This window comes from Musa acuminata, chromosome BXJ1-8, assembly GCF_036884655.1.
Source record: "Musa acuminata AAA Group cultivar baxijiao chromosome BXJ1-8, Cavendish_Baxijiao_AAA, whole genome shotgun sequence".
NCBI lineage: Eukaryota > Viridiplantae > Streptophyta > Magnoliopsida > Zingiberales > Musaceae > Musa > Musa acuminata.
The window spans coordinates 32002213-32272036 of NC_088334.1; the positions used below are offsets into that span (position 1 = coordinate 32002213).

At 41.9% G+C, this 269824-nt stretch overlaps 3 protein-coding genes, 101 non-coding genes and 26 pseudogenes across 106 annotated transcripts; 2 read left to right on the top strand and 128 right to left on the bottom strand.

Moving 5' to 3' along the window:
• Window positions 1-24345: 24345 nt before the first annotated feature.
• Window positions 24346-24464, bottom strand: LOC135590005 (5S ribosomal RNA). The gene has a single exon (XR_010477412.1). It is a non-coding gene; the product is annotated as a 5S ribosomal RNA (ribosomal RNA).
• Window positions 24465-24777: 313 nt separating this feature from the next.
• On the bottom strand, window positions 24778-24896 carry LOC135589952 (5S ribosomal RNA). The gene has a single exon (XR_010477359.1). It is a non-coding gene; the product is annotated as a 5S ribosomal RNA (ribosomal RNA).
• A 313-nt stretch (window positions 24897-25209) lies between these two features.
• On the bottom strand, window positions 25210-25328 carry LOC135590324 (5S ribosomal RNA). The gene has a single exon (XR_010477731.1). It is a non-coding gene; the product is annotated as a 5S ribosomal RNA (ribosomal RNA).
• Window positions 25329-25641: 313 nt separating this feature from the next.
• On the bottom strand, window positions 25642-25760 carry LOC135590006 (5S ribosomal RNA). Its single transcript, XR_010477413.1, has one exon. It is a non-coding gene; the product is annotated as a 5S ribosomal RNA (ribosomal RNA).
• Window positions 25761-26073: 313 nt separating this feature from the next.
• On the bottom strand, window positions 26074-26192 carry LOC135589263 (5S ribosomal RNA). The gene has a single exon (XR_010476671.1). It is a non-coding gene; the product is annotated as a 5S ribosomal RNA (ribosomal RNA).
• A 313-nt stretch (window positions 26193-26505) lies between these two features.
• On the bottom strand, window positions 26506-26624 carry LOC135590893 (5S ribosomal RNA). Its single transcript, XR_010478296.1, has one exon. It is a non-coding gene; the product is annotated as a 5S ribosomal RNA (ribosomal RNA).
• Window positions 26625-26937: 313 nt separating this feature from the next.
• LOC135590183 (5S ribosomal RNA) lies at window positions 26938-27056 on the bottom strand. Its single transcript, XR_010477590.1, has one exon. It is a non-coding gene; the product is annotated as a 5S ribosomal RNA (ribosomal RNA).
• A 313-nt stretch (window positions 27057-27369) lies between these two features.
• Window positions 27370-27488, bottom strand: LOC135590398 (5S ribosomal RNA). The gene has a single exon (XR_010477805.1). It is a non-coding gene; the product is annotated as a 5S ribosomal RNA (ribosomal RNA).
• Window positions 27489-27801: 313 nt separating this feature from the next.
• On the bottom strand, window positions 27802-27920 carry LOC135590359 (5S ribosomal RNA). The gene has a single exon (XR_010477767.1). It is a non-coding gene; the product is annotated as a 5S ribosomal RNA (ribosomal RNA).
• A 10019-nt stretch (window positions 27921-37939) lies between these two features.
• LOC135590193 (5S ribosomal RNA) lies at window positions 37940-38058 on the bottom strand. The gene has a single exon (XR_010477600.1). It is a non-coding gene; the product is annotated as a 5S ribosomal RNA (ribosomal RNA).
• A 313-nt stretch (window positions 38059-38371) lies between these two features.
• Window positions 38372-38490, bottom strand: LOC135590414 (5S ribosomal RNA). The gene has a single exon (XR_010477822.1). It is a non-coding gene; the product is annotated as a 5S ribosomal RNA (ribosomal RNA).
• A 313-nt stretch (window positions 38491-38803) lies between these two features.
• On the bottom strand, window positions 38804-38922 carry LOC135590067 (5S ribosomal RNA). Its single transcript, XR_010477473.1, has one exon. It is a non-coding gene; the product is annotated as a 5S ribosomal RNA (ribosomal RNA).
• Window positions 38923-39235: 313 nt separating this feature from the next.
• Window positions 39236-39354, bottom strand: LOC135590154 (5S ribosomal RNA). The gene has a single exon (XR_010477560.1). It is a non-coding gene; the product is annotated as a 5S ribosomal RNA (ribosomal RNA).
• Window positions 39355-49616: 10262 nt separating this feature from the next.
• On the bottom strand, window positions 49617-49736 carry LOC135591760 (5S ribosomal RNA; annotated as a pseudogene).
• Window positions 49737-49847: 111 nt separating this feature from the next.
• On the bottom strand, window positions 49848-49968 carry LOC135591708 (5S ribosomal RNA; annotated as a pseudogene).
• A 311-nt stretch (window positions 49969-50279) lies between these two features.
• LOC135590973 (5S ribosomal RNA) lies at window positions 50280-50398 on the bottom strand. The gene has a single exon (XR_010478376.1). It is a non-coding gene; the product is annotated as a 5S ribosomal RNA (ribosomal RNA).
• Window positions 50399-50567: 169 nt separating this feature from the next.
• On the bottom strand, window positions 50568-50686 carry LOC135591698 (5S ribosomal RNA; annotated as a pseudogene).
• Window positions 50687-50999: 313 nt separating this feature from the next.
• On the bottom strand, window positions 51000-51118 carry LOC135590857 (5S ribosomal RNA). The gene has a single exon (XR_010478261.1). It is a non-coding gene; the product is annotated as a 5S ribosomal RNA (ribosomal RNA).
• Window positions 51119-51431: 313 nt separating this feature from the next.
• On the bottom strand, window positions 51432-51550 carry LOC135591626 (5S ribosomal RNA; annotated as a pseudogene).
• A 295-nt stretch (window positions 51551-51845) lies between these two features.
• Window positions 51846-51964, bottom strand: LOC135590977 (5S ribosomal RNA). The gene has a single exon (XR_010478381.1). It is a non-coding gene; the product is annotated as a 5S ribosomal RNA (ribosomal RNA).
• A 293-nt stretch (window positions 51965-52257) lies between these two features.
• Window positions 52258-52376, bottom strand: LOC135590855 (5S ribosomal RNA). Its single transcript, XR_010478260.1, has one exon. It is a non-coding gene; the product is annotated as a 5S ribosomal RNA (ribosomal RNA).
• Window positions 52377-52689: 313 nt separating this feature from the next.
• Window positions 52690-52808, bottom strand: LOC135591606 (5S ribosomal RNA; annotated as a pseudogene).
• Window positions 52809-53121: 313 nt separating this feature from the next.
• LOC135591439 (5S ribosomal RNA) lies at window positions 53122-53239 on the bottom strand. Its single transcript, XR_010478525.1, has one exon. It is a non-coding gene; the product is annotated as a 5S ribosomal RNA (ribosomal RNA).
• A 9058-nt stretch (window positions 53240-62297) lies between these two features.
• Window positions 62298-62416, bottom strand: LOC135589738 (5S ribosomal RNA). The gene has a single exon (XR_010477144.1). It is a non-coding gene; the product is annotated as a 5S ribosomal RNA (ribosomal RNA).
• Window positions 62417-62568: 152 nt separating this feature from the next.
• LOC135591785 (5S ribosomal RNA) lies at window positions 62569-62687 on the bottom strand (annotated as a pseudogene).
• Window positions 62688-62982: 295 nt separating this feature from the next.
• Window positions 62983-63101, bottom strand: LOC135590762 (5S ribosomal RNA). The gene has a single exon (XR_010478168.1). It is a non-coding gene; the product is annotated as a 5S ribosomal RNA (ribosomal RNA).
• Window positions 63102-63414: 313 nt separating this feature from the next.
• Window positions 63415-63533, bottom strand: LOC135590858 (5S ribosomal RNA). Its single transcript, XR_010478262.1, has one exon. It is a non-coding gene; the product is annotated as a 5S ribosomal RNA (ribosomal RNA).
• Window positions 63534-63846: 313 nt separating this feature from the next.
• Window positions 63847-63969, bottom strand: LOC135591792 (5S ribosomal RNA; annotated as a pseudogene).
• Window positions 63970-64095: 126 nt separating this feature from the next.
• Window positions 64096-64214, bottom strand: LOC135591680 (5S ribosomal RNA; annotated as a pseudogene).
• Window positions 64215-64412: 198 nt separating this feature from the next.
• On the bottom strand, window positions 64413-64531 carry LOC135591535 (5S ribosomal RNA). Its single transcript, XR_010478554.1, has one exon. It is a non-coding gene; the product is annotated as a 5S ribosomal RNA (ribosomal RNA).
• Window positions 64532-64844: 313 nt separating this feature from the next.
• On the bottom strand, window positions 64845-64963 carry LOC135590961 (5S ribosomal RNA). Its single transcript, XR_010478364.1, has one exon. It is a non-coding gene; the product is annotated as a 5S ribosomal RNA (ribosomal RNA).
• A 313-nt stretch (window positions 64964-65276) lies between these two features.
• On the bottom strand, window positions 65277-65399 carry LOC135591793 (5S ribosomal RNA; annotated as a pseudogene).
• Window positions 65400-65525: 126 nt separating this feature from the next.
• On the bottom strand, window positions 65526-65644 carry LOC135591344 (5S ribosomal RNA). Its single transcript, XR_010478487.1, has one exon. It is a non-coding gene; the product is annotated as a 5S ribosomal RNA (ribosomal RNA).
• A 198-nt stretch (window positions 65645-65842) lies between these two features.
• LOC135590509 (5S ribosomal RNA) lies at window positions 65843-65961 on the bottom strand. The gene has a single exon (XR_010477916.1). It is a non-coding gene; the product is annotated as a 5S ribosomal RNA (ribosomal RNA).
• A 431-nt stretch (window positions 65962-66392) lies between these two features.
• LOC135590964 (5S ribosomal RNA) lies at window positions 66393-66511 on the bottom strand. The gene has a single exon (XR_010478368.1). It is a non-coding gene; the product is annotated as a 5S ribosomal RNA (ribosomal RNA).
• A 311-nt stretch (window positions 66512-66822) lies between these two features.
• Window positions 66823-66941, bottom strand: LOC135590583 (5S ribosomal RNA). Its single transcript, XR_010477989.1, has one exon. It is a non-coding gene; the product is annotated as a 5S ribosomal RNA (ribosomal RNA).
• Window positions 66942-67139: 198 nt separating this feature from the next.
• On the bottom strand, window positions 67140-67258 carry LOC135591757 (5S ribosomal RNA; annotated as a pseudogene).
• Window positions 67259-67689: 431 nt separating this feature from the next.
• Window positions 67690-67808, bottom strand: LOC135590766 (5S ribosomal RNA). Its single transcript, XR_010478173.1, has one exon. It is a non-coding gene; the product is annotated as a 5S ribosomal RNA (ribosomal RNA).
• A 111-nt stretch (window positions 67809-67919) lies between these two features.
• LOC135591687 (5S ribosomal RNA) lies at window positions 67920-68040 on the bottom strand (annotated as a pseudogene).
• Window positions 68041-68353: 313 nt separating this feature from the next.
• Window positions 68354-68472, bottom strand: LOC135590653 (5S ribosomal RNA). Its single transcript, XR_010478059.1, has one exon. It is a non-coding gene; the product is annotated as a 5S ribosomal RNA (ribosomal RNA).
• Window positions 68473-68583: 111 nt separating this feature from the next.
• LOC135591690 (5S ribosomal RNA) lies at window positions 68584-68704 on the bottom strand (annotated as a pseudogene).
• A 313-nt stretch (window positions 68705-69017) lies between these two features.
• Window positions 69018-69136, bottom strand: LOC135590654 (5S ribosomal RNA). The gene has a single exon (XR_010478061.1). It is a non-coding gene; the product is annotated as a 5S ribosomal RNA (ribosomal RNA).
• A 114-nt stretch (window positions 69137-69250) lies between these two features.
• LOC135591639 (5S ribosomal RNA) lies at window positions 69251-69368 on the bottom strand (annotated as a pseudogene).
• Window positions 69369-69503: 135 nt separating this feature from the next.
• Window positions 69504-69622, bottom strand: LOC135590986 (5S ribosomal RNA). The gene has a single exon (XR_010478390.1). It is a non-coding gene; the product is annotated as a 5S ribosomal RNA (ribosomal RNA).
• Window positions 69623-69933: 311 nt separating this feature from the next.
• On the bottom strand, window positions 69934-70052 carry LOC135590581 (5S ribosomal RNA). Its single transcript, XR_010477988.1, has one exon. It is a non-coding gene; the product is annotated as a 5S ribosomal RNA (ribosomal RNA).
• Window positions 70053-70365: 313 nt separating this feature from the next.
• LOC135590912 (5S ribosomal RNA) lies at window positions 70366-70484 on the bottom strand. The gene has a single exon (XR_010478316.1). It is a non-coding gene; the product is annotated as a 5S ribosomal RNA (ribosomal RNA).
• Window positions 70485-70797: 313 nt separating this feature from the next.
• Window positions 70798-70916, bottom strand: LOC135589343 (5S ribosomal RNA). The gene has a single exon (XR_010476752.1). It is a non-coding gene; the product is annotated as a 5S ribosomal RNA (ribosomal RNA).
• A 17288-nt stretch (window positions 70917-88204) lies between these two features.
• Window positions 88205-88323, bottom strand: LOC135590974 (5S ribosomal RNA). Its single transcript, XR_010478377.1, has one exon. It is a non-coding gene; the product is annotated as a 5S ribosomal RNA (ribosomal RNA).
• A 313-nt stretch (window positions 88324-88636) lies between these two features.
• Window positions 88637-88755, bottom strand: LOC135591484 (5S ribosomal RNA). Its single transcript, XR_010478535.1, has one exon. It is a non-coding gene; the product is annotated as a 5S ribosomal RNA (ribosomal RNA).
• A 58-nt stretch (window positions 88756-88813) lies between these two features.
• On the bottom strand, window positions 88814-88932 carry LOC135592023 (5S ribosomal RNA). The gene has a single exon (XR_010478789.1). It is a non-coding gene; the product is annotated as a 5S ribosomal RNA (ribosomal RNA).
• Window positions 88933-89037: 105 nt separating this feature from the next.
• LOC135590931 (5S ribosomal RNA) lies at window positions 89038-89156 on the bottom strand. Its single transcript, XR_010478335.1, has one exon. It is a non-coding gene; the product is annotated as a 5S ribosomal RNA (ribosomal RNA).
• A 127-nt stretch (window positions 89157-89283) lies between these two features.
• On the bottom strand, window positions 89284-89400 carry LOC135591415 (5S ribosomal RNA). The gene has a single exon (XR_010478513.1). It is a non-coding gene; the product is annotated as a 5S ribosomal RNA (ribosomal RNA).
• Window positions 89401-89713: 313 nt separating this feature from the next.
• Window positions 89714-89832, bottom strand: LOC135591547 (5S ribosomal RNA). Its single transcript, XR_010478561.1, has one exon. It is a non-coding gene; the product is annotated as a 5S ribosomal RNA (ribosomal RNA).
• Window positions 89833-90145: 313 nt separating this feature from the next.
• Window positions 90146-90264, bottom strand: LOC135590563 (5S ribosomal RNA). The gene has a single exon (XR_010477970.1). It is a non-coding gene; the product is annotated as a 5S ribosomal RNA (ribosomal RNA).
• A 34-nt stretch (window positions 90265-90298) lies between these two features.
• Window positions 90299-90417, bottom strand: LOC135591543 (5S ribosomal RNA). The gene has a single exon (XR_010478557.1). It is a non-coding gene; the product is annotated as a 5S ribosomal RNA (ribosomal RNA).
• A 186-nt stretch (window positions 90418-90603) lies between these two features.
• On the bottom strand, window positions 90604-90722 carry LOC135590203 (5S ribosomal RNA). The gene has a single exon (XR_010477610.1). It is a non-coding gene; the product is annotated as a 5S ribosomal RNA (ribosomal RNA).
• Window positions 90723-91035: 313 nt separating this feature from the next.
• LOC135590779 (5S ribosomal RNA) lies at window positions 91036-91154 on the bottom strand. Its single transcript, XR_010478186.1, has one exon. It is a non-coding gene; the product is annotated as a 5S ribosomal RNA (ribosomal RNA).
• A 313-nt stretch (window positions 91155-91467) lies between these two features.
• On the bottom strand, window positions 91468-91586 carry LOC135590924 (5S ribosomal RNA). The gene has a single exon (XR_010478328.1). It is a non-coding gene; the product is annotated as a 5S ribosomal RNA (ribosomal RNA).
• A 313-nt stretch (window positions 91587-91899) lies between these two features.
• On the bottom strand, window positions 91900-92018 carry LOC135589704 (5S ribosomal RNA). The gene has a single exon (XR_010477110.1). It is a non-coding gene; the product is annotated as a 5S ribosomal RNA (ribosomal RNA).
• A 313-nt stretch (window positions 92019-92331) lies between these two features.
• On the bottom strand, window positions 92332-92450 carry LOC135589522 (5S ribosomal RNA). The gene has a single exon (XR_010476930.1). It is a non-coding gene; the product is annotated as a 5S ribosomal RNA (ribosomal RNA).
• A 311-nt stretch (window positions 92451-92761) lies between these two features.
• Window positions 92762-92880, bottom strand: LOC135589274 (5S ribosomal RNA). The gene has a single exon (XR_010476682.1). It is a non-coding gene; the product is annotated as a 5S ribosomal RNA (ribosomal RNA).
• A 310-nt stretch (window positions 92881-93190) lies between these two features.
• On the bottom strand, window positions 93191-93309 carry LOC135591392 (5S ribosomal RNA). The gene has a single exon (XR_010478501.1). It is a non-coding gene; the product is annotated as a 5S ribosomal RNA (ribosomal RNA).
• A 240-nt stretch (window positions 93310-93549) lies between these two features.
• On the bottom strand, window positions 93550-93668 carry LOC135591558 (5S ribosomal RNA). Its single transcript, XR_010478564.1, has one exon. It is a non-coding gene; the product is annotated as a 5S ribosomal RNA (ribosomal RNA).
• A 313-nt stretch (window positions 93669-93981) lies between these two features.
• LOC135591011 (5S ribosomal RNA) lies at window positions 93982-94100 on the bottom strand. Its single transcript, XR_010478401.1, has one exon. It is a non-coding gene; the product is annotated as a 5S ribosomal RNA (ribosomal RNA).
• A 313-nt stretch (window positions 94101-94413) lies between these two features.
• On the bottom strand, window positions 94414-94562 carry LOC135591347 (5S ribosomal RNA; annotated as a pseudogene).
• Window positions 94563-94875: 313 nt separating this feature from the next.
• LOC135590895 (5S ribosomal RNA) lies at window positions 94876-94994 on the bottom strand. The gene has a single exon (XR_010478298.1). It is a non-coding gene; the product is annotated as a 5S ribosomal RNA (ribosomal RNA).
• A 248-nt stretch (window positions 94995-95242) lies between these two features.
• Window positions 95243-95361, bottom strand: LOC135590983 (5S ribosomal RNA). Its single transcript, XR_010478386.1, has one exon. It is a non-coding gene; the product is annotated as a 5S ribosomal RNA (ribosomal RNA).
• A 313-nt stretch (window positions 95362-95674) lies between these two features.
• LOC135590984 (5S ribosomal RNA) lies at window positions 95675-95793 on the bottom strand. Its single transcript, XR_010478387.1, has one exon. It is a non-coding gene; the product is annotated as a 5S ribosomal RNA (ribosomal RNA).
• Window positions 95794-96106: 313 nt separating this feature from the next.
• LOC135591633 (5S ribosomal RNA) lies at window positions 96107-96225 on the bottom strand (annotated as a pseudogene).
• Window positions 96226-96538: 313 nt separating this feature from the next.
• LOC135591764 (5S ribosomal RNA) lies at window positions 96539-96687 on the bottom strand (annotated as a pseudogene).
• Window positions 96688-97000: 313 nt separating this feature from the next.
• Window positions 97001-97149, bottom strand: LOC135591349 (5S ribosomal RNA; annotated as a pseudogene).
• Window positions 97150-97462: 313 nt separating this feature from the next.
• LOC135590935 (5S ribosomal RNA) lies at window positions 97463-97581 on the bottom strand. Its single transcript, XR_010478339.1, has one exon. It is a non-coding gene; the product is annotated as a 5S ribosomal RNA (ribosomal RNA).
• A 248-nt stretch (window positions 97582-97829) lies between these two features.
• Window positions 97830-97948, bottom strand: LOC135590852 (5S ribosomal RNA). The gene has a single exon (XR_010478256.1). It is a non-coding gene; the product is annotated as a 5S ribosomal RNA (ribosomal RNA).
• Window positions 97949-98646: 698 nt separating this feature from the next.
• On the bottom strand, window positions 98647-98765 carry LOC135591040 (5S ribosomal RNA). Its single transcript, XR_010478416.1, has one exon. It is a non-coding gene; the product is annotated as a 5S ribosomal RNA (ribosomal RNA).
• Window positions 98766-99078: 313 nt separating this feature from the next.
• LOC135591395 (5S ribosomal RNA) lies at window positions 99079-99197 on the bottom strand. The gene has a single exon (XR_010478505.1). It is a non-coding gene; the product is annotated as a 5S ribosomal RNA (ribosomal RNA).
• A 313-nt stretch (window positions 99198-99510) lies between these two features.
• Window positions 99511-99629, bottom strand: LOC135591627 (5S ribosomal RNA; annotated as a pseudogene).
• Window positions 99630-99942: 313 nt separating this feature from the next.
• LOC135591684 (5S ribosomal RNA) lies at window positions 99943-100061 on the bottom strand (annotated as a pseudogene).
• A 300-nt stretch (window positions 100062-100361) lies between these two features.
• Window positions 100362-100480, bottom strand: LOC135591559 (5S ribosomal RNA). The gene has a single exon (XR_010478565.1). It is a non-coding gene; the product is annotated as a 5S ribosomal RNA (ribosomal RNA).
• A 188-nt stretch (window positions 100481-100668) lies between these two features.
• On the bottom strand, window positions 100669-100787 carry LOC135590539 (5S ribosomal RNA). Its single transcript, XR_010477946.1, has one exon. It is a non-coding gene; the product is annotated as a 5S ribosomal RNA (ribosomal RNA).
• A 313-nt stretch (window positions 100788-101100) lies between these two features.
• LOC135590025 (5S ribosomal RNA) lies at window positions 101101-101219 on the bottom strand. Its single transcript, XR_010477431.1, has one exon. It is a non-coding gene; the product is annotated as a 5S ribosomal RNA (ribosomal RNA).
• A 313-nt stretch (window positions 101220-101532) lies between these two features.
• LOC135590926 (5S ribosomal RNA) lies at window positions 101533-101651 on the bottom strand. Its single transcript, XR_010478329.1, has one exon. It is a non-coding gene; the product is annotated as a 5S ribosomal RNA (ribosomal RNA).
• A 313-nt stretch (window positions 101652-101964) lies between these two features.
• On the bottom strand, window positions 101965-102083 carry LOC135591511 (5S ribosomal RNA). The gene has a single exon (XR_010478547.1). It is a non-coding gene; the product is annotated as a 5S ribosomal RNA (ribosomal RNA).
• Window positions 102084-102396: 313 nt separating this feature from the next.
• Window positions 102397-102515, bottom strand: LOC135591390 (5S ribosomal RNA). Its single transcript, XR_010478499.1, has one exon. It is a non-coding gene; the product is annotated as a 5S ribosomal RNA (ribosomal RNA).
• Window positions 102516-102816: 301 nt separating this feature from the next.
• Window positions 102817-102936, bottom strand: LOC135591631 (5S ribosomal RNA; annotated as a pseudogene).
• A 240-nt stretch (window positions 102937-103176) lies between these two features.
• Window positions 103177-103295, bottom strand: LOC135590861 (5S ribosomal RNA). Its single transcript, XR_010478264.1, has one exon. It is a non-coding gene; the product is annotated as a 5S ribosomal RNA (ribosomal RNA).
• A 313-nt stretch (window positions 103296-103608) lies between these two features.
• LOC135592062 (5S ribosomal RNA) lies at window positions 103609-103727 on the bottom strand. Its single transcript, XR_010478827.1, has one exon. It is a non-coding gene; the product is annotated as a 5S ribosomal RNA (ribosomal RNA).
• A 313-nt stretch (window positions 103728-104040) lies between these two features.
• Window positions 104041-104159, bottom strand: LOC135590552 (5S ribosomal RNA). The gene has a single exon (XR_010477959.1). It is a non-coding gene; the product is annotated as a 5S ribosomal RNA (ribosomal RNA).
• A 313-nt stretch (window positions 104160-104472) lies between these two features.
• On the bottom strand, window positions 104473-104591 carry LOC135592100 (5S ribosomal RNA). Its single transcript, XR_010478866.1, has one exon. It is a non-coding gene; the product is annotated as a 5S ribosomal RNA (ribosomal RNA).
• A 7967-nt stretch (window positions 104592-112558) lies between these two features.
• LOC135590873 (5S ribosomal RNA) lies at window positions 112559-112677 on the bottom strand. Its single transcript, XR_010478276.1, has one exon. It is a non-coding gene; the product is annotated as a 5S ribosomal RNA (ribosomal RNA).
• Window positions 112678-112899: 222 nt separating this feature from the next.
• Window positions 112900-113018, bottom strand: LOC135590960 (5S ribosomal RNA). The gene has a single exon (XR_010478363.1). It is a non-coding gene; the product is annotated as a 5S ribosomal RNA (ribosomal RNA).
• Window positions 113019-113330: 312 nt separating this feature from the next.
• Window positions 113331-113449, bottom strand: LOC135590442 (5S ribosomal RNA). The gene has a single exon (XR_010477849.1). It is a non-coding gene; the product is annotated as a 5S ribosomal RNA (ribosomal RNA).
• Window positions 113450-113761: 312 nt separating this feature from the next.
• On the bottom strand, window positions 113762-113881 carry LOC135590127 (5S ribosomal RNA). Its single transcript, XR_010477534.1, has one exon. It is a non-coding gene; the product is annotated as a 5S ribosomal RNA (ribosomal RNA).
• A 313-nt stretch (window positions 113882-114194) lies between these two features.
• On the bottom strand, window positions 114195-114313 carry LOC135590580 (5S ribosomal RNA). Its single transcript, XR_010477987.1, has one exon. It is a non-coding gene; the product is annotated as a 5S ribosomal RNA (ribosomal RNA).
• A 312-nt stretch (window positions 114314-114625) lies between these two features.
• LOC135590500 (5S ribosomal RNA) lies at window positions 114626-114744 on the bottom strand. Its single transcript, XR_010477908.1, has one exon. It is a non-coding gene; the product is annotated as a 5S ribosomal RNA (ribosomal RNA).
• A 312-nt stretch (window positions 114745-115056) lies between these two features.
• LOC135590655 (5S ribosomal RNA) lies at window positions 115057-115175 on the bottom strand. The gene has a single exon (XR_010478062.1). It is a non-coding gene; the product is annotated as a 5S ribosomal RNA (ribosomal RNA).
• A 217-nt stretch (window positions 115176-115392) lies between these two features.
• On the bottom strand, window positions 115393-115521 carry LOC135591781 (5S ribosomal RNA; annotated as a pseudogene).
• Window positions 115522-115834: 313 nt separating this feature from the next.
• LOC135590560 (5S ribosomal RNA) lies at window positions 115835-115953 on the bottom strand. The gene has a single exon (XR_010477967.1). It is a non-coding gene; the product is annotated as a 5S ribosomal RNA (ribosomal RNA).
• A 312-nt stretch (window positions 115954-116265) lies between these two features.
• Window positions 116266-116384, bottom strand: LOC135590910 (5S ribosomal RNA). The gene has a single exon (XR_010478314.1). It is a non-coding gene; the product is annotated as a 5S ribosomal RNA (ribosomal RNA).
• Window positions 116385-116696: 312 nt separating this feature from the next.
• LOC135590856 (5S ribosomal RNA) lies at window positions 116697-116829 on the bottom strand (annotated as a pseudogene).
• Window positions 116830-117141: 312 nt separating this feature from the next.
• On the bottom strand, window positions 117142-117260 carry LOC135590168 (5S ribosomal RNA). The gene has a single exon (XR_010477574.1). It is a non-coding gene; the product is annotated as a 5S ribosomal RNA (ribosomal RNA).
• Window positions 117261-120201: 2941 nt separating this feature from the next.
• On the bottom strand, window positions 120202-120320 carry LOC135590346 (5S ribosomal RNA). Its single transcript, XR_010477754.1, has one exon. It is a non-coding gene; the product is annotated as a 5S ribosomal RNA (ribosomal RNA).
• A 313-nt stretch (window positions 120321-120633) lies between these two features.
• Window positions 120634-120752, bottom strand: LOC135590022 (5S ribosomal RNA). The gene has a single exon (XR_010477428.1). It is a non-coding gene; the product is annotated as a 5S ribosomal RNA (ribosomal RNA).
• A 313-nt stretch (window positions 120753-121065) lies between these two features.
• LOC135590459 (5S ribosomal RNA) lies at window positions 121066-121184 on the bottom strand. The gene has a single exon (XR_010477867.1). It is a non-coding gene; the product is annotated as a 5S ribosomal RNA (ribosomal RNA).
• Window positions 121185-121496: 312 nt separating this feature from the next.
• On the bottom strand, window positions 121497-121615 carry LOC135589342 (5S ribosomal RNA). The gene has a single exon (XR_010476750.1). It is a non-coding gene; the product is annotated as a 5S ribosomal RNA (ribosomal RNA).
• A 314-nt stretch (window positions 121616-121929) lies between these two features.
• Window positions 121930-122048, bottom strand: LOC135589427 (5S ribosomal RNA). Its single transcript, XR_010476835.1, has one exon. It is a non-coding gene; the product is annotated as a 5S ribosomal RNA (ribosomal RNA).
• A 312-nt stretch (window positions 122049-122360) lies between these two features.
• Window positions 122361-122479, bottom strand: LOC135590010 (5S ribosomal RNA). Its single transcript, XR_010477416.1, has one exon. It is a non-coding gene; the product is annotated as a 5S ribosomal RNA (ribosomal RNA).
• A 313-nt stretch (window positions 122480-122792) lies between these two features.
• Window positions 122793-122911, bottom strand: LOC135591411 (5S ribosomal RNA). The gene has a single exon (XR_010478511.1). It is a non-coding gene; the product is annotated as a 5S ribosomal RNA (ribosomal RNA).
• Window positions 122912-122989: 78 nt separating this feature from the next.
• On the bottom strand, window positions 122990-123113 carry LOC135591507 (5S ribosomal RNA). The gene has a single exon (XR_010478545.1). It is a non-coding gene; the product is annotated as a 5S ribosomal RNA (ribosomal RNA).
• Window positions 123114-123426: 313 nt separating this feature from the next.
• LOC135590917 (5S ribosomal RNA) lies at window positions 123427-123545 on the bottom strand. The gene has a single exon (XR_010478320.1). It is a non-coding gene; the product is annotated as a 5S ribosomal RNA (ribosomal RNA).
• Window positions 123546-123857: 312 nt separating this feature from the next.
• On the bottom strand, window positions 123858-123976 carry LOC135590177 (5S ribosomal RNA). Its single transcript, XR_010477583.1, has one exon. It is a non-coding gene; the product is annotated as a 5S ribosomal RNA (ribosomal RNA).
• A 313-nt stretch (window positions 123977-124289) lies between these two features.
• LOC135590182 (5S ribosomal RNA) lies at window positions 124290-124408 on the bottom strand. The gene has a single exon (XR_010477589.1). It is a non-coding gene; the product is annotated as a 5S ribosomal RNA (ribosomal RNA).
• A 313-nt stretch (window positions 124409-124721) lies between these two features.
• On the bottom strand, window positions 124722-124840 carry LOC135590479 (5S ribosomal RNA). Its single transcript, XR_010477887.1, has one exon. It is a non-coding gene; the product is annotated as a 5S ribosomal RNA (ribosomal RNA).
• Window positions 124841-125153: 313 nt separating this feature from the next.
• LOC135590258 (5S ribosomal RNA) lies at window positions 125154-125272 on the bottom strand. The gene has a single exon (XR_010477665.1). It is a non-coding gene; the product is annotated as a 5S ribosomal RNA (ribosomal RNA).
• Window positions 125273-125585: 313 nt separating this feature from the next.
• Window positions 125586-125704, bottom strand: LOC135590854 (5S ribosomal RNA). The gene has a single exon (XR_010478259.1). It is a non-coding gene; the product is annotated as a 5S ribosomal RNA (ribosomal RNA).
• Window positions 125705-126017: 313 nt separating this feature from the next.
• On the bottom strand, window positions 126018-126136 carry LOC135589776 (5S ribosomal RNA). The gene has a single exon (XR_010477183.1). It is a non-coding gene; the product is annotated as a 5S ribosomal RNA (ribosomal RNA).
• Window positions 126137-126449: 313 nt separating this feature from the next.
• Window positions 126450-126568, bottom strand: LOC135590596 (5S ribosomal RNA). The gene has a single exon (XR_010478002.1). It is a non-coding gene; the product is annotated as a 5S ribosomal RNA (ribosomal RNA).
• Window positions 126569-126880: 312 nt separating this feature from the next.
• On the bottom strand, window positions 126881-126999 carry LOC135589683 (5S ribosomal RNA). Its single transcript, XR_010477089.1, has one exon. It is a non-coding gene; the product is annotated as a 5S ribosomal RNA (ribosomal RNA).
• Window positions 127000-127312: 313 nt separating this feature from the next.
• Window positions 127313-127423, bottom strand: LOC135591628 (5S ribosomal RNA; annotated as a pseudogene).
• Window positions 127424-127736: 313 nt separating this feature from the next.
• LOC135590211 (5S ribosomal RNA) lies at window positions 127737-127855 on the bottom strand. Its single transcript, XR_010477617.1, has one exon. It is a non-coding gene; the product is annotated as a 5S ribosomal RNA (ribosomal RNA).
• A 313-nt stretch (window positions 127856-128168) lies between these two features.
• On the bottom strand, window positions 128169-128287 carry LOC135590158 (5S ribosomal RNA). Its single transcript, XR_010477565.1, has one exon. It is a non-coding gene; the product is annotated as a 5S ribosomal RNA (ribosomal RNA).
• A 313-nt stretch (window positions 128288-128600) lies between these two features.
• LOC135590205 (5S ribosomal RNA) lies at window positions 128601-128719 on the bottom strand. Its single transcript, XR_010477612.1, has one exon. It is a non-coding gene; the product is annotated as a 5S ribosomal RNA (ribosomal RNA).
• Window positions 128720-129032: 313 nt separating this feature from the next.
• Window positions 129033-129151, bottom strand: LOC135590412 (5S ribosomal RNA). The gene has a single exon (XR_010477820.1). It is a non-coding gene; the product is annotated as a 5S ribosomal RNA (ribosomal RNA).
• Window positions 129152-129463: 312 nt separating this feature from the next.
• Window positions 129464-129582, bottom strand: LOC135592064 (5S ribosomal RNA). The gene has a single exon (XR_010478829.1). It is a non-coding gene; the product is annotated as a 5S ribosomal RNA (ribosomal RNA).
• A 313-nt stretch (window positions 129583-129895) lies between these two features.
• LOC135591634 (5S ribosomal RNA) lies at window positions 129896-130014 on the bottom strand (annotated as a pseudogene).
• Window positions 130015-130237: 223 nt separating this feature from the next.
• On the bottom strand, window positions 130238-130356 carry LOC135590787 (5S ribosomal RNA). Its single transcript, XR_010478193.1, has one exon. It is a non-coding gene; the product is annotated as a 5S ribosomal RNA (ribosomal RNA).
• A 16676-nt stretch (window positions 130357-147032) lies between these two features.
• On the bottom strand, window positions 147033-147150 carry LOC135591761 (5S ribosomal RNA; annotated as a pseudogene).
• Window positions 147151-147480: 330 nt separating this feature from the next.
• Window positions 147481-147597, bottom strand: LOC135591636 (5S ribosomal RNA; annotated as a pseudogene).
• Window positions 147598-152022: 4425 nt separating this feature from the next.
• Window positions 152023-156036, top strand: LOC135587721 (actin-like). Of its 3 annotated transcripts, none has more exons than XM_065079428.1 (5): window positions 152023-152238; window positions 153843-153948; window positions 154195-154588; window positions 154962-155575; window positions 155686-156036. In XM_065079428.1, the coding sequence occupies exons 2-5, from the start codon at window positions 153889-153891 to the stop codon at window positions 155749-155751; spliced, it is 1134 nt and encodes a 377-aa protein (XP_064935500.1). In that variant the 5' UTR covers window positions 152023-152238; window positions 153843-153888; the 3' UTR covers window positions 155752-156036. The 3 variants fall into 3 exon arrangements, with proteins under 3 accessions (XP_064935500.1, XP_064935501.1, XP_064935499.1); XM_065079429.1 differs by having other exon boundaries at window positions 153857-153948; XM_065079427.1 differs by having other exon boundaries at window positions 153880-153948.
• Window positions 156037-157199: 1163 nt separating this feature from the next.
• LOC135680318 (uncharacterized) lies at window positions 157200-157601 on the bottom strand. Its single transcript, XM_065194197.1, has one exon. It carries the CDS (start codon window positions 157599-157601, stop codon window positions 157200-157202), a length of 402 nt encoding a protein of 133 aa, XP_065050269.1.
• A 74216-nt stretch (window positions 157602-231817) lies between these two features.
• LOC135587722 (PHD finger protein ALFIN-LIKE 3-like) lies at window positions 231818-247309 on the top strand. Its single transcript, XM_065079430.1, has 5 exons — window positions 231818-231991; window positions 232081-232113; window positions 234546-234774; window positions 241356-241479; window positions 246664-247309. Exons 1-5 carry the CDS (start codon window positions 231892-231894, stop codon window positions 246970-246972), a joined length of 795 nt encoding a protein of 264 aa, XP_064935502.1. The 5' UTR covers window positions 231818-231891; the 3' UTR covers window positions 246973-247309.
• The last annotated feature ends 22515 nt before the right edge of the window (window positions 247310-269824 follow it).

Here is a 269824-nt window from a genome sequence, read left to right on the forward strand (position 1 = left end):
CACTTTTTGCATATTTGATCAGCCGATCTTTTATTTTGAGAGTATTGGACATTATTTATCTCCTTGCCTAATGTATCCCAGGATGACTTGTTTGGATTACCTCCAAATATGATTTTGCTTTTGATTTGGTCCTTGGGACAATCCCAATATCTAAGCCTCTCTACAGAAAGATATCATTTGAGTAAGTGGAATTGGAAAAGCAACTACAAGAATTATTAAATGAGGATTTTATTTGGCTTAATATTTCATCATGGGGTGCTCCGGTGTTAGTTAAAAAGATGGAGGGAATATTGAGATTTTGTATTGATTATGGACAGTTGAATCAGGTGACCATAAGAAACGAGTATTTTTTGAAGTAACGACTTACCTGATCAAATGCAGGGTGCACAAGTATTCTCTAAGATTGACCTGAGGTCAGGTTACTATCAGCTAAAGATCAAGGAGGAGGATATTTCAAAAACAGCTTTCAGAACTCGATATGGTCATTATGAATTCTTGGTGATGCCGTTTGGTTTGACAAATGCCCCTGCAGCTTTTATGGAACTAATGAATAGGATATTTCAACCGCTCTTGGATATCTGTGTAATTGTATTTATTGATGACATATTGGTGTATTCAAAGAGTAACCAGGAGCATGAGGAACACTTGAGTGATGTGTTGTCCATACTAAGAGAAAAGAAGTTGTATGCGAAGTTCAGCAAATGTGAATTTTGGTTGAATGAAGTTGCTTTCTTAGGCCATGTGATTTCAGGGAAGGGTATATCTGTTGATCCAAGGAAAATAGAAGCTGTAGTTGAATGGGAAGTACCAACAAATGTAACAGAGGTTAGAAGTTTCTTGGGCATGGCAGGTTATTACAGGAGATTTGTGGAGGGATTTTCTCGAATTGCTCAACCTCTCACCAAACTCACTAAGAAGAATATGAAATTTGTATGGGGCGATGATTGTGAGCAAAGCTTTCAAGAGTTAAAAAGGAGATTGACTAGTGCCCCTATTCTCACTATTCCAAGTGGTAGTGAGGGATTTGTAGTTTATACTGATGCTTCAAGAAAGGGCCTAGGATGTGTTTTGATGCAGGAAGGGAGAGTAATTGCTTATGCTTCTAGGCAACTTAAAGGTTATGAATTGAATTATCCAACTCATGATTTAGAATTAGCAGCAATCATTTTTGCTCTAAAGATTTGGAGACATTATTTGTATGGTCGACAGTTTGAAATCTTCACTGATCACAAGAGTTTAAAATATATTTTCACTCAGAAAGAGTTAAACATGAGGCAGCGAAGATGGATAGAACTTCTGAAGGATTATGATTGTGCCATCCGTTATCACCCGGGCAAGGCCAATGTTGTAGCTGATGCACTTAGTAGAAAATCTACAAGTTTTATGGCTAGTCTGGTCGTGAAGCAATGGAAGCTAATAGAAGAAAATTTTGATTTGAAAGCTTTGAGCAAAGAGCAAGACTCGATGATTTTGATGGCCTCCATTCAAGTGCAGTCTGATCTTATGCAACAAATTAAGGAGGGACAATTACGAGATCCACACTTAATCTACTTGAGGAGTGAAGTAGAAAAGGAATTGAAGCCACAATTTCAAGTTTCAAAGGATGGCCTATTGAGATTTGGGGAGAGAGTATGTGTACCAAATGAACTAGATATCAAGAATCAAATCCTAAATGAAAGTCATACTTCAAAGTACGCCCTACACCCAGGGAGCACTAAGATGTATAGAGATCTTCAAAGTTATTATTGGTGGGAAGGCATGAAGAAGGAAATTGCAATGTATGTTTCAAAATGTTTGATATGTCAGCAAATCAAAGTAGAACACCAAAGACCTGGAGGGTTGCTGCAACCTTTAGTTATACCTGAATGGAAATGGGAATGTATTACTATGGATTTTGTTTCAGGACTACCCAGAACCTCGAGGAAGCATGATGCTATTTGGGTTATCATTGATAGGTTAACAAAATCTGCACATTTCCTACCGATTAATACGACTTATTCGCTTGATAGACTTGCAGATTTATATGTCAGTGAAATAGTAAGACTTCATGGTATTCCAAAGGAGATCATCTCTGATAGAGACTCCAGATTTCTCTCTAGATTCTGGAGAAGATTGCAGGAGTCGTTGGGCACTAAAGTTAAGTTTAGTACTGCATATCATCCTCAGACTGATGGTCAGTCAGAAAGAACAATTCAAACACTTGAGGATTTGCTTAGAGCCTATGTTATGGATTGGAAAGGTGAATGGGATAAGGATATTTCACTTGTTGAGTTCACGTATAATAATAGTTATCATTCAAGTATTCAGATGGCTCCTTATGAAGCTTTATATGGGCGAAGGTGCATAACACCTATATGTTGGGAGGAAGTTGGTGACAGAAAATTGTTAGCACCGGACAAGGTACAAGAAACTACCGAGAAAATTCAAGTTATAAGGAAAAGGTTAAAAGCTGCTCAGAGTCGTCAAAAGAGTTATGCCGACAATAGAAGGCGAGATATTGAGTTTGAAATCGGAGATTTGGTATTCTTAAAAGTCTCCCCCTCCAAAGGCATTATAAGGTTTGGGAAGAAAGGAAAATTAAGCCCAAGATTTATTGGACCTTTTGAGGTTCTTGAGAGGATTGGTTCTGTCGCTTACAGGATTGCTTTACCACCAGCATTGAGCCATGTCCATGATATATTTCATGTCTCGATGATTAGAAAGTATATGTATGACCCTGCTCACATCATTAAATATGAGCTGGTGGAGATCGATAAAGATTTATCCTATGTGGAAGAGCCTATTCAGATTATTGATAAGAAAGAAAAAGTCCTAAGGAATCGGGTCATTCCACTGGTTCAAGTAATTTGGAGACATCATTCTGGAGCGGAGACAACTTGGGAGCTAGAAGAGGAAATGAAAAAGGTGTATCCTCGTCTTTTCATCGAATAGAGGTACGATAAATTTAGAGGACTAAATTTTTCTTTTAAGGGGGGGAGAGTGTAACACCCCTCAATTCCGAATGTTCGTATAAATTTTTGGTGATAATGTAAGCATCTATTTTAATTGACAAAAGAAATAGAGTATGAATCAGAGGTAACTTATTTTTAAGATTTGGGAGATCTGTTCAAAAAAAAAAAAAGAAAAAAAGAAAGAATCTGAGGACCTATATGTAAACCCTAAGGACCTAATCGTGAATATGATAAAAACAAGGACTAAACTGCAAAATGCACCAAATGACAAATTCCACCGCTTAAGCCTCTCTGCCTTCGTTGTTAAGGAAGCAGAGGAGGCAGCTCGTGGGTGATCAGGGAAAGAAAAGAAGAAGAAGAAGAAGAAGAAGAAGAAGAAGGAGAAGAGAAAGAAAATTTGGGGCTTTTAGGGTTTTTGCTTTAATCTTGTTACTTCGGGTCAAAATTTGCAAAGGCAAGTGTTCTAACCCCATCCTACATAAGTATTTGACTCTGTTTTTATGTTGATTCAAAATAAATTGGAAGATTTTTATTTAGAAACTGATATATTCCTCTTTGGACATAGAACTATGGATTCTGAAAGTTTTCGGTAAACTGACCCCTAAGCACTGCTTCGGCCCTAAGTTTTAGTACAGAATGAGAATTCAGGCAGGAACTATTTTTGTTTGAAATTAGACTCGTATGTCTTTCTTTTGACACCGATTTGGTAGATTTTGGACACCGAATACTTACCCAAAAATTTGTTTCAAAAGAGCCTATAGACGCTGTAAAACAGAGTTCAAGACTTCTGACCTTTCGAAACTAAAACGCCTATAACTCCCTGTTGAAAATTCTGATTTGTACCAAACTGATTTTATTTGAAACTAGACTTGAAATCCTCTCTTTTGACATATAGTTTGAACATTTTGGAGTTCAATTGCTCATCCTATCGTCTGTTGAATCCGATCCTATAAAGTCTGCAAACCAGTGATTGTGATTTTGACCTTACGTTACCAAATCAGAGGTAACTCTGTGTTGGGAGCCCTGTTTCATATGAAATCTGTTCCATCCGAATATAGACTGATATATGGTTCAACCATAGCCTTCTTATGAGTATTGGAGCATAATTGTTATTCTGAAATATTTGTTTGATGTGCCACTGGAATTCTGTCCGAAATCGAGCTTTGGTCGATTACGCGTATTCTGTTCCATTTCCTTTGGATACTTGAATTCGCCTAATCTTCTTATTGGAATTGAGCTGATTATGATTGTTTGGAATCCCTGTACACTCTTGCTTTCATTTCTTTCCTAAAATGAATACTTTTGTGAGAGATTTGTTCCTTGCATCACATTGCTTTTGAAAAGGCACATGTACGTTTGGTTGTTCCGCGTGTGCTTCCGTTATATGCTACTTATTGTTGAAACTGCCTTCTTGTACTCTGGTGTGTGGGATTGTCTGGACCTTTGCCAGAAATGGTAAAGGGTATGCGTTGATTTGCCCGCTTTGTGGGGTCCCGCTTTGTGGGATATTCTGGTATGCGCTTATTTGCCCGCTTTGTGGGGTCCCGCTTTGTGGGATATTCTGGTATGCGCTTATTTGCCCGCTTTGTGGGGTCCCGCTTTGTGGGATATTGCTTGGATGAATCACATTCTGACTGAGATCCCACTACACCCTCTATATGTTTGATATGACATCCAGAGTTTTGGTGAGTTATTTCTGTTCGTGCTCTGGATAGTTATGATATGATTGCAACGTCAAGGACGACGTTTTAGCTTCTGTACGACATATGAGTTTGATATGCTCTGAAATGCTTCATTCACTGCTGATTTTGCTTCGTAATGTTCCCTATGTCGTTGATGTGATTTGGAACATTTTATATGCCATTGATAAGCTCCGATATGTTTCCTTTGTTTCTGATATGCTCCAATTACTCTATGCCCCATCTGTCAGGAACCAAATATGTATGATTAAAAAGGACAATTATGATTCTGCTCCTAATAATATTATGTATACGAAATCGTATATTCTGCTTTGTGTTTGAAACTGCATCTCTTTGGAAATTGTACTATTTTGATATGGATATGTTAGTCACTTGCTGAGCTCTTTATGCTCACCCCATTTGTTGATAAATTTTTCAGGATAGCGTATCGTTTGCTTAAATGTTAAGAATGGGCTGAGGCAGCGGAAAGTTTAGAAGACGTTGGGCAGAACTTTTGTTAGCATATATGTAGTTGTGTATAAGCTACCTTGCATCTAATGAAATGTGACTATGAATCTAAACCTGTGGATTTTGTGTAAGTTAAAGGATCCCTCATGTATAGGGTTTTGGAATGTTAAATTAAATTGTGTAATGATATGAACTTATGGTAAATCGATGATTGTGGTGACTGCATAGATTTCCCCACTTGTGGATTTATGTTGTGGTTTTTTTTTTATTTTGATGAGTCGAGTTCAGATTGTATGAATTATCGAGTGATGTGTGCTATGTTTATGAATTGCACAGGGTTATGAATTGATAGATTATAGAAGTGAAATTTTTGATCCGAATGTTTTTCTTAGTGACCTCAAATGTGTGTTTGGATCCTGGGTTAGTTGTGGCGAAAAAATTTAAATATCATGGATATTTTTAGGGGCGTGACAGAGGTGGTATCAGAGCATGGTTTGAGGATCACTGGAATATTTGATATGTTGACGTGCAAAATATATTGAGGTCTAGTGAACTACAGTGATTGGTGAAAATTTTCTTTGATGTATTTTAGGAATCTAGGATGACGATGACATTTAGTCCTCCTACTTTATCTGATTTTGATTAATTAAGTGGGATGAAAGGGTAATCGGGGATATTGAATCAGAGTGGCGCAGCGGAAGCAGGGTGGACTTAATTTCATTGGTGGTAGAAAAATGGATGATGCAAACAGAGAAGATATTTGATGTACAAAATTGTTCTGATGATCGAAAGATTTCTTTTGCTGCCTTATATTGGAAGTAGAGGCTGATCATTAATGAGAACAATGAAAAGAATTTTTGGAGATCAGTGAGAAGAATGATAAGGACAAGTTTACCAATATGAATGTGATTGGAAATGAATCAGAAAGTGATAACAAGAGGGTCAAGACATTTGGATTTGAAATGGGAAGTCACCGCAAAAGACTCAATCATGTGTGAATTATAAGTTAAATTATGAAACAAATTTGTGTTTCAGGTGACTGGAGTCTATTTTGCTTGCGGAAAGTTGGATCATGAAATAAAAGACTGCCCTTTGAACAATAAGAAAGAGTCACTGCCTCATAAATCATCTGCCCATATCAGAGTGTAGGCTATCACTGAATATGATTCTAAAACTTCTGAAGTAGTGATCGAAGGTATTATGCATGCTTATGAAAGAATGCAAATATTTGTTTGACCATGGGTCCTATCTACGATTTGATTCGTAACATGTAGCCTATCACTTGGGTATTCAACCTAGACCACTGTATTATGTGATATATGTAAGTACAATCAATGGAGATTATTTGATAACGAACTTGAATCTGGTCCTCTTGTCTGATTTTTGTTGGAGAACTTGAACTTTTGCTGATTTAGTTCTCCTAGAGATTTGGAGTTATGATATTATACTTGGTATGGATTGGCTATCTTCTTATCATACCAGTATGGATTAGTATATAACAAATGATCACTTTTTGCATATTTGATCAGCCGATCTTTTATTTTGAGAGTATTGGACATTATTTATCTCCTTGCCTAATGTATCCCAGGATGACTTGTTTGGATTACCTCCAAATATGATTTTGCTTTTGATTTGGTCCTTGGGACAATCCCAATATCTAAGCCTCTCTACAGAAAGATATCATTTGAGTAAGTGGAATTGGAAAAGCAACTACAAGAATTATTAAATGAGGATTTTATTTGGCTTAATATTTCATCATGGGGTGCTCCGGTGTTAGTTAAAAAGATGGAGGGAATATTGAGATTTTGTATTGATTATGGACAGTTGAATCAGGTGACCATAAGAAACGAGTATTTTTTGAAGTAACGACTTACCTGATCAAATGCAGGGTGCACAAGTATTCTCTAAGATTGACCTGAGGTCAGGTTACTATCAGCTAAAGATCAAGGAGGAGGATATTTCAAAAACAGCTTTCAGAACTCGATATGGTCATTATGAATTCTTGGTGATGCCGTTTGGTTTGACAAATGCCCCTGCAGCTTTTATGGAACTAATGAATAGGATATTTCAACCGCTCTTGGATATCTGTGTAATTGTATTTATTGATGACATATTGGTGTATTCAAAGAGTAACCAGGAGCATGAGGAACACTTGAGTGATGTGTTGTCCATACTAAGAGAAAAGAAGTTGTATGCGAAGTTCAGCAAATGTGAATTTTGGTTGAATGAAGTTGCTTTCTTAGGCCATGTGATTTCAGGGAAGGGTATATCTGTTGATCCAAGGAAAATAGAAGCTGTAGTTGAATGGGAAGTACCAACAAATGTAACAGAGGTTAGAAGTTTCTTGGGCATGGCAGGTTATTACAGGAGATTTGTGGAGGGATTTTCTCGAATTGCTCAACCTCTCACCAAACTCACTAAGAAGAATATGAAATTTGTATGGGGCGATGATTGTGAGCAAAGCTTTCAAGAGTTAAAAAGGAGATTGACTAGTGCCCCTATTCTCACTATTCCAAGTGGTAGTGAGGGATTTGTAGTTTATACTGATGCTTCAAGAAAGGGCCTAGGATGTGTTTTGATGCAGGAAGGGAGAGTAATTGCTTATGCTTCTAGGCAACTTAAAGGTTATGAATTGAATTATCCAACTCATGATTTAGAATTAGCAGCAATCATTTTTGCTCTAAAGATTTGGAGACATTATTTGTATGGTCGACAGTTTGAAATCTTCACTGATCACAAGAGTTTAAAATATATTTTCACTCAGAAAGAGTTAAACATGAGGCAGCGAAGATGGATAGAACTTCTGAAGGATTATGATTGTGCCATCCGTTATCACCCGGGCAAGGCCAATGTTGTAGCTGATGCACTTAGTAGAAAATCTACAAGTTTTATGGCTAGTCTGGTCGTGAAGCAATGGAAGCTAATAGAAGAAAATTTTGATTTGAAAGCTTTGAGCAAAGAGCAAGACTCGATGATTTTGATGGCCTCCATTCAAGTGCAGTCTGATCTTATGCAACAAATTAAGGAGGGACAATTACGAGATCCACACTTAATCTACTTGAGGAGTGAAGTAGAAAAGGAATTGAAGCCACAATTTCAAGTTTCAAAGGATGGCCTATTGAGATTTGGGGAGAGAGTATGTGTACCAAATGAACTAGATATCAAGAATCAAATCCTAAATGAAAGTCATACTTCAAAGTACGCCCTACACCCAGGGAGCACTAAGATGTATAGAGATCTTCAAAGTTATTATTGGTGGGAAGGCATGAAGAAGGAAATTGCAATGTATGTTTCAAAATGTTTGATATGTCAGCAAATCAAAGTAGAACACCAAAGACCTGGAGGGTTGCTGCAACCTTTAGTTATACCTGAATGGAAATGGGAATGTATTACTATGGATTTTGTTTCAGGACTACCCAGAACCTCGAGGAAGCATGATGCTATTTGGGTTATCATTGATAGGTTAACAAAATCTGCACATTTCCTACCGATTAATACGACTTATTCGCTTGATAGACTTGCAGATTTATATGTCAGTGAAATAGTAAGACTTCATGGTATTCCAAAGGAGATCATCTCTGATAGAGACTCCAGATTTCTCTCTAGATTCTGGAGAAGATTGCAGGAGTCGTTGGGCACTAAAGTTAAGTTTAGTACTGCATATCATCCTCAGACTGATGGTCAGTCAGAAAGAACAATTCAAACACTTGAGGATTTGCTTAGAGCCTATGTTATGGATTGGAAAGGTGAATGGGATAAGGATATTTCACTTGTTGAGTTCACGTATAATAATAGTTATCATTCAAGTATTCAGATGGCTCCTTATGAAGCTTTATATGGGCGAAGGTGCATAACACCTATATGTTGGGAGGAAGTTGGTGACAGAAAATTGTTAGCACCGGACAAGGTACAAGAAACTACCGAGAAAATTCAAGTTATAAGGAAAAGGTTAAAAGCTGCTCAGAGTCGTCAAAAGAGTTATGCCGACAATAGAAGGCGAGATATTGAGTTTGAAATCGGAGATTTGGTATTCTTAAAAGTCTCCCCCTCCAAAGGCATTATAAGGTTTGGGAAGAAAGGAAAATTAAGCCCAAGATTTATTGGACCTTTTGAGGTTCTTGAGAGGATTGGTTCTGTCGCTTACAGGATTGCTTTACCACCAGCATTGAGCCATGTCCATGATATATTTCATGTCTCGATGATTAGAAAGTATATGTATGACCCTGCTCACATCATTAAATATGAGCTGGTGGAGATCGATAAAGATTTATCCTATGTGGAAGAGCCTATTCAGATTATTGATAAGAAAGAAAAAGTCCTAAGGAATCGGGTCATTCCACTGGTTCAAGTAATTTGGAGACATCATTCTGGAGCGGAGACAACTTGGGAGCTAGAAGAGGAAATGAAAAAGGTGTATCCTCGTCTTTTCATCGAATAGAGGTACGATAAATTTAGAGGACTAAATTTTTCTTTTAAGGGGGGGAGAGTGTAACACCCCTCAATTCCGAATGTTCGTATAAATTTTTGGTGATAATGTAAGCATCTATTTTAATTGACAAAAGAAATAGAGTATGAATCAGAGGTAACTTATTTTTAAGATTTGGGAGATCTGTTCAAAAAAAAAAAAAGAAAAAAAGAAAGAATCTGAGGACCTATATGTAAACCCTAAGGACCTAATCGTGAATATGATAAAAACAAGGACTAAACTGCAAAATGCACCAAATGACAAATTCCACCGCTTAAGCCTCTCTGCCTTCGTTGTTAAGGAAGCAGAGGAGGCAGCTCGTGGGTGATCAGGGAAAGAAAAGAAGAAGAAGAAGAAGAAGAAGAAGAAGGAGAAGAGAAAGAAAATTTGGGGCTTTTAGGGTTTTTGCTTTAATCTTGTTACTTCGGGTCAAAATTTGCAAAGGCAAGTGTTCTAACCCCATCCTACATAAGTATTTGACTCTGTTTTTATGTTGATTCAAAATAAATTGGAAGATTTTTATTTAGAAACTGATATATTCCTCTTTGGACATAGAACTATGGATTCTGAAAGTTTTCGGTAAACTGACCCCTAAGCACTGCTTCGGCCCTAAGTTTTAGTACAGAATGAGAATTCAGGCAGGAACTATTTTTGTTTGAAATTAGACTCGTATGTCTTTCTTTTGACACCGATTTGGTAGATTTTGGACACCGAATACTTACCCAAAAATTTGTTTCAAAAGAGCCTATAGACGCTGTAAAACAGAGTTCAAGACTTCTGACCTTTCGAAACTAAAACGCCTATAACTCCCTGTTGAAAATTCTGATTTGTACCAAACTGATTTTATTTGAAACTAGACTTGAAATCCTCTCTTTTGACATATAGTTTGAACATTTTGGAGTTCAATTGCTCATCCTATCGTCTGTTGAATCCGATCCTATAAAGTCTGCAAACCAGTGATTGTGATTTTGACCTTACGTTACCAAATCAGAGGTAACTCTGTGTTGGGAGCCCTGTTTCATATGAAATCTGTTCCATCCGAATATAGACTGATATATGGTTCAACCATAGCCTTCTTATGAGTATTGGAGCATAATTGTTATTCTGAAATATTTGTTTGATGTGCCACTGGAATTCTGTCCGAAATCGAGCTTTGGTCGATTACGCGTATTCTGTTCCATTTCCTTTGGATACTTGAATTCGCCTAATCTTCTTATTGGAATTGAGCTGATTATGATTGTTTGGAATCCCTGTACACTCTTGCTTTCATTTCTTTCCTAAAATGAATACTTTTGTGAGAGATTTGTTCCTTGCATCACATTGCTTTTGAAAAGGCACATGTACGTTTGGTTGTTCCGCGTGTGCTTCCGTTATATGCTACTTATTGTTGAAACTGCCTTCTTGTACTCTGGTGTGTGGGATTGTCTGGACCTTTGCCAGAAATGGTAAAGGGTATGCGTTGATTTGCCCGCTTTGTGGGGTCCCGCTTTGTGGGATATTCTGGTATGCGCTTATTTGCCCGCTTTGTGGGGTCCCGCTTTGTGGGATATTCTGTTATGCGCTTATTTGCCCGCTTTGTGGGGTCCCGCTTTGTGGGATATTGCTTGGATGAATCACATTCTGACTGAGATCCCACTACACCCTCTATATGTTTGATATGACATCCAGAGTTTTGGTGAGTTATTTCTGTTCGTGCTCTGGATAGTTATGATATGATTGCAACGTCAAGGACGACGTTTTAGCTTCTGTACGACATATGAGTTTGATATGCTCTGAAATGCTTCATTCACTGCTGATTTTGCTTCGTAATGTTCCCTATGTCGTTGATGTGATTTGGAACATTTTATATGCCATTGATAAGCTCCGATATGTTTCCTTTGTTTCTGATATGCTCCAATTACTCTATGCCCCATCTGTCAGGAACCAAATATGTATGATTAAAAAGGACAATTATGATTCTGCTCCTAATAATATTATGTATACGAAATCGTATATTCTGCTTTGTGTTTGAAATTGCATCTCTTTGGAAATTGTACTATTTTGATATGGATATGTTAGTCACTTGCTGAGCTCTTTATGCTCACCCCATTTGTTGATAAATTTTTCAGGATAGCGTATCGTTTGCTTAAATGTTAAGAATGGGCTGAGGCAGCGGAAAGTTTAGAAGACGTTGGGCAGAACTTTTGTTAGCATATATGTAGTTGTGTATAAGCTACCTTGCATCTAATGAAATGTGACTATGAATCTAAACCTGTGGATTTTGTGTAAGTTAAAGGATCCCTCATGTATAGGGTTTTGGAATGTTAAATTAAATTGTGTAATGATATGAACTTATGGTAAATCGATGATTGTGGTGACTGCATAGATTTCCCCACTTGTGGATTTATGTTGTGGTTTTTTTTTTATTTTGATGAGTCGAGTTCAGATTGTATGAATTATCGAGTGATGTGTGCTATGTTTATGAATTGCACAGGGTTATGAATTGATAGATTATAGAAGTGAAATTTTTGATCCGAATGTTTTTCTTAGTGACCTCAAATGTGTGTTTGGATCCTGGGTTAGTTGTGGCGAAAAAATTTAAATATCATGGATATTTTTAGGGGCGTGACAGAGGTGGTATCAGAGCATGGTTTGAGGATCACTGGAATATTTGATATGTTGACGTGCAAAATATATTGAGGTCTAGTGAACTACAGTGATTGGTGAAAATTTTCTTTGATGTATTTTAGGAATCTAGGATGACGATGACATTTAGTCCTCCTACTTTATCTGATTTTGATTAATTAAGTGGGATGAAAGGGTAATCGGGGATATTGAATCAGAGTGGCGCAGCGGAAGCAGGGTGGACCTAATTTCATTGGTGGTAGAAAAATGGATGATGCAAACAGAGAAGATATTTGATGTACAAAATTGTTCTGATGATCGAAAGATTTCTTTTGCTGCCTTATATTGGAAGTAGAGGCTGATCATTAATGAGAACAATGAAAAGAATTTTTGGAGATCAGTGAGAAGAATGATAAGGACAAGTTTACCAATATGAATGTGATTGGAAATGAATCAGAAAGTGATAACAAGAGGGTCAAGACATTTGGATTTGAAATGGGAAGTCACCGCAAAAGACTCAATCATGTGTGAATTATAAGTTAAATTATGAAACAAATTTGTGTTTCAGGTGACTGGAGTCTATTTTGCTTGCGGAAAGTTGGATCATGAAATAAAAGACTGCCCTTTGAACAATAAGAAAGAGTCACTGCCTCATAAATCATCTGCCCATATCAGAGTGTAGGCTATCACTGAATATGATTCTAAAACTTCTGAAGTAGTGATCGAAGGTATTATGCATGCTTATGAAAGAATGCAAATATTTGTTTGACCATGGGTCCTATCTACGATTTGATTCGTAACATGTAGCCTATCACTTGGGTATTCAACCTAGACCACTGTATTATGTGATATATGTAAGTACAATCAATGGAGATTATTTGATAACGAACTTGAATCTGGTCCTCTTGTCTGATTTTTGTTGGAGAACTTGAACTTTTGCTGATTTAGTTCTCCTAGAGATTTGGAGTTATGATATTATACTTGGTATGGATTGGCTATCTTCTTATCATACCAGTATGGATTAGTATATAACAAATGATCACTTTTTGCATATTTGATCAGCCGATCTTTTATTTTGAGAGTATTGGACATTATTTATCTCCTTGCCTAATGTATCCCAGGATGACTTGTTTGGATTACCTCCAAATATGATTTTGCTTTTGATTTGGTCCTTGGGACAATCCCAATATCTAAGCCTCTCTACAGAAAGATATCATTTGAGTAAGTGGAATTGGAAAAGCAACTACAAGAATTATTAAATGAGGATTTTATTTGGCTTAATATTTCATCATGGGGTGCTCCGGTGTTAGTTAAAAAGATGGAGGGAATATTGAGATTTTGTATTGATTATGGACAGTTGAATCAGGTGACCATAAGAAACAAGTATTTTTTGAAGTAACGACTTACCTGATCAAATGCAGGGTGCACAAGTATTCTCTAAGATTGACCTGAGGTCAGGTTACTATCAGCTAAAGATCAAGGAGGAGGATATTTCAAAAACAGCTTTCAGAACTCGATATGGTCATTATGAATTCTTGGTGATGCCGTTTGGTTTGACAAATGCCCCTGCAGCTTTTATGGAACTAATGAATAGGATATTTCAACCGCTCTTGGATATCTGTGTAATTGTATTTATTGATGACATATTGGTGTATTCAAAGAGTAACCAGGAGCATGAGGAACACTTGAGTGATGTGTTGTCCATACTAAGAGAAAAGAAGTTGTATGCGAAGTTCAGCAAATGTGAATTTTGGTTGAATGAAGTTGCTTTCTTAGGCCATGTGATTTCAGGGAAGGGTATATCTGTTGATCCAAGGAAAATAGAAGCTGTAGTTGAATGGGAAGTACCAACAAATGTAACAGAGGTTAGAAGTTTCTTGGGCATGGCAGGTTATTACAGGAGATTTGTGGAGGGATTTTCTCGAATTGCTCAACCTCTCACCAAACTCACTAAGAAGAATATGAAATTTGTATGGGGCGATGATTGTGAGCAAAGCTTTCAAGAGTTAAAAAGGAGATTGACTAGTGCCCCTATTCTCACTATTCCAAGTGGTAGTGAGGGATTTGTAGTTTATACTGATGCTTCAAGAAAGGGCCTAGGATGTGTTTTGATGCAGGAAGGGAGAGTAATTGCTTATGCTTCTAGGCAACTTAAAGGTTATGAATTGAATTATCCAACTCATGATTTAGAATTAGCAGCAATCATTTTTGCTCTAAAGATTTGGAGACATTATTTGTATGGTCGACAGTTTGAAATCTTCACTGATCACAAGAGTTTAAAATATATTTTCACTCAGAAAGAGTTAAACATGAGGCAGCGAAGATGGATAGAACTTCTGAAGGATTATGATTGTGCCATCCGTTATCACCCGGGCAAGGCCAATGTTGTAGCTGATGCACTTAGTAGAAAATCTACAAGTTTTATGGCTAGTCTGGTCGTGAAGCAATGGAAGCTAATAGAAGAAAATTTTGATTTGAAAGCTTTGAGCAAAGAGCAAGACTCGATGATTTTGATGGCCTCCATTCAAGTGCAGTCTGATCTTATGCAACAAATTAAGGAGGGACAATTACGAGATCCACACTTAATCTACTTGAGGAGTGAAGTAGAAAAGGAATTGAAGCCACAATTTCAAGTTTCAAAGGATGGCCTATTGAGATTTGGGGAGAGAGTATGTGTACCAAATGAACTAGATATCAAGAATCAAATCCTAAATGAAAGTCATACTTCAAAGTACGCCCTACACCCAGGGAGCACTAAGATGTATAGAGATCTTCAAAGTTATTATTGGTGGGAAGGCATGAAGAAGGAAATTGCAATGTATGTTTCAAAATGTTTGATATGTCAGCAAATCAAAGTAGAACACCAAAGACCTGGAGGGTTGCTGCAACCTTTAGTTATACCTGAATGGAAATGGGAATGTATTACTATGGATTTTGTTTCAGGACTACCCAGAACCTCGAGGAAGCATGATGCTATTTGGGTTATCATTGATAGGTTAACAAAATCTGCACATTTCCTACCGATTAATACGACTTATTCGCTTGATAGACTTGCAGATTTATATGTCAGTGAAATAGTAAGACTTCATGGTATTCCAAAGGAGATCATCTCTGATAGAGACTCCAGATTTCTCTCTAGATTCTGGAGAAGATTGCAGGAGTCGTTGGGCACTAAAGTTAAGTTTAGTACTGCATATCATCCTCAGACTGATGGTCAGTCAGAAAGAACAATTCAAACACTTGAGGATTTGCTTAGAGCCTATGTTATGGATTGGAAAGGTGAATGGGATAAGGATATTTCACTTGTTGAGTTCACGTATAATAATAGTTATCATTCAAGTATTCAGATGGCTCCTTATGAAGCTTTATATGGGCGAAGGTGCATAACACCTATATGTTGGGAGGAAGTTGGTGACAGAAAATTGTTAGCACCGGACAAGGTACAAGAAACTACCGAGAAAATTCAAGTTATAAGGAAAAGGTTAAAAGCTGCTCAGAGTCGTCAAAAGAGTTATGCCGACAATAGAAGGCGAGATATTGAGTTTGAAATCGGAGATTTGGTATTCTTAAAAGTCTCCCCCTCCAAAGGCATTATAAGGTTTGGGAAGAAAGGAAAATTAAGCCCAAGATTTATTGGACCTTTTGAGGTTCTTGAGAGGATTGGTTCTGTCGCTTACAGGATTGCTTTACCACCAGCATTGAGCCATGTCCATGATATATTTCATGTCTCGATGATTAGAAAGTATATGTATGACCCTGCTCACATCATTAAATATGAGCTGGTGGAGATCGATAAAGATTTATCCTATGTGGAAGAGCCTATTCAGATTATTGATAAGAAAGAAAAAGTCCTAAGGAATCGGGTCATTCCACTGGTTCAAGTAATTTGGAGACATCATTCTGGAGCGGAGACAACTTGGGAGCTAGAAGAGGAAATGAAAAAGGTGTATCCTCGTCTTTTCATCGAATAGAGGTACGATAAATTTAGAGGACTAAATTTTTCTTTTAAGGGGGGGAGAGTGTAACACCCCTCAATTCCGAATGTTCGTATAAATTTTTGGTGATAATGTAAGCATCTATTTTAATTGACAAAAGAAATAGAGTATGAATCAGAGGTAACTTATTTTTAAGATTTGGGAGATCTGTTCAAAAAAAAAAAAAGAAAAAAAGAAAGAATCTGAGGACCTATATGTAAACCCTAAGGACCTAATCGTGAATATGATAAAAACAAGGACTAAACTGCAAAATGCACCAAATGACAAATTCCACCGCTTAAGCCTCTCTGCCTTCGTTGTTAAGGAAGCAGAGGAGGCAGCTCGTGGGTGATCAGGGAAAGAAAAGAAGAAGAAGAAGAAGAAGAAGAAGAAGGAGAAGAGAAAGAAAATTTGGGGCTTTTAGGGTTTTTGCTTTAATCTTGTTACTTCGGGTCAAAATTTGCAAAGGCAAGTGTTCTAACCCCATCCTACATAAGTATTTGACTCTGTTTTTATGTTGATTCAAAATAAATTGGAAGATTTTTATTTAGAAACTGATATATTCCTCTTTGGACATAGAACTATGGATTCTGAAAGTTTTCGGTAAACTGACCCCTAAGCACTGCTTCGGCCCTAAGTTTTAGTACAGAATGAGAATTCAGGCAGGAACTATTTTTGTTTGAAATTAGACTCGTATGTCTTTCTTTTGACACCGATTTGGTAGATTTTGGACACCGAATACTTACCCAAAAATTTGTTTCAAAAGAGCCTATAGACGCTGTAAAACAGAGTTCAAGACTTCTGACCTTTCGAAACTAAAACGCCTATAACTCCCTGTTGAAAATTCTGATTTGTACCAAACTGATTTTATTTGAAACTAGACTTGAAATCCTCTCTTTTGACATATAGTTTGAACATTTTGGAGTTCAATTGCTCATCCTATCGTCTGTTGAATCCGATCCTATAAAGTCTGCAAACCAGTGATTGTGATTTTGACCTTACGTTACCAAATCAGAGGTAACTCTGTGTTGGGAGCCCTGTTTCATATGAAATCTGTTCCATCCGAATATAGACTGATATATGGTTCAACCATAGCCTTCTTATGAGTATTGGAGCATAATTGTTATTCTGAAATATTTGTTTGATGTGCCACTGGAATTCTGTCCGAAATCGAGCTTTGGTCGATTACGCGTATTCTGTTCCATTTCCTTTGGATACTTGAATTCGCCTAATCTTCTTATTGGAATTGAGCTGATTATGATTGTTTGGAATCCCTGTACACTCTTGCTTTCATTTCTTTCCTAAAATGAATACTTTTGTGAGAGATTTGTTCCTTGCATCACATTGCTTTTGAAAAGGCACATGTACGTTTGGTTGTTCCGCGTGTGCTTCCGTTATATGCTACTTATTGTTGAAACTGCCTTCTTGTACTCTGGTGTGTGGGATTGTCTGGACCTTTGCCAGAAATGGTAAAGGGTATGCGTTGATTTGCCCGCTTTGTGGGGTCCCGCTTTGTGGGATATTCTGGTATGCGCTTATTTGCCCGCTTTGTGGGGTCCCGCTTTGTGGGATATTCTGTTATGCGCTTATTTGCCCGCTTTGTGGGGTCCCGCTTTGTGGGATATTGCTTGGATGAATCACATTCTGACTGAGATCCCACTACACCCTCTATATGTTTGATATGACATCCAGAGTTTTGGTGAGTTATTTCTGTTCGTGCTCTGGATAGTTATGATATGATTGCAACGTCAAGGACGACGTTTTAGCTTCTGTACGACATATGAGTTTGATATGCTCTGAAATGCTTCATTCACTGCTGATTTTGCTTCGTAATGTTCCCTATGTCGTTGATGTGATTTGGAACATTTTATATGCCATTGATAAGCTCCGATATGTTTCCTTTGTTTCTGATATGCTCCAATTACTCTATGCCCCATCTGTCAGGAACCAAATATGTATGATTAAAAAGGACAATTATGATTCTGCTCCTAATAATATTATGTATACGAAATCGTATATTCTGCTTTGTGTTTGAAACTGCATCTCTTTGGAAATTGTACTATTTTGATATGGATATGTTAGTCACTTGCTGAGCTCTTTATGCTCACCCCATTTGTTGATAAATTTTTCAGGATAGCGTATCGTTTGCTTAAATGTTAAGAATGGGCTGAGGCAGCGGAAAGTTTAGAAGACGTTGGGCAGAACTTTTGTTAGCATATATGTAGTTGTGTATAAGCTACCTTGCATCTAATGAAATGTGACTATGAATCTAAACCTGTGGATTTTGTGTAAGTTAAAGGATCCCTCATGTATAGGGTTTTGGAATGTTAAATTAAATTGTGTAATGATATGAACTTATGGTAAATCGATGATTGTGGTGACTGCATAGATTTCCCCACTTGTGGATTTATGTTGTGGTTTTTTTTTTATTTTGATGAGTCGAGTTCAGATTGTATGAATTATCGAGTGATGTGTGCTATGTTTATGAATTGCACAGGGTTATGAATTGATAGATTATAGAAGTGAAATTTTTGATCCGAATGTTTTTCTTAGTGACCTCAAATGTGTGTTTGGATCCTGGGTTAGTTGTGGCGAAAAAATTTAAATATCATGGATATTTTTAGGGGCGTGACAGAGGTGGTATCAGAGCATGGTTTGAGGATCACTGGAATATTTGATATGTTGACGTGCAAAATATATTGAGGTCTAGTGAACTACAGTGATTGGTGAAAATTTTCTTTGATGTATTTTAGGAATCTAGGATGACGATGACATTTAGTCCTCCTACTTTATCTGATTTTGATTAATTAAGTGGGATGAAAGGGTAATCGGGGATATTGAATCAGAGTGGCGCAGCGGAAGCAGGGTGGACCTAATTTCATTGGTGGTAGAAAAATGGATGATGCAAACAGAGAAGATATTTGATGTACAAAATTGTTCTGATGATCGAAAGATTTCTTTTGCTGCCTTATATTGGAAGTAGAGGCTGATCATTAATGAGAACAATGAAAAGAATTTTTGGAGATCAGTGAGAAGAATGATAAGGACAAGTTTACCAATATGAATGTGATTGGAAATGAATCAGAAAGTGATAACAAGAGGGTCAAGACATTTGGATTTGAAATGGGAAGTCACCGCAAAAGACTCAATCATGTGTGAATTATAAGTTAAATTATGAAACAAATTTGTGTTTCAGGTGACTGGAGTCTATTTTGCTTGCGGAAAGTTGGATCATGAAATAAAAGACTGCCCTTTGAACAATAAGAAAGAGTCACTGCCTCATAAATCATCTGCCCATATCAGAGTGTAGGCTATCACTGAATATGATTCTAAAACTTCTGAAGTAGTGATCGAAGGTATTATGCATGCTTATGAAAGAATGCAAATATTTGTTTGACCATGGGTCCTATCTACGATTTGATTCGTAACATGTAGCCTATCACTTGGGTATTCAACCTAGACCACTGTATTATGTGATATATGTAAGTACAATCAATGGAGATTATTTGATAACGAACTTGAATCTGGTCCTCTTGTCTGATTTTTGTTGGAGAACTTGAACTTTTGCTGATTTAGTTCTCCTAGAGATTTGGAGTTATGATATTATACTTGGTATGGATTGGCTATCTTCTTATCATACCAGTATGGATTAGTATATAACAAATGATCACTTTTTGCATATTTGATCAGCCGATCTTTTATTTTGAGAGTATTGGACATTATTTATCTCCTTGCCTAATGTATCCCAGGATGACTTGTTTGGATTACCTCCAAATATGATTTTGCTTTTGATTTGGTCCTTGGGACAATCCCAATATCTAAGCCTCTCTACAGAAAGATATCATTTGAGTAAGTGGAATTGGAAAAGCAACTACAAGAATTATTAAATGAGGATTTTATTTGGCTTAATATTTCATCATGGGGTGCTCCGGTGTTAGTTAAAAAGATGGAGGGAATATTGAGATTTTGTATTGATTATGGACAGTTGAATCAGGTGACCATAAGAAACAAGTATTTTTTGAAGTAACGACTTACCTGATCAAATGCAGGGTGCACAAGTATTCTCTAAGATTGACCTGAGGTCAGGTTACTATCAGCTAAAGATCAAGGAGGAGGATATTTCAAAAACAGCTTTCAGAACTCGATATGGTCATTATGAATTCTTGGTGATGCCGTTTGGTTTGACAAATGCCCCTGCAGCTTTTATGGAACTAATGAATAGGATATTTCAACCGCTCTTGGATATCTGTGTAATTGTATTTATTGATGACATATTGGTGTATTCAAAGAGTAACCAGGAGCATGAGGAACACTTGAGTGATGTGTTGTCCATACTAAGAGAAAAGAAGTTGTATGCGAAGTTCAGCAAATGTGAATTTTGGTTGAATGAAGTTGCTTTCTTAGGCCATGTGATTTCAGGGAAGGGTATATCTGTTGATCCAAGGAAAATAGAAGCTGTAGTTGAATGGGAAGTACCAACAAATGTAACAGAGGTTAGAAGTTTCTTGGGCATGGCAGGTTATTACAGGAGATTTGTGGAGGGATTTTCTCGAATTGCTCAACCTCTCACCAAACTCACTAAGAAGAATATGAAATTTGTATGGGGCGATGATTGTGAGCAAAGCTTTCAAGAGTTAAAAAGGAGATTGACTAGTGCCCCTATTCTCACTATTCCAAGTGGTAGTGAGGGATTTGTAGTTTATACTGATGCTTCAAGAAAGGGCCTAGGATGTGTTTTGATGCAGGAAGGGAGAGTAATTGCTTATGCTTCTAGGCAACTTAAAGGTTATGAATTGAATTATCCAACTCATGATTTAGAATTAGCAGCAATCATTTTTGCTCTAAAGATTTGGAGACATTATTTGTATGGTCGACAGTTTGAAATCTTCACTGATCACAAGAGTTTAAAATATATTTTCACTCAGAAAGAGTTAAACATGAGGCAGCGAAGATGGATAGAACTTCTGAAGGATTATGATTGTGCCATCCGTTATCACCCGGGCAAGGCCAATGTTGTAGCTGATGCACTTAGTAGAAAATCTACAAGTTTTATGGCTAGTCTGGTCGTGAAGCAATGGAAGCTAATAGAAGAAAATTTTGATTTGAAAGCTTTGAGCAAAGAGCAAGACTCGATGATTTTGATGGCCTCCATTCAAGTGCAGTCTGATCTTATGCAACAAATTAAGGAGGGACAATTACGAGATCCACACTTAATCTACTTGAGGAGTGAAGTAGAAAAGGAATTGAAGCCACAATTTCAAGTTTCAAAGGATGGCCTATTGAGATTTGGGGAGAGAGTATGTGTACCAAATGAACTAGATATCAAGAATCAAATCCTAAATGAAAGTCATACTTCAAAGTACGCCCTACACCCAGGGAGCACTAAGATGTATAGAGATCTTCAAAGTTATTATTGGTGGGAAGGCATGAAGAAGGAAATTGCAATGTATGTTTCAAAATGTTTGATATGTCAGCAAATCAAAGTAGAACACCAAAGACCTGGAGGGTTGCTGCAACCTTTAGTTATACCTGAATGGAAATGGGAATGTATTACTATGGATTTTGTTTCAGGACTACCCAGAACCTCGAGGAAGCATGATGCTATTTGGGTTATCATTGATAGGTTAACAAAATCTGCACATTTCCTACCGATTAATACGACTTATTCGCTTGATAGACTTGCAGATTTATATGTCAGTGAAATAGTAAGACTTCATGGTATTCCAAAGGAGATCATCTCTGATAGAGACTCCAGATTTCTCTCTAGATTCTGGAGAAGATTGCAGGAGTCGTTGGGCACTAAAGTTAAGTTTAGTACTGCATATCATCCTCAGACTGATGGTCAGTCAGAAAGAACAATTCAAACACTTGAGGATTTGCTTAGAGCCTATGTTATGGATTGGAAAGGTGAATGGGATAAGGATATTTCACTTGTTGAGTTCACGTATAATAATAGTTATCATTCAAGTATTCAGATGGCTCCTTATGAAGCTTTATATGGGCGAAGGTGCATAACACCTATATGTTGGGAGGAAGTTGGTGACAGAAAATTGTTAGCACCGGACAAGGTACAAGAAACTACCGAGAAAATTCAAGTTATAAGGAAAAGGTTAAAAGCTGCTCAGAGTCGTCAAAAGAGTTATGCCGACAATAGAAGGCGAGATATTGAGTTTGAAATCGGAGATTTGGTATTCTTAAAAGTCTCCCCCTCCAAAGGCATTATAAGGTTTGGGAAGAAAGGAAAATTAAGCCCAAGATTTATTGGACCTTTTGAGGTTCTTGAGAGGATTGGTTCTGTCGCTTACAGGATTGCTTTACCACCAGCATTGAGCCATGTCCATGATATATTTCATGTCTCGATGATTAGAAAGTATATGTATGACCCTGCTCACATCATTAAATATGAGCTGGTGGAGATCGATAAAGATTTATCCTATGTGGAAGAGCCTATTCAGATTATTGATAAGAAAGAAAAAGTCCTAAGGAATCGGGTCATTCCACTGGTTCAAGTAATTTGGAGACATCATTCTGGAGCGGAGACAACTTGGGAGCTAGAAGAGGAAATGAAAAAGGTGTATCCTCGTCTTTTCATCGAATAGAGGTACGATAAATTTAGAGGACTAAATTTTTCTTTTAAGGGGGGGAGAGTGTAACACCCCTCAATTCCGAATGTTCGTATAAATTTTTGGTGATAATGTAAGCATCTATTTTAATTGACAAAAGAAATAGAGTATGAATCAGAGGTAACTTATTTTTAAGATTTGGGAGATCTGTTCAAAAAAAAAAAAAGAAAAAAAGAAAGAATCTGAGGACCTATATGTAAACCCTAAGGACCTAATCGTGAATATGATAAAAACAAGGACTAAACTGCAAAATGCACCAAATGACAAATTCCACCGCTTAAGCCTCTCTGCCTTTGTTGTTAAGGAAGCAGAGGAGGCAGCTCGTGGGTGATCAGGGAAAGAAAAGAAGAAGAAGAAGAAGAAGAAGAAGAAGGAGAAGAGAAAGAAAATTTGGGGCTTTTAGGGTTTTTGCTTTAATCTTGTTACTTCGGGTCAAAATTTGCAAAGGCAAGTGTTCTAACCCCATCCTACATAAGTATTTGACTCTGTTTTTATGTTGATTCAAAATAAATTGGAAGATTTTTATTTAGAAACTGATATATTCCTCTTTGGACATAGAACTATGGATTCTGAAAGTTTTCGGTAAACTGACCCCTAAGCACTGCTTCGGCCCTAAGTTTTAGTACAGAATGAGAATTCAGGCAGGAACTATTTTTGTTTGAAATTAGACTCGTATGTCTTTCTTTTGACACCGATTTGGTAGATTTTGGACACCGAATACTTACCCAAAAATTTGTTTCAAAAGAGCCTATAGACGCTGTAAAACAGAGTTCAAGACTTCTGACCTTTCGAAACTAAAACGCCTATAACTCCCTGTTGAAAATTCTGATTTGTACCAAACTGATTTTATTTGAAACTAGACTTGAAATCCTCTCTTTTGACATATAGTTTGAACATTTTGGAGTTCAATTGCTCATCCTATCGTCTGTTGAATCCGATCCTATAAAGTCTGCAAACCAGTGATTGTGATTTTGACCTTACGTTACCAAATCAGAGGTAACTCTGTGTTGGGAGCCCTGTTTCATATGAAATCTGTTCCATCCGAATATAGACTGATATATGGTTCAACCATAGCCTTCTTATGAGTATTGGAGCATAATTGTTATTCTGAAATATTTGTTTGATGTGCCACTGGAATTCTGTCCGAAATCGAGCTTTGGTCGATTACGCGTATTCTGTTCCATTTCCTTGTACTACTCCCGCCCAAGCACACTTAACTTCAGAGTCCTGATGGGATCCGGTGCTTTAGTCTTGGTATGATCGCACTCGTTTCGTTTGCATCGTCCCTCGCCTTTGTGCACGTCGCGGACGGCGTATGGAGCCCCTAAACCTCTCGAACGATATCGGAATCGCCATTGTCGGATCTCTCCGATGCCCACCGCGTACCGGACACGGCAAGCGCGCGCCGAAACGATCGCGACTTTCTCGAACGAACTCGGAATCGCTATTGCGACCCCATTCCGGAAACCTCTCTCCGAGCCCCACGAGACTGACTGCGTAGCGGTCACGGCAAATTCCAAGGCCAAAAACCATCACCTCGGAGGTCGACGGGAGAGGTTTCGGTCGCTCGGGGCGCAAAAAGGAGTGCAACACGAGGACTTCCCAGGGGGTCACCAATCCTAGTACTACTCCCGCCCAAGCACGCTTAACTTCGGAGTCCTGAAGGGATCCGGTGCTTTAGTGCTGGTATGATCGCACTCGTTTTGTTTGCGTCGTCCCTCGCCTTTGTGCACGTCGCGGACGGCGTATGGAGCCCCTAAACCTCTCGAACGATATCGGAATCGCCATTGTCGGATCTCGCCGATGCCCACTGCGTACCGGACACGGCAAGCGCGCGCCGAAACGATCGCGACTTTCTCGAACGAACTCGGAATCGCTATTGCGACCCCATTCCGGAAACCTCTCTCCGAGCCCCACGAGACTGACAGCGTAGCGGTCACGGCAAATTCCGAGGCCCAAAACCATCGCCTCGGATGTCGACGGGAGAGGTTTCGGTCGCTCGGGGCGCAAAAAGGAGTGCAACACGAGGACTTCCCAAGGGGTCAACCATCCTAGTACTACTCTCGCCCAAGCACGCTTAACTTCGGAGTTCTGATGGGATCCGGTGCTTTAGTGCTGGTATGATCGCACTCATTTCATTTGCGTCGCCCCTCGCCTTTGTGCACGTTGCGGACGGCGTATGGAGCCCCTAAACCTCTCGAACGATCTCGGAATCGCCATTGTCGGATCTCTCTGATGCCCACCGCATACCGGACACGGCAAGCGCGCGCCGAAACGATCGCGACTTTCTCGAACGAACTCGGAATCGCTATTGCGACCCCATTGCAGAAACCTCTCTCCGAGCCCCACGAGACTGACAGCGTAGCGGTCACGGCAAATTCCGAGGCCCAAAACCATCGCCTCGGAGGTCGACGGGAGAGGTTTCGGTCGCTCGGGGCGCAAAAAGGAGTGCAACACGAGGACTTCCCAAGGGGTCAACCATCCTAGTACTACTCCCGCCCAAGCACGCTTAAATTCAGAGTCCTGATGGGATCCGGTGCTTTAGTGCTGGTATGATCGCACTCGTTTCGTTTGCGTCGTCCCTCGCCTTTGTGCACGTCGCGGACGGCGTATTGAGCCCCTAAACCTCTCGAACAATCTCGGAATCGCCGTTGTCGGATCTCTCCGATGCCCACCGCATACCGGACACGGCAAGCGCGCGCCGAAACGATCGTGACTTTCTCGAACGAACTCGGAATCGCTATTGCGACCCCATTCCGGAAACCTCTCTCCGAGCCCCACGAGACTGACTGCGTAGCGGTCACGGCAAATTCCGAGGCCCAAAACCATCACGTCGGAGGTCGACGGGAGAGGTTTCGGTCGCTCGGGGCGCAAAAAGGAGTGCAACACGAGGACTTCCCAGGGGGTCACCAATCCTAGTACTACTCCCGCCCAAGCACGCTTAACTTCGGAGTCCTGAAGGGATCCGGTGCTTTAGTGCTGGTATGATCGCACTCGTTTTGTTTGCGTCGTCCCTCGCCTTTGTGCACGTCGCGGACGGCGTATGGAGCCCCTAAACCTCTCGAACGATATCGGAATCGCCATTGTCGGTTCTCGCTGATGCCCACCGCGTACCGGACACGGCAAGCGCGCGCCGAAACGATTGCGACTTTCTCGAACGAACTCGGAATCGCTATTGCGACCCCATTCCGGAAACCTCTCTCCGAGCCCCACGAGACTGACTGCGTAGCGGTCACGGCAAATTCCGAGGCCCAAAACCATCGCCTCGGATGTCGACGGGAGAGGTTTCGGTCGCTCGGGGCGCAAAAAGGAGTGCAACACGAGGACTTCCCAAGGGGTCAACCATCCTAGTACTACTCTCACCCAAGCACGCTTAACTTCGGAGTTCTGATGGGATCCGGTGCTTTAGTGCTGGTATGATCGCACTCGTTTCGTTTGCGTCGCCCCTCGCCTTTGTGCACGTCGCGAACGGCGTATGGAGCCCCTAAAACTCTCGAACGATCTCAGAATCGCCGTTGTCGGATCTCTCCGATGCCCACCGCATACCGGACACGGCAAGCGCAAGCCGAAACGATCGCGACTTTCTCGAACGAACTCGGAATCGCTATTGCGACCCCATTCCGGAAACCTCTCTCCGAGCCCCACGAGATTGATTGCGTAGCGGTCACGGCAAATTCCGAGGCCCAAAACCATCGCCTCGGAGGTCGACGGGAGAGGTTTCGGTCGCTCGGGGCGCAAAAAGGAGTGCAACACGAGGACTTCACAGGGGGTCACCAATCCTAGTACTACTCCCGCCCAAGCACGCTTAACTTCGGAGCCCTGATGGGTTCCGGTGCTTTAGTGCTGCTATGATTGCACTCGTTTCGTTTGCGTCGTCCCTCGCCTTTGTGCACGTCGCGGACGGCGTATGGAGCCCCTAAACCTCTCGAACGATATCGGAATCGCCATTGTCGGATCTCGCCGATGCCCACCGCGTACCGGACACGGCAAGCGCGCGCCGAAACGATCGCGACTTTCTCGAACGAACTCGGAATCGCTATTGCGACCCCATTCCGGAAACCTCTCTCCGAGCCCCACGAGACTTACTGCGTAGCGGTCACGGCAAATTCCGAGGCCAAAAACCATCGCCTCGGAGGTCGACGGGAGAGGTTTCGGTCGCTCGGGGCGCAAAAAGGAGTGCAACACGAGGACTTCCCAGGGGGTCACCAATCCTAGTACTACTCCCACCCAAGCATGCTTAACTTCGGAGTTCTGATGGGATCCGGTGCTTTAGTGCTGGTATGATCGCACTCGTTTCGTTTGCGTCGCCCCTCGCCTTTTTGCACGTCGCGGACGACGTATGGAGCCCCTAAACCTCTCGAACGATCTCGGAATCGCCATTGTCGGATCTCTCCGATGCCCACCGCGTACCGGACACGGCAAGCGCGCGCCGAAACGATCGCGACTTTCTCGAACGAACTCGGAATCGCTATTGCGACCCCATTCCGGAAACCTCTCTCCGAGCCCCACGAGACTGACTGCGTAGCGGTCATGGCAAATTCCGAGCCCCAAAACCATCGCCTCGGAGGTCGACGGGAGAGGTTTCGGTCGCTCGGGGCGCAAAAAGGAGTGCAACACGAGGACTTCCCAGGGGGTCACCAATCCTAGTACTACTCCCGCCCAAGCACGCTTAACTTCGGAGTCCTGATGGGATCCGGTGATTTAGTCCTGGTATGATCGCACTCGTTTCGTTTGCGTCGTCCCTCGCCTTTGTGCACGTCGTAGACGGCGTATGGAGCCCCTAAACCTCTCGAACGATATCGGAATCGCCATTGTCGGATCTCTCCGATGCCCACCGCGTACCGGACACGGCAAGCGCGCGCCGAAACGATCGCGACTTTCTCGAACGAACTCGGAATCGCTATTGTGACCCCATTCCGGAAACCTCTCTCCGAGCCCCACGAGACTGACTGCGTAGCGGTCACGGCAAATTCCGAGGCCAAAAACCATCGCCTCGGAGGTCGACGGGAGAGGTTTCGGTCGCTCGGGGCGCAAAAAGGAGTGCAACACGAGGACTTCCCAGGGGGTCACCAATCCTAGTACTACTCCCGTCCAAGCACGCTTAACTTCGGAGTCCTGATGGGATCCGGTGCTTTAGTCCTGGTATGATCGCACTCGTTTCGTTTGCGTCGTCCCTCGCCTTTGTGCACGTCGCAGACGGCGTATGGAGCCCCTAAACCTCTCGAACGATATCGGAATCGCCATTGTCGGATCTCTCCGATGCCCACCGCGTACCGGACACGGCAAGCGCGCGCCGTGTTGAATCTCAGATTTTGATGATGAAGTCAATTGTCATTTGTTATCTAATCTAAGTGTTGAGATAAGTGTGCAGGATTAACTACGATAAGAGTAAGACAAGCAGCAGGTGTTGCGCCGGAGTCAAGATCATGATCATGTTGGGAGTTCAAGAGTTCGACGGAAGTTCGGACGGTCGTCGGAGGTTCAGCGAGGACAGATCCGAGAAGTCCAGAAGCTTGCCAAGCGAAGCTCGTCGGAACTCGCCAAGTGGATCGTCGCAAAGTCCAGGAGTATGCCGGATGTCCGCAGAAGGATCACCGAGGGTTATCGGTTGATCGACGGAAGTTGGCCGGAAACTCGCCGGAAGAAGCGATTGACGCATCGGAGCAAAGCTGCAGAAGTTGTCTTAGAGTTAATCGTAGTTAGCATGATGATTAAGCATGAAAATGGGAGGTGATCCCATTAGCTTAATCTTGGGGCAATTGGGCCCCTGAAAAGATTCAAAGTGGGCCGAATGGAGCGAACCATTCGGACCCTGATTGCACCAGGAGGTGCAACCGCCCCAGCCAGGAGGTGCAACCGCCTGGGCTGTGGGGGTTGGGAGGTGCAACCGCCCCAGCCAGGAGGTGCAACCGCCAGGGCTGCGAGGCTGGGAGGTGCAACCGCCCCAGCCGAGAGGTGCAACCGCCCAGAGCTCAGTCTTCGAGCTAGACTGGGCGGTGCAACCTCCTCTGCCAAGAGGTAGCACCGCCAGAGCTCAAGTTTCGAGCTCTGCCAGGCGATGCAACCACCGAGCTCAGTCTTCGAGCTCTGGCAGAGAGGTGCATCAGCCTGAGCTCAGTCTCGAGCCCTGCCAGGTGATGCAATCACCGAGCTCAGTCTTCGAGCTCTGGCAGAGAGGTGCATCAGCCTGAGCTCAGTTTGGAGCTCTGCCAGGTGATGCAACCACCGAGCTCAGTTTCGAGCTCTGCCAGGTGATGCAATCACCAAGCTCAGTCTTCGAGCTCTGCCAGGTGATGCAATCACCGAGCTCAGTCTTCGAGCTCTGGCAGAGAGAAGCAATCGCCTGAGCTCAGTCTTCGAGCTCTGCCAGGCGGTGCCACCTCTCCAGTCAAGAGGTGCAACCGCCTGATCCCAGAATTCTGGGATTTGATCGATTTGATCGTTTTGAGCTCCAAATTTGAACTGGGTTGGGGCCTATAAATACCCCACCCATTCAGCACTGAAAAGATACAGATCCACACCGAATTCTTGATCTTTTCAGTGATTCTAAGAGCTCAAATTTGTGTAAAGTCCTAAAGTTCTCCTCCTTCTGTTCTTCAAGTCTTGAGTTGTAAAGAGAGGAGAGAAAGGATCTGTAAAGGTTGTCTCCTGAGCCTGTCAAAAGGAGAGAAACTGTAAAAGGGCAGTTAGCCTTCGCCCATTGAAGGAAGGCAGCTAGTTGACGTCGGCAACCTCGTCGGTGGAGGAAGCCAAAAGTGGAGTAGGTCAAGGCTGACCGAACCACTCTAAATCTCTGGTTTGCGTTTATTTTTGAGCACTTTATCATTACTGCAAACCTCCTCCATTACTACTGCTCTCTGCGCTTTCACGAACAAGTTCTAAGTGCTGTTCTTTCAGAATCTGCATTCAAACGTAAATCGTGTTTTCGTACGATCTTCACACTGCAGTTTACGCTTACATTCGGACTCCATTTATAACTGCAAATTGCTTTCTACGTAAAACGCTTTTCCAGGTTCAAAACTGCTTTTAAACGCAAAACTACATTTAGACGTAAATCTGAGTTTAGACGTAAATCTGCGTTTAGACGTAAAACTACGTTTAGACGTAAATCTACGTTTAGACGTAAAACTGCGTTTAGACGTAAATCTGAGTTTAGACGTAAACTGCGCTTAGACGCAAAACTGCGCTTAGACGCAAACTGTGTTCAGACGCAAACTGTGTTCAGACGCAAACTGCGCTTAGACGCAATCAGCGCTTAGACGCAAACTGCACTTAGATACAAACTGAGAATTAGCTTTTGCATCATAATAGTTTTTATTGAACGAACGCAGCTTTTGGTTTTTAATCGCTGTAAGATTTCCGCTGCACTAATTCACCCCCCCCCTCTTAGTGCTCTCGATCCTAACAATTGGTATCAGAGCCCGGTTAACTCTCAAAAGGATTAAAACCCAAGAGAGATGGCTTACGCCGGAAACCAAGAGGGCCATTCTATTACACGTCCACCCATGTTTAATGGGACGGACTACACCTACTGGAAAACCTGAATGAGGATCTTTCTTATTTCTATGGATTTTGAATTATGGAATCTTGTCGAGAATGGTTTTTCAAAGTCTTCTCTTCCAATGATCGATTGGAATGATTTGGAGAAGAAGGCTTTCGCTCTAAATGCAAAGGCTATGAATGCCTTATTTTGTGCACTCGATAAAAACGAGTTTAACCGTGTTTCAACCTGTGAAACTGCATTTGATATTTGGCACACACTCGAAGTGACCCATGAGGGCACAAGTAGAGTAAAAGAGTCAAAAATCAATTTGCTATTACACTCTTTCGAACTCTTTCGGATGAAACCGAGTGAAACCATTGGCGACATGTTTACCCGTTTCACGGATGTCGTCAACGGTTTAAAAGGACTCGGAAAGAGCTTTTCGGATTTTGAGCTTGTTAATAAGATACTAAGATCCCTTCCTAAGAGTTGGGATCCTAAAGTCACCGCTATTCAAGAGGCAAAAGATCTGCGAAATTTCCCTCTTGAAGAACTAATCGGGTCACTAATGACCTATGAAATGACTTGTAAAGCTCATGAAGAGCAAGAAGACATCCTTCCAAAGAACAGGAAGGATATGGCACTCAAAACGTCAGAATGCCACTTGAGAGAAAACTCAAGTGATGAGGACTGTGATGATGACTTGGCACTTCTAACAAGAAAGTTTAAAAAGTTCTTTAAAAGAAACAAATTTAAGAATGATGCAAAAAATAAACTTGAACCCAAAAAGGACCAAGTGATCTGCTATGAATGCAAAAAGCCGGGACACTACAAAAGTGATTGTCCCCAAGTCAAGAAAAGAACAACAAAGAAGAAGGCGCTCCAAGCAACATGGGATGATTCGAGCGCATCTGAGGAAGAGGAGTCCAACACCGAGCAAGTTGCTCATTACGCCTTAATGGCCATCGAAGACGAGGTAACAAATTCAATAGATGCTGATTTATCTTTCGATGAATTATTAAATGCTTTCAATGACTTATTTGACGAATGCAAGAGTATAAGTAGAAAATATAAATTGCTGAAAAAGATGCATGATAGTCTTACCTGTGAGTTTGATAAGTTAAAAGTCGAACATCATGATAGTTTAAATTCATGTATCAAATGTCATGATTTAGAAACTATGCAAAAAGAAAACCTGCTACTCAAGGACACCTTGAAGAAATTCGAGGTTGGTAGCAAGTCATTAAACATGATCCTTGCAAACAAGGGTCACATTCCAAACAGGAGCGGGATTGGATTTGTGAGAAATCCTCACCAAAATCCAACCACCTTCATAAAAGGCTCCATCTTACATGTTCAACACCAAACCAAGTGCAACTTTTGTTGCAAATCTGGACACAAGACACATTGTTGTCCATTCAAGAAAATAAGTCCAAACAAATTAATTTGGGTTCCTAAAGGAACCATGATAAACTCTATGCAACATGATAAGAAATGTAGATCTATTTATGAGGCACCCAAAAGCAAATGGGTACCTAAACATCATCCTTTCTTGTAGAAAACTAAACAATCGCAAGCTAGGAGCAAGAAATGGTACCTTGATAGTGGATGCTCAAGGCATATGACCGGAGATCCATCTCAATTCTCTAAGCTCACTAGCATAGACGAAGGATATGTCACCTTCGGAGACAACAACAAGGGTAAAATCATTGGCAAAGGAACCATAGGTAACAAATCCAACCTCTCTATTGAAGATGTTTTACTAGTTGATGGTTTAAAACATAACCTCTTGAGCATTAGTCAATTATGTGATAAAGGATATATTATAAGATTTGAATCTAATGCTTGTATCATTGAAAAACCACACAAAAATATATCTATGATTGCATTAAAACAAAACAACGTATACACTATTGACATCAATGACTTATGTGATGAAATGTGCCTTGCCGTTATGAATGAGGATGCTTGGCTATGGCATAGAAGATTAGGTCATGCTAGCATGAAACTAATCACTCAAGTATCATCTAGAGAACTTGTAAGAGGAATTCCTCATATCAAGTTCATCAAAGATAATGTATGCGATGCTTGCCAATTAGGTAAGCAAATTAAGGGTAGCTTCAAAGCTAAGAATCAAATAAGCACCTCTAGGCCCCTACAATTGATCCATATGGACTTGTTCGGACCAATCTCTACATCGAGTCTAGGAGGTAGCAAATACGCCTTTGTCATTATTGATGACTATAGCAGATATACATGGACCTACTTCTTAAAATAGAAAAATGAATGCTTTAGATATTTTACCAAGTTTTGTAAACTTGTTCAAAATGAAAAAGGATCTATGATTTCGTCAATTAGAAGTGATCATGGTGGAGAATTTCAAAACCATGACTTCCAAGAATTCTGTGAACTCAACGGATATAACCATAATTTCTCTACTCCAAGAAATCCTCAACAAAATGGGGTAGTAGAAAGAAAAAATCGAAATTTACAAGAAATGGCAAGAACAATGTTGAATGAACATAGCCTACCCAAATATTTTTGGGCCGAAGCTGTAAACACTGCATGCTATATTTTAAATAGAGTCCTAGTAAGACCCTTACTCACCAAAACTCCTTATGAGTTATGGAATAACAAAAAACCCAATGTCTCATATTTCAAAGTCTTTGGGTGTAAGTGTTTTATCTTGAATGAAAAGGATAACTTAGGAAAATTCGATGCTAAATCTGATGAAGGAATCTTTCTTGGTTATTCTTCGGTTTCTAAAGCTTTTCGCATCTTCAATAAAAGAACCTTAGTTATTGAAGAATCCATCCATGTTGTTTTCAATGAGATTTCAGAAATTAAGAAAAATGATCTTGATGATGATTTTGATTCCTTGAATTTAAACGAAACCCCATCTCCAATTAGCAACTTGGATGCATCCACTTCCGAAATATCCTTACCCAAGGATTGGAAGTATATAGATGCTCATCCTAAGGAGCTAATCGTAGGAGACACATCAAAGGGGGTTCAAACACGATCTTCTTTTAAAAACTTTTGTGCCAACGCCGCCTTTCTCTCCCAAATTGAACCCAAATGTGTTGATGAAGCCATGAAAGATGATTCATGGATTATCGCAATGCAAGATGAATTAAATCAATTTGAGAGAAATGAGGTGTGGACACTTGTTCCTAGGCCAAATGACCATTTAGTTATTGGTACTAAATGGGTCTTTAGAAACAAGCAAGATGAAAATGGTATCGTGGTTAGAAACAAGGCTAGATTAGTGGCCAAAGGTTTCAACCAAGAAGAAGGTATCGATTACGAAGAAACCTTCGCACCTGTGGCTCGATTGGAAGCCATAAGGATGCTCCTTGCCTACGCCAGTTGCAATAATTTTAAGTTATTTCAAATGGATGTTAAAAGCGCTTTTCTAAATGGTTTCATTTCCGAAAAAGTTTATGTTGAACAACCCCCTGGATTTGAAAATAATGGCTACCCTAATCATGTGTTTAGACTAACTAAAGCTCTCTATGGTTTAAAACAAGCCCCAAGGGCTTGGTATGAGAGACTTAGTTCTTTTCTCATTGAAAATAATTTCATAAAAGGCAAGGTTGATACTACATTGTTTATCAAAAATTTTGAAAATAATTTTCTCATTGTTCAGATTTATGTTGATGATATCATCTTTGGCTCTACAAATGAATCTCTTTGTGAATCGTTTGGTAAAACTATGAGTCTTGAATTCGAAATGAGCTTAATGGGAGAATTAACATTCTTCTTAGGTTTACAAATCAAACAACTAAGCAATGGCATCTTTATTAGTCAAGCTAAATATGCCATGAATTTATTAAAAAGGTTTAATATGAACAACTCAAAGGCCAGTAACACTCCTATGTGCACCTCCACTAAATTAGAAATTGATGAAAGTGGAGAAAGCTTTGATCAAAAAACTTATAGGGGTATGATAGGAAGTTTACTTTACCTCACTGCAACCAGACCAGACATCATGTTCAGTGTAGGACTTTGTGCTAGATTTCAATCAAACCCTAAGATGTCTCATCTCAAAGCAGTTAAAAGAATATTTAGATATCTTAATGGTACCACAAATCTAGGATTATGGTACCCAAAATCAGAAAATTTTGAGTTAATTGCTTTTGCTGATGCTGACTTTGCTGGGTGTAGATTAGATAGAAAAAGCACATCAGGATCATGTCAATTTTTAGGACATGCCCTTGTTTCCTGGTCATCAAAGAAACAAAACTCAGTTGCACTATCAACAACCGAAGCTGAATATATTGCAGCAAGTGCATGCTGTGCACAAGTTGTATGGATGAAAAATACCTTAGAAGATTATAAAGTTTATCTCAGAAATATTCCAATTAAATGTGATAACACAAGTGCAATATGCTTAACCAAAAATCCTATACAACACTCAAGAACAAAACATATTGATATTAGACATCACTTTATACGAGATCATGTCACTAATCAAGATGTAACCATAGAATTCATTGATACTAAACATCAACTAGCTGACATTTTTACAAAACCCCTATGTGAAGAACAATTTGATTACATAAGAAGAGAATTAGGAATGTTGAATTGTCCGAATACTTTAACTAGTTAAAATTATTTTTCGGATGTTATTACTATTACATGCCTTGACAAACGCTTGATCAAATAACATGTTGCAAATTATGTGACAAATATTTTTAACCAGATGCATGTAAGAAGTTCATTTTTCGGTTTGTATGCTAAAATTGGGATGTTCTTGTACACTCTTATGAAAACTCTTTGAAAAATGACTTTCCTCCGTCAAGCAAAAATAATAAAAAGATATATGTGTCATGACTTCCTTTATATGCTTGAAAATGCTATCATGCTTTTTGTTGATGACAAAGGGGGAGAAACATATGAATTGATAAACACTATGTCATAGCTGAACTGCCATCATCATATCTATGTCATAGTTGCAAATACTTGAATGATGCTATAAACAATGTTATGCCATCCTTGCATCACCAAGAGATATGTGAACATGTGCTATAGTTTGCATCATATCTTGATTTGATATCCTATTTTGTGAAGTAAATGCAAACTTGCTAGAAAATCTCAAATGTGTGCATCATGTAAAAAGTCCTTCGTAGCTTTATATGTTTACATGATGAACAGTTACAAACACTATAATACAAACTTGATGATATATGTCATGCTTTGACATCATTCTTGAAGAGATACATCATGATGGGCATCATGATGAGAGTATTGATAAGTTTAACTGATCTAACTTATCAATACGTCACTTTAATTCTTTGGTCTTGAATTCAAGGTTGACTTATCTCAACTATGGCATATAGATAGGGGGAGTTAAGGACAACTCCTTTATCAATTGATTGTCATCATCAAAAAGGGGGAGATTGTTGAATCTCAGATTTTGATGATGAAGTCAATTGTCATTTGTTATCTAATCTAAGTGTTGAGATAAGTGTGCAGGATTAACTACGATAAGAGTAAGACAAGCAGCAGGTGTTGCGCCGGAGTCAAGATCATGATCACGTTGGGAGTTCAAGAGTTCGACGGAAGTTCGGACGGTCGTCGGAGGTTCAGCGAGGACAGATCCGAGAAGTCCAGAAGCTTGCCAAGCGAAGCTCGTCGGAACTCGCCAAGTGGATCGTCGCAAAGTCCAGGAGTATGCCGGATGTCCGCAGAAGGATCACCGAGGGTTATCGGTTGATCGACGGAAGTTGGCCGGAAACTCGCCGGAAGAAGCGATTGACGCATCGGAGCAAAGCTGCAGAAGTTGTCTTAGAGTTAATCGTAGTTAGCATGATGATGAAGCATGAAAATGGGAGGTGATCCCATTAGCTTAATCTTGGGGCAATTGGGCCCCTGAAAAGATTCAAAGTGGGCCGAATGGAGCGAACCATTCGGACCCTGATTGCACCAGGAGGTGCAACCGCCCCAGCCAGGAGGTGCAACCGCCTGGGCTGTGGGGGTTGGGAGGTGCAACCGCCCCAGCCAGGAGGTGCAACCGCCAGGGCTGCGAGGCTGGGAGGTGCAACCGCCCCAGCCGAGAGGTGCAACCGCCCAGAGCTCAGTCTTCGAGCTAGACTGGGCGGTGCAACCTCCTCTGCCAAGAGGTAGCACCGCCAGAGCTCAAGTTTCGAGCTCTGCCAGGCGATGCAACCACCGAGCTCAGTCTTCGAGCTCTGGCAGAGAGGTGCATCAGCCTGAGCTCAGTCTCGAGCCCTGCCAGGTGATGCAATCACCGAGCTCAGTCTTCGAGCTCTGGCAGAGAGGTGCATCAGCCTGAGCTCAGTTTGGAGCTCTGCCAGGTGATGCAACCACCGAGCTCAGTTTCGAGCTCTGCCAGGTGATGCAATCACCAAGCTCAGTCTTCGAGCTCTGCCAGGTGATGCAATCACCGAGCTCAGTCTTCGAGCTCTGGCAGAGAGAAGCAATCGCCTGAGCTCAGTCTTCGAGCTCTGCCAGGCGGTGCCACCTCTCCAGTCAAGAGGTGCAACCGCCTGATCCCAGAATTCTGGGATTTGATCGATTTGATCGTTTTGAGCTCCAAATTTGAACTGGGTTGGGGCCTATAAATACCCCACCCATTCAGCACTGAAAAGATACAGATCCACACCGAATTCTTGATCTTTTCAGTGATTCTAAGAGCTCAAATTTGTGTAAAGTCCTAAAGTTCTCCTCCTTCTGTTCTTCAAGTCTTGAGTTGTAAAGAGAGGAGAGAAAGGATCTGTAAAGGTTGTCTCCTGAGCCTGTCAAAAGGAGAGAAACTGTAAAAGGGCAGTTAGCCTTCGCCCATTGAAGGAAGGCAGCTAGTTGACGTCGGCAACCTCGTCGGTGGAGGAAGCCAAAAGTGGAGTAGGTCAAGGCTGACCGAACCACTCTAAATCTCTGGTTTGCGTTTATTTTTGAGCACTTTATCATTACTGCAAACCTCCTCCATTACTACTGCTCTCTGCGCTTTCACGAACAAGTTCTAAGTGCTGTTCTTTCAGAATCTGCATTCAAACGTAAATCGTGTTTTCGTACGATCTTCACACTGCAGTTTACGCTTACATTCGGACTCCATTTATAACTGCAAATTGCTTTCTACGTAAAACGCTTTTCCAGGTTCAAAACTGCTTTTAAACGCAAAACTACATTTAGACGTAAATCTGAGTTTAGACGTAAATCTGCGTTTAGACGTAAAACTACGTTTAGACGTAAATCTACGTTTAGACGTAAAACTGCGTTTAGACGTAAATCTGAGTTTAGACGTAAACTGCGCTTAGACGCAAAACTGCGCTTAGACGCAAACTGTGTTCAGACGCAAACTGTGTTCAGACGCAAACTGCGCTTAGACGCAATCAGCGCTTAGACGCAAACTGCACTTAGATACAAACTGAGAATTAGCTTTTGCATCATAATAGTTTTTATTGAACGAACGCAGCTTTTGGTTTTTAATCGCTGTAAGATTTCCGCTGCACTAATTCACCCCCCCCCTCTTAGTGCTCTCGATCCTAACACGCCGAAACGATCGCGACTTTCTCGAACGAACTCGGAATCGCTATTGCGACCCCATTCCGGAAACCTCTCTCCGAGCCCCACGAGACTGACTGCGTAGCGGTCACGGCAAATTCCGAGGCCCAAAACCATCGCCTCGGAGGTCGACGGGAGAGGTTTCGATCGCTCGGGGCGCAAAAAGGAGTGCAACACGAGGACTTCGCAAGGGATCAACCATCCTAGTACTACTCTCGCCCAAGCACGCTTAACTTCGGAGTTCTGATGGGATCCGGTGCTTTTGTGCTGGTATGATCGCATTCGTTTCGTTTGCGTCGTCCCTCGCCTTTGTGCACGTCGCGGACGGCGTATGGAGCCCCTAAACCTCTCGAACGATATCGGAATCGCCGTTGCCGGATCTCTCCGATGCCCACCGCATACCGGACACGGCAAGCGCGCGCCGAAACGATCGCGACTTTCTAGAACGAACTCGGAATCGCTATTGCGACCCCATTCCGGAAACCTCTCTCCGAGCCCCACGAGACTGACTTCGTAGTGGTCACGGAAAATTCCGAGGCCCAAAACCATCGCCTCGGAGGTCGACGGGAGAGGTTTCGGTCGCTCGGGGCGCAAAAAGGAGTGCAAAACGAGGACTTCCCAGGGGGTCACCAATCCTAGTACTACTCCCGCCCAAGCACGCTTAACTTCGGAGTCCTGATGGGATCCGGTGCTTTAGTCCTGGTATGATCGCACTCGTTTCGTTTGCGTCGTCCCTCGCCTTTGTGCATGTCGCGGACGACGTATGGAGCCCCTAAACCTCTCGAACGATATCGGAATCGCCATTGTCGGATCTCTCCGATGCCCACCGCGTACCGGACACGGCAAGCGCGCGCCGAAACGATCGCGACTTTCTCGAACGAACTCGGAATCGCTATTGCGACCCCATTCAGGAAACCTCTCTCCGAGCCCCATGAGACTGACTGCGTAGCGGTCACGGCAAATTCCGAGGCCCAAAACCATCGCCTCGGAGGTCGATGGGAGAGGTTTCGGTCGCTCGGGGCGCAAAAAGGAGTGCAACACGAGGACTTCCCAGGGGGTCACCCATCCTAGTACTACTCTCGCCAAAGCACGCTTAACTTCGGAGTTCTGATGGGATCCGGTGCTTTAATGCTGGTATGATCGGACTCCTTTCATTTGCGTCGTCCCTCGCCTTTGTGCACGTCGCGGACGGCGTATGGAGCCCCTAAACCTCTCGAACGATCTCGGAATCGCCGTTGTCGGATCTCTCCGATGCCCACCGCGTAACGGACACGGCAAGCGCGTGCCGAAACGATCGCGACTTTCTCGAACGAACTCGGAATCGCTATTGTGACCCCATTCCGGAAACCTCTCTCCGAGCCCCACGAGACTGACTGCGTAGCGGTCTCGGCAAATTCCGAGGCCCAAAACCATCGCCTCGGAGGTCGACGGGAGTGGTTTCGGTCGCTCGGGGCGCAAAAAGGAGTGCAACACGAGGACTTCCCAGGGGGTCACCAATCCTAGTACTACTCTCGCCCAAGCACACTTAAGTTCGGAGTTCTGATGGGATCCGGTGCTTTAGTGCTGGTATGATCGCACTCATTTCGTTTGCGTCGTCCCTCGCCTTTGTGCACGTCGCGGACGGTGTATGGAGCCCCTAAACCTCTCGAACGATCTTGGAATCGCCGTTGTCGGATCTCTCCGATGCCCACCGCGTACCGGACACGGCAGGCGCGCGCCGAAACAATCGCGACTTTCTCGAACGAACTCGGAATCGCTATTGCGACCCCATTCCGGAAACCTCTCTCCGAGCCCCACGAGACTGACAGCGTAGCGGTCACGGCAAATTCCGAGGCCCAAAACCATCGCCTCGGAGGTCGACGGGAGAGGTTTCGGTCGCTCGGGGCGCAAAAAGGAGTGCAACACGAGGACTTTGTTAGGATCGAGAGCACTAAGAGGGGGGGGGTGAATTAGTGCAGCGGAAATCTTACAGCGATTAAAAACCAAAAGCTGCGTTCGTTCAATAAAAAAAACTATTATGATGCAAAAGCTAATTCTCAGTTTGTATCTAAGTGCAGTTTGCGTCTAAGCGCAGATTGCGTCTAAGCGCAGTTTGCGTCTAAACACAGTTTGCGTCTAAGCGCAGTTTGCGTCTAAACACAGTTTGCATCTAAGCGCAGTTTTACGTCTAAGCGCAGTTTACGTCTAAACTCAGATTTACGTCTAAACGCAGTTTTACGTCTAAACTCAGATTTACGTCTAAACGCTGTTTTACGTCTAGACGCAGATTTACGTCTAAACTTTGAAACTCGTTTGTATACTCGCAGAAAGCAGTATGCAGTTGAAATCAAGACGTAAACGTGAACTAAGAACTGATGATTGTGAGAGGAAAGCCGATTTACGTCTAAATGCAGTTTTACGTCTAAATGTTGAAACTCGTTCGTAAAATTGTAGAGGACAGTTTGCAGTTATCAATAGGATCAAAATGTAAGTGTAAACTGCAAAGAAACTCTTTCGTAAAAGCACCGAAGACAGTTCTGCAGAATCAAACGTAAACGTAAACTGTAATGTACGAAAATTCGAATTTACGTCTGAATGCAGATTCGGAAGAACAGCACTTAGAACTTGTTCGTGAAAGCGCAGAGAGCAGTAGTAATGGAGGAGGTTTGCAGTAATGATAAAGTGCTCAAAAATAAACGCAAACCAGAGATTTAGAGTGGTTCGGTCAGCCTTGACCTACTCCACTTTTGGCTTCCTCCACCGACGAGGTTGCCGACGTCAACTAGGGGCCTTCCTTCAATGGGCGAAGGCCAAACTGCCCTTTTACAGTTTCTCTCCTTTTAACAGGCTCAGGAGACAACCTTTATAGACCTTTCTCTCCTCACTTTACAACTGAAAACTTGAAGAACAGAAGGAGGAGACTTAAAGGCTTTACAACACTTTTGAGCTCTTAGAATCACAGAAAAGATCAAGATTTCGGTGTGGGTCTGTTTCTTTTCAGTGCTGAATGGGTGGGGTATTTATAGGCCCCAACCCAATTCAAATTTCGAGCTCAAAACGATCAAATCCCGAAATTCCGGGATCAAGCGGTTGCACCTCTTGACTGGAGAGGTGGCACCGCCTGGCAGAGCTCGAAGTCTGAGCTCAGGCGGTTGCACCTCTCGACTGGAGAGGTGGCACCGCCTGGCAGAGCTCGAAGACTGAGCTCAGACGGTTGCACCTTCTCTGTCAGGGGTGGTTGCACCTTCCTGCCAGAGCTCGAAGACCGAGCTCAGGCGGTGCATCTCCTGACCAGAGAAGTTTCTCTTCTCTGCCAGAGGTGATCGCCCCTTTCTGCCAGAGGTGGTTGCACCTCTCTGCCAGAGGTGGTTGCACCTCTCTGCCAGAGCTCGAAGACTAAGCTTAGGCTGTGCATCTCCTGGCCAGAGAGGTCGTACTTCTCTTCCAGAGCTCGAAGACTGAGCTCGGTGATTGCATCACCAGGCAGAGCTCGAAACTTGAGCTCAGGCGGTGCTACCGCTTGACAGAGGAGGTTGCACCGCCCAGTCTCGCTTGGAGACTGAGCCCTGGGCGGTTGCACCGCCTGGCTGGAGCGGTTGCACCTCCCAGTCTCGCTGGGAGACTTAGCCTGGGCGGTGGCACCTCCCTGCCTGGGCGGTTGCACCTCCCACAGCTTCTTGGGTTCGAATGGGTTTAACCATTCGACCCAACTTGAGTTCTTCAGGGGCCCAATTGCCCCAGGATTAAGCTAATGGGATCACCTCCCATTTCTAACTTAATCACCGTGCTAACTACGATTAAATCTAAGACAATTTCTGCAGCTTTGCTTCGGTACGTCAATTGCTTTTTCCGGCGAGTTTCCGGCGAACTTCCGTCGATCATCCGATGAACCCTCGGTGATGCTTCTGCGGACTTCCGGCAAACTCCTGGACTTTGCGACGATCCACTTGGCGAGTTCCGACGAGCTTCGCTTGGCAAGCTTCTGGACTTCTCGGATCTGTTCCCGCAGAACCTCCGACGACCGTCCGTACTTCCGTCGAACTCTCGAACTCCCAACGTGATCATGAACTTGACTCCGGCGCAACTCCTGCTGCTTGTCTATCTTTCATCGTAGTTAGTCCTGCACACTTATCTCAACACATAGATTAGACAACAAATGACAATTGACTTCATCATCAAAATTCGAGATTGAACAATCTCCCCCTTTTTGATGATGACAATCAATTGATAATGGAGTTATCCTTAACTCCCCCTGTCTATATGCCATAGTTGAGATAAGTCAACCTTGAATTCAAGACCTAAGAATTCAAGTGACGTATTGATAAGTTAGATCAGTTAAACTTATCAATACTCCCATCATGATACCTATCATGATGTATCTCTTCAAGGATGATGTGACATTCATCATCAAGTTTGTATGATAGTGTTTGTGACTATTCATCATGTAATTGAACATTATCATTTAAAGCTCGAAGGACTATTACATGATGCACACATATTATCATTCTAGCAAGTTTGCATTTACTTCACAAAATAGGATATCAACTCAAGACATAATGCAAACTATAGCACATGTTTCATATATCTCTTGGTGATGCAAGGATGGCATTGTGCAAACATTATTTATAGCATCACTCAAGGTATTTCTAATCACAGTGTTTATCAATTCATATATTTCTCCCCCTTTGTCATCAACAAAAAGCATTGTTATACAAGGAAGACCAATTTAGACGAAAGCTTATAGAGGGATTTTACATAGATTGCTTTGAAAACTTCTTCCCCCTTTTGTTATAATTCATTTTACCCGTAAAGATATTACAGAATGACATACATATTCAGGAATCACTTTATCAGATTTATTTCAAAAAACTCATTTTTCATGAAAGTGTACGAATAAATCTGTTTTATAGCATTCGAACAACTAAGATGCATTTGGACAAGATTTTGTTACAGATATAATCATAGAAAATGGCATTCATGTGATCTGATCATTCAATATAGTCCGAAAAATAATTCTAACAAGTTTATTTATTCGGACACATGAGCATTCCTAACTCTCTTCTAATGAAATCAAATTGTTCTTCACTTAGAGGTTTTGTAAAAATGTCAGCTAGTTGATGTTTAGTATCAATGAATTCTATGGTTACGTCATGATTGGTGACATGATCTCGTATAAAGTGATGTCTAATATCAATATGTTTTGTTCTTGAGTGTTGTATAGGATTTTTGGTTAAGCATATTGCACTTGTGTTATCACATTTAATTGGAATATTTTTGAGATGAACTTTATAATCTTCTAAGGTATTTTTCATCCATACAACTTGTGCACAGCATGCACTTGCTGCAATATATTCAGCTTCGGTTGTTGATAGTGCAACTGAGTTTTGTTTCTTTGATGACCAGGAAACAAGGGCATGTCCTAAAAATTGACATGATCCTGATGTGCTTTTTCTATCTAATCTACACCCAGCAAAGTCAGCATCAGCATAAGCAATTAACTCAAAATTTTCTGATTTTGGGTACCATAATCCTAGATTTGTGGTACCATTAAGATATCTAAATATTCTTTTAACTGCTTTGAGATGAGACATCTTAGGGTTTGATTGAAATCTAGCACAAAGTCCTACACTGAACATGATGTCTGGTCTGGTTGCAGTGAGGTAAAGTAAACTTCCTATCATACCCCTATAAGTTTTTTGATCAAAGCTTTCTCCACTTTCATCAATTTCTAATTTAGTGGAGGTGCTCATAGGAGTGTTACTGGCCTTTGAGTTGTTCATGTTAAACCTTTTTAATAAATTCATGGCATATTTAGTTTGACTAATAAAGATGCCATTGCTTAGTTGTTTGATTTGTAAACCTAAGAAGAATGTTAATTCTCCCATTAAGCTCATTTCGAATTCAAGACTCATAGTTTTACCAAACGATTCACAAAGAGATTCATTTGTAGAGCCAAAGATGATATCATCAACATAAATCTGAACAATGAGAAAATTATTTTCAAAATTCTTGATAAACAATGTAGTATCAACCTTGCCTTTTATGAAATTATTTTCAATGAGAAAAGAACTAAGTCTCTCATACCAAGCCCTTGGGGCTTGTTTTAAACCATAGAGAGCTTTAGTTAGTCTAAACACATGATTAGGGTAACCATTATTTTCAAATCCAGGGGGTTGTTCAACATAAACTTCTTCGGAAATGAAACCATTTAGAAAAGCGCTTTTAACATCCATTTGAAATAACTTAAAATTATTGCAACTGGCGTAGGCAAGGAGCATCCTTATGGCTTCCAATCGAGCCACAGGTGCGAAGGTTTCTTCGTAATCGATACCTTCTTCTTGGTTGAAACCTTTGGCCACTAATCTAGCCTTGTTTCTAACCACGATACCATTTTCATCTTGCTTGTTTCTAAAGACCCATTTAGTACCAATAACTAAATGGTCATTTGGCCTAGGAACAAGCGTCCACACCTCATTTCTCTCAAATTGATTTAATTCATCTTGCATTGCGATAATCCATGAATCATCTTTCATGGCTTCATCAACACATTTGGGTTCAATTTGGGAGAGAAAGGCGGCGTTGGCACAAAAGTTTTTAAAAGAAGATCGTGTTTGAACCCCCTTTGATGTGTCTCCTAGGATTAGCTCCTTAGGATGAGCATCTATATACTTCCAATCCTTGGGTAAGGATGTTTCGGAAGTGGATGCATCCAAGTTGCTAGTTGGAGACGGGGTTTCGTTTAAATTCAAGGAATCAAAATCATCATCAAGATCATTTTTCTTAATTTCTGAAATCTCATTGAAAACAACATGGATGGATTCTTCAATAATTAAGGTTCTTTTATTGAAGATGCGAAAAGCTTTAGAAACCGAAGAATAACCAAGAAAGATTCCTTCATCAGATTTAGCATCGAATTCTCCTAAGTTATCCTTTTCATTCAAGATAAAACACTTACACCCAAAGACTTTGAAATATGAGACATTGGGTTTTTTGTTATTCCATAACTCATAAGGAGTTTTGGTGAGTAAGGGTCTTACTAGGACTCTATTTAAAATATAGCATAAAGTGTTTACAGCTTCGGCCCAAAAATATTTGGGTAGGCTATGTTCATTCAACATTGTTCTTGCCATTTCTTGTAAATTTCGATTTTTTCTTTCTACTACCCCATTTTGTTGAGGATTTCTTGGAGTAGAGAAATTATGGTTATATCCGTTGAGTTCACAGAATTCTTGGAAGTCATGGTTTTGAAATTCTCCACCATGATCACTTCTAATTGACGAAATCATAGATCCCTTTTCATTTTGAACAAGTTTACAAAACTTGGTAAAATATCTAAAGCATTCATTTTTCTGTTTTAAGAAGTAGGTCCATGTATATCTGCTATAGTCATCAATAATGACAAAGGCGTATTTGCTACCTCCTAGACTCGATGTAGAGATTGGTCCGAACAAGTCCATATGGATCAATTGTAAGGGCCTAGAGGTGCTTATTTGATTCTTAGCTTTGAAGCTACCCTTAATTTGCTTACCTAATTGGCAAGCATCACATACATTATCTTTGATGAACTTGATATGAGGAATTCCTCTTACAAGTTCTCTAGATGATACTTGAGTGATTAGTTTCATGCTAGCATGACCTAATCTTCTATGCCATAGCCAAGCATCCTCATTCATAACGGCAAGGCACATTTCATCACATAAGTCATTGATGTCAATAGTGTATACGTTGTTTTGTTTTAATGCAATCATAGATATATTTTTGTGTGGTTTTTCAATGATGCAAGCATTAGATTCAAATCTTATAATATATCCTTTATCACATAATTGACTAATGCTCAAGAGGTTATGTTTTAAACCATCAACTAGTAAAACATCTTCAATAGAGAGGTTGGATTTGTTACCTATGGTTCCTTTGCCAATGATTTTACCCTTGTTGTTGTCTCCGAAGGTGACATATCCTTCGTCTATGCTAGTGAGCTTAGAGAATTGAGATGGATCTCCGGTCATATGCCTTGAGCATCCACTATCAAGGTACCATTTCTTGCTCCTAGCTTGCGATTGTTTAGTTTTCTACAAGAAAGGATGATGTTTAGGTACCCATTTGCTTTTGGGTGCCTCATAAATAGATCTACATTTTCTATCATGTTGCATAGAGTTTATCATGGTTCCTTTAGGAACCCAAATTAATTTGTTTGGACTTATTTTCTTGAATGGACAACAATGTGTCTTGTGTCCAGATTTGCAACAAAAGTTGCACTTGGTTTGGTGTTGAACATGTAAGATGGAGCCTTTTATGAAGGTGGTTGGATTTTGGTGAGGATTTCTCACAAATCCAATCCCGCTCCTTTTTGGAATGTGACCCTCGTTTGCAAAGATCATGTTTAATGACTTGCTACCAACCTCAAATTTCTTCAAGGTGTCCTTGAGTAGCAGGTTTTCTTTTTGCATAGTTTCTAAATCATGACATTTGATACATGAATTTAAACTATCATGATGTTCGACTTTTAACTTATCAAACTCACAAGTAAGACTATCATGCATCTTTTTCAGCAATTTATATTTTCTACTTATACTCTTGCATTCGTCAAATAAGTCATTGAAAGCATTTAATAATTCATCGAAAGATAAATCAGCATCTATTGAATTTGTTACCTCGTCTTCGATGGCCATTAAGGCGTAATGAGCAACTTGCTCGGTGTTGGACTCCTCTTCCTCAGATGCGCTCGAATCATCCCATGTTGCTTGGAGCGCCTTCTTCTTTGTTGTTCTTTTCTTGACTTGGGGACAATCACTTTTGTAGTGTCCCGGCTTTTTGCATTCATAGCAGATCACTTGGTCCTTTTTGGGTTCAAGTTTATTTTTTGCATCATTCTTAAACTTGTTTCTTTTAAAGAACTTTTTAAACTTTCTTGTTAGAAGTGCCAAGTCATCATCACAGTCCTCATCACTTGAGTTTTCTCTCAAGTGGCATTCTGACGTTTTGAGTGCCATATCCTTCCTGTTCTTTGGAAGGATGTCTTCTTGCTCTTCATGAGCTTTACAAGTCATTTCATAGGTCATTAGTGACCCGATTAGTTCTTCAAGAGGGAAATTTCGCAGATCTTTTGCCTCTTGAATAGCGGTGACTTTAGGATCCCAACTCTTAGGAAGGGATCTTAGTATCTTATTAACAAGCTCAAAATCCGAAAAGCTCTTTCCGAGTCCTTTTAGACCGTTGACGACATCCGTGAAACGGGTAAACATGTCGCCAATGGTTTCACTCGGTTTCATCCGAAAGAGTTCGAAAGAGTGTAACAGCAAATTGATTTTTGACTCTTTTACTCTACTTGTGCCCTCATGGGTCACTTCGAGTGTGTGCCAAATATCAAATGCAGTTTCACAAGTTGAAACACGGTTAAACTCGTTTTTATCGAGTGCACAAAATAAGGCATTCATAGCCTTTGCATTTAGAGCGAAAGCCTTCTTCTCCAAATCATTCCAATCGATCATTGGAAGAGAAGACTTTGAAAAACCATTCTCGACAAGATTCCATAATTCAAAATCCATAGAAATAAGAAAGATCCTCATTCGGGTTTTCCAGTAGGTGTAGTCCGTCCCATTAAACATGGGTGGACGTATAATAGAATGGCCCTCTTGGTTTCCGGCGTAAGCCATCTCTCTTGGGTTTTAATCCTTTTGAGAGTTAACCGGGCTCTGATACCAATTGTTAGGATCGAGAGCACTAAGAGGGGGGGGGTGAATTAGTGCAGCGGAAATCTTACAGCGATTAAAAACCAAAAGCTGCGTTCGTTCAATAAAAAAAACTATTATGATGCAAAAGCTAATTCTCAGTTTGTATCTAAGTGCAGTTTGCGTCTAAGCGCAGATTGCGTCTAAGCGCAGTTTGCGTCTAAACACAGTTTGCGTCTAAGCGCAGTTTGCGTCTAAACACAGTTTGCGTCTAAGCGCAGTTTTACGTCTAAGCGCAGTTTACGTCTAAACTCAGATTTACGTCTAAACGCAGTTTTACGTCTAAACTCAGATTTACGTCTAAACGCTGTTTTACGTCTAGACGCAGATTTACGTCTAAACTTTGAAACTCGTTTGTATACTCGCAGAAAGCAGTATGCAGTTGAAATCAAGACGTAAACGTGAACTGAGAACTGATGATTGTGAGAGGAAAGCCGATTTACGTCTAAATGCAGTTTTACGTCTAAATGTTGAAACTCGTTCGTAAAATTGTAGAGGACAGTTTGCAGTTATCAATAGGATCAAAATGTAAGTGTAAACTGCAAAGAAACTCTTTCGTAAAAGCACCGAAGACAGTTCTGCAGAATCAAACGTAAACGTAAACTGTAATGTACGAAAATACGAATTTACGTCTAAATGCAGATTCGGAAGAACAGCACTTAGAACTTGTTCGTGAAAGCGCAGAGAGCAGTAGTAATGGAGGAGGTTTGCAGTAATGATAAAGTGCTCAAAAATAAACGCAAACCAGAGATTTAGAGTGGTTCGGTCAGCCTTGACCTACTCCACTTTTGGCTTCCTCCACCGACGAGGTTGCCGACGTCAACTAGGGGCCTTCCTTCAATGGGCGAAGGCCAAACTGCCCTTATACAGTTTCTCTCCTTTTAACAGGCTCAGGAGACAACCTTTACAGACCTTTCTCTCCTCACTTTACAACTGAAAACTTGAAGAACAGAAGGAGGAGACTTAAAGGCTTTACAACACTTTTGAGCTCTTAGAATCACAGAAAAGATCAAGATTTCGGTGTGGGTATGTTTCTTTTCAGTGCTGAATGGGTGGGGTATTTATAGGCCCCAACCCAATTCAAATTTCGAGCTCAAAACGATCAAATCCCGAAATTCCGGGATCAGGCGGTTGCACCTCTTGACTGGAGAGGTGGCACCGCCTGGCAGAGCTCGAAGACTGAGCTCAGACGGTTGCACCTTCTCTGTCAGGGGTGGTTGCACCTTCCTGCCAGAGCTCGAAGACCGAGCTCAGGCGGTGCATCTCCTGACCAGAGAAGTTTCTCTTCTCTGCCAGAGGTGATCGCCCCTTTCTGCCAGAGGTGGTTGCACCTCTCTGCCAGAGCTCGAAGACTGAGCTTAGGCTGTGCATCTCCTGGCCAGAGAGGTCGTACTTCTCTTCCAGAGCTCGAAGACTGAGCTCGGTGATTGCATCACCAGGCAGAGCTCGAAACTTGAGCTCAGGCGGTGCTACCGCTTGACAGAGGAGGTTGCACCGCCCAGTCTCGCTTGGAGACTGAGCCCTGGGCGGTTGCACCGCCTGGCTGGAGCGGTTGCACCTCCCAGTCTCGCTGGGAGACTTAGCCTGGGCGGTGGCACCTCCCTGCCTGGGCGGTTGCACCTCCCACAGCTTCTTGGGTTCGAATGGGTTTAACCATTCGACCCAACTTGAGTTCTTCAGGGGCCCAATTGCCCCAGGATTAAGCTAATGGGATCACCTCCCATTTCTAACTTAATCACCGTGCTAACTACGATTAAATCTAAGACAATTTCTGCAGCTTTGCTTCGGTACGTCAATTGCTTTTTCCGGCGAGTTTCCGGCGAACTTCCGTCGATCATCCGATGAACCCTCGGTGATGCTTCTGCGGACTTCCGGCAAACTCCTGGACTTTGCGACGATCCACTTGGCGAGTTCCGACGAGCTTCGCTTGGCAAGCTTCTGGACTTCTCGGATCTGTTCCCGCAGAACCTCCGACGACCGTCCGTACTTCCGTCGAACTCTCGAACTCCCAACGTGATCATGAACTTGACTCCGGCGCAACTCCTGCTGCTTGTCTATCTTTCATCGTAGTTAATCCTGCACACTTATCTCAACACATAGATTAGACAACAAATGACAATTGACTTCATCATCAAAATCCGAGATTCAACAGACTTCCCAAGGGGTCACCCATCCTAGTACTACTCCCGCCCAAGCACGCTTAAATTCAGAGTCCTGATGGGATCCGGTGCTTTAGTGCTGGTATGATCGCACTCGTTTCGTTTGCGTCGTCCCTCGCCTTTGTGCACGTCGCGGACGGCGTATGGAGCCCCTAAACCTCTCGAACGATCTCGGAATCACCGTTGTCGGATCTCTCCGATGCCCACCGCGTACCGGACACGAGGACTTACCAGGGGGTCACCCATCCTAGTACTACTCTCGCCCAAGAAAGCTTAACTTCGGAGTTCTGATGGGATCCGGTGCTTTAGTGCTAGTATGATCGCACTCGTTTCGTATGCGTCGTCCCTCGCCTTTGTGCACGTCGCGGACGGCGTATGGATCCCCTAAACCTCTCGAACGATCTCGGAATCGCCGTTGTCGGATCTCTCCGATGTCCACCGCGTACCGGACACGGCAAGCGCGCCGAAACCATCGCGACTTTCTCGAACGAACTCGGAATCGCTATTGCGACCCCATTCCGGAAACCTCTCTCCGAGCCCCACGAGACTGACTGCGTAGCGGTCACGGCAAATTCCGAGGCCCAAAACCATCGCCTCGGAGGTCGACGGGAGAGGTTTCGGTCGCTCGGGGCGCAAAAAGGTGTGCAACACGAGGCCTTCCCAAGGGGTCACCCATCCTAGTACTACTCTCGCCCAAGCATGCTTAACTTCGGAGTTCTGATAGGATCCGTTGCTTTAGTGCTGGTATGATGGCAATCGTTGCTTTTGCGTCGTCCCTCGCCTTTGTGCACGTCGCGGACGGCGTATGGAGCCCCTCTCTCCGAGCCCCACGAGACTGACTACGTAGCGGTCACGGCAAATTCCGAGGCCCAAAACCATCGCCTCGGAGGTCGACGGGAGAGGTTTCGGTCGCTCGGGGCGCAAAAAGGAGTGCAACACGAGGACTTCCCAGGGGGTCACCCATCCTAGTACTACTCTTGCCAAAGCATGCTTAACTTCGAAGTTCTGATGGGATCTGTTGCTTTAGTGATGGTATGATGGCACTCGTTTCGTTTGCGTCGTCCCTCGCCTTTGTGCACGTCGCGGACGGCGTATGGAGCCCCTAAACCTCTCGAACGATCTCGGAATCGCCGTTGTCGGATCTCTCCGATGCCCACCGCGTACCGGACACGGCAAGCGCGCGCTGAAACCATCGCGACTTTCTCGAACGAACTCGGAATCGCTATTGCGACCCCATTCCGGAAACCTCTCTCCGAGCCCCACGAGACTGACTGCGTAGCGGTCACGGCAAATTCCGAGGCCCAAAACCATCGCCTCGGAGGTCGACGGGAGAGGTTTCGGTCGCTCGGGGCGCAAAAAGGAGTGCAACACGAGGACTTCCCAAGGGGTCACCCATCCTAGTACTACTCTCGCCCAGGCATGCTTAACTTCGGAGTTCTGATGGCATCCGGTGCTTTAGTGCTGGTATGAGAGCACTAGTTTCGTTTGCGTCGTCCCTCGCCTTTGTGCACGTCGCGGACGGCGTATGGTGCCCCTAAACCTCTCAAACGATCTCGGAATCGCCTTTGTGGGATCTCTCCAATGCCCACCGCGTACCGGACACGGCTAGCGCGCGCCGAAACGATCGTGACTTTCTCGAACGAACTCGGAATCGCTATTGCGACCCTATTCCGGAAACGTCTCTCCGAGCCCCACGAGACTGACTGCGTAGCGGTCACGACAAATTCCGAGGCCCAAAACCATCGCCTCGGAGGTCGACGGGAGAGGTTTCGGTCGCTCGGGGCGCAAAAAGGAGTGCAACACGAGGACTTTCCAAGGGGTCACCCATCCTAATACTACTCTCGCACAAGCACGCTTAACTTCGGTGTTTTGATGGGATCCAATGCTTTAGTGCTGGTATGCTCACACTAGTTTCGTTTGCGTCGTCCCTCCCCTTTATGCACGTGGCGGACGGCGTATGGAGCCCCTAAACCTCTCGAACGATCTTGGAATCGCCGTTGTCGGATCTCTCCGATGCCCACCGCGTACCGGACACGGCAAGCGCGCGCCGAAACCATCGCGACTTTCTCGAACAAACTCGGAATCGCTATTGCGATCCTAGAGCCCCACGAGACTGACTGCGTAGCGGTCACGGCAAATTCCGAGGCCCAAAACCATCGCCTCGGAGGTCGACGGGAGAGGTTTCGGTCGCTCAGGGCGCAAAAACGAGTGCAACACGATGACTTCCCAGGTGGTCACCCATCCTAGTACTACTCTCGCCCAAGCATGCTTAACTTTGAAGTTTTGATGGGATCCGGTGCTTTGGTGCTGGTATGATCGCACTCGTTTTGTTTGCATCGTCCCTCGCCTTTGTGCACGTCGCGGACGGCGTATGGATCCCCTAAACCTCTCGAACGATCTCGGAATCGCCGTTGTCGGATCTCTCCGATGCCCACCGCGTACCGAAACCATCGCGACTTTCTCGAACAAACTCGGAATCGCTATTGCGACCCCATTCCGGAAACCTCTCTCCGAGCCCCACGAGACTGACTGCATAGCGGTCACGGCAAATTCCGAGGCCCAAAACCATCGCCTCGGAGGTCGACGGGAGAGGTTTCTGTCGCTCGGGGCGCAAAAAGGAGTGCAACACGAGGACTTCCCAGGGGGTCACCCAACCTAGTACTACTCTTGCCCAAGCAAGCTTAACTTCGGAGTTCTGATGGGATCCATTGCTTTAGTGCTGGTATGATGGCACTCGTTTGGTTTGCGTTGTCCCTCGCCTTTGTGCACGTCGCGGACGGCGTATGGAGCCCCTAAACCTCTCGAACGATCTCGGAATCGCCGTTGTCGGATCTCTCCGATGCCCACTGCGTACCAGACACGGCAAGCGCGCGCCGAAACCATCGCGACTTTCTCGAACGAACTCGGAATCACTATTGCGACCCCATTCCTGAAACCTCTCTCCGAGCCCCACGAGACTGACTGCGAAGCGGTCACGGCAAATACCGAGGCCCAAAACCATCGCCTCGGAGGTCGACGGGAGAGGTTTCGGTCGCTCGGGGCGCAAAAAGGAGTGCAACACGAGGACTTCCCAGGGGGTCACCCATCCTAGTACTACTCTCGCCCAAACATGCTTAACTTCATAGTTCTGATGGGATCCGTTGCTTTAGTGCTGGTATGATGGAACTCATTTCGTTTGCGTCGTCCCTCGCCTTTGTGCACGTCGCGGACGGCGTATGGAGCCCCTAAACCTCTCGAACGATCTCGGAATCACCGTTGTCGGATCTCTCCGATGCCCACCGCGTACCGGACACGGCAAGTGCGCGCCGAAACCATAGCGACTTTCTCGAACGAACTCGGAATCGCTATTGCGACCCCATTTCGGAAACCTCTCTCCGAGCCCCACGAGACTGACTGCGTAGCGGTCATGGCAAATTCCGAGGCCCAAAACCATCGCCTCGGAGGTCGACGGGAGAGGTTTCGGTCGCTCGGGGCGCAAAAAGGTGTGCAACACGAGGACTTCCCAGGGGGTCACCCATCCTAGTACTACTCTCGCCCAAGCATGTTAACTTCGAAGTTTTGATGGGATCCGGTGCTTTAGTGCTGGTATGATAGCACTAGTTTTGTTTGCGTCGTCCCTCGCCTTTGTGCACGTCGCGGACGGCGTATGGAGCCCCTAAACCTCTCGAACGATCTCGGAATCGCCGTTGTCGGATCTCTCCAATGCCCACCGCGTACCGGACACGGCTAGCGCGCGCCGAAACGATCGTGACTTTCTCGAACGAACTCGGAATCGCTATTGCGACCCTATTCCGGAAACCTCTCTCCGAGCCCCACGAGACTGACTGCGTAGCGGTCACGACAAATTCCGAGGCCCAAAACCATCGCCTCGGAGGTCGACGGGAGAGGTTTCGGTCGCTCGGGGCGCAAAAAGTGTTGGGAAATCATGGGGGGGGGCGACATCATATGCGCAGCGGAAGAACAAGAAAACAAAAAAATCCCCGATTCCCAAAAAGATGTTCATTGTCGTGCGAAGATTGATGCGCAAAATCCGCAAAAACACAAAACTGCGTATAGAGATTGTGTTACCTAGGGAGATCGTATATCCCTGTTTCCTTGCAGATCCTTAGGAGAGGGTGAAGGAGGTCAAGCGTCCTCCTCTCTAGCGGTGATCCACACAGCAGGGTTGCGACGACGCTCCTCAAAACTCCAGGCCTACTCTGAGATGGAGAGAGAGAGGAGAATAGGAAGGGCAAGCAAAGACTCTAGCCTATGAGGCTGTGAATCCCTCCTATTTATAGAGATCCCGTGTCAAAACCCTAATGGGTCCTTTCCCTAGTGGGTATTGGATCTGCATCCAATAAGACAAGGGCTCCGTCGGATATCTCATATCCGAACCTCTACTCATCGCAATGCCTACCATATGTGTGTGACCCTCTAGGCCCAATATCGAGCTGGCCGTGAGTCATACCTGTCAGAACTCCTTCTAACTAAGTGAATTATTATCTCTGTAATAATTCACTCGACTCATCGACTACGGAAGTACTAGGCCACTACGCCGTAGTCCCCAGACGATACAGGGGAATCCAATCCATTGGACCTGTCTGTCCTCAGTTACCATGTACCTATAGTCCCTCATCCATCTAATATCCCAGAGACCGTATATCGAGCATGGTGCTGTCAGACCCATACGGTTTCTACTCGAGTCTCGCTCTAATCGGATTCTCCCGGAGAACTCTTTCTCTCTCAACCCGAATGACCTTGGCCAGGGATTTGTCTGAGCAAGAACACATGGGATATTCCTCTCATGATACCGAGAGTGGATGATCCTCTATCGACACTCAATAGCCCTCGTAAGGTCGACTACCACTCCCAATGACCAGCTGTACTAGATCTGGGAACAGCCAAACCTATAAGTCTGGTATCAAAGAGTGGAGCACTCATACAGGACATCCTTGGTGTCTCAAGTCTAAGAACCAGATACACCACTAGGACTACGGAATCGTTGTCTGACAATAAGGCATCATCAACCATCCAGCATTCCGTAAGCGGATCAATCAGTGAACTCATTCTCCAATGAGCACCTGTACTGTATCCCTAGTGTCCCTACACGAGCAGCTATGAGACCAGCTGCATCCATCATATGGACGGGTATACAGCACACCAGTCTATCCGGTTATCACGATGTCCCTCTCGAGTAACCTATGACCGGGATTATTTAGGATATGTGTTTAAAGGTGAATCGATCTCATTATCGTGATCTCATCACGATCCGATTCCCATTACACAAATCCAAGGACATCACAATATATATGCATTTATGCAATAGTTATAAAGTGATATACGCCAAAATATAATAAGCAAAAAGATTCTGTATCAAGTCACACGTGCCATCACTCACGTGATTGGCTTGCTGGGCACTTATGACTAGCAATCTCCCACTTGACCTAAAGCCAATCACCTATGTGTCTGATCCCCATCAGACCCCTGTGACGCTCAAAGACAATCTGAGACAATGGCTTTGTTAGTGGATCTGCAATGTTATCTTCGGATGGAACTCTTTCCACTGCTACATCTCCTCGGGTCACGATCTCTCTGGTAAGGTGGAACCTCCTCAGAACATGCTTAGATTTCTGATGAGACCTAGGTTCCTTCGCTTGAGCAATTGCCTCGTTGTTGTCGCAATATAGGGAAATCGGCTCCTCACTATCCGGCACGACTCCCAAATCTGTGATGAACTTCTTCAACCAGACTCCCTCCTTTGCTGCATCTGATGCAGCAATGTACTCCGCCTCTGTGGTCGAGTCAGCAGTGGTATTTTGCTTGGAACTCTTCCAGCACACTGCTCCTCCATTCAAGGTGTACACATACCCTGAATTCGACTTGCTATCATCGACATCAGACTGAAAACTTGAGTCAGTGTAGCCTTCAACCTTAAGGCTATTACCTCCATATACTAGTAAAAGATCCTTAGTCCTTCTCAAGTACTTAAGGATACACTTTACTGCTTTCCAGTGCTCCAAGCCTGGATCCGCCTGATACCTGCTCGTGACACTCAGAGCATGCGCTATATCAGGCCCAGTACATAGCATGGCATACATGATAGACCCTATTGCTGAGGCATAAGGTATCATATCCATGTTCGCCCTTTCTTCTGGAGTCTTTGGGGACATACTCGTAGAAAGCGATATCCCATGTCTCATCGGTATGAGACCTCTTTTGGAATTTTCCATGCCAAACCTTTTGACAATAGTTTCTATGTACCTGGACTGGGACAAGCCAAGCATCCTTTTGGATCTATCTCTATAGATTCTAATCCCCAAGATATAAGATGCTTCTCCTAAGTCCTTCATGGAGAAGTGTCTAGATAACCAAGCCTTTATTGTGGATAGCATTCCTATGTCATTCCCAATGATGAGGATGTCATCCACATATAACACCAAAAAGCTAATAGCGCTCCCACTTACCTTTCTGTATACACAAGGCTCATCTTCGTTCTTAACGAAGTCATAAGATCTGATTGCCTCATCAAATCTTATGTTCCAACTTCGGGAAGCTTGCTTTAGTCCATAAATGGATCTAAGCAACCTACACACCTTATCTGGGCAGTTCTTGGACACGAATCCCTCAGGTTGCATCATATACACCTCCTCCTCCAGGTTCCCGTTGAGGAATGCGGTTTTCACATCCATCTGCCAGATCTCATAATCATAGTGTGCTGCAATAGCCAATAGAATTCTGATGGATTTTAGCATTGCTACGGGTGAGAAAGTTTCGTCGTAGTCAACACCTTGCCTTTGACGATACCCCTTAGCCACTAGCCTTGCTTTATAGGTCTCTACCTTTCCATCTACTCCGATCTTTTTCTTAAAGATCCACTTGCAACCGATGGGTACAATACCTTCGGGTGCATCAACTAGGTTCCAAACCTTATTGGAGTACATAGAATCCATCTCAGAATTCATGGCTTCTTTCCACTTCCCGGAGTCTATACTCATAATAGCCTCCTCGTAGGTCTGAGGATCAATATCCTCTACATCCTCTGCTCTAATATGTCCCACATATCTCTCAGGAGGATGGGATACTCTATCAGACCTGCGTAAAGTTGAAACTTGTGTATTAGATACCTGAACAGACTCGGGCTGTAGAGTGGTGCTTGAGCTTGGTTCTCCAACCTCGCTCAATTCTATCATTCTCCCACTGTCTCCGTCAAGAATGTGTTCCTTCTCAAGGAACACTGCTCTCTTAGCTACAAAGACCTTTTGGTCCTCAAGATGATAGAAGTAATACCCACAAGTTTCCTTGGGGTATCCCACAAATTTACATCGCCCTGTCCTTGATTCTAACTTATCGGGGTTGTGTCTTTTAACATGGGCAGAGCAGCCTCAAATCTTAACTACTTTAAGATCAGGCTTCTTCCCTTTCCATATCTCATATGGTGTAGACACCACCGACTTAGTTGGAACTCTGTTCAGAAGGTAAGCTGCGGTTTCTAGGGCATATCCCCAGAATGAGATGGGTAGGTCAGCGAAACTCATCATGGACCGTACCATATCTAATAATGTACGATTTCTCCTTTCAGAGACACCATTGAGCTGAGGTGTATAAGGAGGTGTCCATTGGGATAATATCCCATGGTCCTTGAGGAAGTGAGTAAACTCTGTACTTAAGTACTCACCTCCTCGATCTGATCGAAGAGTTTTGATACTCTTTCCAGTCTGGTTCTCCACCTCATTCTTATACTCTCTGAATTTCTCAAAGGCCTCGGACTTGTACTTCATTAAGTACACATATCCATACCTTGAGAAATCATCAGTAAATGTAATGAAGTAGGAGTAACCTCCAATGGCATGAGTTGACATGGGTCCACATACATCACTATGTATGAGTTCCAACAACTCAGTGGCTCTCTCTCCAGTTCCACTAAATGGAGAGTTGGTCAGTTTTCCACGAATGCAAGGCTCACAAGTTGCATATGACACATAGTCGAATGGATCTAGATATCCATCATTTAGCAACTTTTGAATCCTTCTTTCATGGATGTGACCTAGCCTACAATGCCACAGGTATGCACTGTTCAACTCATCTCGTTTCCTTTTGGACACATTTATATTCATGATATGTGGAGTGGTGTCTAACATAAATAAACCATTATGCAATGTTCCTTTCGTGATGATCTTATCATCTAATAATATCGAACAACCATTGTTCTCAAAAACAAATTTATATCCACTAACTGTTAAACATGAAATGGAGATAATGTTTTTGATAATAGAAGGAACAAAATAACATGCATCTAATGCAATAAAAGCTCCACTAGGCAGATGTAGGGCGACCTCGCCAACAGCTAATACAGCAACTTTTGCTCCATTACCCATCTTGAGGTCCATCTCGCCTCTCTCTAGTCTCCTAGGCCTTGCCAGAACCTGCAACGAATTGCATATATGATAAGCACTACCGGTATCTAATACCCATGTGTTATCATAAGAGTCTGACAAATGGAGACTGATCATGAATGTACCTGAAGCTTCATCAAGCTTTTGTTTCGCCCTTTCTGCAAGGTACTCTTTGCAGTTTCTCTTCCAGTGCCCATCTTTACCACAGTGGAAGCACTGGCCTTTGTCCTTTGTTGGGTCTTTCTTAGCAACCTTTGCTTTACCTTGTTTGCCCTTGCCCTTTCCCTTCTTAAGGGACCTTTCTGCTTTCCTTTTCTTTCTGGTCTCACCAGTGTAGAGAACTGGCTTCTCTTTCTTAATAGTACTCTCTGCCTCCCTCAACATATTGAGGAGCTCTGGGAGAGTCACCTCAAGCTTGTTCATATTAAAGTTCATTATGAACTGTGAAAAGGAATCTGGTAGGGACTGAAGCACAATGTCCACACACAAGTTATCCTCTAGGACCATTCCTAGACCTGTGAGTTTCTCTATCCACTCAATCATCTTTAGGACATGGTTCTGAACCGGTGTCCCCTCAGTCATCCTAGCGCGGAAAAGGCTCTTGGATATCTCATATCGTTGAGTCCTTCCCTGTTCCTCAAACAATTTACGGACATGTAGGAGAATGGATCTGGCATCCATCTTTTCATGTTGTCTCTGTAACTCTGGAGTCATAGAGCCCAACATATAGCACTGAGCAAGAGTGGAGTCATCAATGTACTTCACGTAGCGAGCGATCTCATCCTCGCTTACCCCTTCTTCGGGCGTAGGCATCACTGTATCAAGGACGTACACGATTTTCTCCGCTGTGAGAACAATTCTCAAGTTACGGAGCCAATCCGTATAATTTGGACCAGTGAGGCGGTTGACATCAAGTATGCCACGTAAGGGATTTAAAAGCGACATTTTCTGAAAATAAAGATGTAGCAAAAATGAATAACATGCAGATTTTGCAAGAAATAAACTATCAAGATATGGACTTCTATCTTAATATGCTCCCACTATTTTACTAACGAGTCACGCGACACCCTCAGCACGTGAAACGGAAGTCTCCGGCAGACTTCTAGTGGGGATCAGGATCCAATCAGCGTCTTAGTGTAACCTCGAGGGACTCGACCAATCACACTAAGCCTAAAAGGTAGACAACTCTTGCCGATCACAACTCCTTGTGATTCCCGTCCTGTTCGGCCTCCGAATCACCATGGCCTCGAGGGACTCGACCAACCATGATGCTCGGTTAAGTCAACACCTTCGTTACAAGATGAGTCTGATTTGATGATATACCCTCGAGGGACTCGACCAAGCATATCATGCCCTCAGGTCACCGGTGACATCTCTATGTCGTAAGCAAGATAGCGAATCGCGATATAGGTGAGTCTCGAGGGACTCGACCAACTCAACCTACACCGGGATTCGGTTCCTACTCATAACGATGGAAGGCCACGTGGGTCAATCTAATTGCCTCACGTTTACCGACTTAATATTATCGAGAGATGTTTCTATGATTTGGTCTCCTAATATGACATGTCACACATATACATATTTAATATATATCTACATCGCATGCAAATATATATACATATCTAGTATGTGTATAAGCAATCACACCAGATGATCATGGACCACAACCTAATATGATTAGGCCCGAGCCAGTAGGCCTAATCACTCACATCAAGATCTATGTGTGCAACGGTGCATCTCCATGCCTTGTGATCGTCCATCTCGTCCTCGTCGGTTCCGTCGACATCTTGATGCATCTCCATGCATCACGATCGTCCGTCTCGTGGGTCCCGCTATGGCTTCCACGCTCCCGCTGCGCCTCCTCATGTGATTACAACTTAATCATAGGCACGCAGACCCGACAATAAACGAGAAATATAATGGAGGTTCGCAGACCTCAATAATAATAATCACAAGTACACACATCACACGGTCCATGATCATCCGTCCACACATCATACATCACATGTATAAATAATCATCATCATGTAGGACTACTAGATAATAATAAAAATAATAATCAACTAAACCTTTTAATTAATTAATATTTTCTGAAATCAGGGACATGTAGGGAATTTCTCAATTCCTAAGGGTATTTTCGTAATTTGGACAAAAGATAGAAACTGGAATTTCTCAAATTCACAGGGGCAAAACTGTCTTTTTGCCCAAAACCCTAATTCCCTCTGCTGCTTCCGTCGCCGCCACCCTGCCGGCGGAGCCTGTGCGGCGGGGCGAGGGCACTGCCCTCGCCTGCAGGCGGCACGCCCGCTGGCGGCGACGCCGCTGCGGGTGGGCGCCCCCTTCGGGCGCCGCTGCCTCCGCAGGCGGTGCTGTCCTGCTAGGCGGCCGCCCCTGTGGGGGGGGTTTCGCCCGCGGGAGTAGCGGCGGCAGGCGTCGCGCGTCGCTGCCCTGCGGCGGCAGGCGCCGCTTCCTTTCGGCGGCAGGCGCCGCTGCCCTGCGGCGCCTCTGCCCGTGGGTTGCCAGCCCCGTCGGCAGCAAGCCTGCTGCAAGCAGACCGCCGGCCGGCTGCTGCAGGCATAGCGCCGGCGCATGCGCCGGCGCTGTGCTGCCTGGCTGCGGCTGCCGCTGCAGGTGGCTGCAGGCATGCAGATCGAGGGCAGCAACTGTTGCTGCCCTTCCTCGCTTTTGCGTCAACGATTTTGACGTCAATATTCTTCCTAAACACAACACACGCAGTTCAAAACCAATCATTCGCACGAACAACCTGGCTCTGATACCACTGTTGGGAAATCATGGGGGGGGGCGACATCATATGCGCAGCGGAAGAACAAGAAAACAAAAAATCCCCGATTCCCAAAAAGATGTTCATTGTCGTGCGAAGATTGGTGCGCAAAATCCGCAAAAACACAAAACTGCGTATAGAGATTGTGTTACCTAGGGAGATCGTATATCCCTGTTTCCTTGCAGATCCTTAGGAGAGGGTGAAGGAGGTCAAGCGTCCTCCTCTCTAGCGGTGATCCACACAGCAGGGTTGCGACGACGCTCCTCAAAACTCCAGGCCTACTCTGAGGTGGAGAGAGAGAGGAGAATAGGAAGGGCAAGCAAAGACTCTAGCCTATGAGGCTGTGAATCCCTCCTATTTATAGAGATCCCGTGTCAAAACCCTAATGGGTCCTTTCCCTAGTGGGTATTGGATCTGCATCCAATAAGACAAGGGCTCCGTCGGATATCTCATATCCGAACCTCTACTCATCGCAATGCCTACCATATGTGTGTGACCCTCTAGGCCCAATATCGAGCTGGGCGTGAGTCATACCTGTCAGAACTCCTTCTAACTAAGTGAATTATTATCTCTGTAATAATTCACTCGACTCATCGACTACGGAAGTACTAGGCCACTACGCCGTAGTCCCCAGACGATACAGGGGAATCCAATCCATTGGACCTGTCTGTCCTCAGTTACCATGTACCTATAGTCCCTCATCCATCTAATATCCCAGAGACCGTATATCGAGCATGGTGCTGTCAGACCCATACGGTTTCTACTCGAGTCTCGCTCTAATCGGATTCTCCCGGAGAACTCTTTCTCTCTCAACCCGAATGACCTTGGCCAGGGATTTGTCTGAGCAAGAACACATGGGATATTCCTCTCATGATACCGAGAGTGGATGATCCTCTATCGACACTCAATAGCCCTCGTAAGGTCGACTACCACTCCCAATGACCAGCTGTACTAGATCTGGGAACAGCCAAACCTATAAGTCTGGTATCAAAGAGTGGAGCACTCATACAGGACATCCTTGGTGTCTCAAGTCTAAGAACCAGATACACCACTAGGACTACGGAATCGTTGTCTGACAATAAGGCATCATCAACCATCCAGCATTCCGTAAGCGGATCAATCAGTGAACTCATTCTCCAATGAGCACCTGTACTGTATCCCTAGTGTCCCTACACGAGCAGCTATGAGACCAGCTGCATCCATCATATGGACGGGTATACAGCACACCAGTCTATCCGGTTATCACGATGTCCCTCTCGAGTAACCTATGACCGGGATTATTTAGGATATGTGTTTAAAGGTGAATCGATCTCATTATCGTGATCTCATCACGATCCGATTCCCATTACACAAATCCAAGGACATCACAATATATATGCATTTATGCAATAGTTATAAAGTGATATACGCCAAAATATAATAAGCAAAAAGATTCTGTATCAAGTCACACGTGCCATCACTCACGTGATTGGCTTGCTGGGCACTTATGACTAGCAAAAAGGAGTGCAACACGAGGACTTTCCAGGGGGTCACCCATCCTAGTACTACTCTCGCACAAGCACCCTTAACTTCGGAGTTCTGATGGGATCCGGTGCTTTAGTGCTGGTATGATCGCACTCGTTTCGTTTGCGTCGTCCCTCTCTTTTGTGCACGTCGTGGACGGCGTATGGAGCCCCTAAACCTCTCCGTAGCGGTCACGGCAAATTCCGAGGCCCAAAACCATCGCCTCGGAGGTCGACGGGAGAGGTTTCGATCGCTCGGGGCGCAAAATGGAGTGCTACACGAGGACTTCCCTTGGGGTCACCCATCCTAATACTACTCTCGCACAAGCACGCTTAACTTCGATGTTTTGATGGGATCCAATGCTTTAGTGCTGGTATGCTCTCACTCGTTTGGTTTGCGTCGTCCCTCGCCTTTGTGCACGTCGCGGACGGCGTATGGAGCCCCTAAACCTCTTGAACGATCTTGGAATCGCCGTTGTCGGATCTCTCCGATGCCCACGGCGTACCGGACACGGCAAGCGCGCGCCGAAACCATCGCGACTTTCTCGAACAAACTCTGAATCGCTATTGCGATCCCAGAGCCCCACGAGACTGACTGCGTAGCGGTCACGGCAAATTCCGAGGCCCAAAACCATCGCCTCGGAGGTCGACGGGAGAGGTTTCGGCCGCTCGGGGCGCAAAAAGGAGTGCAACACGATGACTTCCCAGGTGGTCACCCATCCTAGTACTACTCTTGCCCAAGTATGCTTAACTTCAGAGTTCTGATGGGATCCGGTGCTTTAGTACTGGTATGATCGCACTGGTTTCGTATGCGTCGTACCTCGCCTTTGTGCACGTCGCGGACGGCGTATGGAGCCCCTAAACCTCTCGAACGATCTCGGAATCGCCGTTGTCGGATCTCTCCGATGCCCACCGCGTACCGGACACGGCAAGCGCGCGCCGAAACCATCGCGACTTTCTCGAACGAACTCGGAATCGCTATTGCGACCCCATTCCGGAAACCTCTCTCCGAGCCCCACGAGACTGACTGCGTAGCAGTCACGGCAAATTCCGAGGCCCAAAACCATCGCCTCGGAGGTCGACGGGAGAGGTTTCGGTCGCTCGGGGCGCAAAAAGGAGTGCAACACGAGGACTTCCCAAGGGGTCACCCATCCTAGTACTACTCTCGCCCAGGCATGCTTAACTTCGGAGTTCTGATGGCATCCGGTGCTTTAGTGCTGGTATGAGAGCACTAGTTTCGTTTGCGTCGTCCCTCGCCTTTGTGCACGTCGCGGACGGCGTATGGTGCCCCTAAACCTCTCGAACGATCTCGGAATCGCCTTTGTGGGATCTCTCCAATGCCCACCGCGTACCGGACACGGCTAGCGCGCGCCGAAACGATCGTGACTTTCTCGAACGAACTCGGAATCGCTATTGCGACCCTATTCCGGAAACGTCTCTCCGAGCCCCACGAGACTGACTGCGTAGCGGTCACGACAAATTCCGAGGCCCAAAACCATCGCCTCGGAGGTCGACGGGAGAGGTTTCGGTCGCTCGGGGCGCAAAAAGGAGTGCAACACGAGGACTTTCCAAGGGGTCACCCATCCTAGTACTACTCTCGCACAAGCACGCTTAACTTCGGTGTTTTGATGGGATCCAATGCTTTAGTGCAACACGCCTTTGTCGGATCTCTCCGATGCCCACCGCGTACCGGGCCCCACGAGATTGACTGCGTAGCGGTCACGGCAAATTCCGATGCCCAAAACCATCGCCTCGGTGGTCGACGGGAGAGGTTTCGGTCGCTCGGGGCGCAAAAAAGAGTGCAACACGAAAACTTCCCAGGGGGTCACGCATCCTATTACTACTCTCGCCCAAGCACGCTTAACTTTGGAGTTCTGATGGGATACGATGCTTTAGTGATGGTATGATCGCACTCGTTTCGTTTGCGTCGTCCCTCGCCTTTGTGCACGTCACGGACGGCGTATGGAGCCCCTAAACCTCTCGAACGATCTCGGAATCGCCGTTGTCGGATCTCTCCGATGCCCACTGCGAAGCGGTCACGGCAAATTCCGAGCCCCAAAACCATCGCCTCGGAGGTCGACGGGAGAGGTTTCGGTCGCTCGGGGCGTAAAAAGAAGTGCACCACGAGGACTTCCCAGGGGGTCACCCATCCTATTACTACTCTCGCCCAAGGACGCTTAACTTTGGAGTTCTGATGGGATCCGATGCTTTAGTGATGGTATGATCGCATTCATTTCATTTGCGTCGTCCCTCGCCTTTGTGCACGTCAAGGACGGCGTATGGAGCCCCTAAACCTCTCGAACGATCTCGGAATCGCCGTTGTCGGATCTCTCCGATGCCCACCGCGTACCGGACACGGCAAGCGCGCGCTGAAACCATCGCGACTTTCTCGAACGAACTCGGAATCGCTATTGCGACCCCATTCCGGAAACCTCTCTCCGAGCCCCACGAGACTGACTGCGTAGCGGTCACGGCAAATTCCGAGGCCCAAAACCATCGCCTCGGAGGTCGACGGGAGAGGTTTCGGTCGCTCGGGGCGCAAAAAGGAGTGCAACACGAGGACTTCCCAAGGGGTCACCCATCCTAGTACTACTCTCGCCCAGGCATGCTTAACTTCGGAGTTCTGATGGCATCCGGTGCTTTAGTGCTAGTATGAGAGCACTAGTTTCGTTTGCGTCGTCCCTCGCCTTTGTGCACGTCGCGGACGGCGTATGGTGCCCCTAAACCTCTCGAACGATCTCGGAATCGCCTTTGTGGGATCTCTCCAATGCCCACCGCGTACCGGACACGGCTAGCGCGCGCCGAAACGATCGTGACTTTCTCGAACGAACTCGGAATCGCTATTGCGACCCTATTCCGGAAACGTCTCTCCGAGCCCCACGAGACTGACTGCGTAGCGGTCACGACAAATTCCGAGGCCCAAAACCATCGCCTCGGAGGTCGACGGGAGAGGTTTCGGTCGCTCGGGGCGCAAAAAGGAGTGCAACACGAGGACTTTCCAAGGGGTCACCCATCCTAGTACTACTCTCGCACAAGCACGCTTAACTTCGGTGTTTTGATGGGATCCAATGCTTTAGTGCAACACGCCTTTGTCGGATCTCTCCGATGCCCACCGCGTACCGGGCCCCACGAGATTGACTGCGTAGCGGTCACGGCAAATTCCGATGCCCAAAACCATCGCCTCGGTGGTCGACGGGAGAGGTTTCGGTCGCTCGGGGCGCAAAAAAGAGTGCAACACGAAAACTTCCCAGGGGGTCACCCATCCTATTACTACTCTCGCCCAAGCACGCTTAACTTTGGAGTTCTGATGGGATACGATGCTTTAGTGATGGTATGATCGCACTCGTTTCGTTTGCGTCGTCCCTCGCCTTTGTGCACGTCACGGACGGCGTATGGAGCCCCTAAACCTCTCGAACGATCTCGGAATCGCCGTTGTCGGATCTCTCCGATGCCCACTGCGAAGCGGTCACGGCAAATTCCGAGCCCCAAAACCATCGCCTCGGAGGTCGACGGGAGAGGTTTCGGTCGCTCGGGGCGTAAAAAGAAGTGCAACACGAGGACTTCCCAGGGGGTCACCCATCCTAGTACTACTCTCGCCCAAGCACGCTTAACTTTGGAGTTCTGATGGGATCCGATGCTTTAGTGATGGTATGATCGCATTCATTTCATTTGCGTCGTCCCTCGCCTTTGTGCACGTCAAGGACGGCGTATGGAGCCCCTAAACCTCTCGAACGATCTCGGAATCGCCGTTGTCGGATCTCTCCGATGCCCACCGCGTACCGGACACGGCAAGCGCACGCCGAAACCATCGCGACTTTCTCGAATGAACTCGGAATCGCTATTGCGACCCCATTCCGGAAACCTCTCTCCGAGCCCCACGAGACTGACTGCGTAGCGGTCATGGCAAATTCCGAGGCCCAAAACCATCGCCTCGGAGGTCGACGAACTCGGAATCGCTATTGCGACCCCATTCCGGAAACCTCTCTCCGAGCCCCACGAGACTGACTGCGTAGCGGTCACGGCAAATTCCGAGGCCCAAAACCATCGCCTCGGAGGTCGACGGGAGAGGTTTCGGTCGCTCGGGGCGCAAAAAAGAGTGCAACACGAGGACTTCCCCGGGGGTCACCAATCCTAGTACTACTCTCGCCCAAGCATGCTTAACATCGGAGTTCTGATGGGATCCGGTGCTTTAGTGCTGGTATGATAGCACTGGTTTCGTTTGCGTCGTCCCTCGCCTTTGTGCACGTCGCGGACGGCGTATGGAGCCCCTAAACCTCTCGAACGATCTCGGAATCGCCGTTGTCGGATCTCTCCGATGCCCGCCGCGTACCGGACACGGCAAGCGCGCCGAAACCATCGCGACTTTCTCGAACGAACTCGGAATCGCTATTGCGACCCCATTCCGGAAACCTCTCTCCGAGCCCCACGAGACTGACTGCGTAGCGGTCACGGCAAATTCCGAGGCCCAAAACCATCGCCTCGGAGGTCGACGGGAGAGGTTTCGGTCGCTCGTGGCGTAGAAAGGAGTGCAACACGAGGACTTCCCAGGGGGTCACCCATCCTAGTACTACTCTCGCCCAAACACGCTTAACTTTGGAGTTCTGATGGGATACGATGCTTTAGTGATGGTATGATCGCACTCGTTTCGTTTGCGTCGTCCCTCGCCTTTGTGCACGTCACGGACAGCGTATGGAGCCCCTAAACCTCTCGAACGATCTCGGAATCGCCGTTGTCGGATCTCTCCGATGCCCACTGCGTAGCGGTCACGGCAAATTCCGAGCCCCAAAACCATCGCCTCGGAGGTCGACGGGAGAGGTTTCGGTCGCTCGGGGCGTAAAAAGAAGTGCAACAAGAGGACTTCCCAGGGGGTCACCCATCCTAGTACTACTCTCGCCCAAGCACGATTAACTTTGAAGTTCTGATGGGATCCGATGCTTTAGTGATTGTATGATCGAACTCATTTCATTTGCGTCGTCCCTCGCCTTTGTGCACGTCAAGGACGGCGTATGGAGCCCCTAAACCTCTCGAACGATCTCGGAATCGCCGTTGTCGGATCTCTCCGATGCCCACCGCGTACCGGACACGGCAAGCGCACGCCGAAACCATCGCGACTTTCTCGAACGAACTCGGAATCGCTATTGCGACCCCATTCCGGAAACCTCTCTCCGAGCCCCACGAGACTGACTGCGTAGCGGTCACGGCAAATTCCGAGGCCCAAAACCATCGCCTCGGAGGTCGACGAACTCGGAATCGCTATTGCGACCCCATTCCGGAAACCTCTCTCCGAGCCCCACGAGACTGACAGCGTAGCGGTCACGGCAAATTCCGAGGCCCAAAACCATCGCCTCGGAGGTCGACGGGAGAGGTTTCGGTCGCTCGGGGCGCAAAAAGGAGTGCAACACGAGGACTTCCCAAGGGGTCACCCATACTAGTACTACTCTCGCCAAAGCACGCTTAACTTCGAAGTTCTGATGGGATCCGGTGCTTTAGTGTTGGTATGATCGCACTACTTTCGTTTCCGTCGTTCCTCGCCTTTGTGCACGTCGCGGACGGCGTATGGAGCCCCTAAACCTCTCGAACGATCTCGGAATCGCCATTGTCGGATCTCTCCGATGCCCACCGCGTACCGGACACGAGGACTTCCCAGGGGGTCACCCATCCTAGTACTACTCTCGCCCAAGAAAGCTTAACTTCGAAGTTCTGATGGGATCCGGTGCTTTAGTGCTAGTATGATCGCACTCGTTTCGTTTGCGTCGTTCCTCGCCTTTGTGCACGTCGCGGACGGCGTATGGAGCCCCTAAACCTCTCGAACGATCTCGGAATCGCCGTTGTCGGATCTCTCCGATGCCCACCGCATACCGGACACGGCAAGCGCGTGCCGAAACCATCGCGACTTTCTCGAACGAACTCGGAATCGCTATTGCGACCCCATTCTGGAAACCTCTCTCCGAGCCCCACGAGACTGACAGCGTAGCGGTCACGGCAAATTCCGAGGCCCAAAACCATCGCCTCGGAGGTCGACGGGAGAGGTTTCGGTCGCTCGGGGCGCAAAAAGGAGTGCAACACGAGGACTTCCCAAGGGGTCAACCATCCTAGTACTACTCCCGCCCAAGCACGCTTAAATTCAGAGTCCTGATGGGATCCGATGCTTTAGTGCTGGTATGATCGCACTCGTTTCGTTTGCGTCGTCCCTCGCCTTTGTGCACGTCGCGGACGGCGTATGGAGCCTCTAAACCTCTCGAACGATCTCGGAATCACCGTTGTCGGATCTCTCCGATGCCCACCGCGTACCGGACACGAGGAATTCCCAGGGGGTCACCCATCCTAGTACTACTCTCGCCCAAGAAAGCTTAACTTCGAAGTTCTGATGGGATCCGGTGCTTTAGTGCTAGTATGATCGCACTCGTTTCGTTTGCGTCGTTCCTCGCCTTTGTGCACGTCGCGGACGGCGTATGGAGCCCCTAAACCTCTCGAACGATCTCGGAATCGCCGTTGTCGGATCTCTCCGATGCCCACCGCATACCGGACACGGCAAGCGCGTGCCGAAACCATCGCGACTTTCTCGAACGAACTCGGAATCGCTATTGCGACCCCATTCCGGAAACCTCTCTCCGAGCCCCACGAGACTGACAGCGTAGCTGTCACGGCAAATTCCGAGGCCCAAAACCATCGCCTCGGAGGTCGACGGGAGAGGTTTCGGTCGCTCGGGGCGCAAAAAGGAGTGCAACACGAGGACTTCCCAAGGGGTCAACCATCCTAGTACTACTCCCGCCCAAGCACGCTTAAATTCAGAGTCCTGATGGGATCCGATGCTTTAGTGCTGGTATGATCGCACTCGTTTCGTTTGCGTCGTCCCTCGCCTTTGTGCACGTCGCGGACGGCGTATGGAGCCCCTAAACCTCTCGAACGATCTCGGAATCGCCGTTGTCGGATCTCTCCGATGCCCACCACGTATCGGACACGAGGACTTCCCAGGGGGTCACCCATCCTAGTACTACTCTCGCCCAAGAAAGCTTAACTTCGAAGTTCTGATGGGATCCGGTGCTTTAGTGCTAGTATGATCGCACTCGTTTCGTTTGCGTCGTTCCTCGCCTTTGTGCACGTCGCGGACGGCGTATGGAGCCCCTAAACCTCTCGAACGATCTCGGAATCGCCGTTGTCGGATCTCTCCGATGCCCACCGCGTACCGCTCGGGGCGCAAAAAAGAGTGCAACACAAGGACTTCCCAGGGGGTCACTCATCCTAGTACTACTCTCGCCCAAGCATGCTTAACATCAGAGTTCTGATGGGATCCGGTGCTTTAGTGCTGGTATGATAGCACTGGTTTGGTTTGCGTCGTCCCTCGCCTTTGTGCACGTCGCGAACGGCGTATGGAGCCCCTAAACCTCTCGAACGATCTCGAAATCGCCGTTGTCGGATCTCTCCGATGCCCGCCGCGTACCGGACACGGCAAGCGCGCCGAAACCATCGCGACTTTCTCGAACGAACTCGGAATCGCTATTGCGACCCCATTCCGGAAACCTCTCTCCGAGCCCCACGAGACTGACTGTGTAGCGGTCACGGCAAATTCCGAGGCCCAAAACCATCGCCTCGGAGGTCGACGGGAGAGGTTTCGGTTGCTCGGGGCGTAAAAAGGAGTGCAACACGAGGACTTCCCAGGGGGTCACCCATCCGAGTACTACTCTCGCCCAAGCACGCTTAACTTTGGAGTTCTGATGGGATCCGATGCTTTAGTGATGGTATGATCGCACTGGTTTCGTTTGCGTCGTCCCTCGCCTTTGTGCACGTCACGGACGGCGTATGGAGCCCCTAAACCTCTCGAACGATCTCGGAATCGCCTTTGTGGGATCTCTCCAATGCCCACCGCGTACCGGACACGGCTAGCGCGCGCCGAAACGATCGTGACTTTCTCGAACGAACTCGGAATCGCTATTGCGACCCTATTCCGGAAACGTCTCTCCGAGCCCCACGAGACTGACTGCGTAGCGGTCACGACAAATTCCGAGGCCCAAAACCATCGCCTCGGAGGTCGACGGGAGAGGTTTCGGTCGCTCGGGGCGCAAAAAGGAGTGCAACACGAGGACTTCCCAGGGGGTCACCCATCCTAGTACTACTCTCGCCCAAGCACGCTTAACTTCAAAATTCTGATGGGATCCGATGCTTTAGTGTTGGTATGATTACACTACTTTCATTTGCGTCGTTCCTCGCCTTTGTGCACGTCGCGGACGGCGTATGGAGCCCCTAAACCTCTCGAACGATCTCGGAATCGCCGTTGTCGGATCTCTCCGATGCCCACTGCGTACCGGACACGGCAAGCGCGCGCCGAAACCATCGCGACTTTCTCGAACGAACTCGGAATCGCTATTGCGACCCCATTCCGGAAACCTCTCTCCGAGCCCCACGAGACTGACTGCGTAGCGGTCACGGCAAATTCCGAGGCCCAAAACCATCGCCTCGGAGGTCGACGGGAGAGGTTTCGGTCGCTCGGGGTGCAAAAAGGAGTGCAACACGAGGACTTCCTAGGGGGTCACCCATCCTAGTACTACTCTCGCCCAAGCACGCTTAACTTCGGAGTTCTGATGGGATCCGGTGCTTTAGTGATGGTATGATCGCACTCATTTCGTGTAACACCCCTCATTTCCGAATGTTCGTATAAATTTCTGGTGATAACGTAAGCGTCTATTTTAATTGACAAAAGAAATAGAGTATGAATCAGAGGTAACTTATTTGTAAGATTTGGGAGATCTGTTCAAAAAAAAAAAAAAAAAAAATTTAAATATCATGGATATTTTTAGGGGCGTGACAGAGGTGGTATCAGAGCATGGTTTGAGGATCACTGGAATATTTGATATGTTGACGTTCAAAATATATTGAGGTCTTGTGAACTATAGTGATTGGTGAAAATTTTCTTTGATGTATTTTAGGAATCTAGGATGACGATGACATTTAGTCCTCCTACTTCATCTGATTTTGATTAATTAAGTGGGATGAAAGGGTAATCGGGGATATTGAATCAGAGTGGCGCAGCGGAAGCATGGTGGACCTAATTTCATTGGTGGTAGAAAAATGGATGATGCAAACGGAGAAGATATTTGATGTACAAAATTGTTCTGATGATCGAAAGATTTCTTTTGCTGCCTTATATTGGAAGTAGAGGCTGATCATTAATGAGAACAATGAAAAGAATTTTTGGAGATCAGTGAGAAGAATGATAAGGACAAGTTTACCAATAAGAATGTGATTGGAAATGAATCAGAAAGTGATAACAAGAGGGTCAAGACATTTGGATTTGAAAAGGGAAGTCACCACAAAAGACTCAATCATGTGTGAATTATAAGTTAAATTATGAAACAAATTTGTGTTTCAGGTGACTGGAGTCTATTTTGCTTGCGGAAAGTTGGATCATGAAATAAAAGACTGCCCTTTGAACAATAAGAAAGAGTCACTACCTCATAAATCATCTGCCCATATCAGAGTGTATGCTATCACTGAATATGATTCTAAAACTTCTGAAGTAGTGATCGAAGGTATTATGCATGCTTATGAAAGAATGCAAATATTTGTTTGACCATGGGTCCTATCTACGATTTGATTCGTAACATGTAGCCTATCACTTGGGTATTCAACCTAGACCACTGTATTATGTGATATATGTAAGTACAATCAATGGAGATTATTTGATAACGAACTTGAATCTGGTCCTCTTGTCTAATTTTTGTTGGAGAACTTGAACTTTTGCTGATTTAGTTCTCCTAGAGATTTGGAGTTTGTTAGGATCGAGAGCACTAAGAGGGGGGGGGGTGAATTAGTGCAGCGGAAATCTTACAGCGATTAAAAACCAAAAGCTGCGTTCGTTCAATAAAAACTATTATGATGCAAAAGCTAATTCTCAGTTTGTATCTAAGTGCAGTTTGCGTCTAAGCGCAGATTGCGTCTAAGCGCAGTTTGCGTCTGAACACAGTTTGCGTCTAAGCGCAGTTTTGCGTCTAAGCGCAGTTTACGTCTAAACTCAGATTTACGTCTAAACGTAGTTTTACGTCTAAACGTAGATTTACGTCTAAACGTAGTTTTACGTCTAAACGCAGATTTACGTCTAAACTCAGATTTACGTCTAAATGTAGTTTTGCGTTTAAAAGCAGTTTTGAACCTTGAAAAGCGTTTTACGTAGAAAGCAATTTGCAGTTATAAATGGAGTCCGAATGTAAGCGTAAACTGCAGTGTGAAGATCGTACGAAAACACGATTTACGTTTGAATGCAGATTCTGAAAGAACAGCACTTAGAACTTGTTCGTGAGAGCGCAGAGAGCAGTAGTAATGGAGGAGGTTTGCAGTAATGATAAAGTGCTCAAAAATAAACGCAAACCAGAGATTTAGAGTGGTTCGGTCAGCCTTGACCTACTCCACTTTTGGCTTCCTCCACCGACGAGGTTGCCGACGTCAACTAGCTGCCTTCCTTCAATGGGCGAAGGCTAACTGCCCTTTTACAGTTTCTCTCCTTTTGACAGGCTCAGGAGACAACCTTTACAGATCCTTTCTCTCCTCTCTTTACAACTCAAGACTTGAAGAACAGAAGGAGGAGAACTTTAGGACTTTACACAAATTTGAGCTCTTAGAATCACTGAAAAGATCAAGAATTCGGTGTGGATCTGTATCTTTTCAGTGCTGAATGGGTGGGGTATTTATAGGCCCCAACCCAGTTCAAATTTGGAGCTCAAAACGATCAAATCGATCAAATCCCAGAATTCTGGGATCAGGCGGTTGCACCTCTTGACTGGAGAGGTGGCACCGCCTGGCAGAGCTCGAAGACTGAGCTCAGGCGATTGCTTCTCTCTGCCAGAGCTCGAAGACTGAGCTCGGTGATTGCATCACCTGGCAGAGCTCGAAGACTGAGCTTGGTGATTGCATCACCTGGCAGAGCTCGAAACTGAGCTCGGTGGTTGCATCACCTGGCAGAGCTCCAAACTGAGCTCAGGCTGATGCACCTCTCTGCCAGAGCTCGAAGACTGAGCTCGGTGATTGCATCACCTGGCAGGGCTCGAGACTGAGCTCAGGCTGATGCACCTCTCTGCCAGAGCTCGAAGACTGAGCTCGGTGGTTGCATCGCCTGGCGGAGCTCGAAACTTGAGCTCTGGCGGTGCTACCTCTTGGCAGAGGAGGTTGCACCGCCCAGTCTAGCTCGAAGACTGAGCTCTGGGCGGTTGCACCTCTCGGCTGGGGCGGTTGCACCTCCCAGCCTCGCAGCCCTGGCGGTTGCACCTCCTGGCTGGGGCGGTTGCACCTCCCAACCCCACAGCCCAGGCGGTTGCACCTCCTGGCTGGGGCGGTTGCACCTCCTGGTGCAATCAGGGTCCGAATGGTTCACTCCATTCGGCCCACTTTGAATCTTTTCAGGGGCCCAATTGCCCCAAGATTAAGCTAATGGGATCACCTCCCATTTTCATGCTTAATCATCATGCTAACTACGATTAACTCTAAGACAACTTCTGCAGCTTTGCTCCGATGCGTCAATCGCTTCTTCCGGCGAGTTTCCGGCCAACTTCCGTCGATCAACCGATAACCCTCGGTGATCCTTCTGCGGACATCCGGCATACTCCTGGACTTTGCGACGATCCACTTGGCGAGTTCTGACGAGCTTCGCTTGGCAAGCTTCTGGACTTCTCGGATCTGTCCTCGCTGAACCTCCGACGACCGTCCGAACTTCCGTCGAACTCTCGAACTCCCAACGTGATCATGATCTTGACTCCGGCGCAACACCTGCTGCTTGTCTTACTCTTATCGTAGTTAATCCTGCACACTTATCTCAACACATAGATTAGACAACAAATGACAATTGACTTCATCATCAAAATCCGAGATTCAACAATCTCCCCCTTTTTGATGATGACAATCAATTGATAATGGAGTTATCCTTAACTCCCCCTGTCTATATGCCATAGTTGAGATAAGTCAACCTTGAATTCAAGACTAAGAATTCAAGTGACGTATTGATAAGTTAGATCAGTTAAACTTATCAATACTCCCATCATGATACCTATCATGATGTATCTCTTCAAGGATGATGTCAAAGCTTGACATTCATCATCACGTTTGTATTATGGTGTTTGTAACTGTTCATCATGTAAACATATAAAGCTACGAAGGACTTTTTACATGATGCACACATTTGAGATTTTCTAGCAAGTTTGCATTTACTTCACAAAATAGGATATCAAATCAAGATATGATGCAAACTATAGCACATGTTCACATATCTCTTGGTGATGCAAGGATGGCATAACATTGTTTATAGCATCACTCAAGTATTTGCAACTATGACATAGATATGATGATGGCAGTTCAGCTATGACATAGTGTTTATCAATTCATATGTTTCTCCCCCTTTGTCATCAACAAAAAGCATGATAGCATTATCAAGCATATAAAGGAAGTCATGACACATATATCTTTTTATTATTTTTGCTTGACGGAGGAAAGTCATTTTTCAAAGAGTTTTCATAAGAGTGTACAAGAACATCCCATTTTTAGCATACAAACCGAAAAATGAACTTCTTACCTGCATCTGGTTAAAAATATTTGTCACATAATTTGCAACATGTTATTTGATCAAGCGTTTGTCAAGGCATGTAATAGTAATAACTTCCGAAAAATAATTTTAACTAGTTAAAGTATTCGGACAATTCAACATTCCTAATTCTCTTCTTATGTAATCAAATTGTTCTTCACATAGGGGTTTTGTAAAAATGTCAGCTAGTTGATGTTTAGTATCAATGAATTCTATGGTTACGTCATGATTGGTGACATGATCTCGTATAAAGTGATGTCTAATATCAATATGTTTTGTTCTTGAGTGTTGTATAGGATTTTTGGTTAAGCATATTGCACTTGTGTTATCACATTTAATTGGAATATTTCTGAGATAAACTTTATAATCTTCTAAGGTATTTTTCATCCATACAACTTGTGCACAGCATGCACTTGCTGCAATATATTCAGCTTCGGTTGTTGATAGTGCAACTGAGTTTTGTTTCTTTGATGACCAGGAAACAAGGGCATGTCCTAAAAATTGACATGATCCTGATGTGCTTTTTCTATCTAATCTACACCCAGCAAAGTCAGCATCAGCAAAAGCAATTAACTCAAAATTTTCTGATTTTGGGTACCATAATCCTAGATTTGTGGTACCATTAAGATATCTAAATATTCTTTTAACTGCTTTGAGATGAGACATCTTAGGGTTTGATTGAAATCTAGCACAAAGTCCTACACTGAACATGATGTCTGGTCTGGTTGCAGTGAGGTAAAGTAAACTTCCTATCATACCCCTATAAGTTTTTTGATCAAAGCTTTCTCCACTTTCATCAATTTCTAATTTAGTGGAGGTGCACATAGGAGTGTTACTGGCCTTTGAGTTGTTCATATTAAACCTTTTTAATAAATTCATGGCATATTTAGCTTGACTAATAAAGATGCCATTGCTTAGTTGTTTGATTTGTAAACCTAAGAAGAATGTTAATTCTCCCATTAAGCTCATTTCGAATTCAAGACTCATAGTTTTACCAAACGATTCACAAAGAGATTCATTTGTAGAGCCAAAGATGATATCATCAACATAAATCTGAACAATGAGAAAATTATTTTCAAAATTCTTGATAAACAATGTAGTATCAACCTTGCCTTTTATGAAATTATTTTCAATGAGAAAAGAACTAAGTCTCTCATACCAAGCCCTTGGGGCTTGTTTTAAACCATAGAGAGCTTTAGTTAGTCTAAACACATGATTAGGGTAGCCATTATTTTCAAATCCAGGGGGTTGTTCAACATAAACTTCTTCGGAAATGAAACCATTTAGAAAAGCGCTTTTAACATCCATTTGAAATAACTTAAAATTATTGCAACTGGCGTAGGCAAGGAGCATCCTTATGGCTTCCAATCGAGCCACAGGTGCGAAGGTTTCTTCGTAATCGATACCTTCTTCTTGGTTGAAACCTTTGGCCACTAATCTAGCCTTGTTTCTAACCACGATACCATTTTCATCTTGCTTGTTTCTAAAGACCCATTTAGTACTAATAACTAAATGGTCATTTGGCCTAGGAACAAGCGTCCACACCTCATTTCTCTCAAATTGATTTAATTCATCTTGCATTGCGATAATCCATGAATCATCTTTCATGGCTTCATCAACACATTTGGGTTCAATTTGGGAGAGAAAGGCGGCGTTGGCACAAAAGTTTTTAAAAGAAGATCGTGTTTGAACCCCCTTTGATGTGTCTCCTAGGATTAGCTCCTTAGGATGAGCATCTATATACTTCCAATCCTTGGGTAAGGATATTTCGGAAGTGGATGCATCCAAGTTGTTAATTGGAGACGGGGTTTCGTTTAAATTCAAGGAATCAAAATCATCATCAAGATCATTTTTCTTAATTTCTGAAATCTCATTGAAAACAACATGGATGGATTCTTCAATAACTAAGGTTCTTTTATTGAAGATGCGAAAAGCTTTAGAAACCGAAGAATAACCAAGAAAGATTCCTTCATCAGATTTAGCATCGAATTTTCCTAAGTTATCCTTTTCATTCAAGATAAAACACTTACACCCAAAGACTTTGAAATATGAGACATTGGGTTTTTTGTTATTCCATAACTCATAAGGAGTTTTGGTGAGTAAGGGTCTTACTAGGACTCTATTTAAAATATAGCATGCAGTGTTTACAGCTTCGGCCCAAAAATATTTGGGTAGGCTATGTTCATTCAACATTGTTCTTGCCATTTCTTGTAAATTTCGATTTTTTCTTTCTACTACCCCATTTTGTTGAGGATTTCTTGGAGTAGAGAAATTATGGTTATATCCGTTGAGTTCACAGAATTCTTGGAAGTCATGGTTTTGAAATTCTCCACCATGATCACTTCTAATTGACGAAATCATAGATCCTTTTTCATTTTGAACAAGTTTACAAAACTTGGTAAAATATCTAAAGCATTCATTTTTCTGTTTTAAGAAGTAGGTCCATGTATATCTGCTATAGTCATCAATAATGACAAAGGCGTATTTGCTACCTCCTAGACTCGATGTAGAGATTGGTCCGAACAAGTCCATATGGATCAATTGTAAGGGCCTAGAGGTGCTTATTTGATTCTTAGCTTTGAAGCTACCCTTAATTTGCTTACCTAATTGGCAAGCATCGCATACATTATCTTTGATGAACTTGATATGAGGAATTCCTCTTACAAGTTCTCTAGATGATACTTGAGTGATTAGTTTCATGCTAGCATGACCTAATCTTCTATGCCATAGCCAAGCATCCTCATTCATAACGGCAAGGCACATTTCATCACATAAGTCATTGATGTTAATAGTGTATACGTTGTTTTGTTTTAATGCAATCATAGATATATTTTTGTGTGGTTTTTCAATGATACAAGCATTAGATTCAAATCTTATAATATATCCTTTATCACATAATTGACTAATGCTCAAGAGGTTATGTTTTAAACCATCAACTAGTAAAACATCTTCAATAGAGAGGTTGGATTTGTTACCTATGGTTCCTTTGCCAATGATTTTACCTTTGTTGTTGTCTCCGAAGGTGACATATCCTTCGTCTATGCTAGTGAGCTTAGAGAATTGAGATGGATCTCCGGTCATATGCCTTGAGCATCCACTATCAAGGTACCATTTCTTGCTCCTAGCTTGCGATTGTTTAGTTTTCTACAAGAAAGGATGATGTTTAGGTACCCACTTGCTTTTGGGTGCCTCATAAATAGATCTACATTTCTTATCATGTTGCATAGAGTTTATCATGGTTCCCTTAGGAACCCAAATTAATTTGTTTGGACTTATTTTCTTGAATGGACAACAATGTGTCTTGTGTCCAGATTTACAACAAAAGTTGCACTTGGTTTGGTGTTGAACATGTAAGATGGGGCCTTTTACAAAGGTAGTTGGATTTCGGTGAGGACTCCTCACAAATCCAATCCCACTTCTTTTGGGAATGTGACCCTTGTTTGCAAGGATCATGTTTAATGACTTGCTACCAACCTCGAATTTCTTCAAGGTGTCCTTGAGTAGCAGGTTTTCTTTTTGCATAGTTTCTAAATCATGACATTTGATACATGAATTTAAACTATCATGATGTTCGACTTTTAACTTATCAAACTCACAGGTAAGACTATCATGCATCTTTTTCAGCAATTTATATTTTCTACTTATACTCTTGCATTCGTCAAATAAATCATTGAAAGCATTTAATAATTCATCGAAAGATAAATCAGCATCTATTGAATTTGTTACCTCGTCTTCGATGGCCATTAAGGCGTAATGAGCAACTTGCTCGGTGTTGGACTCCTCTTCCTCAGATGCGCTCGAATCATCCCATGTTGCTTGGAGCGCCTTCTTCTTTGTTGTTCTTTTCTTGACTTGGGGACAATCACTTTTGTAGTGTCCCGGCTTTTTGCATTCATAGCAGATCACTTGGTCCTTTTTAGGTTCAAGTTTATTTTTTGCATCATTCTTAAATTTGTTTCTTTTAAAGAACTTTTTAAACTTTCTTGTTAGTAGTGCCAAGTCATCATCACAGTCCTCATCACTTGAGTTTTCTCTCAAGTGGCATTCTGACGTTTTGAGTGCCATATCCTTCCTGTTCTTTGGAAGGATGTCTTCTTGCTCTTCATGAGCTTTACAAGTCATTTCATAGGTCATTAGTGACCCGATTAGTTCTTCAAGAGGGAAATTTCGCAGATCTTTTGCCTCTTGAATAGCGGTGACTTTAGGATCCCAACTCTTAGGAAGGGATCTTAGTATCTTATTAACAAGCTCAAAATCCGAAAAGCTCTTTCCGAGTCCTTTTAAACCGTTGACGACATCCGTGAAACGGGTAAACATGTCGCCAATGGTTTCACTCGGTTTCATCCGAAAGAGTTCGAAAGAGTGTAACAGCAAATTGATTTTTGACTCTTTTACTCTACTTGTGCCCTCATGGGTCACTTCGAGTGTGTGCCAAATATCAAATGCAGTTTCACAAGTTGAAACACGGTTAAACTCGTTTTTATCGAGTGCACAAAATAAGGCATTCATAGCCTTTGCATTTAGAGCGAAAGCCTTCTTCTCCAAATCATTCCAATCGATCATTGGAAGAGAAGACTTTGAAAAACCATTCTCGACAAGATTCCATAATTCAAAATCCATAGAAATAAGAAAGATCCTCATTCGGGTTTTCCAGTAGGTGTAGTCCGTCCCATTAAACATGGGTGGACGTGTAATAGAATGGCCCTCTTGGTTTCCGGCGTAAGCCATCTCTCTTGGGTTTTAATCCTTTTGAGAGTTAACCGGGCTCTGATACCAATTGTTAGGATCGAGAGCACTAAGAGGGGGGGGGTGAATTAGTGCAGCGGAAATCTTACAGCGATTAAAAACCAAAAGCTACGTTCGTTCAATAAAAACTATTATGATGCAAAAGCTAATTCTCAGTTTGTATCTAAGTGCAGTTTGCGTCTAAGCGCAGATTGCGTCTAAGCGCAGTTTGCGTCTGAACACAGTTTGCGTCTAAGCGCAGTTTTGCGTCTAAGCGCAGTTTACGTCTAAACTCAGATTTACGTCTAAACGCAGTTTTACGTCTAAACGTAGATTTACGTCTAAACGTAGTTTTACGTCTAAACGCAGATTTACGTCTAAACTCAGATTTACGTCTAAATGTAGTTTTGCGTTTAAAAGCAGTTTTGAACCTTGAAAAGCGTTTTACGTAGAAAGCAATTTGCAGTTATAAATGGAGTCCGAATGTAAGCGTAAACTGCAGTGTGAAGATCGTACGAAAACACGATTTACGTTTGAATGCAGATTCTGAAAGAACAGCACTTAGAACTTGTTCGTGAGAGCGCAGAGAGCAGTAGTAATGGAGGAGGTTTGCAGTAATGATAAAGTGCTCAAAAATAAACGCAAACCAGAGATTTAGAGTGGTTCGGTCAGCCTTGACCTACTCCACTTTTGGCTTCCTCCACCGACGAGGTTGCCAACGTCAACTAGCTGCCTTCCTTCAATGGGCGAAGGCTAACTGCCCTTTTACAGTTTCTCTCCTTTTGACAGGCTCAGGAGACAACCTTTACAGATCCTTTCTCTCCTCTCTTTACAACTCAAGACTTGAAGAACAGAAGGAGGAGAACTTTAGGACTTTACACAAATTTGAGCTCTTAGAATCACTGAAAAGATCAAGAATTCGGTGTGGATCTGTATCTTTTCAGTGCTGAATGGGTGGGGTATTTATAGGCCCCAACCCAGTTCAAATTTGGAGCTCAAAACGATCAAATCGATCAAATCCCAGAATTCTGGGATCAGGCGGTTGCACCTCTTGACTGGAGAGGTGGCACCGCCTGGCAGAGCTCGAAGACTGAGCTCAGGCGATTGCTTCTCTCTGCCAGAGCTCGAAGACTGAGCTCGGTGATTGCATCACCTGGCAGAGCTCGAAGACTGAGCTTGGTGATTGCATCACCTGGCAGAGCTCGAAACTGAGCTCGGTGGTTGCATCACCTGGCAGAGCTCCAAACTGAGCTCAGGCTGATGCACCTCTCTGCCAGAGCTCGAAGACTGAGCTCGGTGATTGCATCACCTGGCAGGGCTCGAGACTGAGCTCAGGCTGATGCACCTCTCTGCCAGAGCTCGAAGACTGAGCTCGGTGGTTGCATCGCCTGGCGGAGCTCGAAACTTGAGCTCTGGCGGTGCTACCTCTTGGCAGAGGAGGTTGCACCGCCCAGTCTAGCTCGAAGACTGAGCTCTGGGCGGTTGCACCTCTCGGCTGGGGCGGTTGCACCTCCCAGCCTCGCAGCCCTGGCGGTTGCACCTCCTGGCTGGGGCGGTTGCACCTCCCAACCCCACAGCCCAGGCGGTTGCACCTCCTGGCTGGGGCGGTTGCACCTCCTGGTGCAATCAGGGTCCGAATGGTTCACTCCATTCGGCCCACTTTGAATCTTTTCAGGGGCCCAATTGCCCCAAGATTAAGCTAATGGGATCACCTCCCATTTTCATGCTTAATCATCATGCTAACTACGATTAACTCTAAGACAACTTCTGCAGCTTTGCTCCGATGCGTCAATCGCTTCTTCCGGCGAGTTTCCGGCCAACTTCCGTCGATCAACCGATAACCCTCGGTGATCCTTCTGCGGACATCCGGCATACTCCTGGACTTTGCGACGATCCACTTGGCGAGTTCTGACGAGCTTCGCTTGGCAAGCTTCTGGACTTCTCGGATCTGTCCTCGCTGAACCTCCGACGACCGTCTGAACTTCCGTCGAACTCTCGAACTCCCAACGTGATCATGATCTTGACTCCGGCGCAACACCTGCTGCTTGTCTTACTCTTATCGTAGTTAATCCTGCACACTTATCTCAACACATAGATTAGACAACAAATGACAATTGACTTCATCATCAAAATCCGAGATTCAACAGAGTTATGATATTATACTTGGTATGGATTGACTATCTTCTTATCATACCAGTATGGATTGGTATATAATGAATGATCACTTTTTGCATATTTGATCAGCCGATCTTTTATTTTGAGAGTATTGGATATTATTTATCTCCTTGCCTAATGTATCCCAGGATGACTTGTTTGGATTACCTCCAAATATGATTTTGCTTTTGATTTGGTCCTTGGGACAATCCCAATATCTAAGCCTCTCTACAGAAAGATATCATTTGAGTAAGTGGAATTGGGAAAGCAACTACAAGAATTATTAAATGAGGATTTTATTTGGCTTAATATTTCACCATGGGGTGCTCCGGTGTTAGTTAAAAAGATGGAGGGAATATTGAGATTTTGTATTGATTATGGATAGTTGAATCAGGTGACCATAAGAAACGAGTATTTTTTTGAAGTAACGACTTACCTGATCAACTGCAGGGTGCACAAGTATTCTCTAAGATTGACCTGAGGTCAGGTTACTATCAGTTAAAGATCAAGGAGGAGGATATTTCAAAAACAGCTTTCAGAACTCGATATGGTCATTATGAATTCTTGGTGATGCCGTTTGGTTTGACAAATGCCCCTACAGCTTTTATGGAACTAATGAATAGGATATTTCAACCGCTCTTGGATATCTGTGTAATTGTATTTATTGATGACATATTGGTGTATTCAAAGAGTAACCAGGAGCATGAGGAACACTTGAGTGATGTGTTGTCCATACTAAGAGAAAAGAAGTTGTATGCGAAGTTCAGCAAATGTGAATTTTGGTTGAATGAAGTTGCTTTCTTAGGCCATGTGATTTCAGGGAAGGGTATATCTGTTGATCCAAGGAAAATAGAAGCTGTAGTTGAATGGGAAGTACCAACAAATGTAACAGAGGTTAGAAGTTTCTTGGGCATGGCAGGTTATTACAGGAGATTTGTGGAGGGATTTTCTCGAATTGCTCAACCTCTCACCAAACTCACTAAGAAGAATATGAAATTTGTATGGGGCGATGATTGTGAGCAAAGCTTTCAAGAGTTAAAAAGAAGATTGACTAGTGCCCCTATTCTCACTATTCCAAGTGGTAGTGAGGGATTTGTAGTTTATACTGATGCTTCAAGAAAGGGCCTAGGATGTGTTTTGATGCAGGAAAGGAGAGTCATACTTCGAAGTACACCATACATCCTGGGAGCACTAAGATGTATAGAGATCTTCAAAGTCATTATTGGTGGGAAGGTATGAAGAAGGAAATTGCAATGTATGTTTCAAAATGTTTGACTTGTCAGCAAATCAAAGTAGAACACCAAAGACCTGGAGGGTTGCTGCAACCTTTAGTTATACCTGAATGGAAATGGGAATGTATTACTATGGATTTTGTTTCAGGACTACCCAGAACCTCGAGGAAGCATGATGCTATTTGGGTTATCATTGATAGGTTAACAAAATCTGCACATTTCCTTCCGATTAATATGACTTATTCGCTTGATAGACTTGCAGATTTATATGTTAATGAAATAGTAAGACTTCATGGTATTCCAAAGGAGATCATCTCTGATAGAGACTCCAGATTTCTCTCTAGATTCTGGAGAAGATTACAGGAATCTATGGGCACTAAAGTTAAGTTTAGCACTGCATATCATCCTCAGACCGATGGTCAGTCAGAAAGAACAATTCAAACACTTGAGGATTTGCTTAGAGCCTATGTTATGGATTGGAAAGGTGAATGGGATAAGAATATTTCACTTGTTGAGTTCACGTATAACAATAGTTATCATTCAAGTATTCAGATGGCTCCTTATGAAGCTTTATATGGGCGAAAGTGCATAACACCTATATGTTGGGAGGAAGTTGGGGACAGAAAGTTGTTAGCACCGGACCAGGTACAAGAAACTGCCGAGAAAATTCAAGTTATAAGGAAAAGGTTAAAAGCTGCTCAAAGTCGTCAAAAGAGTTATGCCGATAATAGGAGACGAGATATTGAGTTTGAAATCGGAGATTTTGTATTCTTAAAAGTCTCCCCTTCCAAAGGCATTATAAGGTTTGGGAAGAAAGGAAAGTTAAGCCCAAGATTTATTGGACCTTTTGAGGTTCTTGAGAGGGTTGGTTCTGTCGCTTACAGGATTGCCTTACCACCAGCATTGAGCCATGTCCATGATATATTTCATGTCTCGATGATTAGAAAGTATATGTATGACCCTTCTCACATCATTAAGTATGAGCTGGTGGAGTTCGATAAAGATTTATCCTATGTGGAAGAGCCTATTCAGATTATTGATAAGAAAGAAAAAGTCCTAAGGAATCGGGTCATCCCACTGGTTCAAGTAAATTGGAGACATCATTTTGGAGAAGAGACAACTTGGGAGCTAGAAGAGGAAATGAAAAAGGTGTATCATCGTCTTTTCATCGAATAGAGGTACGATAAATTTAGAGGACTAAATTTTTCTTTTAAGGGGGGGAGAGTGTAACACCCCTCATTTCCGAATGTTCGTATAAATTTCTGGTGATAACGTAAGCATCTATTTTAATTGACAAAAGAAATAGAGTATGAATCAGAGGTAACTTATTTGTAAGATTTGGGAGATCTGTTCAAAAAAAAAAAAAGAGAAAAGAAAGAATCTGAGGACCTATATGTAAACCCTAAGGACCAAATCGTGAATATGATAAAAACAAGGACTAAACTGCAAAATGCACCAAATGACAAATTCCACCGCTTAAGCCTCTCTGCCTTCGTTCTTAAGGAAGCAGAGGAGGCAGCTCGTGGGTGATCAGGGAAAGAAAGAAAGAAAGAAGAAGAAGAAGAAGAAGAAGAAGAGAAAGAAAATTGGGGCTTTTAGGGTTCTTGCTTTAATCTTGTCATTTCGGGTCAAAATTTCCAAAGGCAAGTGTTCTAACCCCATCCTACAGTAGTATTAGACTCTGTTTTTATGTTGATTCAAAATAAATTGGAAGATTTCTATTTAGAAACTGATATGTCTCTCCTTGGACATAAAACCATGGATTCTGAAAGTTTTTTTTTTTCGGTAAACTGACCCCTAAGCACTGTTTCAGCTATAAGTTTTAGTACAGAATGAGGATTCAGGCAGGAACTATTTTTGTTTGAAATTAGACTCGTATATATTTCTTTTGACACCGATTTTGTAGATTTTGGACACCGAATACTTACCCAAAAATTTGTTTCAAAAGAGCCTATAGACGCTGTAAAACAGAGTTCAAGATTTCTGACCTTTCGATACTAAAACGCCTATAACTCCCTGTTGAAAATTCTGGTTTGTACCAAAATGATTTTATTTGAAAATAGACTTGAAATTCTCTCTTTTGACATATAGTTTGAAAATTTTGGAGTTCAATTGCCCACCCTATCGTCTGTTGAATCCGACCTTATAAATTCTGCAAAACAGTGATTGTGATTTTGACCTTGTGTTACCAAATCAGAGGTAACTCTGTGTTGGGAGCCCTGTTTCATATGAAATCTGTTCCATCCGAATATAGATTGATATATGGTTCGACCATAGCCTTCTTATGGGTATTGGAGCATAATTGTTATTCTGAAATATTTGTTTGATGTGCCACTGGAATTCTGTCCGAAATCGAGCTTTGGTCGATTTCGCGTATTCTGTTCCATTTCCTTTGGATACTTGAATTCGCCTAATCTTCTTATTGGAATTGAGCTGATTATGATTGTTTGGAATCCCTGTACACTCTTGCTTTCATTTCTTTCCTAAAATGAATACTTTTGTGAGAGATTTGTTCCTTGCATCACATTGCTTTTGAAAAGGCACATGTACGTTTGGTTGTTCCGCGTGTGCTTCCGTTATATGCTACTTATTGTTGAAACTGCCTTCTTGTACTCTGGTGTGTGGGATTGTCTGGACCTTTGCCAGAAATGGTAAAGGGTATGCGCTGATTTGCCCGCTTTGTGGGGTCCCGCTTTGTGGGATATTCTGGTATGCGCTTATTTGCCCGCTTTGTGGGGTCCCGCTTTGTGGGATATTCTGGTATGCGCTTATTTGCCCGCTTTGTGGGGTCCCGCTTTGTGGGATATTGCTTAGAGCCTGCGATGCTCTGCCGGCCCCCTTTGACTTCACCTAGACGTGGGTGGATGGAGCTCCCAGACGTGGGAGACTTTTGTCAGGTGGTCATTCAGAAATAGATGAATCACATTCTGACTGAGATCCCACTACACCCTCTATATGTTTGATATGACATCCAGAGTTTTGGTGAGTTATTTCTGTTCGTGCTCTGGATAGTTATGATATGATTGCAACGTCAAGGATGATGTTCCCTACAACGTGATGGCAGAGGCCATGGATGAGAGTTGCAGTCTGTCTTTCCATCGACCAAACGGACTGCTTGGAGAACACAGAGGTGTTGAAGCAGGGGGTCGAAAGGGGCGAGGAAGCGACGATGAGTCCAGAGGGACTTAGCTACCCAAAATCAAGCATCAGTTAGAATGGAGGTGGACTCAGAGGAGTGCCACGGAGACATCTCTACTGATTGTGAAGGAAAGGGATACAGAGGCGAGGCGACGGATAGTAGGGCCATGGGCATGGCAGCGCCATGGTACCGCAGAGGCGGGACTTCCGTGCAAGTCATTGATCCCTTGCTCTCACGGAGGGAGAGCGCTTGGTCGTGAAAGGGGCCGAGGAGGTGGAGCATGCAGAGGCAATCTCCAAGTACCGAGACAAGGCTGAAGGGCAGAGGCCAAGAAACTTCGTAAGACCGGTGTCAACAAGTTTCTCATCAAGATAGCCGTAAGTGAAGGACTTCGGGTCAAGCAAGAGTGCACGACCAAGGAACGAAGCAGGCAGTACGTGGTGCTGTACCTTTGCTACTCAGTGGAGTAGGCGGCAGGGTTGATGGAGAAGACGGTACAATCCCAGAGGCGACCTCATCTATCAAAGAATTACTCCAAGTTGGGGTGAAAACTTCCTGCATTCCAGAAGTTCAATGGCATTGAGAAGGTGAATCACAGTAGCTAACTCAACGCAAGGAGTGCAAACACTTCAAGTGCTTCAGAAGTGTGAGCAAAGAGCAGGCGAAGGCCAGTAACCAGCTCGATGCATGAAGTACAACCTCGAGGAGGCGGGCGAAGTCAAGTAACCTTTGCCTTCTCAACTCTTAAGAGAATGGGCGAAACCGAGTACCCCAGTTCTCTTATCTATCCAGCAGAGGAGCTCTGCACAAGTTCAAAGACCCTTCGAAGATAATGGAAGACAATAGTTGTCAAAATCCTCACCAACGGTGATCAGTGCTACTGAGAGTAGATTGTCCGCTTCATTTCCCAACGAAATGCCAATCGAAAGCGAAAGTGATGCGAACCTACTTGGATGTGACAACTAACTGAAAGAAGAGTCAATGAGCAGATTTTGTGGAGGAAGGACCCAAAACTTCAGAAGTTTGCGAGGCGATGCTCGTTAAAGCTCCAACAAGCATCCACCCAGTTCAAGCAGCATGTGGAAATTTTGAGAAACTGGCGCAGTAAGAATGGTCTTTTCCTTCATTTGGTGGATCCGCAGGAATCAACGAGGATCAATACAACTCAGCCAACCCCACACCAGAGTCAGAGTCATTGGCGAGTTGAAGCAGCATGGCGGATCAAAGGTTCGACTACTCAAAAACAGCAGCGGAGAGCAGCTGGGAGCCAGGAGGCGCATTGCAGCTGGAGCGGAAGATTGAAGACTCAGCAAAGGCGAAGAGTTGCAGTGTTCACAAAGGCTTCGACGAGGACGTCGAAGGGATAAGTGGGGGAGAATGTAACGGACAAACTTCTAAACAAGATGTTGGATGTAATGCTTATGTCTGTCCGTTGTCTTTTGGCATGTTCATGCCTTGTACAGAATGTAAAGGGGCGGTCGAAGGCTTAATAGTCCCATTTTAGTTGGGTTGGTGGCCTCTTTAGGCTTGTAAATAAAGGTTGTGTCATGTGGACACGTTCGAGAGCTTTTCGGTCTGTAATGGACCATTTTACCCTTTGTTGTGCAACTATTCAGAGCTTGTAAAGTCTGTTTGTAATTTGCATTGTCTATGAAGTGTTTTTCGGACATGTTTGCTTGTGGATCCCGATTGAGGCGTTCTCTTTAACCCGTTCTCTCTTTTGTTGGTCCTAAGGGACAATGGGAGGCTTCGGGGAGGCTGACCTTTGCGGACGGACGCGCGAGGGTGCCGCACGCCTTAGGCAAAACCAGCTAAGGTCGTGACACTATGGAGCCCCTAAACCTCTCGAACGATCTCGGAATCGCCGTTGTCGGATCTCTCCGATGCCCACCGCGTACCGGACACGGCAAGCGTGCGCCGAAACCATCGCGACTTTCTCGAACGAACTCGGAATCGCTATTGCGACCCCATTCCGGAAACCTCTCTCCGAGCCCCACGAGACTGACTGCGTAGCGGTCACGGCAAATTCCGAGGCCCAAAACCATCGCCTCGGAGGTCGACGGGAGAGGTTTCGGTCGCTCGGGGCGCAAAAAGGGGTGCAACACGAGGACTTCCCAGGGGGTCAGCCATCCTAGTACTACTCTCGCCCAAGCACGCTTAACTTTGAAGTTCTGATGGGATCCGGTGCTTTAGTGCTGTTATGATCGGACTCATTTCGTTTGCGTCGTCCCTCGGCTTTGTGCACGTCGCGGACGGCGTATGGAGCCCCTAAACCTCTCGAACGATCTCGGAATCGTCGTTGTCGGATCTCTCCGATGCCCACCGCGTACCGGACACGGCAAGCGCGCGCCGAAACCATCGCAACATTCTCGAACGAACTCGGAATCACAATTGCGACCCCATTCCGGAAACCTCTCTCCGAGCCCCACGAGACTGACTGCGTAGCGGTCACGGCAAATTCCGAGGCCCAAAACCATCGCCTCAGAGGTCGACGGGAGAGGTTTCGGTCGCTCGGGGCGCAAAAAGTAGTGCAACATTAGGACTTCCCAGGGGGTCACCCATCCTAGTACTACTCTCGCCCAAGCACGCTTAACTTCGGAGTTCTGATGGGATCCGATGCTTAAGTGTTGGTATGATCGTACACCTTTCGTTTGCGTCGTTCCTCGCCTTTGTGCGGGTTTCGGTCGCTCGGGGCGTAAAAAGGAGTGCAACACGAGGACTTCCCACGGGGTCACCCATCCTAGTACTACTCTCGCCCAAGCACGCTTGACTTCGGAGTTCTGATGGGATCCGGTGCTTTAGTGCTAGTATGATCGCACTCGTTTCGTTTGCGTCGTCCCTCGCCTTTGTGCACGTCGCGGACGGCGAATTCCCAGGGGGTCACTCCTCGCCTTTGTGCGGGTTTCGGTCGCTCGGGGCGTAAAAAGGAGTGCAACACGAGGACTTCCCAGTGGGTCACCCATCCTAGTACTACTCTGGCCCAAGCATGCTTAACTTCGAAGTTCTAATGGGATCCAGTGCTTTAGTGCTGGTATGATCGGACTCCTTTCGTTTGCGTCGTCCCTCGCCTTTGTGCACGTCGCGGACAGCGTATGGAGACCCTAAACCTCTCGAACGATCTCGGAATCGCCGTTGTCGGATCTCAACGATGCCCACCGCGTGCCGGATACGGCAAGCGCGCGCCGGACTTCCCAGGGGGTCACCCATCCTAGTACTACTCTCGCCCAAGCACGCTTAACTTCGGAGTTCTGATGGGATCCGGTGCTTTAGTGCTGGTATGATCGGACTCCTTTCGTTTGCGTCGTCCCTCGCCTTTGTGCACGTCGCGGACGGCGTATGGAGACCCAAAACCTTTCGAACGATCTCGGAATCGCCGTTGTCGGATCTCAACGATGCCCACCGCGTACCGGACACGGCAAACGCGCGCCGAAACCATCGCGACTTTCTCGAACAAACTCGGAATCGCTATTGCGACCCCATTCCGGAAACCTCTCTCCGAGCCCCACGAGACTGACTGCGTAGCAGTCACGGCAAATTCCGAGGCCCAAAACCATCGCCTCGGAGGTCGACGGGAGAGGTTTCGGTCGCTCGGGGCGCAGAAAGGAGTGCAACACGAGGACTTCCCAGTGGGTCACCCATCCTAGTACTACTCTGGCCCAAGTATGCTTAACTTCGGAGTTCTGATGGGATCTATTGCTTTAGTGCTGATATGATCGCACTAGTTTCGTTTGCGTCGTCCCTCGCCTTTGTGCACTTCGCGGACGGCGTATGGAGCCCCTAAACCTCTCGAACGATCTCGGAATCGCCGTTGTCGGATCTCTCCGATGCCCACCGCGTGCCGGACACGGCAAGCGCGCGCCGAAACCATCGCGACTTTCTCGAACGAACTCGGAATCGCTATTGCGACCCCATTCCGGAAACCTCTCTCCGAGACCCACGAGACTGACCGCATAGCGGTCACGGCAAATTCCGAGGCCCAAAACCATCGCCTCGAAGGTCGACGGGAGAGGTTTCGATCGCTCGGGGCGCAAAAAGGAGTGCAACACGAGGACTTCCCAGTGGGTCACCAATCCTAGTACTACTCTCGCCCAAGCATGCTTAACTTCGGAGTTCTGATTGGATCCGGTGCTTTAGTGCTGGTATGATCGCACTCGTTTCGTTTGCGTCGGTCGCTCGGGGCGCAAAAAGGAGTGCAACACGAGGACTTCCCAGTGGGTCACCCATCCTAGTACTACTCTCGCACAAGCATGCTTAACTTCGAAGTTCTGATGGGATCCGGTGCTTTAGTGCTTGTATGATCGGAGTCCTTTCGTTTGCGTCGTCCCTCGCCTCTGTGCACGTCGCGGACGGCATATGGAGCCCCTAAACCTCTCGAACGATCTCGGAATCGCCGTTGTCGGATCTCTGCGTAGCGGTCACGGCAAATTCCAAGGCCCAAAACCATCGCCTCGGAGGTCGACGGGAGAGGTTTCGGTCGCTCGGGGCGCAAAAAGTAGTGCAACACGAGGACTTCCCAGGGGGTCACCCATCCTAGTACTACTCTCGCCCAAACACACTTAACTTCGGAGTTCTGATGGGATCCGATGATTTAGTGCTGGTATGATCGCACTCTTTTTGTTTGCGTCGTCCCTCGCCTTTGGGCTCGTCGCGGACGGCGTATGGAGCCCCTAAACCTCTCGAACGATCTCGGAATCGCCGTTGTCGGATCTCTCCGATACCCACCGTGTACCGGACACGGCAAGCGCGCGCCGAAACCATCGCGACTTTCTCGAACGAACTCGGAATCGCTATTGCGACCCCATTCTGGAAACCTCTCTCCGAGCCCCACGAGACTGACTGCGTAGCGGTCACGGCAAATTCCAAGGCCCAAAACCATCGCCTCGGATGTCGACGGGAGAGGTTTCGATCGCTCGGGGCGCAAAAAGGAGTGCAACACGAGGTCTTCCCAGTGGGTCACCAATCCTAGTACTACTCTCGCCCAAACATGCTTAACTTCAGAGTTCTGATGGGATCCGGTGATTTAGTGCTGGTATGATCGCACTCGTTTCGTTTGCGTCGTCCCTCGCCTTTGTGCACGTCGCGGACGGCGTATGGAGCCCCTAAACCTCTCGAACGATCTCGGAATCGCTGTTGTCGGATCTCTCCGATGCCCACCGCGTACCGGACAAGGCAAGCACGCGCCGAAACCATCGCGACTTTCTCGAACGAACTCGGAATCGCTATTGCGACCCCATTCCGGAAACCTCTCTCCGAGCCCCACGAGACTGACTGCGTAGCGGTCACGGCAAATTCCGAGGCCCAAAACCACCGCCTCGGAGGTCGACGGGAGAGGTTTCGGTCGCTCGGGGCGCAAAAAGGAGTGCAACACGAGGACTTACGAGTGGGTCACCCATCCTAGTACTACTCTCGCCCAAGCATGCTTAACTTCGGAGTTCTGATGGGATCCAGTGCTTTAGTGCTGTTATGATCGCACTCGTTTCGTTTGCGTCGTCCCTCGCCTTTGTGCACGTCGCGGACGGCGTATGGAGCCCCTAAACCTCTCGAACGATCTCGGAATCGCCGTTGTCGGATCTCTCCGATGCCCACCGCGTACCGGACACGGCAAGTGCGCGCAGTAACCATCGCGACTTTCTCGAACGAACTCGGAATCGCTATTGCGACCCCATTCCGGAAACCTCTCTCCGAGCCCCACGAGACTGACTGCGTAGCGGTCACGGCAAATTCCGAGGCCCAAAACCATCGCCTCGGAGGTCGACGGGAGAGGTTTCGGTCGCTAGGGGCACAAAAAGGAGTGCAACACGAGGACTTCCCAAGGGCTCACCCATCCTAGTACTACTCTCGCCCAAGCACGCTTAACTTCGAAGTTCTGATGGGATCCGGTGCTTTAGTGCTGGTATGATCGCACTCGTGTCGTTTGCGTCGTCCCTCGCCTTTGTGCACGTCGCGGACGGCATATGGAGCCCCTAAACCTCTCGAATGATCTCGGAATCGCCGTTGTCGGATCTCAACGATGCCCACCGCGTACCGGACACGGCAAGCGCCCACCGAAACCATCGCGACTTTCTCGAACGAACACGGAATCGCTATTGCGACCCCATTCCGAAAATCACTCTCCGAGCCCCACGAGATTGACTGCGTAGCAGTCACGGCAAATTCCGAGGCCCAAAACCATCGCCTCGGAGGTCGACGGGAGAGGTTTCGGTCGCTCGGGGCGCAAAAAGGAGTGCAACACGAGGACTTCCCAGGGGGTCACCCTTCCTAGTACTACTCTCGCCCAATCACGCTTAACTTCGGAGTTCTGATGGGATCCGGTGCTTTAGTGCTGGTATGATCGCACTCGTTTTGTTTGCGTCGTCCCTCGCCTTTGTGCACATCGCGGACGGCGAATGGAGCCCCTAGACCTCTCGAACGATCTCGGAATCGCCGTTGTCGGATCTCTCCGATGCCCACCGCGTACCGGACACGGCAAGCGCGCGCCGAAACCGTCGCGACTTTCTCGAATGAACTCGGAATCGCTATTGCGACCCCATTCCGGAAACCTCTCCGAGCCCCACGAGACTGACTGCGTAGCGGTCACGGCAAATTCCGAGGCCCAAAACCATCACCTCGGAGGTCGACGGGAGAGGTTTCGGTCGCTCGGGGCGCAAAAAGGAGTGCAACACGAGGACTTCCCAGGGGGTCACCCTTCCTAGTACTACTCTCGCCCAAGCACGCTTAACTTCGGAGTTCTGATGGGATCCGGTGCTTTAGTGCTGGTATGATCACACTAGTTTCGTTTGCGTCGTCCCTCGCCTTTGTGCACGTCGCGGACGGCGTATGGAGCCCCTAAACCTCTCGAACGATCTCGGAATCGCCGTTGTCGGATCTCTCCGATGCCCACCGCGTACGGACACGGCAAGCGTGCGCCAAAACCATCGCGACTTTCTCGAACGAACTCGGAATCACTATTGCGACCCCATTCCGGAAACCTCTCCGAGCCCCACGAGACTGACTACGTAGCAGTCACGGCAAATTCCGAGGCCCAAAACCATCGCCTCGGAGGTCGACGGGAGAGGTTTCGGTTGCTCGGGGCGCAAAAAGGAGTGTAACACGAGGACTTCCCAGGGGGTCACCCATGCTTGTACTACTCTCGCCTAAGCACGCTTAACTTTGGAGTTCTAATGGGATCCGATGCTTTGGTGCTGGTATGATCACACAAGTTTCGTTTGCGTCATCCCTCGCCTTTGTGCACGTCGCGGACGGTTTATGGAGCCCCTAAACCTCTCGAACGATCTCGGAATCGCCGTTGTCAGATCTCTCCGATGCCCACCGTGGACCGGACACGGAAAACGCGCGCCGAAACTATCGCGACTTTCTCGAACGAACTCGGAATCGCTATTGCGACCCCATTCGCCTCGGAGGTCGACGGGAGAGGTTTCGGTCGCTCGGGGCGCAAAAAGGAGTGCAACACGAAGACATTCGAGGGGGTCAACCATCCTAGTACTACTCTCGCCCAAGCACGCTTAACTTAAGAGTTCTGATGGGATCCGGTGCTTTAGTGCTGGTATGATGGCACTCGTTTCGTTTGCGTCATCCCTCGCCTTTTTGCACGTCGCGGACGGCCTATCGAGCCCCTAAACCTCTCGAACGATCTCGGAATCGCCGTTGTCGGATCTCTCCGATGCCCACCGTGTACCAGACACGGCAAGCGCGCGCCGAAACCATAGCGACTTTCTCGAACGAACTCGGAATCGCTATTGCGACCCCATTCTGGAAACCTCTCTCCGAGCCCCACGAGACTGACTGCGTAGCGGTCACGGCAAATTCCGAGGCCCAAAACCATCGCCTCGGAGGTCGACGGGAGAGGTTTCGGTCGCTCGGGTCACAAAAAGGAGTGCAACACGAGGACTTTCCAGGGGGTCACCCATCCTCGTACTACTCTCGCCCAAGCACGCTTAACTTTGGAGTTCTGATGGGATCTGGTGCTTTAGTGCTGTTATGATCGGACTCGTTTCGTTTGCGTCGTCCCTCGGCTTTGTGCACGTCGCGGACGGCGTATGGAGCCCCTAAACCTCTCGAATGATCTCGGAATCGCCGTTGTCGGATCTCTCCGATGCCCACCGCGTACCGGACACGGCAAGCGCGCGCCGAAACCATCGCGACTTTCTCGAACGAACTCGGAATCGCTATTGTGACCCCGTTCCGGAAACCTCTCTCCGAGCCCCACGAGACTGACTGCGTAGCGGTCACGGAAAATTCCGAGGCCCAAAACCATCGCCTCGGAGGTCGACGGGAGAGGTTTCGGTCGCTCGGGGCGCAAAAAGGAGTGCAACACGAAGACTTCCCAGGGGGTCACCGATCCTAGTACTACTCTCGTTGGGGTCACCCATCCTAGTACTACTCTCGTCCAAGCACGCTTAACTACGAAGTTCTGATGGGATCCGGTGCTTTAGTGCTGGTATGATCGCACTAGTTTCGTTTGCGTCGTCCCTCGGTTTTGTGCACGTCGCGGACGGCGTATGGAGCCCCTAAACCTCTCGAACGATCTCGGAATCGCCGTTGTCGGATCTCTCCGATGACCACCGCATACCGGACAAGGCAAGCGCGCGCCGAAACCATCGCGACTTTCTCGAACGAACTCGGAATCGCTATTGCGACCCCATTCCGGAAACCTCTCTCCGAGCCCCACGAGACTGACTGCGTAGCGGTCACGGCAAATTCCGAGGCCCAAAACCATCGCCTTGGATATTGACGGGAGAGGTTTCGGTCACTCGGGGCGCAAAAAAGAGTGCAACACGAGGACTTCCCAGGGGTTCACCCATCCTAGTACTACTCTCGTCCAAGCACGCTTAACTACGAAGTTCTGATGGGATCCGGTGCTTTAGTGCTAGTATGATCGGACTCATTTCGATTTCGTCGTCCCTCGGGTTTGTCCACGTCGCGGACGTCGTATGGAGCCCCTAAACCTCTCGAACGATCTCGGAATCGCCGTTGTCGGATCTCTCCGATGCCCACCGCGTACCGGACACGGCAAGCGTGCGCCGAAACCACCCCACGAGACTGACTGCGTAGCGGTCACGGCAAATTCCGAGGCCCAAAACCATTGCCTCGGAGGTCGACGGGAGAGGTTTCGGTCGCTCGGGGCGCAAAAAGGAGTGCAACACGAGGACTTCACAGGGGGTCACGCATCCTAGTACTACTCTCGTCCAAGCACGCTTAACTACGAAGTTCTGATGGGATCCGGTGCTTTAGTGCTAGTATGATCGGACTCTTTTCGATTTCGTCGTCCCTCGGGTTTGTCCACGTCGCGGACGGCGTATGGAGCCCCTAAACCTCTCGAACGATCTCGGAATCGCCGTTGTCGGATCTCTCCGATGCCCACCGCGTACCGGACACGGCAAGCGCGCGCCGAAACCATCGCGACTTTCTCGAACGAACTCGGAATCGCTATTGCGACCCCATTCCGGAAACCTCTCTCCGAGCCCCACGAGACTGACTGCGTAGCGGTCACGGCAAATTCCGAGGCCCAAAACCATTGCCTCGGAGGTCGACGGGAGAGGTTTCGGTCGCTCGGGGCGCAAAAAGGAGTGCAACACGAGGACTTCACAGGGGGTCACGCATCCTAGTACTACTCTCGTCCAAGCACGCTTAACTACGAAGTTCTGATGGGATCCGGTGCTTTAGTGCTAGTATGATCGGACTCTTTTCGATTTCGTCGTCCCTCGGGTTTGTCCACGTCGCGGACGGCGTATGGAGCCCCTAAACCTCTCGAACGATCTCCGAATCGCCGTTGTCGGATCTCTCCGATGCCCACCGCGTACCGGACACGGCAAGAGCGCGCCGAAACCATCGCGACTTTCTCGAACGAACTCGGAATCGCTATTGCGACCCCATTCCGGAAACCTCTCTCCGAGCCCCACGAGACTGACTACGTAGCGGTCACGGCAAATTCCGAGGCCCAAAACCATCGACTCGGAGGTCGACGGGAGAGGTTTCGGTCGCTCGGGGCGCAAAAAGGAGTGCAACACGAAGACTTCCCAGGGGGTCAGCCATCCTAGTACTACACTCGTCCAAGCACGCTTAACTACGAAGTTTTGATGGGATCCGGTGCTTTAGTGCTGTTATGATCGGACTCATTTCGTTTGCGTCGTCCCTCGGGTTTGTCCATGTCGTGGACGGCGTATGGAGCCCCTAAACCTCTCGAACGATCTCGGAATCGCCGTTGTCGGATCTCTCCGATGCCCACCGCGTACCGGACACGGCAAGCGCGCGCCGAAACCATCGCGACTTTCTCGAACGAACTCGGAATCGCTATTGCGACCCCATTCCGGAAACCTCTCTCCGAGCCCCACGAGACTGACTGCGTAGCGGTCACGGCAAATTCCGAGGCCCAAAACCATCACCTCGGAGGTCGACGGGAGAGGTTTCGGTCGCTCGGGGCGCAAAAAGGAGTGCAACACGAAGACTTCCCAGGGGGTCACCCATCCTAGTACTACTCTCGTCGGGGTCACCCATCCTAGTACTACTCTCGTCCAAGCACGCTTAACTACGAAGTTTTGATGGGATCCGGTGCTTTAGTGCTGTTATGATCGGACTCGTTTCGTTTGCGTCGTCCCTCGGCTTTGTGCACGTCGCGGACGGCGTATGGAGCCCCTAAACCTCTCGAATGATCTCGGAATCGCCGTTGTCGGATCTCTCCGATGCCCACCTCGTACCGGACACGGCAAGCGCGGGCCGAAACCATCGCGAATTTCTCGAACGAACTCGGAATCGCTATTGCGACCCCATTCCGGAAACCTCTCTCCGAGCCCCACGAGACTGACTGCGTAGCGGTCACGGAAAATTCCGAGGCCCAAAACCATCGCCTCGGAGGTCGACGGGAGAGGTTTCGGTCGCTCGGGGCGCAAAAAGGAGTGCAACACGAAGACTTCCCAGGGGGTCACCGATCCTAGTACTACTCTCGTTGGGGTCACCCATCCTAGTACTACTCTCGTCCAAGCACGCTTAACTACGAAGTTCTGATGGGATCCGGTGCTTTAGTGCTGGTATGATCGCACTATTTTCGTTTGCGTCGTCCCTCGGTTTTGTGCACGTCGCGGACGGCGTATGGAGCCCCTAAACCTCTCGAACGATCTCGGAATCGCCGTTGTCGGATCTCTCCGATGACCACCGCGTACCGGACAAGGCAAGCGCGCGCCGAAACCATCGCGACTTTCTCGAACGAACTCGGAATCGCTATTGCGACCCCATTCCGGAAACCTCTCTCCGAGCCCCACGAGACTGACTGCGTAGCGGTCACGACAAATTCCAAGGCCCAAAACCATCGCCTTGGATATTGACGGGAGAGGTTTCGGTCGCTCGGGGCGCAAAAAAGAGTGCAACACGAGGACTTCCAAGGGGGTCACCCATCCTAGTACTACTCTCGTCCAAGCACGCTTAACTACGAAGTTCTGATGGGATCCGTTGCTTTAGTGCTAGTATGATCGGACTCGTTTCGATGTCGTCGTCCCTCGGATTTGTCCACGTCGCGGAAGGCGTATGGAGCCCCTAAACCTCTCGAACGATCTCGGAATCGCCGTTGTCGGATCTCTCCGATGCCCACCGCGTACCGGACACGGCAAGCGTGCGCCGAAACCACCCCACGAGACTGACTGCGTAGCGGTCACGGCAAATTCCGAGGCCCAAAACCATCGCCTCGGAGGTCGACGGGAGGGGTTTCGGTCCCTCGGGGCGCAAAAAGGAGTGCAACACGAGGACTTCACAGGGGGTCAACCATCCTAGTACTACTCTCGTCCAAGCACGCTTAACTACGAAGTTCTGATGGGATCCGGTGCTTTAGTGCTAGTATGATCGGACTCTTTTCGATTTCGTCGTCCCTCGGGTTTGTCCACGTCGCGGACGGTGTATGGAGCCCCTAAACCTCTCGAACGATCTCGAAATCGCCGTTGTCGGATCTCTCCGATGCCCACCGCGTACCGGACACGGCAAGCGCGCGCCGAAACCATCGCGACTTTCTCGAACGAACTCGGAATCGCTATTGCGACCCCATTCCGGAAACCTATCTCCGAGCCCCACGAGACTGACTGCGTAGCGGTCACGGCAAATTCCGAGGCCCAAAACCATCGCCTCGGAGGTCGACGGGAGAGGTTTCGGTCGCTCGGGGCGCAAAAAGGAGTGCAACACGAGGACTTCCTACGAAGTTCTGATGGGATCCGATGCTTTAGTGCTGGTATGATCGGACTCGTTTTGTTTGCGTCGTCCCTCATCTTTGTGCACGTCGCGGACGGCGTATGGAGCCCCTAAACCTTTCGAACGATCTCGGAATCGCCGTTGTCGGATCTCTCCGATGCCCACCGCGTACCGGAAACGGCAAGCGCGCGCCGAAACCATAGTGACTTTCTCGAACGAACTCGAAATCACTATTGCGACCCCATTCCGGAAACCTCTCTCCGAGCCCCATGAGACTGACTGCGTAGCGGTCACGGCAAATTCTGAGGCCCAAAACCATCGCCTCGGAGGTCGACGGGAGAGGTTTCGGTCGCTCGGGGCGCAAAAAGGAGTGCAACACGAGGACTTCACAGGGGGTCACCCATCCTAGTACTACTCTCGTCCAAGCACGCTTAACTACGAATTTCTGATGGGATCCGGTGCTTTAGTGCTGGTATGATAAAACTCATTTCGTTTGCGTCGTCCCACGGCTTTGTGCACGTCGCGGACGGCGTATGGTGCCCCTAAACCTCTCGAACGATCTCGGAATCGCCGTTGTCGGATCTCTCCGATGCCCACCGCGTACCGGACACGGCAAGCGCGCGCCGAAACCATCGCGACTTTCTCGAACGAACTCGGAATCGCTATTGCGACCCCATTCCGGAAACCTCTCTCCGAGCCCCACGAGACTGACTGCGTAGCGGTCACGGCGAATTCCGAGGCCCAAAACCATCGCCTCGGAGGTCGACGGGAGAGGTTTCGGTCGCTCGGGGCGCAAAAAGGAGTGCAACACGAGGACTTTCCAGGGGGTCACCCATCCTAGTACTACTCTGGCCCAAGCAAACTTAACTTCGGAGTTCTGATGGGATCCGATGCTTTAGTGCTGGTACGATCGGACTCATTTCATTTGCGTCGTCCTTCGCCTTTGTGCACGTGGCGGACGGCGTATGGAGCCCCTAAACCTCTCGAACGATCTCGGAATCGCCGTTGTCGGATCTCTCCGATGCCCACCGCGTACCGGACACGGCAAGCGCGCGCCGAAACCATCGCGACTTTCTCGAACGAACTCGGAATCGCTATTGTGACCCCATTCCGGAAACCTCTCTCCGAGCCCCACGAGACTGACTGCGTAGTGGTCACGGCAAATTCCGAGGCCCAAAACCATCGCCTCGGAGGTCGACGGGAGAGGTTTCGGTCGCTCGAGGCGCAAAAAGGAGTGCAACACGAGGATTTCCCAGGGGGTCACCCATCTTAGTACTACTCTCGTCCAAGCAGGCTTAACTACGAAGTTTTGTTGGGATCCGGTGCTTTAGTGCTGGTATGATCGAACTAGTTTCGTTTGCGTCGTCCCTCGTCTTTGTGCACATCGCGGACGGCGTATGGAGCCCCTAAACCTCTCGAACGATCTTGGAATCGCCGTTGTCGGATCTCTCCGATGCCCACCGCGTACCGGACACGGCAAGCGCGCGCCGAAACCATCGTGACTTTTTCGAACGAACTCGGAATCGCTATTGCGACCCCATTCCGGAAACCTCTCTCCGAGCCCCACGAGACTGATTGCGTAGCGGTCACGGCAAATTCCGAGGCCCAAAACCATCGCCTCGGAGGTCGACGGGAGAGGTTTCGGTCGCTCGGGGCGCAAAAAGGAGTGCAACACGAGGACTTCCCAGGGGGTCACCCATCCTAGTACTACTCTCGTCCAAGCAGGCTTAACTACGAAGTTTTGTTGGGATCCGGTGCTTTAGTGCTGGTGTGATCGAACTAGTTTCGTTTGCGTCGTCCCTCGTCTTTGTGCACGTCGCGGACGGCGTATGGAGCCCCTAAACCTCTCGAACGATCTTGGAATCGCCGTTGTCGGATCTCTCCGATGCCCACCGCGTACCGGACACGGCAAGCGCGCGCCGAAACCATCGTGACTTTTTCGAACGAACTCGGAATCGCTATTGCGACCCCATTCCGGAAACCTCTCTCCGAGCCCCACGAGACTGACTGCGTAGCGGTCACGGCAAATTCTGAGGCCCAAAACCATCGCCTCGGAGGTTTCGGTCGCTCGGGGCGCAAAAAGGAGTGCAACACGAGGACTTCCCAGGGGGTCACCCATCCTAGTACTACTCTCGTCCAAGCACGCTTAACTACGAAGTTCTGATGGTATCTAGTGCTTTAGTGCTGGTATGATAAAACTCGTTTCGTTTGCGTCGTCCCTCAGCTTTGTGCACGTCGCGGACGGCGTATGGTGCCCCTAAACCTCTCGAACGATCTCGGAATCGCCGTTGTCGGATCTCTCCGATGCCCACCGCGTACGAGCCCCACGAGACTGACTGCGTAGCGGTCACGGCAAATTCCGAGGTTTCGGTCGCTCGGGGCGCAAAAAGGAGTGCAACACGAGGACTTCCCAGGGGGTCACCCATCTTAGTACTACTCTCGCCCAAGCATGCTTAACTTCGGAGTTCTGATGGGATCCGGTGCTTTAGTGCTGGTATGATCGCACTCATTTCGTTTGCGTCGTCCCTCGCCTTTGTGCACGTCGCGGACGACGTATGGAGCCCCTAAACCTCTCGAACGATCTCGGAATCGCCGTTGTCGGATCTCTCCGATGCCCACCGCGTACCGGACACGGCAAGCGCGCGCCGAAACCATCGCGACTTTCTCGAACGAACTCGGAATCGCTATTGCGACCCCATTCCGGAAACCGCTCTCCGAGCCCCACGAGACTGACTGCGTAGCGGTCACGGCAAATTCCGAGGCCCAAAACCATCGCCTCGGAGGTCGACGGGAGAGGTTTCGATCGCTCGGGGCGTAAAGAGGAGTGCAACACGAGGACTTCCCAGGGGGTCACCCATCCTAGTACGACTCTCGCCCAAGCACTCTTAACTTCGGAGTTCTGATGGGATCCGGTGCTTTAGTGCTGGTATGACCGCACTCATTTCTTTTGTGTCGTCCCTCGCCTTTGTGCACGTGGCGGACGGCGTATGGAGCCCCTAAACCTCTCGAACGATCTCGGAATCGCCGTTGTCGGATCTCTCCGATGCCCACCGCGTACCGGACACGGCAAGCGCGCGCCGAAACCATCGCGACTTTCTCGAACGAACTCGGAATCGCTATTGCGACCCCATTCCGGAAACCTCTCTCCGAGCCCCACGAGACTGACTGCGTAGCGGTCACGGCAAATTCCGAGGCCCAAAACCACCGCCTCGGAGGTCGACGGGAGAGGTTTCGGTCGCTCGGGGCGCAAAAAGGAGTGCAACACGAGGACTTACGAGTGGGTCACCCATCCTAGTACTACTCTCGCCCAAGCATGCTTAACTTCGGAGTTCTGATGGGATCCAGTGCTTTAGTGCTGTTATGATCGCACTCGTTTCGTTTGCGTCGTCCCTCGCCTTTGTGCACGTCACGGACGGCGTATGGAGCCCCTAAACCTCTCGAACGATCTCGGAATCGCTGTTGTCGGATCTCTCCGATGCCCACCGCGTACCGGACACGGCAAGCGCGCGCCGAAACCATCGCGACTTTCTCGAACGAACTCGGAATCGCTATTTCGACCCCATTCCGGAAACCTCTGTCCGAGCCTCACGAGACTGACTGTGTAGCGGTCTTGGCAAATTCCGAGGCCCAAAACCATCGCCTCGGAGGTCGACGGGAGAGGTTTCGGTCGCTCGGGGCGCAAAAAATATTGCAACACGAGGACTTCCCAGTGAGTCACCCATCCTACTACTACTCTCACCCAAGCACGCTTAACTTCAAAGTTCTGATAAGATCCGGTGCTTTAGTGCCGGTATGATCACAATCAATTCATTTACGTCATCCCTCGCCTTTGTGCACATCGCGGACGGCGTATGGAGCCCCTAAACCTCTCGAACGATCTCAGAATCGCCGTTGTCGGATCTCTCCGATGCCCACCGCGTACCGGACACGACAAGCGCGCGCCGAATCCATCGCGACTTTCTCGAACGAACTCGGAATCGCTATTGCGACCCCATTCCGGAAACCTCTCTCCGAGCCCCACGAGACTGACTGCATAGCGGTCACGGCAAATTCCGAGGCCCAAAACCATCGCCTCGGAGGTCGACGGGAGAGGTTTCGGTCGCTCGGGGCGCAAAAAATATTGCAACACGAGGACTTCCCAGTGAGTCACCCATCCTACTACTACTCTCACCCAAGCACGCTTAACTTCGAAGTTCTGATAAGATCCGGTGCTTTAGTGCCGGTATGATCACAATCAATTCATTTACGTCGTCCCTCGCCTTTGTGCACATCGCGGACGGCGTATGGAGCCCCTAAACCTCTCGAACGATCTCAGAATCGCCGTTGTCGGATCTCTCCGATGCCCACCGCGTACCGGACACGACAAGCGCGCGCCGAATCCATCGCGACTTTCTCGAACGAACTCGGAATCGCTATTGCGACCCCATTCCGGAAACCTCTCTCCGAGCCCCACGAGACTGACTGCATAGCGGTCACGGCAAATTCCGAGGCCCAAAACCATCGCCTCGGAGGTCGACGGGAGAGGTTTCTGTCGCTCGGGGCGCAAAAAGGAGTGCAACCCAAGGGGTCACCCATCCTAGTACTACTCTCGCCCAAGCACGCTTCACTTCGGAGTTCTGATGGGATCCGGTGCTTTAGTGCTGGTATGATCGCACTAGTTTCGTTTGCGTCGTCCCTCGCCTTTGTGAACGTCGCGGACGGCGTATGGAGCCCCTAAACCTCTCGAACGATCTCGGAATCGTCGTTGTCGGATCTCTCCGATGCCCACCGCGTACCGGACACGGCAAGCGCGCGCCGAAACCATTGCGACTTTCTCGAACGAACTCGGAATCGCTATTGCGACCCCATTCCGGAAACCTCTCTCCTAGCCCCACGAGACTGACTGTGTAGCGGTCACGGCAAATTCCGCGAGGACTTCCCAGGGGGTCACCCATCCTAGTACTACTCTCGCCCAAGCACGCTTAACTTCGGAGTTCTGATGGGATCCGGTGCTTTAGTGCTGGTATGATCACACTCGTTTCCTTTACGTCGTCCCTCGCCTTTGTGCACATCACGGACGGCGTATGGAGCCCCTAAACCTCTTGAACGATCTCAGAATCGCCGTTGTCGGATCTCTCCGATGCCCACCGCGTACCGGACACGGCAAGCGCGCGCTGAAACCATCACGACTTTCTCGAACGAACTCGGAATCTCTATTGCGACCCCATTCCGGAAACCTCTCTCCGATCCCCACGAGACTGACTGCGTAGCGGTCATGGCAAATTCCGAGGCCCAAAACCATCGCCTCGGAGGTCGACGGGAGAGGTTTCGGTCGCTCGGGGCGCAAAAAGGAGTGCAACACGAGGACTTCCCAAGGGGTCACCCATCCTAGTACTACTCTCGCCCAAGCACGCTTCACTTCGGAGTTCTGATGAGATCCGGTGCTTTAGTGCTGGTATGATCACACTCGTTTCCTTTACGTCGTCCCTCGCCTTTGTGAACGTCGCGGACGGCGTATGGAGCCCCTAAACCTCTCGAACGATCTCCGAATCGCCGTTGTCGGATCTCTCCGATGCCCACCGCGTACCGGACATGGCAAGCGCGCGCCGAAACCATTGCGACTTTCTCGAACGAACTCGGAATCGCTATTGCGACCCCATTCCGGAAACCTCTCTCCGAGCCCCACGAGGCTGACTGCGTAGCGGTCACGGCAATTTCCGAGGCCCAAAACCATCACCTCGGAGGTCGACGGGAGAGGTTTCGGTCGCTCGGGGCGCAAAAAGGAGTGCAACACGAGGACTTCCCAGGGGGTCACCCATCCTAGTACTACTCTCGCCCAAGCACGCTTCACTTCAGAGTTCTGATGGGATCCGGTGCTTTAGTGCTGGTATGATCGCACTCGATTCATTTCCGTCGTCCCTCGCCTTTGTGCACGTCGCGGACGGCGTTTGGACCCCCTAAACCTCTCGAACGATCTCGGAATCGCCGTTGTCGGATCTCTCCGATGCCCACCGCGTAACGGACATGGCAAGCGCGCGCCGAAACCATCGCGACTTTCTCGAACGAACTCGAAATCGCAATTGTGACCCCATTCCGGAAACCTCTCTCCGAGCCCCACGAGACTGACTGCGTAGCGGTCACGGCAATTTCCGAGGCCCAAAACCATCGCCTCGGAGGTCGACGGGAGAGGTTTCGGTCGCTCGGGGCGCAAAAAGGAGTGCAACACGAGGACTTCCCAAGGGGTCACCCATGCTAGTACTACTCTCGCCCAAGCACGCTTAACTTCGGAGTTCTAATGGGATCCGGTACTTTAGTGCTGGTATGATCGCACTCGTTTCATTTGCGTTGTCCCTCGCCTTTGTGCACGTCGCGGACGGCTTATGGAGCCCCTAATCCTCTCGAATGATCTCGGAATCGCCGTTGTCGGATCTCTCCAATGCTGTAATATCCCTCGCTTTTAAAAATTATTAATAAAGATTTATTTCTAATTTGGAAAGGGAAGGAAAGGAAGAAGAAGAGAAAGGGAAGGAGAGGAAGAAGAGAGGAAGAGGAGAAGGGGTGGCAGCTGCGGCAGTGGCAGCTGCAGTTGGAAGAGAAGTAGGAGAGGAAATAGAGTAGCAAAGGAAGTAGAGGCTGCGGTTGTGGTGGCTGCAGCCATGGCTGCGATTGTGACTGCGGCAGTTGCAGCCGGGAAAGAAAGGAAAGGAAAGGGGGAAAAAGGGGCTGCGGACGGGATTGCGGCCGCAGCGGCAGCGACTGCGTATGCAACAGTTATGTCTACGAGAGAAGGGAAGAAGGAAATAGTGCAGTGGAAGGGGGCTGCGGTTGTGACCGCAGTTGCGGTCGTGGCTGCGATTGTGGCAGCGGCAGCGGCGGTGGCTGTGGCAGCTGCGTTTGGGAAAGAAAAAGAAGGAATGAGAGTAAGAGAGAGCAGGTGACTGTGCCTCGATGTTCGACACGTGATGTAGTTACGAAGAAAGGAAGAAAACGGGAGCACAAAACGAAACAGAGAGAGGACACGGAGGAAAAGTAGAAAGATTGGACTGGCACCTTCCTTGGATATTCAGATCAAAATATTTGAAAGGCAAGTTCCCTGATCGTTTCTCCTATAATTGCTTTGATATTTCTTATGGCAAGTTCCCTGATCGTTTCTCCTATATTTGCTTTGATATTTCTTATTGCAAGTTCCCTGATCGTTTCTCCTATAATTGCTCTGATATGTCTTATTGCAAGTTCCCTGATCGTTTCTCCTATAATTGCTTTGATATGTCTTATTGCAAGTATCCTGATCTTTCCTCACTGTCAATTTTATCTCCACATTTGCTTTGAATATGAGGAACTTTGAATTGTTCTATCCTTGCATTTGATATATCTCCTGTTTAGACGTAACGATTCGAATCTGTGCAACTTCTGAGATTCTGACCTTTTGATATCGAGCTGCCTATAAGCCTTTGTGGAAACTCTGATTTGTTCAAAACTGATTTCATTGGAACCTAGACTCGTAGACCTTTCCTTGATATATGGATTGAAAGATTTGGAATCTAAACACCTGCCCAGTTATCTGTTGAATCTAACATTATGAATTCTGCCAATAGAGATTTTGTTCTACGACTCTTGCTTACCAAATTATTTGTAACTCTCTCTATTGGACAGTTCAATTCATATGAAGCCTGTCTTATCTAAAAGTATTATCCAATGATTATTTCTGAGTAAATTGGAGCACGATTGATAGTTTGAATCATTTATTCAATGTGCCTTCTGTATTCTGCCAGAAATCGAGCTTTGGTCGATTTCTCATATTCTGGTTTCATTCCTTTGGAAATTGATATCTTTTAGCTTTCTTATTCAATTGAGCTTTATATTACTGCTTTGAATTCTTGTATGCTCTTGTCCTAAAAATTATTTGCATTCTTGAAAACTGTTGTGTAACGTTTATGCTATATCGTATTGACTCATATAGGCACATGTATATCCTATTGTTCCGCATTTGCTTTCGATATGTGCCTATTCCAGTTTCATTCCTTTGGACATTGAATTCATCAAATCTTCTTATTGAATTGAGTTATATGTGATTGCTTGGATTCCATATGTGCCCTTGCTTTCAATTCCTTTTAAATCTGAATATACTTGTGAAAGATTATTGCTTACTTCGGATTGACTCGTAAAGGCACATGTACGTTTTGTTGGTCCGCGTGTGCTTCCAATATATGCTACTTATTATTGAAACTGCCCTTTTGTACTCTAGTGTGTGGGATTGTCTGGACCTTTGCCAGAAATGGTAAAGGGTATGCGCTATTTGCCCGCTATGTGAGGTCCCGCTATGAGGGATTTTCTGGACCTTTGCTAGAAATGGTAAAGGGTATGCGCTTGTTGCTCGCTATGTGGGTATGTGATTAGAGCCTGCGATGCTCTGCCGGCCCCCTTTGACTTCACCTAGACGTGGGTGGATGGAGCTCCCAGACGTGGGAGACTTTTGTCAGGTGGTCATTCAGAAATGGATGAATCACATTCTGACTGAGATCCCACTACACCTTCTGTATGTTTGATATGATATCCAGAGCTTTGGTTATGTGTTTCTGTACATGCTTTGGATAAGATTGATATGTTTGCAACGTCAAAGACGACGTTTGAGCTTCTGTACGGTATTTGTTATTGATATGCTCTGAAATGTTTCCTCCACTGTTGATATGTTTCGAAATGTTCCATATGTCGTTGATATGCTCCGGAACATTTCATACGCCATTGATATGCTCCAATTACTCTGTGCTCCATTTGCTATGAACTGATATGTTCTGAAATGTCCTATCTGCCATTGATATGCTCCAATTACTCTGTGCTCCATTTGTTATGAATCAAATATGTTTTGAATGACATGATACTTATGATTTTGTATCTAATGAGATGGTATCCTTGAGAATTCTTGTATTCTGCCTTACATTATGATACCTTACTCGTTTGAAACCGTTCCTTTTGTTCTGAATATATTTTGTCACTTGCTGAGCCGTTTTTGGCTCACTCCGTTGTTATATAAATCTTTCAGGTCAGCTTGTCACTCTTCGAGATGTTTGATTTGGGTTGAGGCAATGGATAGCTATTCAGAATTATGGGCAAGTCTTGTCGGTTGTTATGCTATTGTTGTATAAGCATATTTTGTATGTAATGAATTGTTCTGATGATCGAAATGGATATACTGTGTAAAAGTGTTAGAAGATCTCTGTTATTTGGAATTTCGGAATGTTAAGTCTAATTTATGACGATATGAACTTGTGGTGAATAGTTGGAGTTCTGATTGTATAATTTATTTAGCTTGTGAATTTATAAATGTTGTTCATGTTTGTCAAGTTGGCTTGGGTTGCCATAAATGTGAAATATCGAGTGATGTGATATATGATTTTAAAATACACATGTTTTATGGATGTGAATTTGATTGAATGTTTTTCAGTGTCCTCAAACGTTAGTTTGGATCCTGGATTGGTCTGTGACGAAAAGTTTAAAAATCATGGATATATTTTGAGGGGGCGTGACAGAGGTGGTATCAGAGCATGGTTTGAGGATTACTGGAATATTTGATATGTTAATGTGCAAAATATATTGAGGTCTAATGAACTTTAGTGATTGGTGGAAAATTTTCTTTGATGCATTTTAGGAATCTGGGATGATGAGGACATTTGGTCCTCCTATTTCATTTGTTTCTGATTAATTAAGGGGAATGAAAGGATGGATTGGGGATATTGAATCAGAGTGGCGCAGTAGAAGCATGATGAACCTAATTTCATTGGTGGTAGAAAAATGGATGATGCAAATGGAGAAGATATTTGATATACAAAATTGTTCTAATGATCAAAAGATTTTTTTTGCTACCTTATATTGGAAGTAGAGGCTAATTATTATTGGCAGCAATGAAAAGAATTTTTGGAGATATGTGGCAAGAATGATAAGGATAAGTTTAGCAATAAAAATATGATTGGAAATGAATCAGAAAGTAATAACAAGAGAGTCAAGACATTTGGATATGAAATGGGAAGTCACCACAAAAGACTCAATCATGTGTGAATTGCAAGTTCAATTATGAAACAAGTTTGTGTTGGTGGGTGACTGGAGTCTATTTGCTTGTAGAAAGTTGGATCATAAAACAAAAGACTGCCATTTGAACAAGAAGAAAGAGTCACTGCCTCATAAATCATCAGCCCATGTCAGAGTGTATGCATCACTGAATATGATTCTAAAACTTCTGAATTAGTGGTCGAAGGTATTATGCATGTTTATGAAAGAATGCAAATATTTGTTTGACCATGGGTCCTATCTACGATTTGATTCGTAACATGTTGCCTATCACTTGGGTATTCAACCTAGACCACTGTATTATATGATATATGTAAGTACAATCAATGGAGATTCTTTGATAACGAACTTGAATCTGGTCCTCTTGTCTGATTTTTGTTGGAGAATTTGAACTTTTGCTGATTTAGTTCTCCTAGAGATTTGGAGTTATAATATTATACTTGGTATGGATTGACTATCTTCTTATCATACCAGTATGGATTGGTATATAACGAATGATCACTTTTTGCATATTTGATCAGCCGATCTTTTATTTTGAGAGTATTGGACATTATTTATCTCCTTGCCTAATGTATCCCAAGATGACTTGTTTGGATTACCTGCAAATGTGATTTTGCTTTTGATTTGGTCCTTGGGACAATCCTAAAATCTAAGCTTCTCTACAAAATGATATCATTTGAGTAAGCGGCATTAGAAAAACAACTACAAGGATTACTAAATGAGGATTTTATTTGGCTTAATATTTTATCATGAGGTGCTCTGGTGTTAGTTAAAAAGATGGATGGAACATTGAGGCTTTGTATTGATTATGGATAGTTGAATCAGGTGATCATAAAAAACAAGTATTTTCTGAAGTAACGACTTGCTTGATTAATTACAGGGTGCGCAAGTATTTTTAGAAATTTATTGAAGGTCGGGTTACCGTCTATTGAGGATCAAGGAGGAGAATATTTTGGTCACTCGTGGATAATTATGTAATTGTATTGTATTGATGAAACTATTTAAGAGTAGGAGGAGGAAATAAAGATATCATAATCCTCATCTTTTCATCGATTGAGCTATGATCAATTTAGAGGACTAAATTTTCTTTTAAGGGGGGGAGAGTGTAATATCCCTCGCTTTTAAAAATTATTAATAAAGATTTATTTATAAATTGGAGGACCTATATGTAAATATAGAAATTTCAAAAACTAAACTGTTAAGTTGTAAAACGAAGTAAATAAAGGAGCGGTGGGGCATGAGGAGTGAAGAAAAGAAGAAGAAGAGGGTAAAGAAGAGAGGAGGAAGAAGAGAGGAAGAAGAGGGAGAAGAGAAGAAGAAGAAGAAGGAGAAGAAGAAGAGGAGGTGGCTGCAGCGAGGGCTGCAGCGAGGAGCTGTGGGGCGTGGGGAGAAGAAGAGAGGAAGAAGAGGGAGAAGAGAAGAAGAAGAAGAAGAAGAAGAAGAAGAAGAGAGGAGGATAGCTGCGGCAAGGCTGCAGCGAGGAGGTGTGTGGCTTTGGGGAGGAAAAGGTAAGAGGAGAAGAAGAGAAGGAGAAGAAGAGGGAAAAGAGAGGCAGCTGCAGCAGCCAGGGCTGCAGCACCTCTGTTTCCCGCAGGTGGAAACAGAGGAGAGGATGTGTGGGGCGTTGAGGATGAAAAGGGAAGAAGAAGAAGAAGAAGAAGATAGCTGCGGCAAGGCTGCAGCGAGGAGATGTGTGGCCTTGGGGAGGAAAAGGGAAGAGGGGAAGAGGAGAAGAAGAAGAAGAGGAAGAGAAAGAGGTGTGATACCTCTGTTTCCTGCAGAGGAAACAGAGGAGAGGGTGTGTGTGACGCCGGGGAAGAAGGGGCTGCAGCTGCGGCGATGGCAGCTGCAGCTGGAAGAGAAGAAGAAGAGGAAGATGAGCAGGGGAGGAGGGAGAGGTTGCGGCCGTGGCTGCGGCCGCGACTGCAGCAGTTGCAGCGGGGAGAGAAGAAGAAGAAAGGAAGGAGAAGGAAGAGGAGAAGGGAAAGAAGTAGCTGCGGCTGCGGTTGTGGCAGCTGCAGCTATGGCAGGGAAAGAGGAAGAGAAAAAGAAAAGGAAGAAGAAGAGAAAGGGAAGGAGAGGAAGAAGAGAGGAAGAGGAGAAGGGGCTGCGGCTGCGGCGATGGCAGCTGCAGCTGTGGCAGGGAAAGAGAAAAAGGAAAGGAAGAAGAAGAGAAAGGGAAGGAGAGGAAGAAGAGAGGAAGAGGAGAAGGGGCTGCGGCTGCGGTGATGGCAGCTGCAGCTGTGGCTGGGAAAGAAGAGAAGGAAAGGAAGAAGAAGAGAAAGGGAAGGAGAGGAAGAAGAGAGGAAGAGGAGAAGGGGTTGTGGTGGTGTGGTGGAAGAGAAGTAGGAGAGGAAATAGAGTAGTAGGAGAGGAAATAGAGTAGCAGAGGAAGTAGAGGCTGCGGTTGTGGTGGCTGCGGCCATGGCTGCGACTGTGACTGCGGCAGTTGCAGCCGGGAAAGAAAGGTAAGGAAAGGGGGAAAAAGGGGCTGCGGACGGGATTGCGGCTGCAGCGGCAGCGACTGCGTATGCAGCAGTTATGTCTGCGAGAGAAGGGAAGAAGGAAATAGTGCAGTGGAAGGGGGCTGCGGTTGTGACCGCAGTTGCGGTCGTGGCTGCGATTGTGGCAGCGGCGGCGGCTGTGGCAGCTGCGTTTGGGAAAGAAAAAGAAGGAATGAGAGTAAGAGAGAGCAGGTGACTGTGCCTCGATGTTCGACACGTGATGTAGTTACGAAGAAAGGAAGAAAACGGGAGCACAAAACGAAACAGAGAGAGGACATGGAGGAAAAGTAGAAAGATTGGACTGGCACCTTCCTTGGATATTCAGATCAAAATATTTGAAAGGCAAGTTCCCTGATCGTTTCTCCTATAATTGCTCTGATATGTCTTATTGCAAGTTCCCTGATCGTTTCTCCTATAATTGCTCTGATATGTCTTATTGCAAGTATCCTGATCTTTCCTCACTGTCAATTTTATCTCCACATTTGCTTTGAATATGAGGAACTTTGAATTGTTCTAGCCTTGCATTTGATATATCTGCTGTTTAGACGTAACGATTCGAATCTGTACAACTTCTGAGATTCTGACCTTTTGATACCGAGCTGCCTATAAGCCTTTGTGGAAACTCTGATTTGTTCAAAACTGATTTCATTGGAACCAAGACTCATAGACCTTTCCTTGATATATGGATTGAAAGATTTGGAATCTAAACACCTGCCCAATTATCTGTTGAATCTGACATTATGAATTCTGCCAATAGAGATTTTGTTCTACGACTCTTGCTTACTAAATTATTTGTAACTCTCTCTGTTGGACAGTTCAATTCATATGAAGCCTGTCTTATCTGAAAGTATTATCCAATGATTATTTCTGAGTAAATTGGAGCACGATTGATAGTTTGAATCATTTGTTCAATGTGCCTTCTGTATTCTGCCAGAAATCGAGCTTTGGTCGATTTCTCATATTCTGGTTTCATTCCTTTGGAAATTGATATCCTTTAGCTTTCTTATTCAATTGAGCTTTATATTACTGCTTTGAATTCTTGTATGCTCTTGTCCTAAAAATTATTTGCATTCTTGAAAAATGTTGTGTAACGTTTATGCTATATCGTATTGACTCATATAGGCACATGTATATCCTATTGTTCCGCATTTGCTTTCGATATGTGCCTATTCCAGTTTCATTCCTTTGGACATTGAATTCATCAAATCTTCTTATTGAATTGAGTTATATGTGATTGCTTGGATTCCATATGTGCCCTTGCTTTCAATTCCTTTCAAATCTGAATATACTTGTGAAAGATTATTGCTTACTTCGGATTGACTCGTAAAGGCACATGTACGTTTTGTTGTTCCGCGTGTGCTTCCAATATATGCTACTTATTGTTGAAATTGCCCTTTTGTACTCTGGTGTGTGGGATTGTCTGGACCTTTGCTAGAAATGGTAAAGGGTATGCGCTATTTGCCCGCTATGTGGGGACCTAAACCTCTCGAACGATCTCGGAATTGCCGTTGTCGGATCTCTCCGATGCCCACCGCATACCGGACACGGCAAGCGCGCGCCGAAACCATCGCGACTTTCTCGAACGAACTCGGAATCGCTATTGCGACCCCATTCCGGAAACCTCTCTCCGAGCCCCACGAGGCTGACTGCGTAGCGGTCACGGCAAATTCCGAGGCCCAAAACCATCGCCTCGGGGGTCGTCGGGAGAGGTTTCGGTCGCTCGGGGCGCAAAAAGGAGTGCAACACGAGGACTTCCCAAGGGGTCACCCATCCTTGTACTACTCTCACCCAAGCACGCTAAACTTTGGAGTTTTGATGGGATCCGGTGCTTTAGTGCCGGTATGATCGCACTCGTTTCGTTTGCGTCGTCCCTCGCCTTTGTGCACGTCGCGGACGGCGTATGGAGCCCCTAAACCTCTCGAACGATCTCGGAATCGCCGTTGTCGGATCTCTCCGATGCCCACCGCGTACCGCCCCACGAGGCTGACTGCGTAGCGGTCACGGCAATTTCCGAGAACCAAAACCATCGCCTCGGAGGTCGACGGGAGAGGTTTCGGTCGCTCGGGGCGCAAAAAGGATTACAACACATGGACTTCCCAGGGGGTCACCCATCCTAGTACTACTCTCGCCCAAGCACGCCTAACTTCGGAGTTCTGATGGGATGCGGTGCTTTAGTGCAGATATGATCGCACTCGTTTCTTTGCGTCGTCCCTCGCCTTTGTGCACGTCGCGAACGGCGTATGGAGCCCCTAAACCTCTCGAATGATCTCGGAATCGCCGTTGTCGGATCTCTCTGATGCCCACCGCGTACCGGACACGGGAAGCGCGCGCCGAAACCATCGCGACTTTCTCGAACGAACTCGGAATAGCTATTGTGACCCCATTCCGGAAACCTCTCTACGAGCCCCACGAGACTGACTGCGTAGCGGTCATGGCAATTTCCGAGGCCCAAAACCATCGCTTCGGGGGTCGACTGGAGAGGTTTCGGTCGCTCGGGGCTTAAAAAAGAGTGCAACACGAGGACTTCCCAGGGGGTCACCGATCCTAGTACTACTCTCGCCGAAGCACGCTTAACTTCGGAGTTCTGATGGGATCCAGTGCTTTAGTGCTGGTATGATCGCACTCGTTTCGTTTGCGTCGTCCCTCGCCTTTGTGCACGTCGCGGACGGCGTATGGAGCCCCTAAACCTCTCGAACGAGCTCGGAATCGCCATTGTCGGATCTCTCCGATGCCCACCGCGTACCGGACACGGCAAGCGCGCGCCGAAACCATCGCGACTTTCTCGAACGAACTCGGAATCGCTATTGCGACCCCTTTCCGGAACCTCTCTCCGAGCCCCACGAGGCTGACTGCGTAGCGGTCACGGCAATTTCCGAGGCCCAAAACCATCGCCTCGGAGGTCGACGGGAGAGGTTTCGGTCGCTCGGGGCGCAAAAAGGAGTGCAACACGAGGACTTCCTAGGGGGTCACCCATCTTAGTACTACTCTCGCCCAAAACACGCTTAACTTCGGAGTTCTGATGGGATCCGGTGCTTTAGTGCAGGTATGATCGCACTCGTTTCGTTTGCGTCGTCCCTCGCCTTTGTGCACGTCGCGGACGGCGTATGGAGCCCCTAAACCTCTCGAACGATCTCGGAATTGCCATTGTCGGATCTTTCCGATGCCCACCGCATACCGGACACGGCAAGCGCGCGCCGAAACCATCGCGACTTTCTCGAACGAACTCGGAATCGCTATTGCTACCCCATTCCGGAAACCTCTCTCCGAGCCCCACGAGGCTGACTGCGTAGTGGTCACGGCAAATTCCGAGGCCCAAAACCATCGCCTCGGGGGTCGTCGGGAGAGGTTTCGGTCGCTCGGGGAGCAAAAAGGAGTGCAACACGAGGACTTCCCAGGGGGTCACCCATCCTAGTACTACTCTCACCCAAGCACGCTAAACTTCAAAGTTCTGATGGGATCCGGTGCTTTAGTGCTGGTATGATCGCACTTGTTTCGTTTGCATCGTCCCTCGCCTTTGTGCACGTGGCGGACGGCGTATGGAGCCCCTAAACCTCTCGAACGATCTCGGAATCGCCGTTGTCGGATCTCTCCGATGCCCACCGCGTACCGGACACGGCAAGCGCGCGCCGAAACCATCGCGACTTTCTCGAACGAACTCGGAATCGCTATTGCGACCCCATTCCGGAAACCCTCTCCGAGCCCCACGAGGCTGACTGCGTAGCGGTCACGGCAATTTCCGAGGCCCAAAACCATCGTCTCGGAGGTCGACGGGAGAGGTTTCGGTCGCTCGGGGCGCAAAAAGGAGTGCAACACGAGGACTTCCCAAGGGGTCACCCATCCTAGTACTACTCTCGACCAAGCACGCTTAACTTCGGAGTTCTGATGGGATCCGATGCTTTAGTGCAGGTATGTTCACACTTTTTTTTTTGCGTCGTCCATCGCTTTTGTGCACGTCGCGGACGGTGTATGGAGCCCCTAAACCTCTCGAACGATCTCGGAATTGCCGTTGTCGGATCTCTCCGATGCCCACCGCGTACCGGACACGGCAAGCGCGCGCTGGAACCATCGCGACTTTCTCGAACGAACTCGGAATCGCTATTGCGACCCCATTCCGGAAACCTCTCTCCGAGCCCCACGAGGCTGACTGCGTAGCGGTCACGGCAAATTCCGAGGCCCAAAACCATCGCCTCGGGGGTCGTCGGGAGAGGTTTCGGTCGCTCGGGGAACAAAAAGGAGTGCAACACGAGGACTTCCCAGGGGGTCACCGATCCTAGTACTACTCTCGCCGAAGCACGCTTAACTTCGGAGTTCTGATGGGATCCGGTGCTTTAGTGCTGGTATGATCGTACTCGTTTCGATTGCGTCGTCCCTCGCCTTTGTGCACGTTGCGGACGGCGTATGGAGCCCCTAAACCTCTTGAACGATCTCGGAATCGCCGTTGTCGGATCTCTCCGATGCCCACCGCGTACCGGACACGGCAAGCACGCGCTGAAACCATCGCAACTTTCTCGAACGAACTCGGAATCGCTATTGTGACCCCATTCCGGAACCTCTCTCCGAGCCCCACGAGGCTGACGAGGACTTCCCAGGGGGTCACCCATCCTAGTACTACTCTCGCCCAAGCACGTTTAACTTCGAAGTTCTAACTTCGGAGTTCTGATGGGATCCGGTGCTTTAGTGCAAGTATAATCGCACTCGTTTCATTTGTGTCGTCCCTCGCCTTTGTGCACGTCGCGGACCGTGTATGGAGCCCCTAAACCTCTCGAACGATCTCGGAATTGCCGTTGTCGGATCTCTCCGATGCCCACCGCATACCAGACACGGCAAGCGCGCGCCGAAACCATCGCGACTTTCTCGAACGAACTCGGAATCGCTATTGCGACCCCATTCCGGAAACCTCTCTCCGAGCCCCACGAGGCTGACTGCGTAGCGGTCACCGCAAATTCCGAGGCCCAAAACCATCGCCTCGGGGGTCGTCGGGAGAGGTTTCAGTCGCTCGGGGCGCAAAAAGGAGTGCAACACGAGGACTTCCCAGGGGGTCACCCATCCTAGTACTACTCTCGCCCAAGCACGCTAAACTTCGGAGTTCTGATGGGATCCGATGCTTTAGTGCAGGTATGTTCACACTTGTTTTTTTGCGTCGTCCCTCGCCTTTGTGCACGTCGCGGACGGCGTATGGAGCCCCTAAACCTCTCGAACGATCTCGGAATTGCCGTTGTCGGATCTCTCCGATGCCCACCGCGTACCGGACACGGCAAGCGCGCGCTGGAACCATCGCGACTTTCTCGAACGAACTCGGAATCGCTATTGCGACCCCATTCCGGAAACCTCTCTCCGAGCCCCACGAGGCTGACTGCGTAGCGGTCACGGCAAATTCCGAGGCCCAAAACCATCGCCTCGGGGGTCGTCGGGAGAGGTTTCGGTCGCTCGGGGAGCAAAAAGGAGTGCAACACGAGGACTTCCCAGGGGGTCACCGATCCTAGTACTATTCTCGCCGAAGCACGCTTAACTTCGGAGTTCTGATGGGATCCGGTGCTTTAGTGCTGGTATGATCGTACTAGTTTCGATTGCGTCGTCCCTCGCCTTTGTGCACGTTGCGGACGGCGTATGGAGCCCCTAAACCTCTCGAACGATCTCGGAATCGCCGTTGTCGGATCTCTCCGATGCCCACCGCGTACCGGACACGGCAAGCACGCGCTGAAACCATCGCAACTTTCTCGAACGAACTCGGAATCGCTATTGCGACCCCATTCCGGAACCTCTCTCCGAGCCCCACGAGGCTGACTGCGTAGCGGTCACGGCAATTTCCGAGGCCCAAAACCATCGCCTCGGAGGTCGACGGGAGAGGTTTCGGTCGCTCGGGGCGCAAAAAGGAGTGCAACACGAGGACTTCCCAGGGGGTCACCCATCCTAGTACTACTCTCGCCCAAGTACGTTTAACTTCGAAGTTCTAACTTCGGAGTTCTGATGGGATCCGGTGCTTTAGTGCAGGTATAATCGCACTCGTTTCATTTGTGTCGTCCCTCGCCTTTGTGCACGTCGCGGACCGTGTATGGAGCCCCTAAACCTCTCGAACGATCTCGAAATTGCCGTTGTCGGATCTCTCCGATGCCCACCGCGTACCGGACACGGCAAGCACGCGCTGAAACCATCGCAACTTTCTCGAACGAACTCGGAATCGCTATTGCGACCCCATTCCGGAACCTCTCTCCGAGCCCCACGAGGCTGACTGCGTAGCGGTCTCGGCAATTTCCGAGGCCCAAAACCATCGCCTCGGAGGTCGACGGGAGAGGTTTCGGTCGCTCGGGGCGCAAAAAGGAGTGCAACACGAGGACTTCCCAGGGGGTCACCCATCCTAGTACTACTCTCGCCCAAGCACGCTAAACTTCGGAGTTTTGATGGGATCCGATGCTTTAGTGCTGGTATGATCGCACTCGTTTCGTTTGCGTCGTCCCTCGCCTTTGTGCACGTCGCGGATGGCGTATGGAGCCCCAAACCTCTCGAACGATCTCGGAATCGCCGTTGTCGGATCTTGTAACACCCCTCATTTCCGAATGTTCGTATAAATTTCTGGTGATAACGTAAGCATCTATTTTAATTGACAAAAGAAATAGTGTATGAATCAGAGGTAACTTATTTGTAAGATTTGGGAGATCTGTTCAAAAAAAAAGAGAAAAGAAAGAATATGAGGACCTATATGTAAACCCTAAGGACCTAATCGTGAATATGATAAAAACAAGGACTAAACTGCAAAATACACCAAATGACAAATTCCACCGCTTAAGCCTCTCTGCCTTCGTTCTTAAGGAAGCAGAGGAGGCAGCTCGTGGGTGATCAGGGAAAGAAAGAAAGAAAGAAGAAGAAGAAGAAGAAGAAGAAGAAGAAGAAGAAGAGAAAGAAATTGGGGCTTTTAGGGTTCTTGCTTTAATCTTGTCATTTCGGGTCAAAATTTCCAAAGGCAAGTGTTCTAACCCCATCCTACAGCAGTATTAGACTCTGTTTTTATGTTGATTCAAAATAAATTGGAAGATTTCTATTTAGAAACTGATATGTCTCTCCTTGGACATAAAACCATGGATTCTTAAAGTTTTTTTTCGGTAAACTGACCCCTAAGCACTGTTTCAGCTATAAGTTTTAGTACAGGATGAGGATTCAGGCAGGAACTATTTTTGTTTGAAATTAGACTCGTATATATTTCTTTTGACACCGATTTTGTAGATTTTGGACACAGAATACTTACCCAAAAATTTGTTTCAAAAGAGCCTATAGACGCTGTAAAACAGAGTTCAAGATTTCTGACCTTTTGATACTAAAACGCCTATAACTCCCTGTTGAAAATTCTGGTTTGTACCAAACTGATTTTATTTGAAACTAGACTTGAAATTCTCTCTTTTGACATATAGTTTGAAAATTTTGGAGTTCAATTGCCCACCCTATCGTCTGTTGAATCCGACCTTATAAATTCTGCAAAACAGTGATTGTGATTTTGACCTTGTGTTACCAAATCAGAGGTAACTCTGTGTTGGGAGCCCTGTTTCATATAAAATCTGTTCCATCCGAATATAGATTGATATATGGTTCGACCATAGCCTTCTTATGGGTATTGGAGCATAATTGTTATTCTGAAATATTTGTTTGATGTGCCACTGGAATTCTGTCCGAAATTGAGCTTTGGTCGATTTCGCGTATTCTGTTCTATTTCCTTTGGATACTTGAATTCGCCTAATCTTCTTATTGGAATTGAGCTGATTATGATTGCTTGGAATCCCTGTACACTCTTGCTTTCATTTCTTTCCTAAAATGAATACGTTTGTGAGAGATTTGTTCCTTGCATCACATTGCTTTTGAAAAGGCACATGTACGTTTGGTTGTTCCGCGTGTGCTTCCGTTATATGCTACTTATTGTTGAAACTGCCTTCTTGTACTCTGGTGTGTGGGATTGTCTGGACCTTTGCCAGAAATGGTAAAGGGTATGCGCTGATTTGCCCGCTTTGTGGGGTCCCGCTTTGTGGGATATTCTGGTATGCGCTTATTTGCCCGCTTTGTGGGATATTGCTTAGAGCCTGTGATGCTCTGCCGGCCCCCTTTGACTTCACCTAGACGTGGGTGGATGGAGCTCCCAGACGTGGGAGACTTTTGTCAGGTGGTCATTCAGAAATGGATGAATCACATTCTGACTGAGATCCCACTACACCCTCTATATGTTTGATATGACATCCAGAGTTTTGGTGAGTTATTTCTGTTCGTGCTCTGGATAGTTATGATATGATTGCAACGTCAAGGACGACGTTTGAGCTTCTGTACGACATATGAGTTTGATATGCTCTGAAATGCTTCATTCACTACTGATTTTGCTTCGTAATGTTCCATATGTCGTTGATGTGATTTGGAACATTTTATATGCCATTGATAAGCTCCGATATGTTTCCTTTGTTTCTGATATGCTCCAATTACTCTATGCCCCATCTGTCAGGAACCAAATATGTATGATTAAAAAGGACAATTATGATTCTGCTCCTAATGATATTATGTATACGAAATCGTATATTCTGCTTTGTGTTTGAAACTGCATCTCTTTGGAAATTGTACTATTTTGATATGGATATGTTAGTCACTTGCTGAGCTCTTTATGCTCACCCCATTTGTTGATAAATTTTTCAGGATAGCGTATCGCTTGCTTAAATGTTAAGAATGGGCTGAGACAGTGGAAAGTTTAGAAGACGTTGGGCAGAACTTTTGTTAGCATATATGTAGTTGTGTATAAGCTACGTTGCATCTAATGAAATGTGACTATGAATCTAAACCTGTGGATTTTGTGTAAGTTAAAGGATCCCTCATGTATAGGGTTTTGGAATGTTAAATTAAATTCGTGTAATGATATGAACTTATGGTAAATCGATGATTGTGGTGACTGCATGGATTTCCCAACTTGTGGATTTATATTGTGGTTTTTATTTTGATGAGTTGAGTTCAGATTGTATAAATTATCGAGTGATGTGTGCTATGTTTATGAATTGCACAGGGTTATGAATTGATAGATTATAGAAGTGAAATTTTCGATCTGAATGTTTTCTTAGTGACCACAAATGTGTGTTTGGATCCTGGGTTAGTTGTGGCGAAAAAATTTAAATATCATGGATATTTTTAGGGGCGTGACAGATCTCTCCAATGCCCACCGCGTACCGGACATGGCAAGCGCGCGCCGAAACCATCGCGACTTTCTCGAATGAACTCAGAATCGCTATTGCGACCCCATTCCGGAACCTCTCTCCGAGCCCCACGAGGCTGACTGCGTAGCGGTCACGGCAATTTCCGAGACCCAAAACCATCGCCTCGGAGGTCGACGGGAGAGGTTTCGGTCGCTCGGGGCGCAAAAAGGAGTGCAACACATGGACTTCCCAGGGGGTCACCCATCCTAGTACTACTCTCGCCCAGGTATGCCTAACTTCGGAGTTCTGATGGGATCCGGTGCTTTAGTGCTGGTATGATCGCACTCATTTCGTTTGCGTCATCCCTCGCCTTTGTGCACGTCGCGAACGGCGTATGGAGCCCCTAAACCTCTCGAACGATCTCGGAATCGCCATTGTCGGATCTCTCTGATGCCCACCACGTACCGGACACGGGAAGCACGCGCCGAAACCATCGCGACTTTCTCGAACGAACTCGGAATAGCTATTGTGACCCCATTCCGGAAACCTCTCTACGAGCCCCACGAGACTGACTGCGTAGCGGTCACGGCAATTTCCGAGGCCCAAAACCATCGCCTAGGGGGTCGACGGGAGAGGTTTCGGTCGCTCGGGGTGCAAAAAAGAGTGCAACACGAGGACTTCCTAGGGGGTCATCCATCCTAGTACTACTCTCGCCCAAGCACGCTTAATTTCGGAGTTCTGATGGGATCCGGTGCTTTAGTACTGGTATGATCGCACTCGTTTCGTTTGCGTCGTCCCTCGCCTTTGTGCACGTCGCGGACGGCGTATGGAGCCCCTAAACCTCTCGAACGATCTCGGAATCGCCTTTGTCGGATCTCTCTGATGCCCACCACGTACCGGACACGACAAATAAGCGCCGAAACCATCGCGACTTTCTCGAACGAACTCGGAATCGCTATTGCGACCCCATTCCGGAAACCTCTCTCCGAGCCCCATGAGACTGACTACGTAGCGGTCACGACAAATTCCGAGGCCCATAACCATCGCCTCGGAGGTCGACGGCAGAGGTTTCGGTCGCTCGGGGCGCAAAAAGGAGTGCAACTCGAGGACTTCCCAGGGGGTCCCCCATCCTAGTACTACTCTCGCCCAAGAACGCTTAACTTCGGAGTTCTGATGGGATCCGGTGCTTTAGAGCTAGTATGACCGCACTCATTTTGTTTGCGTCGTCCCTCGCCTTTGTGCACGTCGCGGACGGCGTATGGAGCCCCTAAACCTCTCGAACGATCTCGGAATCGCCGTTGTCGGATCTCTCCAATGCCCACCGCGTACTGGACATGGCAAGCGCGCGCCGAATCCATCGCGACTTTCTCGAACGAACTCGGAATCGCTTTTGCGACCCCATTCCGGAACCTCTCTCCGAGCCCCACGAGGCTGATTGCGTAGCGGTCACGGCAATTTCCGAGGCCCAAAACCATCGCCTCGGGGGTCGACGGGAGAGGTTTCGGTCGCTCGGGGCGTAAAAAAGAGTGCAACACGAGGACTTCCTAGGGGGTCATCCATCCTAGTACTACTCTCGCCCAAGCACGCTTAACTTCGGAGTTCTGATGGGATCCGGTGCTTTAGTACTGGTATGATCGCACTCGTTTCGTTTGCGTCGTCCCTCGCCTTTGTGCACGTCGCGGACGGCGTATGGAGCCCCTAAACCTCTCGAACGATCTCGGAATCGCCTTTGTCGGATCTCTCTGATGCCCACCACGTACCGGACACGACAAGCAAGCGCCGAAACCATCGCGACTTTCTCGAACGAACTCGGAATCGCTATTGCGACCCCATTCCGGAAACCTCTCTCCGAGCCCCCACGAGACTGACTACGTAGCGGTCACGGCAAATTCCGAGACCCATAACCATCGCCTCGGAGGTCGACGGGAGAGGTTTCGGTCGCTCGGGGCGCAAAAAGGAGTGCAACACGAGGACTTCCCAGGGGGTCACCCATCTTAGTACTACTCTCGCCCAAGAACGCTTAACTTCAGAGTTCTGATGGGATCCGGTGCTTTAGTGCTGGTATGATCGCACTCGTTTCGTTTGTGTCGTCCCTCGCCTTTGTGCACGTCGCGGACGGCGTATGGAGCCCCTAAACCTCTCGAACGATCTCGGAATCGCCGTTGTCGGATCTCTCCGATGCCCACCGCGTACCGGACATGGCAAGCGCGCGCCGAAACCATCGCGACTTTCTCGAACGAACTCGGAATCGCTTTTGCGACCCCATTCCGGAACCTCTCTCTGAGCCCCACGAGGCTGACTGCGTAGCGGTCACGGCAATTTCCGAGGCCCAAAACCCTCGCCTCGGGGGTCGACGGGAGAGGTTTCGGTCGCTCGGGGCGCAAGAAAGAGTGCAACACGAGGACTTCCTAGGGGGTCATCCATCGTAGTACTACTCTCGCCCAAGCACGCTTAACTTCGGAGTTCTGATGGGATCCGATGCTTTAGTACTGGTATGATCGCACTCGTTTCATTTGCGTCGTCCCTCGCCTTTGTGCACGTCGTAGACGGCGTATGGAGGCCCTAAACCTCTCGAACGATGTCGGAATCAGCTTTGTCGGATCTCTCCGATGCCCACCACGTACCGGACACGACAAGCAAGCGCCAAAACCATCGCGACTTTCTCGAACGAACTCGGAATCGCTATTGCGACCCCATTCCGGAAACCTCTCTCCGAGCCCCACGAGACTGACTACGTAGCGGTCACGGCAAATTCCGAGGCCCATAACCATCGCCTCGGAGGTCGACGGGAGAGGTTTCGGTCGCTCGGGGCGCAAAAAGGATTGCAACACGAGGACTTCAGAGGGGGTCACCCATCCTAGTACTACTTTCCCCCAAGCACGCTTAACTTCGGAGTTCTGATAGGATCCGGTGCTTTACTGCTGGTATGATCGCACTCGTTTTGTTTGCGTCGTCCCTCGCCTTTGTTCACGTCGCGGACGGCGTATGGAGCCCCTAAACCTCTCGAACGATCTCGGAATCGTCATTGTCGGAGAGGACTTCCCAGGGGGTCACCCATCCTAGTACTACTCTCGCCCAAGCACGCTTAACTTCGGAGTTCTGATGGGATCCGGTGCTTTAGTGCAGGTATGATCGCACTCGTTTCATTTGAGTCGTCCCTCGCCTTTGTGCAAGTCGCGGACGGCGTATGGAGCCCCTAAACCTCTCGAACGATCTCGGAATCGCCGTTGTCGGATCTCTCCGATGCCCACCGCGTACCGGACACGGCAAGCGCGCGCCGAAACCATCGCGACTTTCTCGAACGAACTCAGAATCGCTATTGCGACCCCATTCCGGAAACCTCTCTCCGAGCCCGACGAGGCTGACTGGGTAGCTGTCATGGCAAATTCCGAGGCCCAAAACCATCGCCTCGGTGGTCGACGGGAGAGGTTTCGGTCGCTCGGGGTGCAAAAAAGAGTGCAACACGAGGACTTCCCAGGGGGTCACCGATCCTAGTACTACTCTCGCCGAAGCACGCTTAACTTCGGAGTTCTGATGGGATCAAGTGCTTTAATGCTGGTATGATCGCACTCGTTTCGTTTGCGTCGTCCCTCGCCTTTGTGCACGTTGCGGACGGCGTATGGAGCCCCTAAACCTCTCGAACGATCTCGGAATCACCGTTGTCGGATCTCTCCGATGCCCACCGCGTACCGGACACGGCAAGCGCGCGCCGAAACCATCGCGACTTTCTCGAACGAACTCGGAATCGCTATTGCGACCCCATTCCGGAACCACTCTCCGAGCCCCACGAGGCTGACTGCGTAGTGGTCATGGCAATTTCCGAGACCCATAACCATTGCCTCGGAGGTCGATGGGAGAGGTTTCGGTCGCTCGGGGCGCAAAAAGGAGTGCAGCATGAGGACTTCCTAGGGGGTCATCCATCCTAGTACTACTCTCGCCCAAGCACGCTTAACTTCGGAGTTCTGATGGGATCCGGTGCTTTAGTGCTGGTATGATCGCACTCGTTTCGTTTGCGTTGTCCCTCGCCTTTGTCCACATCGCGGACGGCGTATGGAGCCCCTAAACCTCTCGAACGATCTCGGAATCACCGTTGTCGGATCTCTCCGATGCCCACCGCGTACCGGACACGGCAAGCGCGCGCCGAAACCATCGCGACTTTCTCGAACGAACTCAGAATCGCTATTGCGACCCCATTCCGAAAACCTCTCTCCGAACCCCACGATGCCGACTGTGCAGCGGTCACGGCAAATTCCGAGGCCCAAAACCATCGCCTCGTAGGTCGACGGGAGAGGTTTCGGTCGCTCGGGGCGCAAAAAGGAGTGCAACACGAGGACTTCCTAGGGGGTCATACATCCTAGTACTACTCTCGCCCAAGCACGCTTAACTTCGGAGTTCTGATGGGATCCAGTGCTTTAGTGCTGGTATGATCGCACTCGTTTCGTTTGCGTCGTCCCTCGCCTTTGTGCACGTTGCGGAAGGCGTATGGAGCCCCTAAACCTCTCGAAGGATCTCGGAATCGCCGTTGTCGGATCTCTCCGATGCCCACCGCGTACCGGACACGGCAAGCGCACGCCGAAACCATCGCGACTTTCTCGAACCAACTCAAATTCGCTATTGCGACCCCATTCCGAAAACCTCTCTCTGAGCCCCACGAGACTGACTGCGTAGCGGTCACGGCAAATTCCGAGGCCCAAAACCATCGCCTCGGAGGTCGACCGGTGAGGTTTCGGTCGCTCGGGGCGCAAAAAGGAGTGCAACACGAGGACTTCCTAGGGGGTCATCCATCCTAGTACTACTCTCTCCCAAGCACGCTTAACTTCGGAGTTCTGATGGGATCCAGTGCTTTAGTGCTGGAATGATCGCACTCGTTCCGTTTGCGTCGTCCCTCTCCTTTATGCATGTCGCGGACAGCGTATAAAGCCCCTTAACCTCTCGAACGATCTCAGAATCGCCGTTTTCGGATCTCTCCGATGCCCACCGCGTACCGGACACGGCAAGCGCGCGCCGAAACCATCGCGACTTTCTCGAATGAACTCAGAATCGCTATTGCGACCCCATTCCGGAAACCTCTCTCCGAGCCCCACGAGACTGACTGCGTAGTGGTCACGGCAAATTCCGAGGCCCATAACCATCGCCTCGGAGATCGACGGGAGAGGTTTCGGTCGCTCGAGGCGCAAAAAGGAGTGCAACACGAGGACTTCCCAGGGGGTCATACATCCTAATACTACTCTCGCCCAAGCACGCTTAACTTCGGAGTTCTGATGGGATCCAGTGCTTTAGTGCTGGTATGATCGCACTCGTTTCGTTTGCGTCGTCCCTCGCCTTTGTGCACGTCGCGGAAGGCGTATGGAGCCCCTAAACCTCTCGAACGATCTCGGAATCGCCGTTGTCGGATCTCTCCGATGCCCACCGCGTACCGGACATGGCAAGCGCGCGTCGAAACCATCGCGACTTTTTCGAACGAACTCGGAATCGCTATTGCGACACCATTCCGGAAACCTCTCTCCGAAGCCCACGAGGCTGACTGCGTAGCGGTCACGGCAAATTCCGAGGCCCAAAACCATCGCCTCGGAGGTCGACGGGAGAGGTTTCAGTCGCTCGGGGCGCAAAAAGGAGCGCAACACGAGGACTTCCTAGGGGGTCATCCATCCTAGTACCACTCTCGCCCAAGCATGCTTAACTTCGGAGTTCCGATGGGATCCAGTGCTTTAGTGCTGGTACGATCGCACTCGTTTCGTTTGCGTCGTCCATCGCCTTTGTGCACGTCGCGGACGGCGTATGGAGCCCCTAAACCTCTCGAACGATCTCGGAATCGCCGTTGTCGGATCTCTCCGATGCCCACCGCGTACCGGACACGGCAAGCGCGCGCCGAAACCATCTCGACTTTCCCGAACGAACTCGGAATCGCTATTGCGACCCCATTCCGGAAACCTCTCTCCGAGCCCCACGAGACTGACTGCGTAGCGGTCACAGCAAATTCCGATTCCCATAACCATCGCCTCGGAGGTTGACGAGAGAGGTTTCGGTCGCTCGGGGCTCAAAAAGGAGTGCAACACGAGGACTTCCTAGGGGGTGATCCATCCTAGTACTACTCTCGCCCAAGCACGCTTAACTTCGGAGTTCTGATGGGATCCGGTGCTTTAGTGCTAGTATGATCGCACTCGTTTCGTTTGCGTCGTCCCTCGCCTATGTGCACGTCGCGGATGGCGTATGGAGCCCCTAAACCTCTCGAACGATCTCGGATTCGCCGTTGTCGGATCTCTCCGATGCCCACCGCGTACCGGACACGGCAAGCTCGCGCCGAAACCATCGCGAATTTCTCGAACGAACTCGGAATCGCTATTGCGACCCCATTCCGGAAACCTCTCTCCGAGCCCCACGAGACTGACTGCGTAGCGGTCACGGCAAATTCTGAGGCCCATAACCATCGCCTCGGAGGTTGACGGGAGAGGTTTCGGTCGCTCGGGGCTCAAAAAGGAGTGCAACACGAGGACTTGCCAAGGGGTCACCCATCCTAGTACTACTCTCGCCCAAGCACGCTTAACTTTGGAGTTCTGATAGGATCCGGTGCTTTAGTGCTGGTATGTTCGCACTCGTTTCGTTTGCGTCGTCCCTCGCTTTTCTGCACATCGCGGACGGCGTATGGAGCCCCTAAACCTCTCGAACGATCTCGGAATCGCCGTTGTCGGATCTCTCCGATGCCCACCGCGTACCGGACACAACAACCGCGCGCCAAAACCATCGCGACTTTCTCGAACGAACTCGGAATCGCTATTGCGACCCCATTCCGGAAACCTCTCTCCGAGCCCCACGAGACTGACTGCGTAGCGGTCACGGCAAATTCCGAGGCCCATACCATCGCCTCGGAGGTCGACGGGAGAGGTTTCTGTCGCTCGGGGCGCAAAAAGGAGTGCAACACGAGGACTTCCCAGGGGGTCATCCATCCTAGTACTACTCTCGCCCAAGCACGCTTAACTTCGGAGTTCTGATGGGATCCGGTGCTTTAGTGCTGGTATGATCGCACTCGTTTCATTTGCGTCGTCCCTTGCCTCTGTGCACGTCGCGGACAGCGTATGGAGCCCCTAAACCTCTCGAACGATCTCGGAATCGCCGTTGTCGGATCTCTCCGATGCCCACCGCGTACCAGACACGGCAAGCGCGCGCCGAAACAATCGCGACTTTCTCGAACGAACTCGGAATCGCTATTGCTACCCCATTCCGGAAACCTCTCTCCGAGCCCCACGAGGCTGACTGCGTAGCGGTCATGGCAAATTCCGAGGCCCAAAACCATCGCCTCGGAGGTCGACGGGAGAGGTTTCGGTCGCTCGGGGCTCAAAAAGGAGTGCAACACGAGGACTTCCCAGGGGGTCACCCATCCTAGTACTACTCTCACCCAAGCACGCTTAACTTTGGAGTTCTGATGGGATCCGGTGCTGGTATGATCGCACTCTTTTCGTTTGTGTCGTCCCTCGCCTTTGTGCACGTCGCGGACGGCGTATGGAGCCCCTAAACCTCTCGAACGATCTCGGAATCACCGTTGTCGGATCTCTTCGATGCCCACCGCGTACCGGACACGGCAAGCGCGCGCCGAAACCATCGCGACTTTCTCGAACGAACTCGGAATCGCTATTGCGACCCCATTCCGGAAACCTCTCTCCGAGCCCCACGAGACTGACTGCGTAGCGGTCACGGCAAATTCCGATGCCCATAACCATCGCCTCGGAGGTTGACGGGAGAGGTTTCGGCCGCTCGGGGCTCAAAAAGGAGTGCAACACGAGGACTTCCTAGGGGTTCATCCATCCTAGTACTACTCTCGCCCAAGCACGCTTAACTTCGGAGTTCTGATGGGATCCGGTGCTTTAGTGCTAGTATGATCGCACTCGTTTCGTTTGCGTCGTCCCTCGCCTTTGTGCACGTCGCGGATGGCGTATGGAGCCCCTAAACCTCTCGAACGATCTCGGAATCGCCGTTGTCGGATCTCTCCGATGCCCACCGCGTACCGGACACGGCAAGCGCGCGTCGAAACCATCGCGACTTTCTCGAACGAACTCGGAATCGCTATTGCGACCCCATTCCGGAAACCTCTCTCCGAGCCCCACGAGACTGACTGCGTAGCGGTCACGGCAAATTCCGAGGCCCATAACCATCGCCTCGGAGGTCGACGGGAGAGGTTTCGGTCGCTCGGGGCGCAAAAAGGAGTGCAACACGAGGACTTCCTAGGGGGTCATCCATCCTAGTACTACTCTCGCCCAAGCACGCTCAACTTCGGAGTTCTGATGGGATCCGGTGCTTTAGTGCTGGTATGATCGCACTTGTTTCGTTTGCGTCGTCCCTCGCCTTTGTGCACGTCGCGGACGGCGTATGGAGCCCCTAAACCTCTCGAACGATCTCGGAATCACCGTTGTCGGATCTCTCCGATGCCCACCGTGTACCGGACACGGCAAGCGTGCGCCGAAACCATCGCGACTTTCTCGAACGAACTCGGAATCGCTATTGCGACCCCATTCCGGAAACCTCTCTCCGAGCCCCACGAGACTGACTGCGTAGCGGTCACGGCAAATTCCGATGCCCATAACCATCGCCTCGGAGGTTGACGGGAGAGGTTTCGGTCGCTCGGGGCTCAAAAAGGAGTGCAACACGAGGACTTCCTAGGGGGTCATCCATCCTAGTACTACTCTCGCCCAAGCACGCTTAACTTCGGAGTTCTGATGGGATCCGGTGCTTTAGTGGTAGTATGATCGCACTCGTTTCGTTTGCGTCATCCCTCGCCTTTGTGCACGTCGCGGATGGCGTATGGAGCCCCTAAACCTCTCGAACGATCTCGGAATCGCCGTTGTCGGATCTCTCCGATGCCCACCGCGTACCGGACACGGCAAGCGCGCGCCGAAACCATCGCGACTTTCTCGAACGAACTTAGAATCGCTATTGCGACCCCATTCCGGAAACCTCTCTCCGAGCCCCACGAGACTGACTGCGTAGCGGTCACGACAAATTCCGAGGCCCATAACCATCGCCTCGGAGGTCGACGGGAGAGGTTTCGGTCGCTCGGGGCGCAAAAAGGAGTGCAACACGAGGACTTCCTTGGGGGTCATCCATCCTAGTACTACTCTCGCCCAAGCACGCTCAACTTCGGAGTTCTGATGGGATCCGGTGCTTTAGTGCTGGTATGATCGCACTTGTTTCGTTTGCATCGTCCCTCGCCTTTATGCACGTCGCGGACGGCGTATGGAGCCCCTAAACCTCTCGAACGATCTCGGAATCACCGTTGTCGGATCTCTCCAATGCCCACCGCGTACCGGACACGGCAAGCGCGCACTGAAACCATCGCGACTTTCTCGAACTAACTCGGAATCGCTATTGCGACCCCATTCCGGAACCACTCTCCGAGCCCCACGAGGCTGACTGCGTAGCGGTCACGGCAAATTCCGAGGCCCATAACCATCGCCTCGGAGGTCGACGGGAGAGGTTTCGGTCGCTCGGGGCGCAAAAAGGAGTGCAACACGAGGACTTCCTAGGGGGTCTTCCATCCTAGTACTACTCTCGCCCAAGCACGCTTAACTTCGGAGTTCTGATGGGATCCGGTGCTTTAGTGCTGGTATGATCGCACTCGTTTCGTTTGCGTCGTCCCTCGCCTCTGTGCACGTCGCGGACGGCGTATGGAGCCCCTAAACCTCTCGAACGATCTCGGAATCGCCGTTGTCAGATCTCTCCGATGCCCACCGCGTACCGGACATGGCAAGCGCGCGCCGAAACCATCGCGACTTTCTCGAACGAACTCGGAATCGCTATTGCGACCCCATTCCGGAAACCTCTCTCCGAACCCCACGAGGCTGACTGCGTAGCGGTCATGGCAAATTCCGAGGCCCAAAACCATCGCCTCGGAGGTCGACGGGAGAGGTTTCGGTCGCTCGGGGCGCAGAAAGGAGTGCAACACGAGGACTTCCCAGGGGGTCACCCATCCTAGTACTACTCTCACCCAAGCACGCTTAACTTCGGAGTTTTGATGGGATATTATGCTTTAGTGTTGGTATAATCGCACTCGTTTTGTTTGCGTCGTCCCTTGCCTCTGTGCACGTCGCGGTCGGCGTATGGAGCCCCTAAACCTCTCGAACGATCTCGGTATCGCCATTGTCGGATCTCTCCGATGCCCACCGCGTACCGGACATGGCAGAACTTGAAATCGCTATTGCGACCCCATTCCGGAAACCTAAAGCATTGCCTCGGAGGTCGACGGGAGAGGTTTTCGTCACTCGGGGCGCAGAAAGGAGTGCAACACGAGGACTTCCCAAGGGGTCACCCATCCTAGTACTATTCTCGCCCAAGCTTGCTTAACTTCGGAGTTCTGATGAGATTCGATGCTTTAGTGCTGGTATGATCGCACTCGTTTCATTTGCGTCGTCCCTCGCCTTTGTGCACGTCGCGGACGGCGTATGGAGCCCCTAAACCTCTCGAACGATCTCGGAATCGCCATTGTCCGATCTCAACGATGCCCACTGTCACGCCCCTCAAAATATCGATAATATTAAAATTCAAGAAAATAAATCAATCGAGGATCCAAACTAACATTTGATGTCACTAGGAAAACTTTCAAATCAAAATTTCACCTCTATAATCTATAAATTTATAAACCCTGTGCAGTTCATAAACATACAACACATTGCTCGATGATTCATAAAATCTGAACCCAATTCACCAAAATAATAACCACAACATAAATTCATAAGTGTGGGAGTTTGTACAATCATAAAACCAACGTTTACCATAAGTTCATATCGTTACACAAATGAAACTTAACATTCCAGAATCTTAAACATGAGAGGTTCTTTAAACTTTTACAAAATCCACAAGTTTAGATTCATCGTCAACATTTCATTAGATGCAGCGTGTACTTATACAACAAAAACATATATACTAATAAAGATCTGCCCAAAATCTTTTAGCTTTCCACTGCCTCAGCCCAATCGTAACATTTAAGCAAGCGACAAGCTATCCTGAAAAATTTATACAACAACGGGGTGAGCAATTGGAGCATACATATTTGGTTCATAACAGATGGGGCATAGAGTAATTGGAGCATATCAGCAACGAACGAAACGTTTTGGAGCATATCAATAATAAATGAAACATTTCGGAGCTTATCAATGGCATATGAAATGTTCTGGAGCATATCAACGACGTATGGAACATTTCGAAGCATATCAACAATGAATGAAACATTTTGGAGCTTATCAATGGCGTATGAAATGTTCCGGAGCATATCAACGACGTATGGAACATTTCGAAGCATATCAACAATGAATGAAACATTTCGAAGCTTATCAATGGCGTATGAAATGTTCCGGAGCATATCAACGGCGTATGGAACATTTCGAAGCATATCAACGATAAATGAAACATTTCAGAGCATATAAATAACAAATGAAATGTGTCAGAGCTTATCAGTGGCATATGAAATATTCCGGAGCATATCAACGGCGTATGGAACATTTCGGAGTATATCAATAACAAATACCAAACAGAAGCTCAAACGTCGTCTTTGACGTTGCATTCATATCATTCTTATCCAAAGCATGTACAGAAACACATAACCAAAGCTCTGGATATTATATCAAACATACAGAAGGTGTAGTGGGACCACAAACAGAATGTGATTCATCCATTTCTGAATGACCACTAGACAGAAGTCTCCCACGTTTGGGAGCTCCATCCACCCACGTCTAGGTGAAGTCAGAGGGGGCCGGCAAAGCATCGCAGGCTCTATGCATAACTCCCTTTACCATTTCTGGTAAAGGTTCACATTATCCCACAACACCAGAGTACAAAAGGGCAGTATGAACAATGAATGGCATATATCGGAAGCACATGCGGAACAACAAAACGTACATGTGCCTTTACGAGTCAATACGATGCAAGCAACAATCTCTCACAAATGTATTCAGATTTGGAATGAAATGAAAGCAAGAGTATACTAGGATTCCAAGCAATCATATGTAGCTAAATTCAAATAGAAGGTTAAATAAATTCAATATCCAAAGGAATGAAACTAGAATAGGCACATATCGAAAGCAAATACGGAACAATGAGATATACATGTGCCTATATGTGTCAATGCGATGCAGCATAAACGTTACACAAAAATGTTTCAAGAATGTAAATAATTTATAGGCAAGAGCAAACCAGAATTCAAGCACTAACATAAGCCTCAATTGAGCAAAGGGGACTGAATGAAATCTATTTCCAAATGAATGAAACAGAATACGCGAAATCGACCAAAGCTCGATTTCTGTCGGGATTCAAGAGGCACATTGAACAAATATTTCAGATTATCAATTATGCTCCAATACCCTCAAGAAGGCTATTGTTTATAGATATATCAATCTATTTTCTATTGAAATAAGTTTCGTACGAATCATGGTTTTCAACAAGGAGTTACCTTTGATTTGGTAACACAAGGTCAAAAACAAAATCACTGTTTTGCAGAATTCATAGGGTCGGATTCAACAGATAATAGGGTAGGCATTTGAATTCCAAAATTTTCAATCAATATATCAAAAGAAAGTTTTACAAGTCTAGTTTCAAATGAAATCAGTTTGGTACAAATCAGAATTTCCAACAGGGACTTATAGGCATTTTAGCATCGAAAGGTCAGAAATTTTGATCCCTGTTTTGCAGCATCTATAAGCTCATTTGAAAACAGACTTTTGGGTAAGTATTCGGTGTCCAAAATTTTCAAAATCAGAGTCAAAAGAAAGGTATAAGAGTCTACTTTCAAATGAACAAGTTCCTGCCTAAATCCACGTTTTGTGCTAAAAATTATGGCTAAAAAAACGTATAGGAGTCAGTTTACCGAAAAATTTTAGATCCATGATTTTTGTATCTGACAAGAGAAATATCAGGTTCTAGGCTGAAATCTTTCGAATAATTCAGAATAAATATAAGATCAAAGACTAATAATTCTGTAGGATGGGATTAGAACACTTGCCTTTGAGAATTATGGCCCTAAATGAGAAGATTTGAGCAAGAAACCTCAAAGCCCCAAATTTTTTTTCTTCTTCTTCTTCCCCCTTTTTCTTCTCTTCTTCTTTCTTTCTTTCTCCTGTTCTTCCACGCAGCTGCCTCCTCTGGTTCCTTATGAACGAAGGCAGAGAGGCTTAAACGGTGGAATTTGTAATTTTATGTATTTTGCAGTTTAGTCCTTGTATTATTATATTTACGATTAGGTCCTTAGGGTTTACAAATAGGTCCTCAGATTTTTTTTTTGAACAAATCCCCCAAATCTTATAAATAAGTTCTTAGATTCATACTTTTGCTCTTTTATCAAATTTTAAATAGATACTTACATTACAAATAGAAACTTATACGAAAATTCAGAAATGAGGGATGTTACACTCTCCCCTCCTTAAAAGAAAATTTTAGTCCTCTAAATTTATCATACCCCTATCGATGAAAAGATGGGGATAAACCTTTTTCATTTCCTCCTCTAGTTCCCTGGTTGTTTCCTCTCCAGAATGATGTCTCCAACTTACTTGAACCAGAGGGATGACCCGATTCCTTCTTATCAACAATCCGAGTGGGCTCTTCCACATAAGATAAATCTTTATTGATCTCCATCAGCTCATACTTAATGATATGAGAAGGATCAGGTATATACTTTCTAATCACCGAAACATGAAATATATTATGAATATGGCACAACGATGGTGGTAAGGCAATCCTATAAGCAACAGAACCAACCTAATCTTAGGCTTAACTTTCCTTTAGGATTTGGTTCTTGATATCTGGTTCATTAGGTACACATACTCTATCCCTAAATCTCAATAGGCCATCCTTTGAAACTTGAAATTTTAGCTTCAATTCCTTTTCTACTTCATTCCTCAAGTAGATTAAACGTGGATCTCGTAATTGTCCTTCCTTAATTTGTTGAATAAGATCAGATTGCACCTGAATGGAGGCCATCAATATCATTGAGTCTTGCTCTTTCCTCATAGCATTCAAATCAAAATTTTCTTCTAATAACTTTTATTGCTTCACGACCAGACTAGCCATAAAACATGTAGATTTTCTACTAAGAGCATCAGTTACCACATTGGCTTTGCCCGGGTGATAATGGATGGCACAATCATAATCCTTTAGAAGTTCTATCCATCTTCGCTGCCTCATGTTTAAGTCTTTCTGAGTGAAAATATATTTCAAACTCTTGTGATCAGTCAAAATTTCAAATTACCGACCATACAAATAATGTCTCCAAATCTTTAGAGCAAAAACAATTGCTGCCAATTCCAAATCATGAGTTGGATAATTCAATTCTGAACCTTTTAATTGTCTAGAAGCATAAGCAATCACTCTCCCTTCCTGCATTAAAACACATCCGAGGCCCTTTCTTGAAGCATCAGTATAAACTACAAATCCCTCACTACCACTTGGAATAGTGAGAATAGGAGCACTAGTCAATCTTCTTTTTAACTCTTGAAAACTTTGCTCACAATCGTCACCCCATACAAATTTCACATTCTTTTTAGTGAGTTTGGTGAGAGGTTTAGCGATATGAGAAAATCCCTCCACAAATCTCCTGTAATAACCTGCCATGCCTAAGAAGCTTCTAATTTCTGTTACATTTGTTGGTACTTCCCATTCAACTACAGCTTCTATTTTCTTTGGATCAATAGATATACCCTTCCCTGAAATCACATGGCCTAAGAAAGCAACTTCATTCAACCGTAATTCACATTTGCTGAACTTTGCATACAACTTCTTTTCTCTTAGTATGGACAATATATTTCTCAAGTGTTCCTCATGCTCCTGGTTACTCCTTGAATACACCAATATGTCATTAATAAATACAATTACATAGTCATCCAAGAGTGGTTGAAATATCCTATTCATTAGTTCCATAAAAGCTGCAGAGGCATTAGTCAAACCAAAAGGCATCACCAAGAATTCATAGTGACCATATCGAGTTTTGAAAACTGTTTTTGGAATATCCTCCTCCTTGATCTTCAACTGATAGTAACCTTACCTCAGGTCAATCTTAGAGAATACTTGTGCACCTTGAAGTTGATCAAACAAATCATCAATTCTGGGTATGGGATACTTGTTTTTTATAGTCACCTAATTCAACTATCTATAATCAATACAAAGCCTCAATGTTCTATCCTTCTTCTTCACTAATAGTACCGGAGCACCCCATGGAGATACGCTGGGTCGTATGAAACCCTTATCTAATAATTCTTGTAGTTGCTTCTTTAATTCCTCTAGCTCGAGTGGTGCCATTTTGTAGGGAGGCTTAATTGGGGTTGTACTAGGGACCAGATCAATAGCAATTTCACCCTCTCTATCTAGAGGTAAACCAGGCAAGTCATCTGGGAATACATTAGGGAACTCTTTGACCACTGAAATTTCATCTAGATGGGTTTCCTGATTTGAATGCTCCTTTACACACACCATATAACAGAAACAACCCTTCTGCATAAGGCGATAAGCTTGAAGTGCTGATATCAAGCAAGGAGGCAAATCATGCCTAATGCCCTCAAAGTAAAATATAGGCTGATCTGGTATGCAGAAAGTAATTATTTTTTTGTAACAATCAATACTAGCGTGATGAGAAGATAACCAATCTATGCCAAGTATAATATCAAACTCCAAATCTTTAGGAGAACTAAATCAGCAAAAAGTTTAAGTTCTCCAATAAAATCAGACAAGAGGACCAGATTCAAGTTCGTTATAAAAAAATCTCCAATGATTGTATTTTACATATACCACAAATGTAGTGGTCTAAGTTGAATGCCCAAGTGACAAGCTAAATATTACGAATCAAATCGTAGATAGGACCCATGGTCAAACAAATATTTGCATACTTTCATAAACATGCATAATACCTTCGACTACTAATTCAGAAGTTTTAGAATCATATTCAGTGATAGCATATACTCTGACATGGGCTGATGATTTATGAGGCAGTGACTCTTTCTTCTTGTTCAAAGGGCAGTCTTTTATTTTATGATCCAACTTTCTACAAGCAAAATAGACTCCAGTCACCCGAAAACACAAATTTGTTTCATAATTTAACTTGTAATTCACACATGATTGAGTCTTTTGTGGTGACTTCCCATTTCAAATCCAAATGTCTTGACCCTTTTGTTATTCCTTTCTGATTCATTTCCAATCATATTTTTATTGGTAAACTTATCCTTATCATTCTTGCCACAAATCTTCAAAAATTCTTTTCATTGTTCCCATTAATGATCAGTCTCTATTTCCAATATAAGGTAGCAAAAGAAATCTTTTGATCATCAGAACAATTTTGTATATCAAATATCTTCTCTGTTTGCATCATTCGTTTTTCTATTACCAATGAAATTAGGTTCACCATGCTTTCATTGTGCTACTCTGATTTAGTATCCTCGATCAACCCTTTCATCCACCTTAATTAATCAGAAACAAATGAAATAGGAGGACCAAATGTCCTCATCATCCTAGATTCTTAAAATACATCAAAGAAAATTTTCACCGATCAGTATAGTTCACTAGACCTCAATATATTTTGCACGTCAACATATTAAATATTTCAGTGATCCTCAAACCATGCTCTAATACCACCTCTGTCACACCCCTCAAAATATCGATAATATTAAAATTTAAGAAAACAAATCAATCCAGGATCCAAACTAACATTTGAGGTCACTAAGAAAACATTCAGAACAAAATTTCACCTCTATAATCTATAAATTTATAAACCCTGTGCAGTTCATAAATATACAACACATCGCTCGATGATTCATAAAATCTGAACCCAATTCACCAAAATAATAACCACAACATAAATTCACAAGTGTGGGAGTTTGTACAATCATAAAACCAACGTTTACCATAAGTTCATATCGTTACACAAATTAAACTTAACATTCCAGAATCTTAAACATGAGAGGTCCTTTAAACTTTTACAAAATCCATAAGTTTAGATTCATCGTCAACATTTCATTAGATGCAGCGTGTGCTTATACAACAAAAACATATATACTAATAAAGATCTGCCCAAAATCTTTTAGCTTTCCACTACCTCAGCCCAATCTTAACATTTAAGCAAGCGACAAGCTATCCTGAAAAATTTATACAACAACGGGGTGAGCATATAAAGGTCAGCAAGTGACTAACATATCCATGTCAAAAGAGGACAATTTCCAAAGAGATAGTTTCAAAATGCAAGGCAGAATATAAGAATTCATAGACGTAATATCATTAGGTGCAGAATCACAATTGTCATTTCAATCATACATATTCGGTTCATAACAGATGGGGCATAGAGTAATTGGAGCATATCACCAACGAACGAAACGTTTTGGAGAATATCAATAATAAATGAAACATTTCGGAGCTTATCAATGGCATATGAAATGTTCCGGAGCATATCAACGGCGTATGGAACATTTCGAAGCATATCAACAATGAATGAAACATTTCATAGCTTATCAATGGCGTATGAAATGTTCCGGAGCATATCAACAGCGTATGGAACATTTCGAAGCATATCAACAATGAATGAAACATTTTGGAGCTTATCAATGGCGTATGAAATGTTCCGGAGCATATCAACGGCGTATGGAACATTTCGAAGCATATCAACGATGAATGAAACATTTCGGAGCATATAAATAACAAATGAAATGTGTCGGAGCTTATTAGTGGCGTATGAAATGTTCCGAAGCATATCAACGACGTATGGAACATTTCAGAGTATATCAATAACAAATACCAAACAGAAGCTCAAACGTCGTCTTTGACGTTGCATTCATATCATTCTTATCCAAAGCATGTACAGAAACACAAAACCAAAGCTCTGGATATCATATCAAACATACAGAAGGTGTAGTGGGACCACAGACAGAATGTGATTCATCCATTTCTGAATGACCACCAGACAGAAGTCTCCCACGTCTGGGAGCTCCATCCACCCACATCTAGGTGAAGTCTGAGGGGGCCGGCAAAGCATCGCAGGCTCTATGCATAACTACCTTTACCATTTCTGGCAAAGGTTCACATTATCCCACAATGCCAGAGTACAAAAGGGCAGTATGAATAATGAATAGCATATATCGGAAGCACACGCGGAACAACAATGTTGAATCTTGTATTTTAATGATGAAACTACTTGATATATGTTTATGATTTGATCTGCGTTTTGAGTGATGTAGGATGCTTTGATCAGTATGAGACAATTAAAGCAGGAAAATCATGTTGTGCCGGAGGAACATGTCAGAAGATTGGACGTCGGGCCGGTGGATCGGTCGACGTATCGACAAAAGGCTTCGGGCTGTGGACTCGGGCATCGGGCCAAGAAGAGCGGGTATTGTGCCAAGGATATCGGAGTTGCGGAGTCAACTAGCCGATTGGGCAATAGGCTGCAGGAAAGGACGATGCGCCGAAGAATCGGACGAAGCGTCGAGGGACCAATGACATGCCGGACAACTTGGTTAATTGCTTAGGATTAATTGTCTCGATCGAAGTTTTGTTTTACATGTGCAGGATTAACTACGATGGAAGTAAGACATGCAGCAGGAGTTACGCCGGAATCAAGATAATGATCACGTTGGGAGTTCGAGAGTTCGACGGAAGTTCGGACGGTCGTTGGAGGTTCTGCGGGAACAAATCCGAGAAGTCCATTAGCTTGCCAAAGAAGCTCATCGAAACTCGCCAAGTGGATCGTCGCAAGTCCATGAGTTTGCCTGAAGTCCGTAGGAGCATCACCGAGGGTTCATCGGATGATCGACGGAAGTTCGTCGGAAACACGCCGAAAGAAGCGATTGACGCACCGGAGCAAGCTGCAGAAATTGTCTTAGGATTTATCGTAGTTAGCACAATGATTAAGTTGGAAATGGGAGGTGATCCCATTAGCTTAATCTTGGGGCAATTGGGCCCCTGAAAAACCCAAATTAGGCCGAATAGATCTGCCCATTCGGACCCTGATTGCTGTGGGAGGTGTAACCGCCCAAGCCAGGAGGTAGCACCACCTGGGCTAAGTCTCCCAAGGAGACTAGGCGATGCAATCGCCCCAGCCAGGAGGTGGCACCGCCTGGGCTCAGTCTCCAAGCGAGACTAGGCGGTGCAACCGCCCTTGACAGAGGTGGCACCGCCTGGGCTCGGTCTCCAAGCTCTGGCTGAGCGGTGCAACCGCCCCAGTTAGGAGGTGCAATCGCCTGAGCTCAGTCTTCGAGCTCTGGCAAGAGGTGCAACCGCCCTTGATAGGAGGTGGCACCGCCTAGAGGCTCAGTCTTCGAGCTCTGCAAGGCGGTGCAACCGCTCCAGTCAGGAGGTGCAACCGCCTGATCCCGGAATTCCGGGAATTGACAGTTTTGAGCTCCAAATTTGAACTGGGTTGGGGCCTATAAATACCCCACCCATTCAGCACTGAAAGGGCACAGACATACATCGAAATCTTGATCCTTTTCTGTGATTCTTAGAGCTCAAAATTGTTGTAAAGGCCAAAAGTTCTCCTCCCTCTATTCTTCCAAGTTCTGAGTTGTAAAGAGAGGAGAGAAAATTCTGTAAGGGTTGTCTCCTAAGCCCGTCAAAAGGAGTGAAACTGTAAAAGGGTGGTTGGCCTTCGCCTATTGAAGGAAGGCCTCTAGTTGACGTCGGTGACCTCGTCGGTGGAGGAAGCCAAAAGTGGAGTAGGTCAAGATTGACCGAACCACTCTAAATCTCGGTTTGCATTTACTTTGAGCATTTTATCTTTACTGCAAACCTCCTAAATAGCTACTGCCTTCTGCGCTTTTATGAACGAGTTTCTAAGTTCAGAGCTTTCCGAATCTGCGTTTAGACGTAAATCAGCTTTTTCGTACGATCATTACATTTCAGTTTACGTTTACGTTTTGATTTCAATCATAACGGCAAACTTCCTTCTGCGCATTTATAAAACATATCTCAAAGTTCAGTATCTTCAAAATTGGCATTTAGACGTAAACCGGTTTTATCGTACGAACGTCGCATTTTAGTTTGTGCTTGCATTCTGATTTTCATCATAAACTGCAAACTGCCTTCGTAGATTTACTTTAACGTCATCTCGCTTAATCTTAAGTTAAAGTAATCTTAGAATCGGCTTTTACATCGAAATCATTTTTATCAAACGAACGCAGTTTCGTTTTAATAGTGAAAGATTTCCGCTACACTAATTCACCCCCCCCCTCTTAGTGCTCTTGATCCTAACAATTGGTATCAGAGCCCAGTTTTTCTCATTTCGGATTTACACCCGAGAGAAATGGCTCTTCATGGCTTTCAAGAGGGTTTTTTGGTCTTTCGTCTATCGTTGTTTAACGGATTGGACTACACTTATTGGAAAACTCGAATGAGAGTTTTCTTGATTTCTATGAATTTGGATTTATGGAATATCATTGAAAACGGTTTTCAACTTCCCTCTAAACCGATGAACGAATGGTCGGATTTGGAGAAGAAGTATTTTTCTTTAAACGCAAAGGCTATGAATGACTTATTTTGCGCTTTGGACAAAAATGAGTTCAATCGGATTTCTACATGCAAAACGGCTTTTGACATTTGGCGAATACTTGAAATCACGCATGAGGGAACTAGTAGAGTCAAAGACTCGAAAGTTAACATTTTATTGCATGATTTTGAGCTTTTTCGAATGCAACCAAGCGAGACTATAGGCGACATGTACACCCGTTTCACGGATGTCGTCAATAGTTTAAGAGCTCTTGGAAAATATTTTTCGGATTTTGAGCTCGTAAACAAGATTTTGCGTTCTCTTTCTAAAATGTGGGATTCAAAAGTAACTGCAATACAAGAAGCTAAAAACCTAAACAACTTACCACTTGAAGAGCTAATTGGTTCGTTGATGACATATGAAATGGTGCATAATGCACATGATGAACAGGAAGGATTTGGAACTCCGGACAATTGAATACCACTTAAGCGATGACTCAAGTGATGAGGACAATGATGAACTTAAACTTCGAACACTAAATCTTAATAAGTTTATTAAACAAAAATCTAAAATAGACTATGAACTTGAACGAAGGAAGAGGCCAAAGAAGAGGAAGGCAACCAAGGATGAATCAAGAACTTCCAAAGGTGAAACGGCGAATTGGGCTTTGACGGGCTTCGACTACAAGGTAAGTAACTCAACTCCCTTAATTTATTTCGAAATTACATGATGCTCTTCATAATGCATTTTTTAGTATAGAATTAATTTTCCTGAAAATTACATGTTTAAAAAAAAAAGTTGATGAAAATGCAAAATTTATGATCATGCTAGTAGTTCTGAAAATAATCACGAAAAATACATATTTTATGATAAACAAACAAAATGATTTTGATTGAAAATATGAAATCATGCTTGATGATATAATGATGTTTTGATACCATGATTTTATTCTATGCATGAGATTTTAAAAATCATGTTTATTTGTTTTATAATTATGGATGATGAATCTTGCGATTTTTGATTTTCACGGTAATGAAAGTGTCTTATTGATCTTTGTCATAATAAAACTTGCACTTTCGATTTTAAAACATGCTACATGTTTGGCATAGATGAAATAAAATCATATGAATTAAAACAACTAAAGAGAGAAAAGTATTTTTCTTGAAAATTTATTTTTCTCTACCTTATTGACTTTTTCACTAAGAGATTAATAAAATTATCTATGCCATTTTGAATCTCTTGAAAGTAATGTTGAGAATTATCGAAATCATGATCTTAAATTCCCATGATTTATAACTTGAAATCATTTATGAATCAAGATCACCTACTTTGTGTTCTTGTTGAAATTTATTGAAATGAATCGTGATTTCTTGGAATTATAACTTGAGAATTCTTTTTATAAATCAAAATAACTTACTATGATTCTTTCTTTTTGCTATTTGAGTTATCTAAAAAGAATCATAATATGTCTCTTAATATTCATAATTTGTCTACATGATTCGTAAATCTCATTACCAATTCTTCTTGATATTCCTTATGTGATGATATGAATACATGAAATATTCATTAATTTATTTTGATGTATACAAATGAAAAGTTATGATCATGCATGGTATGATATAATTTGACAAAATTGATACCATCATGATATGAAGCATTTATGATTTGCAATGATGCATGCAATACTTGAGCTTTTTAATTATGATGTGATGTATTGCATATGATGTAAATCATGATTTAAAATGCTATGAGTTGTTACTAAAATGATGTATTATAAATGTTGATTTAATGTCATGAATACTCTAAATGATGAATGTTTGGTGTCATGATCAAAATGTTGATAAATAGTTAAAAATTTAAGTATCATGTATAATATGCTCATAATATTGATTGATTTATTCAGTATCATGCATGAATGAAATATAAGGTTTTTGAAATTGTGCATGTTCGAATTTGAAAATATAATGATGCACAAATAAGATTGAAACTTACCTTTGTCATAATCTGAAAATTGAAAAAAGGGTCTTCCCTTCTTTTTGACAATGACAAAGGGGGAGCAAGAATTTCTAGTGTGGACATCATGAAAAGAGGCAAACTAGCTAGCTTACGCAATTCAAGATGAAAGCAAAAATTACATTCCTCTAAAGAGAAGATGCAAATGTAACACTTGCCAAATTGTTTGCTTGCCTCATGTAAAACATTATCTCTTGCTAGTTTGGCATTTTGCTAGCTTGCACTTTGCAAAGAAAGCAAAAATGACACTTCTCAAAAGAAAAGAAAGAGCTTGTTATCTTGAACATCACAAGCTTGCCAAACAAAAATTGCAAAAGTGCTATCTTGCCTATCTCAAGAAGCAAAACTTGCAACTTGCACATTGCAATAGGAAGCAAGAATCATAAGCTTACACAAGAAAGCTATCTTGCATTTGCTTTCGAAATTTTTGCTAGCTTGTATGTAGTAAAACTTGCATATCGTAAAATTGGCTAGCTTTTAGTATAAAGAGAAGCAAATAGTTGCTATCTCAAGAAAATTAAACATGCTAAACTTACACCTTGCAATGGAAGCAAAATTGCAAGCTCAAACATTGCAAAGGAAGCAAAAATTTGCTAGCTTGCAACTTGCATATTTCAAGAAGCAAGAGTTGCCTTCTTGAACATCTCTAAATTGCTAGCTTGCATGTTCTAAAAGTGCTATCTTGTATGCTGAAAAACCTGCATATCTAAAACTTGATAGCTTGAATGTTCTAAGCATGATGTAACACATTGCTAAATTTTCTGGCTTCAAAACTGCATGATGATAAACCTTGATATTATGTTTTTCATGTAATAAGTTGAACCAAAATCACAAACACTTGATTATGGTACTTCTCCTTTTTGTTGATGACAAAGGGGGAGAAGTATGTTGATGATATGACATGTTATGCATAAGTTTATGCATAAGTTCATGATGACGTGTTCCAAGTATTCATGATGAATATTGCAATGACTTGAATTCAGTTTGAATTCAAGATTCTATCAATATGGCATATTGATAGGGGGAGTTTGTTTAAACTCCGGGAGTTAAGGTTAACTCCGTCATCAAGTAGTTGTCATCATAAAAAAGGGGGAGATTGTTGAATCTCGTATTTTGATGATGAAACTACTTGATATATGTTTATGATTTGATCTGCGTTTTGAGTGACGCAGGATGCTTCGATCAGGATGAGACAATTAAAGCAGGAAAATCATGTTGTGCCGGAGGAACATGTCAGAAGATTGGACGTCGGGCCGGTGAATCGGTCGACGTATCGACAGAAGGCTTCGGGCCGTGGACTCAGGCATCGGGCCAAGAAGAGCGGGTATTGTGCCAAGGATATCGGAGTTGCGGAGTCAACTGACCGATTGGGCAATAGGCTGCAGGAAAGGACGATGCGCCGAAGAATCGGACGAAGCGTCGAGGGACCAATGACATGCCGGACAACTTGGTTAATTGCTTAGGATTAATTGTCTCGATCGAAGTTTTGTTTTACATGTGCAGGATTAACTACGATGGAAGTAAGACATGCAGCAGGAGTTGCGTCGGAATCAAGATAACGATCACGTTGGGAGTTCGAGAGTTCGACGGAAGTTCGGACGGTCGTCGGAGGTTCTGCGGGAACAAATCCGAGAAGTCCATTAGCTTGCCAAAGAAGCTCATCGGAACTCGCCAAGTGGATCGTCGCAAGTCCAGGAGTTTGCCGGAAGTCCGCAGGAGTATCACCGAGGGTTCATCGGATGATCGACGGAAGTTCGCCGGAAACTCACCGGAAGAAGCGATTGATGCACCAAAGCAAGCTACAGAAATTGTCTTAGGATTTATCGTAGTTAGCACAATGATTAAGTTGGAAATGGGAGGTGATCCCATTAGCTTAATCTTGGGGCAATTGGGCCCCTGAAAAACCCAAATTGGGCCGAATGGATCTACCCATTCGGACCCTGATTGCTGTGGGAGGTGCAACCGCCCAAGCCAGGAGGTAGCACCGCCTGAGCTAAGTCTCCCAAGGAGACTGGGCGGTGCAACCGCCCCAGCCAGGAGGTGGCACCGCTTGGGCTCAGTCTCTGAGCGAGACTGGGCGGTGCAACCGCCCCTAACAAAGGTGGCACCACCTGGGCTCGGTCTCCGAGCTCTAGTTGAGCGGTGCAACCGCCCTAGTCAGGAGGTGCAACCGCCTGAGCTCAGTCTTTGAGCTCTGGCAGGAGGTGCAACCGCCCCTGACAGGAGGTGGCACCGCACAGAGGCTCAGTCTTCGAGCTCTGCCAGGCAGTGCAACCGCTCCAATCAGGAGGTGCAACCGCCTGATCCCGGAATTTCGGAAATTGACAGTTTTGAGCTCCAAATTTGAACTGAGTTGGGGCCTATAAATACCCCACCCCTTCAGCACTAAAAGGGCACAGATATACACTGAAATCTTGATCCTTTTTTGTGATTCTTAGAGCTCAAAATTATTGTAAAGGCCAAAAGTTCTCCTCCCTCTGTTCTTCCAAGTTCTAAGTATTAAAGAGAGGAGAGAAAATTCTATAAGGGTTGTCTCCTAAGCCCATCAAAAGGAGTGAAACTGTAAAAGGGTGGTTGGCCTTCGTCTATTGAAGGAAGGCCTCTAGTTGACGTCGGTGACCTCGTCGGTGGAGGAACCCAAAAGTGGAGTAGGTCAAGATTGACCGAACCACTCTAAATCTCGGTTTGCATTTACTTTGAGCATTTTATCTTTACTGCAAACCTCCTAAATAGCTACTGCCTTCTATGCTTTTACGAACGAGTTTCTAAGTTCAGAGCTTTCCGAATCTGTGTTTAGACGTAAATCGACTTTTTTGTACGATCATTACATTTCAGTTTCCATTTACGTTTTGATTTCAATCATAACTGCAAACTGCCTTCTACGCATTTATAAAACATATCTCAAAGTTCAGTATCTTCAAAATTGGCATTTAGACGTAAACCGGTTTTATCGTACGAACATCGCATTTCAGTTTGCGCTTGCATTCTGATTTTCATCATAAATTGCAAACTGCCTTCGTAGATTTACTTTAACGTCATCTCGCTTAATCTTAAGTTAAAGTAATCTTAGAATCGGCTTTTACATCAAAATTATTTTTATCAAACGAATGCAGTTTCGTTTTAATAGTGAAAGATTTCCGCTGCACTAATTCACCCCCCCCCCCTCTTAGTGCTCTTGATCCTAACAAACAAAATGTACATGTGCCTTTACGAGTCAATATGATGCAAGCAACAATCTCTCACAAATGTATTCAGATTTGGAATGAAATGAAAGCAAGAGTATACCAGGATTCCAAGCAATCATATGTAGCTCAATTCAAATATAAGGTTAAATAAATTCAATATCCAAAGGAATGAAACTAGAATAGGCACATATCGAAAGCAAATACGGAACAATGGGATATACATGTGCCTATATGTGTCAATGCGATGTAGCATAAACGTTACACAAAAATGTTTCAAGAATGTAAATAATTTATAGGCAAGAGCAAACCAAAATTCAAGCACTAACATAAGCCTCAATTGAGCGAAGGGGACTGAATGGAATCTATTTCCAAATGAATGAAACAGAATACGCGAAATCGACCAAAGCTCGATTTCTGTCGGGATTCAAGAGGCACATTGAACAAATATTTCAGATTATCAATTATGCTCCAATACCCTCAAGAAGGCTATTGTCGAAAGATATATCAATCTATTTTCTGTTGAAACAAGTTTCGTATGAATCATGGTTTCCAACAAGGAGTTACCTTTGATTTGGTAACACAAGGTCAAAAACAAAATCACTGTTTTGCAGAATTCATAGGGTCAGATTCAACAGATAATAGGGTAGACATTTGAATTCCAAATTTTTCAATCAATATATCAAAAAAAAGGTTTACAAGTCTAGTTTCAAATAAAATCAGTTTGGTATAAATCAGAATTTCCAACAGGGACTTATAGGCATTTTAGCATCAAAAGGTCATAAATTTTGATCCCTGTTTTGCAGCATCCATAAGCTCATTTGAAAACAGACTTTTGGGTAAGTATTCGATGTCCAAAATTTTCAAAATCAGAGTCAAAAGAAAGGTACAAGAGTCTACTTTCAAATGAATAAGGTCTTGCCTAAATCCACGTTTTGTGCTAAAAATTATGGCTGAAACAACGTATAGGGGTCAGTTTACCGAAAAATTTTAGATCCATGATTTTTGTATCTAACAAGAGAAATATCAAGTTCTAGGCTGAAATCTTTCGAATAATTCAGAATAAATATGAGATCAAAGACTAATAATTCTGTAGGATGGGATTAGAACACTTGCCTTTGAGAATTATGATCCTAAATGAGAAGATTTGAGCAAGAAACCTCAAAGCCCCAAATTTTTTTTCTTCTTCTTCCACGCAGCTGCCTCCTCTGGTTCCTTATGAACGAAGGTAGAGAGGCTTAATCGGTGGAATTTGTAATTTTGTATATTTTGCAGTTTAGTCCTTGTATTATTATATTTACGATTAGGTCCTCAGGGTTTACAAATAGGTCCTCAGATTTTTTTTTGAACAAATCCCCCAAATCTTATAAATAAGTTCTCAGATTCATACTTTTGCTCTTTTATCAAATTTTATAAACGGGGCGCAAAAAAAAGTGCAACACGAGGACTTCCCGGGGGTCACCCATCCTAATACTACTCTCGCCCAAGCACGCTTAACTTCAATGTTCTAATGGGATCCAATGCTTTAGTGCTGATATGATCTCAATCATTTTGTGTGTGTCATCCCTCGCCTTTGTGCACGTCGCGGTCGGCGTATCACCGCAAATTTCTTGCTGGAGAGGTTTTCGTTGCTCGGGGTGCAAAAAGGAGCACAACACGAGGACTTCCCAATGGGTCACCCATCCTAGTATTACTATTCATTAAGCACACTTAACTTTAGAATTCTGATGGGATCTAATGCTTTAGTGATAGTATGATATCACTCGTTTTATGTGCATCGTCCCTCTCCTTTGTGCACGTCGTGGACGGCGTATCGACGACCGAAACCATCACCTCGGAGGTCTACGGGAGAGGTTTTCATCGCTTGGGGCGCAAAAAGGAATGCAACCGAGGACTTCCCAAGGGTCACCCATCCTAGTACTACCCTCGCCCTAGCACGCTTAACTTCAAAGTTCTGATGGGATCCGGTGCTTTAGTATTGGTATGATTGCACTTATTTTGCATGCGTCGTCCCTCGCCTTTGTGCACGTCGCGGCGGCGAGTCGACGACCGGAGCCCCTTGTGCGCCCCGAAACCTCTCGAACGATCTTGGAATCACTATTGCTGGCTCTCTCCGATGCCCACGAGGCCGACGGCATATCGGACATGGCAAGTCCGCACCAAAACCATTGGGACTTTGTCGAACGAACTCAGAATCGCTATTGCGACCCCAATCTGGAAAGCTCTCTCCGAGCCCCACGAGACTAATAATGTAGCGGTCACGGCAAATTCCGAACCCATCGCTCGGGGCGTAAAAAGGAGTGCAACATGAGGACTTCCAAAGGGGTCTCCTCCCATCCTAGTACTACTCTCGCCCAAGCACGCTTAACTTCGAAGTTTTGATGGGATCCGGTGCTGGTTGAACCATATACCTGATCATATATTCAATTTTATGCTTAGTCATATGAATTAAATTGTATCTAGCCATATAGGCTAAGTCACGCTTGGCCATATTAGGCAATACTTTGCCACATAAGTTGGGACATGTATAACTATATGCATTGGATGCTACATGGGCTAGATTATACTTGACCATATATGATGAGTCATACCTAACCACATGGGTTGATTTGGTCAATTAACTTAACTCATGCTAGACCCCTAATTGACCTCACTTATTAAATTAGATTTTAATATTTTAATTATTAAAAAGTAACTCAAATTCATGAATTTAAATAATTTAGATTCATGGTCTTAAATTTAAAACTAATTAATTTATAAAAAATTCATACATAATTCTTAAAAAATAGATATGTTTAATTCAATGAATTAGAACTATTATGTTAATAAAAAATAAGAATTTAATAATTAAGTTAATCTACAAATTCATTTAAACTTAAGAGACTATTATAAATTAAATAATCATTCTAACATCATAAATTAATTATTATTATTTATTAATCATAAGATTTTAAATTAAAAATATTATTATGTATTATAAAATTCTAACAATCTTAATATTAAATATTTCAAAGTATGAATCAAAGTCCATCAAAAAAAAAAAAAAAAAAGAGGATCCTACCTCTCCTCAAGGAATTATTTCTTTAATTCTTCTACTTCTAACCTAAACGAGGAAAAGAGGAGGAACCCTTATACTACACTATTATTTTATTATTATTTTACTTTTATACATAAAGATAGAATTATAATATTTATTTCTTATGGGTCACTGATAAAAATAAAATTTGAATAATTTTTTTTCTAAAAATCATATCACTCATTAGAAAATAAATTAATTAATAAAAATATTAATTTATCTATGTAATTAAAAAAAATTAATTTTAATTATTTTTTAACTATACTACACAAATAATAAAGTTAATAATTTATATTAAATAATATATTATTTATGATAATTAATTTACAGTAAGGGAGAAAAATTATCAGTAAATACACTAATGTTTATGTTTTAAGTGTAGAAAAATTTGATCTTAATGAAGAATCATAAAGAATATGTGTCAGACATATTACTTGATCATTATAGGCAAATAAAATATAAAATTAGAACAAAGTACTTGAATGCGAATGCCACTTTTCAAGAAAACATAAAAATTGTCCAATACAATTCCACACGATCATTGGAAATGGTTGGTTGACTATTTGAATCCTAAAAATTTTTAGACAAATTCTTTCTATTCATATCATAATTTCAGCTTATATTTAAAATATTTATTAGCTAATTATTGAATTATTCATAGGAAATGATTTCAAGGAACTCGACTAATAGATCATATCAATGAGCCACACTTCAAATTTTGAATAATTGAAAGATGAAGAGATATATTTTTAAAGTATCTCATTGATTTTTTGTTATTATATTTGATACTAATATATATTTTTAATGTTAAACAAAACGCATAGGTAAGGAACCATCCAAGAAAGAGTTTTTTCAGTTAACACACAAGAACAAAAAGAGTAAGAAATGTTGTTGATGATCGTACAAAAGAAGTCATTGCATGAATAATTTATTATTGTTTCTGTTTATATATCATCAAATGATACTTATTTAAAAATATTATGTTGTTAATGTAGGAAAAATACAACGAGATGATTGTTAATCTACATACGGAATATTCATTCTCATTTATAAATAAAGATAGATATTTGAAAGAGTTTCGGGACAAAGAAAAGCATGGCCAAATAAAAGAAAATTGCATCGTGCACAAGATAGTCAAAAGCTATGTGCATAAAATTAAGGCAAAGATGAATGCAAAAGTGGGAGAGCAAAATGAAAGAGTTAGTCGACCAACAACAAAGTACGGAAAAGATGTTGAAAGATGCAGTGATTCAGTTAAGTGCTACTTCATCTACTCAAAAGGAATGTAACGAATATGTTAATTATTAATCATTAGATATAACTACGAAGTATTTTTATATTTCTATTCATGATTGGTTGGATTCTATTTGCTTTAAATATGCTTAAATGATTAGTTCTTCACCCATATATTTTAGGTGTTCATGTCAGTATAAAATATGTAATCATGTTGTTTGTCTATAATGCGAAAAAAATTTTCATATCAGAATCTGAAATCAAATAATAATATATCTAAAAAAATATTATGATACGTATCTTTCATTATTATTTAGAAAAGATCTACAAGCATATCATCATTGAATCTTAGATGTTAATATGTAAGAAGAACTAGATTCACCTTCTCCTTTTTTTTTTTTTTTCTATTCTTTCACAGGATCACTATAATTGATGGATTCAGAAACAGAGAGAATATCTGTAATCTCTTCACTATGTCATGCACTCTTATGATGTTATGTTTTTGTGATGTGTCCCTAGAAGATCTTGTCTATTTATAGGTGAGAGTAGAAGGTTTAAGATAAGTAATTAGGAAAGTTCTTTCAACAAAGACGTCTCCTAATAAATATTGCTTTAATTAAAATTTTTTCTATTAACTAATAATCATAATTAGAATACAATCATATATATATATATATATCTTACCTAATTAAATAGAACTTTTTTTTCTGTCGTTATATTCTTTATATATATATATATATATATATATATATATATATATATATATATATATATGATGCATATGGTTGAAGCATATAATTGATCCTTAATTGCTGCTACTTCTCAATCTTCGGTGTGTCGCTGTTGATGATCATATCCTACTTCCATCATGATCATTTATTGTAATTCTACACTGGGGTTCTGATAACAAAGTCTTAATTATGATGATTTTGATAATTCACAGTGATAATTTAAATTTAGGAAGCCTAAAGATCATATTCCCTATGAGCAACCTTGGCTTCTTTTCATTGATTTCGTGTGTTCCACTGTGTTTATCGAGGAGGAATGCCATGGAGCTTGTGCATCTTATTTTATATTCTTTTATTATCAACATAATGATTTATCTTTATGTAATTATATAATTATAATTTCATGTAGCATGCAGAAGAGAATAATGTAGAAAGGAGTGCCGAAGACAACATAGTTTTTTTTTATATATATATTCTTTTATTGTCCACTTAACAATCTTTTGTAGGTTGCAAAAGACAATATAGTTTTTTTGGTTTTAAGATGATGCGGACTTTGTGGTCGTCTCAAATCTAATATTGATTTTTGGACAAAATGATATTTGACCTTGTGATTGTATTATCTTTAATATTGATGTGAATTTTTTTTTTATTATTAAAAATTCTGGTATGATTTTCAAATTATTAAAAATTGATAGGTTGTCAAAAATTAAAAATTGATTCTCATTGTGTTATTTCTAATTAAATAAAAATTTTAGTGACATGTTAGTTTATCACTAAATTATCATCATTTTTTTTTATTTAATTAGAAATTAACGACGTATCTAAGTTATTACTATAATGTTTTCACCAAGATATCAGGTGACAAAATTGTCCATCACCAAATATTGTCACAAAAATATCATTTCATCAATTTATTTATTTATTTTTATTGATATAATTTAAATTCATAAATAAATAAATAAATAAAAACTGTCACTAAAAATCATAATTTATTCTTGTTTCATCATTAAAATTTTTTTAATTACGGGACCCAAGTTGGTGACAACTCTCATTCCATCATTAAATCTCTTAGTGATAATTTATTTTTGTTTGTTTTTATGACAACTTTTATCCATTACCAATGATTATTTTTTGTTATAGTGGAGTTGCCACATTGAGGAATAAAGGAACAGTGGAATAGCATTATGCATCAATTTTTAACAATCCTGCCAAACATGGGCCTCCAATAGAAAGAAAGGATACTTTGTGCTTTAAAAGACTAAAGACTCTGAGCCCAAACTAAAGACTAAAATACTTCGTGTTATCGGGTTCTCGGGTTCGGTTTCATGAGATGCTGAGCCGTCCAGCCGAAGCGGTTCGCTAACAGAAAGCACCGGGTCGTGTGGAGAGGGGGCGGAAGAACCGGGCGTCGTGCGCCACTCGTGGCCGCGCGCTAAACGGGCTTCCTACCATCCCTCCCTCTTCTAACTCCAAACCCCATTCCTCCCTTAAAACAAACGAGATCAAGCCATCGGTCGTAGGAGACAACCCCAGAGAGAGATCCCAAGAACAAGTTGGAGACCGATCCATCGTCTGGTCCGCCTGTCCATTTCTCGTGTGGTAAAGAACGAACATACTCGTCTAATTCTGTGCTGCTTTCTCTTGCTGCACATGTGTTTGTGCAAATAGCTGTGGTTTCTTACCAGTGTCTATTCTATCCATTTCTCGTATCTTGTTTTGTTCATCTGCTTTTTCTTATTCTTCTCTTCTTTAATTTAATTGCTGATCAAGTTACATTACAGTGAAGGCCATAAATTTTGTGTTTATCTGTTCTTGGTTACCTTTAGGAATTTGGGGATCATGACTGCTTTGTTCATCTGATGGTCGTGCTATATATTAGTTCAGTTTATTATATCAGTATATTTAGCTTCTCTCAATCATCTTGGAAGATGATGATGGGGTTGACCTCGTTGGCGATTGCTACATTAACTATGTTCTTTATTTTATGGATCTTAGTTGTCGGTAGAAATTTACCCTCAAAAGATTGTAGATTCAAATAAGGGTGTCTAGATTGCTGATCATTTTAAGGTTTTGTTTATTTCCAACTTGCAATATCTGGATTCCCTCATATCATATGTTGACATGCCCATGGTTGTTGATTGCTACGTTTGCCAAAGTATGTAGCAGTCCAACACTATGAGCCTTTTTAAAAGCCTGAAGAGACTTTTAACTCTATATAGATTGCTTCATTTTTTTACCTATAATTGGATGGGAGACTAGTGTTATTTGCCAAGCTGTGTTGTATTAATGCTTTTGAATGTGATTGTGTCATTGTTTAACAAACTCTAATAGGAAATAGAATCTTCATTACTTTTGAACATGTACCAGGACATAGGAAGCATCAGCACATAGGAAATAAATCAATGACTTGTTAATCTAACAAACTCTAATCTTGTCTCCATTATTGACCATATATATTGCAAATGTAATTCTGTTATTTTTTCATTTGGTGCCTGTCAGATATAAAGATGGCAGATGCTTGATTGTCTATTTTAGGTTGTCCTTCATCTTTAAAGGAAATAATGGAGTTGACTGCATTGGCGATTGTACATTTGCTGTGTTCTGTAATTTCTGGATCTAAGTTGTAGATAGAAATTTACCCTAAACATAAAGATGCAAATATTGGTGATTGCCACAGAGTTTTGTCTATTGTGATATCAATACTTGGTTTGCCTCAAATAATGTATTTACATGCCAGCTTAAAGAATCAATTCCCTCATTTGCCAAATCATGAGGATGTTTGACCTTATATGCTGGGGTAATCTGTCCTGAAGAGACTTTTGTCTCCATATAATTCATTGCATTCTACTTACAATCGGATTGGAAATCAAGGTTATTTGCCAAGTCATGTTAAGTTTATTGCTTAAAATGTTCTTATGCTTTGTTTTTTAACCTTGAAATGTATTTTAAATAAATTGTCTTTTGTACCTGTGCTGTGGCTAGTAAAGTTCTCAAAGTAATTAGTATTGAGCAGTAGAATTGTTACTACCACTGTACCAGTCTTGATTGCTTTCAAAGTTATACCAGGAAATACAAAGTGTCAGTCAATAGGAAATGAGTCAATGACTAATTAATATAACAATTCTTTGAACTTATATCCATTACTAGTTATATACATTCACATGTAATTCTCTTCTGTTTGTTCCTTTTTGTCTGATGGATAGTTCTTCATCTCAAGCTGGTATTCATCTTTCCTGTCAGAGATAGAAGATGGCAGATGGTGAAGATATTCAGCCTCTTGTATGTGACAATGGAACTGGAATGGTTAAGGTACAACCTGAAGATTGCTTTTTATGACATGTTTCCATAAATCTCAGGCTGTTTACTGTTCATACATTGTTCACGAAGATGATAATGATATAGTTCTGTTCCGAAGCTCTAAAATGCTTAAACCTAATGCTATTAACTTCATCTTTTGTCATCTAACCATTAGCCAATTTTGAATTTCTCAGAGAGCTTCTCCTCATAGTTCACTGTTGACTTAGCCTTTAAACATTGTGTGCTGTCATTCTTTAGGCTGGTTTTGCTGGAGATGATGCCCCAAGGGCTGTTTTCCCAAGCATTGTGGGACGACCACGTCATACTGGAGTGATGGTAGGCATGGGCCAGAAGGATGCATATGTAGGAGATGAGGCTCAATCTAAACGAGGCATTCTGACACTGAAATATCCGATTGAGCATGGCATTGTGAGCAATTGGGATGACATGGAGAAAATTTGGCACCATACTTTCTACAATGAGCTTCGTGTGGCACCAGAAGAACATCCTATTCTTCTTACTGAAGCACCTCTTAACCCCAAGGCCAATCGTGAGAAGATGACTCAAATCATGTTTGAGACCTTCAATGCTCCAGCTATGTATGTTGCAATCCAAGCTGTTCTGTCTCTTTACGCTAGTGGTCGAACAACAGGTAATCCAGTCATTCACCTTGATGAATCACTCTCTTGACCATCTCTAGTAGACATGTAAACATGTCTTTTTTATTTTTTTGAGGGAATTGGAATACCTGTGCATGTTTGTAAACCATGAACCCTGTTAACTTGGTGAACTTTTTTTAGTTGAAATAGCATCTCTTTTCAGTAAGTGCTTAGATTTGCTACTTATATTCAGCTATTCATGTATATGTCTACAAGCTGGATGATCTTTGTGATGCCTGAATATTAATTTAGGATTACATGATTTCTGCAGCATATATATATGGAAGGAATTTTTTTTTTCTTTTGCATTATTGAATCACTAATGAAGAAGTAAAATTAAACTCGACTGATCACTGATATGCACAGGTATTGTGCTCGACTCTGGTGATGGTGTCAGCCATACAGTTCCAATATATGAAGGCTATGCACTTCCACATGCCATCCTTCGCCTGGACCTGGCAGGCCGTGACCTGACTGACGCTCTCATGAAGATCTTGACAGAGCGTGGCTACTCCTTCACCACCACGGCAGAGCGTGAAATCGTTCGTGACATCAAGGAAAAGCTGGCATACATTGCTCTTGACTATGAACAAGAGCTGGAGATGGCAAAGACCAGCTCATCTGTGGAGAAGAACTATGAGTTGCCCGATGGGCAGGTCATCACCATCGGTGCCGAGCGGTTCCGCTGCCCTGAAGTGCTCTTCCAGCCATCCATGATTGGGATGGAAGCTGCAGGCATACATGAGACCACATACAACTCCATCATGAAGTGTGATGTGGACATCAGAAAGGATTTGTATGGAAACATTGTGCTGAGTGGAGGATCCACCATGTTCCCAGGCATTGCTGATAGGATGAGCAAGGAGATCACTGCACTGGCTCCAAGCAGCATGAAGATTAAGGTGGTTGCTCCCCCGGAAAGGAAGTACAGTGTTTGGATTGGAGGATCCATTTTGGCTTCTCTTAGCACATTCCAACAGGTGTATACCCTACTACTTGAAACCACATAATAGATGCTCATATCTGGTTATCTTGACAAAATCTTGCATTCTTGGAATCACTCTTGATGACAAGCTACTGTCCGTTGCAGATGTGGATTGCAAAGGCAGAGTATGATGAGTCTGGCCCTTCCATTGTGCACAGGAAATGCTTCTAAATCTTCTTCTACATGGGGAGTAGCAGAACAATAAGATGATGAAACAACACAACTGACATGAGAGAGTAGTTCAGTTTGGAATTTTACCTGGATGCTGTTCTTCCTCAACCAAATATTTGTCTGTCTCTCTCCTCTCTCCTTGGATGGATGTTATGACTTGCTTTGCTTGATTTTATTTTGATTCTGTACTCGAAGGATGGTCAATAATTCTGAACCAGATATCATTTTGAGTATGTTACCTTATTATTTTTGTTTAATAATTGCAATTGCCGGTGTTGTCTTTCACTTTGCTTATGGTTCTATTCAAATGTTGTTCATGCAAAAGGCTAGCCAGGAGGTCTGTTTATTATTATTATTATTATTATTATTATTACTATTACTATTATTGCCAATTTAGATCTGAACTTCTCAAGTAAATAAATGAATAATTTATCTAAATCTGTTAAAGAATCGTAACAAAACAGGCGGCTATATATATGACTTTTTTGACACTTGAAGAACATAAGGTCATCGATAATAAAATAATTTTTGTGATTTCCTAGCGACGAGCTATTCTTATTAGTCAACGAAGGATTCAACATTTTTATGGGGTTATCTTTTCGCAGAATCATGTACGAGGTGTCACAACTTGTAACAAATGTGAATTATCTGTGAGCTTCACCACCTCGGCCATGAACCGAGTCCACTTTTCAATAGCTAATGCCGAGGAGGCAGGTAGGCATGCACAAGTTCTGCTGCTTTGATCACTATCCAAGCCGAAAGGAAAAGAGAAGCAGATGCCATTCCCTTCTTTTCATAGTTTACACAATCCAACCTACATCAACGGATAATAGAGAGAGAGAGAGAGAGAGAGAGAGAGAAAAGTAAAGATTGCATCGGTTGACAACTTTTCTCTGCTTTCTTTTGGGTGCAATCATTGACATGTGTAGAAGGCCACTTGAAAGGAAAAGAGAAGCATTTCTCAACCCAAGTAAAGAAGGCCATATTGCGTAAGCCTTGTACACCTTTTTGGCTCAGGAAAAAGTTACACTCAGGGGTGCAAGGCGTTTAAATCATAAGTCATCCTCTGCTCTCTTCATGATCTATCTGCCTGGTAATGAATCAATTTGATCAGATCCTTCAGGCTCCCAGTGTGCGTTGATTCTTTTGTCTCCACTATCGATGACAAGTAATCTTCTCTTGGCCAGAAACTGTAGCTTCACAGAGAGATTGAGATCAAACTCTGCTATCTTAACCTTTGTTTTCATGCTCAAGTTAGAAGGCAATGATCAGTGATCCAGAACTAAGATACAAAACCAAGAGCAAAATGTTATTGACAACAGACGCTTCGCAAGTTCGTCTTATCGATTAACTACATGGATAGCTAATACTTCTTCTTCTTCTTCTTCTTCTTCTTCTTCTTCTTCCAGCTATGGAATCTGGGATACATGTATCCTGGTTCATCAGCGTCAACGGCTTAGTAGCGGGAACCAGCAGTCGTGGAAGTAGGACTGGTAGGAGATCATGAACATGAGGAGCACCAAGACAAGCGCGACGCCCCAAGGGGAACCGCCGGCCCGGTGGAAGGAGTCCCTCTCCGGCAAGGGAATAAAGAAGGGCACCCTTAGCCGCTCATCGCTCGACAGCCAGTGGACGACCAGCAGCAGCACCAGCGGCGACATCATGAGCAGGAACTTGAGCTGGTCGAACAAGCTCTCGAACACCGACTCGTAGGCCATGTACCACGAGAGGCCTATGAACATGAAGAGCGTGAGGAGGAAGAGGCACAGGTGGAGCGGCAAGGGAGGAGACTGGGAGTGAGAGGAGTTGTAGTAGTAAGGACTATTCTGATAGTAGTAACCATTAGCCATACTCTCTCTCTCTCTCTCTCTCTCTCTCTTCTCCTCTACAAAATGCTATTACTTCCTCGTTATCTTCTATTCCAGATCGTTCTACAATGGAGGAGAGGAGAAGAGGACGGGTTCTTATAGAGCCAAGGCCCAAGTAAGCCACATGAATCAAGAGAGAAGAGAGAGAAAGAGAAACTGACCAATCCACCATTGACACGTACGACCGACCATGGCGCTCGGTGGGGAATCGAACGAAGCAAAGCTACAGGGAAAGATGGCCGGTGGTGGTCCAATACATTACCTCCTGCTTTTGAAGCGACAACACATCTTGAAACAAAGGCCTTCTCCTGGAACATGACAATGGAACAGACTTGAATCTTCCGCCACAAAACACAGCCATTGAATTGATCTGGCAATATTCGATTGTTGGCAAACACAAGTATCGATTACCTTTTCGATGAAACTGATGCTGATGAGATTAACAAAAATAAATCTGAAAACATCGAAACTGTAAACTAGATTTGGAACCAAAAGAAAACATGAAGAACTTCATGCAGGAAGAGGCAAAAGGGAGAGGAAGGAACAAGTGGTGGTTGATGCAGGAGAGGAGGTTGGCCTACCATAACTCAATGTGAAGGAAGGTTTGGGGCTGACAGTATCAGAGGGTTGAAAGACCTTACCTCACATAACAGGAGGTGAGACTTGTTCCTCGAGGGGAAAGCTGATCTAACCCCACAGTGTCCTGCACTTTTGGTCTAAGTGAAACTATTAACACCCAAAAGATTCCACTTTATCCTTTAGTCCCAATTTAATCAAGGGAAACCAATAATTACAATCATCTATGAACGGGAATCCTAAACTTACGCGGTAATATCTCATTTACTTTACCAGCGGTGGGGCCCTTCCGGTCCCATATTATTCTTCGAATCATTAAACGGGTTAGGCGTCGTTCAACCGACGCCTGGAGGTCAGAATCTTAATTTAAAAAATAAAAATATCTCTTTTAAGGGTTTTTTGGGGGGGAAGTGTCTCCTATTCTCAAAATTCTGTAACACTATTTTTTTTTCTTTTTATATAACTAGAACACCCTCAGCCATCTGCCCTTCTTTTCTTCCTTATCCTAATAGACTTATCCATATGATGAATTGGTCTAGTTATAATATTTTTATATTATATTACAGTACTTTTAATAATATTAAAAAAAATTATAATATATTTTTAACTAATAACTTTCTTATAATTATAAAAAATAATTTAAATAATATAAAAAATTATAAACATAGTTTTTTCGATAAATTTATGAAAAAACTCATAATTTTATGTTTTTCCTATTGAGTACCCTAAATTTAAAAAATTCTTATAGAGTATTATTTTTTTAGAAATAATTAATTTATCCATAATGATCATTGCCTTTCATTGTGCATCCACCCATACTTGATTGTTCCTTTATCGGCGCTTGGCCACACCTCTGCCTTATCGACCACTCCCCTTCGTCTTGGGCTTGGCCACCCGGCACTTAGCAATCCCGCTCACTAATCGTTGCTCATGTTAGGATTGAGAGCACTAAGAGGGGGGGATGAATTAGTGCAGCGAAAATCTTTCAGCGATTAAAAACGAAAGCTGCGTTCGTTCGATAAAAACTATTTTGATGCAAAAGCCGATTCTAAGATTACTTATGATTAAGTACAGTTTACGTCTAAACACAGTTTGCGTCTAAGCGCAGTTTACGCAGTTTGCGTCTAAATGCAGTTTGCGTCTAAATACAGATTGCGTCTAAGCGTAGTTTGCATCTAAGCGCAGTTTGCGTCTAAGCTCAGATTGCGTCTAACCGCAGTTTGCGTCTAAGCGCAGTTTGCGTCTAAGCGCAGTTTGCGTCCAAACACAGTTTTACATCAAAACGTAGTTTACGTCTAAACGCGGATTCGGAAAGATCTGAACTTAGACACTCGTTCGTAAAAGCGCAGAAGGCAGTTTGCAGTTATAAACGGAATCAAAACGTAAACGTAAACTGCAAAGAAACTCGTTCGTAAAAGCACAGAAGACAGTTTGCAGTTATAAATAGAATCAAAACGTAAATGTAAACTGCAATGTAAAGATCGTACGAAAACACCGATTTACGTCTGAATGTAGATTCGGAAAGATCAGAACTTAGAAACTTGTTCGTAAAAGCGCAGAGAGCAGTAGCTATGTAGGAGGTTTGCAGTAATGATAAAGTGCTCAAAATAAAAGCAAACCAGAGATTTAGAGTGGTTCGGTCAGTCTTGACCTACTCCACTTTTGGCTTCCTCCACCGACGAGGTCACCGACGTCAACTAGAGGCCTTCTTTTAATAGGCGAAGGCCAACTGCCCTTTTACAGTTTCACTCCTTTTGACGGGCTCAGGAGACAACCCTTACAGAACCTTTCTCTCCTCTCTTTACAACTCGACTTGAAGAACAGAAAGAGGAGAACTTTTGGACTTTACACAAATTTGAGCTCTTAGAATCACAGAAAAGATCAAGAATTCGGTGTAGGTCTATGCTTTCAGTGCTGAATGGGTGGGGTATTTATAGGCCCCAACCCAGTTCAAATTTGGAGCTCAAATCTGTCAATTCCCGGAATTCCGGGATCAGGCGGTTGCACCTCCTGACTGGGGCTGTTGCACCGCCTGGCAGAGCTCGAAGACTGAGCCTCTGGGCGGTGCCACCTCTGTCAGGGGCGGTTGCACCTCTCTGCCAGAGCTTGAAGACTGAGCTCAGGCGGTTGCACCTCCTGACTGAGGCGGTTGCACCGCCTGGCAGAGCTCGAAAACTGAGCTTAGGCGGTGCCACCTCCTGTCAGGAGAGGTTGCACCGCCCAGTCTCGCTCGGAGACTGAGCCCGGGGTGGTGCCACCTCTTGGCTGGGGCGGTTGCACCGCCCAGTCTCGCTGGGAGACATAGCCTGGGCGGTGCTACCTCCCTGCCTGGGCGGTTGCACCTCCCACAGCAACCTGGGTCCGAATGGGTTGAACCATTCGACCCAATTTGAGTTCTTCAAGGGCCCAATTGCCCCAGGATTAAGCTAATGGGATCACCTCCCATTTCTAACTTAATCAAAGTGCTAACTACGATTATTTCCTAAGACATATTCTACAGCTTGCTTCGGTGCGTCACTCGCTTCTTCCGACGAGTTTCCGGCGAACTTCCGTCGATCATCCGATGAACCCTCGGTGATGCTCCTGCGGACTTCCGGCAAACTCCTAGACTGCGACAATCCACTTGGCAAGTTCCGACGAGCTCCTTTGGCAAGCTTCTGGACTTCTCGGATTTGTTCCCGTAGAACCTCCGACGACTGTCCGAACTTCCGTCAAGCTCTCGAACTCCCAACGTGATCATTGTCATGACTCCGGCGTAACTCCTGTTGCATGTCTTTCTTCCATCGTAGTTAATCCTGCACACATAAAAACAAAAACTTCGATCGAGACAATTAATCCTAAGCAATTAACCAAGTTGTCCGGCATGTCATTGGTCCCTCGACGCTTCGTCCGATTCTTCGGCGCATCGTCCTTTCCTGCAGCCTATTGCCCAATCGGCCAGTTGACTCCGCAACTCCGATATCCTTGGCACAATACCTGCTCTTCTTGGCCCGATGCCCGAGTCCACGGCCCGAAGCCTTTTGTCGATACGTCGACCGATCCACCGGCCCGACGTCCAATCTTCTGACATGTTCCTCCGGCACAACATGATGTTCCTGCTTTAATTGTCTCATCCTGATCGAAGCACCTTGCGTCACTCAAAACGCAGATTAAATCATAAACATATATCAAGTAGTTTCATCATCAAAATACGAGATTCAACAATCTCCCCCTTTTTGATGATGACAACTACTTGATGACGGAGTTAACCTTAACTCCCGGAGTTTAAACAAACTCCTCCTATCAATATGCCATATTGATAGAAACTCTTAGATTCAAAAATCTAAGCAACATGTCATCATAAACGGAGTTAACCTTAACTCCTAGAGTTTAAACAAACTCCCCCTATCAATATGCCATATTGATAGAAACTCTTGGATTCAAAAATCCAAGCAACATGTCATCATAAACTTATGCATAACATGTGATGTCATCAACATACTTCTCCCCCTTTGTCATCAACAAAAAGGAGAAGTACCACAATCAAGTGTTTGTGATGTAAGTTTAACTCATTGCATGAAAAACATAATATCTATTGTTACCATCATGCAAGTTTGCTATCATCAAATGGTAAGATATCAATATGTAAATTGCGATTCAAGTTCTTGATATCTTAACATGATATGACATTCATAGCACCTATTCATATGAATGCTGCTTTTGATATCTCATCATAATATGGCATTCATAACATCTATTCATATTCTTCAAATATGGCACTCATAGTATCAATTTATATATTTCTCCCCCTTTGTCATCAACAACAAGGAGACCGATATAAGCAAATTTTAAATACAAGTGCGATGCCATAAGTTGGTTCATGTCATTTTCCAACAGTGAGTGATAGGATACCAATTATGTAAACATCTCGAGGAAAACATGACAGGGAGATAGCTTTTATTGCTTCTTCCTTTTTATTTGTTATCTTTTTACATGAAGGAGGAAAGCCATATATGAAGTTCAAATTGATAAGATATTAAAGCACACTTCATTTTTGCAAGGATTAAGATATGTAAGTGAGTCAAATCCTTGTATGTAAAAATATCTTCCTTTTATAAGAGGGAATCATCAAATATGTTTCTCGAAAAATATTTTTCACATGATAAGTGCATTTGCTAGATGATTCCATATGTCAAAAATCAATGATTTGAATTAAACTTGATATGACATATGCTTATTAAATTCGGAAGAGGATAATGTATCAAGAAAATCCAATTGTTAGGATCAAGAAAATCCGAAAATAAAATTTGACACTTTCATACATTCGGACAGGGTTTTACTAGAGATATTCAATTACAATCATGAAGGTAAAACATGCTTATTATCATGGAAATTTTTGTATTCAAGCACATAATTTCCAACATGTAATCATGGCAAGTAATTGTATAAAATCATTATGGCAATCAAGTGATTTGATCATTTAATCAAAAAAGTCCGAAAAATAATTTTAACAGGTTTAATCATTCGGACAGATTTTTGCCATAGTTTTTCAAATATAATCATGAAGATAAGGTATGCTCATCATCATGGTAGTATGATAGCAAGTTTACCATATTCAAGCTAGCAAAAAATTTCTACATTTTAAGGCCCGCAAGCTAGCAATTTTGAGATGTTCAAGAAAGCAACTATTGCTTCTTGAAATATAAGTTTTGCTAGATGTGCAAGTTAACTTTTTGCTTCTTGAGATAGGCAAGATAGCATTCCTTGGTGATGTTCAATATAGCTAAGTTCTACATCATGCAAGCTAGTGAATTTTATAACATTTTAGAACATGCATAATCACCAAAGCATCATAAATTTTAATGATATGCAAAATTACAAATTTTGCATGATTGCATTTGTGTGTCTTGAGATTTGCAAGATAGCACTTCTTGGTGATGTTCAAGATAGCAATTTCTTCTCTTTTAAGAAGTGCAATTTTTGCTTTCTTCTTGAATTGTGCAAGCGAGCTATCTCCCCTTTTGTCATTGTCAAAAAGAAGGGAAAAACCCTTTACATCAATTTTTAAATCATGACAAAGGTTAGTATCAATCTCATTTGTGCATCATTATATTTTCAAATTAAAACATGCACATTTTCAAAACATATAAACTCATTATTATATGCATGATTCCAAATCATTATTCATATTATTTCAATCATTGTTTCAATCACCACTTATAGCTTATTATGCACAATATATAAAATCATCTAAAATGATACAATCATTTATTTTCAAAATATTTATCACTATTTTAATGTATGATAATGAAGTATTCATGATACCGAACATTAAATCAATATTTTTTAAGTATTTATCACTTCATTTTAATCATGATTCCAATCATTTATCATTTAAAGCATTCATGATACACATTATAAAAAAAAAACATATGCATCATTCCAAATCATAAATATTTTAAATCATCATGGTATTAATTTGTCACATTGCATTCTACCATGCATGATCGAAGCTTCTCATTTGCACACATCAAAATAAATTCATGAATATCTCATGCATTCATATCATCACTTGAGGAATATTGAAAAGAAATAATTGGGTGATGAGATAAATATTTCATGAATACAAAGAATTGCATAAAAATCATATCATGAATACAAGGAATACAAGTCACAATCATTCAAGAGAAAAATCATCATTCATTTTTAATTCATTCAATTTGATAAATCAAGATCATGATTTTGATAAAACTCATTTCAAATTTAAATCATCAAAATCATTTTTATGGCTCACAAAATTTATAACGTAAATAGATTCATGATTTCATTGATAATATATTTTCCCCCTTTTTAAGTGTTTCATTTTAAGTGGTCGATTTCATGTTAGCATGCCTTTTCATTTATGAAAACATGCATCAATTTTTTTTTTAAAGCTATTGTTATTATCATGAAAATCGACAATCCATAAATATCAAGAATCATCATAATTTCAAATATATACTCATTAATCATAACTTCAAATTAAACATGATTTCAAATACTCAAAATCAAGAAATAACAATGGAAATCGACATGATACACATTATTACTTCTCAACCACATATAGCATGATTTCATAAGGTTTTTTTTTTAATCAAAATCATTTTGTTTATCATAAACATGTAATTTTCATGATTATTTTCAAAATTACTAGAATGATAAGCAAGATTCCTAATTTTTTGTATTTTCATTATAAAGTTATTAAGCATGCAATTTTCAAGAAAATTAAAAAAGAAAAATGCATTATGAAAAAGCATTATGTAATTTCAAAGTAAATTAAAGGCATTTTGATTACCTCAGCGTCGAAAGGCGTAAAGGCGTAGTTTGCCACCTCGCCTTTGTTGATTTTCTCCTCGTCTTCGGAGGAGCTCGATTCATCCCAATTTTTGTTCTTCTTCTTGCGTTCAAAGCAAGTAGTTCCGTTCTTTTTACTTTTTAATTTTTGTTTCATTTGTAGTTTAAGTTCACCATCACTTGAGCTTATGCTCGAGTGGTCTTCAAATGTTCTATGTCCCAAATCCTTCCTGTTCTTTGGAAGGTGGTTCTCAAGTTCTTCACGTGCATTGCACGTCATTTCATATGTGATCAATGAACTAATTAGTTCTTCAAGTGGAAATTGGTTCAAGTTTTTCGATTCTTGAATAGCAGTTACTTTTGAATCCCAAGTTTTAGAAAGTGAGCGCAAAACTTTGTTAACGAGTTCAAAATCCGAAAAGCTTTTACTAAGTGATTTTAAACCATTGACGACATCCGTAAAACGGGTGTACATGTCAACAACGGTTTCGCTTGGTTTCAAATGAAAAAGGTCGAAATCATGCAGTAAAATATTAACTTTCGAGTCTTTGACTCTACTAGTTCCCTCGTGCGTGATTTCAAGAGTGCGCCAAATATCGAAAGCCGTTTCGCACAAAGAAACCCGATTGAACTCATTTTTGTCCAAAGCACAAAATAAGGCATTCATAGCCTTTGCATTTAAAGAAAAATACTTCTTCTCTAAATCCAACCATTCGTTCATCGGTTTAGAGGGAAGTTGAAAACCGTTTTCAACGATATTCCATAAATCCAGATTTAGAGAAATCAAGAAAACTCTCATTCGAGTTTTCCAATAAGTGTAGTCCAATCCGTTAAAGAACGGTGGACGAAAGACCGAAAAGCCCTCTTGAAGAGCCATTTCTCTCGGGTGTAAATCTGAAATGAGAAATACCCCGCTTTGATACCAATTGTTAGGATCGAGAGCACTAAGAGGGGGGGGGGGTGAATTAGTGCAGCGGAAATCTTTCAGCAATTAAAAACGAAAGCTGCGTTCGTTCGATAAAAACTATTTTGATGCAAAAGTCGATTCTAAGATTACTTATGATTAAGTGCAGTTTACGTCTAAACACAGTTTGCGTCTAAGCGCAGTTTACGCAGTTTGTGTCTAAATGCAGTTTGCATCTAAATGCAGTTTGCGTCTAAATGCAGATTGCGTCTAAGCGCAGTTTGCATCTAAGCGCAGTTTGTGTCTAAGCTCAGATTGCATCTAACCGCAGTTTGCGTCTAAGCGCAGATTGTGTCTAAGCGCAGTTTGCGTCCAAACACAGTTTTACGTCAAAACATAGTTTACGTCTAAACGCAGATTCGGAAAGATCTGAACTTAGACACTCGTTCGTAAAAGCGCAGAAGGCAGTTTGCAGTTATAAATGGAATCAAAACGTAAACATAAACTGTAAAGAAACTCATTCGTAAAAGCACAGAAGACAGTTTGCAGTTATAAATAGAATCAAAACGTAAATGTAAACTGCAATGTAAAGATCGTACGAAAACACCGATTTACGTCTGAATGCAGATTCGGAAAGATCAGAACTTAGAAACTTGTTCGTAAAAGCGCAGAGAGCAGTAGCTATGTAGGAGGTTTGCAGTAATGATAAAGTGCTCAAAATAAAAGCAAACCAGAGATTTAGAGTGGTTCGGTCAGTCTTGACCTACTCCACTTTTGGCTTCCTCCACCGACGAGGTCACCGACGTCAACTAGAGGCCTTCCTTCAATAGGCGAAGGCCAACTGCCCTTTTACAGTTTTACTCCTTTTGACGGGCTCAGGAGACAACCCTTACAGAACCTTTCTCAACTCTCTTTACAACTCAAGACTTGAAGAACAGAAAGAGGAGAACTTTTGGACTTTACACAAATTTGAGCTCTTAGAATCACAGAAAAGATCAAGAATTCGGTGTAGGTCTGTGCTTTCAGTGCTGAATGGGTGGGGTATTTATAGGCCCCAACCCAGTTCAAATTTGGAGCTCAAATCTGTCCATTCCCGGAATTCCGGGATCAGGCGGTTGCACCTCCTGACTGGGGCTGTTGCATTGCCTGGCAGAGCTCGAAGACTGAGCCTCTGGGCGGTGCCACCTCTGTCAGGGGTGGTTGCACCTCTCTGCCAGAGCTCGAAGACTGAGCTCGGGCGGTTGCACCTCCTGACTGAGGCGGTTGCACTGCCTGGCAGAGCTCGAAGACTGAGCTCAGGCGGTGCCACCTCTTGTCAGGAGAGGTTGCACCGCCCAGTCTCGCTCGGAGACTGAGCCCGGGGCGGTGCCACCTCTTGGCTGGGGCGGTTGCACCGCCCAGTCTCGCTGGGAGACATAGCCTGGGCGGTGCTACCTCCCTGCCTGGGCAGTTGCACCTCCCACAGCAACCTGGGTCCGAATGGGTTGAACCATTTGACCCAATTTGAGTTCTTCAGGGGCCCAATTTCCCCAGGATTAAGCTAATGGGATCACCTCCCATTTCTAACTTAATCAAAGTGCTAACTACGATTATTTCCTAAGACATATTCTGCAGCATGCTTCAGTGCGTCACTCGCTTCTTCCGACGAGTTTCCGACGAACTTCCGTCGATCATTCGATGAACCCTCGGTGATGCTCCTGCGGACTTCCGGCAAACTCCTAGACTGCGACGATCCACTTGGCAAGTTCCGACGAGCTCCTTTGGCAAGCTTCTGGACTTCTCGGATTTGTTCCCGCAGAACCTCCGACGATTGTCCGAACTTCTGTCGAGCTCTCGAACTCCCAACGTGATCATTGTCATGACTCCGGCGCAACTCCTGCTGCATGTCTTTCTTCCATCGTAGTTAATCCTGCACACATAAAAACAAAAACTTCGATCAAGACAATTAATCCTAAGCAATTAACCAAGTTGTCTGGCATGTCATTGGTCCCTCGACGCTTCGTCCGATTCTTCGGTGTATCGTCCTTTCCTGCAGCCTATTGCCCAATCGGCCAGTTGACTCCGCAACTCCGATATCCTTGGCATAATACCCGCTCTTCTTGGCCCGATGCCCGAGTCCACGGCCTGAAGCCCTCTGTCGATACGTCAACCGATCCACCGGCCCGACGTCCAATCTTCTGACATGTTCCTCCGGCACAACATGATGTTCCTGCTTTAATTGTCTCATCCTAATCAAAGCACCCTGCGTCACTCAAAACGCAGATTAAATCATAAACATATATCAAGTAGTTTCATCATCAAAATACGAGATTCAACAGCTCACCCATTGTGGTCGATCATGCGACCCTCATCAGTTGCCCCTCTCCTTCCTTGGTTGCTTGTGCTTCTGTACGCAAAGTGGCAAGTAACGTCAATCACTCCCTTGTGTACCTACTATTGAATCTCAGATTTTGATAATAAAATCAATTGATGAAGTTATGATCTAATCATCGTTTGAGTGACACAGGACTAACTTCGATCATGGAAAGACAAATCGATTGAAGCAAGAAGAATCAAACGTTGGGCCGGAGTGGATCATGTCAAAAGATTGGACGTCGGACTTAAGAACTGGTCGACGTGCCCGATGGACTTTGTGCCTGAGTTTGAGCATCAGGCTGAAGGATTGGATATTACACTAAGGAGATCGGATATTGCGGAAGGTCAACATGTCGATTGGGTAATACGTCGAAGGAGAGGACGATGTACCGAAGGATTGAACGAAGCATCGAATGAACCAATGACATGTTAGACAACATAGGATTCGTGTTTGTAATCGGTCGTGTCTTGATCGAAGTAGGTTAGGTTGTAATTGAGTTAGTTTTGAGTGTAACCATGCCAACTTAATTAGGGACTAATTGAGCCTAAATCAAGGTTGAATTGAGCCTATTGAAAGCCTAATTCAATATTCTGAAGTTGGCCCAAGCGGTGGTACTACCAGGTCAGATGGTGGAACCACTTGTGAGACAATGTACATCTTCAAAAAACCCGAGTAGTGGTATTGCTCAAACTAGGCGTTGGTACTGCCTAGTGTCAGTTTGGCAGGTGATGGTACCACCTAGGCTAGGTGGTGGTACCTGTTGAATCTCAGATTTTGATGATAAAACCAATTGATAATGTTATAATATAATCTATGTTTTGAGTGACGTAGGACTAGCTTTGATCAAGAGAGATAAATTGATTAAAGCAGAAAGAATAAAAAGTTGGGCGAGAATTGAACACATTAGAAGATTGGACGTTAGACCGGAGGAATGGCCAATGTCTCGGTAGAAGGCTTTGTGCCATGAGTTCGGGCATCGAGCCAAGAAGATTGGACATTGCACCAAGGAGATCAGATGTTGCAAGAAGGTAACATACCGATTGGGCAATACACATAAGGAGAGGACGATGCATCGAAAGGTCGAACGAAGCGATGGATGAACCAATGACATGCTGGACAACTTAGTATTTTTACTTGTAATAATTTGTCTAGATCGAAGTAGTTTTTAGTTGTAATTAGGTTGGTTTAGAATATAATTAGGCCAACTCAATTAGGAGCTAATTGGGCCCGAATTGGGGCTATTTTGGACCAAGAGAAAGGCTATTCAGTGACCCAAAAGTTGGGTCAGGCGGTGGCATCACCGATCCAAGTGGTGGCACTGCTAGTTGCTCAGTCTCCGAGATAGCCTCTAAGACTATGTTAGGTAGTAGTATCGCCCAGTGTCAAACGATAGTACCTCCTAGTGTTAGGCAATGGTACCACTAGTCTGGGCGGTGGTACCACCTAGACACAGTCACCCATATTATGTCAGGTGGTGGTACTGTCAGATTGGGCGATGGTACCGCCAGTACCCCAAAAATTGGGGATGAGACACTTTTAGGCTCCAAGTTTGAATCCAATTGGGTCCTTTAAATACCCCTCTCATCTCTGCTCAGATTACATAAGAACCGAGAACAAAAACAAGTGAAAATTCTATTGTAATATTATGAGAATTCTCCTTCTCTAGTCTAAGTGTGATTTCTGTTTAGAGAAGAGTGAGTGAGGGTATAAAGGTTCTCTTCTGAGCCTATCAAAAGAAGAATAGAGTTGTAAGGGTAGTTGGTCTTCGCCCATTGAAGGAAGATCATTAGTGGATATCGGTAGCCTCGACGGAAGAGGAATCGAGAGTGGATGTAGGTCACAACTATCGGACCACTATAAACTCGATTTGCATTTCTATTATTGTCATTTACTTGTTGAATCTCAGATTTTGATGATGAAACCAATTGATAGTGTTTATGAATTGATCTACGTTTTAAGTGACGTAGGAAGCTTCAATCATGGAGAGACAATTAAAGCAGGAAGAATCATGTTGGGCCAGAGTGGAACATGTTAGAAGATTAAACGTCGAGCCGGAGGATCGGTCGATGTATCAGCAAAAGGCTTCAGGCCATGGGTTCGAGCATCAGGCTAAGAAGAGCGAAAATACGCTAAGGAAATTGGAGTTGTAGAGGTTAACTTGCCGATTGGGCAATAGGCTACAAGAGAGGACGATGCACTGAAGAATCGAACGAAGTGTCGATGAACCAATGATATGCCTGACAATATTTGATTCAAGCTTTGTAATAATTGTCTAGATCGAAGTAGGTTTTAAGTGTGTAGGATTAACTATAATAGTGATCAAGGCATAAAGTAAAATGATGTCCCGGAGTCAAGAATGAGACTTCATTGGGAGTTCGAGAGTTCGTCGGAAGTCCGGATGTTCTATCACGGACAAAGTTCTAAACAAGATGTTTAATATAATACTTGTGTATGTCCATGTCTTTCTGTTTGTTCATGCTTTGCACAGCATGTAGAGGAATGGTTAAAGGCTTAACAACCTCATTTTAGTTGGGTTTGGTGGCCTTCTTAGGCTTGTAAATAAAGGTTATGTTATGTGGACACTTGTGAGAGATATTCGATTTGTAGTAGACCATTTTGACCCTTTATTATGCAATCGTTCAAAGCTTATAAAGCCTATTTGTAATTTACATTGTCTATGAAGTGTTTCCTAAAAGGTTTGCTTGTGGATCCCAAGTGAGGCGCTTTCTCTAACCCGTTTTCTCTTTTGTAGGTCCTAAGGGACCATGAGAGGTTTCGGGGAGGCTAACCTTTGTGGACGAACATGCAAAGGTGCCACACGACTTGGGTAAAACTAGTTAAGTCTATGACATATGGTATCAGAGTGGGACAAGCACTCATAGAAACACTTGGCATGCAAATGTGGGGGACCTAACGCGACCATTTAGAGGAAAATATGCATAGAGATATAGGGAAAATGAGTCACTCGGAGGAGCGGGCATCTGAGATTGGCATTCAGAGGAATGACCAACCCTTCGCGCAAGAGACACTACGAGAATAAGCAAGCTTGGAAGAATGCGTAGTGCACAAAGGTTGGGATGGTTGAGTTCGAGCTATGGCTCGACGTTGACAAATATACTTAATGGTACTCAAGGCAAGCGAGGCGCTTGGTAAAGGATGAGACCATGCAAGGTGGAACGAGTAGCTTAGCGACCAAAAGAGTTGTGCAAAGCTCACAAAGGTAAGGGGAATTACTAACTCGAAGAATTCGGTACTCATGCATGGGCTTGTATACGAACGATGAAATGTTCGCGGCCATCCCAAGGCGATCGAAACTTAGCATTATAGAGCATTGGAGCTCTCTCTTCGGCATGAAAAGGATACGCATGTAGGAGGTTGAAGTGTGTAGCGAGTTCAGCATGTTGCTAGGCCTTGAGTGGTGTAGTAGGGGCTGTATTGACGTAGAGTCACAATCTAGCAAGTGCGTTTGCAGGAGGTAGAACAATGCACAGTTTGTTCAGTAAATTGGAGTAGTCTAAGGGGATGGTGGTCTCCGAAACTTTCAGAGAGAAAGAAGCGAAGAGAGATGTTACTCCAATAGGACAGATATCCAGGAGGGATAGGTCTCGGTTCTCCAGAGGGAGAATCATGGATAATAGACCACATATGTTGAGGAGGAGTACCTCAAAAACAATAATTCCACGAAGCTCAATGGACTGAGCGAGCGATGAGGAGTCATCGCATTATCTCACTAGAGAGAATACATTAGTGGATGCATTACGAGTTCAAGTGGGGGAGTGACCCAAAGCAACACAAATGAAGGCACACTTGGAGTCGATATGGAGATCAGACTCAAGGGAGGGCTGACCTGTGGAATAGTAAGCGTGAGAACCACCATCAACTTAATACAAAACAAGGAGTGGAGCAACTTGGGTATAACTTGGCAAAGTACCCAAGCCGCATAAAGGGAGTTGACATAGAAGATGAAACATGGAGCGAAGGCACAAAACTTTCCTTGGACAGGGGTCGAGGACATGAACTCTTGCAGAGCCAAGAGCAAGACCATGTTGTTCCATGGGTCCTTCATTCTGATGGAGTGGACTTATCTTGCTGTTAGGATCAAGAGTACTAAGAGGGGGGGCGGGTGAATTAGTGTAGCGGATAAAAACGTCAACTTCGTCAAATCTCTCGTATGATAAAAACCGTTTCCGACGTAAAACCAATTTTGGAAACTTAGCTTGAAAGCATACGTAAATGTATTGAAGGTAGTAAGCTATTGAAGGGGTTTCGTAACATCCCTCGTTTCTGAATTTTCGTATAAGTTTCTAGTTGTAATGTAAGTATCTATTTTAAATTTAATAAAAGAGCCAAAGTATGAATCTGAGAACTTATTCATAAGATTTGGAGGATTTGTTCAAAAAAAAAAAAATCTGAGGACCTATATGTAAATCTTGAGGACCTAATCGTAAATATAATAATACAAGGACTAAACTGCAAAATACACAAAATTACAAATCCCACCATTTAAGCCTCTCTGCCTTCGTTCTTAAGGAACCAGAGAAGGCAGCTGCATGGATGAACAGAGAAAGAAAGAAAGAAGAAGAAGAAAAAAAAAGGGGAAGAAGAAGAAGAAAAAAATTGGGGCTTTGAGGTTTCTTGCTCAAATCTTCTCATTTAGAGTCATAATTCTCAAAGACAAGTGTTCTAACCCCATCCTACAGAAGTATTAGTCTCTGTTCTTATATTGATTCTGAAAGATTTCTGCTTAGAAACTGATATTTCTCTCTTTGGACATAAAACCAAGGATCTGAAATTTTTTCGGTAAACTGACCCCTATACACTATTTCAGCTATAATTTTTAGCACCAAATATGGATTTAGGCAAGACCTAGCTCGTTTGAAATTAGACTCTTATATCTTTCTTTTGACACTAATTTTGTAGAATTTGGACACCGAATACTTACCCAAACGTCTGTTTTCAAATGAGCCTATATATGCTGTAGAACAGGGATCAAAATTTCTGACCTTTTGATACTAAAATACCTATAAGTACCTGTTGGAAATTCTGATTTGTACCAAACTAACTTCATTCGAAACTAAACTTGTAGACCTTTCTTTTGACATATAGATTGAAAATTTTGGAATTCAAATGCCTATCCTATTATCTATTGAATCCGACCCTATGAATTCTATAAAATAGTGATTTTGTTTTTGACCTTGTGTTACCAAATCAAAGGTAACTCCTTGTTGGAAACCATGATTCATATGAAGTTTATTTCATCAGAAAATAGATTAATATATCTTTCAAAATTAGGCTTCTGGAGGGTATTGAAGCATAATTGATAATCTGAAGTATTTATCCAATGTGCCTCTCGAATTCTGTCAGAAATCGAGCTTTGATCGATTTCGCATCTTCTATTTTCATTCGTTTGGAAATAGATTTTATTCAGTTCCCTTCACTCAATTGTGGCTTATATTAATGCTTGAATTCTCGTTTGCTCTTGTCTATAAATTATCTCCATTCCTGAACATATTGTGTAGCGTTTATGCTATATCACATTGACTTATATAGGCACATGTATATCCCATTGTTCCGTATTTGCTTTCGATATGTGCCTATTCTAGTTTCATTCCTTTGAATATCGAATTCATCTAACCTTCTTATTTGAATTGAGTTGTATGTGATTGCTTGGATTCCGTGTGTGCTATTGCTTTCATTTCCTTTCAAGTCTGATTACAATGGTGAAAGATTATTGCTTACTTCGTATTGACTCGTAAAGGCACATGTACGTTTGGTTGTTCTGCGTGTGCTTCCGATATGTGCTATTTATTATTCATACTATCCTTTTGTACTCTGGTGTTTGTGGGATATTGTGAACCTTTGCCAGAAATGGTGAAGGGAGTTATGCATAGAGCCTGAGATGCTCTGCTGGCCCTTATGACTTCACTCAGACGTGGGTGGATGGAGCTCCCAGACATGGGAGACCTCCCAGACGTGGGAGACTTATGTTTGGTGGTCATTCACTAATGGATGTACCATATTATGTTATGGTCCCACTTCACCTTCTGTATGTTTGATATGGTATTAGAGCTTTGGTTATGTGTTTCTATACATGCTTTGGATATGAATGATATGAATGCAACGTCAAATTCGATATTTGAGCTTCTATTTCGTATTCATCTTTGAAATGCTCCGAAATGGTCCATACACCATTGATATATTCCGAAATGTTTCATTTATCATCGATATGCTCCGAAACATTTCGTACGCCTTGATATGCTCCAAAATGTTTCATTTGTTATTGTTTTGCTTCGAAATGTTCCATAGGTTGTTGATATGCTCTGAAACATTTCATATGCTATTGATATGCTCCAATTACTCTATGCTCCATCTGTATGAACCAAATATGTTTGATTGAGATGACATTTGTGATTCTGCCCTAATGAGATTACGTCTATGAATTATTATATTCTGCCTTGCATTTTGAAGCCTTATTTGTTTGGAAATTGCCCTCTTTTGATATGCTCCAAAATGTTTCATTTGTTATTATTTTGCTTCGAAATGTTCCATAGGTTATTGATATGCTCCGAAACATTTCATATGCTATTGATATACTCCAATTACTCTATGCTCCATCTGTATGAACCAAATATGTTTGATTGAGATGACATTTGTGATTCTGCCCTAATGAGATTACATCTATGAATTATTATATTCTGCCTTGCATTTTGAAACCTTATTTGTTTGGAAATTGTCCTCTTTTACCATGGATATGTTAGTCACTTGCTGAGCTTTATATGCTCACCCCGTTGTTGTATAAATTTTTCAGGATAGCTTGTCGCTCGCTTAAATGTTAAGATTGGGCTGAGGCAGTGGAAAGCTAAAAGATTTTGGGCAGATATTTATTAGTATATATATTTTTGTTGTATAAGTACACTCTGCATCTAATGAAATGTTGACGATGAATCTAAACTTGTGGATTTTGTATAAGTTTGAAGGACCTCTCATGTGTAGGATTCTGGAATGTTAAGTTTAATTCGTGTGATGATATGAACTTATGGTAAACGTTGGTTTTGTGACTGTATAGACTCCCATATTTATGAATTTATGTTGTGGTTATTATTTTGGTGAGTTGGGTTCATATTTTATGAATCAACGAACGATGTGTTGTATGATTATGAACTGCACAAGGTTTATAAATTTGTAGATTATAGAGGTGAAAATTTGATATGAATGTTTTATTAGTGACCTCAAATGTGTGTTTGGATCCTGGATAGATTTGTATTGAAAAATTTTAATATTATCGATATTTTAAGGGGTGTGACAGAGGTGGTATAAGAGCATGGTTTGAGGATCACTGAAATATTTGATATATTGACGTGCAAAATATATTGAGGTCTAGTAAACTATACTGATCGGTGAAAATTCTCTTCGATGTATTTTAGGAATCTAGGATGACGAGGACATTTAGTCCTCCTACTTCATCTGCTTTTGATTAATTAAGTTTGATGAAAGGGTTGATCGAGGATACTAAATCAGAGTAGCAAAGCATGGTGAACCTAATTTCATATGTGGTAGAAAAATGGATGATGCAAACGGAGAAGATATATGATGTACAAAATTGTTCTGATGTTCAAAAGATTTCTTTTGCTACCTTATATTGGAAGTAGAGGCTGATTATTAATGGTAACAATGAAAAGAATTTTTGAAGATCAATGGCAAGAATGACAAGGACAAATTTACTAATAAAAATATGATTGGAAATGAATCAGAAAGTAATAACAAGAGGGTCAAGGCATTTGGATTTGAAATGGGAAGTCGCCACAAAAAACTCAATCATGTGTGGATTACAAGTTAAATTATGAAATAAGTTTGTGTTTTCGGATGACTGAAGTCTATTTTGCTTGTGGAAAGCTGGATCATAAAATAAAAGACTACCCCTTGAACAAGAAGAAAGAGTCACTACCTCATAAATCATCAGCCCATGTCAGAATGTATGCTATCACTGAATATGATTCTAAAACTTCTGAATTAGTGATCGAAGGTATTATTCATGTTTATTAAAGAATGCAAATATTTGTTTGACCATGGGTCTCATCTATGATTTGATTCGGAATATTTTGCTTATCACTTGGGTATTCAATCTAGACCCATGAATTATGTGCTATATGTAAATACGATCATTAGAGATTCTTTGATAACAAACTTGAATCTGGTCCTCTTGTCTGATTTTTATTGGATAACTTGAACTTTTTGCTGATTTAGTTCTTCTAGAGATTTGGAGTTTTGATATTATACTTGGTATGGATTGGCTATCTTCTTATCATACCGGTATGGATTGTTATATAACAAATGATCACTTTTTGCATATTTGATCAGTCGATCTTTTATTTTGAGAGTATTGGACATGATTTATCTCCTTATCTAATGTATCACAGGATGACTTGCTTTGATTACCTCCAAACGTGACTTTGCTTTTGATTTGGTCCTTGGGACAATCCCAAAGTCTAAGCCTCTCTACAGAATGATATCATTTGAGTAAGTGGAATTGGAAAAGCAACTATAAGAATTATTAGATAAGGGTTTCATACGACCCAACGTATCTCCATGGGGTGCTCCGGTACTATTAGTGAAGAAGAAGGATGGAACATTGAGGCTTTGTATTGATTATAGACAGTTGAATCAGGTGACCATAAAAAAACAAGTATCCCATACCCAGAATTGATGATTTGTTTGATCAACTGCATGGTGCACAAGTATTCTCTAAGATTGATCTGAGGTCAGGTTACTATCAGTTGAAGATCAAGGAGGAGGATATTCCAAAAACAGCTTTTAGAATTCGATATGGTCACTATGAATTCTTGGTGATGCCTTTTGGTTTGACTAATGCCCCTGCCGCTTTTATGGAACTAATGAATAGGATATTTCAACCGCTCTTGGATGACTATGTAATTGTATTCATTGATGACATATTGGTGTATTCAAGGAGTAATCAGGAGCATGAGGAACACTTGAGAAATGTATTGTCCATACTAAGAGAAAAGAAGTTGTATGCAAAGTTCAGCAAATGTGAATTTTGGTTGAATGAAGTTACTTTCTTAGGCCATGTGATTTCAAGGAAGGGTATATCTGTTAATCCAAAGAAAGTGGAAGCTGTAGTTGAATGGGATGTACCAACAAATGTAACAGAAGTTAGAAGCTTCTTGGGCATGACTGGTTATTACAAGAGATTTGTGGAGGGATTTTCTCGAATCGCTCAACCTCTCACCAACCTCACTAAAAAGAATGTGAAATTTGTATGGGGTGATGATTGTGAGCAAAGTTTTCAAGAGTTAAAAAGAAGATTGACTAGTGCCCCTATTCTCACTATTCGAAGTGGTAGTGAGGGATTTGTAGTTTATACTGATGCTTCAAGAAAGAGCCTTGGATATGTTTTGATGCAGGAAGGGAGAGTGATTGCTTATGCTTCTAGGCAACTAAAAGGTTATGAATTGAATTATCCAACTCATGATTTGAAATTGACAGCAATTGTTTTTGCTCTAAAGATTTGGAGACATTATTTGTATGGTCGACAATTTGAAATCTTTAATGATCACAAGAGTTTAAAATATATTTTCACTCAGAAAGAGTTAAACATGAGGCATCAAAGATGGATAGAACTTCTGAAGGATTATGATTGTGCCATCCGTTATCACCCGGGCAAAGCCAATGTTGTAGCTGATGCACTTAGTAGAAAATCTACAAGTTCTATGGCTAGTCTGGTCGTGAAGCAATGAAAGTTATTAGAAGAAAATTTTGATTTGAAAGCTTTGAGGAAAGAGCAAGACTCGATGATATTGATGGCCTCCATTCAAGTGCAATATGATCTTATTCAACAAATTAAGGAAGGACAATTACGAGATCCACGTTTAATCTACTTGAGGAATGAAGTAGAAAAGGAATTGAAGCCAAAATTTCAAGTTTCAAAGGATGGCCTATTGAGATTTGGGGAGAGAGTATGTGTACCAAATGAACCAGATATCAAGAATCAAATCCTAAAGGAAAGTCATACTTCAAAGTACACCATGCATCTTGGGAGCACTAAGATGTATAGAGATCTTCAAAGTTATTATTAGTGGAAAGACATGAAGAAGGAAATTGTAATGTATGTTTCAAAATGTTTGACTTGTCAGCAAATCAAAGTAGAACACCAAAGACCTGGAGAGTTGTTGCAACCTTTAAATATTCCTGAATGGAAATGGGAATGTGTTACCATAGATTTTGTTTCAGGACTACCCAGGACCTCTAGAAAGCATGATGCTATTTGGGTTATCATTGATAGGTTAACAAAATCTGCACATTTCCTACCGATTAATATGACTTATTCGCTTGATAGACTTGCAGATTTATATGTTAATGAAATAGTAAGACTTCATGGTATTCCAAAAGAGATCATCTCTGATAGAGACTCCAGATTTCTATCTAGATTCTGGAGCAGATTACAGGAATCTATGGGCACTAAAGTCAAGTTTAGTACTACGTATCATCCTCAGACTGATGGTCAGTCAGAAAGAGCAATTCAAACACTTGAGGATTTGCTTAGAGCCTATGTTATGGATGTTAGGATCGGAGTGGCACTAAGAGGGGGGGGTGAATTAGTGCAGCGGATTAAAACGTTGATTTCGACAAATTTTTTGTACGATAAGAACGGAACTTGAAAAGCTTAACTTGAAAGCGTATTCTTAAAGTTGCGCAGCAAAGGTAATGATGAAACAAAGCAAGTAAGAAGATTTGCAGTAATGTAAATGACAATAAGAAATGCAAACCAGAGATTACGCCGTTTTTAAAGTGGTTCGGTCAAGTGACCTACATCCACTTGCGAGGCCCCTCTTCGATGAGGCTTCCACCTTCCACTAGCAAATCTCTTGAAAGTGAAGGGTGAATACCCCTCTTACAACTTTTACAAGCGGTTCACTCTCTTACAGATTTTCAACAAGAAAGAAGGAGGTGAACACTAGCAAATTGAAAACAAGACAAGCTAACACTTTTCTAAGGCTTTTCTCTCAAACACTTGCTGCTCAAAAAGTTATTCTCTCAGCTGAGATTTGAGGGGTATTTATAGGCCTCAAGAGGATTCAAATTTGGGCTTCAAAATTTGAATTCTCTTTGGGTTCCCGCTGTTTGAGGTGCCACCGCCCAGCCAAGCGGTGCCACCGCCCAGGGCTCGGGTGCTGGGCGGTGCCACCGCCCAGCTAGGCGGTGCCACCGCCTACAGTGTTTTCAGCCCGACTACAGTGTTTTCAGCCCGACTACAGTGTTTTCAGCCACTAGTTGGGCTTCAATCTTGGCTCTCTAGTTCGCTAGTTTAGCTTAATTTTTAGCCTAAACCAACTCTGACTTTGGGCCCAGTTGGCCCCTAACCAGGATATAGGATTATCTATTAATCCTAATCCTAATTACAAGTGGACTACATAACCAAAACACATCCTAAGCAAATTTTCAACCGCGAACGTCGAGTCTTGTTCTGGCGAGCTTTCCGACGAACTTTTTGCTGACGGGCTTCTAGCAAGCTCCCGAACTTGTGATGACTTTAATGAGTAGCCGAGCCTTCTCGGTGATCTCCGTGAACATCCGACGATCTCTTCGGCGAACTTCCGAAAATTCCGACAGGTTCCCGATTTCTTCTCGGTTGGTTTTGGCAGCATCTCCGACGATTCTTCGGACTCTTAAACGTCCATTGAACTTGACTCCGGTATTCTCGCTTTGTGTTTTCTGGTTATCGTAGTTAATCCTGCACACACAAGCAAACACTCTACTCCGATCTAGACAATTATTATAACGCAAATTGACATTCTGTTGCCCGGCACGTCATTGGTTGGCGCTTCATCCGATTCTTCGGTGCATTGTCCTCTCTTGCGGCTTGTTACCCAATCGGCGGTTGACCTCCGCAACCCCGATATCCTTGGCGCAATTTCGCTCTCCTTGGCCCGATGCCCGACGCCCGAAGCCTTCTGCCATCCAATATCCTGACGTGATCTCCTCCGACGCAACGTCAATTCCTCCTGCGTTAATTGTCTAATCCTGATCGAGTAGACCTGTATCACTCAAAATGTAGTCAAACATTTAAACACAATCAATTAGTTTCATCATCAAAATCCGAGATTCAACAATCTCCCCCTTTTTGATGATGACAACTAATTGATGACTAACGGAGTTAACCTTAACTCCCCGGAGTTTAACTAAACTCCCCCTATCAATATGCCATTGATAGAACACTTGGATTATCCCAAATCCAAGTAACATTCATCACATGTTATGAAAAACATTTAAACTATCATGCAAATATAAAATATTTAATTCAATGCATGAAGTCATCAATATACTTCTCCCCCTATGTCATCAACAAAAAGGAGAAGTAGCTCTAGCTATTTTAAAAGATATGCAAGTTTTTGCAACATAAAGAGAGATTTTCATCACAACATACAAGCACAAAAGTATAGCAAGATTCTTAAGTTCAATCATGGCAATTCAACACTTGCTTCTTGTGCATGATTGCACTTTGCTTTTCTTTGCAATGTGCATGATAGTATTTCTTTGTAATATTCAAAATAGCAAATTGTACATCATGCTAGCTAGCATATTAAAGATGTTCAAGACAGTAAATTTTTCTTCTCTTTTGAGAAGTGTTATTTTTGCTTCCTTTACAAAGTGCAAGCTAGCAAAGTATTTGAAAAAGTGAGCAAGTTTTGTAACATACAAGCTAGTAAAAATTTCAAAAGCAAATACAAGATAGCTTTCTTGTTGAAGTGTGTAAGCTATCGATTCTTACTTCCTATTGCAATGTGCAGGTTGCAAGTCTTGCTTCTTGAGATGGGCAAGATAATGATGTTCAAGAAGACAACTTTTGCTTCTTGAAATAAGCAAGTTAGCAATCTTTGCTACTTAAGATAGGCAAGCAAGCAATCAAGTTTTTGCATCTTCTTGACGTGTGCAAGCAAGCTATCTCCCCCTTTGTCATTGTCAAAAAGAAGGGAAGACCCATTACATCAATTATGACAAAGGTAAGTATCAATCTTAATTGTGCATCATCATATTTTCAAATTAGAATATGCACATTTTCAAAAACCTTATATTCATTCATGCATGATATTGAATAAATCGATCAACATTATAAGGATATCATACATGATACTAAAATTTTTAACTATTTGTCAACATTTTGATCATGATACCAAATATTCATCATTTAGAGTATTCATGATACAAAACATTAAATCAATATTTATAATACATAATTTTAGCGACAACTCATAGTATTTTAAATCATGATTTACATCATATGTAATACATCACATCATAATTAGAAAGCACAAGTATTGCATATATCATTGCAAATCATCAATGTTTCATATCATGATGGTATCAATTTGTCAAATTATATCCTACCAAAAAACTTATCCCCATTTGTATTTCATGCATAATTTCACTTCATCACATTAGGAGTATCAAGAGGAATTAATTGGGTGATGAGATTAATATTTCACGAATACATGGAATTGTATAACAAATCATATCATAAGTGTTTCATACATTCATATCATCACATGAAGGAATATAAACAAAAATTAGTGATGAGATCTTACTTCATGAATACAATAAAATTCATATAGCATATCATGGTTTATTAGAATTAGTCTTCCTTTTGATGAATAGCAAAAAGAGTGGTAGGAGAGCAAGGTCTCAATTCATGCATATCAAATATTCAATCATCAAAATCATGAACCATCTAGAAAATTCTACTCTTTAAATATTCAAAGAGAGAATCATGATGAACATTCTTGGTTTACATAAAGTTTCAATACATAATTGTCAAGATTATGAATACTAAAAGATTATGAAACATTTCGACAAATCTTCTTTTAAATAGAAAAGAAAATGTTGATTCATAAAGGATTTCATGTTATGAATTTCAAGAGATCAAGATCATGATTTCAATAAAAAATTATTCAAATTTAAATCATCAAAATCATTATCAAAATTCATGAGATTCACAAAAATGATACAAATGGATTCATCAAAATCAATAAGATTGAGCAAAATAATTTTCAAGAATGTTATCCTCTTTTCGATTATTTCAAAACATATGATTTTGTTTCATTTATACCAAATAAAAACATTTATCATGTTTAAAACTGAAAGAGTAAGATTTATTACAACAAAAATCAATAAGGTACTTTCATTATGGTAAAAATCAATGATCCATAAATCGTAAAAGATTCATCATCCATAATTTCGAAATTTATTAAGCATGATCATTAAGCATAACACTAAAACATGGTTTCAAAATGTTTAATATTTTCATGCATATCAAATATTTTCAAATTCGAACATGCAAAATTTCAAAACTATATCTTCCATTTTTCATACATAACTCAATCATCATTATGAGCATATTATACATGATATTCAAGTCATAAATTATCAAGATGTCAAGTAGAGTAGGTTAATTTGAATGTATCATTTTTAGTGAATACCAAGAAGAATCACATCATGAAAGAATTTTGATTCATGGAAAAATTTCATGTATCGAATATCGAGAAATCAAGATGAAAATATATATGTAAAAATATTACAAGTTGTATTCAAGAGAAAAATCATTATTTGTTTTCAACTCATTCAATTTTGTCAAATCAATATCATGATTTTGATATAACTCATTTCTAATTCAAATCATCAAACCAAAATCATTTTCAAGGGATTCATATAAATCAACAAGATAGAGAAAAATAATTTTCAAGAACAATGCTTTTCTCTTTTTAGTTATTTAAATTCATGTCATTTATGCTAGATAAAAATGTGCATCAACATTTAGGATCGAAAAATGAATTTTATCATAAAAACCATCAAGACCAATAAATCATAAAAATCATCATGTATAACTTTACAATCTCATGCATAAAATCATCAAATCATAGCATCAAAACTTTCAATGGTTTCATTACAACATCAAGTAAGGTCTTATTGAACATAATTTTGAATGATTCTTATAGATATTTAAAATTTCTTTAGTTTTACTTTATATGATTGACTTTATATTAGCATGCTTCAAATTTTTGTTCTTATGTCAAAACTATACATCATGTTTGAAAACCAAAGATAAGGTTCATAAAAAAATCATCAAGCCTTCCATTCAAAAGTCATGCATCGTCATTGAAAATCAATATGGAAATCGTCAAAATACAAATTCTTGCTTCTCAAGCACATATATAAGATTAATCTTACTAGGTGTATAAGCATTAGATTTATATTTAACATTTTACTGCATTAACATAACACATGCAATTTTCAAGAAAATTAATCCTAAACTAAATTAAAAATAACTCAAGAAAGTATTATGTAATATCGAAATAAATTAGTGGGATTTTGATTACCTCATTGTTGAAAGAGGGTGAGGCATAGTTTGCCACCTCGCCTTTCTTGATTTTCTCCTCGTCTTCGGAAGAGCTCAATTCATCCAAACTTTTGTTCTTCTTGCGTTCAAAGCAAGTAGTTCCATTCTTTTTGCTTTTTAATTTTTGTTTCATTAGTAGTTTAAGTTCACCATCACTTGAGCTTATGCTCGAGTGGTCTTCATGTGTTCTATGTCCCAAATCCTTCCTATCATTTGGAAGGTTGTTCTCGAGTTTCTTTTTTGTCATATTGTTCATTTCGTAGGTCATTAGAGACCCAATAAGTTCTTCGAGAGGGAATGTTTTAAGGTCCTTGGCCTCTTGAATGGCCGTAACTTTTGGATCCCAACTTTTTGGAAGGGATCTTAAGATTTTAGTGACTAGTTCAAAATTAGAAAAACTTTTACCAAGAGCTTTGAGTCCATTGATGACATCCGTGAACCGGGTGTATATGTCTCCGATGGACTCACTTGGTTTCATCCGGAAAAATTCGTAAGAATGCACAAGAATATTGATTTTGGACTCTTTCACTCGGCTAGTGCCTTCATGAGTGACCTCTAGAGTTCTCCAAATATCAAAAGCCGAGTCACACATCGAAACGCGATTAAATTCACTTTTGTCAAGTGCACAATATAAGGCATTCATAGCCTTTGCATTTAAAGAAAACATCTTCTTCTCCAAATTATTCCAATGGTTCATTGGGAGAGAAGACATTTCAAATCCATTTTCGACTATGTCCCATAAATTCAAATCCAAAGAAAGTAAGAAAACTCTCATTCGAGTTTTCCAACAAGTGTAGTCTGTCCCATTAAAAAAGGGAGGACGAATGAGAGAGTGACCCTCTTGAAAGCCATAAGGAGTCATTTCTATTTGGGTGTTAAACCAAAGTAGAAAACCGTGGCTCTGATACCAATTGTTAGGATCGGAGTGGCACTAAGAGGGGGGGGTGAATTAGTGCAGCGGATTAAAACGTTGATTTCGATAAATTTTTCGTACGATAAGAACGGAACTTGAAAAGCTTAACTTGAAAGCGTATTCTTAAAGTTGCGCAGCAAAGGTAATGATGAAACAAAGCAAGTAAGAAGATTTGCAGTAATGTAAATGACAATAAGAAATGCAAACCAGAGATTACGCCGTTTTTAAAGTGGTTCGGTTAAGTGACCTACATCCACTTGCGAGGCCCCTCTTCGATGAGGCTTCCACCTTCCATTAGCAAATCTCTTGAAAGTGAAGGGTGAATACCCCTCTTACAACTTTTACAAGCGGTTCACTCTCTTACAGATTTTCAATAAGAAAGAAGGAGGTGAACACTAGCAAATTGAAAACAAGACAAGCTAACACTTTTCTAAGGCTTTTCTCTCAAACACTTGCTGCTCAAAAAGTTATTTTCTCAGCTGAGATTTGAGGGGTATTTATAGGCCTCAAGAGGATTCAAATTTGGGCTTCAAAATTTGAATTCTCTTTGGGTTCCCGCTGTTGGAGGTGCCACCGCCCAGCCAAGCGGTGCCACCGCCCAGCTAGGCGGTGCCACCGCCTACAGTGTTTTCAGCCCAACTACAGTGTTTTCAGCCACTAGTTGGGCTTCAATCTTGGCTCTCTAGTTCGCTGGTTTAGCTTAATTTTTAGCCTAAACCAACTCTGACTTTGGGCCCAATTGGCCCCTAACCAGGATATAGGATTTTCTCTTAATCCTAATCCTAATTACAAGTGGACTACATAACCAAAACACATCCTAAGCAAATTTTCAACCGCGAACGTCGAGTCTTGTTCTGGTGAGCTTTCCGACGAACTTTCTGCTGACGGGCTTCTAGCAAGCTCCCGAACTTGTGATGACTTTAATGAGTAGCCGAGCCTTCTCGGTGATCTCCGTGAACCTCCGACGATCTCTTCGGCGAACTTCCGAAAATTCCGATAGGTTCCCGATTTCTTCTCGGTTGGTTTTAGCAGCATCTCCGACGATTCTTCGGACTCTTAAACGTCCATCGAACTTGACTCCGGTATTCTCGCTTTATGTTTTCTGGTTATCGTAGTTAATCCTGCACACACAAGCAAACACTCTACTCCGATCTAGACAATTATTATAACGCAAATTGACATTCTGTTGCCCGGCACGTCATTGGCTGGCGCTTCATCCGATTCTTCGGTGCATCGTCCTCTCTTGCGGCTTGTTGCCCAATCGGCGGTTGACCTCCGCAACCCCGATATCCTTGGCGCAATTTCGCTCTCCTTGGCCCGATGCCCGACGCCCGAAGCCTTCTGCCATCCAATATCCTGACGTGATCTCCTCCGACGCAACGTCAATTCCTCCTGCGTTAATTGTCTAATCCTGATCGAGTAGACCTGTATCACTCAAAATGTAGTCAAACATTTAAACACAATCAATTAGTTTCATCATCAAAATCCGAGATTCAACAATGGATTGGAAAGGTGATTGGGGTAAAGATTTATCTTATGTAGAAGAGCCCACTCAGATTGTTGATAAGCAAGAAAAGATCCTAAGGAATCGGGTCATCCCTCTGGTGCAAGTAATTTGGAGACATCATTCTGGAGAGGAAACAACCTGGGAGCTAGAGGAGGAAATGAAAAAGGTTTATCCCCATCTTTTCATCGATAGAGGTATGATAAATTTAGAGGACTAAACTTTTCTTTTAAGGGGGGAGAGTGTAACATCCCTCGTTTCTGAATTTTCGTATAAGTTTCTAGTTATAATGTAAGTATCTATTTTAAATTTGATAAAAGAGCCAAAGTATGAATCTGAGAACTTATTCATAAGATTTGGAGGATTTGTTCAAAAAAAAAAAAAAAATCTTAGGACCTATATGTAAACCCCGAGGACCTAATCGTAAATATAATAATATAAGGACTAAACTACAAAATGCATAAAATTACAAATCCCACCGTTTAAGCCTCTCTGCCTTCGTTCTTAAGGAACAAGAGAAGGCAGCTGCATGGATGAACAGAGAAAGAAAGAAAGAAGAAGAGGAAAAAAAAAAGGGAAGAAGAAGAAGAAAAAAATTGGGGCTTTGAGGTTTCTTGCTCAAATCTTCTCATTTAGGGTCATAATTCTCAAAGACAAGTGTTCTAACTCTATCCTATAGAAGTATTAGTCTCTGTTCTTATATTGATTCAGAAATATTTCTGCTTAGAACCTGATATTTCTCTCTTTGGACATAAAACCAAGGATTTGAAATTTTTTCGATAAACTGACCCCTATACACTGTTTCAGCTATAATTTTTAGCACCAAATATGGATTCAGGCAGGACCTAGCTCATTTGAAATTAAACTCTTATATCTTTCTTTTGACACTGATTTTGTAGAATTTGGACACCGAATACTTACCCAAACGTCTATTTTCAAATGAGCCTATATATGCTGCAGAACAGGGATCAAAATTTCTGATCTTTCGATACTAAAATACCTATAAGTCCCTATTAGAAATTCTGATTTATACCAAACTGACTTCATTCGAAACTAGACTTGTAGACCTTTCTTTTAACACATAGATTGAAAAATTTGGAATTCAAATGCCTATCCTATTATCTGTTGAATCTGACCCTATGAATTCTGCAAAACAGTGATTTTGTTTTTGACCTTGTGTTACCAAATCAAAGGTAACTCCTTGTTGGAAACCATGATTCATACGAAGTTTATTTCATCAGAAAATAGATTGATATATCTTTCAACATTAGGCATCTAGAGGGTATTGGAGCATAATTGACAATCTGAAGTATTTATCCAATGTGCCTCTCGAATTCTGTCAGAAATCGAGCTTTGATCGATTTCGCATCTTCTGTTTTCATTCGTTTGGAAATAGATTTTATTCAGTTCTCTTCACTCAATTGTGGCTTATATTAATGCTTGAATTCTCATTTTCTCTTGTCTATAAATTATTTCCATTCCTGAACATATTGTGTAGCGTTTATGCTATATCACATTGACTTATATAGGCACATGTATATCCCATTGTTCCACATTTGCTTTCAATATGTGCCTATTCTAGTTTCATTCCTTTGGATATCGAATTCATCTAACCTTCTTATTTGAATTGAGTTGTATGTGATTGCTTGGATTCCGTGTGTGCCCTTGCTTTCATTTCCTTTCAAGTCGGATTACAATGGTGAAAGATTATTACTTACTTCGTATTGACTCGTAAAGGCACATGTACATTTGGTTGTTCCGTGTGTGCTTCCGATATGTGCTATTCATTGTTCATACTATCCTTTTGTACTCTGGTGTTTGTGGGATATTGTAAACCTTTGCCAGAAATGGTGAAGGGAGTTATGCATAGAGCCTGAGATGCTCTGCCGGCCCTTATGACTTCACTCAGACGTGGGTGGATGGAGCTCCCAGATGTGGGAGACCTCCCAGATGTGGGAGACTTATGTTTGGTGGTCATTCAGAAATAGATGTACCATATTATGTTATGGTCCCACTTCACCTTCTGTATGTTTGATATGGTATCCAGAGCTTTGGTTATGTGTTTCCATAGGTTGTTGATATGCTCCGAAACATTTCATATGCTATTGATATGCTCCAATTACTCTATGCTCCATCTGTATGAACCAAATATGTTTGATTGAGATGACATTTGTGATTCTGCCCTAATGAGATTACGTCTATGAATTATTATATTCTACCTTGCATTTTGAAACCTTATTTGTTTGGAAATTGCCCTCTTTTACCATGGATATGTTAGTCACGTGCTGAGCTTTATATGCTCACCCCGTTGTTGTATAAATTTTTCAGGATAGCTTGTCGCTCGCTTAAATGTTAAGATTGGGCTGAGGCAGTGGAAAGCTAAAAGATTTTGGGCAGATCTTTATTAGTATATATGTTTTTGTTGTATAAGTACACTCTGCATCTAATGAAATATTGACGATGAATCTAAACTTGTGGATTTTGTATATATTTGAAGGACCTCTCATGTGTAGGATTCTAGAATGTTAAGTTTAATTCGTGTGATGATATGAACTTATGGTAAACGTTGGTTTTGTGACTGTATAGACTCCCATATTTGTGAATTTATGTTGTGGTTATTATTTTGGTGAGTTGGGTTCAGATTTTATGAATCAACGAACGATGTGTTGTATGATTATGAATTGCACAGGGTTTATAAATTTGTAGATTATAGAGGTGAAATTTTGATCTGAATGTTTTCTTAGTGACCTCAAATGTGTGTTTGGATCCTGGATGGATTTGTGTTGAAAAATTTTAATATTATCGATATTTTAAGGGGCGTGACAGGTTTACAGTAAGGTAATACAAGGAAACAAAATGCAAACCAGAGAAGATGGGAGTTTATAGTGGTTCGGTCAAATCATGACCTACATCCACTCATCCGATTCCTCTTCCATCGAGGCCACCGGCATCCACTAACGATCTTCCTTTACTAGGCGAAGATCAACCTCCTTCTTATACCCCTCTTCTCCTTTTACCGGGTTTAGGAGACAACCCTTACAAGCACTCACTCTCCCCTCTGAAACAGAATTCTAACACTTAAGCTAGAGGAGGGAATTCTAGATATTGCAGTAGCGTTTTCTCTCTTTTAATCTCTCTGTGCTTGTATGAATTAACTAGGGATTAGAGGGATATTTATAGGCCCCAAACCAGTTTGAATTTGGAGCTCAAAACTGTCATCACCTAGAATTCCGGGGTCCTAGCGGTACCACCTCCTGATTGGGGTGGTACAACCGCCTGGCAGCTCGGAGACTAAGCCTTTGGGCGGTGCCATCGCCTGACGAGGGCGGTTGCACCACCCAATCTTGCTTGGAGACTGATCCCCGGTGGTGCCACCTCCTGATTGGGGCGGTTGCACCGCCTGTCACGGGCGGTTGCATCGCCTAGTCTGGCTCGGAGACAGAGCCCAGGCTGTCACGGACAAACTTCTAAACATGATGTTTGATGTAATGCTTATGTATGTCCGTGTCTTTTGGTATGTTCATGCCTTGTACAACATGTAGAGGGATGACCGAAGGCTTAATAGTCCCATTTTAGTTGGGTTGGTGGCCTCTTTAGGCTTGTAAATAAAGGTTGTGTCATGTGGACATGTGCGAGAGATTTTCGGTCTGTAATGAACCATTTTACCCTTTGTTGTGCAACTGTTCAGAGCTTGTAAAGTCTATTTGTAATTTACATTGTCTATGAAGTGTTTTTCGGAGATGTTTACTTGTGGATCCCGATTGAGGCGTTCTCTCTTTTGTTGGTCCTAAGGGACAATGGGAGGCTTCGGGGAGGCTGACCTTTGTGGACGGACACGCAAGGGTGCCGCACGACTTAGGCAAAACCAGCTAAGTCCGTGACAGATGGTATCAGAGCGGGACAAGCACTCATAGAAACACTTAGCATGCAAATGTGGGGGACCTAGCGGGGCTGCGTTGAGGGCAGTCAGCACAGGCACAACCGTTTGGGGGAAAACGGGCATGGAGATGTAGGGAAAAGGAGTCGCTCGGAGGAGCGAGCATTTGACATTGGCATTCAGAGGAATGGCCAACCCTTCGCGCAAGAGGCACCACGAGAACAGGCAAGCTTGAAAGAATGCGGAGCACACAAAGGTTGGGATGGTTGAGTTTGAGCTACGGCTCAACGTTGACAACCATACTTGATAGTGCTCAAGACAAGCGAGGCGCTTGGTAAAGGATGAGACCATGCAAGGTGGAATGAGTTGCTCAACGACCAAAAGAGTTATGCAAAGCTCACAGAGGTGAGGGGAATTGCTAACTCGAAGAATTTGGTACTCATGCATGGGCTTGTATGCGGATGATGGAATGTTCGTGGCCATCCCAAGATGACCGAAACTCGACGCCATGGAGCATTGAAACTTTCTCTTCAGCATGTGAAGGATACGTCCGTAGGAGGCTGAAGTGTGCAACGAGTTCAGCATGTTGCTAGGCCTTGAGTGGTGCAGCGGGGGCTGTATTGACATGGAGTCACAATCTAGCAAAGTGCGTTTGCAGGAGGCAGAACAATCACAGTTTATTCAGCAGATCGGAGTAGTCCAAGGGGATGGTGGTCTCCGAAACGAAGAGAGATGTTGCTCCAATGGGACAGTTATCCAGGAGGGATAAGTCCCGGCTCTCCAGAGGGAGAATCATGTGGGACGGACCTCACAAGTTGAGAAGGAGTACCTCAACAAACAACAACTCCATGAAGCTCAATGGACTGAGCAAGCGGCGAGGAGTTGTTGCACGATCTCGCTCGAGAGAATGCATTGGTGGATGCATTACGAGATCAAGTGGGGGAGTGACCCAGAGCAACCCAAATAAAGGCACACTTGGAGTCGATATGGAGATTAGACTCAAGAGAGGGCTGACTTATGGAATGGTGGGCGCGAGGGCCACCATCGACTCAATGCAAAAACAAGGAGCGGAGCAACTTGGGTGTAACTTGGCGAAGTAACCAAGCTGCATGAAGGGAGCCAGCATAGAAGTTGGAACATGGAGCAGAGGCACAGTGCTTTCCTTAGACAGAGGTCAAGGACATGAACTCTTGCAAAGGTAAGAGTAGGATCATGTGGTTCTATGGGTCCTTCATTCTGACGGAGCGGACTCATCTTGCATGGTGCCAAAGACCAAGGGAGCTTCTGGGCACATGCACCTTATCTCGGAGAAGCATTTGATGGAGGAACTAAGGCGACTCAATTTGCGGAGGCGAAATTGGGTTCAGAAGGCCTTAGCACGGGGCAAGAGGACTCAAAGGTGGGTACTATTGAAGAATATGCCACAGTGTTGCCATTCAAGTTGCTATGAAGGAAGCGGTGCACAGCGAAGATTGTGCTGGTAGGGGTAGAGGCCCAGGATCCAAACAATGGTGCACTAATTGCAGCGAAGTCGGGGGACTTCGGGAGCTATTAGGCGACAGACTGTCCTAGAGTGGTGCTTCATCTAGGTGTGACCCAAGAGTGGGTGGATGAAGGTCGATTGCCAAAGGAGCGAACAAAATCGAAGGTGGAAGAGACCCTGCGATGTATTGGCAAATGCCACACATGGAGGGTTCACAATTCGAGTTTATTCCACAAGGATCAGAATGCAATGGAGATGTCACCAGGAGGCGACATGGTGCAGCGGATCGTGGTGGAACAGTTCGTTGCAATGCGATACACACGACATAGTCCCGTGAGGGACTAGATCATATGGAGGTATGATCGGGAGCTATTGGAAGCTCCACTTCGGTAAACAACACGACGATAAGAAGGGTTATGGATTCAAGGAGTGAAGGCCATGGTACCGCAGAGGCGGGTCTTCCGTGCGTGCATCGAATTTTGCATCAGATGAAAGCCTTGGTCATCAACATATGGGGGCTGTGTTCCACCAAGGGAAAAGTTCGAATGCAAATACCAGTGAGTCCCATGGGAGGGACTTGATCATGCAGAGGTATGATTGAAGCAGCTGGAGAGTTGGACTACTCCAGAGCTCATATTCGCTTAAGGGAGACCGGCAAGTCAGAGGACAAGGTCGAGTAAACGAACGTTGCTACCAAGGAAGCTAAGGAGAACAGAATCGGTGCAAACCCTACAACGTGATGGCAGAGGCCATGCATGGGAGTTGCAGTCTGTCTTTCCATCAACCAAACGGACTACTTGGAGAACACAGAGGTGTTGAAGCAGGGGGTCGAAAGTGTTGAATCTCGGATTTTGATGATGAAGTCAATTGTCATTTGTTGTCTAATCTATGTGTTGAGATAAGTGTGCAGGATTAACTACGATGAAAGTAAGACATGCAGCAGGAGTTACGCCGGAGTCAAGACAATGATCACGTTGGGAGTTCGAGAGTTCGACAGAAGTTCGGACAGTCATCGGAGGTTCTGCGGGAACAAATCCGGGAAGTCCATAAGCTTGCCAAAGAAGCTCGTCGGAACTCGCCAAGTGGATCGTTGCAAGTCCAGGAGTTTGCCGGAAGTCCGCAGGAGCATCACCGAGGGTTCATTGGATGATCGACGGAAGTTCGCCGGAAACTCGCCGGAAGAAGCGATTGACGCACCAGAGCAAGTTGCAGAAATTGTCTTAGGAATTATCGTAGTTAGCACATTGATTAAGTTGGAAATGGGAGGTGATCCCATTAACTTAATCTTGGGGCAATTGGGCCCCTAAACAAACCCAAATTGGGCCGAATGGATCAACCCATTCGGACCCTGATTGCTGTGGGAGGTACAACCGCCCAAGCCAGGAGGTGGCATCGCCTGGGCTAAGTCTCCCAGGGAGACTGGGCGGTGCAACCGCCCCAGCCAGGAGGTGGCACCACCTAGGCTCAGTCTCCGAGCAAGACTGGGCGGTGCAACCTCCCCTGACAGGAGGTGGCACCGCTTGAGCTCGATCTTCGAGCTCTGCCAGGCGGTGCAACCGCCTTAGTCAGGAGGTGCAACCGCCTGAGCTCGGTCTTCGAGCTCTGTCAGGAGGTGCAACCGCCCCTAACAAGAGGTAGCACTGCCCAGAGGCTCAGTCTTCGAGCTCTGCCAGGCGGTGCAACCGCCCCAGTCAGGAGGTGCAACCGCCTGATCCCGAAATTCCGGAAATTGACAGTTTTGAGCTCCAAATTTGAACTGGGTTGGGGCCTATAAATACCCCACCCATTCAGCACTGAAAGAGCATGAACTTACACCGAAATCTTGATCCTTTCTATGATTCTTAGAGCTCAAAATTGTTATAAAGGCCAAAAGTTCTTCTCCCTCTGTTCTTCCAAGTTCTGAGTTGTAAAGAGAGGAGAGAAAATTTCTATAAGGGTTGTCTCCTAAGCCCGTCAAAAGGAGTGAAACTGTAAAAGGGTGGTTGGCCTTCGCCTATTAAAGGAAGGCCTCTAGTTGACGTCGGTGACCTCGTCGGTGGAGGAAGCCAAAAGTGGAGCAGGTCAAGATTGATCGAACCACTCTAAATCTCGGTTTGCATTTACTTTGTGCATATTATCTTTACTGCAAACCTCCTTTGAAGCTTACTGCTTTCTGCGCATATACGATCGGGTTGCAAGCCTTTCACTTTCCGAATCAGCGTTTAGACGTAAATCTGTTTTTTCATACGATCATCATACTTCAGATTGCGTTTACATTTTGAGCTCTACCATAACTGCAAACTGCCTTTATACTCTTGCTTAAACTGCATCTTGCCTAATCAAGTGATTTACGAATCAACATTTAGACGTAAATCAGTTTCTTCGTACGAACGTCGTATTTCAGTTTGCGCCTATATTCTGGTTTTCATCATAGCTGCAAACTGCCTTCATAGATTGACTTTAACATCATCTTGCTTAGAATCAGCTTTCACACAGAAATCATTTTTATCGTTCGAACGCAGTTTCGTTTTAATCGCAGAAAGTTTTCCACTGCACTAATTCACCCCCCCCCCCCCCTCTTAGTGCTCTTGATCCTAACAATTGGTATCAGAGCGGGGTTAACTCTCAAACGGATTAAAACTCAAGAGAGATGGCGTACGTCGGAAACCAAGAGGGCCATTCTATTACACGTCCACCCATGTTCAATGGGACGGACTACACCTATTGGAAGACCCGAATGAGGATCTTTCTTATTTCTATGGATGTTGAACTTTGGAATCTTGTCGAAAACGGTTTTTCGAAGTCTTCTCTTCCAATGATCGATTGGAATGACTTGGAGAAGAAGGCTTTCGCTCTTAATGCAAAGGCTATGAATGCCTTATTTTGTGCACTTGATAAAAACGAGTTTAATCGTGTTTCGATTTGTGAAACCGCATTTGATATTTAGCACACACTCGAAGTGACTCATGAAGGCACAAGTAGAGTGAAAGAGTCAAAAATCAATCTTTTGTTGCACTCTTTTGAACTTTTCCGGATGAAACCGAGTGAGACTATTGGCGACATGTTTATCCGTTTCACGGATGTCGTCAACGATCTAAAAGGACTCGGAAAAAGTTTTTCGGATTTTGAGCTCGTAAATAAGATTCTAAGATCCCTTCCTAAGAGTTGGGATCCTAAAGTCACTGCTATTCAAGAGGCGAAAGATCTAAACAACTTCCCTCTTGAAGAACTAATTGGGTCATTAATGACCTACGAGATGACTTGTAAAGCTCATGAAGAGCAAGAAGACATCATTCCAAAGAACAGGAAGGATATGGCACTTAAAACTTTAGAAGGCCACTTGAGAGAAAACTCAAGTGATGAGGACTGTGATGATGACTTGGCACTTCTAACAAGAAATTTTAAAAAATTCTTTAAAAGAAACAAGTTTAAGAATGACGCAAGAAATAAACTTGAACCCAAGAAGGACCAAGTTATTTGCTATGAATGCAAAAAGCCGGGACACTACAAGAATGATTGTCCCCAAGTCAAAAAGAGAACATCAAAGAAGAAGGCGCTCAAAGCAACGTGGGATGACTCGAGTGCGTCCGAAGAAGAGGAGTCCAACACCGAGCAAGTTGCTCATTACGCCTTAATGGCCATCGGAGATGAGGTAACAAATTTAATTGATGCAGATTTACCTTATCATGAATTATTAAATGCTTTCCATGAATTATTTGATGAATGTAAGATAATTAGTAGAAAATACAAATTGCTAAAAAAAGAGCATGATAGTCTTACTTGTAATTTTGATAAGTTAAAAACTGAATATTCTGATAGTTTAAGTTCATGCATCAAATGCCATGATCTAAAAACTCTCCAAAAGGAAAACTTGCTACTTAAGGATACCTTGAAGAAATTCGAGGTTGGTAGCAAGTCATTGAACATGATCCTTGCAAACAAGGGTCACGTTCCCAAAAGAAGTGGAATTGGATTTGTGAGAAGTCCTCACCAAAATCCAACCACCTTTATAAAAGGCCCCATCTTACATGTTCGACACCAAAGCAAATGCAACTTTTGTTGCAATCTTGGACACAAAATGCATTATTGTCCATTCAAGAAAATTAGTCCGAATAAATTAATTTGGGTCCCTAAAGGAACAATGATAAATTCTATGCAACATGATAGACAATGTAGATCTATTTGTGAGGCACCCAAAAGCAAATGGGTACCTAAAAAATCATCCTTTCCTATAAAAACATAAAAAAAAAATTAATAAGCTGGAGCAAGAAATAATATTCTGCTCCTTGGATTCTCGATATTCATGACCCAAGATCTAAAAAGGAACTCGCAATGCTCTCTAGCCTAAATAACAGATGGAGATTATAAATTTAAAGATCATAAATACGATTTAGATACAATCCTATTTGACTTTTTAGAATTAGAAACGTATGATTCTCAATTCACATATCCTCTGGATTTTCGAACCCATCAACTTCATCCGTTCATAACTTTCGAATCCAACTCTGTATCATGAACTGACTAAGTCTGTCATGAACTTGCAAGGCTTACCAACTTGAACAAAGTGTCATAAACATGTGTACGACATTGAGAGTATGCACGTTAAAAAATCTATCTTGATTGAGCAAAAGTTCTTGCCTTAAAATGAAAACTCTTACGTAATTATGTAAGTAAAATTGATTGCTCTGAATGAAAATTCTTCTCAAGACAAAAACTCTCAAATCAGATTACACTGCGATCAGAACAAGTGCTCACCGCCCCAGTTGGAGGTAGCACCTCCAGCTGTCACGTGTTGCAAGCGGTTGCACCGCTCTAGCTAAAGGTGCAACCGCCCGTAACTCTGCCCTTTTTAACCCAAGCTAGGGGCGGCGGTGAAATCGACCCCAACTCACTCCCTTCCCCTCTCTACTCTTCCAAGCCTCCTCCATCCCCATTTCTCCCCTCATAGCATCCCAAATACCCCTCATTTCGGAGCAAAACATCAACAATCCTTCCCTCTCTTGAAGATCTCACTAAGGTATTCTCTAAGAAGCCCTTAAATTTATTTTCATTTACTCTTGCTCATCACTATTCTTCTAAACAGCAGTAGTTATGGGATCTAGAAGATCCTCAAGGGACAAAGGAAAGAGGAGATTAGTAGAAGATTTTGATCTCACCCTTTTCGATTCAAAATACCATGCTGAAAAATTTTCCTCTTTCGAACTTAGGAGTGTCAATAAGGGAAAATATGTAGATTTAAATGAACTAAGAGACTTAGAGACAATCCAATGGTTTGCAAACTTAGATCTACTTCCTATTTTGTAAATTAACGAACCCACCTATCCAAGACTTGTTAGACTGTTTTACAACAACATACAAATAGATGAAGAAGAAAGAATGTCTACCTATCTTTTAGGACAACACATCTCAATTACGGATAAATTTATTTGCGACATGATAGGCATTCCCATGAAAAGTAGAGGACTTTACTTTAGAGGATCATGGGATGATGAAACTGTTGGAACAACATATGTTGAAGCCTTAGGAACAATTTTTGCCAATCCCAACTTAGCATATGTTCCTAAAAGTTGTGAACATCTACTGCCTCTAAACACTAAAGTACTTCATCATATCCTAACTAGCATCATTCTCCCTAAACAATACCACCATGATGAAGTAAGCCAATTAGAATTAAGAACTATGTATTTGATCATGAAAAGACATGACATCTGTCTTGGTTATCTTATCCAACAAAACATGTTAGAACTATCTAAGAAAGACATGATGCTCCCATATGGTGGTATAATCACTAGAATAATGAAAGCCTACGATATTCTAATACCACCGGAAGAAGAAGTAATAAAAGTAGATAGATTTAGCATAATAAATAAAAATCTACTTCACCGACTAAGTTATTTTTATAGAAACGGTAACTGGGTTAGAATGCCAAGAAGAACCGATCCCCCTCAACCTGAACCAGAACCGAAAACACTAGTCTTTAGGGGTACCCAATCTCCTCCGATCTGTCCCTTTGAGGAAACACATCCATTTGAGCAAACTCATACATCATCTGTCGAAGATATTGGGATTCGGATGGACCGATTCGAACAAAGACAAGAGCGGCTTGAACATCGACAAGATCAAATCCTATCTGAGCTGCAGTAAATTCATCAACAATTTGACTCTTTATTTAGGCACTTTAATTTTCCACCTCATGAATGAGCTTGTATGAACACAATCATCTGTTGTTATTGTAAACTCCCTATGTTACTCACCATGATGGGCTTTGCCTTGATCCTTGATATGGTTACCTGATATATTTTGTGAGCATATGCAGAGTTACAAACATCTCTCATTGTTTATCTCGGATTTTACATGTTTTGAAAACCTTGTGCCTTGATTTCCATGATAAATATAGTTTGAAAAAGTGATATACCAATGCAGTTGATAAGTCATTACCATTGATGCTAAACATCAACTAGCTGACATTTTTACAAAACCTCCAAGTGAAGAATAATTTGATTTCATAAGAAGAGAATTAGGAATGTTGATGTGTCCGAATACATAAACTAGTTAAAATTATTTTTCGGACTTTATTGAATGATCAAATCACTTGATTGCCATTACATAACATGTGTTTTGTCTTCATGATTGTATAGTCTTGTCCGAAGCATGAAAGAGTTCATTTCATTTTCGGATTCGCTTAACAGTTGGAATGCTAAAAATCAAATTTTCTCATACACTCTTATGAAAAATATTATTTTTAAATAGATTTAATGAAATGATTCCTGCTTATGAATTCCATCTTGAAATATGGATGATAGTATTTTTACTTGCTAAAAGATGTTTCACACACATATCTTGACTCAAAGATCGCTGGTATCACAAATGGCTTTTTCTCCTTCATGCAAAAAGATTATAACAAATAAGAAGGAAGAAGTATTCAAAGCAATCTACGTATCATGCCTTCCTTTATATACTTGATAACTTGCCCATATTGTTCTCCTGGTATCACATCTACCATGCTTTTTGTTGATGACAAAGGGGGAGAAATATATGAATTGATGCTATAAACACTGATGCTATAATTATGCCATGCTTGCATCACCAAGAGATATATGAATAGATACTATGATTTGCATTATGCCTTGTATCGTGTCAAGATATCAAACAAAAAACTTGCATCGTAATTTTACGAGTTGATATCTTACCGTGTGATAAAATGCAATACTTGCTAAAATATTTGAAATGTATACATCATGTAATGATATCAAAATCTTACTTCGCAGTTTTATATGTTGATATCTTATAATATGATGAATTGCTACTATTACCATCATTCAAACTTGTAATGGAAAATTTGAAAATGAATGTCAAGCCTTGACATCATCTTCAGAGAGATACATCATGATAGGAATCATGATGGGAGTATTGATAAGTTCAAATGACTTTAACTTATCAATATGTCTCTTGAATTCTTAAGGTTTTGAATTCAAGAATGACTTATCTCAAGTATGGCATATAGACAGGGGGAGTTAAGGTTAACTCCATTATCAATTGATTGTCATCATCAAAAAGGGGGAGATTATTGAATCTCAGATTTTGATGATGAAGTCAATTGTCATTTGTTGTCTAATCTATGTGTTGAGATAAGTGTGCAGGATTAACTACGATGAAAGTAAGACATGCAGTAGGAGTTACGCCGGAGTCAAGACAATGATCACGTTGGGAGTTCGAGAGTTCGACGGAAGTTCGGACAGTTATCGGAGGTTCTGCGGGAACAAATCCGAGAAGTCCATAAGCTTGCCAAAGAAGCTCGTCGAAACTCGCCAAGTGGATCGTCGCAAGTCCAGGAGTTTGCCGGAAGTCCGCAGGAGCATCACCGAGGGTTCATCGGATGATCGACAGAAGTTCGCCGGAAACTCGCCGGAAGAAGCGATTGACGCACCGGAGCAAGCTGCAGAAATTGTCTTAGGAATTATCGTAGTTTACAAATTGATTAAGTTGAAAATGGGAGGTGATCCCATTAACTTAATCTTGGGGCAATTGGGCCCCTAAACAAACCCAAATTGGGCCGAATGGATCAACCTATTCGGACCCTGATTGCTATGGGAGGTGCAACCGCCCAAGCCAGGAGGTGGCACCGCCTGGGCTGTCTCCCAGGGAGACTGGGCGGTGCAACCGCCCCAGCCAGGAGGTGGCACCGCCTGGGCTTAGTCTCTGAGCGAGACTGGGCGGTGCAACCTCCCCTAACAGGAGGTGGCACCGCTTGAGCTCGATCTTCGAGCTTTACCAGGCGGTGCAACCGCCTTAGTCAGGAGGTGCAACCGCCTGAGCTCGGTCTTCGAGCTCTGTCAGGAGGTGCAACCACCCTTGACAAGAGGTAGCACCGCCTAGAGGCTCAGTCTTCGAGCTCTGCCAGGCGGTGCCACCGCCCTAGTCAGGAGGTGCAACCGCCTGATCCCGGAATTCCTGGAATTGACAGTTTTGAGCTCCAAATTTGAATTGGGTTGGGGCCTATAAATACCCCACCCATTCAGTACTGAAAGAGCATGAACTTACACCGAAATCTTGATCCTTTCTGTGATTCTTAGAGCTCAAAATTGTTGTAAAGGCCAAAAGTTCTTCTCCCTCTGTTCTTCCAAGTTCTGAGTTGTAAAGAGAGGAGAGAAAATTTCTGTAAGGGTTGTCTCCTAAGCCCGTCAAAAGGAGTGAAACTGTAAAAGGGTGGTTGGCCTTCACCTATTGAAGGAAGGCCTCTAGTTGACGTCGGTGACCTCGTCGGTGGAGGAAGCCAAAAGTGGAGTAGGTCAAGATTGACCGAACCTTCTAAATCTTGGTTTACATTTACTTTGAGCATATTATCTTCACTACAAACCTCCTCTGAAGCTTATTGCTTTCTGCACATATATGATCGGGTTGCAAGCCTTTCACTTTCCGAATCAGCGTTTAGACGTAAATCTGTTTTTTCGTACGATCATCATATTTCAGATTGCGTTTATGTTTTGAGCTCTACCATAACTGCAAATTGCCTTTATACTCTTGCTTAAACTGCATCTTGCCTAATCAAGTGATTTACGAATCAACATTTAGACATAAATCAGTTTCTTCGTACGAACGTCGTATTTCAGTTTGCGCCTATATTCTGGTTTTCATCATAGCTGCAAACTACCTTCATAGATTGACTTTAACATCATCTTGCTTAGAATCGGCTTTCACACAAAAATCATTTTTATCGTTTGAACGCAGTTTCATTTTAATCGCAGAAAGTTTTCCACTACACTAATTCACTCCCCCCCTCTTAGTGCTCTTGATCCTAACAGAAAGGGGCGAGGAAGCGACGACGAGTCCAGAGGGACTTAGCTACCCAAAATCAAGCATCAGTTAGAATGTAGGTGGACTCAGAGGAGTGCCACGGAGATATATCTACTGATCGTGAAGAAAAGAGATGTAGATGCGAGGCGACGGATAGTAGGGCCATGGGCTTGGCAGCGCCATGGTACCGCAGAGGCGGGACTTCCGTGAAAGTCATTGATCCCTTGCTCTCATGGAGGGAGAGCGCTTGGTCGTGAAAGGGGCCGAGGAGGTGGAGCATGCAGATGCAATCTCCAAGTACCGAGACAAGGCTGAAGGGCAAAGGCCGAGGAACTTCGTAAGACCGGTGTCAATGAGCTTCTCATCAAGATAGCCGAAAGTGAAGGACTTCGGGTCATGCAAGAGTGCATAACCAAGGAACGAAGCAAGCAGTATGCGGTGCTGTACCTTTGCTACTCAGTGGAGTATGCGGCAGGGTTGATGGAGAAGACGGTACAATCCCAGAGGTGACCAAACCTATGATAGAATTACTCCAAGTTGGGGTGAAAACTTCCTGCATTCCAGAAGTTCGATGGCATTGAGAAGGTGAATCACAGTAAATAACTCAATGCAAGGAGTGCAAACACTTCAAGTGCTTTAATAGTGTGAGCAAAGAGCAGGCGAATGCCAGTAACCAGCTCGATGCATGGAGTACAACCTCGAGGAGGTGGGCGAAGTCAAGTAACCTTTGCCTTCTTAACTCTTAAGAGAATAGGCGAAACCGAGTACCCAAATTCTCTTATCTATCTAGCAGAGGAGCTCCGCACAAGTTTAAAGACCCTTCGAAGATAATGGAAGATAATAGTTGTCAAATCCTCACCAACGGTGATCAGTGCTACTGAGAGTAGATTGTCCGCTTCATTTCCCAACGAAATGCCAATCGAAAGTGGAAGTGATGCGAACCTACTTGGATGTGACAACTAAGTGAAAGAAGAGTCAATGAGCAAATTTTGTGGAGGAAGGACCCAAAATTCAGAAGTTTGTGAGACGATGCTCGTTAAAGCTCCAACAAGCATCCACTCAGTTCAAGCAGCATGAGGAATTTGAGAGACTGGCGCAGTAAGGATGGTCTTTTCCTTCATTTGGAGGATCCGCAGGAATCAACAAGGATTAACACAACTCAGCCAACCCCACACCAGAGTCAGAGTCATTGGTGAGTTGAAGCAGCATAGCGGATCAAAGGTTCGACTACTAAAAAACAGCAACGAAGAGCAACAAGGAGCCAAGAGGCACATTGTAGCTGGAGCAGAAGATTGAAGACTCAGCAAAGGCGAGGAGTTGCAGTGTCAACAAAGGCTTCAACGAGGATGTCGAAGGAATAAGTGGGGGAGAATGTCACGGACAAACTTCTAAATAGGATGTTTGATATAATGCTTATGTATGTCCGTGTCTTTTGGTATGTTCATGCCTTGTACAACATGTAGAGGGACGGCCGAAGGCTTAATAGTCCCATTTTAGTTGGGTTAGTAGCTTCTTTAGGCTTGTAAATAAAGGTTGTATCATGTGGACACGTGCGAGAGATTTTCGGTCTGTAATGGATCATTTTACCCTTTGTTGTGCAATTGTTCAGAGCTTGTAAAGTCTGTTTATAATTTGCATTGTCTATGAAGTGTTTTTCGGAGATGTTTGCTTGTGGATCCCGATTGAGGTGTTCTCTCTAGCCCGTTCTCTCTTTTGTTGGTCCTAAGGGACAATGGGAGGCTTCGGGAAGGCTGACCTTTGCGGATGGACACACAAAGGTGCCGCACGACTTAGGCAAAACCAGCTAAGTCCGTGACAAGGCGGTGCCACCGCCTGCCTGGGGCGGTTGCACCGCCCAGCTTTCCTGGGAGACCCTCTCCTAGGTGGTGCCACCGCCGACCCTGGCGGTGCCACTGTTAGGATCGGAGCGGCACTAAGAGGGGGGGGGGGTGAATTAGTGCAGCGGATTAAAACGTCAGTTTTGACAAAATTTTTCGTACGATAAAAAACCGAACTTGAAAAGCTTAATAACTTGGAAGCGTATGGAAGCATAGTGACTAAGTAAAGTAGTTTGCAGTATGTAAATGGCAAGAACAAAATGCAAACCAGAGAAGACGATAGTTTATAGTGGTTCGGTCAATCGTGACCTACATCCACTCCTCTGATTCCTCTTCCGTCGAGGCCACCGGCATCCACTAATGATCTTCCTTTACTAGGCGAAGATCAACCTCCTTCTTACACCCCTCTTACAACCTCTTACAAGTGGTTCACCCTTTTACAAAGATTTCAATGAAAAGAAAGGAGGTGAACACTCAAGCTATTGAAAACAAGACTTTTCCTAAAGCTTTTCTCAACTTCTAGCTTCTCAAAAGGCTGTGTTCTCTACTAAGAAATGAGGGGTATTTATAGGCCTCAAGAGGATTCAAATTTGGGCTCCAAAATTTGAATTCTCTTTGATTTCCGAGGCCAGCGATGCCACCGCCTATCAGTGTCTGACACTGACAGTGGACTGGCGGTGCCACCGCCCAGCCAAACGGTGCCACCGCCTAGGCCAATTCAGCTCACTGGTTGGGCTCCAAACTTGGCCCAAACCAGTCCGAACTCGGGCTCAATTGGCCCCTACTTGGGTTATAGAATTAACACCTAATCCTAACCCTAATTTACATGCTAACTATGAATTTAAAGACATTTTCTAAGCTATTACAAAGTCTGTAAGTCAACACTTCTTCCGGTGAGCTTCCGGCGAACTTCCGACAGTCTTCCGATAAACTCTCGGAAACCATTCTGCGGACTCCCAGCAAGCTCCTAGACTTCACGATTTGATCTTGGCGAGTTCCAACGAGCTTCTTCGGCAAGCTCCGATCTTTCTCGGTGAGCTCCGCGAACTTCCAACGAACCTTCTGGCGAGCTTCCGAAAAACCCTTCGACAAGCTCCCTACTCATTCTCGGCTAGTTCCGGCAGCATTCCCGACGAACCTTTGGACTTCAGTCGAACTCTCGAACTCCCAACGAATCCTTCGTGCTTGACTTCGGCACTTTGTTTTGCTTTATGTCTTCATCGTTATCGTAGTTAATCCTGCACACACAAACCAAAACTCAACTCTGATCTAGACAATTATTACAACGCGAATTGACATTCTGTTGCCCAGCACGTCATTGGTTGGCGCTTCGTCCGATTCTTCGGTGCATCATCCTCTCTTGCGGCTTATTGCCCAATCGACGGTTGACCTCCGCAACCCCGATATCCTTGGCGCAATTTCGCTCTCCTTGGCCCGATGCCCGACGTCCGAAGCGTTCAGCCATCCAATATCCTGACGTGATCTCTTCCGGCGCAACGTCAATTCCTCCTGCGTTAACTGTCTAATCCTGATCGAGTAGACCTGCATCACTCAAAATGCAGTTTAAATTATAAACACATATCAAGTGGTTTCATAATCAAAATACGAGATTCAACAGCCACCGCCTAGTAGGAATTCTGGTCCGAATGGGTTGATCCATTCGGCCCAATTTGGGTCTATCAAGGGCCCAATTGCCCCCAGGTTAAGTTAATGGGATCACCTCCCATTCCTAACTTAATCTATATGATAACTAGGACATTTCTTAAGACATTTACTACAACTTGCTCCGGTGCGTCAATCACTTCTTCCGGCGAGCTTCCGACGAACATCCGACGAACCTTCGGTGATGCTCCGACGGACTTCCGGCAAACTCCTGGACTTGCGATGATCCACTTGGAAAGTTTCGACGAGCTTCTTTGGCAAGCTCCTAGACTGCTCGGATTTGTTCCCGTAGAATCTCTGACGACCGTCCGGACTTCCGTTGAACTCTCAAACTCCCAACATGATCATAGTCTTGACTCCGGTGTAACTTCTGCTACATGTCTTACTTCCATCGTAGTTAATCCTGCACATGTAAAACAAAACTTTGATCGAGATAATTAATCCTAAGCAATTAACCAGGTTGTCCGGCATGTCATTGGTCCTTCGACGCTTCGTTCGATTCTTCGGCGTATCGTCCTCTCCTGCGGCCTATTGCCCAATCGGCCAGTTGACTCTGCAACTCAGATATCCTTGGCACAATACCCGCCCTTCTTGGCCCCATGCCCGAGTCCATGGCCCGAAGCCTTCTGTCGATACGTCGACCGATCTACCTGCCCGACATCCAATTTTCTTACATGTTTCTCTAGCACAACATGATTTTTCCTGCTTTAATTGTCTCATCCTGATCGAAGCATCCAGCGTCACTCAAAACGCAGATTAAAACATAAACATATATCAAGTGGTTTCATCATCAAAATACGAGATTCAACAATCTCCCCCTTTTTGATGATGACAACCACTTGATGACGGAGTTAACCATAACTCCCGGAGTTTAAACAAACTCCCCCTATCAATATGCCATATTGATAGAACCTTGAATTCTAACTGAATTCAAGTCATTGCAATATTCATCATTAATACTTGCAACACGTCATCATGAACTTATGCATAACATCATACTTCTCCCCCTTTGTCATCAACAACAAGGAGAAGTCCAACTATTCTTGTGTTTGGAATATAGGTTCAACTTATTGCGTGAAAAACATAGTATCACATTTTATCATCATGCAGTTTGAAGCTAAAAAATTTAGCAAGTGTTACATCATGCGTAGAACATTAAAGCTATCAAGTTTTAGATATGCATGTTTTACAGCATACAAGATAGCACTTATGGTAATGTTCAAGATAGCAAGTTCGACATCATGCAAGCTAGCAATGTTACAACATTTTAGAACATGCAAGCTAGCAATTTAGAGATGTTCAAGAAAGCAACTCTTGCTTCTTGAAATATGCAAGTTTGCAAGCTAGCAAATTTTTGCTTCCTTTGCAATGTTTGAGCTCGCAATTTTGTTTTCATTACAAAGTACAAGTTTAACATGTTTAGCATCTTGAGATAGGCAAGATAGAACATTTTTGCATTTTCTTGATATTTCAAGCTAGCAATTATCGGTGATGTTCAAGATAGCAATTTCTTCTCTTTTGAGAAGTATAATTTTTGCTTTCGTCTTGAATTGTGCAAGCTAGCTAGTTTACCTCTTTTCATGATGTCCATGCTAGAAATTTTTGCTCCCCTTTTGTCATTGTCAAAAAGAAGGGAAGACCCTTATATCAATTTTCAGATTATGACAAAGGTAAGTATCAATCTTATTTGTGCATCATTATATATTCAAATTAAAATATACATAATTTCAAAAACCTAATTTTTCCTGCACGATATCGAAAAATAAATCAATCATCATTAATGCGCATATCATACATGATACTCAAACATTAAAATTTTTAAGCATTTATCAAAATGTTGACCATGATACCAAACATTCATCATTTAAAGCATTCATGATACATATCATATGCAATACATCATGTACATCATTATCATAAGTATGGTCTTCGCTCATTGAAAGAAGACCATTAGTAAATGATAGTGGCCTCGATGGAAGAAAAATCGAGAGTGAATGTAGGTCACAACGACCGAACCACTATAAACTTGGTTTGCACTTTCTTCTTACTTTTCTTTGTCATTACTTATTGATTCAATTGTCTACTACTCTCACTTGCTCTCTAAGGTTAAACGCTTTCTGATACAAGCTTTATTAAATAAAAATTTCAAATCGTAATTTTTTCGAAAGCACTAATTAAACCCCCCCCCCCCCTTCTCTTAGTGTCAAAATGGTCCTAACAGTTGGTATCAGAGCTAAGTTCTTCTTGATTGGTTCAACACATAAGAGAATGACTTTTATCGATAATCTAGAGGGTCACTCTATCACTCGTCCTCCTATGTTCAATAGGATGGACTATACGTATTGAAAAATACGAATGTGAGCTTTCTTGCTTTAAGCTTTGATTTATGAAATATTATTAAACTTAGTTTTCAAATACCCTATAAACCTATGAACGAATGGAATGATTTTGAGAAAAAAATATTTTTGTTAAATGCTAAAGCTATGAATGCTTTGTTTTGTGCCTTAGACAAAAATGAGTTCAATTATATTTCAACTTGTGAAACTGCACACTATATTTGGCACATACTTGAAATTACTCATGAAGGCTTAAGTATAGTAAAAGAATTTAAAATTAATCTTTAGATACATAGTTTTGAATTGTTTCAGATGAAACCAAGCGAAATCATTGGAGACATATATACCTGTTTTACGGATATAGTTAATGGTTTGAAAGCACTTGGTAAAAGTTTTTCTAACCTTAAACTTGTTAATAAAATTTTACGATCTCTTCTTAAAAATTATGATCTGAAAATAATTTTTATTCAAGAAGCAAAATACTTGAAATGTTTTTCTCTTGAAGAACTTATAGGGTCATTAATGACCTATGAAATGACTTGTATGACATATTACTAACATGAGAATAACCTTCCAAAGAATAAGAAGGATTTGACACTTAGAACAAAAGAAGACCACTCTAGTGAAAGCTTAAGTGATGATGACTTTGAACTCCTAACAATAAAGTTTAAAAAATTCATAAAATAAGAAACTAAGAACAAAGAACTTAAAAAGGAAAGAATAACTTGCTATGAATGCAAAAGGCCGAAGCACATCAAAAGCGAATATCCACAATTGAAGAAGATGCTCGCACATTAAAAGAAGAAGAAAGCACTCAAGGCGAGTGCAGCAAAAAACTTTCGACGATTAAAACTGCGTTTGTATGATGAAATCATTTCCGACGTAAAATCGTTTTTGGAAACTTAACTTGAAAGCGAGTTCATAAGGGAGTGCAGCAAAAGTAATAAGGAAGTAAAGCACATATGGAGGCTTGTAGTAAGGTAAGCAGCAAGAAGAAATGCAAACCAAAGAGCACCATAATTTTAGAGTGGTTCGGTCAATCTTGACCTACATCCACTTTTGGCTTCCTCCTCCGACGAGGTCACCGACGTCCACTAGAGGCCTTCCTTCAATAGGCGAAGGCCAACCACCCTTTTACAGTTTCACTCCTTTTGACGGGCTTAGGAGACAACCCTTACAGAATTTTTTCTCCTCTCTTGAAAGATCAAAACTTAGAAAAAAAGAGGGAGGAGAACTTCTAGCCTTTACAACACTTTTGAGCTCTAAAAATTATAGAGTAAGATTAGATTTTCGGTGCCCTTTCATGCAGGAAAGGGAGGGGTATATATAGGCCCAAAACTGGTTTGAATTTGGAGCTAAAAAATGTCATCTCCCGGATTTCCGGGGTCCTAGCGGTACTACCTCCAGACTAGGTGGTACAACCGCCTGATAGAGCTCAGAGACTGAGCTCTGGCGGTGCCATCGCTTGACTAGGGCGGTTCCACCGCCCAGTCTCACTCAGAGACTAAGCCCAGGTAGTGCCACCGCCTGACTAGGGCAGTTCCACCACCTAGTTTTCTTGGGAGATTGAGCTCTTGGGCGGTGCCACCACCGACCTAAGCGGTGCCACCGCCGGCCAGGAAATCTGGGTCCGAATGGGCTAATCCATTCGGCCCAATTTGAGTCTATCAAGAGCCCAATTGCCCCTAAATTAAGTTAATAGGATCATCTCCCATTTCTAGCTTAATCTACATGCTAACTACGATATTTCTTAAGACATTTACTACAACTTGCTCCGGTACGTCAATCGCTTCTTCCGGCAAGCTTCTGGCGAACATCCGACGAACCCTCAGCGATACTCCGGCGGACTTCCGGCAAATCTCTTGGACTTGTGACGATCCACTTGGCGAGTTCCGATGAGCTTTTTTGGCAAACTCCTGGACTTCTCGGATTTGTTCCCGCAGAACCTCCGACAACCGTCCGGACTTCCGTCAAACTCTCGAACCCCCAACGTGATCATGGTCTTGACTCTGGTACAACTCCTGCTGCATGTCTTACTGCCTTCGTAGTTAATCCTACACATGTAAAACAAACTTCGATCTAGACAATTAATACTAAGCATTAATCAAGTTGTCCGACATGTCATTGGTTCCTCGACGCTTCGTCCGATTCTTTGGCGTATCGTCCTCTCCTGCGGCCTATTGCCCAATCGGCCAGTTGACTCTGCAACTCCGATATCCTTGGCGCAATACCCGCTCTTCTTGGCCCGATGCCCGAGTCCATGGCCCGAAGCCTTCTATTGATACATTGACCGATCCACCGGCCCGACGTCCAATCTTCTGACATGTTCCTCCGGCCCAACATGATTTTCCTGCTTTAATTGTCTCATCTTGATCGAAGTATCCTGCGTCACTCAAAATGCAGATTAAATCATAAACATATATCAAGTGGTTTCATCATCAAAATATGAGATTCAATAATCTCTCCCTTTTTTATAATGACAACCACTTGATGACGGAGTTAACCTTAACTCCAGGAGTTTAAACAAACTCCCCCTTACAATATGTTATATTGATAGAAACTCTTGGATTCAAAAATCCAAGCAATATGTCATCATAAACTTATGCATAACATGTCATGTCATCAATATACTTCTCCCCCTTTGTCATCAACAAAAAGGAGAAGTACCACAATCAGTGTTTGTTATATAAGTTCAACTCATTGCATGAAAAACATAATATCCATTTTTACCATCATGCAAGTTTGCTATCATCAAATGGTAAGATATCAACATATAAAATTACGATGTAAGCTTTTGATATCGTAACGCAAACATTTCAAGTGTTTATCAATTGTAGCATTTCATCACATGGCAAGATATCAATAAGTAAAATTGCGATACAAGTTCGTGATATCTTAACATGATACAAACATGGCATAATCATAACGTCAATTTACCATATATTTCGATGCAAGCTTCTTTTGATATCTTAACATAATATGGCACTTATAGCATCAATTCATATATTTTTCCCCCTTTGTCATCAACAAAAAGGAGAACGATATAATCAAATTTTAGACATAAGTGTGGTAATTATTCATGCCAAAACTAGGTTTATGTCATTTTTCAACAATGAGTGATAGGATACCAACTATACAAACATCTCAAGAAAACATGACATGGAGATAGCTTTCATTACTTCTTCCTTTTTATTTGTTGTTATCTTTTTGCATGAAAGATGAAAGCCATTTGTGAAGTTCAAATCGATAAGATATTAAAGCAGGCTTCATTTTTACAAGGATTAAGATATGTATGTGAATCAAATCATTATACGTAAAAGTATCTTCCTTTTATAAGAAGGAATTATCAAATCTATTTCTCAAAAAATATTTTTCACATGATAAGTCTATGAGAAATGCATTTGCTAGATGATTTCATATGTCAAAAATCAATGAAATGAATCAAACTCGATATGACATATGTTTATTAAGTTCGGAAGAGAATAATGTATAGAGAAAATCTGATTGTTAGGATAAAAAAAATCCGAAAATGAAATTTAATACTTTCATGCATTCGAACAAGGTTTTGCTATAGATTTTCAAATACAATCAACATGCTTATTATCATGAAAATTTTTGTATTCAAAACACATAATTTCCAACATGTAATTAAGACATGTAATTGTGTAAAATCATCATGGCAATTAAGTGATTTGATCATTGAATCAAGAAAGTCCGAAAAATAAGTTCATGTATTCGGACACATTTTTGAAGGATTAAAAGAGTAAGAATCTTCTCAAATCACAATATAACATACTTATTATGGAAACCAAGGAACAAGATTTTCAAAGTAAGCATGTTATAGAAATATTCAAGAAAAATCTGACAATGAGTAACGTAAAGAGATTCAAGAAAAATCTGTGAACGATGTTCAGTCTACATTAATATTCGTAACTCTGCATATGTTCAACATATTGCATGAAAAACATAATATCAAGTTTTATCATTATGCAATTTGTAAGCTTGAAAATTTAGCAAATGCTACATTGTGCAAACTAGCAAAAATTTAGCAAGTGCTATATCACATTAGAATATACAAGCTATCAAGTTTTAGATATACAAGGTAGTAAGATAGCATATTCTACTTCATACAAGCTAGCAACTGTTAGGATCGAGAGCACTAAGAGGGGGGGGGGGGGGGGGGGTGAATTAGTGCAGCGGAAATCTTTCTGCGATTAAAAACGAAAGCTGCGTTCGAAAAAGTTCGAAAGAGTGTAACAAAAGATTGATTTTTGACTCTTTCACTCTACTTGTGCCTTCATGAGTCACTTCGAGTGTGTGCCAAATATCAAATGCAGTTTCACAAATCGAAACACGATTAAACTCGTTTTTATCAAGTGCGCAAAATAAGGCATTCATAGCCTTTGCATTAAGAGTGAAAGCCTTCTTCTCCGAATCGTTCCAATCGATCATTGGAAGAGAAGACTTTGAAAAAACATTCTCGACAAGATTCCAGAGTTCAACGTCCATAGAAATAAGAAAGATCCTCATTCGGGTCTTCCAATAGGTGTAGTCCGTCCCATTAAACATGGGTGGATGTGTAATGGAATGGCCCTCTTGGTTTCCGGTGTAAGCCATCTCTCTTGGGTTTTAATCCGTTTGAGAGTTAACCGGGCTCTGATACCAATTGTTAGGATCGAGAGCACTAAGAGGGGGGGGGGGTGAATTAGTGCAGCGGAAATCTTTCTGCGATTGAAAACGAAAGCTGCGTTCGATCGATAAAAACTATTTTGATGCAAAAGTCGATTCTAAGATTACTTATGATTAAGTGCAGTTTACGTCTAAACACAGTTTGCGTCTAAGCGCAGTTTACGCAGTTTGCAGTTTGCGTCTAACTGCAGATTGCGTTTAAGCGCAGTTTGCATCTAAGCGCAGTTTGCGTCTAAGCTCAGATTGCGTCTAAGCGCAGTTTGCGTCTAAGTGCAGATTGCGTCTAAGCGCAGTTTGTGTCTAAACTCAGATTCGGAAAGTTCTGAACTTAGACACTCATTCGTAAAAGCGCAAAAGGCAGTTTGCAGTTATAAATGGAATCAAAACGTAAACGTAAACTACAAAGAAACTCGTTCGTAAAAGCGCAGAAGACAGTTTGCAGTTATAAATAGAATCAAAATGTAAATGTAAACTGTAATATAAGGATCGTACGAAAACACCGATTTACGTCTGAATGCAGATTCGGAAAGATCAGAACTTAGAAACTTGTTCGTAAAAGCGCAGAGAGCAGTAGCTATGTAGGAGGTTTGCAGTAATGATAAAGTGCTCAAAATAAAAGCAAACCAGAGATTTAGAGTGGTTCGGTCAGTCTTGACCTACTCCACTTTTGGCTTCCTCCACCGACGAGGTCACCGACGTCAACTAGAGGCCTTCCTTCAATAGGCGAAGGCCAACTGCCCTTTTACAGTTTCACTCCTTTTGACGGGCTCAGGAGACAACCCTTACAGAACCTTTCTCTCCTCTCTTTAGAACTCAAGACTTGAAGAATAGAAAGAGGAGAACTTTTGGACTTTACACAAATTTGAGCTCTTAGAATCACAGAAAAGATCAAGAATTCGGTGTAGGTCTGTATCTTTTCAGTGCTGAATGGGTGGGGTATTTATAGGCCCCAACCCAGTTCAAATTTGGAGCTCAAAACGATCAAATCCCGGAATTTCGGGATTAGGCGGTTGCACCTCCTGACTGGAGAGGTTGCACCACCTGGCAGAGCTCGAAGACTGAGCCTCTGGGCGGTGCCACCTCTGTCAGGGGCGGTTGCACCTCTCTACCAGAGCTCGAAGACCGAGCTCAGGCGGTTGCACCGCTTGACTGGAGAGGTTGCACCGCCTGGCAGAGCTCGAAACTTGAGCTCTGGCGGTGCTACCTCCTGACAGAGGAGGTTGCACCGCCCAGTCTCGCTCGGAGACTGAGCCCTGGGCGGTTGCACCTCTTGGCTGGGGCGGTTGCACCGCCCAGTCTCGTTGGGAGACATAGCCTGGGCGGTGCTACCTCCCTGCCTGGGCGGTTGCACCTCCCACAGCAACCTGGGTCCGAATGGGTTGAACCATTCGACCCAATTTGAGTTCTTCAGGGGCCCAATTGCCCCAGGATTAAGCTAATGGGATCACCTCCCATTTCTAACTTAATCAAAGTGCTAACTACGATTATTTCCTAAGACATATTCTGCAGCTTGCTTCGGTGCGTCACTCGCTTCTTCCGGCGAACTTCCGTCGATCATCCGATGAACCCTCGGTGATGCTCCTGCGGACTTCCGGTAAACTCCTGGACTGCGACGATCCACTTGGCAAGTTCCGACGAGCTCCTTTGGCAAGCTTCTGGACTTCCCGGATTTGTTCCCGCAGAACCTCCGACGATTGTCCGAACTTCCGTCGAGCTCTCGAACTCCCAACGTGATCATTGTCATGACTCCGGCGCAACTCCTACTGCATGTCTTACTTTCATCGTAGTTAATCCTGCACACTTATCTCGACACATACATTAGACAACAAATGACAATTGACTTCATCATCAAAATCCGAGATTCAATAATCTCCCCCTTTTTGATATGACAATCAATTGATAATGGAGTTAACCTTAACTCCCCTTGTCTATATGCCATACTTCTTGAATTTAAAAACTTTATAAATTCAAGAGACATATTCCCATCATGATTCCTATCATAATGTATCTCTTTGAAGATGATGTCTAAGGCTTGACATACATTTTCAAATTTAACAAGTTTGAATGATGGTTATTGTAGCAATTCATCATATTGTAAGATATCGATATGTAAAGCTGTGAAGCAAGATTTTGATATCATTACATGATGTACACATTTTGAATATTTTAGCAAGTGTAGCATTGCATCACATGGTAAGATATCAGTTCGTACGATGCAAATTTTTGTTTGATATCTTGATACAGGGCATATGGCAATCATATATTTCTTGGTGATGCAAGTATGGCCTAATCATAGCATCAGTGATAGCAACCATATCAACATCAGTAATAGCAACCATATCATTATCAGTGATAGCAGGTATGGCCTAATCATAACATCAGTAATGGCAACCATATCATTATCAGTGATAGCAGGTATGGCCTAATCATAACATCAGTAATGGCAACCATATCATTATCAGTGATAGCAGGTATGGCCTAATCATAACATTAATAATAGCAACCATATCAATTCATATTTTTCTCCCCCTTTGTCATCAACAAAAAGCATGGTAGCATTATCAAAAAGCATGATAGATGTGATTCCAACAGGTTATCAAGCACATAAAGGAAGGCATGACACATATAATACTTTGAATATCTCTTCTCCTTGTTATGTTATAGTTCATTGCTTGAAGGAGGAAACTCATTTTTCAAACAGTTTTCATAAGAGTGTACAGGAAAATCCTATTTTTAGCATTCAAACCGAAAATAAGATGAACTTCTTACATGCATTCGGATATGAGTAAGCTACTGATTTTCAAAAACATTTGTCACATAATTTCCAACATGTTATTTGATCAAGTGATACCAAGGCATGTAATAGTAATCAATAATGTCCGAAAAATAATTTTAACTAGTTTAAGTATTCGGACACATCAACTTCCTAATTCTCTTCTTATGAAATCAAATTGTTCTTTACTTAGAGGTTTTGTAAAGATATCAGCTAGTTGATGTTTCGTCTCAATTAATTCTATGATTACATCATGATTCGTAACATGATCTCGTATAAAGTGATGTCTGATGTCAATATGTTTTGTTCTTGAGTGTTGTATAGGGTTTTTTGTTAGGCATATTGCACTTGTGTTATCACATTTAATGAGAATATTTTTAAGATGAACTTTATAATCTTCTAAGGTATTTTTCATCCAAACCACTTGTGCACAGCATGCACTTGCTGCAATATATTCAGCTTCGGTTGTTGATAGTGCAACCGAGTTTTGTTTCTTAGATGACCAGAAAACAAGGGTATGTCGTAAGAATTGACATGTTCCTGATGTGCTTTTTCTATCTAATCTACAGCCAGCGAAGTCCGCATCAGCATAAGCAATTAACTCAAGCTTCTCTGATTTTGGGTACTATAATCCTAGATTTGTGGTACCATTAAGATATCTTAGTATTCTTTTAACTGCTTTGAGATGAGATATCTTAGGGTTTGATTGAAATCTAGCACAAAGTCCTACACTGAACATTATGTCTGGTCTAATTGCAGTGAGGTAAAGTAAACTTCTTATCATACCCCTATAGGTTTTTTGATCGAAGCTTTCTCCACTTTCATCAATTTCTAACTTAGTGGAGGTGCTCATAGGAGTGTTAATAGCTTTTGAGTTATTCATATTAAACTTCTTTAGTAAACTCATAGCATATTTAGTTTGACTAATAAAGATGTCATTGCTTAGTTGTTTGATTTGTAGACCTAAGAAGAATGTTAACTCTCCCATTAGACTCATTTCGAATTCAAGACTCATAGTTTTAGCAAAGGATTCACAAAGAGATTCATTCGTAGAACCAAAGATAATATCATCAACATAAATTTGAACAATGAGAAAATTATTTTCAAAGTTCTTGATGAATAATGTAGTATCAACCTTGCCTTTTATGAAATTATTTTCAATAAGAAAAGAACTAAGTCTCTCATACCAAGCCCTTGGAGCTTGTTTTAAACCATAGAGAGCTTTAGTTAATCTAAACACATGATTAGGGAGACTATTATTTTCAAATCCAGGAGGTTGTTCAACATAGACTTCTTCGGAAATAAAGCCATTAAGAAAAGCGCTTTTAACATCCATTTGAAATAATTTAAAATTATTACTACTAGCGTAGGCAAGGAGCATTCTATGGCTTCCAATCGAGCCACAGGAGCGAAGGTTTCTTCATAATCGATACCTTCTTCTTGGTTGAAACCTTTGGCCACTAATCTAGCCTTGTTTCTAACCACGATACCATTTTCATCTTGCTTGTTTCTAAAGACCCATTTAGTACCAATTACTAAATGGTCATTTGGCCTAGGAACAAGCGTCCACACCTCATTTCTCTCAAATTGATTCAATTCATCTTGCATTGCGATAATCCATGATTCATCTTTCATGGCTTCATCAACACATTTGGGTTCAATTTAGGAGAGAAAGGCGGCGTTGGCACAAAAATTTTTAAAAGAAGATCGTGTTTGAACCCCCTTTGATGTGTCTCCTAAGATTAGCTCCTTAGGATGAGCATCTACATACTTCCAATCCTTGGGTAAGGAAATCTGGGAAGTGGATGCATCCAAGTTGCTAGTTGGAGACGGGGTTGCGTTTAAATTCAAAGAATCAAAATTAACATCATCGTCAAGATCATTTTTCCTAATTTCGGAAATCTCATTGAAAACAACATGAATGGATTCTTCAATAATTAAAGTTCTTTTATTGAAAATACGAAAAGCTTTAGAAACCGAAGAATAACCAAGAAAGATTCCTTCATCAGATTTAGCATCGAATTTTCCTAGGTTATCCTTTTCATTTAAGATAAAACATTTACACCCAAAGACTTTAAAATATGAGACATTGGGTTTTTTGTTATTCCATAACTCATAAGGAGTTTTGGTGAGTAAGGGTCTTACTAGAACTCTATTCAAAATATAGCATGCAGTGTTTACGGCTTCGGCCCAAAAATATTTGGGTAGGCTATGTTCATTCAACATGGTTCTTGCCATTTCTTGTATATTTCGATTTTTTCTTTCTACTACCCCATTTTGTTGAGGATTTCTTGGAGTAGAGAAGTTATGGTTGTATCCATTGAGTTCACAGAATTCTTGGAAGTCATGGTTTTGAAATTCTCCACCATGATCGCTTCTAATTGACGAAATCAAGGAACCCTTCTGATTTTGAACAAGTTTACAAAACTTGGTAAAATATTTAAAACATTCATTTTTTTGTTTTAAGAAGTAGGTCCATGTATATCTGCTATAGTCATCAACAATGATAAAGGCGTACTTGCTACCTCCAAGACTCGATGTAGAGATTGGTCCGAATAAGTCCATATGGATCAATTGTAAGGGCCTAGAGGTGCTTATTTGATTCTTAGCTTTGAAACTACCCTTAATTTGTTTACCTAATTGGCAAGCATCACATACATTATCTTTGATGAACTTGATATGAGGAATTCCTCTTACAAGTTCTCTAGATGATATTTGAGTGATTAGTTTCATGCTAGCATGACCTAATCTTCTATGCCATAGCCAAGCATCCTCATTCATAACCGCAAAACACATTTCATCACATAAATCATTGATGTCAATAGTGTATATGTTATTTTGTTTTAATGCAATCATAGACATGTTCTTATGTGGTTTTTCAATGATGCAAGCATTAGATTCGAATTTAACAGTGTATCCTTTATCACATAATTGACTAATGCTCAAGAGGTTATGTTTTAAACCATCAACTAACAAAACATCTTCAATAAAGAAGTTGGATTTGTTACCTATGGTTCCTTTGCCAATGATTTTACCCTTGTTGTTGTCTCCGAAGGTGACATAGCCTTCGTCTATGCTAGTGAGCTTAGAGAATTGAGATGGATCTCCGGTCATATGCCTTGAGCATCCACTATCAAGGTACCATCTCTTGCTCCTAGCTTGCGATGGTGTGGGTTTCTATAAGAAAGGATGATTTTTAGGTACCCATTTGCTTTTGGGTGCCTCAAAGATAGATCTACATTGTTTATCATGTTGCATAGAGTTTATCATAGTTCCTTTAGGAACCCAAATCAATTTGTTTGGACTAATTTTCTTGAATAGACAATAATGCGTCTTGTGTCCAATTTTGCAACAAAAGTTACATTTTGCTTGGTGTTGAACATGTAAGATGGGGCCTTTTATAAAGGTGGTTGGAATTAGGTGAGGACTTCTCACAAATCCAATTCCACTTCTTTTTGGAACGTGACCCTTGTTTGCAAGGATCATGTTCAATGACTTGCTACCAACCTCGAATTTCTTCAAGGTGTCCTTAAGTAGCAGGTTTTCTTTTTGGAGAGTTTCTAGATCATGACATTTGATACATGAATTTAAACTATCATGATTTTCAATTTTTAACTTATCAAAATCACAAGTAAGACTATCAGGCTCCTTTTTCAGCAATTTGTATTTTCTATTGATAATCTTGCATTTATCAAATAAGTCATGGAAGGCATTTAATAATTCATCAAAAGATAAATCAGCATCTAATAAATTCGTTACCTCCTCTCCGATGGCCATTAAGGCGTAATGAGCAACTTACTCGGTGTTAGACTCCTCTTCTTCAGACGCGCTCGAATCATCCCATGTTGCTTTGAGCGCCTTCTTTTTTGTTGTTCTCTTTTTGGCTTGGGGACAATCACTCTTGTAGTGTCCCGGCTTTTTGCACTCATAGCAAATAACTTGGTCTTTCTTGGGTTCAAGTTTACTTTTAGTGTCATTCTTAAACTTGTTTCTTTTAATGAATTTTTTAAATTTTCTTGTTAGAAGTGCCAAGTCATCATCACAGTCCTCATCACTTGAGTTTTCTTTCAAGTGATCTTCCAAAGTTCTAAGTGCCATATCCTTCCTGTTCTTTGGAAGGATGTCTTCTTGCTCTTCATGAGCTTTGCAAGTCATCTCGTAGGTCATTAATGACCCAATTAGTTCTTCAAGAGGGAAGTTGTTTAGATCTTTTGCCTCTTGAATTGCAGTGACTTTAGGATCCCAACTCTAAGGAAGGGATCTTAGAATCTTATTTACGAGCTCAAAATCCAAAAAACTTTTTCCGAGTCCTTTTAGACCGTTGACAACATCCATGAAACGGGTAAACATGTCGCTAATAGTCTCACTCGGTTTTATCCGAAAAAGTTCGAAAGAGTGTAACAAAAGATTGATTTTTGACTCTTTCACTCTACTTGTGCCTTCATGAGTCACTTCGAGTGTGTGCCAAATATCAAATGCAGTTTCACAAATCGAAACACGATTAAACTCGTTTTTATCAAGTGCGCAAAATAAGGCATTCATAGCCTTTGCATTAAGAGCGAAAGCCTTCTTCTCCGAATCGTTCCAATCGATCATTGGAAGAGAAGACTTTGAAAAAACATTCTCGACAAGATTCCAGAGTTCAACGTCCATAGAAATAAGAAAGATCCTCATTCGGGTCTTCCAATAGGTGTAGTCCGTCCCATTAAACATGGGTGGACGTGTAATGGAATGGCCCTCTTGGTTTCCGGCGTAAGCCATCTCTCTTGGGTTTTAATCCGTTTGAGAGTTAACCGGGCTCTGATACCAATTGTTAGGATCGAGAGCACTAAGAGGGGGGGGGGTGAATTAGTGCAGCGGAAATCTTTCTGCGATTAAAAACGAAAGCTGCGTTCGATCGATAAAAACTATTTTGATGCAAAAGCCGATTCTAAGATTACTTATGATTAAGTGCAGTTTATGTCTAAACACAGTTTGCGTCTAAGCGTAGTTTACGCAGTTTGCAGTTTGCGTCTAAATGCAGATTGCGTTTAAGCGCAGTTTGCATCTAAGCGCAGTTTGCGTCTAAGCTCAGATTGCGTCTAAGCGCAGTTTGCGTCTAAGTGCAGATTGCATCTAAGCGTAGTTTGCGTCTAAACTCAGATTCGGAAAGTTCTGAACTTAGACACTCGTTCGTAAAAGCGTAAAAGGCAGTTTGCAGTTATAAATGGAATCAAAACGTAAACGTAAACTGCAAAGAAACTCGTTCGTAAAAGCGCAGAAGACAGTTTGCAGTTATAAATAGAATCAAAATGTAAATGTAAACTGCAATGTAAGGATCATACGAAAACATCGATTTACGTCTGAATGCAGATTCGGAAAGATCAGAACTTAGAAACTTGTTCGTAAAAGCGCAGAGAGCAGTAGCTATGTAGGAGGTTTGCAGTAATGATAAAGTGCTCAAAATAAAAACAAACCAGAGATTTAGAGTGGTTCGGTCAGTCTTAACCTACTCCACTTTTGGCTTCCTCCACCGACGAGGTCACCGACGTCAACTAGAGGCCTTCCTTCAATAGGCGAAGGCCAACTGCCCTTTTACAGTTTCACTCCTTTTGACAGGCTCAGGAGACAACCCTTACAGAACCTTTCTCTCCTCTCTTTACAACTCAAGACTTGAAGAACAGAAAGAGGAGAACTTTTGGACTTTACACAAATTTGAGCTCTTAGAATCACAGAAAAGATCAAGAATTCGGTGTAGGTCTGTATCTTTTCAGTGATGAATGGGTGGGGTATTTATAGGCCCCAACCCAGTTCAAATTTGGAGCTCAAAACGATCAAATCTCAGAATTCCGGGATCAAGCGATTGCACCTCCTGACTGGAGAGGTTGCACCGCCTGGCAGAGCTCGAAGACTGAGCCTCTAGGCGGTGCCACCTCTGTCAGGGGCGGTTGCACCTCTCTGCCAGAGCTCGAAGACCGAGCTCAGGCGGTTGCACCGCTTGACTGGAGAGGTTGCACCGCCTGGCAGAGCTCGAAACTTGAGCTCTGGTGGTGCTACCTCCTGACAGAGGAGGTTGCACCACCCAGTCTCGCTCGAAGACTGAGCCCTGGGCGGTTGCACCTCTTGGCTGGGGCGGTTGCACCGCCCAGTCTCGTTGGGAGACATAGCCTGGGCGGTGCTACCTCCCTGCCTAGGCGGTTGCACCTCCCACAGCAACCTGGGTCCGAATGGGTTGAACCATTCGACCCAATTTGAGTTCTTCAGGGGCCCAATTGCCCCAGGATTAAGCTAATGGGATCACCTCCCATTTCTAACTTAATCAAAGTGCTAACTACGATTATTTCCTAAGACATATTCTGCAGCTTGCTTCGGTGCGTCACTCGCTTCTTCCGGCGAGTTTCCGGCGAACTTCCGTCGATCATCCGATGAACCCTCGGTGATGCTCCTGCGGACTTCCGGCAAACTCCTGGACTGCGACGATCCACTTGGCAAGTTCTGACGAGCTCCTTTGGCAAGCTTCTGGACTTCCCAGATTTGTTCCCGCAGAACCTCCGACGACTGTCCGAACTTCCGTCGAGCTCTCGAACTCCCAACGTGATCATTGTCATGACTCCGACGCAACTCCTGCTGCATGTCTTACTTTCATCGTAGTTAATCCTGCACACTTATCTCGACACATACATTAGACAACAAATAACAATTGACTTCATCATCAAAATCCGAGATTCAACAGCAACAACATTTTAGAACATGCAAGCTAGTGGTTTTAAGATGTTCAAAAAGCATCTCTTGCTTTTTGAAATATGCAAGTTGCAAGCTAGCAAATTTTGCTTCCTTTACAATTTTTGAGCTCGCAATTTTGCTTCCGTTGTAAAGTGCAAGTTTAGCATGTTTAGCATCTTGAGACAGGCAAGATAGCACATTTTGCATTTTCTTGAGATTTCAAGCTAGTAATTATCGGTGATATTCAAGATAGCAATTTCTTCTCTTTTTATAAGCGTAATTTTTGCTTTTTTCTTGAATTGTGCAAGCTAGCTATCTCTCCCTTTGTTATTGTCAAAAAGAAGGGAAAAACCCTTTACATCAATTTCTAAATCATGACAAAGGTTAGTATCAATCTCATTTGTGCATCATTATATTTTCAAATTAAAACATGCACATTTTCAAAACCTTACATTTCATTTTTCATGTATGATATCGAAAAAATAAATCATTCATTATTATGAATATATCATACAAGATACTCAAATATTAAAATTTTTAGGCATTTATCAACATGTTGATCATGATACCAAACATTCATCATTTAAAGCATTCATGATACACATCATATGCAATACATCATGTACATCATTATCATAAGTATTGCATACATCATTTCAAATTCATAAATATTTCATCATTGCATGCATCATACCAAATTATAAAATATAAAATATAACATCATCATTACATGCATGATTCCAAATCATCATTCTATCATAAGATGATAATAATTGATTTTCATATTATTTAAAAAAAATCAAAGTGTTACATGCATTTTTATCTAAGGAAAAAATCATAGTGTTGCATGCATCATTCCAAAACATTTCAAGCCATGCAAGCCATAAGTACAAAGAAATCATGTCATGAAGGATAAAATCATTTGAATACCAAAAGACATGATTCATATAGTAAATATCTTCTTTAAATAAAATATTAAGAAAAATCATAGGAGTACAAAGAAGAGATCTTGTTTTAAAAGAAAATCAAGTAATAAATCCAAAAACTCACAAGGAAAAATCATGATTCACTTAGAAAATCTCCTCTTAAGAAAATATCAAGTAGAATCATAGGAGATCGATTAATGAGAAATTTTGATTCATAATAAAATCTCATGTATCGAATGTCGAGAAATCAAAATGACGATTAAAAAAAAATCACAAGTTATATTCAATTCATGAATACCGAAAGAACATTCAAGATTCATTTGGATAATTTTTCTTCTTTAGTAAATGACAAGAAGAAACATAGGAGTTAAAAAAATAAGATCTTGATTCATAAGCAATTTCAAGTTATAAATCATGAGAAATCAAAATCATGATTTTGATAAAGATTTATTCAAATTTAAATCATCAAAATTATTTTCATGGTCCAAGAGATTCATAAAAGTGATATAAATAGATTCATTAATCTCCCTTTTGGAAAACTTGAGAAAGTAGGAAAAATAAATTTTTCTAAGAGAAACATTTTCTCTTTTTAGTTGTTTCAATTCATGTGATTTATTTCATTTATACCAAGTAAACACATGCATCAATATTTAAAACCAAAAAATGAATTTCGTCATGAAAACCATCAAGACCACTAAATCAAAAAAATCATCATGTATAACCTTAAAATCTCATGCATAAAACCGTTAATCATGTTATCAAAACATTTAATATTTTCATTACATCATTACGCATTACTTCAACTCAAACATGATTTTATTTAATCAAAATCGAGAAATAACAATGGAAATCAACATGATACACATTATTACTTCTTAACCATATATAACATGATTTCATAAGGCATTTTCAATCAAAATTATTTTGTTTATCATAAACATATAATTTTCATGATTATTTTTAAAATCATTAGAAAGGTAAGCATGATCCAATTTTATTTTTGCATTTTCATTAAACATGCAATTTTCATTATCATTTTCAAAATTACTAGCATGATCATAATTTTTATATTTTTATTTTTAAATATGTAATTTTCAATAAAATTAATTCTAAAGTAAATAAAAAAGGAAAATGCATCATGAAAAATATCATGTAATTTTGAAATAAATTAAAGGCATTTTGATTACCTCATCGTTGAATGTCATTAAGGCGTAGTTTGCCACCTAGCCATTCTTGATTTTCTCCTCATCTTCAGAGGAGCTCAATTCATCCCAATTTTTGTTCTTCTTCTTGCGTTCAAAGCAAGTAGTTTCATTCTTTTTTCTTTTTAATTTTTGTTTCATTTGTAGTTTAAGTTCACCATCACTTGAGCTTATGCTTGAGTGGTCTTCAAATGTTCTATGTCCCAAATTCTTCCTATTCTTTGGAAGGTTGTTTTGTTCATCATGTTCATTATGTGCATTGTGCACCATTTCATATGTCATCAATGAACCGATAAGTTCTTCAAGTGAAAAAATATTTAAATCTTTTGTTTCTTGTATTGCCGTTACTTTTGATTCCCAAGCTTTAGAAAGTGATCGTAAAACTTTACTAACAAGTTCAAAATTCAAGAAACATTTGCCAAGAGCTTTTAAACCATTGACGACATCCGTAAAACGGGTGTACATGTCAATAATGGTTTTGCTCGGTTTCATTTGAAAAAGCTCGAAATCATGCATTAAAAAGTTGATTTTCAAATCTTTAACTCTAGAAGTGCCTTCGTGTGTGATTTCAAGAGTGTGCCATATGTCAAAAGTCATTTCGCACAAAGAAACCCAATTAAACTCGTTTTTGTCTAAGGCACAAAATAGAGCATTCATAGCTCTAGCATTTAAAGAAAGTGTCTTCTTCTCCAAATCATTCCAATGGTTCATTGGAAGAGAAGACATTCGAAAACCGTTCTCGATAATATTTCATAAATTTAAATTCAACGAAAGCAAGAAAACTCTCATTCGAGTTTTCTAATAAGTGTAGTCCGTCCCATTGAAGAATGGAGGACGAATGAGAGAGTGACCCTCTTGGATGCCGAAAAGAGTCATTTCTATATGGGTGTTAAACCAAAATAGAAAATCGCGACTCTGATACCAATTATTAAGATCAAGAGCACTAAAGGGGGGGGGGGGGGTGGGTTTGAATTAGTACAGCGAAAAAACTTTCGACGATTAAAACTGCGTTCATACAATGAAATCGTTTCCGATGTAAAACCATTTTCGGAAACTTAACTTGAAAGCAAGTTCGTAAGGGAGTGCAGCAAAAATAATAAGGAAGTAAAGCACATATGGAGGTTTGCAGTAAGGTAAGCAGTAAGAAGAAATACAAACCAGAGAGCACCACAATTTTAGAGTGGTTCGGTCAATCTTAACCTACATCCACTTTTGGCTTCCACCTCCGACGAGGTCACCGACGTCCACTAGAGGCCTTCCTTCAATAGGCGAAGGCCAACCACCCTTTTACAGTTTCACTCCTTTTGACGGGCTTAGGAGACAACCCTTACAGAATTTTCTCTCCTCTCTTGAAAGATCAAAACTTAGAAGAAAAGAGGGAGGAGAACTTCTAGCCTTTACAACACTTTTGAGCTCTAAAAATCACAGAGTAAGATTGGATTTTCGGTGCCCTTTTATGCAGGAAAGGATGGGGTATATATAGGCCCCAAACTGGTTTGAATTTGGAGCTCAAAAATATCATCTCTCGGATTTCCGAGGTCCTGACGGTACTACCTCTAAACTGGGCAGTATGACCTCCTAACAGAGCTCGGATACCGAGCTCTGGCGGTGCCACCGCCTGACTAGGGTGGTTCCACCACCCAGTCTCGCTTGGAGACTGAGCCCAGGCGGTGCTGCCACTTGACTGGGGCAGTTCCACCGCCCAATTTTCCTAGGAGACTGAGCTCCTAGGTGGTGCCACCGCTGACCCAAGCAGTGCCACCGCCGGCCAGAAAATCTGGGTCTGAATGGGCTGATCCATTTAGCCCAATTTGGGTCTCTCAAGAGCTTAATTACCCCCAAATTAAGTTAATGGGATCATCTCCCACTCCTAGCTTAATCTACATGCTAACTAGGATATTTCTTAAGACATTTACTGCAACTTCCTCCGGTGCATCAATCGCTTCTTCCGGCGAGCTTCTAGCGAACTTCCAACGAACATCCGACGAACCCTTGGCGATGCTCCAACGGACTTCCGGCAAATCTCCTAGGCTTGCGATGATCCACTTAGCGAGTTCTGACGAGCTTCTTTAGCAAACTCCTGGACTTCTTGGATTTGTTCCCGCAGAACCTCCGACGACCGTCCGAACTTCCGTCGAACTCTCGAACCCCCAACGTGATCATGGTCTTGACTCTAGCACAACTCTTGCTGCATGTCTTACTGCCATCGTAGTTAATCCTGCACATGTAAAACAAACTTCGATCTAAACAATTAATACTAAGCATTAATCAAGTTGTCCGGCATGTCATTGGTCCCTCGACGCTTCGTCCGATTCATCAGCGCTTCATCCTCTCTTGTGGCCTATTGCCCAATCAGCCAGTTGACTCCATAACTTCGATATCCTTGGCGCAATACCCGCTCTTCTTAGCCCGATGCCCAAGTCCATGGCCCGAAACCTTCTGTTGATACGTCGACCAATCCACCGGCCTGACGTCCAATCTTCTAACATGTTCCTCCGACCCAACATGATTTTCCTGCTTTAATTGTCTCATCTTGATCAAAGTATCCTTCGTTACTCAAAACGCAAATTAAATCATAAACATATATCAAGTGGTTTCATCATCAAAATACGAGATTCAACACCTTTATCTTACAATGAATTACTTGATGTTTTTCATGATTTATTTGATAAATTTAAATTAGTTAGTAAGAGATATAAAATACTAAAATGGATCATGTTTTTCTTTCTAGCAAATTAAAAAAATTAAAAAATGAGTATGATAATTACTTGTTAACCTCTTGTACTCAATGTGAAAAATTAAATTCATACAAAAAAGAAAATTTGTTATTATAATAAATATTAAAAAATTTAAAATTGGTGGCAAATCATTAGACATAATTCTTGCTAACAAAGGTTATATATATATAAAAGTAGGAATCAATTTTGTGAGCAGCAATACTCAACAAAAATCGACTTTATTTGTTAAAGGACAATATTACATGTTTCTCCTAAGGTTAAATATAATTTTTATAGTAGATATAGTCATTTTGCTTATAAATGTTCATTTAAAAAGTATGGCTTGCATAAATTAGTTTAGGTTCCTAAAAGAATCATAAATGATTTTATGTCAAAAAATAAGATTGGTAGATCTAACCATGAGGGACCCAAAGTCAAATAGGTATATAAAGCAAACTCATCTTTCTTGTAGAAATGACTACAATTGAAAGTTAGGAGCAAAATGATATCTTGATAATAGATGCTCAAGCATATAATCGGAAATCTAACATACTTTATGAAGCTCACTAGCTGAAACAACAATAACATTGACATTGGAATTATTTAATTAAAGATATTTTTTAATATGTAATACTATTAATCTTTGTCATGACGAAACTTATTTTTTGATTTTAATTAATGATGCATGAATTTAGCATAAAAGACAAGGGCATACTTATATGAAATTAGTCATATAAATTGAAACAAAAAAGGTAATGCATTTTTGTTAAAAATTTCTCTATCTCTAAAGTCTATCGAGTTTTTCAATAAGAGATTAATAAATCTATTAATGTTATTTTTTTTTAAATCTCTTAAACTATGAAAGTGATTTTGATGATTTGAATTTGAATGAGTTTTATCCAAATCATGATATTGAATTCTCGAAATTATAACTTGATATTTATTTTATATGAATCAAGATATTTTATTGTCCCATGTTTCTTTTTGCTATTTAATAAAGAGAATATTTTTTATTTCTTAGAATTCACGAATTAAGATTTCCTTTGTAGATAATTTATTATTCAATCTCCTAAGATTTCTTGTCATTATTTATTAAAGAGGAAATCAAAATGAATTATGTCTTTTGGTATTCATGAATTGAATATCCCATCACCAAATTGATTTTTTATGATATCTTTTATGTGATGATTGGAATATTGATGTAAAAGATTTTGTACTATTGTATCATTCCCTTCCTTTTGACAATGATAAAGGGGAAGAAAGTATTACTAGTTTGCACATTTCAAAGAGAGGCAAAACTTACTAGCTTGTGTATCTCAAAAGAGAAGTAAAGATTATTAACTTATACATTTCAAAGAGAGAAAGACTTGCTAGCTTACACATATCAAAAGAGAAGCAAATTTGCTAACTTGCGAAGAAGCTAAAAAATGCTATCTTGCATATCTCAAGAAAAGCAAGATTGTTGGCTTGCTCATATGAAGAAACAAAAAGTGTTACCTTGCACATCTCAAGAGAAGCAAAATTTTTGCCAACTTTTATATATCAAAAACTTGCTAGCTTGCATATTCTAAAATGATGTAAAACTTGCTAGTTACACTTTTCTCCTTTTTGTTGATGACAAAGGAGGAGAAGTTATGATCATGATTTAAAATTTGAATAATGCATGATATGCCTAAAGTATTGATGATTTTATATCTTGAAATTATGCATGATGATTTGGAATTATGCATGCAATACTTCAACTTATGATAATGTATGCAATGATATACATATGATGCAAGTACATATTACTTTGATATAATGCGTTGCATATGATCACTATAATTCATGATTAAAAATGCTTCAACTTAAATTTAATTTTATGACTAGAAGGTTATTATTTTTAAATTCAAGGTTCATTTTGATATGATATATTGATAGGGGGAGTTTAGCTTAAACTCCGTCATCAATTGATTGTTATCATCAAAAAGGGAGAGATTGTTGAATCTTGAATTTTGATGATGAAATCAATTGATGAAGTTATAATCTAATTAGCATTTGAGTGACGCAGGACTGACTTCGATCATAAAAAGATAAATCAATTGAAGCAGGAAGAATCAGACAATGGACCAAAGTGGATTATGTTAGAAGATTGGACGTCGGGCTAAAGGACTAGTCGACGTGCTGGAAGGATTTCATACCATAAGTTCAGGTATTGAGCCAAAGGATCAGACATTGTGTCAAGGAGATTGGAAGTTGCAAAAGTTCAACATGCCGATTGGGTAATATGTCGAAGGATTAGTGTAACACCCCTCATTTCCGAATGTTCGTATAAATTTCTGGTGATAACGTAAGCATCTATTTTAATTGACAAAAGAAATAGAGTATGAATCAGAGGTAACTTATTTGTAAGATTTGGGAGATCTGTTCAAAAAAAAAAAAAAGAGAAAAGAAAGAATCTGAGGACCTATATGTAAACCCTAAGGACCAAATCGTGAATATGATAAAAACAAGGACTAAACTGCAAAATACACCAAATGACAAATTCCACCGCTTAAGCCTCTCTGCCTTCGTTCTTAAGGAAGCAGAGGAGGCAGCTCGTGGGTGATCAGGGAAAGAAAGAAAGAAAGAAGAAGAAGAAGAGAAAGAAAATTGGGGCTTTTAGGGTTCTTGCTTTAATCTTGTCATTTCGGGTCAAAATTTCCAAATGCAAGTGTTCTAACCCCATCCTACAGCAGTATTAGACTCTGTTTTTATGTTGATTCAAAATAAATTGGAAGATTTCTATTTAGAAACTGATATGTCTCTCCTTGGACATAAAACCATGGATTCTGAAAGTTTTTTTTTCGGTAAACTGACCCCTAAGCACTGTTTCAGCTATAAGTTTTAGTAGAGAATGAGGATTCAGGCAGGAACTATTTTTGTTTGAAATTAGACTCGTATATATTTCTTTTGACACTGATTTTGTAGATTTTGGACACCGAATACTTACCCAAAAATTTGTTTCAAAAGAGCCTATAGACGCTGTAAAACAGAGTTCAAGATTTCTGACCTTTCGATACTAAAACGCCTATAACTCCCTGTTGAAAATTCTCGTTTGTACCAAACTAATTTTATTTGAAACTAGACTTGAAATTCTCTCTTTTGACATTTAGTTTGAAAATTTTGGAGTTCAATTGCCCACCCTATCGTCTGTTGAATCCGACCTTATAAATTCTGCAAAACAGTGATTGTGATTTTGACCTTGTGTTACCAAATCAGAGGTAACTCTGTGTTGGGAGCCCTGTTTCATATGAAATCTGTTCCATCCGAATATAGATTGATATATGGTTCGACCATAGCCTTCTTATGGGTATTGGAGCATAATTGTTATTCTGAAATATTTGTTTGATGTGCCACTGGAATTCTGTCCGAAATCGAGCTTTGGTCGATTTCGCGTATTCTGTTCCATTTCCTTTGGATACTTGAATTCGCCTAATCTTCTTATTGGAATTGAGCTGATTATGATTGTTTGGAATCCCTGTACACTCTTGCTTTCATTTCTTTCCTAAAATGAATACTTTTGTGAGAGATTTGTTCCTTGCATCACATTGCTTTTGAAAAGGCACATGTACGTTTGGTTGTTCCGCGTGTGCTTCCGTTATATGCTACTTATTGTTGAAACTGCCTTCTTGTATTCTGGTGTGTGGGATTGTCTGGACCTTTGCCAGAAATGGTAAAGGGTATGTGCTGATTTGCCCGCTTTGTGGGGTCCCGCTTTGTGGGATATTCTGGTATGCGCTTATTTGCCCGCTTTGTGGGGTCCCGCTTTGTGGGATATTGCTTAGAGCCTGCGATGCTCTGCCGGCCCCCTTTGACTTCACCTAGACGTGGGTGGATGGAGCTCCCAAACGTGGGAGACTTTTGTCAGGTGGTCATTCAGAAATGGATGAATCACATTCTGACTGAGATCCCACTACACCCTCTATATGTTTGATATGACATCCAGAGTTTTGGTGAGTTATTTCTGTTCGTGCTCTGGATAGTTATGATATGATTGCAATGTCAAGGACGACGTTTGAGCTTCTGTACGACATATGAGTTTGATATGCTCTGAAATGCTTCATTCACTGCTGATTTTGCTTCGTAATGTTCCCTATGTCGTTGATGTGATTTGGAACATTTTATATGCCATTGATAAGCTCCGATATGTCTCCTTTGTTTCTGATATGCTCCAATTACTCTATGCCCCATCTGTCAGGAACCAAATATGTATGATTAAAAAGGACAATTATGATTCTGCTCCTAATGATATTATGTATACGAAATCGTATATTCTGCTTTGTGTTTGAAACTGCATCTCTTTGGAAATTGTACTATTTTGATATGGATATGTTAGTCACTTGCTGAGCTCTTTATGCTCACCCCATTTGTTGATAAATTTTTCAGGATAGCGTATCGCTTGCTTAAATGTTAAGAATGGGCTGAGGTAGTGGAAAGTTTAGAAGACGTTGGGCAGAACTTTTGTTAGCATATATGTAGTTGTGTATAAGCTACGTTGCATCTAATGAAATGTGACTATGAATCTAAACCTGTGGATTTTGTGTAAGTTAAAGGATCCCTCATGTATAGGGTTTTGGAATGTTAAATTAAATTCGTGTAATGATATGAACTTATGGTAAATCGATGATTGTGGTGACTGCATAGATTTCCCCACTTGTGGATTTATATTGTGGTTTTTATTTTGATGAGTTGAGTTCAGATTGTATAAATTATCGAGTGATGTGTGCTATGTTTATAAATTGCACAGGGTTATGAATTGATAGATTATAGAAGTGAAATTTTCGATCTGAATGTTTTCTTAGTGACCTCAAATGTGTGTTTGGATCCTGGGTTAGTTGTGGCGAAAAAAAAAAAAAATTTAAATATCATGGATATTTTTAGGGGCGTGACAATTAGACGAAGCACCGGATGAACCAATAACATACTAGACAACATAGAATTCATGTTTGTAATCGATCGTGTCTTAATCAAAGTAGATTAGGTCATAATTGAGTTAGTTTTAAGTGTAACCATGCTAACTTGATTAGGGGTCAGTTGGGCCTAAATCAGGATTGGATTAGGCCTATTGAAAGCCCAATTTAATATTCTAAAGCTGGCCCAAGTGATGGTACTACTAGGTCAGGCAATGGAACTACCTGTTAGATAGTGTACGTCTCTAGGAAACTCGAGCGGTGGTACCATCTATGTCAGGTGGTGGGAACACCCAAATTGGGCAATGGTACTATCGGTTGTTAGCTTGACAAGCGCTGGTACCGTCAGTTCCCCGGAAACTTAGGATGAGATTTTTTTTTAGCTCTATTTTTAAAATCAATTAGGGTCTATAAATACCTCATTCTTTCTTGCTTGGGGAAGCAGGAAATAAAGTAGAAAGGGGTTGTGATTTTGAGTTGAAAAGTTATAAAAATACTAAGTGTCCTCCTCCTCCTCCTTAAGTTTTGTGATTATTCTGAGAGAGGTGTGAGACTTGTAAAGGTTGTCTCCTAAATCCATAAAAAGAAAAAAGAGTTGTAAGAGGGTAGTTGGTCTATGCCCATTAAAAGATGATCGTTAATGAATGTTGGTGGCCTCAACGGAAGAGGAATCGGGAGTGGACGCAGGTTACAATGATTGAACTACTATAAACTCAATTTGTACCATCTTCTTGCTTTCTATTATCATTACTTATTGATTTAATTGTCTACTGCTCTTACTTTCTCTCTAAGCTTAAACGTTTTTCGATACGGGTTTTATCAAATGAAATTTTCAAATCGTAATTTTTTTGAAAGTATTAATTCACCCCTTTCTTAGTGCCAAAATGGTCCTAACACCTACTCTTTCACATATGAGCTATAGGCAACACCGAAATCACCCACCGCACCCTCCATTTGGCACCTATGCCTTTACGCTAGGGCCACAACAAGGGCTGATAGGTTGGTAATGGTCCACAGATCGAGCAGCCAAGCATGGCTAGGGTTGGGGTGCGATAAAAATTTTTTAAAGTTATAAGGGAAAAATGATTTTTTCATGTAACTACGGGACGTTCTATGAGAATGTTTAAAATATAGGATGCATTACGAGAAAAACCTAAGGTTAGAGGTTTTTTTAGGAGTTCATCATAGTAATTTTATAAATTTTGTATAAAATTATTATGTTATAATATTTTCTTAGTATTACCGAAAACAACTTAGCATATTATAAAAATTTGTTACTAGACTGATCCTATAAACCAGTTCATAGGAAAGGGGAAAAGAAATTGAATAGGTAAGTGGCTATCAAATCAGGAATATTCTTAGATTAAAAAGTATAAAATTCTAAAAATAAGAGGTAATTTCCGAAAAAACCCAAACAGAGTTTTTTTTTCGGGCAATTTGTCCGAGTTAAACTCCCAATTTAAATGGGACTCGGGAATATAAAACGACACGCCCTCGCCACACCAGGGCTGTGGGGCCCGCTCATGACATGTGATGACAACAAATTGGCGTTCTCCTTCTTTTATATTAGAAGTAATTAGTATCCAAGTCGAAGTACAAATCATATTTTATATGAGGAAAATGAGTCCCGATACTACGTGTTTTACCGATCACCAATCACACCGAGAAGTTGTGGGGCTTTCCTGAACTCTGTCAAATCATCGGACAGGTAGATCGATGGAGGAAGTAGCTAGACAAAGGCGTCGCCAAGCACTTCGTCTCCTATTTATACATGTTTGTCTCTCCCCCTCGTCGTTCTTCTTCTCCCTTCTCTCACGAGTCCCGCCCGCGCCCTTGTCGCCCAATTCCTTCGTCAATACGATCACCCGATCGTCTATTAACGCTGCGGAATGGACCGTGGATTGACCGCCAGCGAAGAGGACTTGGTGGAATACGTCTTCCATGACATCAAGGCCCGGCGAGCCGGCATCCTCAAGGCCCTCACCGCCGGTAATTCCACCTTCTTCGCCCTTATCTTCTCTCGCAGTGATGCGATCTTTACTGACTTTTGGTTCTTTTCCTGTCTCTTTCCGCTGCAGATTTTGAGGATTTCCACCAACAATGCGATCCTGGTAAGTGATTACACTGCCTCCTGCAAGTCGAGTTCTTTTACATTGCTTCGTTATAATAGAAAGTTCGAATTTTTGAAGCTCTTGCTGTTCCCTATATTTAGGCCCTTGGAGATTCTTCTATATCATCTGAACGCTGCAGGGCATTTCACTTGCTCTTGTATTCCAGTCTTATGACGTTGGTAACGCCGTTACATGTGCGGTCGATGGTAGTGGCGTTATGAAATCATTAGTTAGTAGCAATGTCGAAGGGGTTAATTGCGGGTGCAACTTAAGGGGTGATTTTTACTCGATATTCGTTGGCCCAGTGTTTAGGGTTTGATTTTGTTCGTAGCACGAATTAGCAGCAACCAATTGATCGAAGGGTCTTTCATGGCAATTCTTGATAAAATGATAAGTGGTTGATGAAGTGTGACTGGACCATCTATTGGCCAAGTAAGCTATTAAATCATCTGCACCTGTAGGTTGGGTAGTACAAAATGATTGGCACTTTTTGATGATGAAGCAAGTATTCTATGGGTCCACATGGATTTTACCATGTACAACTTAGAGGTTGTCATCTTTGATGGTTGTGTAAGCAAGGTTGGCAATACCATCCAATACGATTCGGATGGTATTTACTGGTCTGACAACTTACCAATACATGGACTAGGGCAAAGTAGATGGTATGCCTGGTATAGGGCCTGTATATGGCAATTTCTTCTTTTTGTTTTTTCAACCCATTTGCGGCATTTTTTTTCAGGCTTTTTTTAAAACACAGTTTGCACCAGCATATCGACATGGTATGGTAACAGTCCAAGCCCTGACCGGTACATGAAATTTGAGCCTTATCTATATGGAGGACAGAGGGCCTAACATATGTAGGGAAGTGGAATGCCCATAAAAAGAATGGGTGTTATAACTAAGGAGGCTTGTGTTTAAAATCAGATGGGTGGGAGAATGTGTGCATAATTGATGAGGGTATTTTTGTTAAACATCATAATATAACACCTATATTTCTAGGCTTTGATTTAGGAAGTGACTCCATCCACTTCACAGTACATTGTCTGTATGTAAACTTTGTACTGTTCTTCTGTCATAGCATTATTATAAATATATTGGATTTGTTGAGCATTTGAATGGAAGAAATTCCCAATATTGACCAAAAATTAGGTAAAAAATAGAGTGGCATGTTGAAGGAAAAATAATAGAGCAGCACATCGATGTTTAGCATAGCTATTATTGCTTCTAATCATCAGCATCACACCTTGTAGTTAGCCTCAACTATCAACACATCATTTATATTTATACTTACTATTCCATTATTTTAATTCTAGTCAGGCAATTTGCTCTATGTCAATACCAACCAACAATGGTTGGAATATATCAACAATTAAGAACACAGTAAACGGTGCTTCAGTTTTCAGCCTGATAACTACATGCAACTATTTTATGTATGCCACGAGACTACATTAATTATTGTCATGTAAATATAAACTTCGGGATTCGTAACATGCCAATGATCCATTTGGTAGTTTATTGGGTTCTGTCAATCATAGACATGAAATCTTCACTTCTTCGAGTGTTAAATCTCAACAGTATGCTTCCCTTTTTATTTTGTATTTTCTGCTTATTTGTAATTCGTACATGTTTTATAACAGAAATTTGAATTATAAGTATTTGTTATTGTTCTATCATGTCATTTCTCCTCACTTGCATCATTCATTATTTCCATGAACATAGGCTTTGTAAATTTAAGCAATTGAGTGATCGCCCTGCAAACTTATCTTATAAGATCTATCTTCTGCATCAGTAACGATCATAGTGAATTATCATTTAAACAGGAATATAAAAATAGGAAATCATAACTTTCTTTCCATTGATGCATAATTTCATAGGAGACTTGTGATATTCTTATTAATAGTTTCAAATATCATGGTATCAGTCTGTACTGTAATATCAATTTAACACTATACAGATCAGGGCCAACATGTTAGTCAAATTTGTATTTTTTCTTTGTTCGAATACTGGTTATTTTAGACTTGGACTTATTTGATTCAGTATTAGTTTATTGTTTTAATTCCTATATCTGTTTAGCATCTAGCAAACAATCACATTCAATATTTTTACCAAATTGAGATTCATATTTTCAGTGTCAATATATGGTAATTGGAACATATATTTGAAATATGGGCTCCATGGTTCTGCTTGTGATACAATTTCTAGAATATCTATTATTTAGCTACATTTTTATGTGACTGAGACCTATCGTATGCATATCTAGTAGACTGATGCATCTTTGCTGTGTATTGAGTCTTTGTTGACCTGACTTTCAAAATGCAGATCCGAAGTTTGCTGGAGAATTTGGTTTTTCTGCTTTATTATTGATTGCTGTCGTTAATCAGCTTATGTTACTTCCTATGGCTGTAGCTCTTAATCAAATTTACTTCTTGCAGCAAAGGAAAATCTGTGTCTTTATGGATTTCCTGACGAGCACTGGGAGGTTAATTTACCTGCAGATGAAGTTCCTCCAGAGATTCCAGAGCCTGTATTGGGTATTAACTTTGCAAGAGATGGAACGAACAAGAAGGACTGGTTATCTTTGGTTGCTATACACAGTGACGCATGGTTAAATGCCTTAGCATCTTATTTCGGTGGGAGGTTTCAGTTTGATAGAACACAAAGGTGAGCAAATACCACTTGACTTTCATCTACTAGTCTGATTTCTCTTTTGTTGTTATTATTGTCTATTCATTAATCTCTAATGAAGCATTTCCAAGTCTTTTATTTTTAGATACCTTTTAAGCATAGCTCCATGGGCCTGAGAATTCATTATTCTTTTCATTGTGAATTATGGGAAATATTGTACTTTATGTGATATCTCATTCAGACTATCTGGCATTTTGTTGTTTAATCACCATACTGCAAAACATGGACTGTGTAAAAAGAACTTACTGTCAGAATGAGTTTGTCCGTAGATATAACAAACCACTTGGAGATCTCTAAAATAGTCTTCCAGGAATTTAGGTTACTAACATTTCATCTTATCAAGCTATTTTCTTCCCATTCTAAAAGAATTAGAATGCAACTATAACACTTTGAAGAAGACGTTTGCTGTCAACTACTGAAAAAATTACAAAAGTAACACTGTATTTTTGGCATTAGTAAATACTTGAATGAAAATTTTGAGATACATCTTTCAGAAGGAGGATTTTGCATACATGTCTGTAGAACGAGTACCAATGTTTATTTTTTGATAATAGAATAATAGAAAGAGAAAGGGGAATGATAATGCTCGAAGATAATAGGAAAATTAGGGATAACTATCGAACTCGCTCTCAAGATGAAGACATTACACCTCTGCACATCTCGGCTGATGGAATCATTCCATCGGAAAAAACTACTGTGGTCTTGCGTCACTTGCACATAATATGAGAATATAACTCGATTCATTTCTCTAGTGATACATTACAGTGTTCTAGCCTTTTTATAGACTCAAGTATAAGAGAAAACAAGAAAAATATAAAAATATAAAAATCATAATTAAATCACATCAAATACATATTAGGAAAGATAATATTCTTAAATTGATTTGAAGAATAATGACTTTAATTTTTGTATAGATAAATCTCTAACATCTTTGGTCAAGATTTGTATTCTTTAATCAACATTTTTTATTTTTTTATATTTGGTGTTTTTTTTGTCTCGAGTAGATGTCGTCATGTAGCAACTTATGGCATATGCAGAATATCCCTAAACTAATAAAATTTATTCAAATAAAATATAAATTAAATTGCTCCTACATCATATGCTTTCGTTGCATAGGAACTTGTCCGATTGGGCATGATGATGGAACACTCCTAGGATAAAATCTTACTCCTCCACACATCTTTCACATGGATGATGAAATCATTTAATCATAAAAACAACTGCAAGTGTAAATATCAATTCATTCATCCATTTTTTTGATGATACATTATAATTTTCTAGCCTCTTTTTATAGATCAAAGTAAAAGAGGAAAAAATATAAAAGTAAGAAAAATTATAATTGCATCAAATCAAATACATGAATTGTTACTCCCTCCAAAGAAGATAATTTTCTTGAATTGATTTGAAGAATAATCTTTCTCTTTTGTGATATTTACTTCTTTACTTATAGAGATGAATCTTTAATCAAGATTTCTAAACTTCAATCAATATTTCTTTCATTTTTTGTATTTATTTCTTTTTCTTTCCATTTGGTAGATGCTGTTGTGTGGCAACTTATGATGTATGCAAAATATCCTTAAACTAATCAAATTTATTCAATCAAAATATAAACTAAATTACTCTTGAATCATGTCCCTTCATGCTATTGTGGACTTGGCGTTGTCAAACTTATCTATGTAGCATTCCTTCATGGCAGACTAGTTAGACTACTTGAATGATCACAACAGCAGAGTCCTTGGTGGCTCACAAATGACATAATTTGGTAGATCAAAAAAAGTACACAAAACCAAGGTCAATCGTCTTGTGCAGACTGACGATGCTAGTCTTGGCTCGAATTGGTACATTTTGGTTTTCGAAAAATGGGCCAGAAAATGGATGAAAAATCAAAATTCCTTTTTAAACCCTTTTTATCCTAATTTAATATAATTTTAATTTAATTTTAATAAGAATAAAATGAAAATGAGTCATAAATGGTCAGTAATTATATATTTTTACCTTAATTACCCCAAATTGACCCAAAAAATTAAGATGATGGACTTAATTGAGCCTAGATTTTAGAGAGAGACACTAATCACCCTAGTTAGACCTAACTATCCCAAAGCCCTAAGGAAAGATAATGACCTTAGTTATACCAAACTAGGTGTGTTTAGGCAAAATTAGCTCTAATTTGTGCTAAAAATATGATAATGGACCTATTTAAGCCTAATATTAATAGAAATACAATAATCAACTATAGTTATTCATAATAAGACACTAATAAAGGTTTTAAATCATGTACCGTACGGGTGTACCGAGCTTTGCTCGATATGGTACAGTATCAGCATACCATACCGTATAGGTTAAAATCGACCTGTACAAGTACCGATTCTTTCATTAAAGCTTGAGCTTGGTCAATCTTGCAAACCAAATAACATGATTTGGTTCATCATCTAAACTTGGATCGGCTCTCGCTTGGTCAGTGCACTGGTTCCACTCGTGAACTGGTTTGTCTCACATGTGAGTACGAACTACCACATGCAGGAACTAAGGTTGGCGACGGCTATATTTCATCTCAAATCTGCCCTCCTCCCCATGTCAACGCTGCTCCCTTGGTTGCATATGTTGCCTCCTGTACGCCTCGTAGATGCAAAACCACTCTTCGATTCTTCTTGGTTTAGTGATTTATTGTGGTTTGTGGTATCTTCATGTGGTTAGCATTGTTCCTTTTGCCTCAACATTTCTGTTTATTGGCTCGTGGAAAGATTTCATGCTATGATTTGATTACTTTGACGTTTTGTAGCTGTTCCTGTTGTTCTTTTCGAAGTGGAAATTCTAAACGTTGTATCTTTTGATTGAGTTGTGTTGCAATTTTCGTTCTTTTTACCCTGTTGGCATTGCTCCCCCTTGGTCACATTTGTTGCCTTTGGTAGGTAACGATCGAAATCGATTGGTACCACCCAGTACAAGCCGGTAACGATTGAAATTGATCGATACTGCCTAGTATAGGTGGGTAACAGTTGAAATTTTGACCGTTACCACTCGATACGAGGCCAAAAACTTGATACAACCCAGTAGCGGGTGGTTCGCATGTCGGCCTGCTGGCGGATTGGTATGTACTGCCCGTATTGGACGGTATGGTACAAAATTAAAAACATTAGTGATAAGGATGTAATTATATCAAAAGATAACTAAAGTGTTGGAAAAAAATAAATACCTTTAATTTAATTGAAGAGATCTTCCACCAAATGATGCATTTGAATCCCTCTAATTGAAGCTTTTGAAGTTTTTGACGAGCTCGAATCACTGATTAAGATTTTTAATTGAGAAAGAGAGTGAGAGAGAGTGAGCAATTAGAATGTTTTATCGAGAAAGAGAGTGAGAAAGAGTGTGAGTGACTGAGGGGAAGGAAGGGCTTATAAAAGAAGGGTACCAGCCTAAAAAGATTTACCGTTTGACCACAATTGAATTGACACTTGAACTAGTACCGTTATAGGTCGATGATGATCGAGTATTGGCCTTACCAGATGATTAAGAATACCCATGAACTAGTATGTACTGAGCAGTATACCCTCCTCTTCCTGCATACCGCCTAAAATGAGCTGGTCCGCATACCAGTCGTCGGGCGGATCAGTATCGTGTGTACCATCCGTTTCATACTATATTGCATCCAGTGATACAACAGTCATTGCACAAAACTGCACTAAAAATAAAGGAACTTTATTAACAAATGAAATTTTTGCAACCTGATAAAGTATTGCAAGGATCTCGAGAGTAGAAAATGAAACAATTTCATTCATAAAATCCACACATTCTAACTTGTTGGCTTGATCATCAACCCATACTGCTTAGGTACATTTGAGAGGAGTATCCCTCATGTACTCTTTGGGGTTTTCCAAAGGCTAAGATGGCTAACAAATTATTACTCATAATTATAGGTATGCCATCGGTCAAATCCTATCTTCTGACATGTGAAAACTCTCTCACAGCACGGTAAAACTTTTTTATTACGACGCTACCCGGTAAACACTATACAGAACTGTTTATAAAATTATCAACCATTAGTGACTATGACAAACAAAAGCCATTATATTTGACAGCCCAATAGTACATAACATCCTTCCCACTTGATTGCCTTTTGTCATCATCATTGAAGCCTTACTATGTGCTGCAACTTGTTCTTCCTTTCGGTTTAACTCATATATCAAGTACTCCAATTCTGTAACTCTGCTGGTAAGGATGCAAATTTGATCTGCCGAAATTGATTTAACTCATGTTCAGCATAAGTTGTGAGATTTGGCTGAATTGGTATCCTTTGGTAAGGATTTTATGGATCGGCATGATAGGGTTAGAGACAACTTTTATGAAACACTGGATAGATCTTTAGGCACATTAGGAGTTGCACTCTTATCCTTTCACATGCAGCTTGAGTGATGTTGGGTTGGAGTCTCATCAGTGCAAAGTCATCTATCTCAAAGTTTTTGAGGCCACTCTAAATCAATTTATTTCTTTATCTTGTTAGTTACTTTCTCCAAGTATGCCTGGAGAAGAAAAGTGTCAGTTTTGAGAGAAGTGTAATCTATAGGGATTCAGTTGATCAGTTTTGAGAGAACAAGGAGGTCTTGCTTTCTTTGCAACTTGAGATCTTTCTTCCTTGTACTATTTGGTTCTAGTTGAGAAAACAAGATCTTTCTTTGCAACTTGAGATCTTTCTCAAGTGTTGCTTCTAAATAATGTTGGATAATAGATAATTTCTGAACTTCATGTAGCTGTATTTGAATTGTTCTGTATCTTTTTATACTGCATTAATTTGTAATTTGTTGTAAAAAACATAATATTGTCACACAAAGAAGGCTAGACATATTTATTTCTGAAATTAGCTATGTCTTTGTGATAATCTGCTTTTTTTATTTTGTTAATAGATTGACTTCACTACAACTGTTTCTGCTATAGTTTCTTGATAACTTGTTATGTCTCTATATTATACCCGTTCTAAGCGATGTAGTTCATGTTGATGGTGTTTTTATTCTTTATTCATATGAAAATCAAGTACTTTCTGATTCTTGTATAATTTAGTTCAAAATTTTTCTTCCGAAAACCTATGAAGCACCGACATGTGGTTTTTGGGGACATACCTGTGTCGGAGACGGATATGTCCCCAACACAGCTGGACATGTGTCCTCAGGCCCTCGGCGACCTCGCTGTCATCCGACAGACCCTTCTTCCTCACCTTCTGCTGCTGTTTCGCAAGGTATCAGGCTGACCCGTCGTTCGCAGTTCGCCCACTTCTATTGTACTGAACCCTATGTGGTCCTCTCTTTCTGCTTCCCAGGACCCGGATTTCTGGTTTCTGGTTCGATCTTTGGGTTTGGTCTCAGATTTCCGACCCTTCTCCTTTTCGAGTCTTGATTTGTCAGGGTTTTTTCTCAAGTGCTCTTGGTCATCCTGGAATTTGAAGCACGAAAGTAACACCACCTGGTTTGAGACTGGGTGTCACTTGCTTTGGCTTTCCCTGTGTGAATTCATGTGCATGGAAGAACGAAGATAGTCTCGATTTCTTTCATAAGAATAAGTCTTCCAGTTCAACCGTCAAAAATCATAGGTATGGCTCACAGAGGATGGTTCTAGGTTTGAAAAGCAAGTTGATTAGGGTCTGTTCCTCTCATAAGTAAGAAGTTAGGACACACACAGATTCTTTGCTTTCATGATTGTGGTTTAACTATTGTCCAAGCTTTCTGCTTTCTGCTTTCTGCAGATTCTTTGATTGTGGTTTAACTATTGCCAAGCTCTTCGCTTTCTGCAGATTCTTAACTAAAACAAGATTCTGGTTTATTTTTCACACACAGATGAATGCCTAAAAGTTTTGTGGATTCTGTTCCACACTAGTGTCTTTGTATATTGGTACCAATGTTATCTGACTTCTTATTAACATACTAAGCTACCTAAAGAACTGTAGTCTTATTCAGAGTTCCACTACAATTTAAAACATTCTTCAGATTTTATGAGCATATATTTCGAGTTTGTGTTTTTTGGTTATCAAGAAACCACATACCATGTTCTTTTCTTGATGTTATATGTTACATATGTTATAGATCATTTCCTTGTCCAATTTTCCTGAGCTCATATTATATGATTTGGTTTCTGAACCTTTCTGTCATGTTCTTTTATTATTTTGTTTTTGTGTTCTGGAAATGTAAGTCTTGAACTTTAGATTTACAAAATCCAGTTTGGTTCATAATGAGGATTACTACTTGTTAGTACTATAAAACTCATGTTAATCCTAATTTTTTTAAAAATGGTGTGTCGTCATATCCGTGTCGTATTGTGTCATGTCTCATGTTCGAGTCTATGCTTTTTAGTCGAAAACTATGGGCACCTTAATAATGGTTTTTAATCAACATATTAGTTATTTTTAGACCCTTACTCTCTTTGATCTATTGTGATAGTTTTCTCTCCTCTCTCTTCTCACCATTTAATTTCAACAGTACAATTGTCTTGATTTTATAATCAAGTGAACCTTTCTCTTAGTTATATGTGATTTTCAGCTACAAAAGAAACTTGATTGATTTTCTGCATTGCAGGAAACACCTCTCAGTTATGATAGCTGATCTTCCTACCTTATGTGAAGTAGTAAGTGAAATGAATCTACAGAGGGTCTCTGGTTCTAAACACAGCAGTAATAAATCGAAGTCAAATTCCAAATTGGTAAGTGGAATCTTAGATGCTTTCTACTTGAAAAGTACCATTTTACTTGTTCAGTTGTGATTCAAATAGGAAATTATGCTGTCACACAGAAATGGCAGGGGATGCATGATATCTTTTACTGCTTTTTATTCAAGATAATGACCTGCATTTCCCATTGAATTTAACTTAATAGTTATAGAATATAATGGGGCTTTTTATTTACTTTTCAGAAATTAACAACTATTTTTGGCAAGATTCATTGTATCGATCCATACTAGCATACCAACCATGTATGGATGTATGGTACATATCGAGGCGTACCGACAGTATGCCAAAAATCATCGAAAATGGCTCCAAAAATATCTAAAAAAAAAAAGAAGTTAGATTATGATTTTAAAGTTAAAAATAAATATAAATTTAATATAATTTTAACAAAAATAATCTAAATTAGGAAAGAATAGTGACATATCTTTTTTCGAACTTTGAGGAATAGCTTTTTTGTACGTTCTGGACTATCCTTCCGTTAATATTGAATTATATACAAAGAAATGATTTCGTCGACCGACTTGATACTTTCCAACTATATAGTTGATGCTACTGTCTTTCTCTTTGCCTTTGCCTTTGTACGTTGGGCGGACAACTATAACAGTTGGGTGTTTCTAGTTACTCGAGTAGTTTGACTTGATGTTTTTCATCTCCTTCCACTACGTTCTAATCGAGGGGAATCTTCCTCTTGCTGGGGATGTGCTTCCTCTTCTTCTATTGCCTTGGTAATAAAACATAAAGGACATCGAGGATATCCCACCTCATCAAGTAGAGGATCTTCTTGGTTCTCCATTACTTCTACTCGCTCTAACATTGACTTTGAATCTTCGTTGTAGAATTGGAGGCCGATGGGATCAATCTCTATTTGCTTTGGCTCCTTGTCTAACTCAGCACATTGTAACCTTAGCCACATATTATAATTGACATATACCAGTATCTCCAACTGTTTATACGATAGTCTGTTACGGACCTTCGTGTGAATCAATGCGAATGTTGACCAATTACGATCGCAACCACTAGATGTCGTCATCTGCGAAAGTATACGGATGATAACCTTCCTTAAATTTGGTGTGTCCCCTCCAAATTATAGCCACCAATCGATTGTAAAAGGATATAAATAGGGCTTTATTAGCATAACAAATAGTTAATATCAAATATAGTTTATAATCAATATATGTGTAACTTTTCGTCACTAGGATCTATATTGTATTGACACGATATACCTACAACGTCGGAGAATGAATCAATTATTTCCTGAAATAATTAGCCCTTTATAATAGCATCGATAGTGTTTGACAAAAGTCGATATATTATATTTTTTAGTGTCGATAATAAATTTGATCTCGTTCTAAGACTATATCGAAATTTGATTGGATTTAGATAATACGCTGTAAGACAAATAATTTTGTTAGTAAGAATTTTTAAATATTGAAAAATTATAAATTTCTTTACATTGAATATGAATTTACTTATATTATGGATATCTTGGTCCATATGAACTTCAGTCCTACGATCGATGATTTGTAAGTATTGCTCAAGTTTAAAATCATCTTTGAATGCTTTCTTGACCTCCTCTTTTACTGTAGTTAGTGTATATCTAAGATAAGGCACTTAGAGATCCTTGTCCATATCGACTTTACGGAAGATAACGTAAGGTGGTTTTACTCTTGTTATGATTTCTTTCATGGCATCCTAAAACCTAGAAGAAAGAATAGTCTTTTTTATTTTTTTTCCATCGGTCGATCTCGAATATCTGGAATTAGACCATTCCTTTGTGGTGACCATTACCTTGAAGCCTTGCCTCTTTTACTGTATTGACTTTAAGACAATAAAATTTGTAGTAAACTGAGTAACTCTAAGTTTGAGTATCTCACTATATATATACTTTTGCATTAAAGTGTAGATTAAATGATGATTATATATAAACTTTGTGATCGACTATGCTTGAGTTACATACTTGCTGACTGATGGTAGCTCATCAAAATCCTTCAGCATTAAATCCATGCAATAAGTTGCACATAGAGTTCAAAATAATGTTTTCCTTGTTTCCATCAATTGTAAACCACCATTCTTGAAATTGGCCCCATTGTCGGTGACTATCTGGACAATGTACTATGGTCTGATTTCCTCTACTGCAATGTTCATTAGGTTTTTAATATATTTTACATCTTGAATCGTGTTGGAAGCATTAACTAACTTATGAAAAACCATTCGTTTGTTGCAATAAACAAGAAAATTGATGATACTCATTCTTGTTGGTCCTGTCCAACTGTCACACATTAGTGTCATCTCATATTCATCCCATTGTCTCTTAAAGGATTTGATCCAATCCTTCAGTTCTGTCACCTTATCTAAATATATGTTGTGGTTCTCCTTTGGTGTTGGAGGTTGGATCCTTGTGCTAAACTTTTGAATAGAAGAGATCATGCTCTGACCTTGGGTTGTGTTTTTTGGAATCATGTGGAAGTTGAACCGTTTTACAATTGCCTTTCCAATATCCCATTTCTTTTCTTTTTAATATGCATCGTTGGTCCGTGTCTGCTTCATTGTTTGTGGAGGACAGGCTTGCGGATCAATATCAGTAATATCTGGTGTTGACCTCCTGCCAAGTCCTCTCACAAAACCACGAATTCCACCCTGCCTCATGCTCCCAATTTGACTTAATTGAGGGGCAGTTGGTTGTCTTATGTCGACCGACCTCTGGATTCCTTGTGACACAGGCCCATTGCCACTGCCACGCTCTCATTGTGGGTCAAGGTAATGATGCCTCATTGCTTCCTCATACATGTGTAGGTGCTCCAATGATACACGAATACCAACTCTAAGATTCGGGTCGATTTCATCGTCGTGACCCTCATATTCCTCATAAACCGGCTCCTACGTAGCCCTATAGTGTTCTTCCTTAGCTTTTGCCTTCTTTTTCATTGTATCTTCCCTTGCTTGTTGTAACTTGTCTTGAAAGGATTTACGAACCTCCGTCGGAACCTTATTGCATTTTGTAATATTGGATACTCGTCGACCAAATGCATCTTCACCCCGGTAATTTCTCCACCCTTGTCGATGTAGTTACAATAAATGCATTGTTAATGATGATGGTTCTTGTCTATCTTTCGGGCATGATTCTAAGCGTCATCATGTGCTTGTTTATTTGGTGTCATGTTCCTATCAAAATTGAATCAAATAAGCAAGATGTGATTAGCTCTAATTTAAAATAACAAGATGCGATTATACGGAATGAACCGTTGTCACTATAAATATGTCAATCAACATATTCGACATTAAATATGAATTAACTCAATATCATTAAAATTTTCATTAAATACACTAATCACAATAATAAAAAAAACTTAATTAAACCCTAATTAGCTCTAATTTACCACTATAAGTATGTTAAACACCCAAAGAAGCATTAAATACGTATATTTGATCCAATATATGTTAAATTATGATTAAATTATTATTAAATATATTAATCACATAATTAACATAGTTATCCCTTAATTATTCCTCTTTCATCATTATAAGCATGTCAAACACTCTAATAGTTATTAAAGACATTTAATTGATCCAATGGGTCAAATTTCAAAATCATCATAATTAAATACACTAATTACAGTATTAACATAGTTAATTAATCCTTAATTAGTCCTCTTGCACCATGTCAAACATCCTAATAGGTATTAAAGATATTGAATTGATCAAATTTTGATTAAATTATCATTAAAACCACTAATCACAATATTAAAAATCTTAATTAAAACTTAATTACACTTATTATACTATCACAAACATATAAATCATCTTAATATACATGAAAAACAAAGATTTGACCCATTAAGTGTCTAATTTTTAAAAAATAACATTAAACACACTAATCATAACATTAATGACCTTAATTACTTCTTAATTAATACTATTCTACCATCAAAAATATCAAACTACATATTAGACATTAGGTTATTAACCACATAATAGCCTTAATCATTTCAAAAACCAATAAAAATCTAGAAAGAGAATATATACCTCTTGATTAGAGTGTTCTTCCTCTTAATCCTCCCAAATTAGTCTTTCAAATTTGATTCAATCCACAAATCGTCATTTTATTGAGTTTAGGAGAGTGAAAATATAAGAATAAGAGAGAGATGCGAGTGAGAAAGAGTTTGAGAGAGTGAAATGAGTTAAAAGGGTGGAAAAGGGTTTAAAAACCCTTTCTAATGGTTCAAATGATCAATTTGACCGTTTAAAATAGGGCAATCTCAGCCCTCGATCGATAATGGTTGAAATTTGATCGTTACTGACTTGTACCGGTTGATAATGATCGGATTTCGACTGTTACCGACTGATGTAGACCCCGTATCGGATGATATGGGATCATGTAATAGTACCACCTGGTATAGAGCGATATGCATATGGGTCCCTTGTCGGACTATTACATACTGCCCATATCGGGCAGTATGTTTCGATACAGCAAACCATGGTTTCAAGTAACTGTGTTTGATAGCTTTCATCAAATTTTAGCAATAATTTCAGGCAACTGTGCTTGATTACTTCCATCTAATTTTAGTGTTGCAAATTTGTAGAATTGCTCTTATTTTTGCAGCAAAGTAGAACGGAAAGCAATATTTAGTATCAGTTGAGTAAAGAAAAAAGAAGTTTACATGACTTAGGAGACATTAGGTTTTTTTTTGTCCAACACCTGCATGGATTTGTTATTCAAAAAAAAAAAAAAAGAAAGAGAATTGATCTGCTGATAGGAAAGACACCACCTCTTGTTTAAGCTTGTTATTATTGGTTTCCTGTATGCTTTCTTTTCTATCATTCCTTAAACCCCTAAAAAATGACTTTTTATTGAATCTGTCTCACTGTGGTTCAATCTTTCTTGCCCACAACTGTTTCATTACATTAAGCAGCAGCAACATCCCCTGGGCTCCTGAAGTAAAATTGGTGCTCAACAAAACCCTTTTTACTTGAATGGCAAGTCTCTTAATGCAAGCAAATATCATGTTTCTGTTAGGATTAGAGACATTTTGTTACTTGGATTGTGCTGTTTGATACCAAGAAGTGGACATTCGAATGTAAATTAGCAACACAGTCAGTTTACCTGTTTAAGATCTCACAATATATTAAAATCAGCCATTTATTCATTGGGGGTGATGACAGAGGGCATCATCAGAGCATCAGGCCAAGAAATCAAAATCAAAGCATATCAAGGAAGAGGTTGAAGACCTAAATGGCAACGACAACAATGACGACGAGGACAAACATCTTTGTGCCTCATGTGGAGGGAACGACTCTGTAGGAGATTACTTCTGGATCTGCTGTGATGCTTGTGAGAAGTGGTACCATGGGAAGTGTGTGCGGGTCACCCCCGCAAAGGCTAAGCACATCAAGGACTACTGTTGTCCGAGGTGCAGCCACAGCAAGAGGAGGCGCATCTCAAAAGGCCACATCTGCCAAAAGCCTCTTTGAGGTATTTGTCTCTCTTGGTTGGCATCATGGTAACCATGCCAGAGTTCGTTTACGACTTACTGCAGGCACCAGGCGTTTCCCTTTTGCACGGGTTCACTCTGGAAACTTGTAGCACAGTTGGTTCTTAGTTTTAGTGAAGGTGACTCTTAATTATAGGGCAAATTTTTCTTTGATCGTGTACAGGTGTTCTAATTCATTATGTCCAACATGATTATATAGTTATTTGGAATCCTTTCCTCTTGAGATTTGAAATCTGTATGTTTGACATATCTGAGATATGGAAGGAAACAAGTATATTGAATCTAAAGGGAATAATATGGTGAGTTAGATTCGTGAATTAGACTTTGTTTCTACCATGTCGTAATATGTTATTTATTGAATTTTATAGCATTTTTGACGTAATTATAACATATATTTGCATATATAAATTTGAGATGAAACACATTATTGGATATGACTTTTAATTTTAATTTTTATAATCTTGACGGCATAGAATCAAATGCTGATAACATTATTCTTTCGGAACAATGAATGCAGTATAATTTCTTGACCGGAGTGAGAAAACAGGAATATGCAATCCAAGTGCGAAAAGCAACAAACCACCGTGAAAGAACAATTTGCAGTAGCCACACTATTTCTATTTCTAAGAACGCATGACATGCTGATTCCATCTTAGCACCACCGTCTTCTCCCCGTTCAAATATCCAATACTGAAGAAACCATGTAAGGAGATCACACCACTGCCATCCTCGGCGTCAACGTTATTGGTTGCTTGACATCGTTGGATGTACGGTGACCAGAAAAAAAAATTGTAGTCGAACGATGAATGTTATAGACAAAGGAAAACAAAACTTCCGTCTTATAGAATATGATGAAATTATTAACATCACTCAACATTATAAATATAAACTTTTATCCAAACTAAATAATATGTGATAATATTTAAGGAGTTAAAAATGTGAATAAGTAATTCAATTGCTGAAGTAAGAATTTTGACAGGGTCATCCAAAATTGAACGGTTCAAAATCATATCACTAGCAATAGAGACTTGTTACGTTTGATGATAATTTGAACCATCGGCATGCATTCGACATGGTAACACATTGTTAGATGTGTGAAAAATATCGCATTCGACAATGAAAATTTTAGATAATATATCAAATAAAACATAACGGAATTCTTTTATTTTTGATATAATTTTGAGTATGAAGTAGATGGCCAACTTGATCATATATTAATGACCAGCCCAATATATTATTAATGGAATTTATCAGCTTATTCTAGAAATTGGACGTTATTTATATTTATCTCAAACTCTTTTTGTATCTATTGTTTGATCATATTTAGATTTAGTTTCATTATCAAAACTTGATAAAATGAGATTTTTTCAGGTTTGATCATAGACTTTTTAATTAATTAAAATATCCAATTCTAGAATCCTATATATATATATATATATATATATATATATATATATATATAATCTTGATGGAGATATTATTGACTTTGTATCATATTATTGATATTAAATATAGTTTAGTAAATGAGTAGTTCTACTTTCTTGCAGCATAAATGTTTAGATCATATATACAAGTAATGAATAGAGAACAATATCCTTTCTAATTTGGATTTTACTAATCTAAGAGTGTTTTTTTTCTTTTGAAAGAAAAAAGAGTATATTCATTTAAGGTTTAGATATAAAGGATTAACTTACGTGTCATTTGCAGAAAAACAAAAACAAAGAAGAGTGAGATCTACCTAAAAGAGCCTTACATTGTTAGAGGATTTAGAGATGTGAGTGATCTTAACCATTTTGAATACATATACATATATATATACATATATATACACATATATGTATATATATGTATATATATGTATATATATATATATGTATATACATATATGTATATATGTATGTATATATATATATATACATATATTTATATATATGCATATATATGTATACATGTATATATATACATATATACATATATATATATATAAATACATATATACATATACACATATATATATATATACATATATATATATATATATATATATATATATATGTATATATATGTACATATGTATATGTATATATATGTACATATGTATATATATATATATATATATATATATATATATATATATGTATGTATGTATGTATGTATGTATGTATGTATGTATGTATACATACATACATACATATATATATATATATACATATGTACATATATATATATATATATATATATATATATATATATATATATATATATATGTACATATATATACATATGTACATATATATATATATACATATGTACATATATATATACATATGTACATATATATATATATATATATATATATATATATATATATATATATACATACATATATATATATATATACATATACATATGTACATATATATACATATATATATATACATATGTACATATATATATACATATGTACATATATATATATATATATACATATATACATACATATATATATATATACATATATATATATATATATATATACATATACATATGTACATATATATGTATATATATATATACATATACATATGTACATATATATGTATATATATATATACATATACATATGTACATATATATGTATATATATATATACATATAGTGCCTAGACACAGTCTTCCAAGTGGTGATACTGTCAGACTGGGTGATGGTACCGCCCAGTGTTAGTGCTGAAAGCGGTGGTATCACTTGGACCCGGGAAACCCAAGATGAGACCTTTTTAGGCTCCAAGTTTGAATCAACTTGAAGTCAATAAATACTCCTCTCATCCCTGGTTAAACAACAAAAGAATTGAGAGTGAAAAAGAAAGAAATGCTACTGTAATCTTATGTGAACTCCTCTCCTTCTTCTAAGTGTTAGAATAGTTTGAGAGGGGAGTAAGTAGGGGTGTAAGGGTTATCTCCTAAACCCGGTAAAAAGAGAAAGAGTTGTAAAAGGTGGTTGGTCTTTGCCTATTGAAGAAATATCGATAGTGGATGCTGGTGGCCTTGATGGAGGAGAAATCGGGAGTGGATGTAGGTCACGATGACCAAACCACTATAAACTCGGTTTGCATTTATTTTGAGCAATTTACTTTTATACCAAACTACCTCTCCTCATTACTGTGCTTTTACTACGCCTATAATCGCATACACTTTCAAGTTAAAATCTTCCGAGATTGGTTTTAATCGTACGAAAGAGATTTTTCAAAACTGACATTTTTACCACTGTATTAATTCACCCCCTCTCTTAGTGCTGACTCGTTCCTAACAGATGGTATCAGAGCTACGTTTGTTTCTTATTTGGTTTACACCTAAGAGAAATGGCTCTTTTCGGCTTTCAAGAGGGTCACTCTCTCATTCGTCCTCCCTTGTTCATTGGGACGGACTACACATATTGGAAAAATCGAATGAGCATTTTCTTGCTTTCTTTGGATTTAAATTTATGGAATATTATCCAAAGTGGTTTTGGAAGGTCTTCTCCTCCAATGAACCATTGGAATGATTTGGAGAAGATGACTTTTTCTGTAAATGCTAGAGCTATGAATACTCTATTTTGCGCCTTGGACAAAAATGAATTCAATCGGGTTTCTACTTGGGAAATGGCTTTTGACATTTGGCATATTCTTGAAATCACACATGAAGGCACTAGCAAAGTTAAAGATTCAAAAATCAACTTTTTGATGCATGATTTTGAATTGTTTCGTATAAAACAAAGCGAAACTATTGGAGACATATACACCTGTTTTACGGATGTCGTCAATGGTTTAAAAGCACTTGGTAAAAGTTTTTTGGATTTTAAACTTGTAAATAAAATTTTATATTCTCTTCATAAGAATTGGGATTCAAAAGTAACTATCATACAAGAGGCAAAAGACTTAAACAAGTTTCCACTCGAAGAACTTATCGGGTCTTTAATGACCTATGAAATGAATTGTATGGTACAAAACGAGCATGAGAATAACCTTCCAAAGAACAAGAATGCTTTGGGACTTAGAACTATTGAAGACCACTCGAGCATAAACTCAAGTGATGGTAAACTTAAACTCCTCACTATGAAATTTTAAAAGGTTCATGAAACAAGAATTAAAGAACAAAAATAAACTTAAAAAGAATACAACTACTTGCTATAAACGCAAGAAAAAGGAAACACTTTGGGATGAATCGAGCTCATCGAAAAATGAGGAGAAAATCAATAAAGGCGAGGTGGTAAACTACGCCTTAACGGCTTTCGACGACGAGGTAATCAAAATCCCCTTAGTTTATTTCAAAATTACATGATGCTTTTCATGAGTTATTTTTTATTTAGTTTAGAAAAATTATTTTTCTTAAAAATTATATGTTTAATAATGTAATAAAAATATAAAAAAAAATTGGGGATCATGCTTTTCTTTTTCTAGCTAATTTTGAAAATGATAATGAAACTTGCATGCTTTATAATAAAGGAACAAAATGTTAGACTTAAATCTAATGCTTAAGATAAATCCTATGTATGTTTTTAAGAAGCATTAATGTATATCATATTGATTTCTGTATTGTTTCTCGATTTTGATTGAAGATGCTCCATGATTAATGGAATCATGTTTGATTTGAAATAATGCATAATGATCATGCTTAATAAGTTTATATTTCAAAATTATGCATGATGATTTTTGGATAATTTATGGTTTATTGATCTTGATGATTTCAATGATGAGATTTACTCTTTCGATTTTAAACCATGATAGATGGTTTTCATACGAAAAAATTAAGTATACTTATATGAAATCAATCACTTAAATTGAAACAACTAAAATGAGAAAAATATTTTTTTTAATTTCTTTTTCTCTATCTTATTGATTTTGATGAATCTATTTGTATCATTTTTATGAATCTCTTAAAAGTAACTTTGTTGATTTAACAAGTTGAATGATTTGAAGATAAATGATGATTTTTCTTTTGATTATAACTTGTGATATTTTATTATATGAATCATCATCTTGATTTCTCGATATTTGATACATGAGATTTCTCTATGAATCAAGATCTTGTTTTTGAACTCTTATGTTTCTTCTTACCATATTTCAAAAAGAAGATATTAATGAATCTATCTATGTTTCTTTTTGAATCTATTGAAAATGATTTTGATTTGACAATTTGAATTTGAATGAGTTTTATCCAAATCATAATCTTGATTTCTTAGAATTACTTGAGATTTTTTTTAAATCAATATCTCTTCTTTGTACTCCTAAGATTTTTTTTTTTTTGATATTTTCTTAAGGGGAGATTGTCTATATGAATCTTGAGAATTCTCATTCATGATAGGATATAAAGTAATTTGACATTTTGATACTGTCATGATTTGAAATATGTATGATTTGGAATGATGCATGCAATACTATGATTTGTTGCTAAAATGATGTATCATGAATGTTTGAGTATCATGTATGATATGTCCATAGTGATGATTTATTTTTAGTATCATACATGAAGTAATGATGAAATGTAAGGTTTGAAATTGTGCTTGTTTTAATTTGAAACTATAATGATGTACAAATATATTGAAATAAGATTGATACTTTACTTTTGTCATTATTTGAAAATTATTGTAAAGGAAAAAGAATTACAAAATTAATTTCTTCCATTTTTTTTTTGACAATGACAAAGGGGGAAAAAGAACTAGTTATGCTTGTTCTAAAATTATGTAAAATTTGCTAGCTTGCATGGTACAAATGTGTTAGCTTGCTTAATATAAAAATTGCTATCTTACTAGCTTGCATATCCAAAAATTACTATATTGCCCAACTCAAAAGAAAAGCAAGAATTACTAGCTTGCACATCTCAAAGGAGAAGCAAATATTACTAACTTGCATATTTCAAGAAGCAAAAGTTACTTTTTTGAACATCTCAAATATTGCTAGCTTATATTTTTTTAAAAACGATGTAAAAATTTGCTAGCTTGCATGATGTAGAACTTGCTATCTTGAACATCACCAAAACTTGCTAGCTTGCAATCTCAAGAGAAGAAATAGTGCTATCTTGCCTATCTCAAGAAGCAAAACATGCTAAACTTGCACATATAGCAAAATTTATAAACTTGCAAAACTCAAATTTTTGCTAGCTTGCATGATGATAAAACTGAATATTATATTTATAATGTAATGATTTAAACTGTAATATGTAAACACTTGATAGTTGAACTTCTCCTTTTTGTTGATGACAAAGGAGGAGAAGTATGATGATATTATGCATAAGTTTATGATAACATATTGCTTGGATTTTTGAATCCAAGAGTTTTATCAATATGGCATATTGATAGGGGGAGTTAAGGTTAACTCCGTCATCAATTGGTTGTCACCATCAAAAAGGGGGAGATTGTTGAATATCATATTTTGATGATAAAACTAATTGATAATATTTATGATTTAATTTGTGTTTTGAGTGACGTAGGATGCTTTGATTAGGGAGAGACAATTAAAGCGGGAAGAATCATGTTAGGCCCGAGAAAAACATATCAGAAGATTGGACCTCGACCTGAAGGATCGGTCGACGTATCGACAGAATGCTTCAGGCATCAGGCCAAGAAGAGTAGATATTGCGCTAAGGAAATCGGAGTTACGGAGGTCAACTGGCCGATTGGGTAATAGGCCGCAAGAGAGGACGATCTGCCGAACAATCGGACGAGGCGTCGATGAACCAATGACATGCCGGACAACATCTAATTAGCTTAGTATTAATTGTCTAGATCGAAGTAGGTTTTATGTGTGTAGGATCCACTATGATAGCAAGGCATAAAGCAAAATTAAATCTCGGAGTTAAGGATACGATTTTGTTGGGAGTTTGAGAGTTCGTCGGATGTTCTGTTAGAATTAACCGAGAAGTCCAGGAGCTTGCCAAAGAAGCTTATCAGAACTCACCAAAAAGATCGTCGTGAAGTCCAAGAGCTTGTCGGGAGTCCGCTGGAACATTACCGAGGGATCGTTGGAAGTTCACCGGAAGATCGTCAGAAGCTCACCGGAAGAAACCTAGACTTATGGACTTGTTTAGCTTAGTAATTATCTAAGATTTTATAGTTAGCACATAATTGAGATTTGAATTGGGCCAACCCAATTAGGGGCCAGTTGGGCCCATGTATGGACTGTGTTGGGCCCAATAAAAGGCCCAAATAATAACCCAACAGGTGGCACCGTCATGGCATAGTCTCTGAGATTATGTCAAGTGGTGGTACCACCCAGTGGCAGTGTTAGGCGGTGGTACTGCTAGTCTGACATAGTCTCAGAGACTGTGCCACGTCGGTTCCACATATTGGGTCAGTATTTGGGCCTTTTCACTTGGTCCAACACAACCCAAACGTGGCCTAGTTGGCCCCTAATTGAGTTGGCCCAATTCCAATACAATTATGTTTTAACTATGAATTTTAAGATATTTACTAAGCTAAATAAGTCTGTAAGTCTAAGTTTCTTCCGGTGAGCTTCCGATGAACTTCCGGCAAACTTCCGACGATCTCTCAACAATGCTCCAGCGGACTCCCGGTAAGCTCCTGGACTTCATGACGATCTTCTTGGCGAGTTTCGATGAGCTTCTCTGGCAAGCTCCTGGACTTCTTGTTAGGATCAAGAGCGACACTAAGAGGGGGGTGAATTAGTGTAGTAGTAAAAACGTCGGTTCTGAAAAATTCTTTGTATGTTGAAAATTGATTTTGGAAGATGTTGACTTGAAAGCGTATTTGTAAATGTATTGAAAACAGTAATAAAGTAAGAAGGTTTGTAATAAGATAAATTGCACAAAAGAAAAGGCAAACCAAATTTTTATAGTGGTTCGGTCGTCATGACTTACATCCACTCTACCGTTCCTCTTCCGTCGAGGCCATTAGCATCCACTATTGATCTTCCTTTAATAGGCAAAGATTAACCTCCTTCTTACACCCCTCTTCTCCTTTTCATAGGTTTAGGAAACAACCTTTACAAGCACTCACTCCTCTTAAACAGAATTCTAAACTTAGACTAGAGGAGGGGATTTCTCAAGTGATTGCAACAGCATTTTCTCACTTTAAAACTCTCTGTGCTTGTGTAAGTTAACCAAGGATGAGAGGGGTATTTATAGGCTTCAAGTTGATTCAAACTCAGAGCCTAAAAAGGTCTCATCCTAGGTTTCCTAGGTACTGGTGGTACCATCGCCGTTCTTGGGTGATACTACCACCGCAGGATCTGCCACTGGGTGGTACCACTACCTGATAGGAGCGGTACCACCACTAGCAGCATTACTACTGATGGTACCATCGCCCAGAATACCTGTGGTGTTGTTCCCCAAGTGGTGCCACCGTCGGCCAGGCTTTCAGTACCTTGGTTGGGAGCCCAAACCAGCCCAAGTTCGGGCCCAATTGGCCCCTAATAGAGTTGATGGGATTACCTTCCAATCCCAATTCTAATTATATGCTAACTATGATTCGTAGGATATATTCTAAGCAAGATAAGTCTGATTTCTTTCGGCGAGCTTCCAGCAAAATTCCGACGAACTTCCGACGATCTCTCGGTAATGTTCTGGTGAACTCCCAGCAAGCTCCTGGACTTCACGACGATCTTCTTGGAGAGTTCCGACTAGCTTCTTTGGCAAGCTCTTGGACTTCTCGGTTGGTTACAGTAGAACTTTCGACGAATGTCCGGACTTCTGACGAACTCTCGAACTCCGAACGAAATAGCATTCTTGACTCTGGAACTTTATTTTGCTTTATGCAATACTATCGTAGTTAATCTTGCACACATAAAAACATACTTCGATTTAGACAATTATTACTAAGCATGAATCATGTCATCCGGTATGTCATTGGTCCATCGACGCTTCGTCCGATTCTTCGGTGCATCGTCCTCTCTTGTGGCCTATTGCCCAATCGACCTATTGACCTCCGCAACTCTGATATCCTTAGTGCAATATCTGCTCTTCTTGGCCTGATGCCCAAATCCATGGCCCGAAGCCTTCTGTCAATACATCAATCGATCCTCCGAACTAACGTCCAATCTTCTGACATGTTTTCCTCCGGCTCAACATGATTCTTCATGCTTTAATTGTCTCTCCCTGATCGAAGCATCTTGCATCACTCAAAACGCAGATTAAATCATAAATATTTATTAATTGGTTTTATCGTCAAAATATGAGATTCAATAATCTCCCTCTTTTTGATGATGATAACCAATTGATAACAGAGTTAACCTTAACTCCCAGAGTTTAAACAAACTCCCCCTATCAATATTCATATTGATAGAACTCTTGGATTCAAAAATCCAAGCAACATGTTATCATAAACTTATGTATAACATCATCATACTTCTCCCCCTTTGTCATCAACAAAAAGGAGAAGTGCAACTATCAAGTCTTTAAGATATAATGTCAAACATTACATAAAAAACATAATATCAAGTTTTATCATTATGCAATTTGTAAGCTAAAAAATTTAGTAAGTTTTACATCATGCAAGCTAGTAAATTTTTCATCACTTTACAACATGCATAATCATCAAATCATCATTAATTTTAAAGATGTGCAAGATTGTAAATTATGCAAGTTTGCATTTTTGCTTCTTAAGATAGGCAATCTATCAATTTTTTTTGGTGATGTTCAAGATAGAAAGCTCTTTTCTTCTCTTTTGAGAAGTTTCATTTTTGCTTCCTTTGCAAGGCGCAAGCTAGCAAAATTTTACATTATTTTACAATATGCAAGCTAGCAATTTGGCAAGTGTTACTTCTCTTTAAAGTATGAAGGCTAACAAGTTTTTGAAAAATAATGCAAGATAATAAGCTAGTAAGATACAATGTTTTACATGAAGTAAGCTAACAAGTTTTACATTATGCAAGCTAGTGAGTTTTTTGCAAACTTTTTACACCTTTTGATATACGTAAGATAGTGTGTTTTTGCATCTACTTAAAATATGAAAGCTAGCATTTTTGCATTTCTAGCAATTCTTTCTCCACGTATCATCATGCAAGCTAATAATATTTCTTGAGTTTTGCAAGTTTATAAATTTTGCTAGATGTGTAAGTTTAGCATATTTTGCATCTTTTTGACTTGTGCAAGCTAGCTATCTCCCCCTTTGTCATTGTCAAAAAGAAGGGATGAATACAATTTTGTATCTCTTTTTCCTTTTACATCAATTTCTAAACAATGACAAAGGTAAATAGCATATATTAAAATTCAAGTCATGAATGTTAAAATAATTTTTTATCATGAATATTTCATCATTGCATATATCATTATCATAAGTTAAAGTATTGCATGCATAATACCAAATCATCATTTATAATTGTATCAATATTTTAATCATTATTGCAATATGTTTGTGCATCATTATAGTTTTAATTTACAACAAGCAAAATTTTAAAACATTACATATCATCCTTACTCTATGCATGATACTATAAATAAATCAATCATCATATCATACATGATACTCATAAGATAGTAAATTTATATCATTTTAGAGTATCAAAACGATATCATGAGTATTTCATGCATTCATATCATCACATAAAGAATATCAAGAAGAATTAGGTGATGAGATATACTTCAAGAATACAAGGAATTATACAAAGCCAAAAAAAATAATCATATCATGAAGGATGAGATCATGGGAATACCAAAAGACATTATTCATTTTGATAAATCTCCTCTTAAATATTCAAAAAGAAATCTTAGGATATCAAATAATAAAAGATATTCAAATGAAATTTTAAGTCATGAATTTCAAAAAAGATATTCAAATGAAATTTTAAGTCATGAATTTTGAAAAAGATATTCTCTTTAGTAAATCGCAAAAGGAAACGTAGGAGAAAAAGATTTTAATTCATGCATAAGAAATTTTATGATTCAAATCTCAAGTAATTCCGAGGAATCAAAATCATGATATAGGTAAAAACTCATTCAAATTCAAATAATCAAAATCATCAAAATCTTTTCAAGAAAATTTAATAAAGATAACATAAATAGATTTTCATGAGAACTCGATTCATGCATAATGTCTCAATTTTTCATTAATGTCATAAGACATGATTTATTTTAACAAATCTCTTCTTTTATAAATGGATCAAAAGAAACATACGAGATCTTGATTCGTGCATAAGAAATCTCAAGTTATAAATTTTAAAAAATTAAGATAAAGCTCATTTAAATTCAAATCGTCAAATCAAGATTATGTTGGGAAAATCTTTGGGGGCAACATCACATGCGCAGCGGAAGAACAAGAAAACAAAACCCTCGATTCCCAAAGAGATGTATGTCGTCGTGCGAAGATTGATGCGCAAAATCCACGAAACTGAAAAAAAACTGCGTATAGAATATATTGTGTTACCTAGGGAGATCGTATATCCCTGTTTCCTTGCAGATCCTTAGGAGAGTGTGAAGGAGGTCAAGCGTCCTCCTCTCTAGCGGTGATCCACACAGTAGGGCTGCGACGACGCTCCTCAAAACTCCAGACCTGCTCTGAGGTGGAGAGGGGAAGGAGAATAGGAGAGGCAAGCAAAGGCTCTAGCCTATGAGGCTCTGAATCCCTCCAATTTATAGAGGTCCCTTGTCAAACCCTAATGGATCCTCGCCTAGTGGGTATTGGATCTGCATCCAATAACCCAAGCCTTTTATATTAGTGCACCTCTATCCAATAATCTCTCATGGGCTCTTATTGGATCTCGTTCATGGGACCCAATAATTCAGGGGCTTATTGGATATCCAATAAGACAAGGGTTCCGTCGGATATCTCATATCTGAACCTCTACTCATCGCAATGCCTACCATATGTGTGTGACCCTCTAGGCCCAATATCGAGCTAGCCGTGAGTCATACCTATCAGAACTCCTTCTAACTCAGTGAATTATTATCTCTGTAATAATTCACTTGACTCATCGACTACGGACGTACTAGGCCACTACACCATAGTCCCTAGATGATACAAGAGAATCCAATCCATTGGACCTGTTTGTCCTCAGTTACCGTGTACCTATAATCTCTCATCCATCTAATATCTCAGAGACCGTATTTTTTTCAAGAGATTACATAAGATGGATTTATCACTAAGAATCACTTGTTGAAAAATCGAAAAGCTTTAGAGGTATTTTCAAGAAAAATATGCATTCCCCCATTTTGTTTTAATATAAGTGATTTAATTTCATACAAGCATGCCTTTGTCTTTTTATGCCAAATAAAAATATGTATCAACATTTAAAGCCAAAAAAGAACTTTCATAACGGCAAAGATCGATAATCCATAAATCACCCAAAAATCATTATTATTTCAAATCATCATGCATAATTTCGAAAGATAAACTCATTAAGTATGATATCAAATCATTACTTCAAATCAAACATGATTTCATTAATCATAGATCATCTTCAATCAAAATTGAGAAACAATATGATTAATCAACATAATACACATTAATGCTTCTTAAAAGCATACATAGGATTATCATTAAATTTAAGTCTACTATTTTTGTTCATTTATCATAAAACATGCAATTTTCATGATCATTTTCAAAATTACTAGAAAGATAAGCATGATCCCAATTTTTAGTATTTTCATTATATTATTAAACATGTATTTTTTAAGAAAAATAATTATTTTAAACAAAAATAACTCATGAAAAACATTATGTAATTTCGAGATAAGGCAAAAGGGTTTTGGTTACCTCATTATAAAAAGTCGTTAAAGTGTAGTTTGCCACCTCGCCTTTGTTGATTTTTTTCTTGTCTTCGATGAGCTTAATTCGTCCAAAGTCGCCTTCTTCTTTTTTTTAAGTTCATTTTTAATTTTCGATTCTTGTTTTAAAAATTTCACGAGGAGTTCAAGTTCACCATCACTTGAGCTTATGCTCGAGTGGTCTTCAATTGTTCTAAGTCTGAAATCCTTTCTGTTCTTTGGTAGGTGGTTCTCAAGTTCTTTGTATGCATTGCACATCATTTCATAGGTCATCAAAGACCCTATAAGTTCTTCAATTGGTAAATGGTTTAAGTTTTTTGATTCTTGAATAGTCGTTACTTTTGAATCCCAACTCTTATTAAGAGGACGTAAAATCTTGTTTACAAGTTCAAAATCCGAAACACTTCTACCAAGTGCTTTTAAACCATTGATGACATCCATAAAATGGGTGTATATGTCAACAACAGTTTCACTTGGCTTCATTCGAAAAAGTTCAAAATCATGCATTAAAAAGTTGATTTTCGAATCTTTAACTTTGCTAGTGCCTTCATGTGTGATTTCGAGAGTGTACCATATATCGAAAGTCATTTCGTAAGTAGAAACCTGATTAAACTCAATTTTATCCAAAGCGTAAAATAGAGCGTTCATAGCTCTAGTATTTAAGGAAAAAGTCTTCTTCTCTAAATCATTCCAATGGTTCATTAAAAGAGAAAACCTTCGAAAATCGCTTTCAACAATATTCCATAAGTTCAAATCCAAAGAAAGCAAGAAAACTCTCATTCGAGTTTTCCAATATATGTAGTCTGTCCCATTGAACAAGGGAGGACGAATGAGAGAGTGACCCTCTTGAAAGCCGAAAAAAACTATTTTTATTTGGCTGTTAAACCAAATATGAAAAACGAGGCATTGATACCAATTGTTAGAAAAAAAGTCGGCACTAAAAGGGGGGGGTGAATTAGTGTAGCGGTAAAAATGTCAGTTCTAAAAAATTCTTCGTATGTCGAAAACCGATTTCAGAAGATGTTGACTTGAAAGCGTATTCGTAAACATATTAACAGCACTAAACAAGTAAGGAGGTTTGCAGTAAGATAAATTACACAAAAGAAAAGGCAAACTGGAGTTTTATAGTGGTTCGGTCGTCGTGACCTACATCCACTCCGTCGATTCCTCTTTTGTCAAGGCCATCGGCATCCACTATTGATCTTCCTTTAATAGGGGAAGATCAACCTCCTTCTTACACCCCTCTTCTTCTTTTTATAGGTTTAGGAGACAACCTTTACAAGCATTCATTCCTGCTAAATATAATTCTAAACTTAGACTAGAGGAGGAGATTTCTCAAGTGATTGCAACAGTATTTTCTCACTTTAAAACTCTTTGTGCTTGTGTAAGTTAACGAAGGATGAGAGAGGTATTTATAGGCTTCAAGTTGATTCAAAATTGAAGCCTAAAAAGTCTCATCCTAGGTTTACTAGGTACTAGCGGTACCTTTATCATTCCTGGGTGTACTATCACCGTAGGATCTGCCACTGGGTGGTACCACTGCCCAGAATACCTAGGGTGCTATTCCCCAAGTGGTGCCACTGCTGTCCCTAGCGGTGCTACCGTCAGCCAGGCTTTCAACACCCTGGTTGGGCCTTGAATCCGGCCCAAACCAGCCCAAGTTCGGGCCTAGTTGGCCCCTAATATAGTTGATGGGATTATCTCTCAATCCCAACTCTAATTATGTGCTAACTATGATTCCTAAGATATATTCTAAGCAAGATAAGTCTAATTTCTTTCAGTGAGCTTTCGGCGAACTTCCGATGATCTCTCGGCAATGTTCCGACGGACTCCCGGCAAGTTCTTGGACTTCACGACGATCTTCTTGACGAATTTCGATGAGCTTCTTTGGCAAGCTCCTGGACTTGTCGGTTGGTTCCGACAGAACTTCCGATGAATGTCCGGACTTCTGACGAACTCTCGAACTCCCAACGAAATCAAGTTCTTGACTCCGGAACTTCATTTTGCTTTATGCCTTACTATCGTAGTTAATCCTGCATACATAAAAACACACTTTGATATAAACAATTATTACTAAGCATGAATCATGTCGTCCGGCATGTCATTGGTCCATCGACGCTTCGTCCGATTCTTCGGCTCATCGTCCTCTTTTATGGCCTATTGCCCAATCGACCAGTTGACCTCTGCAACTCTGATATCCTTGGCATAATATCCGCTCTTCTTGGCCCGATGCTCGAATCCATGGCTCGAAGCCTTCTGTCGATACGTCGACTGATCCTCCGAACTGACGTCCAATCTTCTGACATGTTCTCCTCTAGCGGTGCTACCGTCAGCCAAGCTTTCAACACCCTGGTTGGGCCTTGAATCCGGCCCAAACTAGCCCAAGTTCGGGCCTAGTTGGCCCCTAATAGAGTTGATGGGATTATCTCCCAATCCCAACTCTAATTATGTGCTAACTATGATTCCTAAGATATATTCTAAGTAAGATAAGTCTAATTTCTTTCAATGAGCTTTTGGCGAACTTCCGATGATCTCTCGGCAATGTTCCGACGGACTCCCGGCAAGTTCTTGGACTTCACGACGATCTTCTTGACGAATTTCGATGAGCTTCTTTGGCAAGCTCCTGGACTTGTCGGTTGGTTCCGACAGAACTTCCGATGAATGTCCGGACTTCTGACGAACTCTCGAACTCCCAATGAAATCAAGTTCTTGACTCCGGAACTTCATTTTGCTTTATGCCTTACTATCGTAGTTAATCCTTCATACATAAAAACACACTTTGATATAAACAATTATTACTAAGCATGAATCATGTCGTCCGGCATGTCATTGGTCCATCGACGCTTCGTCCGATTCTTCGGCTCATGTCCTCTCTTATGGCTTATTGCCCAATCGACTAGTTGACCTCTGCAACTCTGATATCCTTGGCATAATATCCGCTCTTCTTGGCCCGATGCTCGAATCCATGGCTCGAAGCCTTCTGTCGATACGTCGACTGATCCTCCGAACTGACGTCCAATCTTCTAACATGTTCTCCTCTAGCCCAACATGATTCTTCTTGCTTTAATTGTCTCTCCCTGATCGATGCATCCTGCGTCACTCAAAACACAGATCAAATCATAAACACTTATCAATTGGTTTCATTATCAAAATCTGAGATTCAACACTTCTCGGTCAATTCTGATAGAACTTTCGACGAACGTCTAGACTTCCGACGAACTCTCGAACTCCCAACGAAGTCTCGTTCTTGACTCCGAGACTTTATTTTGCTTTATGTGTTGCTATCGTAGTTAATCCTGCATACTAAAAACCTACTTCGATCTAGACAATTATTATAAAGCTTGAATCATATTGTCTGGCATGTCATCGGTTCATCAACGCTTCATTTGATTTTTCGACGCATCGTTCTCTCTTGCAGCCTATTGCCCAATCGGTCAATTGATCTCCCAACTCTGATTTACTTAGTGCAATTTCTGCTCTTCTTGGCCTAATGCCCAAACCCATGGCCCGAAGTCTTCTGTCATTACATCGACCGATCCTTTGACTCGACGTCCAATCTTCTGACATGTTTTTCTTCGACCTACCATGATTCTTCCTGCTTTAATTGTCTCTCCCTGATCAAAGCTTCCTGTGTTAGTCAAAAATGTAAATCAAATCATAAACACTATCAATTAGTTTTATCATCAAAATCCGAGATTCAACAATCTCCTCCTTTTTATGATGACAATAAATTGATAACGGAGTTAACCTTAACTCCCGGAGTTTAAACAAACTCCCTCTATCAATATGTCATATTAATAGAACTCTTGGATTCAAAAATCCAAGCAACATGTCATGATAAAATTATGCATAACATCATACTTCTCCTCCTTTGTCATCAACAAAAAGAAGAAGTTCAACTATCAAGTGTTTAGACATACAAGTTCAAATCATTGCATAATAAACATAATCTTTAGTTTTATCATCATGCAAGTTTTATAACATACAGCTAGCAAATTTGTTCATCACCTTACAACATGCATAATCACCAAATAATCATTAATTTTGAAGATGTGCAAGATTGCAAATTTTATAAGTTTGCATTTTTGCTTCTTAAGAGAGGGAAGCTAGAAATCTTCGGTGATGTTCAAGATAGCATGTTCTTTCTTCTCTTTTAAGAAGTGAGATTTTTTGCTTCCTTTGTAAAACATAAACTAACAAAATTTTACATCATTTTACAATATGGAAGATAGCAATTTGGCAAGTGTTACTTCTCTTTGAAGTATAAATGTTAACAAGTTTTTGAAAAAGAATGCAAGCTAGCAAGCTAGCAAGATAGCAATGCATCATTTTAGAATATGCAAGCTAGCAAATTTTAAATTTTGCAAGTTTATAAATTTTACTAAATGTGCAAGTTAGTATGTTTGCTTTTTTTTACGATGTTCAAACTAGCAAGTTTTTCACACATAAAAGTTGGAAAAATTTTTGCATCTTGAGCTAGCAATTTTTCTCCCCCTTTGTCATTATCAAAAAGAAGGGAAGAATACAATGTTATAATTCTTTTTCCCTTGACATCAATTTTCAAATCATGACAAAGTTAATGTATCAATCTTTTTTTTAATATGTTTGTGCATCATTATAGTTTCAAATTAAAACATGCATAATTTTAAAACCTTACATTTCATTCTTACTTCATGCATGATACCAAAAATAAATCAATCATCATTATGGGCATATCATACATGATACTCAAGCATTCATGATACATCATTTTGGGCATAACATTCATGATGCTAAGACATTAAAATTTTTAAGCATTTATCACTTCATGCATTAAATCAACATTTTGATCATTTATTTTCTCTTTAGCAATCGATAAAAAGAGACATAGGAGAAAAAAAATGATATAATATCTTGGTTCATGCATAAGAAATCTCAAGTTATAAATTTCAAAAAATTAAGATAAAGCTCATTCAAATTCAAATCATCAAATCAAAATCATTTTTAAAATATTCATAAAAAAAGACATAGATTGATTCATTAATCTCTTTTTTAGATAAATGGTAAGAAAAAACATAAGAGTTCAAAAACAAGATATTGATTCATAGAAAAATCTCATATATCAAATATCAAGAAATCAAGATGATGATTCATATAAAAAAAATCACAAGTTATAATCAATTCATGAATATCGAAAGAACCTTCATGATTTATTTGGATAATTTTTCTCTTTAGTAAATGACAAAAAGAAACCTAGGAGATATAAGATTTTGATTCATAAATCTCAAGAATATGTGAAAGATTTGGATATATCATCTCATTATTAAAACGAATCATACAAAAAGAAATCTAAAATCATCATTAAAATCACTTTTCGGACAACTAAATGAAAGCAACTTAAATAGGTTCCTATAAGATGAAAAGATATCTCATTTTCTTTTAGTTTCAAATTTTTGATTGATTTCATGCAAGTATGCCTTTGTATTTTTATGTCAAATAAAAATATACATCAACATTTAGGATCGAAAAATAAATTTCGTCATAAAAACCATCCATCTTGTTTATAACCGAAAAAGCAACTTTCATTGCGACAAAGATCAATAAGCCATGAATCACAAAAAACATCAGGCATAATTTTGAAATATAAACTTATTAAGCATGATCATTAGGCATCACTACTTTGGGCATGACATCAAAACATGGTTTCAAGTTTTGAATGTATAGCATGCACAATTTCAAATTATAAACTCATTAAGCATGATATCATCAAACATGATTTCATAAAGCATTTTCAATCAAAGTCGGAAATCATCAATTTAACTACACATTATTTTTTCTTAAAAATATACATAGGATTAATTATTAGATTTAAATCTAACATTTTATTGTATTTTCATAAAACATGCAATTGTCATTATCATTTTCAAAATTAACTAAAAAAAGAAAAGCATGATCCCACTTTATTTATTTATTTATATTTTGCATTTTATATACTAATTTAAAAACAACATGTGAAATGCATCAAGTAATTTCAAAATAAACTAAGGGGATTTCGTTTGAGTATTTTACCTCATTGTCGAGAGTCATCAAAGCGAAGTTTGTCATTTCGTCTTCATCAGTTTGCTCTTCTTCGAACGCACTCATTTTATCTCACTTTAAGTGCTCTCTTCTTCTTTGGTAACTTATTTTTAAGTTTATTTTTATTTTTTAATTCTTGTTTAGTGAACTTTTTTAAGTTTTATAATGAGAAGTTCGAGTTCATCATCACTTGAGCTTTCACTCGAGTGGTCTTCATTTGTTCTAAGTATCAAATCCTTCATGTTCTTTGGAAAGTTGTTCTCAAGTTCTTCATGAGCCATACAACTCATTTCGTAGGTCATCAATGACCTAATCAGTTCTTCAATGGAAAAATGGTTCAAAGTCCTTTGATTCTTGTATTGCCATGATTTCAGGATCCCAACTTTTTGGAAGGGATCTTAATATCTTGTTAACAAGTTCAAAATTCAAAAAATATTTTTCAAGAGCTTTTAAACTATTGACGACATCCATAAAACGGGTGTACATGTCAACAATAGTTTTGCTTGGCTTTATATAAAACAACTCAAAATCATGCAATAAAAGATTAACTTTAGAATCTTTTACCCTGCTTATGCCTTCGTGTGTGATTTCAAGTGTATGTCAAATGTCAAAAGCTATTTCATAAATAGAAACTCGATTGAATTCAGTTTTATCTAAAGCGCAAAACAAGACATTCATAGCCTTGGCATTTAAAGAGAAAGTTTTCTTCTCCAACTCATTCCAATCATTCATTAGAAAAGACCTTTCAAATCCATTTTCAATAATATTTCATAAATCAAGATTCAAGGAAAGCGAGAAAACTCTATTCCAAGTTTTCTAATAAATATAATTCGTCTCAATGAACATAGGAGAACGAATAATAAAAAAGCCCTATTGAAAGTAGAAAAGAGTTATTTCTCTTGGGTGTTAAACCAAATGAGAAAGATGTGGCTTTGATACCAACTGTTAGGAATGAGTCGGTACTAAGAGGAGGAGGGGGGGGGGGGTGAATTCGTGTAGCAGATAAAAACATTGATTTGAAATTTCTTCATACGATAAAAACTGATCTTCAATGAGAAAATGGTTCTAAGTACTTTGATTCTTGTATTGCCATGATTTTAGGATCCTAATTTTTTAGAAGGGATCTTAATATCTTGTTAACAACTTCAAAATTCGAAAAACATTTGCCAAGAGCTTTTAAACTATTGATGACATTCGTAAAACGGATGTATATGTCAACAACAGTTTCACTTGGCTTCGTACGAAACAACTTAAAATCATGTATTAAAAGATTTGTCTTAGAATCCTTTACTCGACTAGTGCCTTTGTGTGTGATTTCAAGAGTGTGCCAAATATCGAAAGTCGTTTCGTAAATAAAAACTCGATTGAATTCGGTTTTGTCTAAGGCACAAAATAAAGCATTCATAGCTTTAGCATTTAAAGAAAAAGTTTTCTTCTCCAAATCATTTCATTTTGTCATTGGAGTAGAAGACTTTTTAAAACTGTTTTCGATAATATTCCATAAATTTAAATCCATAGAAAGCAAGAAAACTCTCATATAAGTTTTGCAATAAGTGTTGTCCGTCCCATTAAACATGGGAGGACGAACGAAAGAAAAACCCTCTTGAAATCCGAAAAGAGCCATTTCTCTTAGGTATTAAATCAAATAAGAAATTCTGATACCAACTATTAGGAGCGAGTCGACACTGAGGGGGGGGTTGAATTAGTGTAGCGGATAAAATCACTGGTTCGAAATTTTTTCGTACAATAAAAATCGATTTCGACGAAAACCGTTTCGTAAAGATATTAACTTGAAAGAGTATGGAAGCATAGTGAAAGCAATAAGGATGTAAGATAGTTTGTAGTAAAGATAAATGACAAGAATGGAAATGCAAACCGAGTTTTATAGTGGTTCAATCGTCATGACATACATCCACTCCACCGATTCCTCTTTTGTTGAGGCCACCGACATCCACTAACAATCTTACTTCAATGGGCGAAGATCAACTACCCATATAATTCGATTCTCCTTTTGACAGGTTCCGGAGAGAACCTTTACAACCCCTTTTTACAAAGCTTCCCTCACATTCTCCCTTAGAATGGTCTCTAAATTTTAGGATGAGGGACTCTATACTTTACAAGGATTTTGAACTCTAGAAACACAGAGTTTTTATTTACTTTTCTTACTAATCCATGAAGGAATAGCTGAGGTATTTATAGACCCCAAATGGCTTCAAAACATGGAGTCAAAATTCAAATCCTCAAAATTACAAGGTACGGGCGGTAACACCGCCTGCACTGAGTGGTACCACCGCTTGATAGTCTCGGAGACTGAGTCTAGGCGGTACCACTGCCTGACACAGTCTTGGAGACTGTGCCACGTTAGTTTCACTTGTTGGGTTACTGTTTGGGCCTTTTCACTTGGCCCAACACAGCCCAAATGTGGCTCAATTAGCCCATAATTAAGTTGCCCAATTCCAACCCAATTATGTTTTAACTACGAATTTTAAGATATTTACTAAGCTAAATAAGTCTGTAAATCTAGGTTTCTTCCAGCAAGCTTCCGGCGATCTTCCGGCAAACTTCCGATGATCTCTCAATAATGTTCCAGCGGACTCCCGGCAAGCTCCTGGACTTCACACGATCTTCTTAGCAAGTTCCGACGAGCTTCTTTGGCAAGCTTCTAGACTTCTCAATCAATTCCGACAGAACTTTCGACGAACGTCCGAACTTTCGACGAACTCTCGAACTCCCAACAAAGTCTCATTCTCGACCCTAGGACTTCATTTTGCTTTATGCCTTGCTATCATAGTTAATCCTGCATACTTAAAACCTACTTTGATCTAGACAATTATTACAAAACTTGAATTATGTTGTCGGACATGTCATCGGTTAATCGACGCTTCATCTGATTCTTCGGCGCATCATCCTCTCTTGTAGTATATTGCCCAATCAGCCAATTGACCTCCGCAACTCCGATTTTCTTAGTGCAATTTTCGCTCTTCTTGGCCCGATGCCCGAACCTATAGCTCGAAGTCTTCTGTCGATACGTCAACCGATCCTTCGACTCAACGTCCAATCTTCTGACATATTTTTTTCCAACCTAGCATGATTCTTTCTACTTTAATTGTATCTCCCTGATCGAAGCTTCCTACGTCACTCAAAAACGTAGATCAAATCATAAACACTATCAATTGGTTTCATCATCAAAATCCGAGATTCAACAACCGATAAACATGACACATATTAATTTTGAATTGATGTTTTATCACAAGATATACTTTTTGTCATGGTAAAGTAACATTTTTTCAAAGAATATCATAATTTTATTTCATTTATATTTAAAAAAAAATTAAATTTCTTTGAAAAGATAATGTAGAATTGAAATCATAAAAATTAATCATTTTAAAAATTTACAAATAGAAAATGATCATTTTTTAATTTTATTTATTAAAAAATAAAAGGTAAGTTACACTATTTTTTTAATGAGGTCGTTACACTATTCAAATGAGTTATAATATTATTCAAAAATAGCAAAACTCAGATCTGAGTTTTTATATAAATTTTATATAAAAATTTGAAAAACCTTCTCTAATAATATTAGAGTAATATTTTGGTCCAAAGTGATTGCAAATTAACAAAATGATAAATATTCATCTTTAAAGACCTCAAATTAGCAAAAATATACTCGTCCTAATGCTAAAATAGGGGGGAAGAAATGATCATTTATGTATAAATAAGTTATTTGCAAAGTTTCTTGAAAATTTGAGAATATTTGAAAAAAGTGAGATGTGAATAACGTCATTGAAAAATAGTATAACCCAAGTCTCCAAACTATTATTTTTTTATTTCATAAAAATATTCAATTTTTGACCCAAAATGGTTATAAATTCACCATAAATTGCATAAAATTAAAAAATGATATAAATTCAAAATTTTAAAGACTAAAATTAATAAAAAAAAATATTAAAAATAAAAAATAAAATACGGTTGTTTAGATCTTTGTCAACCATTTTTATGGTTTCCAAAATTTTAATTATTTTTCAAAAAATCAATAATTTTTAACCTAAAATTATTATAAGTTAACCTTTTATTTTTGTTTTA

Coding starts and splice junctions, on each gene's coding strand:
- LOC135587721 (XM_065079428.1), top strand. CDS start 153,889: ATGGCAGATGGTGAAGATATTCAGCCTCTTGTATGTGACAATGGAACT. Junction 154,589..154,961: donor CGCTAGTGGTCGAACAACAG/GTAATCCAGTCA, acceptor TGATATGCACAG/GTATTGTGCTCGACTCTGGT. Junction 155,576..155,685: donor CTCTTAGCACATTCCAACAG/GTGTATACCCTA, acceptor TGTCCGTTGCAG/ATGTGGATTGCAAAGGCAGA.
- LOC135680318 (XM_065194197.1), bottom strand. CDS start 157,601: ATGGCTAATGGTTACTACTATCAGAATAGTCCTTACTACTACAACTCC.
- LOC135587722 (XM_065079430.1), top strand. CDS start 231,892: ATGGACCGTGGATTGACCGCCAGCGAAGAGGACTTGGTGGAATACGTC. Junction 232,114..234,545: donor CCACCAACAATGCGATCCTG/GTAAGTGATTAC, acceptor TACTTCTTGCAG/CAAAGGAAAATCTGTGTCTT. Junction 241,480..246,663: donor CGAAGTCAAATTCCAAATTG/GTAAGTGGAATC, acceptor GGGTGATGACAG/AGGGCATCATCAGAGCATCA.